Source organism: Hoplias malabaricus, chromosome 12 (assembly GCF_029633855.1).
Source record: "Hoplias malabaricus isolate fHopMal1 chromosome 12, fHopMal1.hap1, whole genome shotgun sequence".
Lineage (NCBI taxonomy): Eukaryota > Metazoa > Chordata > Actinopteri > Characiformes > Erythrinidae > Hoplias > Hoplias malabaricus.
In genome coordinates, this window is record NC_089811.1 from 15,366,158 (window position 1) to 15,632,825 (window position 266,668).

Consider the following 266,668-nt stretch of genomic DNA (forward strand, 5'->3'; position numbering starts at 1 on the left):
AAAGAAATTGGCACATATGTTTACTAATATAACTCTGGTTCTCTGAATCAGAAGAGAGGTATATCTCTGCCTGACCAACCATGGAAGCACCGATGGCACCACATCTGGCAGATGACTGACAGAGCAATGACAACAGTGCTCTTGGTATGTCTGCCCCTTGTATAACCATCAGTATCTCCATTGCCAGTGGTCATTTGTTTGGTTTAGGAAATAATAGAAAAGATATAGAAAACTCATGTATGGCATATTTTAAAAACTGGCCAATGAGGCAGATGCATTGCAGAATTAACTGTATCACTCTTACCAAAATTTTGCGACCCCCTGTTCTGAGACAAAGTACCACTGATGCAGAACTTTGTATCTGGCCCACACAAAATAACAGCTACCCAAGCCAAGGCTGAGACAAGTCAGAAAGGTAACCTTAACTATAAAGGTCACCAGGGTCAGCAATATGACTTCTAGCTGCTAAATTCACATTGGCTGTGAAATGTAAGAGAATACCTCTAAGCTTTTAGAGCAAGTGGAAACCTGACAATCGTGTGTGGCAAACCACAGCTTGCAACAAAACAAATATCTCAAACAGAGACCCCACTTAATAGAACCCACGAAGTGGCAGTACCTCTGCAGAAATGTGCCCTAAGGCCTCTCGGGGACTGCAAATCCAATACTGACTATGGGAGATTAAGGGCCTTCATTAGACAACGGGATAAGTGGATGGATGAAATGGATAACCCCACTGTGTGGGGCAGCTCATGACACAAAGAGCTGCTGTTTTGCTGAACATGCATTTATGTTCTATGTATATGCACAAATTTTGAATAGGGCACATGTTCACCCTCAAAGGAAAGCACAAAAACTATTAGCTCTAAGGCAGTTCAGGCAAATTCTGTGTTATAGGCTCAAATGCTGGGTTACGTTGTATAACACACAAGTCATAAGCATTGAACAGCAAGCAAGGAGGATGCACAGAGAACATGTGCAGTTTACTGACGTGCCTTGCCATAGCAAGCAACAGGGCTGTTTTAAAGGATCGGATCTGTCTTTCCATACATTCCAGTTGCTCAAAAGGCAGCTGCAGGAACAAATATAGGATGATGGAGGGGTCCCATGAGGGGACCATGGGTTTGGAGGGCTGGCACAATCTGCAATTGCCTCTCATTAACTGGCATATTAAAGTGTGTTTACTCACCATGGATTTTTGGTGCCTATGTGACATGCTGAAATTGCAGCCAAGTAAATCTTTATAGTGGAAAATGCTTTGCTTTGTAAAGAGATACAATGGATGTATAAATTGATCTCATAACTACCTTTGCCCCCTGCACTGGATAGTGTCGAACAACACACTGAAACACAGAAGCCCACTGCCTCTTTGAATCGGGGTGGTTAAAAGATCACTATGTGTTGCAAATTGAGGAGAAAAACCTGCTATAATCTGTAAGCTACATTATCATTTTCGTCATGGATCTAATGGAAAACTGTTACCACGTTAGACTCGAATACAGTTTTCTGCTGTTGTGACAGAATCTGTGTGATAATATACTTAAGTAATCAAGTTATTTCACTTGATCTCATGGCCATAGGTGAGAGTGGGTACATAGACTGACCGGCTTATTGAGAGCTTTGCTTTATGGCTCAGCTCTCTCTTCACCACAACGGTCTGGTACAGTGACCACATTGCGGCAGACACTGCACCTAACATACGGTCCATGATGAAATCCGCATTGTTCCTCCAAAATCCTAGGTTCCACTATCGGACGGATTCTCCTTTCCAGCACATTGGCATAGACTTTCCCTGGAAGGCTGGGAGGCTGAGAAATGTGATGCCACGATAATTGGCACACTTTTTTGGTCCCCTTTTTTCAATAATAGGAACCATAACCCATGTTTACCAATCCAAAGGCACCGTTCCCGAGGTCCATGCAATATTGAAGAGGCGTGTCATCCAAGACAGCCCCACAGTATTGAGTGCCTTCAGTAACTCTGGGTGAATCTCATCTCACTCCTGGGGCTTTGCCACTGTGAAGGTTTTTCACCACCTCAGTGACTTCAGCCCAGGAAATGTAATCCGACACCCCAGACACACACATTCTGGCCCTACCTCCTGCACAGGAGGCATGTTTCTCAGGTTTAGGAGATGCTCAAAGTGATCCTTGAAAAGCTCAACAATATGCTCAGTTGAGTTTAGAGTTTCACTATCCTTTTTACTAAGCACAACTTGACAGTGTCCCCCCCTTCCCCCCTGAGCTGTCAGGGTGTATTCCAGAACCTCGTTGAGGCTACCACGAAATCATTCTCCATGGCCTCTCCAAACTTCTCCCATGCTCTGAAATTTGCTTCAGCAACTGCCACAAGAAGCAGCCTTTTTTGCCTGCCGGTACCCATCCGCTGTATTGGAAGCTCCCCAAGCCAGCCAAGCCTGAAAAGCCTCCTTCTCCCACTTGACAGCTTCCCTCACCCCCAGTGTCCAACAATGTGTTCTTGGGCTGATGCCATAACAGGCACCAGATGTAACAAATTCCCCTGTACAAAAGCAAAACCTAATGTCCTCAAAATATGCTTTAACAAGCTTATAACAAGCTTTTAACAAGGCTTTCCACATAAGTTTATGTGGCACTGAGCCAAATGCATTTTGCTAAATCTAGGAAAATGACATATAGATGTCTACCCTCTTTCTTCGCTATCTGAATCTGATGCCAGATCATGCTGCTATGTTTCAAACATCCTACAAAGCCAGAAACCCCTGCCTATTGACGTATCAATTCATTTGTTTGCTTTCAAATAAGCAGCAAGTCTCTGTGTTATCACACTAAAGAAAATCTTACCCTCCACATTAAGAAGACTTATAGGCTGAAATTGTTCTATACCCACAACTATTTCTGCTTATGGATAAGGAGACCACCTGCTCTTACCCACTCTTTTGGAATGATCTCTTTCTTCCAAACTATGACCATCAGTCTCCACATAAACATCAAGACATCAGGTGCACCCTCTTGTACACACAATACGGCACACCATTAGGCCTTGGAGCAGAACCTGCCCTTGCATGATGCAGCACATCTTGAACCTCACTCCATTTTGGTGGGCTAACCACCAACCTCCGCTCTATTTCACCTAGTGGTGGAATATCTTGTGGCAACTCTAGCTGGTTTGCTTTATCCTTATCAGTGTACACATCATTGAAATGCTCCTCTAATTCCCTCTTTCCAACTTTTAACCTCCCAGATTTCTCCTTACCAAATAAGGTCTTCACAAAATTCAAAGGATTCCTAAAGAACACTGCCCTAGCATGTTCCGTCTTTTTCCTCCTTTTCCTCAGGTTCTCTGCTCTTCACAGCCAACCTATACTTAAGCTTTTCTGTAGTACCCTAATGCCCTCTCTTTCCTTTTCCCCTACTCGCCCTTCTATGCTGATCCCTTCAAACCAGTCAATATACCTTTCAAATCATCATTTATACAGTTCCACCCTACTTTATCTTATATAGGTTTACTGAAACCTCCATGATGTGATTAGAAATCAAATCTTAGCTGATTTATGAACATCTCTTCAGCTTCCTCTACCTTATCAGAAACCATGAAAAAGGGTATATTTCATACTGACTACTGAACAAGTTTAAAAAGCACTAATTATGATCAAGATTTTTTAAATCAACAACATGAATATGCCCGTAACTGAGATGATATAGTCCAAAATGATCACACTAATACTGAAATAGCCGCAATTTGTTTTTGTTTTTTTTCTTTTAAGAATATATGTAACCACATACACAAGTCGACTGAAGACTAATGACCAAACATGTGTAGTTTCTCTCATTGAGTCTATGCATTTAAATTGGCCGCCTAGAGCTTCCTGGAACTATTTGGAGCATGCATGTGTCACATGACCACCAAGCATTATGGACTTCCGTTGACAAAATGGAACAGGAATGTAGAATTTATATTATACAACTGTAAATATATGAACATATGGACAAGGAGTTAAAAGATGATTTAAAAGTTCATTCATTGTCTGAAACCACTTATCCAGTTCAGGGTTGCGGTGTGTTCAGAGCCTACCCAGAATCACTGGGAAACTTATTAGTCGGCAATCCACCTACCAAGGTGTGTTTTTGGATCGTGGAAGGAAACTGGAGCACCCAGAAGAAACACATGCAGTTCTCCTAATCTGAAACTGTGAGTGATAAGTGAGAGATGTTCTCATGCTGCAGCAAAGCTGAGGCTAAATACCAAATGTCTCTACACCTTCCATAGGGTACAGTGTTAGTCATAAAATAATGGTTTCTGCACTCACATAATGAATTTTACAATTGTATAATATTTTTTGTCAGCTATATGGTTTCCTTGTAGTATTAGTGTCTAATTAGTCTCCGGGTTCACTATTATTAATAATTGTAATATCTGTGATGTGCACTATGTAGGTAGTATGGTGCTATTATGGAGCATCATGTTTCTCAGTGACAGTTCATGCCAAATCTCTCAGGGGGGCAATTGTTGTGAGAACTACTAAGGTGACTTGTTCACCGGACAAATTAAGAGCTAGACATCTAGACTACTGGCACATTGCAGTGTACAACCTAATAATAACCTAACTTGACACTGTCACCTAATGTTGAAGTATTTTATTTCTGTGGTCACCTCATGTAGAAATATCACCCGTAACCACTAATTTCATAAAGCTTTCTCTTTATCTACATATTATATTGTATTTGTGGAGAGCATTATCTAGGAATTCATTATAAATGTCTTATTTAATAAAGTTACTTTGCCCCTACAGCTACACAACAAGTGGTTATAGACAAACAAATTGTCATTGAATCACCCACCCATATTTGGGTAACATTATCACTACTCATATAAAATTCGACCTATTTTTCCACTCTTCAGTCTTCAAATATTTTATTTTAGGTGCAGGAGTTCCAAATTAAAGAGTAGTGTGAAGTTTATGGAAGTAGTAATAACCAGATCGCTAGCTGCTCTCTCTACACAGTTCTGTCTGCTCTGGGTACAGGGCTGTGCCCAAAATTAATCAGTGCCCCATTCACTATATACTTCACTACATAATGAGCAATGTAGGGAATAGAGCAGGGGCCATTTGGAACATAACTCACCTTGTATATGATGAAAGTAAGTTGGGGCAAGCCCTCCTGGAACCCACTGAGAATGTACTGAAGGCCCTGCAGATCGAAAAAAGAGCCTTAATATGAGGGTTTATGGGAGGAGTCTGGGGCAATTTTCCATCACCTTGAAATTGCCCAAAAAAGAAGCAGGACTGTATGGAACTAAACCTAACGCTGATTGGACTGTGATACTTAGAGGCTAAGGATAAACCGTTATTACAGAGCCATGAGTTTTTAGGGCCCCATAGCCCTAATAAACAAACCGCCCCTGGTCTGTCTACTGACTTACACAGGTGAACATACCTCTGTTTACAAACATGATGCAGATAAATGGATCAGAGATCCATTTATTTCTTTAATTTTAAAACCTAAATATTTTAAATGAGGACTAAATGTGTTGACATAAACAATAAAACAATTAAAACATCAGAGTTTTTATTTGAGTTGTGTGTTTGAGTGATAAGTATGTACCCAATATGACATGTACACAGTGATGTCACCTGCAACTTGTGGATAGGGGTCGGCAGTCCCTCCACTGTGATTCGTCTGTCTGTCACTGATCATGTGTATTGCCAACGGTACTTCAATGTATGTTCATGCAGAGAATGTCTCCCAAACTGAGATAATAAAAAAAAAACTGATGAAAGAGAACCATGCTGGACAACAAGTCCTAAGCACCAAAGCCCAAAATTGTTGTCATCTGTTAAAATTATATATGGACTTAGACACCAAGCATGAAATAATTATTCATGCTTCATAAGCCATTTCTCTAGTGGTGATGTGTTGTATGACTGTAATTGATGTAGCTGTGCAGAATATTGTCAAGTTATTTCTAATATTAATTTATATGAAGAGAGGGAATTTTGGTAGCATTTTGATGTACAGTATATTTAGAACCAGGTATTGAATAGGAATGTACCTACATAATACACCCACCTATAATTCCATCCACTTTTTCTAATGAGGCTTGCTGTGTGAGGTTGAAAAGCACATGTGCCAAAGCCAATGCAGTGCTGCCTTGGAGACAGAAGGAACAAAATTGTTTTTTTTAGCCCCTGGTCAGGGATGAATGTGATTGGTTAACATGGAATGGGTGAAGATCTTCTAACATTGCATCATAAATCACTAAAGCTCCACCTAGTCCATTGTAGTTAACCTGCTTTGAGTGCCAGAAATGACAGGGCAACAAAAGAATGGACTATCTTTGAGCGGCAATTGCATTAAAAACAGGATGATTCTGTAGTTGAAATCACTGCATTGGTTCCCGTTTTAATTTTGGCAGTGAATTTTATAATTTGGTTTTAGTTTAGTCTTTTGACTAAAATGTGTATTAATTTTTAATCTCATTTTAATAATTGTATCATTGTTAGGTTTAGTCTAGTTTTAGTAGACAAAAACTAAAATAGTTTAGATATTGTTCATTAAATAAAAAGAAGTCATGTATTTCAGTCTGGTTTTCTTTTTCTTTTTCTTTTTTTTTACTGTTTTAGGATTGTTGTGGATTGACGACTCAAAAGTGTCCGTAGGTGTGAATGTGTGTGTGTGTGTTGCCCTGTGAAGGACTGGTGCCCCCTCCAGGGTGTGTCCCCACCTTGCGCCCAATGATTCCGAGTAGGCTCCAGACCCACCGCGACCCTGAACTGGATACGCAGTTACTGATAATAAATGAATTAATGAATAATGGGTAATTTATCAGTCTTTCAAAAATTTGTCTATTATTGTTATTTCATCAACAAATATTTTTGGCATAGTTTTCATTGATGGGCTCAGAAACACATTGGAAATCCATTCTCTGTAAGCACAGGTTGTCATTGCATCCCCAAATACAAGTTAATAATCCATGGAATGGAGAAGTGGCCCATGGTTCAACAAAATAAATTTTATATTCTTTTTGGAATTCATGGAGGTCACGCCCTCCAGGCTAAACAGTAGCGGGACCATTCAGCTTTTGTTATAAGCACAATGTGTCAGAAATCTTCCACAGGTAACAAAGTTAAATGTAGCAATTTTTGCTAAAAATTATGAAAAGTTATTAAAATTATTTCCAATGATTTTCAAAAAGTTATTTAAATTTTTTATTCATCAGACAGGACAAATTTTTACTTTGCCTCAGTCCATCTGAAATGAGCTCATGCCCAGATAAGTTGGCAGCTTTTCAGTATCCTGTTTATATATAGTTTCTTCTTTGCATTTATGAGTTTTAACTTAGTGGATGCAGCAAAAAACTATTTTCAGGCAGTATTTTTGAGAAATGTTTCTGAGCCCATTCAGTGATTTTCACAACAAAAACATGTTTTTAATTCAGTGCCATCCGAGGGGCTGAAAACCAATAATCTAATACTGATTTTGGGCCTTGCCCCTGCACATAAAAGGCAAGTTTTTTTCTACTATGAGTTATGTTTTTTATAAATTATATCCTTGAATTGTCTCATTTTTGACAATGTCTTGAACCCCTCCTCATTTTTACTTCTGAAAGATTCAGCCTAAGATGCTCTTTTTAAATCCAATCATGTAACTGACCTGTTGCCAATTGTAGATATTAGTGTTGTAATTTTTCCACAAAATGTGTTGTTGTTATTGTTTAATTTGCTGTTAATATCATGGTTGTTACACAATAGTTTGTTTTAAATTAGCCTTAATTATCTTCACCTGAACACTTGACCTGTGGGCATCTGTCCAATTAGAATGCATAAATTCCGTTTGTTTTCCTGGTCATTCAAAACTTTGTCTAAAATGTTGGTGGTTAGGAATCATTTTGCTGTTTTTGAAATGCAATCTGTGATAATCTGTTGTATTATTTGTTGTAAAGGGACGTATATTTATGTATGTGATATGTATAATTAGAGCTAACATTTGAACTAGTAAAATATATATTAAGGTGCATCAGTATAAATGCTTTATTGCTGGAAGGCCACCTCTGTGGAAAAAAGTGTCTATTTCCAACATTATTCTTGAACATGATGATAATACATGGAATATATTTATATTGAATAAATTATATTGACACAATATGTGGTGTTTTTTAAGGTACATAAAAATAATGATAGCAGGTATATTCAGGCATATTGATTGCATTCTATGCATTTAAAGTATTTTTTAATATATATTATCAAATATATAGCAGTATATTGACTTATGTCTTGTGGTGCAGATGCAGCCATTTGGTAATTTGGTGGTCAGAAAAAACTGTCCCTATGACAAAGTATGTGCCACGCTGCTGCAAAGGGGATTATATAGTATTATAAACTATATACTGAACTATAATTTTATAGTATCACAATCCTTGGTATGATCTGAATGATGTTACTTGTAGTAAAACTAAGCATTTGTGTCCCACTTCATAGATATGTAGTGTATTCTAGTGTACACAAGTAGTATATTCTAGTTGTCAAATGCTAATTAATTATATTAGAAATACTCAGAAAATTCAAATTGTTCTTTGCAGCAGCAAAACACATTTAGACAATTTTACAAACCATTTTTATGAATCAAAATTGTAATTTTAGTTTTCCAAAAGCCTTTGTATGCAAACTTTGTTGGCTCAGTTGTTGACATATATTTTGTGAGTCAGATTTAGAGGAAGAACATGATGATACAGATGAGTATGGGAGGTCAGAATAAAAATCTGAAGAAAGGTTTAACTAAATAACAGACCAATTAAAGGAAAAAAATATATCGTTAAATGCCTAAATATGATGCGTTCAGTAATTATATGATTCAAAATGTAAAAATTAACAATATTTAGGTTCATTGTTGAAGCTCCACATAATGTGTAATTAAAAAAAATCTGTTTCATTGTATTATTATATCATGTGTCAGGATTGAAAGGGTTAAATACAACCCACTAAACTATAACAACTAATTACAAATGTCAAATTTTTTCATTAGGAATATCAGCTCTATTGTGACTGTTAAATGTGGATCAAGCTGCTGGCATTTCATTATGTATGGATTGATATGAGTTCAGTACTTATATAATTAGTCATATTACAAACAATAATAGAACAATAATAAAAAACAAAAAAATGTAAATACTATCATATATTTGTGAAAATTTGTAGTAATTATTTTTAAAAACAAGTTCTAGATCTGAAATAATATTCTTCTCTGTGCATAAGCCATTGCTTAAAATGGGGCTGTACTCAGTTACAGTAATCAATTCTTCAGCTTGATAGCTCCATATAGGCTCCATGCTTCTTGCAGGCCTTTTCTCCCAGCCTGCATTTGTGCATGCAGAGCATATACAGGGGTTGCACAATGAAAGTGAAACAGCTGGTTTTAGACCACAATAATTTATTAGTATGGTGTAGGGCCTCCTTTTGTGGCCAATACAGCATCAATTCATCTTGGGAATGACATACACAAGTCCCGCACAGTGGTCCTCTGACTTTTAAACCATTATTCTTGCAGGATAGTGGCAAGGTCACTACGTGATGCTTGTGGAGGAAAACGTTTCCTGACTCGCTCCTCCAAAACACACCAAAGTGGCTCAATAATTTTTAGATCTGGTGACTGTGCAGGCCATGGGAGATGTTCAACTTCACTTTCATGTTCATCAAACCAACCTTTCACCAGTCTTGTTGTGTGTATTGATGCTTTGTCATCCTGATATACGGCACCGCCTTCAGGATACAATGTTTGAACCATTGGATGCACATGGTCTTACTGGTGCAATGTGCAATTAATGAAGATTGGCCACCAGGCTGGTCCAATTTAGCCATGAAACCTCCTACACTAAAATGACAGGTGTTTCAGTTTTATTGTCTAACCCCTGTGTGTGTATGTACATATATTTTTTCAAGCATTTGTGCTTTGGGTACTTTTTAATTTAACTCCACTACATTTCAAATCAAATATCTTAGTTTTTACTCCACTACATTTTGAAAATCTGCCATTCCTACATGCGAGAAACGGCCCTCCATGTGGTACATTGCCAGGAGATGGACAGAAACAGTCAGAGCGTTACAACAACCAAACCTCAAGTTCTCCCTAAAACCAATAACAAGAAATGCAGATTTTTATTATAACAGTTGAGCATATTTTAGACTATAAGTAATCACTTATTTCAGTTCTTAGAACCATTGGGAATTAACAAAATTATTTGTACTGTTTAGGTGGCACGGTGGTGCAACAGGTAGTCTCACAGCTCCAGGGATCTGAAGGTTGTGGGTTTGATTCCCGCTCCGGGTGACTGTCTGTGAAGAGTTGGTGTATTCTCTCCGTGTCCACTTGGGTTTCCTCCCACAGTCCAAAAACACACGTTGGTAGGTGGATTGGGGACTCAAAAGTGTCTGTGACTGTGTGTGTTGCCCTGTGAATGACTGGCTCCTGCCTTGCGCCCAATGATTCCAGGTAGGCTCTGGACCCACCGCGACCCTGAACTGGATAAGGGTTACAGATATTGAATGAATGAATGAATGTACTGTTTAGTGTCAGCAGTGACTACTATTTATCCCTATATTACCCTAGATGTCATTAATCACTCCAAGCTGAGGGTGAGAATCAGTTGCAGGTTTATTTAACAGTGCTTCAACTAGCAGTGTAAATCAATACAATTTTTGAAGTGAGGTCAAAAACAGAATAATTCCAAAACATGAAGATTAGTACATCTGGATGAACAATTTCAAAAGGCAAATCCAAAATACAAAACAGTATCAGGCAAAAAGTCAGAAAAACTAAAAACCTCTTTAAAAAACAGATGGCTCAGAATTGCAGAAATAGCTCAAACAATAGGCCTACTTTGGAACTATGAAGACAAAACAGAGAGCTTAAAGGAACTCCATATAATATTATTTACCTTGAAATTACAACTTCAAAATTATTGTGATGCTTCACTGAGCTGTAATACGGAGAACAGAACCTCTGTCAGTGGTAATCTTGGCCCAGCACTGCAGAAACTGCACGTCTGCACTTCAGGGTATCATAAATTGGGCTCAATACTCAGGAGACAGCAACCTCTTGTTGTGTTCATCAGTGTCAGACTATTTAATGACATTCTATTAAAAGACAGGTGAACCAAGAGTGACACTAGAGTCTTTTTACCTACAATGCATTGATTAAGCATGAGTCTTGTTACAAAAATGATAATAGGACATTAGAATATGGTGACCAGATCTGAGATGGTGAAAATGAGGACATGTCTCAGGGGGAGGGGGGGAGCTCTCGCTGCCGTTGTATGCTTAGCTGAATCTATGTGTGCTTTTAGATCCTTTATTTGCTACACATGGGAAAACATGGGAATTTCTTCTTTAATTCATCCGAGAAGTTACATTTACATTTGCCTTTACATGTACATGAGCTTTGCCTGACGTAAACAAGGACTACTGACGTGCAGACTGACCTATTAAATGTTTACAGAAAAGGTTATCGATCGGTAGCTCTACAGTCAGACCGTGCAATCAGAAGATTTTAGGCTACTTCACCATGCCCCCTTCTCACTGAAGTGAACCAAGTAGGGGACGGCGGGACTAATTTGTGAACAAAACGCTTCTCGGAATTCTATGTAAGCTCTAGAAAAACAAAATCCAGGACATTTGTAAAATTCCGCCCGGACATTTTTTTAAGTCTAAAACAGAGGACATGTCCGGGTAAAAGAGGACGTCTGGTCACCCTACATTAGAACCATAATAAATCATGATAATTTTACTTTAGATACTTAAGTACATTTGAAGGTAAATACTTTTGTACTTGTACTCAAGTGGAGGTCTTAATCGAGGACTTCTACTTTTACTGGAGTAATATTTTACATTAAGTATCTGTACTTTAACTCAAGTACATGGTTTGTGTACTTTGTTCACCACTAACTATAATTATATTAGTACACATAAGCATAACAGCAGACCTATGTAATGTATAGGGTCTTTTTTTTTGTCAATAATATGTAGGTAGATTGACCAGAGGAAGATAGGTCCCACCTTGTGAGACTTGGTTCCTCCCAAGGCTTCTTCGTCAGCACTGAGGGAGATTTTCCTTGCCACAGTCACCCCGGCTTGCTCACCTGGGGGTTTTTACATTTCATTCCTTACTGGAATTCTGTGAAGCTACTTTGTGCCAACATCAATTGTATAAAGCACAAATAAAGCACAATACAAATAAATTTGATTTGATTTGATCCCGGAGTTGTCCTTTCAGACATGCAGCACACAGTGGGAGATTTTCTGTGTCGGGAGATTCTCGCAGTGGGAAATGTACTGGATGCTTTAGCAGTATTCATGGTTCCAGTCTTGCATAAACGTTACCCTTAGTCTTTAGTGCAGGCCAGTGGGATAAATACCACCTTAAATCTGGGCTGAATATTTTGGCTTTTTGTGTTCACACATAGTTCCTTCAGGTAAACTCCAGAACATTTCTGACATGCATTTGTGAAAGGGGCTATTAAGGCAGGATACAGGAGACTTCTTTGGCATGTGATTATGGTATTGAAACACACTGAGAAAATGGCGCTGCTCTAAACAATGTTAAAGATGTCAGGGTAGACATGTCCACGCATCCTTTGAGCACCCTGCCAGGAAGGTTTTCTTGTCCAGCAGCTTTCCAAGAGTCAACTCTGCACAGACTTTTCCTTACATCAACTGCAGTAAAAAAATAGCAGCTTATCATTGGGAAGAGGGGGGTTCTTCACAGTCACATTGTTCTGAATCTCAAACCATGTGTAGACATTGTTCAGAGCATCTGGAAGGGAGGCATCACTCTCACAGACAGGTGGTGTATTCCTGTAGTTGATGATGGCTTGAATTCCCTGCCAAATGTACCATGTCATCATAATTGGATTTAACATTCTTAAATCCACTGTCATAATAATAAATATTGAATAGAAAAGGTCAGTTGTATTTATTACATATTCCTTTTAGTGGAGAAAAATAAATAAAGTACATACTAAATTTCTCCTGTTGGCCAAATGTATCAACATTGTATGCAGATAATATGCTCAGTATACATAATGTTTCATTCTTATTCTACATAAGAACTCTTTACTTTTTTTCTTTTTTTTAAATCTGCCACCACATCCCTGCTGTTTTGGTGCGTGATCCTGAGTGTGTACTTGCTGCTTTACTGCCTCTAACCACCCCAGATTCCCACTGGATTTCACAGCAAGACTCAAACAAACTGCACAACAAACAACTACTGATTCAAATCTGACTCCACCTCTTATCATAACCATCATTCCCCTAAATCCATCTGTCACATCTATTTCATTGTTGTTTAAGTTTTTGTTTATGTTTTTATGAGTTAATCCCAGAACTATTCAGATACTCCTGTATCTACCAATGACCAGTTATCATTCCTGATTCATGTTTCAAACCTAACTCAGTCCAGGTTTATCTTCTAAAACTAATGGAGGATTCAAACCATTCATTCATTCATTGTCTGTAACCCTTATCTAGTTCAGGGTCGCGGTGGGTCCAGAGCCTACATGGAATCATTGGGTGCAAGGCGGGTATACACCCTGGAGGGGGCGCCAGTCCTTCACAGGACAACACACACATTCACTCACACTCTCACACCTATGGACACTTTTTAGTCACCAATGCACCCACCAACGTGTGTTTTTGGAACCGGAGCACCCGGAGGAAACCCATTCAGACACAGGGAGAACACATCATACTGCTCAAAGACAGTCACCGGGAGGAAACCCACACAGACACAGAGAGAACACACCACACTCCTCACAGACAGTCACCCGGAGGAAACCCATGCAGACACAGGGAGAACACACCACACTCCTCACAGGCAATCACCCGGAGGAAACCCACGCAGACACAGGGAGAAAACACCACACTCCTCACAGACAGTCACCTGGAGGAAACCCACGCAAACACAGGGAGAACACACCACACTCCTCACAGACAGTCACCCGGAGGAAACCCACGCAGACACAGGGAGAACACACCACACTCCTCACAGTCACCCAGAGCAGGAAGGTCCCTGGAGCTGTGTGACTGCAACACTCCCTGCTGTGCCACCGTGCCACCCGGATTCAATTCATTCTCTCTCAAAAGGCCACCCAGGTGACTAGTCTCGTGTCATCTCAAGGCTTGACTATTGCAACTAGACCCTGAGCGGTCTTCCTTTTCATGCCTCTTTAGCTCATCCACAAAACAGCAGCACTGTTGATCTTCAGGTTCACTCATGTTACTTCACTTCTGTGTTCCCTTCACTAGTGTCCAGTAGCTTCTTGCATTAGAAATTGTTGAAACCTAATCCATGCCTCAAGTATTTCAATCAAGTACAGATCACATGAGAAAGAAACATTAAGACTCTTTTCTGTCCTGGCTCCCAGATAGTGGAAAAAATGTATACTGCCCATCCAAACAGCAGATTCCCTTACTCTTTTCAAACATAGATATCTACTGACATATTTGTGCAGTACATTAATGGCCACTAATTCTGGGCTTTTAAAAATATTATATTGTCTTGATATATCCTGAATTATACAACTGTGTTTTGGTGTCAGCTATTATCATTGTATGGTATTGCACTTATATTTATTTCTATCTCTCTCTTTTTAGATATCAGCATGAATTCCTGTACCTAGCTGTATCCTAATGCAGTGGTATTGAATAATAATACTTCTTGTAGCTATGGTGTTTCTAGGCCATGGTTCTTTTATCCCAGGTGTTGCTAAATTGTTTCTGTACTCTATATCCAAGGTGACTGTCTAACCAAAAATACCTAGCAGTGACGTCTTTCCTGTGGAGTAAATGAAGTCCTTCCATCCTCAGAGCATCCTGACCAGATGTCTAACTGCCTGTAATAGGAACTGCATTGAATTACAAGAGCTGCAGCAGTTTTTATGTATGACAGAAAAGTGCCAGACATAATTTGCAGCAAGAAGTGTAATCAGAACCAATTAAATAGTTCATATTAATTGTTACTTTTGTTTTTTCTAACAATTTTATTATTGCCTGTTGTACTCAATAGCTTGGTCTCCCCTAGTCACACAATGCTATAAAGGAATGCTTCCTCTGAGACATATTAAATTAGCCACTGCTTCTATCCAAACTTCTGCCAATTTGGAGGAAACCCATGCAGACACGGGGAGAACACACCACACTCCTCACAGAAAGTCATCTGGAGCAGGACTTGAACCCACAACCTCCATGTCCCCGGAGCTGTGTGACTGCGACACTACCTGCTGCGCCACCATACCACCGTGGGTTTTCGGGACAGGAGAAGCAAAACATGCCTCCGACAAATAGGATTGCTCTATATCCACACTCACTTAAAACTCTATTAAAAATCTATTTTTCGGACTGAGGGTGGAAAATTATCACTTACTCACCCATAAGCTTTTCTACAAAGGTACTACCCCCCCCCCAACAACAAAAGAAAATCTAGCTCTTTTTCCATACACATTCTACTACCAGTATTTATGACACAGGCCCTCTGCAGTGAATAATAAGTTAGGCCCCACACAATGCACTCATTAATATGACAATGACAATTAAAAATCTGATCTGGGGTTGTGGGTTTGAGCCCTGCTCAGGGTAACTGTCTGTAAGGAGTTTGGTGTTGTCTTCGTCTCCATGGGTTTCCTCAGGGTGCGCCGGTTTCCTCCCACGATTCAAAACCACATGTAGTAGTAGTAGTACTTCCACGGGTAGTGGAATTGGCTACTCAAAAGTGTCCATAGGTTTGAGTGTGTGTCTCTGCGAAGGACTGGTGTGTTCCTGCCATGCATCCAGTGATTCCAGGTAGGCTCCAGAACCATCTGAACTGGATAGGATTACAGACAATAAATGAATGAATGAATTAATTAATTAATTAAGTCTTGCTTCCAACCTCCACTGGAATGTGACTGTTGAATTATTCAAATGTATAATTATTATTATTATTATTAAAAATTGTAGTCGTAGTAGTAATAATAGTTAGGAGTCCATGAAGACTTCAATGTATGGTGGGCAGCTAGTTCAAGGCAAGTGGCCATAGCTGGAGCATGGGCAGTTAATCTGAAGGGAGTGTCAGGAGAGCTTGACAGTCAGTCAGCCATTAGTGTTCAGCCGGACAGGTTGGCAGTCGTTTACTTGGAACAAGGTAGGGATATGAAATTAATTTTATTCTTTTGGGGTGTGGCTAATGATCTGACTTTCACAGCTTAAATGAAAGGAGAGAACCAGAAGGACACACAGACACTGGGGGGGCCTGAAACACTGGCATCCCTCTGCTCCACCGTTGACAAACCTGAGTGATTGCGTGTTGCGGCAAGATGAAAGCACCAGTGTCTCAGTTTACTATAATTCCCTGTGTCCATGGACCCCTGGATCTGCTGCCATTATTTGAAGAGGAAAATTAATTACCAAAAGCTAAACTGAACAAGTCAGTTTTTAGCCTAGATTTGAAGATTGCTACTGAGTCTGAGTCTTGAACATTTTCTGGGAGATCATTCCTGGGATATAAAAGAAAAGGATCTTCCCCCAGCTGAAGCTTTCACTAAATTTGATAGATTTAGGGAGGACCCTGGCTGAAGCATTTTACATTAGTTGAAGTCTACAACGGTCCTGACAGGACTTGATACCCCAGAATTTCTCAAGATATTCCACAAATTTCATGTGTGAAAATGGCTATAGACTACCATCCCCTTGCATTCACACACATCATCATGAAGTGCTTCAAGTTCCTGTTGCCCCTTCACTTGTTTCCCTGCAGGTTGCATATTATCCAAACTACTGAATTGATGATGCCTTAGCCACAACCCTTCACCTGGCCTTCACACACCAGGACTATATTCAAGTGCTGTTTGATATATCCAGCACCGTCACATTGAACCACAGAGGGCCCCCAGAGCTGTGTGCACCGTCCACTGCTGTTCACTCTGCTGACTCATGACTGTGCAGCAGTTTCGCAGACACCATGGTGGGTCTAATCAGCAAGTACTCTCTAAAGTACATCAATGGCTCCACTGTTGATCTTGTTAAGAGCACCAAATTCTGTGGTGTACACATGGTAGAGAATCTTATCTGGTCCGCAACACAAGCTCCATAAAGCAGAAAGCCAGCAATGTCTCTTCTTACAGCAAAGGCTGAGGAAAGCAATCTCCCACCTCCTATTCTCACCATATTCTACAGAGGGATTAAACCGCGTTGGATCGCAAGTCCCTGCAATGGCAAGTGAGGACACCTGAGAAGATCACCAGTGTCGCTGTCCTCGCCATCACTGACAGTTACACCATATGCTGCATCCACAAAACAACTATCATTATGGATGATACACACTCTTCATTCTACTGCCATCTGGAAAAAGTAACAAAGCATTTGATTCTTCAATGCTTTCAAGTGCAGCAGCATCCATTAGTGTACACTTTTTGCATTAGTGTACATTTTTATCTCCTACAACAATACCAGTATAGTGTATTGCTTAATTTCACTTACATTACACTATGAATGAATGTATGTAGAACCTTGATCCAGGAAGAACATTGTTTTTCACACTTGACCTTTTTATTTCAGTGTTCTATGGTGGCCCTGAAGGGCAAACACACAAAAAAGAGATGCACACAAAAAAACAGACACATACAAAAAACTGATGCATACAAAAATGATGCACACACACAAAAAACTATGCACACAAAAATTAAAAATTGAAAAAAAACAACTCATTAATTGAATTAAAAAACAACAAAAATATCTGCCATGGCAACGTGGGAAATGGAAAATACTCCTGTAAGTATGACTAACTTTGAGTAAGTTAAGTAATTGTTTACTGTTCCCTTATGGTAACTACAGGGGTTGGACAATTATAGTGAAACATCTGGTTTTAGACCACAAAAATTTATTAGTATGGTGTAGGGCCTCCATTTGCAGCCAATACAGCGTCACTTTCATGTTCATCAAACCAATCTTTCACCAGTCTTGCTGTGTGTATTGGTGCATTGTCATCCTGATACACGGTCCTCCTGAATGGTTCGGTAGTCCTTGGCAGTGACACATCCATCTAGCACAAGTATTGGGCCAAGGGAATGCCATGATATGGCAGCCCAAACCATCACTAATCCACCCCCATGCTTCACTCTGGGCATGCAACAGTCTGGGTTGTACACTTCTTTGGGGCTTCTCCACACTGTACCCTCCCGGATGTGGGGAAAACAGTAAAGGTGGACTTATCAAAGAACAATACATGTTTCACATTGTCCACAGTCCAAGATTTGTGCTCCTTGCACCTTTGAAACTGACGTTTGGCATTAGCATGAGTCACCAAAGGTTTGGCTATAGCAGCCCGGCCGTGTATATTAAACCTGTGGAGCTCCCGACGTACAGTTCTGGTAGAAACAGGAGAGTTGAGGTGCACATTTAATTCTGCCGTGAATCGGGCAGCCGTGGTTTTATGTTTTTTTGGTAACAATCCGGGTTAGCACCCCGGATTGTTAGCCGAGATGTTGGCCAGCTTCCTCTTGCGTCCACAATTAATCCTGTTAGATGTGTTTCGTTCTTCTTGGTGGTATGCTGACATTACCCTGGATACCGTAGCTCTTGATACATCACGAAGACCTGCTGTCTTGGTCACAGATGCGCCAGCAAGACATGCACCAACAATTTGTCCTCTTTTGAACTCTGGTACGTCACCCATGATGTTGTGTGCATTGCAATATTTTGAGCAAAACTGTGCTCTTACCCTGCTAATTAAACCTTCACATTCTGCTCTTACTGGTGCAATGTGCAATTAATGATGATTGGCCACCAGGCTGGTACAATTTACCCATGAAACCTCCCACACTAAAATGATAGGTGTTTCAGTTTCATTGTCCAACCCCTGTATAAGCTTGTATAATTTTAAACTACTGATTCTTAACGTTGAGTTAGCCCAGAAGCTCAATGTTGTATTGCAACTCTTCGCCTACACCTTAAATTACCTGACGCTGGAATATAACTTACTGCTGAACATTATTCCTATATTTTGGCCATGATTTTTTATGTATGAGCAATCATTTTGTGTTGACTTTATGCAGGTGTATTGTTTAACAGTCAGATTCTGACTGGTGTTTGCTAAGAAGTATTTAAAATTTTCGCTTCCACCTTAAATAATGCAGCAGTAGTATTAACTGTTATTGCCACAACAATAAAGGCGGATTTGAAAGTAAGACTTTCGGACAGAAGTAATTTCAGCAGGGTAGGCTCACTGTGATTAGGTGTTTGTTGGTTTACTGCCATTATAAATATATCAAAGATAGTCGGAAAGGAAAGTTTTTGAAACTTTTTTGTTGTCTTGTCAAAGTAGCTAACACTGTTTAAAAATGTTAATGTTTATGGATGTTTTACTTTAATTTTAAAATCAGTCGAAATCTTACAATGCAGGAGGTTGTTTGGAGGTCCCAAATGCTATGGAATGTTAAAAGTATTAAAAACATTACAAATCACTTAAATGATTGAAAGAAATATTAAAGTTGTTTGAGTATTTTAACTGTTTATGATATGTATACACACATATTCAACAGCAAACACCTGACTACATTTGGTCATACATTTGCCTCTTAGCAAACCCTATGAAGTGTTCTATGAATTTATGGAATTCTCCAGGATTTATGATCCAATAACTCCATAGTCATTTCCCTTACTTGTGCATAAACTATTTATTTAATTTTTAATTATATATGCACACACACACACACACTATATATATATGTGTGTGGGGCGGCACAGTGGGGCAGCAGGTAGTGTCGCAGTCACACAGCTCTAGGAACCTGGAGGTTGTGGGTTTGATTCCTGCTCCAGGTGACCCTCTGTGAGGAGTTGGTGTGTTCTCCCAGTGTCCGCGTGGGTGCTCCGGTTTCCTCCCACAGTCCAAAAACACACGTTGGTAGGTGGATTGGTGACTCCAAAGTGTGTGTGTGTGTGTGACTGGTGCCCCCTCCAGGGTGTATTCCCGCCTTGCACCCAATGATTCCAGGTAGGTTCTGGACCCACCCTGACTTGGATAAGTGGTTATAGATAATGAATGTATATGTGTGTGTGTACTCTCTGAATTTGGTTCTCTCTCTGTCTGCTGCTGGTGCACACTTGGTAGGTGGATAGTCTTGAGTAATTACATTTTTAGTTCTTGTTTTTAGTTCTTGGTTCTCAAAAGTATGGAAACTCAAAAATTACTAAATGACTGATGGGCAGAAAAATGCGCACTGCGATCTGCTCCTCCTGTCTGCGATTGTGGGGCTTGTTTCACGAAAGTGATTTCAGATGTGCACAGTTGCTCAATATGCCATGTTTCTGATTAAATTACATTAATCAGAGAGGTGAAGGGAAAGAAAAGATGTGGTAGAAAAATGTGTACAATCAATAACTGCACCCTGGAGAGGATTGTGAAACAAAACCCATTCAAATATGTGGGAGAGATTCAGAATATTCAGAAAACAATTACTTTATTGTTGTTATGGATATCCCTTAAGATATTTTCTTTAATTTAAGCTTATGCATTATTGTCTGCAGTACAGAATATATGGTGATTTAATTAATATTGATACAAATAATTTATTAAGTAATATTAAACAAGAAACAAGTTGGTTATTAAAGAAGCAGTGAACAGTAATTACAAGTATCAATTGTGGGCCATACACACACATACAAAAAAGAGCATCATATTTGATTGGATTTCCAGTTGTCTGAACATTACTACAATAATGCTTGCATAGGTCAATTACAAGAGGCTTTATGATTACTTTATGATCCCTAAATGTTGATTTAAGGAATATGTAATGAATAAATTAGACTGGGTCCACCTGCTTTGACCACGCAATTAATTTGTGTATTCTAATTTTCTTTTATATTGTAGTGCTGAGCAAGAACATAGTACTCAGGAATATGCAGGAACATGTAAATTTGATCCAAAAAATGTCAAATATAACAACTGCCAGTGTCTTATCTCATTCTCTACTACATGTACTGCACCATTAACCCACTTCTAGTAACAGGATTTGTTCTGGCTTCATCTGTTTATAAGAAATGGGTCTGGAGCCTCCCTGCACAAGGCAGCACACACCCTGGCCACGGCACCAGTCCATCACAGGCATTTTGCATGTTGTTGTTTTTTTAAAAACATACTGAATTTTGTTTTGTCTTTTTCATTTTATACATTAATTAAACAGTTGAAAACAATAGGTGTTGTTTAGGTGTAGAATGTAGACTGGTTTATACAGAATTGAAACCATTCAAAATTAATGACCATGCATGCAAATACATCTCTGTTAATGTCATATATATTTGCATAAATATCAGTGGCTTAAATCTTAAATGATTTCCACAACGATTACTCATATGAGATGTTGGTAGTATTATTTTTTAAATACATATTTATTAAGGGGTAAAAACTGAGTACCATGGAATTCTTACCATTTTAATACAAACACCATACTGCAAGACATAGCTATTAAAGACACAGATTGATCCCCCAGGGAGAATTTTAAAGGTAGTGCACTTAAAACATGCTGTGTCAGCTCTAGGACGTTCAAACCTGGCATCACAAGACCATTCCAACCTCTTAAATGTTTCTAACAATGCTACTAAAAGGGAACGCATGATGTAAAACACAGCAATAAATTATGGCCATATGCTCCAGTTCAAAAGAGAGTAGAACTCCAGTTATTTACTCAAAAATCTATACTCTAACATCCATGCCAAATTCACCATTACAGAAAACCCTGAAGCAAGAAAGTTCATACAGGAAGAAACTCCTGTGTTTTGGAGTCATGCATGTTTCTGTGAAATTTAACATTGAGCAGCGGCAGCACATGCACATGTTTATAGCATTGACAATTATCAGGGCCATATAAGGTAGTGTTGCAGTCACACAGCTCCAGGGACCTGGAGGTTGTGGGTTTGAGTCCCGCTTCAGGTGACTGTCTGTGAGGAGTGTGGTGTGTTCTCTCTGTGTCCGCGTGGGTTTCCTCCGGGTGACTGTGAGGAGTTTGGTGTGTTCTCCTTGTGTCCGTGTGGGTTCCCTCCGGGTGACTGTGAGGAGTGTGGTGTGTTCTCCCTGTGTCTGCATGGATTTCCAACGGGTGACTGTCTGTGAGGAGTTTGGTGTGTTCTCCTTGTGTCCGCGTGTCCGGGTGCTCCAGTTTCCTCCAACATAAAAGTGTCCATAAGTGTGAGTATGTGAGTGAATGTGTGAGTGTATGTCTCCCTGTGAAGGACTGGCGCCTCCTCCAGATTGTGTTCCTGACTTGCACCCAGTGATTCCCCAGCCCAGGTAGGCTCCAGACCCACCATGACCCTGAACTGGATAAGTGGTTACAGACAATTAATGAATGAATGAATGAACCCCACAAGAGGTTGTTTTAGTCAGAATCTGGGTGCGATTATTGTGTTCAAACCTGCACAAATGAATCACACCAAAGGTGAAAATGAACCAGAGTTCGATTTAACTGGACTACAAAGTGCAGGTGTGAAAACACCCTTAAAGGAGCATATATTAAATGTTAATGTTAATGTGTTCACAAAGTTGTTTGTTCATATTTAATAATATGTTATTATCTGTAACCGCTTATCCAATTTAGGGTCGCGGGGGGTCCAGAGCCTACCTGGAATCATCGGGCGCAAGGCGGGAATACACCCTGGAGGGGACTTTAATAATATGTGAAAAGATAATTTGCAACTACAAATTATTTATCCACTTAAAATATAATTAAACATTCATGCAAACAGATTGATTATTGACTTGTGTTAATATACAAAAGAATATGTAGACAAAATGGATAAAAATGATGCACAGGAATAAAAATATACAATCCATGTATATTTTGGTTCAAACCAATAGGATGCATATATTTCCTCTTGTACTTTAATACTTCGTGTTGTGCTGAATTTGTTACACAAAAACATATCTGTCACTGATTCTCTCGGGTAATCCAGAAATCATCCAGACTATAATAGCTCTTATTTTTCTCTATCAAGAACAGTAGTGTTGGGTTGGTTAAGGAGAACCTGAGTCAGTTCCACTGCCCACAGGCAACAGCCCAGAGTTTATTATGTAGAGTGGGTGCAGGAACACTATAAATTACTCTGAAATTTATGAGGGTTGAAGCTGCATTTGAAAAAAGCTGAAAAGACATTTTGCACAGGATGCAGGAAATGAGCGGAGGCTGGAGGAGGAAGTGTTCAAATGAAGTGAACTGCTCCGTTGTTTTTCTCACTCATTTAATTACGAATTACGAGTCTAATTTTATCCATGATAACTCTTGTTTTTGAACTCTTATCATTTATGAATTTATTATTGTGTGTACACTACAGTGAAATATAAAATCAAGTGCTTAATGATTACACAATTATAAGTATCTTGCAAGACAGGTTTTTTTTAAAAGAGCATTTAGACATTTAGACACCAACAATAGCTTTGAGTGATTATTTTATTGTAGTTTATATATATAATAAATGTATTGGTTTGCAGTCCTTGGATGAAAATATTGTGCTCCATAGAGCGGATGCAAATGGGGCTGGCTATCTATATGCCTGTTTTTATTATTGTTTTGCTCCAGTGTCCACAAGAGAAGAATATTTATACCATCTTAGTTTTGGTCCCTGTTGGGGTTTCTTCCTCCTGTTCTGAGTGAGTTTTCTTGTTTAACTTGACTGGTTCACTTGAGGCTTGGATAGGGAATAGTGTTAATTTGTTTTGTGATAGTGCTAGTCAAATACTCCCCTACGTTTATTTTTGTCCTTCTGACTGTCCCTGTCTTGGTCCCGGTCTCTGTCCATGTCCCAATACCTGTGTCTGCCTTTGTCTCTGTCCCGATCCCTGTCACCGTGTTTGTGTCAGTTCCGATAAATGTCCTGGTCCCTGTTCCCTTGCCAAGTCCTGTTTTGTCTCGAGCCCAGTCCCCTGTGCAATCTCTTGTCCAATCTCATGTCTACCTTATCCCAAGTCCGGTCTAATGTTTCTGCTCCTCTCCAGTCCAGTGTATTTACCCCTGTGTTGTCACCTGTTTCTGCTCCTGTCCAGTCCCAGTACCTAGCCTCAGTCCCATCCTCTATCTAGTCTACATTCCTGTCCAGTGTTCCATCCATTGTCCAGCACCCTGCCTGTCCTTGTTTAACTCTGTTTCATTTAGTTTTGTTTTTATTCAATCTGTATGTATTACCTGTGTTTATTTTGATTCTGTCTTTGTTTAAATAAAACTCCTCACGTTTACGTCCGCCTCCTTCGTCTATCCTGCTCAGCCGTGACAAAATTGATGAATAAAATTAAATAAAATAATTACCGTATGGGCTTAGAGTTATCTCCCAGAAAATTATTGCAATTACATGTTTTGTTACACACATGTTTATTTCCTATGTGTGTATTGGCACAACAAGAAAAACAGAGGAAAAAATGCCAAAATTAATGTAATAACTGCAAAAACAGGCTGAACAAAATTATTGGCACCCTCAGCATGGTTGCACACCCTTTGGAAAAAATAACTGAAATCAATCGCTTCCTATAACCATCAACAAGCTTCTTACACCTCTCAACTGGAATTTTGGACCACTCTTCTTTTGAACCACTCTTCTGCTCGAGGTCTCTCATATTTGAAGTGTGCCTTCTCCCAACAGTAATTTTAAGATCTCTCAACAGGTGTTCAATGAAAATTTGATCCAGACTCATTGCTGGCCACTTCAGAACTTTCCAGCACTTTGTTTGCTGAAAGACCCATTGGACAATGTCAGTTGTAAAAAGTGCTATACAAATCAATTTGATTTGATTTATTTATAGGACACAAACCCAGCTTTCTGACACTGGGCCCTACATTACGACCCAAAAGCATTTGGTATTCTTCAGATTTCATGATGTCTTGCACACAGTCAAGGCACCCAGTGCCAAGGCCAGTAAAACAACATGTGTATATCAAAACGTGTAACAAAATAACAAAACATGTAATTGCAATCATTTTCTGGGAGAAATATTTTCAGGGGTGCCAACACTATTGGCCATGTGTTAAACGCATTTAAAACACTGTAATTTGTTAAATTGCTTGAATTTTTATTCCCGTCTTTTTGTGGAACTCCATGTTTTTTTTAGCAGGATGATGCCAGGCCTCATTCTGCACGAGTTACAACAGCGTAGTTTTGTAGACACAACGTGCATGTGTTAGACTGACCTGCCTTCGTCCAGATCTGAATCCTCTTAAAATATATGGCACATCATGAACTGGAGGGTTTGTTCCAACTACAGGGGATCACACTCTTCAGCCTCCTCGGTAAGGTCTGTGCAGGGGTACTTGAGAAGAGAATCAGGCTGATAATTGAACCTCAGATCCAGGAGGAACAATGCAGATTGGTCATGGAACACTGGACCAGTTCTTTACCTTTGTTAAGATCCTAGAGGGTGCATGGGAGTTTGTTCAATCCGTCCACATTTGATTTGTTGATCTGAAGAAGGCATTCGACCATGTCCCTGTGGTATTCTGTGGGCGGTGCTCCAGGAGTATGGGTTTGTGGGCTCTTTTCTATGAGCTATCCAGTCCATATATAAATAATATTAATGATAATAATGAGTTTCCTCTGCAGGGTGTCTGGGCTTCCCATTTGAGACCTCCGGACATGTGGAGTTCGGACATCAGGGTGGAGTCGCTGTTCCTTCACATTGAGAGGAGCCAGTTGAGGTGGTTTGGGCATCTGGTCTGGATGCCTCCCTGGTTAAGTGTTTCAGGCATGTCCTACAGGGAGGATACTCAGAACAGGCTCGAGAGATTATATGTCTCAACTGACCTGGGAATGCCTCTGTATCCCTCTGGAAAAGCTAGAAGAGATGTATAGGGAGAGGGAGGTCTGGGTTTCTTTACTCAAACTGCTGCCCCTGTGATCTGGTCCCAGATAAGCTGTAAATCAAACAAAACAAATAAAAGTCTCAGACGTTTTTGTTTCAAAGTATTAGGTGTACTATTACGTTTAAAAGCATATTTGTTTAATGTGCAATTGTAACTCTCCCGCTCTATTTTCATTTTATGGTAACTTATTAAGAATGACCCTAGTATTAAGCCTAGTATTAAGAATAAAATTAATAATTGTCATTTTATTAGAAATTCATAAGAAGTTTTAATTTATAAAAACAATTAAATGTAAGTATTAATATTGTAAGTTTACAATAGCTAATATTAAAATCAGCTGTGAGGGGAAAAAGAGAAATGAAAAATCACAATATTTAAATATTCTAGATCAAAATTAGCATCTAATTTTGGATAGAGTATTATCTAAGAATGTAACAATGGGTTACAAAGGCAATGGTTGAATGCAATAAAGAAAAATTAACTCTTGCAAAATTCACTACTCTTACTGTTAAAAACAATAATAATAAAAAAATGTCAGGTTTAGACACACATACTACTTCCATTCATTTGTTATGGGCGTGGATGCTCCTGTATGCTATGTCTCTAAGATATACATATTATTTAGATCCAATCCTGGGGACCTGCCTGTCAGACTTGAGTGCTATTTTGTTTGGGGAACTGTTTTTTTGTTCTCTCTCTCTCTGTATATATGTAGCAAGGAAGCAAGGTTAGCACAATGTCTTTGTTTTTGTCTTTATTTGCATAGGTTAGTCAGTGTCTATAAAGTAATTACAGTGGGGCTTTGTTTGTTTTTTTGGCCAGGGTCACTCCTGAAGTCAACAATGTTGTTAATAAGCAAAAACACATTTTCTGAAAACTATCCAAGTTGTTGGACTTTTTTCAATATTACTCTGTCAGTATACATTTTTCTTTGTTTCATTCAGCCGTAATACACTGAAGTGAGTTTGTCTTCTCTCAGCTTGCTCCCAGTGTTATACATTTTACACCAAGGAATGCCATCCTACTGGGAAGGGTGTCTTCTTTTGGTGGTCAGTGAGATTAGCTAGTTGCAGGTGGAGGATGAGGTGAGCAGAGAGCTGTCAAGCTGGAATGTTTTACACAATTAATTACATGGTGTTATACAATGAATATTTAATTTATTCATTTTTGAATAATCAATGCAGAACTCACTTCAAGTTCTATCATTAATTATAAGTATTAATGATGTACCCTTGGTGGTAGCACCACGGTGACAGTTTTTCTGTGTGTTCCAAGTGTACCATGCTGAGAAGTGTATGTCACTTTAACTTCCTCTGAGACATTTAACCAGCCATTTGTTCTTTTCCAACTGCCATCAATGCATCATTTTTGAAAGCTCAGCATACCTGTAAGAGAATAGTGTATACCCTGCTCTAAAGCATCATGTTTAGTTATGGGGAAAGAGTGAGGCCTATGGCTTATTTTTTTGGATTCCCATTTGTGGGCAGCTTCAGGGATCCAGTAACAGGGATCTAATAAAAAAAATTTGAGATACATTTGGAGGCATTTGGTCCCCTGCATGGGGGCGATCATGTGTAGAATGTTTATTACAATATCTATAATCCAAGAAGGCCATTAGGTTTCAATAAAATTACTTATTGCTTCTTTTATATATATATATATATATATATATATATATATATATATATATATATATATATATAAAATCCTCATAGCTGTACTATGGTTCTCACCCATGGCAAATTATTTAAGCCTGAAAAAAATGCTTAGGAAAAGCAGTAAACCACAGATCAATAGTAAAGGCTACAGTATTGATTGTGGTGAATCAATGCTAGCTTCAACTGTTATTGTGGTCTTAAAGGAATACTTCCGCATTTACAATGTAATTTAATCTTAATCAACTTAATCTGATATATCAGCTGTAGGACACAGTCAGTTAGTGTAGACAAAGATTTGACCAGTACTTTTGTACAGTTACCGATACTTTAAAGCACACTTTTAAGAGAAGCCAATGGAAGTTGTGAAATTTCCTGTTGGGCTGTTTGACAAGAAACATCATCTAACTCTCAATTCTCCTGTGTCAGGGTGGTGAATTGTAGGTATTTCCTCACATAATAACACGCACTGAACACAACATATAATGTTTAAGAGTGAAATGCATCTCCACACTGTTGGACCATAGGCTAAAAAATCTATACGTTTTACAAAGTAAAAATGATAAAATTATTATTTTTGTTTTTCAAGATAATTTACCCTTGAGATAATTACAACACTTTGCAAACAGTTCATAAATTTAGCTGCTCACCAGCACTCAAGTTTGAAAATTAGTTTCAAAATGATTCCATTAGAATCATATGCTTGTACCTCTAGGCCTGCATGCAAACATTTGAAAACATTGTAACACAAAATTTCTTATTGTATACTCCTAATTTTCTTTCCAGGACCTTTTTATTATTTAATTTTTATTTGTTTTTTACACAGTTCTGTAATAAAATGTGCAAATATGCAATTCTCCTTTTAGAGAAGAGAACTTTATGTAACTTAGGGAACACAATTAGAAAACAATACCTGAACCTTTAAAGTTACTTTAACGCTGTTTTTACAATTAGTTAAAATAATGTACATGTGCCATACCTATTTTTCTGAGAGTATTTTGGGAGATCTAAGTAGTGGATGGGAGTGATTATATATAAAAAACTAAAACAAACAAACACACAAAAAAGAAACACTGGAATATTCTAATAAGAAAAGCAGACATTTCATTCTTTTAAAAATGCGGTGGTTCAGCTATAGTTAACGGACTACCGGATAAATAACTTCATATAGCACCCTTTATTGCCACAGGCAATTTACAGTGACATAATATGTTATGTTGATCGTGAGTTACGCTGCAGCTGCTCAGATGTATGAGCTCAATTTATACACTCAGAAGTTAAGCTCTACTCCCCTCACCATGATTCATGGGAGAGTTCATCCTGGGGAAAAAAAAATCAAATAAATAACCGCCTTTGGTCAGCAACAGCCAATCCATCAGTGGGCCCACATCAGCCTCTGCAGCAGTCTAACTGTCTGGGCTGCCGTGGCCAGTATTACTCAGCTGCATCTCACCACACCATGACTCATTTTTAATAGACACTCCTGTAAAGCATTGATGGGGCACTGTGCAAAAGAACTCGGGCAGCATGTTTGTTACTAGGATGGACGAGCAGTCCTCTGCTATGTTTTTTTTTTTTAATCTCCCTCAGTAAATGAGTCCAGCAAAGGAAATGGTAAAAGCACATCAGAAATAATTTCAAAATCAAATTTATTGTACCGAGCTTCATACAACACTATGGTTTCACTAAACAGAATAAATTACACCATGTGAGTGTAACATGGTTAAAAATGTCTTTTTGTTTGTTTTGTTAAAATTCTACCAAATCCTGATTTTTGCTGTAATATATAAATGCATTTTGTGTATATTACTTACCTATAGAGGGGACTTACCTATTCTGAAATGTGAATTTAGGATGTACTGTCGCTTTACGAGACTTGCTGCTATGAGGCTAATTAACCATACACCCCCTCTATAAAGCTTAGCCCCCGAATCCTATACTTTAACTTGGGGGTTCTAGGGTTGCCTCATAGCAGCAAATTTCTTTGACAAGGTACAGATTAAACAAACCCACGAGGATGCCAAAAAAAACAAAAAACAAAACAAAACAAAAAAATCGAATATCTATCACCATGTATAAAAACAAAACTGATTTGTGAAAAACTATTAACTCATTATTTACAGCTTTCTGTATAGTAAAGTCAGGAAATAACATAAAAATCAATTCAGTCTGCCCTAAATATTGCAGTGTTTACTGCATGAACATTTTAACTGGCCTGTTTAGCAGGATTACTTTACCTTCATCAATAATCAGGTTTCCTCTGCTAGCATAATGCAATTTCACTACACCTTCTCCTGCATAAACCGTGTGGATAGGGTTGCCAACTTTCTGAAAGCAAAATAAGGAACGCAGGTGCCAGGGGAACCGTATGCACTTGTAAATCATTTCCAACTTTAGTCAATTAGATAAAACATTTTTGTTGTCACACATTTAAAAGCCAACTGCCATCAGGACAGTCAGTGCCTGTCAGTAGCCTTTTTGAACAATGGCAAAGCAGAATCTGTCCATGTATTTTGAAAATACTGCATTACCAGTTTAAAATAACCATGATTTTAAATTGTTTATTAATTACAGTAAGATCTGAAGTGAAAGAATCTTATTGGTCTGAGAGTCTCATTACATTATCATATTTAACTTATGTCCAGTCAAAATGTCATAGAATGTATTGTTTAGGACTCATATTTGTCTTAAACTCGGGTATAATAATAACGGGTTATTATTAATCTATATGAAATGATCTAATGTTATTTTAATGTATAAAGAATTACTTTGAAAAATTAATCTGTGATATGTTGAGGGAGAATGAAATGTAGTTTCTCCAGGACACAGTGCTAACATCTATCTGAAAGCAGAGCTGTAGTTTCCAGTGTTTCATCTCTGACCTGCTGCTCTCAGCACTGCTGCAAAACAGCCACCTGTAGGAGGGACGGAGACTCCATTGGCTGCAGCACTGAATGATGGACAGATAACTCTGGCTGCTGATTGGATAAATAAAGGTGATGGCCAATGAAAACGGTTTCTGTTTAGGAGCTGTGGAAAATCTGCCCCTGTCTCCGGCTGAGAGAGAGCTGCATGTTTCTTTTTCAAACCGTCGCCATAACAGTTTGAGCTCAAAAATAGGGAACAAAACACGTCCCAAAATGGAAAGTATTATTTAGTGTCCAAATACGGGATGATTCCGTATTTTACAAGATGGTTGGCAACACTAGAATACAATACAGAACGGTAGGCAAAAGCGTCAAATGGACATGCAGTAACCACAGCAGCTCCCCCAAGTCCTAGTAGGCACATTATTACATTTCATTACATTCTTAATTACATGGAGACAGAGAGGACCATTGTTGAATATGAGGGACGGGTTACAGCCCCCTAAAACATCTATGGTGAACACTACACGGTCAATTTTTCTGAGTTTTATCTGAGACGTTCTCTTGGCTCTGCTGGGTTCCCGGATGTGCATTTCAGGGGGTCTGGTGACCTGCGTGTCTATGAATGAGAGCAGCATGAATGTTCACGCCAGATTTACTGCAGAGCCTTAACAGTGTTGTGTATGTGTTTATACAGCACCAGCCAGAATAAAGAAAGCAACTAGCAGTCATTGTGGTCAGAGATCTTCCTTCATGCAGCACAGCACTCAAAAAACACAATGCAGAATACTTACTTGTTAAGAAATGTGCAGTTGGGCTGCATTAAGAACATTAAAATAGCAGACACACGCACACCGTTTACATGAGGAATCCCATGGTGACAGTGGCAGCAGTTATGAGCCGGTGAAAACAGTGTAGGGGCAGCTCCAAGGCACTTGGTGGTGGCTGGAGCATAGGCAGCTGGTCTGAAGTCTGGAGCAGGAGCTCGACAGTCATCCATCAGTGTCCAGACGGATAGGTCGGCGGTCGTTTACTCCGAAAAAGGTAGAGGGAGGGAGTTAGTTGTGATCTGTTTGGGTGAATGTAAAGCAGAGAATGTGAACATTTCCAGAGTGTGGCTAAGGACTCAGGCAGATCTGACTATTACAGCTTCAAATAAAAGGAGAGAACCAAACTGACACACAAACTGTTAAAAATCCAGCACTCTGTGGTCTGAGTGATTGTGGAGGCTCATAATAGGAAATAGTATCTTGAAGGTATTCAGGAGCAAGCCCATGTAGAGCTTTATATGTTAATAACAGAAATGGAATTTAACAGACAGCCAATGAAGTGATGATAGAACTGGACTGATATGTTAAAATTTTCTAGTTTTAGTGAGGACCCTGGCTGCAGCATTTTGAACTATTTGAAGTTTTCTTAAATTTCTGCTGGTGCATCCTGACAGTAGTGCATTACAGTAGTCAAGCCTTGAAGTAATAAAGGCATGTACTAATTTTTCTGCTTCTGCAGCGATAAGGCATTCCTAATTTTAGCGATGTTGTGAAGATGTAAAAAAATCTGTCCTAGTGATAACTGCCTATGTGCTGATCAAATGATAAATTTGGGTCAATTATGACGCCAAGATGTTTTGCTGCTGAACCAGGTTTAACTGGAAAGTCAGCAAGATTTAAAATTAAATCTGATCATTTATGTATTCATTTATACTGTTTAGAAGGAAGAAGTTACGCAGCATCCAGGCTTTCACGTCTTTTACACAGTCCTCTATCGTCTTTAATCTTTGTTTGTGGGCTGGCTGATATGTACAATTGCATGTTGTCTGCACACATATTACAGCACACTGAAATATTGGCATCCCCCCTCCACTGTAATCAAACTTGAGTGATTACTAATATCTCAGTTTAATAATGTCTGCGAACACCTGTATCCAAAACCTTTATATAAGAGGAAAGGTTAGTTACTAAACTCTATTCTAGGTTTTTAGCCTAGGCCTAAAAAAAAACTTTGGCTTTGCTTTTTCTTCATGAACTGAAGTGTCAAAAAATGTGTTTTAGCTTTTAATTTTCAACTGCAGTATGCAAAATTTAAAAATGTATAAATAAAAGCCAAAGTGACGGTTTTCAGCTCTATATGTGTTTTCACTGACAGAAAGATAATGAAAAGGAAAAGTGCCACTGCCAATTTTTTTTCTTAATTTTCCACATGCAAATATATGTTAAATAGCAGTGGGCAGGGCTACCCTCCTTGCTTCTCGGACTCGCAAAGCAGGCAGCAGGAGTCTGCTTCACCCAGCAAACTGGCGGTCTGCCCCAGCCAGCGAGTTAATTAGTTCTTAACTTCATCTCTCAGAATAAGGAAGAATAAGTAACTAGCACAAAAATGTATAAAACAGTACATATGAAACGGATTATTGTTTATTTGTATGTATTTCTGTGCATATGAGATGGAGAATGAAATAGAAGTCCTTGTATGAACACAGATTATGTTTCATACGTTAAATATAGACTCTCCACCACTTTCTCATCTCTTCTGAATCTTCTCATTTCCCCAACACTCACAAACAATTATACAGAAAAATTTTTCTCCTAATTTTTGGAGAGGGTAGACGAGATCCATCAATCCTTTCACCCTGCCTCTACCCCTTCCATCAGACACATCCTCCTCCTACCACTCTTGTATTGTCTCCACTTTACACAGATGACCTACAGCTTCTCATAACTAACAAGCTAACCATCTGTCCACCAGACACTTTTCAATCCATATTATTGTTCCAGACCTCCTTCCTTACATAAATTTCATCATAAACCTCCTCTCGTCATCAATCATTTAACATCCACCTTCAAGACTGCCAGAGTGGTCGCCATATTAAAGAAGCCAACACTCCATGCTGCAAGATCACTCAAACTGTCAATAGTCCTGTTTCTCCTTGACCTCTATTTAGCCTTGGATACAGTTGACAGCAAGATCCTCCTGTCTGCCCTCACCAATCTTGCATACACAAGTCCTACATGGTAAAGGTTTTCATTGTACCTGGAGGAACACTCTTACCAGGTAACATGGCAGGCGCCACATCTGCTCCATGTAGACTCTTCACCTTGCTTTTGTCAGTAAATAACGTATTTCTGTCACTAGTTTCAACCTTCTATAAATGATATAATGAAGAAAATAATACTTCATTCACATCACAGATAGATGGGAGCATATGTTCTAGAACCTGAACATAATTTTCTGCATTAATGGTGCCTTTCCCGACATGCAAGCTGCCCATGTCACAAGCACTCATACAACCCCATACCATCAGTAATGCAGGCTTCGAGCGTTGATAACAACTTGGGTTATCCTTGTCCTCTCAGGTCCGGATGACATAAAGAACTTCAAATCGTGACACATCTGACCACAGAACAGTCTTCCATTCTGCCACACTCCATTTTAAAAGACCCCTGGCTCAGTACAAACGTCTGAGCTTGTGGAGCTTGCTTAGAAATGGCTTCCTCTTTGCACTGTAGAGTTTCAGCTGGCAACGGCAGATGGCATGGTGGATTGTGTTCACTGACAATGCTTTCTGGAAGTATTCCTGAGCCCATTCTGTCATTTCCTTGACAGTGGCATTCCTGTTTGAGGTGCAGTGACGTTTAAGGGCCTGGAGATCACAAGCATCCAGTAGAGTTTTACGGCCTTGACCCTTACGCACAGCAATTGTTCCAGATTCTCTGAATCTTTTGATGGTGTTATGTACGGTTGATGATGATAACTTAAAAGTATTTGCTATTTTACACTGGGTAACACCATTCTGGTATTGCTGCACTATCTTTCTGTGCAGCAGTGGTAGAATTGGTGATCCTCTTACCATCTTGGCTTCAGAGAGACACTGATACTCTGAGAAGCTCTTTTTATACCCAATCATATTGTCAGTTGACCTAATTAGTGTTAATTGGTCTTCCAGCTGTTCGTTATAGGCTCATTTCCCTTTTTCCAGCCACATATTGCTACTTGTCTACTATTTGATGACACTGAAATTTTGAATCAACATATTTTTCCTTTAAAATGTTACATTTACTCAGATTAAACTTTTGATCTGTCATCTATGTTCTATTACGAATAAAATATTGACATTTGCCATCTCCACATCATTGCATTCAGTTTTAATTCACAATTTGTTTAGTGTCCCAACTTTTTTGGAATCCGGTTTGTAAATAAGATAGGTGAAGGATTTGTGAATGCCTTTGTTCAACTTTAATGTCCAAAGCAAACAAAAAATGTAACATAATTTCTTTTGTTAGATTTTGTTGCAATATCAACAATGGTTTTCATGGAACATCATGTTGCCAAAACAATTGTGATATTAGTGTTTTTTCCTGATATATTTTAATAAATAAAATTACTAAAGCATCCTTCATATTGATTGATCAATTGTGTATGATATGAAATGCCACCCTTCATCTGCCTGCATTGTAATGTGATTTATTTGCTGAAGATAAGTCAGTACATCTTGATGGAGGGACTGAGAAGTTACTTCCTCTTTAAACACACACAACACGATCAAACAGACCCAAATGATACAATGCAGCTTTCCATGCACAATCATTAATATGTTAAATAACAACGTATACTCTGCATTGTTTGCTTGTTTTGAGTTAGATGTCTTATCTTTTTCTAAATTCTGAAAATAAATTTATATTTTCTTAAAATATATTTGATCTTGAACAATACATTGATCAAATACATTTTTGTGACATTGAAAAATGGCCAGAAATTTTTTTAGTGCATAATACTATCACATAACGACATTACTGACACTATGACAAATCACACACCTGTAATAATATCCTTTATGTTTTACTGCTTGCTTTGTTCTGAACTTTGCTAAAATGTATATTGTGAGTTGTATGCTCTCATATATTTTTAAAGTGTATTCCACATATAAAATCAGTTCCAAAATTAAGTTGTTATATAGACAATGCCTATATAACATTTATTTATTTATTTTTACAGAAGGCATCTCAAGGTATTGATTTTTATTGATTAAATAAATGAAGGCCCAGTGACTCTGCCCCATCACACAGATCCAAGGTTCCATGAGCAATTGCCAATATTATGGACACTGGTGAATGAAAGGAGGTGTGACAGAGTGTATCCTTTTAGAAGAAAAATGAGTTGTTTAGAGCAAAGGTTAAATGAAAAGAAAAACAGCTATGTCTACAGAGGGTCCTTCAGTTGATTAAAGGCACCTTTTTGCTACGTAAGAAATTAAGGTGGGGATGGGAACAATCCAATTTTGTTGGTTGTGCATAAACAGTGTCAGTAAATGGGTAAACAAACCCCAGTGTCCCTGTATGGTATGCTAGGCTTTCTCTCTCTCTGCTCACAGCAAAGAAAAACACAAACCGAGATGAGAATATTGCTCTATTTCTGCTCCAAAGGTGGGTAATATTAACTTATTTTTGCTGTTTCTAATTTCGTAAGGTGGAAATGTCTAAATGCTATACTGCAAAGTGCTACAAACCTGAACAACCTTGAGCTACAAATGAGTTTCTGTGGTAATTCAAACAGAACTTACTTTCAAGTTACGCTTCAGCCATGTACAAAAAATCTTTTTTCCTCGAACATACCTTCTTATCATAATAAACCAGAGAGAACAGCATTTCCCCACAATCTTTCCCTTTAGGGAATCCCTCTAATGAAAATCTACTAGATAACATGTTTATGTGGTGATTTTTATTGGTTAGAAGATGAAATAAGACTTCATTGTCATTGCTGCCAATTTTTGCTTTGAAACTGCTGTGTTGGGCAGCACAGTGGCCCAACAACTAATGTCTCTGCAACGAATCTGGGTTCCTGGGTTTAAAATTCACCTTAACTCACTGTTGCTGAGAGGAGTTCTGAAGTATTCTTTTTTTGTGTTTGTGTGGGTCTCTAGTTTTCCTCCCACAATCCAAAAACACATTGGTAGGTTGCTTGGCTATGCAAAACTGTTCAGCAGTGAAGTGCCTAATTTAATTTAGTACTCAAATAATGTTTTAATCGGTGTTCTTAATGTTATTAAGTAAATATAAATAAATGTTTTTGAGAGTATAATTATCCAGCTAAGGGCAGCATGGTGGCGCAGCAGGTAGTATCGCAGTCACACAGCTCTAACCTGTTCTCCCCGTGTCCGTGTCATACCTAACGAGTCTCCCTACCTCTCTATTAACCCTCAGGACAGGTTGGACTTCAATTCCCAGGATCACACTCTGTCTCAAATTCCTGTCTCATGCCCATAGTCAGCCAATCAGGGAGGGGTTTCTCGTTCATCATCCCCTGAGTTCTAATCTGTGTCACCTGGATAACTCAGCATGAGGGTATATTAGGACAGACTGTTTTATGCTCATTGCGAAGTATTGCCTTCGGTTGCGTTGCTATAGTGAGCTGCTATTTTTGGACTTCGTTTACCGTGCTTCTTTCCTGTTTGTGTTTTCCGTTGTCTTCTGGCTTCTGTTACTGTGACTGTGTGTTTGTGTCATCAGTTATCTTGTATGTTAAGTTCTGCCTCGTGTATGTTCTTCCCTGTGTGAATAAATCCTGTCTTCATCTGCAAGCGTCTGCCCCATTCCGGTGTCGTTACAGTCCGCATGGGTTTCCTCCAGGTGCTCCGGTTTCCTCCCACAATCCAAAAACACATGTTGCAGGTGGATTGGCGACTCAAATGTGTCCCTAGGTGTGTGTGTGTGTCTATGTTGCCCTGTGAAGGACTGGCGCCCCCTCCAGGGTGTATTCCCGCCTTGCACCCAATGATTCCAGGTAGGCTCTGGATCCACCACGACCCTGAATTAGATAAGAGGTTACAGATAATGAATGAATGAATAAATTATCCAGCTATAAAAATGTCTCAAATTATCTTAATATTTAGTTTGATTGTGTTGTTAGCTTTGCCATCAGGAATTCATCTCAGTCACAGCACTGATTCATTTATCCACAGTAATTAATAGAAAAAAAAACACATAAATAAATGAATTTATTCAATTTTAGTTTAAATGTATAATTGATAATAAGTAAAGAGTCAACTTCCAAGTTATTGTCAGAAATCACAGGAGGCGGACTGACGGAGACGGATGCACACGCTAAAACACAATACTTTTAATTAAACAAAAGATAAAACAAAGCAAAGACAGGCAACTACGGAAACAACAAGATATAGGAAATGAAACGAGGAAATGACAGAGACAGACAGACCGGACTAAGCAACATGACAGCATGATAAAGGAAGCAAAACACTACAATAATAGACATGGAGAGCAAAACAATACTAGGACTTGGAACAAAGAAACAACAAAGACAGACATACCGGACTAAGGAACAAGACACGGAAACACTGGAAGAAACAACAATACTTGTTGATGAATGAAACGACATGACTTGGTATAGGAAACAAAACGAATGACCAATAAAAGGAAATGACACAAGGGTACTTAAATACAAACCGAATTACAAAAAAGTTGGGACACTAAACAAATTGTGAATAAAAACTGAATGTAATGATGTGGATGTGCCAATATTCAGTCATTCATTCATTATCTGTAACCGCTCATCCAGTTCAGGGTCGCGGTGGGTCCAGAGCCTACCTGGAATCATTGGGTGCAAGGTGGGAATACACCCTGGAGGGGGCGCCAGTCCTTCACAGGGCAACACAGACACATTCACTCACTTTTGAGTCACCAATCCACCTACCAACGTGTGTTTTTTGGACTGTGGGAGGAAACCGGAGCACCCGGAGGAAACCCACGCAGACACAGGGAGAACACACCAACTCTTCACAGACACCGGAGCGGGAATCGAACCCACAACCTCCAGGTCCCTGGAGCTTTGTGACTGCGACAATGAGCCGCCCGAGGTGCCAACATTTAATATTTTATTCAGAATAGAACACAAATCACAGATCAAAAGTTTAAACTGAGAGAATGTATCATTTTAAGGGAAAAATATGTTGTTTCAAAATTTCATGGTGTCAACAAATCCCAAAAAAGTTGGGACAAGGCCATTTTTTACCACTGTGTGGCATCCCCCCCTTCTTCTTACAACACTCAGACGTCTGGGGACGGAGGAGACCAGTTTCTCAAGTTTAGAAATAGGAATGCTCTCCCATTCATGTCTAATACAGGCCTCTAACTGTTCAATCACCTTGGGCCTTCTTTGTCGCACCTTCCTCTTTATGATGCACCAAATGTTCTCTATAGGTGAAAGATCTGGACTGCAGGCTGGCCATTACAGTACCCAGATCCTTCTCCTACATAGCCATGATGTTGTGATTGCTGCAGAATGTGGTCTGGCATTATTTTGTTGAAAAATGCAGGGTCTTCCCTGAAAGAGATGACGTCTAGATGGGAACATATATTGTTCTAAACCTGAACATAGTTCTCTGCATTAATGGTGCCTTTCTAAACATGCAAGCAGCCCATGCCACAAGCACTCATGCAACCCCATACCATCAGTGATGCAGGCTTCTGAACGGAGCGTTGATAACAACTTGGGTTATCCTTGGTCCAGATGACATGGCATCTCAGTGTTCCATAAAGAACTTCAAATTGTGACTCATCTGACCACAGAACAGTCTTCCATCTTGCCACACTCCATTTTAAAAGACCACTGGCCCAGTACAAACATCTGAGCTTGTGGAGCTTGCTTAGAAATGGCTTCCTCTTTGCAATGTAGAGTTTCAGCTGGCAACGGCGGATGGCACAGTGGATTGTGTTCACTGACAATGCTTTCTGGAAGTATTCCTGAGCCCATTCTGTTATTTCCTTAGTTAGTTCATCTTTCTGCACAACAATGGTGGAATTGGTGACCCTCTAACCATCTTGGCTTCAGAGAGACACTGACACTCTGAGAAGCTCTTTTTATACCCAATCATGTTGGCAATTTATCTAATTAGTGTTAATTGGTCTTCCAGCTGTTCGTTATATGTTCAATTTTCTTTTTCCAGCTACTTATTGCTACTTGTCTCAACTGTTTTGGGATTTGTTGACACTGTGAAATTTTGATTCAACATATTTTTCCTTTAAAATGTTACATTTACTCATTTACTCAAACATTTGATCTGTCAGCTATGTTCTATTATGAATAAAATATGACAGTTGTCATCTCCACATCATTGCATTCAGTTTTTATTCACAATTGGTTTAGTGTCCAAACTTTTTTGGAATCCGGTTGGTATTTTCAAGCTCAAAATATAAAATCTCTTGAATATAACATTTTGAAGGATTATAAATATTCCACAAAGCTGTCACTCAGTGTCAACACAATAATAAAATCATGTATGCAAAGGTGAGAGGTTATGCCTTCTCAAACAGACACTTAAACACAAGAGCAGAGTAGAGAATCTTGCAGTTGATGTAGCATTTCCCTGTTAATGAGCATTGGCTGATTGCATTGGCACAACCTGTGAATGGTACACTAGCACATTGAGCTGTTTCTCTGGCTGACAGAAATGCTGTGTTTATCTTTCCACCTGACAGGCAAGCAAAGAAAGCAGGGATCCAGCAGAGCAAAACTAACTGATACAGCTTTTTAGTAAGCAAACAAGTATTAAAAAATGTTTAAAGATGCAGGATGTGCTCTAGAGTTTTGACAAGAATCTGCCTTTCTGCTTCAGATCAAACACAAACTGACAGATGCTCCTGAAAATATTGAAAAGACCTAGCAGTCATTTGACTGATTATTAGTATATTTTTCCCAATAAAAACCCTAAAAATTCCAGCTGAACTTGGGAAAAAAGGTTTTCCAGGTTTTGTTATTGCTTGTAATTAATTCACTAGATAAAATAAAATAAAAAAATAAAAGGAAACAAAACTCACACTCAGTTGAAATCAATTCAAATACAACCTCACGTGTACAGTCACACAGTAGGAGTGTGATTGCTCCCCAGAGCCAATCATGAGAATGTTCTTGAACATCTGTGCGTGTCTGCAAGGCTATCAAGAAGTCTACATAATTATTTCAGTGGAGTCCATGTGGTTAGTTGTCCCAGTCAGTCTCCTTGCTGCGTCTCTGGAGCATGCTGTGAGGAAACACTGATTGGACATGAGAAAAAAAAACCTCTTTATATTGGCTTACAAATACAGTACACCACTGGAAAATATACTCAAGGGTACAAAGATTTTTACATTAGTTTCGGTCCAAATCTTATGCATTCTTTGTACGTGTTAGGTCTGGAACTGATAAGCCAAAATAAACATTTATATATATTTTAATCATAATCTTTACCCTTTTTAATGATACTGATGTTGGGGACAATCAATTTATTATGATGTGTTTGGTTTTCTTTTTGTGGTGAACCTTGTGTGATTTTTGTGGTGTTTAAATTGAGTTTTATTTTGTCAGTGTGCATATTTGTGGTGGGTTATGGATTTATTTATTTGTTAATTATTTATTTGTATATGTTGCTTGTCACCTGCTACTACCTCTAATTGCTGACAGGACCAATAAGGAATATCATTGCTGGGGGAAATTAATTGACGTATTTTGGGAGGAAGAGACTTTTGTTTTTAAGGAACTGAAGGAGACCGGAAGGGGAGCGAAAAAAAAAGGAAGAGAGCAGAAGAGGAGCAAGGGAAGGGAACTACTCTTAGCAGCTGGAGACACTCAGGCATAGTTCGCTAGACGTTAATGATAGGTTTTAGCCTCTCGCTTGGGAACTCCAATTTATTTTTAATTCATTTTAGTAGTTCTAGATTACTGCCGGCTGTTTTATTGTGTATTTTAAAGTACTGGAGTGGAAGTGACCAAAGGGCGCTTGTGAGACTGGGACTTTGCTACTTAAGGGACTACCTGCCGGGGCCCACCAGAGTTTCTCTCAGTTTGTTTCCTCCTTCGCTTTTCTTCCCCTGGACTGGTGTCGAATGGAAAGAGAGTTTTATTATTGTATTTTATTGATTGCAATTCACAAATGAGAAATTCTTTTTTTTTTGTATTTTTGGAATAAATAATTTAGATTGGTCTGTGAGTTGCTGGGCAAATTCTGTTTTCCCCTGACCGAACAAGCTTTTGGGTAAAGCTGAAAGGGGGCTATGTTGGGGAGAGTGCATTAGACACTTTGGGTTTTGTAGTTTGTTTATACATATTTGGTAAATTTAATTTAAATTATATTATTTCAACTTTATAGTTTTAAGTAAGCCCTTCAACTTTGTTACTCCTCCCTCCCCCACGAACACTTATATTTATATCTCTGAAATATATACCTATCAACCACCTCCTTGTTTCTACACTCACTGTCCATTCTTACAGTGCAACTGACAATACAGGACCACTTTGTGGTTTTGTAATAACAAAATGTAGTCCTTTTATTGTTCTGTATAGTTTTCCCATTTCAGTATATTCTTCAATGGTCAGGACTCCCACAGGAAAACTACTGAGCAGGTATGATTTGGGTTGTGGGTCATTCTCAGCACTGCAGTAAGGTGATGGTGGTGGTTTGTTAGTGTGTGTTGTGCTGGATCAGACAGCAGTGCTGCTGGAGTTTTTAAATACATTAGTAAGGTTAAATACCTTATATCCGAGGATAGTTATTCATGCAGGGGCCAATGATATTCATCTGTGGCAGTCTGAGGTAAATAAGGGTAATATTAGAGATGTGATTAAACTGACCCAGACAATGTCCGATGCCGTAATCTGCCCTGGTCCTATCCCAATGTGGCGCGGTTCTGAAGCCTACAGCAGACTTTTGGCTTTAAACTGCTGGATGTCCAAGTGATGTTCCGAAAATCAAGTGGGCTTTATAGATAATTGGTTATGTTTCGCGGGCAAGCCTGGTCTTATAGGTAGGGATGGTATCCACCCCACGCGGGACGGTGCTGCCTTACTTTCTTGCAGCATAGCACATAGTCTTTTAGTTAGTCAGCAGAGTAGTGTAAACAGCTGTTGACCATTCAGAGCCTGGATCAGGATGCAGACAGACAGGCTAATCTGACTGTCTGCAAAATATTTTAAGTGATCATAAAATTTTTTGTCTCACGGAAATGTGGGTTAGACCAAATGAATATTCAGCACTAAATGCAGCCACCCCTCTATAATGTGCATAGACCAAGGTTATCAGGCAAAGGAGGTGGAGTATGTGTAATTTACCAAAATACCTTAGACATCAGTCTTAAACAATGTGACACCTTCACTTCTTTTGAGGTTCTCTCCACCATTATTACAAATCCAGTCACAAAAAAGGACGCATTTTTAATATGTAACATTTACAGACCACCAGGGCCTTACTCAGGCCTGAATTCTTTAATTTCTTAAAGAATTCAGTAATTTCGCTGCAAACCTAGTTGTATGCAATCACAAAGTTATAATTGTATAAGATTTCAATATCCATTTTGAGAAGGCAGATGACCCACTAAAAAGGCTTTTACTTCAATCCTAGACTCTGTTGGTGTTACTCAAAATGTAACAGGGCCTACACACTACTGTAGTCACACTTTAGACTTAGTTTTTACACTTGGTCTTGACATAGACAAAATTAATATCTTACTGCAATCCTCAGCAATCTCTTACCATTACCTAATTTCATATGAGCTACATCTTAGCCATAATATATGTACGTCCCCTCGCTATTCTACAAAGTGTATAATAAAACCATCTACCGCCCTACAATTTATAGAAAACCTCCCAGAACTTTCAACCCCAGTTCCCACTCCATCAGACCCAATGGAGCTAGATGTACTAACTGATTACTTAGAAAATACCTGTCGATCTACTTTAGAAAATGTGGCACCACTTAAAAGAAAAAGTATGAGACAGAAGAAGCTTGCCCCATGGTACAATGATAAAACCCGTACCTTAAAACAAACATCATGGAAACTAGAGCAGAAATGGAGATCAACAAAGCTGGAAATGTTCCACTCTGCCTGGAAGGACAGCCTTATAGAGTATAGAAATGCCCTCACTAAAGCTCACTCAGCTTATCTGGCCTTGCTGATCTCCAATAATAAAAATAATCCTAGAGTACTGTTTAGTGTGTTTTCCAGTATTACAAAAAATCAGGCAGGTTCTGAACAACAAATTCTGGCAACTCTCACCAGTAAAGTCTTTATGGACTTTTTTAATAATAAAATTGATAACAGTATTAAATTCGACCTGGCTGCCACCCGATGTGGCTAATATAAACCATAATGTAATCGTAAAAGAAAGACTTGAAACCATTTACCCACTCCCGCAGTTAGAACTAGAGAAGATTATCATCTCCGCAAACTGTACAACTTTTTGCACACTTGATGCAATTCCCACAAAATTATTCAAAGAAGTACTACCAGCTATAATCAATCCTCTTTTAACTATAGAAAACTCATCCCTTATCCTGGGCTATGTACCCAAAGCTTTTAAGCTAGCAGTTATTAAAACGCTGATCAAGAAACCAAATCTTGATGCTAGTGTATTGCCTAATTACAGGCCTATATCTAATCTGCCATTTCTATCCAAGAACTTAGAAAAAGCTGTGTCCCAACAATTTAGTTCATATCTACATAAGAATCATATATATGAAAAATTCCATTCTGGATTCAAGCCACATCATAGCACTGAGACAGATCTAGTCAAGATAACAAACACACTTCTTGCGTCTGATCAAGGCCACATATCCCTGTTGGTGCTTGCTGACCTCAGCGCAGCTTTTGATATGATAGACCACAATATTCTTCTAGAAAGGTTAGAAACCATGGTTGGAATTACAGGGACAGCCCTATTATGGTTCAAATCTTATTTAAAAGAACGTCATCAATTTGTAAAAGTAAATGATTTATCTTCAAATTATTCTATAAGTAAGATTTGGAATGCCGCAATGCTCTATTGTAGAACCATTATTATTTACATTATACAAACCGGATTCCAAAAAAGTTGGGACACTAAACAAATTGTGAATAAAAACTGAATGCAATGATGTGGAGATGGCAAATGGTCAATATTTTATTCATAATAGAACATAGATGACAGATCAAAAGTTTAATCTGAGTAAATGTAACATTTTAAAGGAAAAATATGTTGTTTCAAAATTTCAGTGTCATCAAATCCCAAAAAAGTTGGGACAAGTAGCAATAAGTGGCTGGAAAAAGAAAATTGAACATATAATGAACAGCTGGAAGACCAATTAACACAAAGAGGAAGTGTGCAAAGAGGAAGCCATTTCTAAGCAAGCTCCACAAGCTCAGAGGTTTGCACTGGGCCAGGGGTCTTTTAAAATGGAGTGTGGCAGAATGGAAGATTGTGGTCAGATGACTCACGATTTGAAGTTCTTTATGGAACACTGGGATGCCATGTCATCCGGACCAGAGAGGACAAGGATAACCCAAGTTGTTATCAACGCTCCGTTCAGAAGCCTGCATCACTGATGGTATGGGGTTGCATAAGTGCTTGTGGCATGGGCAGCTTGCATGTTTGGAAAGGCACCATTAATGCAGAGAACTATGTTCAGGTTCTAGAACAACATGCTCCCATCTAGACGTCATCTCTTTCAGGGAAGACCCTGCATTTTTCAACAAGATAATGCCAGACCACATTCTGCAGCAATCACAACATCATGGCTATGTGGGAGAAGGATCCGGGTACTGAAATGGCCAGCCTGCAGTCCAGATCTTTCACCTATAGAGAACATTTGGTGCATCATAAAGAGGAAGGTGCGACAAAGAAGGCCCAAGACGATGGAACAGTTAGAGGCCTATATTAGACATGAATGGGAGAGCATTCCTATTTCTAAACTTGAGAAACTGGTCTCCTCTGTCCCCAGACGTCTGTTGAGTGTTGTAAGAAGGGGGGATGCCACACAGTGGTAAAATGGCCTTGTCCCAAGTTTTTGGGGATTTGTTGATGCCATGAAATTTTGAAACAAAATATTTTTCCCTTAAAATGATACATTCTCTCAGTTTAAACTTTTGATCTGTGATTTGTGTTCTATTCTGAATAAAATATTAGATGTTGGCAGCTCCACATCATTGCATTCAGTTTTTATTCACAATTTGTTTAGTGTCCCAACTTTTTTGGAATTCGTTTTGTACATGTTACTGCTAGGCACAATTATAAGAAACCATGACATTAACTTTCACTAATGACACACAATTGTATATTTCAGCCAAGCCCGATAACAAAGATTAAAGAAAATAGAGGACTGTGTAATCTGTGTGTCATCTGGCTTGGCTGAAATATACAATTGCGTGCCGTCTGCGTAACAGTGAAAGTCAATGTAATGGTTTCTTATAATTGTGCCTAGCAGTAACATTCATTCATTATCTGTAACCGCTTTTCCAATTCAGGGTAGCGGTGGGTCCAGGGCCTAGCTGGAATCATTGGGCGCAAGGCGGGAATACACCCTGGAGGGGGCGCCAGTCCTTCACAGGGCAACACAGACACACACACACACTCACACCTAGGGACACTTTTGAGTCGCCAATCCACCTACCAACATGTGTTTTTGGACTGTGGGAGGAAACCGGAGCACCCGGAGGAAAACCCACGCGGACACGGGGAGAACACACCAACTCCTCGTAGACAGTCACTCAGAGCGGGAAGGAAACCACAACCTCCAGGTCCCTGGAGCTGTGTGACTGCGACACTACCTGCTGCGCCACCGTGCCACCCCCTAGCAGTAACATGTATAATGTAAATAATAACGGTCCTAAAATAGAGCCTTTAGTGACTAAATGTGTCTAAGACCTCAGTACTACTGCTGTACCTAACAAACTCATGTTAAATGTCCTGCAGTTCTTAGAATGGTCAGAAACTGATCTGTGATATACTAGGCATGGCAAATTTTACAAGAGAAACAGATGAAGAATAATGTGTTATTGTACACATTTTCAACAAAGTACAAGGTGGATGTATCTAATAAATGAATGATGAGAATAACAAGATCATTCTTTCAGGCAAATATACCTCAATTTGTGTCAGCCTAATTGCTGTGTCTTTGTGAAGTAAATGTAAGGACTTGTTATTTCCCCTCGGAAAATCCTCAATGCTATTTTAAGGGCTGTTCCATTTTGTAATTAGTTCATGTACAGTTTGTGAAATTATCCCATGAAGGCAAAATATATTGAACCAGCATAAATGTGGTCCATAAACCACTGAGGTTGAATCCAATTTTAATGGATTAGAAACAAGACCAGTAAAGTACTTAACCTTTCTAAACTTTACCCATAACGTTGAAATTATTTAGAAGAATATTATTGTAATTTTAAGTTATTTAATGTTAATGTTAATTTTATTATTATTGTAATATTATTGGAAATATGTCATAGTTGTAGAGTTCTTCTTTACAACTGTTGTTGTCACAAAGCAGCTTTACAAATTCTGTGTTTATGCCAAAAGTGAGCAAGCTGAGGTAAGAGATGCACTGGTAAAACTTGAACATAAGAAACATGAAGAAGACACCTTTTGAGGGAAAGAGGACCAAAGAGGTAGGTGGGTCTAACAGAGTGGACAGTGAATGTAAAACTCAAGCAATACTGCTCAGTGTTCATCTCATACCAGCGCAACACACACTAGCACACCACCATCAAGTCAGTGTCACTGCAACACTGAGAATGATCAAGCACTCAAATCATACCTGCTCTATAGGGTCCTGACCACTGAAGAGCAGCATGAAATAGGGATAAGAAGATATGCAGAGGAACAGGTGGACAGGTAAATATAGCAGTTACTATATCTATTGGGTGATTTGTCTGGGAGGGTTTAGATCAACTAATGAAAATTACTAAAAAGCAGAATAAAAATAAGGACCCACACCATAAAGATTTTAATTTCACAGTACTTAAAGCAACCTAATATTTTCTAATTTCATTATACTATTAGAACATATGCTACTGGCAGACATACTACATGTTTCTCTGGAAACTTGGTCGGTGTAAATTCTCTGGTGTTACTCTAGCTGAGGATACAGCACAGCCTATTGAATTTGACTAATTTTGGCAGGCCATTTGTTATGCTCTAATGAAACACTGTCAGCTCTGCTGCAAAACTGAACAGTTCTACCCTGATGCCTGTTAAGAAGGGGAAAGAAAAAATGTAGTCTAAATATGCAGACAGACATGTGGGGTAATGGAGACAGTTGCATGTTGATGGATTGGCACATTTGTCTTCAGACCAGCTGCCTTCCAGATGGATCAGCTACCTTTGGCCTACACCGGAGGCAAATCCTGAGTAGTCATGCATGACGGCAAAGCTGTGTTTTCTTATTTGTTTTTGTTTTTTTAAAGGCTGCTTTAAAGGCCCTATCAAAGTCTTCTCCAGATAATGGTTAAAAAAGCCACATTTTATAATGAGCAGGCATAATAATTAGCATAACCGAGAAAAATTCACTTAAATGAATCAGTGGAAATGATTTTCTAAATTATCCCAGGCAATGATTCTGAGGTACATAAGTACATTTTGCATTAAAGAGAAAATCATTTGAAATTCAGTTATAACATAGCTAGTTTCTGAAATCCATGGCAATCAGCTTGAGCATGTGAAAGGTCTGCCCACATTAATATAGTGTTAAGGGGCAGCTATGGAGTTATATTTGGTGCAAAACTCTTGAGCACCTGTGACATTGAGATTTGTAGTTGTAGAAAATAATCACATGTGTATCAATAAATTTAAAGTCACAGAGAAAATCACTTCAGGAGTTACAAACCTGTAGAATTTTTTTCCTCTCCCACAAATACAAATTAATCGTTACACCTTTACAAATTCTGCATTGCAGGTGTACAAATCCAATTTTACAAACACAAGTACAATAATATCATACGGTCAGTTTTGCTATAGTTGCAGTGGTGAAAATGGTGCAAAACACATTCACACACATTAAAACATGCACATAAGATGCACATTCACATACCAATATGTGAAGATGTGCAATGCGAGTTTACACACCCGTATTTTTGCACAAACACAATCAATGATTACACCTGCTCAAATCTGCGACTACCAGTCAAAAACTCTGTCTTTTTCACTCACACATGACAACTTCCGTGGGCTCACACTTTTGCACCAAAAATTTCAGTCAGTGCGGTGCAAAACTAATTTGTGCATCTGTTGAGCCAGGGGTGTGCACTGTCCAGAGATCAGCAAACCCTCCTGACCAGTCAGAAGACTTGTTAGGCATGTGTTGAATACTATTGGCTGAGGTCTCTTGGATCTGTGACTGAGCGCCTCCTACGAAAAGCCTTCTCCAGAAAACAAACATGGAGTACCGAGAGTGTGTAGCAAATTACTCTTTATCAGAATTCTGATTAAGAAAGTGGCATAGAGATAAAACCGAGACTATCTGTTACAATGTAGGATGATTATGGGGAAGAAAAGGTGTTCTCTTTTAGGTGTTTGCGCAGCTTTATTGTTATTTTTTTAATCTTAATAAGAACTCTTAATAATAACTCAAAATGGGAAAATGGGTTCTAAAGTTCTGAGAACCAAAGAACAGAATCCATAACCAATAAATGACATTTTGTAATTGAGAAAACTGTCATTAATATTGAGAGTTATAACAACAGGTTTGTAAACATTTGTAAAAAATTTTGTATATAATCGTCTATCCGTTTCCGCCGTTTCTCAGTTGCGCTTCTCTCAGCCTCGCTTTTGCCTCCAGAAATGTCTCGCTTTTGACTTTTGACGGGGGGCGGGATATAGACAATCATTATGGAATCAGATTTGTCCCAAAAAGAATCGCACAAAAAATTGATCTCAAAAGTAAAACTTAAAAAAAATAAATAAATAAAAAATAATTTGCAAACAAGATATCCAGCTCTGACCTTTGTGCTCCATGGCGTTAGTGCGTGAGCTTTGAGTTTTCTGCGCGTGTTCTCTGAGTTTTGCGAGCAGTTTTGGCACAAAGCTCTCGCCCCCCCAATGGCTAATGGGTTTTGTTGTAGAAAACAATTTTATTACTTTGTGTTTGTTGACAAATATCCTTAAATGATGATTACTTAAATTAGCATTTATAACTACATACTCATTGTGTGAAATCCTGTACCCTATATGCATGTATATGAATGACTAACCAGTATTTACATTATTAATTACTTACACATGTAGTTAAACATTTTTGCTTGATTCTGCACTACTAACTCATATGATAATTACTCCTAAAAACATATTATAAGCTAACTTCACTATATGGCATGATAACTTGATATTTACACACAGTTTTAATTCTTAACGTCTAACCTTGAACAGATGTGCACTCCAGAATTGTAACACACTGACATCATAGTGTTGGGCATGGAGGCGCTGATCTGTAGCTTCTTCTTGTGGCCTTGAAGTGTATTTCTAACTCCCTAAATTTTAGTCTCTAGGGAAAAAAAGTGCTGAGAAGAGAGGCCCATTGCAAGCCTGACCAGATAATGAATGTCTTCAGGGTCACAACAGGCACCTGAATATTGCACGTGAAGAGCTGAGTACTAACACGTGAAATCATGCATATTAATATACGCTAATCAGCCAGAAACGCCTCACCCCCGCTGTGTGACTGCGACACTACCTGCTGTGCCGTCTATGCTCTGTAATATTATGATAAATAGGGTTAATAAGGAGACAGTGCCGTGCTGAAGGGAGGAAATTGTTATTTAAGTTTTTGAAGAGACTGGACTGGAACGATAGCTTTAAAATGAATGAACTCTGAATGAGAAAACGAAAGGTGGCAGAAGCGAACCACTGTAAAAACACGAAAGACAATGAAGATTCACGCTCTTTTCTGTGACCGCGGCACGCGAGCAGCTCTCACCGGCCTCAGGGAACAGCTTCATCCCGTAAGTATTTCAGTTTAACTTTATATTTTTGGATACATAAGTATTTTGGTATTGCCCAAATCTAGTTAACATCGTTAATGTTATGCACATTATTCTATCAACTGCTATATGTTACATACGTAATATTGAACCCAGTAAACAATTAGCCGTTGATTTAACGTTGAAATAACGTAATGACTGCCGTCTAATCAACGTTCTCTTAAGGTTGAATATGAAAGTTGAAAAGACGTCCAAACACAGACATTGAAAAGACGACTATTAGACGTATTTTGGACGTCCATTGACGTTATTAATTGGTCCCGAAATAAATTACTTGTATAAAACGCGTTTTGGACGTCCACTGACGTTCTCGATTGGTCACCACTTAACTAACTTATTAAGATGGATTTTGGACGTCCATTGACGTTTAAAATATGTCCTTGACGGACAGAGTACTTTTAGCCCTATTTTGAACGTCCAGGGACGTTCCTTGTTTACTGGGAAACCTGAGTGCAAGGAGACGGCGGACCACTGCTGGCCCACTGAGGACAAAGTTGGAGGTCCACTAGTGTTTTGCACAGCGTTTTCTGGGCACTGCTGATTAAACAGAAATTTAGACAAAATGCCACATTTTAGCACTTTTCCATTCACAGTCCAATTTACATTTTCTTTCCTTCTTTTGGGTTCTTTTGTTAAGGAGCCCCTAAAGGGACTGGGGGAAAAAAAAGACTATTGGTTTTGCGTTCCTTCACAAAGATAATGTGTTCCCACACAAATAGTTTTGCGTTCCCTCGCAAATACAGTGGAACCTCTACTAACGAACGCCTATACTAACGAACCACGACTCTAGAAACGAACCCGAGCCTCTGCCTGGAAATGGCCACTGACCCCAATAGGTGAGTCTCCCAGCACGCCCAGACTTGAGTGAGATTTTAAGATTAACAAATTGTAGTTTTAGCAATTTAGCATTAGTGTAAATAGCAGACATCGAAATTCGTGCTAAATTAAGCCGTATATACGCTTCGTCTCCCCACATTCACTCGCCTATTCTCCGTTATTCCACCCACCCCCACCTCCCGTCATACAGCCAGTGCCTGTGTTACTCCTACAGCCAGTCGTCACGTCTTCAAGGTAGTGTTGTGTAACCACTTAAAACTTTTTTATTACTGTTACCACTGTATTTCTTTTTTACTTTTAGTAATACTACATGTATTTTTTTACTAATTTGAGAGTTTTGTAAACATATATCAGTGCAAAAAGGGTGACTTTTGGGGTGGGCTGGAACGCATTAATTGATTTTCCATTATTTTAAATCGGGAAAATTGACTCGAGAAACAAAATTTTCCACTTACGAACCAGGTCACGGAACGGATCAAGTTCGTAGGTAGAGGTTCCACTGTACTTTGTGGGTTGTGTAGTACTATGCTTGCTGTTGATTATGTGCTTGCTGTGCATGTCAGGTGAACTATGGAGAAGCTCGCTGAATTTTACTTTGATCTTGGACTGAAATATAAAGACCTAGCATCTCCTCTCAGCAGAAAACATAAATATGTTATTGGGGAGCGCCAACTGAAACGTTTGTTGCTGTGTTGTTAATTGCTATGAAAGGAGAATGAGAGAATTTAAAGTGCAAGCGCATGGACAAAGGTTAGGTGAACAGTACAGAAATACAGACAATGAACACAGTTTCCAAACAGTGGGAGAGAATGGAGAGTGAACACCTGAATAAATGTGTAGCTATTGGTAGTGTATTGGAGTAATGTGTGTAAAAGTCAGTTATCCTGACTTTTTTTAGTCTGTATCCTGTTTTTACTGCAGCTTTAAAAAAAAAAATCCCAGATAAAATGAAATGCATGGTTTAGCGACCGGCTCTAGCTCCACAGCCATGTCTGGAGTCAGCACGCTGAGCCACGTCTCTGTAAAAATCAGTCCACAGCGTGCCATGAGATCTGTGTGTGTTGCACCACTGCCTTACACCCTCCATCTTGTTATTGAATGACCGGATTTTTGCGAGAGACTTTGCTTGGTAAAGTTTTTTTGTTAAGATTCTTAGCTTGACTACTACCCCAGTCAATAACAATAAAAAAAAACCAGCCATCTACACTTTTACTTTCTTTCACAAAGCTAATACGTCTCATACACCTGTTATTATGGAGATACGTGGAGCTTCGGCATTCTGACTGCACATTCAGGATGGTACCAAATGTATATAAACTTGTTGTTCACAACTTCCTCTGATGTTAGGCAGTTCCTTATGGATGTATGAATGATTCGCACTGGCAAATAAACTGTGTGTTAGTAGAGATAAATAAATTCATATATAACATCTGTTTCAAGTGGCTGGATTTCCCTTGAAACTGCTGTGTCCTGATGTGTTGACTGAGCCCCAAAGACAATGTGTATCATAAAACATTTGCAAAGGAGCGCAATGTATTTGCGAGGGAACGCAATTATGTTTGCAAAGGAGCGCAATGTATTTGTGAGGGAACGCAATTATGTTTGCGATGGAACGCAAAGTATTTGCGAGGGAATGCCAAATCCCCCCATAACTTTAGGGACTCCATATTTTGTTATCCTTTATAAAAAAGATTAGTAAATAATTTTAATCCAGCACAGTGTCAACATTTTTAGCATTTAATCATTTTATATCAGGCTTATACTCATTATTATATCTCTCATAGTTGTTGGTAATATTTGTGTTTATTTTTTTCCAGAATAAAAGTCTCTGAATGTAAAATCTGTTTGAGGAAATTATAAATGAGTTATATATCCTGTACAGGACAGTAATCTGAGTGGTCCGATGATGGACCAGCAGTGGTCTACAGTCAGTGGAGGGCCAGCCTTTGTATGACGGTGGACTGGTTATATGCTCGCTGTCAGGGGCGTTTTCTTTTTAGGCCTAAATTACATATTTTTAAAAAAAGTCTGAATTTAAAAGGCAGTTCTTAGGGTGTAAAACCAATTATGTTTCTTTGAAAAACAGTATTTGAATGTTTGGAATTAGGAAATCATGACACTGCCAATTTCAAATGGCAGTTACAAATGTATTTTCTATTTATTGATTTTACGTAATGTTTGTATACATTGCAATTGTTATGTATGTATGTTTACATTGTTTCAAGGTTGAATGAGATCAAAAGTTACTGTTCTCATTGCATTGAATGTATGTACACTGTCAGAAATGTCACTGGTGGTACCCGAAAGGGCACGTATTTATGCATTTAATTAGAGAACATAATTGTATTATAATTGTAGATTTTAAAATCATGTTGATTTCATAGATAGAAAAGCTTCTATGACGAACTGTGCATTACTAAAAGACATAAATGTTAAAAAATGTTGATATGGCTTGGGTTTGCCAGTCGGCCATTTTCCAATCAGTATAAAAAGGGCCTCTGTTTTTGCTATTCCCTTGAACATTGAAGGTTATGAAGGAGGGTATGAAACAATCTTCCACCCCCTTCCTTCTTCACCTTGATTTCTGGACAGTGCTATAAAAGTGAATTATGCTCTGCAAGCAAGGCCAGTGGTAGCTCAGCCCACCCAAACGTGGGTCTTGTCCACCTAATTAGGATTTTACGATGTTTTTTTTTAGCCATTGTCAAAACAGCACAGAATATACGAGTACCATTTCTATATTTCATCAGGAGTTTATTAACATGACCTCAAATTAATTTGATAAAAAAAAAATAATAATAATGATGTGTCAGACCCCTACCTGAGATCCCGTCCCCAGCAGCAGAGAACTCCACCAATCTGAGAACTACTGTTTCAACCCAAATCTATCCCTCGAAATGGAGCCAGTGACGTCGCAACAAGAATCGTACATTTTATGTGATGTCACTACCAAGGTACAGGAAGCAGCCAATCAGGAAGAAGAGATGCTCCAATCCTCAATCCATAAGCAACAATCAGGTATTCAAGGCGGGTCTTCTAAATTCAGGTTAAAAATCCAGTGGCGTGAAATGACTCTAGAGCTCACTTTAACTTGCACTCTTAGAGCAGAACTCAGAACAGAAAGAGAATGTAGGAAGAACTTCTCTCTCTAGCATCCAGCGGGCAATGCTTCTCAGCTAGGGTAGTCAGTTAAGGGAGAGCCCTGGCTCTCTCTAGAGCTCTCCAGCTCTCTGCAGGCATCAGACTCTCTTATGGCTCTCTCATAAACAATCTTGGACCCCTCAAGCAGGGTCAAGATAGAACAAACCCAGAACTTCCAACCAGAAGTTTTATTTTAATTTTACTTATAGTAGAAAAACTATAGTTAGAAGAACTGTAGCTTATTCCAGCAAAAGCTCAATGCCACGCCCAGAGCATGAAGGAGACCTCAGACCTCTGACCCTCAAAGTAATGACAAGAGCTTCAGGATCAGTGACGGAGAAGAAGACCACATGTTCCCTCAAAATGACCTTCTGAGAAAAGGCCCAGGAGAGACCAGCATGGACGTGTCTCTCACAAGGAGGCAGATCAATGATGACGGAGAATTCCCACAGAGACCTTCAGAACGTCACCAGCTCCGACTGAGTGGTCGCCGTGTCTCTGGCCCAGAGGGAGGAGAGGAACGCTGCTGCAATGCTTCAAGGCCTGTATCTGCAGTGCTCCAGGAAGCTCGCGCATCAGTGACATTACTCCCAGCTATCTCCAGTCCATCTCCTGGGATACGTAAGGTTACATGGTTTCATTTCTTTCATAGCTCAGGAGTGGTGCTGAATCGTTGCTGGGATAAACTATAGCCATTCTAGAATTTAGTGTAATTATCATAGAGAAACTCCCTCATATATTAATCTCCCTGTTCCCTTATGTATCGCTGTAATCCATTTCATTAAATATTATATATATATATATGTATTATTATTATTAATAGACAAGTTGTGTGATAAAACCAGTCCTTGGTTATTTGTGTGTGCACTTTTCTTGTACGGAATTATTCCTTCTAGTTCAGATTCAATTTCAGAGCCAAGAACCTACAGAGGGTCAATGAGCATAATTCATTTATAATAATTAATTCTAGCTAATTCTGTATATAATATGTAAAGTCATCTAACATGATGACCTACTTGTCCAAGCTAAACTTGGACAGGTAAAGACACTACATATTTAATGGCTCCCAAACATGGAGCATAACAAAATGAATTAAATGAATTATTAATCAAATAATAATTAATTATCATTGACTTTGCTATGTAGTATTTATGCCGCTGCAACATGGGGCATAATTTTTTTACTACATTCCAATAATTCAATCCTGCCTGGTACCACGCACAACCATGGGTGGAGTACTCTGTTCTGCGAGATGCATGTTTCTGTTACCCCTGTTGGAAATATGCCACACCAATAAGACAGACGTTGTTTTACCTTGCCTGGTTCAGAAAAACGTATTTTCCCATCTCAGGCATTAGCTATCTATTACTATTAATCATTATTTCAAGATCTGGGCAATGCTATTCTTCAACCCCATTATGTACACAATGGAAGCTCTCTGAATAAGATCATAAATTGCATCTCTAAAAAAAAAAATCTATATTTTCATATAAATCAGATGTCCCCAACATGAATTCAATAATTGCAAATGCAAAAATGATCTAAAATCTCACTTTTTTTGCTATACTAAATCCTGAAATGTCCCTTTTGTGAAAGGGCTTGTCATTTTTCATAAAAAATGTAGTTTACCTGAAGAATCTTCACCAAAATCAATAAGCTTATGATAGCTCTCAACATTTTAGACCAATGTAAACAAACAAACAAATGACTTTAATGGATTTAAAAAAAATTTTGACTAGGGTAACCGGGTTGAAGATGATAAATGAGTTGAAGGGACAAATAAGGCTTAACATAGAGGAGGAGAGGCTGGTGCAGATGAATGAGAAGAGGCTGGAGGAAGTAGAGAAGGAGAAGCCGGATGGAGATGGAGGAGAGTCTGGAAATTCACATGTGAGGTTAAATGATGATGGATATGTTAGTCATGAGATTCATACTCATTGTGGCAAATGTTAGTGTGATGATGATCTGAATAACAATGCTTCACCAATGCGGCTTAGAAATCAAAGCTTTATATTAAGAGTGGTGTTCTAAGAGGCCTCATCATGTACTACTAGTTTGTTTGATCAGCTCTACATGACATGAAATTGTGACTGCAAATGCAAAAAAACATCAACATTAATGTCCCCACCAATATCAAAATCAAACCTATTCTCTTGACAAGCAGGACAGCAGATATAAATTGCAGTTAAACTGAGTTTTATTAACCCAAATTAAAAACAATGGCAACGACAGCAACATAGAATCTATCAAAACATTGTAAACGAAATAGATCAAAGTAATAATAATGTGGAGTCTGTGCGTCTAGCTGTGTGTGTACATTAGTGCGTATGCATTTCCTATGTTTTCAGGCATAAGAACCAAGCCTCATCTGCTCAGATATACTTTTGCATGTGCCTCTTGCTTCATGGACTTCAGCCTGTAGGTTGGTTCCACACCTCTTTCACCTGGACATGGCGCTTTGTCACAGGCTGTAGGGGTGGAATGACTTCAAGGACATCATCAAACAGGCACCAGAGGATATCATCCGGATGCGACCAAAAGAATCGGTTTGATCCGATATATTGCATACGTTTAACCTGGACATGTGTTTCCTGTATGTTCAGAACGAGGCCTGGATACCAATGATTCATATATGAGAATACAAATTTTCCCAATCAGCTCTGGACTTTCCCACTGGATTTCCTTTTCTAGATTCCCTCCACTGGCTGTTTGTGGCACTGCAGTTGTCATCTTCTGGCCAAAATTGAAACACGGTGTTGAAGCACTTGCAGGTAACTGCTTCCGTGTTATGTACATGCAGCTTATATCATGAGATATCAGTTCTCCTGGAGCCAGAGTAATTAATTAATTCATTCATTATCTGTAACCGCTTATCCAATTCAGGGTCGCGGTGGGTCCAGAGCCTACCTGGAATCATTGGGCGCAAGGCGGGGATACACCCTGGAGGGGGCGCCAGTCCTTCACAGGGCAACACAAACACACACACATTCACTCACACACTCACACCTACGGACACGTTTGAGTTACCAATCCAGCCAGAGTAATGACATGGTGAATTATCATGGTGCCAGGAACAGCTGGTATCAGCTTTGGCATTTTCTCTGTTACTTCCTCAACATTTTGACTTTTCATAAAGAAGAGTTTTACTGTTTTGTTTGTCTCAGTCAAGGCCTTGTACTGCATCTGCTGTATCTGGGATGCCATGGCCCTTTGCCACCATCATATCGACTGCTCATTTTATGGCTCCGTGACTAGCCTCAAATCCTCTTCTGTCCAGTTCTGTGGTGAAAAGGGAGAAGTTGCCTCGTTTGTATTGAGTACAGGGGTGGTCACTTAAAAAGTGTAGCGCAGACACTTGTGGATGTTGGGCATGAAGGTAATCCAGCACATGTAGGTGACTCAATATTGCTGGAGGGCCTTTGTGTCTACTGGGGGGAGATGGTGCTAAAGCTCACAGGCTCTGGGTGTTTGCCAACATACAACACATGAAGGGTGCCCTGCTGATGTGAAGCCCCAAAGTAGAAAGCCTGTATTTACAGCTGTAATTTTCTGAAAAGTCAACATGTATCAAAGCCTCCTACCTTGACATGTTCTTTTTCAGTGCATAGCAGAAGGAATACTGCTACTTAATGTTAAAGTGAGGTTGTTTAAATCACTTTATGTAGCTGTCTTGTTTCCTCCACAGATTTCACCTTGACAGTTGCCTTTTCTCCCTTTGTATTTTTTATTTTTATTTATTTATTTATTTTTTTAAACCAATCTCTTCTGTTACCCACTGGGTAAAAGATACATTTGAAGTACTATTATATGCACTTGAGATGGGGGCAAATTTTGTCCTTGCAGTAGACACACGCCGTACATGCAGCTTTTGTTGGACGAGTTGCAGCACACCGTCTTTTCCAACTGTTCCAGATTGGCAGTCTCAATAAGTTTCAGCTGACTGCGCTTTACACCCCCAAAGCTCAGATTTTCATGCAATTTACACATGCATGTGTCTCGTTCAGAGATTGTTGGACTAACAACCCAAAAAGGGTGAAGATAACAAAAAGGAAATATGATATATTTTGTTCTGGGATTTCTGCTAAAAAAATCTTAACCGTAAATATCAAATATCAAAACCGTAAATATTTTGCAGTATATCCACCAGGAAGCTTTTCTGCATTTAGACCTTGTTCCTTGTGAGTGTTTGTTTGGTTGCTGTGATGATCCTACTGACATAATTTCTTAGATAGAATGCCTTTTTCTTTTTTTTTTTTTTTTCATCAGTGAACCTACTGGTCATCTTTCTTTGAAAATTAAGACTCATCATGTTTGAAATGCTTGTTTGAAAATCCAGACAACTAACTGGCAAATCTTTGCAACCTGTATTTTTTACAGTCCTCCCTGTTGTAACTTTGGCAATCAGCTGTCTTTCACTATACTAGGTGACTTGTTTGTATTTATGACTGAAATCTTGAAATAGTGATTGGTGGTAAAGCAGTGTCAGTGTCTGATTTGTGGGTTAACGGGGCAATTTGCGGTTAGTTGATTTACCGTGCTGAATCAGAATGTTTCCTTAAATGTTTATTTATTTTGTATTTTTCCTTCATTTTTCTTTCAGCTTTTTCCTTAAGTTATATTTACCTCTTGAGATATTGCCTACAAAACAAAACAATGAAGTTGATTTGAGTATGGAAAATTGGAATTTTTCTTTTAGAATTTAGAATACTTGTTTTTACTTCTGTGCTTTTTACACACAATAATTTGTCCTCCACATTTACCCCAATCCATGCAGTGAAATACACATTTACACACACTAGTGATCACTAGGGGGCACGCATGCCTGGAGCAGTGGGCAGCCCTAGCCAAAGTGCCATGGGAGCAGTTAGGGGTTAGGTTCCTTGCTCAAAGGTACTTCAGTCATGACCTGTCGGCTTTAGTAAATAAACCGGCAGCATTCCCATCACAAGCCCAGTTCTCCAACCACCAGGTCATGGCTGCCCCTAGTATTAGGCCTTTGCCCCCTTCTCTTCTCTCTCTTTCTAAGATCAAATTATTTAAGAATCATTTTCTAACACTTTTAACTGCCTATTGCCCTAAGCTTGAAGATCCTGACTGCTCAGACTGCACTGGGTGATCTCCCTGATCTGGATTATGTGGAGGAGTGCTTAAGTTCTTGAGCACTACTCTTCTCTCCTTGCTCCTTTTTTTATGCTGCTCTCCACATTTTTGGTTTCTGCCACTGTTCTCTTTTACTTAGGTCTTCAATTGCTTTCTTTTTCCCTTCCTCTATATTCTTTCCCCATCTCACAAGTTCACCCTGCAGGTATTGCTCACTTCTTTCTGAATCCCCTTTAAGGAGTGCCGATATTCCTCTGCCTTTCTGCTGCTGTTGTTGGTACCATCTTACTCACAGCTTAAACATGGAACAATGATTACATTCAACATGCATGTGGTAAAAGAATGTTGATGGAAATAATATAATAATTCATTAAAATAATTGGATAATTTAACAACCGATGCCTTAAAATCAAACCCGTCACAACCATACAACCCTGTTACAATCATATATGGTGTACATAGGCCTACATAGTCTACACAGTGAATACCATAGAGAAGAGCACATGGCATGCTTGAGATTCAGAATTAGCATATATTCTTGAAATAAAAAATCTTTTTTTCATGTGATGGAGTCATTGAATTTGATGATCACAAGATAGAGAGATGGCCAAAAATAAGTAAAAGAAGGAAGCCACTTGCCTATCTTTGATGTCCTGTTGTCCAAAAGACTTGAATGATGTCACTTCCTGATGTACATGCTCCTATGGATTATAACATTGTTTTTTATGGGAGGAGAATCATTTGTGTAACGGGGGTTGAGGGGTTACTCAGGTACAGAACTAAATAATGTGATTTTAATGAATAATTATCAATTCATTTTGAAAAAATAAATCACCAACAAATAAGTACAGATAGATGTTTAGGTTGATAGTAAAATGTATGGACTTTTTTTATAGTTGTAGTTGGTATTTTGGCTAAGTATACTTTCATTGAAGGCCATGAGGGACATGACAGGTGGTGTCAAAAAAAAAAAAAAAAAAATTATATATATATATATATATATATATATATATATATATATATATATATATTTTTTTTTTTTTTTTTTTTTTTTTGCCCACCTATTATTTCGACTAGCCCATCCTAACATGTCTAAAATCGGCCCTGAACTGTAGGTGGAAAATATCAAATCTTACCTGGTGTTCCTTTAAAATCAAAGAGAACAAAAAAGATTATAAATCAAACACATTTCTAACAGCTAAAATACAAAAATACAAAATTGATGCCAGCAACACACCCCAAAAATGTGTGACAAGAGCAAAATAAGAGTGAAATATCTATAGAAATTTAATGTCACATTGTTTTGACGCTTTACAGTATCTACAAGCAGGAGGATATACAAATTATTTTTTTAAAAAGAGAGTCCTTTGCAAGTAACAGTGGGTAATTTCTCATCATTTTATGCCAAACTTCATGATATATTTATCAAATAGTTTAAATATTTTTAAAAAGTTAAGAATTTAATAAGAACCGTTGTCATTTAACAGTCTGCCACTACATTAAGAAATGCAGCCCGGACCTCTGTTACACAAGGAGAAAGCCAAACATCAATCCTGTGTAGAATGGTTTTAACAAAATGGCTTTGTTAATACAGAAATTGAGCATTACAACAGGTGAAAAAATTGAAATTAATAATATGAGGAGAGCAAGCCAAAATTGATAAAGGTGAATCAAACAATGGTGACACAAGCAGCTGAAGTTTTGTTGTATCAAGAATGTGCACAGTAGTGCTGCAGGTAGTGCCACTTCCACACAGCTCCGGGGTACTGTGGGGTACACACATTGGTAGGTGAATTGGTGACTCAAAAGTGTCCATGGGGTGAATGAATGTGTGGGTGAGTGTCGCCCTTTGAAGGATTAGCACCCACTCCAGAGTGTGTTCTCGCCTTGCGACCAGTGATTCTGAGTAGGCTCCGGACTCACTGTGAGGGGGGTGCCAGTCCATTGCAAGGCGACACCCACCCCAACACACACACACACCTATGGGCACATTTTTGAATCGCCAATCCACCTACCAACATGTGTTTTTGGACCATGGGAGGAAAGTGGAGCACACACATGTGGATACGGGGAGAACACAGCAAACTCCTCAGCGTGACCCAGGGTAAGGCTTGAACACAAAACTCTAGGACGCCTGAGCCATCTTGCCACCATGCTGCCCTGTTCCCAACTGATTTAACAGTGTAATTAAAAGAAAAGGTGATGTAAACAAACCACTTTCCAAGTTTTTTTGGTTGGTTTCAGACATCAATTTTAAATGAGTTTTACAATATACAAACAAAATAGTGAAAACATTGGAAACTCTTTCTATGTGCTTTTTTCAGTTCAATAAATCTTCAGGGGAATTAAAAAAGCACAGATGTTGTTCTTATTGCATTTTATTAAATGGCCCAAATTTTTTGAAAATGGGTTTTGTATTTATTAGCAATGCTAATAGATTTTGATTTATGGGATTTGTATATATTAGCAATGCTAACAGTTACTAAAATATTAAAACTTTTTTTTCTTTTTTCATTATCTTAAGTCTGGATTTGATGTTTTTCAGTAGTGCCTATATAAGCCTTTATCTACTGTTGAAATTTACATTATTTCACATTTCTTGTTGAATTTTTAAATCTCCCTTACAATGAGCTGCTTGATTTCATGTGTGTGAGCAATACCTAGGAACGTGTCTGGACTGGGAATTAAAATTAAATGAATAAAAATTAAAATGTGCTACCTCGAGTTTAATTTTAATTCAAATGTGAGTTGTATATGGATACGGTGTGGGACCATAATTGTCCAACTCAGCTGAGGATACCGGGGCCCCTTATGGGCACTATATAAACGGGCCTCACCATGGTAGCTCATTTTTCACCATTCTCATTTTGGCTCAAGTTTGCACTTGAGCAGTGTCCAAGTTGAAGAAAATTTGAGTTTTGTCAACTTAGTTTAATTAACTCAGAGTATAAAATCCTGGCATTCTCCAGCTATGTTAAAATTAACCAGCAAATGTTATTGCACAGCTGCTGAACCACCTATGAGCAATTCCTCACTGAAACTCAGACACCTCAAATCACTGCGTGTGTGTAAAACATGTATCTTTTATTATATTCATGTGTATGCCAATGTGTGTGTGTGTGAAATTTTGATGATAAGGGTATGTTTTTATATGACCATTAATCTCTTTACATTTTCTTCCATTAGGTAATGACTGGTCTTGCCTTGTTCTGTAGAACAACCATTGTCAAATGTTGGTCAGAAGCAGGGCAAGGCTGTAAAAAAAATGTAAAAGATTTTGAGCTGAACGAAGAGAAAATATACCTGTTCACAGTTCCAAATGCTACTGTCTCTGGCTTTAAATCTGAAAGTTGAAACAGCAAGGTAAGTATCTAAGTGAAGTGTGTGAACAGTGTTTAATAACTCCAAGCAGCACTACTCTGTCTGATCAACTTGTACCAAATGCAACAAATACCAACACACCGCCAAGGTGTCAATGTCATAGCAGTGCTGAGAATGACACACCACCCAATCACCCCTGCTTTGTGGGGGTCCTGATCATTAAACAACATGGTGGAAGGGGGCAAAAGATTTGTAACCTTTTATTTTTAATATGGAAAACAGGTTGAAAAGCAGATGTTAATTATTTGCAAAATTAAGTTATTGTATTTGGTTGTGCCAATCATCATATTGTAAAGGAAGTAGCAGGAGTTTGCAGGTGTATGGAAGCACAGAGTCATACAGGTCTACCAGCAGTGGCAAAAATCCCAGTCTACAGAATTCTTGACAGAATTGATGGCAAGGGGCCACTGGTGTGTTTCACATCTTGTGAATAATGCTTCCAGGCAAAAAGAAAAATGCTTCTAGAAATCAACATGGGTCGCTTACAACCAATTTCTGAAAAACACTCCACATGGAACTGCATACCATGAACATATGGGTCAGAGTGGCATGGAAGAGGCCTTTACTCTAAAAGTTGCCTGGTCACAGCAGGCAAAGAGACAAAAAGTCAAAGTGTTAACGAATGGAAACGTGTTATCAAAAGGTGTTATACTGTGCACTTTTCCAGAAATGGAGGATGTCACTTTCTTTGGCATGGTTTTGTTATTTAAAACGGCATAATACCCAAAAAAGCAAAGACAGACAACAATATGTTGTATGGCATTCATGTTATTAACATAAGAAATAAAGAGAAATACAGAAATTTTTAATTTTTCCTTTTTTTTAAGTACAATAGGCCTTGTCAAACCTCTGAAAACATGGCTGATATAATTTCCATTTACATTGTGTTCACATTGACAGGGTAAATTTACATAGATTAAAAATGTGTTTACAATTTATGCTGAATTCTTGGCTTTTGTGTCATTGCAGTTGTGTTTTTACTTATTTTAATCAAATAATATATTTAATTTTTTCAATATATTTAATTAACTTTCATATTACAAATTGTTATTTTGCACAATACTTTTTAGGGACATATTTGCCACCCAAAATGTGACCCATTAGACAAATATTTTCTTTGTATTTCTAAAAATTGAAATGTTTAATTAATTTCATGCTACATAGGTTACAAAAGAAATAATGGAGTTGTAAGAGATACAAAAACAAAAAATTATTGAAAAATTAAACTGAACTTCTAGAGAATTATTACATCAAATATACAGCCCATAATAATCCATTCAACCTGAACTGATATCTCAAATAATTTTTCAAATAAAACAGTATTCTGCAGAAATCTTACATACAGTGTGTGTGTTTTATTATTATCTGATACCAGACCAACTGTGAAGATAGGATGTCCAACCTGATCCTCTGGAGCCTGCAGCCTCCTCCTCACCTGAGCCAAACAAAACAGTTTTACATTAAAAATTACAGAACAAAGAAATGCCTTGCTTTTGAACTTCTCCAGGTGGGTCATTTCACCAGTACATTGGAGCAGGGGTGTCAAACCATATCCACAAAATCCAGTGTGGATGCAGGTTTTCCTTTCAACCAAGCAGAAACCCCACACTACTGAAAGTCAATATATATTGATTAGATTCATTGATTAAAAACAGGTGGAATGAGATGTTGCTTCTGCTTGGTTGGAAAGAAAACCTGCACTCACACCAGCCCTCAATGGATTTGGTTTGACACCCCTGCGTTAGAGCTTCTATTACAAAAGTAGCTTGTTATGGCCTCTTAGGTTTCCAATCTACACATCCCTAATCCTCAATTTTCACCTTGGATTCCTTCTTCCCTTATGAAAATTGTGTGGTTTTATACAAACCCTATTGCCAGAAATGTTGGGACATTTTGAAAAATGCAATTAAAAACAAGATTATGTGAATTGTAAGTCCTCTTGAAGATTTATCTACCTGCCAAAAGCACGAATAAAAGATTCCCAAAATTTCAATGAACAAATTTAGAGTGTGACTCCTGCAACACACTCAAAAAAAAAAATAAAATAAAATAAAAAAAATAAAAAATAGCATTGGGACAGAGAGGCCCGTTTACCACTGTATTCCATCAGCTTTTCAAGTCATACATGCTATGGTTACTGATTCTCCCCTCATACCATGACAGATTTAAACTTTTGCACCCACTGGGGATAATGGTCTGGATGGTGCCTTTTTATATGAAAAACAGTACACATTTCTACTGTCTTCTGAACCATTTGAGATGAGCATGAGCCAAAGAAAACTCATTTTGCCTTTCCACAGCATTGATGTGTGGCTTTCTACTTGTGTAACAATAAAAGTTCAGAACACTTCTTAAATGTAGCAGTGGGCGGTCAATAGTGCTCCAAATCCCACTGGCGTTATTTTTTTATAAAGGTTTCTTATACCATGCCTTCTGATGGCTTAATGGCATTTCAGCATTGTTGCCCAAAACAGCATTCTCTGAATTACCTCAATCTTTTAACAGTATCATGTTCAGTAGATTATGAATACTGTTCAAATCTTGCAAAAAATGTTTTTGAATTGTTTGACATTTCTCTAACAGAGTAATGAACCACAGCCCATCTTTGCTTGCAGCGTGAGCTGTTGGTGGAAGTTCATATTAAAACCAGTCATGATACACTTGTCTCTTACCAATTTACTTGCATATTTCTGAATGTTTTAAGATTCAAATATTTCACACTTGAATATTTCATAAAAATGGGCTGCACAGTGGTGCAGCAGGTGGTACCGCACTCACACAGCTCCAGAGACCTGGAGGCTGTGGGTTCAAGTTCTGCTCTGGGCGACTGTCTGTGAGGAGTTTGGTTCGCTCTCCCTGTGTCTGCATGGGTTTCCCTTGGGTGATCCTGTTTCCTCCCATGGTCCAAAAAACGTACCAGATGATAGAGCAAACCAGCCCCATATCATGGTAGGCAAGTTTTTGAACTTTGAAAGCTTTCTTTTTTGAACACAGCTGGTGTGACCCCAATTTTGTCTCATCTGCCTAAAGAACATTCTCGCAGAATTAGAGATGACCCAATTAAGTCTTTTTGCCCTTGTCCCGATCTGAGTAATTTAATATTGAGTGTCTTCCAATACTGAGTCTTGATCCAATTCTTACACTTTCCTAGAGGGGGGGGGGGAGGGCAAAAAAAAAAAAAAAAAAAACCACAGGCACAGTGCACACTTTAAGCACATTAATGTTAATAAAATCATTCATTCATTATCTGTAACCGCTTATCCAAATCAGGGTCGCGGGGGGTCCAGAGCCTACCTGGAATCATTGGGCGCAAGGTGGGAGTACACCCTGGAGGGGGCGCCAGTCCTTTACAGGGCAACACAGACACACACACACACACATTCACTCACACTTTTGAGTCGCCAATCCACATACCAACGTGTGTTTTTGGACTGTGGGAGGAAACCGGAGCACTCGGAGGAAACCCATGCGGACACGGGGAGAACACACTAACTCCTTACAGACAGTCACCCGGAGCGGGAATCGAACCCACAACCTCCAGGTCCCTGGAGCTGTGCGACTGCGACACTACCTACTACGCCACCGTGCCGCCCACTTTAAGCACATTAATGTTAATAAAATCAATACAACGTATATGTTTGACATCTAAATATCTCTGCATTGCATTAAGGAAGAAATGCCTTCGTCCAAGCTGATGCTTAATATTTTTCATTTTTACAAAACTAACCAAGTAAACATAATTGGCTGCATAAATTCCAGTAAGTGCAGCATTGCAGTAGTAAAACTAGAACACCCTTAATGCATAATATAATCACAATACCAAGATTGTACCAAGTACAAGATTTTTTAGCTGCATCCTGCGAACTGCACAATGTTTTAGGAGGCACACGGTTATTGTAAACAAAGCCTTGAACTTATGTTTGAGCTCTGTAAATAAGTTTAAAATATAACTTAAACGGCCTTGAAACTTTGATAGTGGATCAGGACATCCCTATCCAGTAGCACTGTGACATCCTCAAATAACTATCTCCCTCGCTTTCTCTGGTCTATGTTCAGTGTGCATCAAAATGAGACCAAACAGCAGAGTGATTGTTTAAATGAACTTTATGGGTACCAACAAATGTCCATGTCTGTACTTATGAGCATTTACAAAAATGTTTTTTCTTGTCAGGAGAATTAAATAAAGGAATTAATGAATTAATGTACCTTGTGCAATTGCTGCTAGCTTGCTCTTCTCCTCTGGACTGAGTTGCAGCATGGTGTTTATGACTGGCAGTAGAGCCTGCTTCTCACTCCCTGAGCGGAGGAAGATGAACTGCAACAGCACATTTTTTAAATATTCCAGGTTAGCCAGTGATTTCTCCCGCTCTTGATTTCGCTCTAGACGACGCAGCTCACTCTTCAAAAGCTACCAAAAAAAAAAGCATTCAGTTAAAGTTCTGGTCATGAAATTCAGTAAGAGAATAAGTGTTGAAACTTGTGCACTTCAGTGTTTTTACATTCTTTTATCTTGTACCACTTCCTATTTAAATAAAGTAACATTTCATTGAATTGTACCTATAAGCCAACTTGCACATGCTAATTTAAATCCATAACATTAATACAACATAATACAAAATGGCACTCCGGAAAATGTAAAAAATAAATAAATAAAACTCCAATTGTTTAGGGAATGAGGTGACCAGCAGATGCAGTTCTGAAAGTGACTTCGCTGCTTCGCTATTGAACTCTGTGGACGCTGTTTAAATCATTGTCAAGTTGTGAGAATGATTGAGAGGAAAGCCGCGTCTTTACCAGTGATAAGAAGCTGATTCTGAACAAAAGTTGAGCGCGTTGTAGTGCATATTTATTCAATGACATGTACACACAACAGTATATAATTGATCACTTATTTTTTGACATTTTTGGGGAAGCTGAGCTTCCCTTGCAGTCTTAGTCTTTTCAGCCTCTGCATCACATATATGATGTTATTTATGGGTGTGTGGGTACTCACATTATTCTGTTCCAGGAGGATAGCATTTGTGGCTTCACTCTCATGCAACAAGCTGTTCATGTGCTCCATGCTGCGACTGACTGTACCGAGTTTCTTAGTCAGCTCCTCCTTAGTAGGTTCAACCTGCCACACAAAGGGCTCTTCTCACACACAAACACATGTAGTGTGTGTTACTTAAAATCATCATCATCATCATCATTTCCATTTATTTGTAGGGTCAATGTGGCAACATGGTGAACAAAGAATCCCCAGAAGCTCTGTCCTGCACAGCTTCCACCAGCTCCTCCAGGGTAGCAGTTCCAAGTTCCCTTTTCACCACAGATGTATGTGGTGAAATGGAGTGACTCCATTACTGGGGATGCTGCACCTAACCCTCAGTCAATCTCACAATTCCTCTTCCCATTCCTTTTGAACAAGACCCTGTATTATATCTGGAAGTAGTCTTTGCTACAAGGCCGAACGGAAGAGCCAGAGACTGAGTTTGTCAATTACGAATCACTCCAATCTCCAGAATTATTCTCACCTTAAGTGCATAATTTTTATCATACTTAACACACACACACATACACACAAAAATAATTTACATAGAACTATCTAAATAAATGATCTCAATTGTTTTACGTCTTAACTTTTACACTAACATTACCGCAGTCAAAAAAATAAGTCCTTCAGCTGCTAAGCTGTTTCTAGATATATTGCACATAGATAGACCATTAAGACAGGTCCTTCACCTTTGGGGACTCCCTAATGACTATATTCACCACAACTTATAGCTTTTAGCCCTGCCCCCCAATTAGCCTGGGCCAAAACATTCTCACCACACCTCTTCGAATTAATCAAGGACCCTTTGGAATCTATAAAAAGGGAAATTGGATGGACCATGTTTCATTTAGAAACCCCACCTGAGAGACAAGACTTAACAACTACAGGGGTTGGACAATGAAACTGAAACAGCTGTCATTTTAGTGTGGGAGGATTCACGGCAAAATTGGACCAGCCTGGTGGCCAATCTTCATTAATTGCACATTGCACCAGTAAGAGCAGAGTGTGAAGGTTCAATTAGCAGGGTAAGAGTACAGTTTTGCTCAAAATATTGCAATGCACACAACATTATGGGTGACATACCAGAGTTCAAAAAAGGACAAATTGTTGGTGCATGTCTTGCTGGCGCATTTGTGACCAAGAAAGCAAGTCTTTGTGATGTAAGAGGAGCCACGGTATCCAGGGTAATGCATACCACCAAGAAGGACGAAACACATCCAACAGGATTAACTGTGGACACAAGAGGAAGCTGTCTGAAAGGGATGTTCGGGTGCTAATCCGGATTGTATCCAAAAAACATAAAACCACGGCTGCCCAAATCACAGCAGAATTAAACGTGCACCTCAACTCTCCTGTTTCCACCAGAACTGTTCGTCGGGAGCTCCACAGGTTCAATATACACGGCCGGGCTGCTATAGCCTAATCTTTGGTCACTCATGCCAATGCCAAACGTCGGTTTTAATGGTGCAAGGAGCACAAATCTTGGGCTGTGGACAATGTGAAACATGTATTGTTCTCTGATAAGTCCACCTTTACTGTTTTCCCCACATCCGGGAGAGTTACGGTGTGGAGAAGCCCCAAAGAAGTGTACTACCCAGACTGTTGCATGCCCAGAGTAAAGCATGGGGGTGGATCAGTGATGGTTTGGGCTGCCATATCATGGCATTCCCTTGGCCAAACACTTGTGCTAGATGGGCTGCCTAGGACTTCCGAACTATTCTGGAGGACCATGTGCATCAAATGGTTCAAACATTATATCCTGAAGGTGGTGCCATGCATCAGGATGACAATGCACCAAAACACACAGCAAGACTGGTGAAAGATTGGTTTGATGAACATGAAAGTGAAGTTGAACATTTCCCATGGCCTGCACAGTCACCAGATCTAAATATTATCGAACTACTTTGGGGTGTTTTGGAGGAGTGAGTCAGTTTTCCTCCACCAGCATCACGTAGTGACCTGGCCACTATCCTGCAAGAAGAATGGCTTAAAATCCCTCTGACCACTGTGCAGGACTTGTATATGTCATTCCCAAGACGAATTGACGCTGTATTGGCCACAAAAAAGGCCCTGCACCATACTAATACATTTTTGTGGTCTAAAACCAGGTGTTTCAGTTTCATTGCCCAACCCTTGTAAGTATATTAACTATTTTCACATTTAAGATGCTAATAGAAAATTACAGACTTAGTGATGAGGCAGGCCTTAACCACACACCCTGAGATCTATGAATGCCTTACTAGGCCTCCATACAAAGGAAGCCCAAAGACAGTGAATTTATATTTACAGCGTTTAGTAGACGATACTATCCAGAGCGACTAACAAAACTGCCTAGTGCCTTGCCAGCCTCTCCATTAATAACAGAAATAGTAGTGGAGTCCAGGCACAGAAAAAGCTCGCACCATGGTATAATGATAAGACCCGTACTTTAAAACAAACATTACGAAAACTAGAGCGGAAATGGCGATCAACCAAGCTTGAAGTGTTCCATTCTGCCTGGAAGGACAGCCTTATAGAGTATAGAAATGCCCTCACTAAAGCTCGCTCAGCATATCTGGCCTCGCTGATCTCCCATAATAAAAATAATCCGAGAGCACTGTTTAGTGTGTTTTCTAGAATTACAAAAAATCAAGCAGGTTCTGAACAACTAATTCCAGCAACTCTCACCAGTAAAGATTTTATGGACTTTTTTAATAATAAAATTGAGAATATAAGACAACAAACTCTAGCCACAGGATCAAATCCATCCTGGCTGCCACCTGATGTGAATGAAATAAAACATAATATAACTGTAAAAGAAAGACTTGAAACCTTTTACCCACTCCCACAATTAGAACTAGAGAAGATTATCACCTCCGCAAACTGTACAACTTGCACACTTGATGCAATTCCCACAAAGTTGCTCAAAGAAGTACTACCAGCTATTATTGATCCTCTTTTAACTATAGTAAACTCATCGCTTAGTCTGGGCCATGTACCCAAAGCTTTTAAACTAGCAGTTATTAAACCTATGATCAAGAAACCAAATCTTGATGCTAGTACACTGTCTAATTACAGGCCTATTTCTAATTTGCCATTTCTGTCTAAGATCTTAGAAAAAGCTGTGGCCCAACAACTTAGTTCATATCTACATAAGAATCATATATATGAAAAATTCCAATCTGGATTCAGGCAACATCATAGTACAGAGACAGCTCTAGTCAAGATAACAAATGATCTTCTTCTTGCCTCTGATCAAGGCCACGTATCCCTGTTGGTGCTTCTTGACCTAAGCGCAGCCTTCGATACAATAGACCACAATATTCTCATAGAAAGGTTAGAAAACATCGTTGGAATCACAGGGACAGCCCTATTATGGTTCAAATCTTACTTAACGGAACGTTATCAATTCGTAAAAGTAAACAATCTAAATTCAAATTATTCTAAAGTAAGATTTGGAATTCCACAAGGCTCTATTTTAGGACCATTATTATTTACATTATACATGTTACCGCTAGGCACAGTTATAAGAAACCATGACATTAACTTTCACTGTTACGCAGACGACACACAATTGTATATTTCAGCCAAGCCCGATGACAAACACCGATTAAAGAAAATAGAGGACTGTGTAAAAGACGTGAAAGGCTGGATGTTGCGTAACTTCCTCCTTCTAAACAGCAACAAAACAGAGGTCCTGCTTTTGGGTCCAAAAGTGACAAGAAATAAATTATCAGACTTAATTTTAAATCTAGCTAACTTTCCAGTTAAACCTGGTTCAGCAGCAAAAAATCTTGGTGTCATAATTGACCCGGATTTATCATTTGATCAACACATAGGTAGTATCACTAGGACAGCTTTTTTACATCTTCGCAATATTGCTAAGATTAGAAATGCCTTATCCCTCCAGGACGCAGAAACATTAGTACATGCCTTTATTACTTCAAGGCTTGACTACTGTAACGCACTACTGTCAGGATGCACCAGCAGCAATTTAAGAAAACTTCAACTAGTTCAAAATGCTGCAGCTAGGGTCCTCACTAAAACTAGAAAATTTGAACATATCAGTCCAGTTTTATCATCACTTCATTGGCTGCCTGTTAAATTCCGCATTGACTACAAAATTTTGTTATTAACATATAAAGCTCTACATGGGCTTGCTCCTGAATATTTTCAAGATACAATTTCCTATTATGAGCCTCCACGTTTACTCAGATCACAGAATACTGGATTTTTAAATGTTCCCAGAATTCAGAAGGCCTCAGCTGGGGGAAGAGCCTTTTCTTATAAAGCCCCCCAACTCTGGAATGATCTTCCAGAAAATGTTCGGGACTCAGACACAGTCACAATCTTCAAATGTAGGCTAAAAACTCATTTGTTTAGTTTATCATTTGGTAGCTAATGCTCCCCCATAGATAAAGGCGGCAGATCCGGGGGGTCCATGGACACAGGGAATTATAGTAAACTGAGACGCTGGTGCTGTCGTCCCGCCGCTTCTCGCGATCACTCAGGTTTGTTGACGGTGGAGCGGAGGGATGCCAGTGTTTCAGGATGCTCCCGTGTCTGTGTGTCCTCCTGGTTCTCTCCTTTTAGTTAATGCTGTCATAGTCAGATCTGCCGGAGTCATTAGCCACACTCTGGAAATTTTCATATTTTCTACTTTACAAACACAAAACAGTTCAAAACTAATTCCATCCCTTTACATCTTTCCGAGTAAACGACTGCCCACCTGTCTGTCTGGACACTGATGGATGACTGTCGAGATCCTCCTCCACGCTTCAGACCAGCTGCCCACGCTCCAGCAACCACCAAGTGCCTTGAAGCTGTCCCTACACTGAAGTTCTCATGGACTACTAACTATCATCACCAGTAGATTGACCAGAGGAGGATGGGTCACCCCTTGTGAGCCTTGGTTCCTCCCAAGGTTGCTTCCTCAGCTGGGGGAGTTTTTCCTTGCCACTGTCGCCCCTGGCTTGCTCACTTGAGGGTTTTACATTTGTTTTTACATTTCATGTCAAATCTTTGTCTTACTAGAATTCTGTGAAGCTGCTTTGTGACAACATCAGTTGTGAAAAGCGCTATATAAATAAATTTGATTTGATTTGATTTGATCTGATGGAATCCAATGCCCACTGAATAAGCCTGACTTACTTTGGACAATGCGAACACAACACAACTTAGAGACTACAAAGATCAAATGGCTTGCTTTAACGATCTTGGCATTTCATACTGCTGGAGCACCTGCAACATAATACCTTAGGAAACATTGTCATATATCTTCTCCAGATCCACAAAATGCATGTAGGGAAGCAAACAAATAAATAAATAAATAAAAAAAAAAAAAATAAAAAAAGGGAACCACCACCATGCTTTGCCAGTCCAAAGGCACTGTTCTCAATGTCCATGTAATATTATAGAGGCGTGTCGGCCAAGCCAGCCCCACTAATATAAAAAGCTTTCTATTATGGGCAAAACACATCAACTCCAGGGATCTTGCCACAACTGAGCTTTCTAACTACATCAGTGACTTCGACCAAAGGAATGACACCCTTCCTGGATCAGGAACTTGTCATGGCAGAAGGGTGTGTGTGGTCTAATGACTCTCGGGGCAATGTCGATGCGAGCTGTGATACCCCATGGCAAATAGGTCTGGAGTGAAGATCCAGACAAACACACTTCAAGAACCATCCTTATGAAGGTCACAAAAAGAATAATGTGGACTGTGACCCATTCCTGAAGCCAAGTCTGGGGGTAGTGTTTGATGACGAGCGCTTGGTGGCTGGGCAGTCAGCATAGCCAGGCCTAGCTCAGCCTAAAAAGGACCCACCACCCCCAAATCCAGATTAAGGGTGGCAAAAGGCGAGGGCAGGGGTGGTACTGACCATACTAACAGAAATTAGTAAATGTAATGAGTTTTACAAATGAGCTGAGGGGGAAAAAATGCAGCACTATATGGCGTCAGGGTTTTCTCCTTCCATATACTTAGTTAGTTTGTGATTAACCCATAGAGCCATGTTCATGGCAAGAAAGTTAACAATACAGTTTTATTTTAGACATGTTGAGGCTCCCCTTCCATATAAGACATAACTAATTTAACAACAATTCTTTCACCCATGTAACTGTACATAATTTTAACCATTACTTGTATTTTTCATATCAATAAAAAAAATATTAAGAAAACCACTGCCTACAATATCATGGGTTATTAAAAGGTAGTTATCACTTCAGTTATGTGGCCTGTAAGTGCTAATGCACACATAAAACAAGAAAGGTGAACAGAGAAACATTTGCACACAAAAAGAGAAATGTGCACATAAAAAATGCACACACACAAAAATTATATGCATACTTAGAAATAAACATAAAAATTTGGAAAAGTTGTTTTGACTTCCAAAGACTTAATTTTTGTACTTCAGTGTGGCTGGGAGTCACTTTGGCATTTGATTTGAAAAGCTTGATGTACACTTTTAATACCCAGTGTTTATGCAAATTAATCCTGACACAAACTTGGTTAAAATTTAGGAATCAATTCTGTTGACAAGCAGCAGTCGAGTGATATCTTAAGATACCTAAATCTGCATATATATATATATATATATATATATATATATATATATATATATATATATTTTTTTTTTTAGTACAAATAAACAATAAATAAATAAGGCAGATTGTAACAATACCTTGTTTGGGGTCAGGGAATGTGAGGAGCTGCTCTAGAGAGGGTGGTGGGATACCTGCTGTGGAAACAGACTCTGTTTCTGTTGTCTCCATTCCCTCCCCCTCCTCTCGAGCCATGCTCTGCAAGTCAAATAGAGGAAGCTCAGTAAACTTCCTGTCCATCTGAGGCTTCCTACTCTGCTGCACAGGAGCTAATCCTGGAACAAAGAATAAAGATGATCTGTAAGTACTCCTCCAGGAAATCTGTGGCATGAACACATTAAAACACCTATTGTTTACATTAATGATTTACTCCTTTTAACCAAGTGTATCAAAAATATTTCATTTGTTAGTAGATCATCATCATCTTTTCCGCTTTTCCATTTCAGGGTCGTGGTTTGTTAGTAGATGACAAGACATTTTATTATGAATTCACAAGACCCTGTATCCAGTTCAGGGTCAAAGTGGTTTCTGAGCATACCTGAAATCACAGGGCACAAAGGGAACACACTAACCCTTTGCCAGGAGACAGATAGACAGACGGACACACACACACAAATAACCATTCCACCTACCAACATGTGTTTTGGACAATGGGAGGAAACTGGAGCTCCTGGAGCAAAACACAGGAGGACATGGGGAGAACACACCAAACTCCTCACACAGTCAGCCAGAGTGGGGTTCGAACCCACAACCCCTGGTCCCTGGAGCTGTGCGACAGTGACACTACCTGTTGCTGCCCCCAAGGGATTCAGAGCAGTACATTTACCAGGATATCACACTCCCTCCACATCTTGCGCCCACTGTGTATCGTGCTTAATCATTCCTTAAGAAAAACAGAACATGTGCCCAGCTCCCCACAAGCTTTTCTGTTTAGTAAATGTTGATTCAGTCATCTGGCCTTAATGTACTGGCATCAGTCACAGTAGCTTATGGTACATGTCCATTCCTACTTATTTCACTTAATTTTGCTGCAATCAGATATCTCTGTTTGCATTGTCTGTGACATTTATAGCTCTGACATACCCTAACTACTCTGGCGCAACTGGGTGGATGCAGTGCAGTGGCCACATTAATGTGCATGAAGTTGAACTCTGCTGAAATTTTTCACCACATTTCATCTCTCTCCTCATCTCTCTTTCACTTTTTCATTTCTCTCTTCCCCTCAACACAACTGAAATAAATACGATGCAGCACAGCAAAGTGGCAAATGGACATGCACAGTTAAGCCTTTATGTCTTTGCATTTTCCTTACTTTTTATTGTCTAATGTATATTAGACTTTTATTTAGTTATGCTTACTTGAATAGGGCCTTTCTAGATACCCAAGGATGCTTTACAATCACTGCACAGACCACTATGCCACTCAACATTCAATCACACACGAACTGGTGAGAATGCGCACAGCATACTTTTAACCAGGAACCACTGCCCTAGGCGGTTCAGCCAGGATAGAGTGATGATTCATACACACATACAATTTCACATACACGTTCATTCACACACCAGTGTCACCCAACATCCATGTTTTTGGACTGTGGTAGGACACCTCGGAGGTAAGACCTCGGAGGAAACCTACGCCAACTTGGGTGGAACATAGAAAATCCATCCAAATGGGACTACAACCCAAGATCTGGGAGGCAAACGTGCTAACCAACAAGCCAAAGGTGCATGGTTGTTATGAGTTTATTTTTGTATGGAAATAAGGTTTTGGCTTGTTTGTGTGAATCCACATTAAATAAATTATTCTGCTGTACCTTCCTTTGGATGCCCTTGATTAAATAACATTATACTGAAAAGTAATTACATACTTTGCTCAGTGTGAAGTATATGAACTTGAATAAAAAACTTAAATAAAATATATTAAAAAAAAAAAAAAAAAAAAAAAAAAAAAAACACACACAACATGTTTTGACATGGGTTATCTCAGAACTGTTATAGAGTAAAGCTACTAAAATATAAAAGTTGTCAATGATTGAGACTTACCAGTGTTGGCAGGCTCTTTCTGAAGCTGAAAAATTTGGGCCTCTAATCCACTGATCTGCTGCTGCAGTGTCTCTACTGTGCTGCGGTTTTCAACTTGTAGGTGGTGCACCTGCTCCCTAAAGCTGCTTCGCAAGGCTTCCGCTTGTGCTGTTAGTTGAGATACTGATTGGCTGTGCTCAGATCTAAGTGCTGCATTCTCAGAATGTAGCGACAATACCCTGAAATATGAGCAAGCAAAATAAAATGTTGAAAAGGAATTGTTAACAAAAAGATGAACACCCAATTACATTAAATATCTTATGCTAATGGTATGCCCACTATTACCCCAAATATAAAGGTAAACACATATAGGACAATGCAAATAAAAATAGGAAGCAGTGATTGTCACATCTGATTTTGGCGTGTATTTAATTAAAACCTAATTAAGCCACTCCCTTGTTTATAGACACACGGCGGGTTTACAACTGTAGTCTGGATATTTCTGATTGACTATTCTGAATCCAGCAGTAACATAGGTGTTTTAAAAAAAACCTCCATCAGAACAGCTGTTTCTAATTTACTTACTAGTATTAGTGCAAAAGGGGAGGGGGGGGGGAACAAAACAAAACAACAACAAAAAAAAAAACAACAAAAAAACACAATGACCGTGTCTCTACACTGCTTAGAATGATGACACAGAATAAAATATCTGCTTAGAATGAAACACGTTGGTAAGTAGATTGGCGACTCAAAAATGTCCGTAGGTGTGACTGTGTGAGAAGGACTGGCGCCCCCTCCAGGGTGTATTCCCGCCTTGCGTCCAATGATTCCAGGTATGCTCTGGACTCACTGCGACCCTGAACTGGATAAGCGCTTACAGATAATGAATGAATTGTGACTTCTTTTGTCTTTCCCATGTTAAAGAAAGATTAAAGAATTCTGAGCACTGTCTCACCTCATGCATAAAGCCCAGTGAAAATAAGAAGAGAGTAATTTTATTTTTAGGTATTTCTAGCCAATAACTCTGGGACAGAGTTTTTGTTAAATATAATTATATCCTGATGAGGATTACTTTTCTTTTCAGAATAAAGTGTTTCCTCATTTTTTCAGTGTAACATTAAACTAATTTAAACAAATATGTGTTTTGTATAACCCTGTTAACTCATAAAAGGGACAATAAATATAGAAACAGATCATTTTAATTGTATGGCTAGGAGATGTGTGTGCAATCTCTAAAATCTATGCAGGTCACACATTTGTTGCATGTAATGACAGAAGCAGGATGGCACGGTGGCACAGTAGGTAGTGTCGGAGTCACACAGCTCCTGGGACCTGGAGGTTGTGGGTTCAAGCCCTGCTACAGGTGACTGTCTGTGAGGACGTGAGTTTTGTGTGTTCTCCTCGTGTACATGTTGGTAGGTGGATTGGCGACTCAAAAAATTGTCCGTAGATGTGAATGTGTGTGTGTGTTTGTGTGTGTGTGTGTGTGTGTGTGTGTGTGTGTGTGTGTGTGTGTGTGTGTGTTGCCCTGTGAAGGACTGGAGCCCCCTCCAGGGTGTATTCCTGCCTTGCGCCCAATGATTCCAGGTAGGCTCTGGACCCACTGTGACCCTGAACTGGATAAGTGTTACAGATAATGAATGAATTGAAAAAAAAAAGAATGACAGAAGCATCCAGGAAAGGTCTTGCTACTTATGAATCAAGATTGATTGGAGGCTCCTCACTTTGCCAAATTGCATAGGTGAATATTTTTTAACAATGTCTCAATGAATGATAGCAAAAGTTTTATGTATTTAATCCTTTACCGTTTATAATATTGTAAAATAATTCAATGAATGTGAAGAAACAGTGTTAAACATAAGGCTGAAAAACTCATTGAACGCCTGTTACATTTGGCCTATTTCTGTATGAAAAAAAAATAAAAAACAGAATAATCATGTGATGAATATTGCCACCTGGGCTTGGAAATAATCTAACTCTTTTTAATATCCATATTATAATCAATACATTTGCTTTGCCCAAATCTAAACATTTAATACAAGTTAAGCAGAAGTAACAAATCACTAATCAATGCTCTTATACGCCAAACATCACAGGCATTCAACACACAAACATTCTTACAAAATGTACCTTTCTCTCAGTTCAGCTTCTTTAGTGATGGTCTGCTGTAGCATCTTATTGTGTTGCTCCAGAAGCAGGTCATGTTCAGTGTGAATCTGCTGCAGCTCTCCATTGCTACTCTGCAAGTTCAGTTGAGTCTCCTGTAGTTTAGAGCGTAACTGCTCCAGAGTTTTATGCATATGCTCACTAATTATTAAACAGAACAAAAAAACAAGTCTCAACCTAAAAGTCTGAAAGCCAGATCTTACAACTCCTCAGAGTCCACAACATCACAAATGCAACAATGATCTAACATGATGAAAGTAACAACAAAATAAAGTGCATTCTCACATCTCTTGTTTGGAAATTTCTCCACTGCTCTGAGTGGAGCTCCGGTTCTTCTGCTGCCTGAGTACATTGTGAACTCGCACTTTATAACCTTCAAACTCAGACAATGTTGACTCAAGTTCTGCCTGCAAGACAATATTTACATGTATTTATATAACACTTCATTCCTGGTTGGCTAGGGACACACTGTGATTCTGATCATAATGAAGCATTTAAAAAAAGATTAATGAATGTAAGCTATAATAAACTCCATCACTATGTTAAATCACCAAAATCACACACACTAATCCACATCTCTCCTAAACTACATAAGTCTCAAATTTATAAATAAAGACACTTGATACTTCATGATACATTTGTGACTATAAAAAGAGAATCAGAAGTTAGCCACTGTAGTTACAATAATTAAAATAACATTTTATTAATAGAAAATAATGACAATAAACAAAATTATTATATTATAATTATTATTATTTCTATTATTTATTGGTTAGATTATAATTTTAAAAATGTGAATATATTAATAGCTTTGGTCCTCCAAGTCTGTAGCTTGCAGAAAATTCCTGTGACCTACAAGCCCAAGTTCACAAAACTAATTGATTTTGGGCAGAACAGTCAAATATGACTGAAATATAGGTGTCCATTTACAACAAAATGCACTATTCACAGGGTTGTACCAGAAATAGTTATAGCTGAGAAGATAAGTGTATTCTCAAACAGAGGAACATAATATGCTGAGATTATATGAACATACCTTTTTAAATCTAAGCTCTTCTTGTAAAGTGGTCAGATGGTGCTGGTATGAGTTGATAGCCTTTTGATGTTGGTCATTCACTGACTTGAGCTGTTCCTGAAGTCTGTATTGATCTGCGGTCAGGTCGCTGCACTGAATCTAGATGAAAACACATGCACATATGCTATAATACACTGTCTCCAATTTTTTAACTTCTTAAATGCCATACAAAAGTAAGTTTGGGCTCAAGTCCCATTTTCCCATGTTCTCCCTGTGTCTTTGTGAGTTTTCTACCAGGCTTCCGGTTTCCTACCACTGTCCAAAAACATGGAGGTTAGGCGAATTGGCTACACTAAACTGTCCTGTGTGAGTGAAGTGGTGTGTACGTAAACAAATGTCTGTGTGTGTATGAACTGATATGGACTATAACTCTGTGCTGGGTGAACTGATGTAGTGCCGGATGTAGTCCTCCATGTGGATGGTCATTCCTAATTGAGAGTATTCTGGGTACGTTTGGCTGCCACTTCTTGCCAATATGCGTGTTGATCAAGTATTGAGTGGAATGTGCAGTGCTGATTTTAAACCATCTTGGGTGTCTAGAAAAGGGGCTATATACATGTAACTATTATTCATTCATTCATTCATTCATTGTCTGTAACTGCTACCCGGAATATATGAGCTGGAGCTGTGTGACTGTGACACTACCTGCTGCAAAATATTAATAAATAAAATAATAAGTCTGGTGTGAAATTATTTTCTATTAATTTATCAATTCTATTAATGTTTATTAGTAGAAAACTATTTTAACCGAGAGCAGATATTTAGAACACATGCAAACACAAATGAGGGTTATAGGGGAAAATATTTTTTCTATTTAAAAATGCAGAGGTGTCAGATCTAAAATGCATATGCGCAATATTCAATTTTGGTTGAAAGTAAGAGTGTGTTTAAATTTTAAATGCAGTTTAAAAGATGCTCTCGTTAGACAGCAACTGTGTCACAGTTTGTTCCCACACACTGCACGCAACATGTGTTTACTTACCTCAGCGTTTCAGTGCAGTGAAGTCAAATCTTTCCATTTTTATTTGCGATTATTTTAATCATTTTTGCTCTGGGAGAAGAGCAAAATAGACGGGAGTTGTTCTTATGTTGCATCATGGGATTGCCTTCGCGGCAATGTGTAAATGTGAAGTTTATAGACAATGTGATTGGAAGAACACAGAGTGGACTTTTTTGCCTCAAGGGAAAACTATACAGATAAAATATAATAGGTAGAGGCGTTGGAAGAGCACAATGTCATATTACACTCTATTATGTGCTAGGTCTTTTAAAACCAGGCTTGAATTGGAAAGGGTGTTATGTGTAGGCTTGCGTTAACAGTGGAAGAAGATGTAGGGGCTAATTTAAAACAAGTCTCTGAACTTGTAGACAGAATATTTACCAACATTATTTCCATGTCATTACTCATTTTTGCTGTTTTAATTTGAGTAGAATTAGACCTTTGCCGTATGTTTTTCTGGGAAACAGTTTTATTAACCCCATGATCTGTATCCATAGATACAGAGCCTTAGTAAATCTTATGTTAATTTCAAATACATTGAGTGTTTATAGTTCAGTTCCATCAAGGTACATTCAGTTAAATACCTGCACTCATTCAAGTGTATTTATTTCCAGTAATACAAGCATCCTGGAACACAAAACATAGCTAAGCTCATATTCCTACCTTACAATTTTCAAGTTGATTCTGCATGGCCTCTAACTCTCCTTTCAAAGATGACTGTATGATCATCTGAGACACTTCCTGCCAAGCAAACAAATGGTCAAGACTTTTAAAGTGCAATGGCAAACTTCTTTACTGTCTATAATATTTTAAAACCTCACTATGTAAATAAATGCTAATGGCACCCATAAGACTGTTTAAATTACATGAATCAAATGTATTATTTTTTAGTAACTTCAGGGGGAGGATTCTTTGCTCATGATTGCTATAAGTTTGTGGTGAATGTGTAATAAATACAGAATTTTTCACCATGGTGAAACTGAATAGCACAAATCACTGAAGGCTTATCAGAGAGAAAGTAGCCTACAACTTCACCTACAAGAAACTCACCTCCTTCTTGGCATCTGCCAAATCTTTCTTGGTCTTCACCAATAGTTGTTTCATCTTTGAGGCCTTTTCCTCTGCAGTATCCACAAGTGATTTCAAAGACTCTATTTATTTAAAAAAAAAAATAAAATAAAATAAATGTTGGCTTTGCCCCCCCAATCAAATCTTTCTAATTATATGTACAAAAAAGCATCAAAACAAGATCCTAGCTTAACAGTATTTTCAATAGCATTTTAATATATTAAGTCTACAAAATAGTTCCTATTTTAAATTAGTAGACAAAACCTCACCTATTTCCTTGACCAGTTTCTCCTCTTTGTCTTTATGTGCCTGTATGAGGTATTCTTGCTCCTCAATCAGTTTGTTCTTGTCAGAGATCTGGCAGTTGAGCTCTTTGACAAGCCGCTCATAGTCAGCCATCTCCATATCCAACAGAGTGCTCTGCTGTGCATCCTACATAGAATAAACAGAAAAGGTCAAATGCTAAAACATTATCAAAATATAAAATATTGTTTTTGATTATAAAAGGTTTTCTGAAGCTGGTAAAACACCTGCATGGATTTTGGAGTGCTAACAGACTATCCATCCATCCTTTATCTGTAACCGCTTATCCAATTTAGGGTCGCGGGGGGTCCAGAGCCTACCTGGAATCATTGGGCGCAAGGCGGGAATACACCCTGGAGGGGCGTATTCCCGCAACACAGGGCAACACAGACACACACACATTCACTCACACCTACGGACACTTTCGAGTCGCCAATCCACCTGTAACGTGTGTTTTTGGACTGTGGGAGGAAACCGGAGCACCCGGAGGAAACCCACGCAGACACGGGGAGAACACACCAACTCCTCACAGACAGTCACCCGGAGTGGGAATCGAACCCACAACCTCCAGGCCCCTGGAGCTGTGTCTAACAGACTATAATCAGTTATTTGCAAACATATTCAACAAGGAAAATGTTAAGCCTCTTTGAATACTACTAAATAATTCTTTAGCTCCACGCAAATATTAATAATATTTAAAAAATAATTCTGAGATCCTTTATGGTGCACTTAATTATTTTCTAGTAGGTCATACTGATTAACTGCAAAAAGTTATATTTCTACTGCTTGTTTTCTACACTAAAGTTAATCTCTTAGCTACGTCCTACTTCACACTACATCACATTTAAACACAATGTCTTAGAGGAAGAGCAATTTCTAGCACAAACACTATGTTCACTTGGCTGGTTTGGTAGATTAAAATGAAATCTGTGGCATCTGATTTATTTGTGTAATTTGTTACAGCATATGTGAACACTGCAACTCCCATGTGGAAAAATATTTTATTTTTCACCTAATGCCTTGTCACTGTGCTATCTAGGTGCATTCATGTTCTAGCAGAAGAAAGTATCAATCAAAAAATATTGCTGTCATTGCTTCCAAAAATGCATGATAAAAGCTGTGGATCTTGCTTATTATTCTTCATGACTTTTATATAAAAGCATAATACAATTAACAGATTATCTATAAAGTGTGAAACTTGAAATAAAAAACAGGGATAAAACATGAAGTTTATATCCTGCACATGCCTTCCTAAGCTGTTCCAACTCTTGCTCTGTCAGCTGGAGCTGTTTTTCTCGTTTGTGCAGTAGAGCATTCAAATCTTCTGCCTCCTTAACAGCAGACTGGTAGTCCTGGAAACACAATCATACTCAATGCACACATTATAATAAACCTCAGAAATACAGAAAGCACAAAATTATATTACAGCTCTCTCTACAAAGATATTCTAGCATAAAATATAAAATGAGATTTTAGTTCTAAAGTCCAATAGTAATAATAATAATAATAATTTTTCTAACACCTTGTATCACACTTCTAAATTACAAAGTGAATCGACCATTCATTTCTCCATACAATATCCTTATACGTCTAAAACAGTACAAAATGTCATCAACAGCTTTAATTATTTCTGTGTCATAGTTAAATAAAAAAATGCTCAGTACCTGGCAGCAATACATTGAAAGTACAAAACATTTTAAGAAATATTTCAAACATGTTAGTTCAGAGGTTCTTATTGAAGGACATGTCATTATTTTAATAATTTATTGCTTGCTTTAAGCACACATCATAATCAAATTTAATGTGATGCAATTTAAGAATAACACTGTTTATACTGTATCTGAAAAATGTTGAATGGACATAATTATTTCTATGTAGTTAATGCTTCCCTTGCAAGCAAGTGGAAAAAACATGCTTAATGGGGCATCGCAGCAAGAAATATTTTGGAAATCTGAGATGCCTACCAACCCACAAACTGTGAACAAAGACAACACAGTCAGTGTTTTGTGGGCTATCCGTATCAGAAAAGGTGGGATAAATAGGGGCTTACTGATTTTGCTGCACTTTTAAGTGTGTATGTGCATGTTAGACTCATCAAAAACAAGAGTGGAGAAATAAATGAACCAGCTAAAACACAGTTTTTGTGCCTCGCTTAATAGTGTGCTGTGTATGGCTCAGTCATTTAAAAGAACAGACACTGAAACCATTTGTTCTGAAAGGGTGGGTGAGAATGGTGCTGTGTTTAAATGGATCCATCCATCCATCCATCCATCCATTATCTGTAACCGCTTATCCAATTTAGGGTCGCGGGGGGTCCAGAGCCTACCTGGAATCATCGGGCGCAAGGCGGGAATACACCCTGGAGGGGACGCCAGTCCTTCACAGGGCGTTTAAATGGATACAGTTATTAATTATTGTTAATGGCTTAGCTGTACTTTGATCAAATCATGTAACAAACATTCAGACATGGCCCAAAGAAACTGTTATTAAGGGTGAAATAAATTGTATAACATGCCATTTGTGACCATATTTGTCTTTATACAATTAACAAATTAAACTCAAAGTGAGCAGAGAGGAATAGAGTGTAGAATATAGTGGACAAATGCCAAATTATTACTGCATTTTAACATTGTTCAGAATTATGGAAATCTTTAACCAATGAGCTTCAATAGCTTGTTTAAAAATCAAAGGACAGCTCTTTAAAAAGAAAACAAAGCCTTTCAAAGTTTCATTATCTTATTTGCATCACTGATCACAATTTGGCCTTTCTTCACATGTACTTTATTAAACAAACAGGGGAATTCAATTTGGAAATTCAATTAATACTGCAGTAAATATTTATATTGATTCTTTCTTTCATTCATTTATTGTCTGTAACTGCTTATCCAGTTCAAGGACACAGTGTATACAGAATCACTGAAAGCAAGGCAGGCAATATAGAACATGGAAGCACGTAAATATGCCTAAGACTACAGAATTTAATAAGTAACAGAAGGGTATATACAAACACCATAAAAACAAGTATTTCTTTAAATAAACAGAGTCCCTTGTCAGTTTTACCTTTGTTTTTTGTTCCTTTAACTGTCTTTCTGTCTCCAGGTCTCTCTCCAGCCCAGATTTTAGCTTGTGCAACTCAAGTGTCTGTGCCTCGAGCTGTAGAACATTACTTTGGAGAGTTTCCATTCGGGCCATCATATCCTCTCTTTCACACAGCAGCTGCTTATTCTGACAGGGGAACAGAATGCAAGAGTTTCTTATATCCTACCATTGGTGACAGTTTAACCAAAAATACTGTTTTTGTTTTTGTCATGATATTTTAAAAACTTTGGTATATATATTTTTAAACTTTGATATATATATAATCACTCTAAGTAAGTCTAATTGTATGAGCTGAATTAGAAAGACTACAACATTAATTGTATTCTATTAATTTAACATTAATATTTTATTCACAATAGTATATAGAACACATCACATCTGATATGTGTTTTATGTTCTATTGTGTATAAATTGTGGATCTATGATATTTGCAAATCATTGCATTTTTTTTTATTTACATTTATTGACATTTTACACAACGTACCAACGTTTTGTAATTGGGGTTGTATACAAACAATGTCCAAGTTATTTAATTACCTGTTCAGCAGCTGCCTGCATTTTTTTGGTCAAGTCTGCATTCAATTTCTCGGCTGCATCCAACTTCACCTTCTCAATGTCCAATAGCTCTATCTGCTTGTCGTAATCAATCATAAGATTCTGTGAATTAAACCCAGAGATAGCATATAGTAAAACATAGGCAAAAGTAAAAGAGATAAAACAAAAACCTCCAACCAAATGGAGTTGACAATGGAAAAAGTGTCATTGTGGTGAACTTCACAAATTTCTATTGATGGTAACAGAAATTGTGTTCTATCTCAAAGATAAAAAGATGTGAACGTCCCTGAGGATGACAACATGTTAAGAAAAGAAGCAGAATGTCACTAAGGAGAAGGACATTGAGATTTAAGCCAGGTATATGCTGACAAGAGAAGTTCCAATAGGCTTTGGGAGCCAAGAAAATTAGGTTCAGAGTTCAACAAGGTACATGTCAAGTCAGCATGAGGGGAAATACAAAATATTACATTTTTTGGCACGATTCACATATTGTACAGAGCACTCAGATGAATGCCAAGCAAAAAGCCTGAGAGGTCTTGATGACATCTGGTGAAAATACCAGCACAAATAATAAATAACAGTAATAATAATACTAATAATAATAATTCTCAATAGGCTTTTTGTTTCATAATGTAAAACTGCAAATGTAGCAATGCTTGCAATATTAATGAACATTTTCTAGTTACAATTTATTAATTTAAATTTAAAGCTAGAATACATTTGATAAATATTTAATTCAAAAAAAATATTCCAAAAGCATTACAAATATATGAATAACCTTACCTTCTGCATATAAAAGAAATCCATAGTGCAAGTTAAACAAAATATATATGTAATTTGAAGAGCTAATCATTTATGATAACAGCATTGATTGGTTCCCTTAATTCAATTGTTATAAGAAATTTACACCTTTGTGGGTTTCAGGGCAGACAACCGGACATGCTATATATCTGTAATGAAATAATTAATGGTAGCTTATACCATGCTTTGTACCTTGTAATCCTCTGCGCCATGAATGATAACTTTCACAGAGTCTGACAGCTTGTCTCGTTCAGCTTTCAACACTTCCAGCTCCTTCTTAAGTTCAGAAGCCTTTTATGATGTTGCATATAAAAACATACTGTCAAAATGCAATTCCCAGAAACTAAAAGACATATTTAACAATAAAATAAATTTTTTTTTACTAATAGCACAACAAATATCTAAACCTCTTTTTTGCTGATCTCCAGTTCCTTCCTTGCTTTCACAGCTAAAGCTTTGATTTTATTAATACGTTCATCTTTCTCCTTAATTACTTTTTCCAAAATTCCTAAAAGAAAACATCATAAAAGAAGTTAGTCATGACAATGACTGGCATGTAATTAAGTCTAGAAACAAGCATAAATTTTGCGTGTTTCCTCTGGGTGCCCCGGTTTCCTCCCACGGTCCAAAAAACACACATTGGCAGGTGGACTGGCTACTCAAAAGTGTCCGCAGGTGTGAGTGTGAAAGTGAATGTGTTAGTATGTGTCGCCCTGCTAAAAACTGGTGTCCCCTCCTGGGTGTGTTCCTGCCTTCTGTAGGCTCTGAACCCAGTGTGACCCTGAACTGGATATGAGGCTACAGACATAGTATTTTTGAAAGTATGATCAGTATGATCATAGATCTTCTTTAAACATGTTGTAAAGTCAATGGATCAAACAAAGGAACAAAAGGAAGAAAAAAAAGAAAAAAAAAATGTATTTAAGAAATCAAATTCTGTTAAAGCAGTATGGTATTCTCCAACTAAACAGTTGATGTTCAGTGATTTAACTGAATATATCATGTATAACAAACTATTTCCATCAGCATGTACTAGTTTAGTCATGACTAAAACATGGATATTAGTACATAGCTATACTGAAGTAACTAGCTCCTTTTGGTCTATATGCATTAAATGCAACAACGAGTAACTGAGATGTGACACAGTGTTGATTTTCAGGACATGTACACTAAATTGGCATGTTTGATCTTACTTAGAAAAATAAAATAGCAATAACTCAGATATTACAATCTATGAAATCTACAATTTTGAAAGTGAAAATATGTGTAATACATACATGTGCTGGTCATAAAATTAGAATATCATAAAAAAGTGGATTTATTTCAGTAATTCCATTCAAAAAGTGAATCTTGTATATTATACTCATTCATTACACACAGACTGATATATTTCAAGTGTTTATTTCTTTTAATTTGATGATTATAACTGACAACTAATGAAAACCCCAAATTCAGTATCTCAGAAAATTAGAATATTACTTAAGACCAATACAAAAAAGGATTTTTAGAAACACTGGCCAACTGAAAAGTATGAACATGAAAATTATGAGCATGTACAGCCTTCAATACTTAGTTGGGGCTCCTTTTGCCTGAATTACTGCAGCAATGTGGCACGGCATGAAGTTGATCAGTCTGTGACACTGCTCTGGTGTTATATGAGAGCCCAGGTTGCTCTGATAATGGCCTTCAGCTCTTCTGCATTGTTGGGTCTGACGTATTGCATCTTCCTCTTCACAATACCCCATAGATTTTATATGGGGTTAAGGTCAGGTGAGTTTGCTGGCCAATTAAGAACGGGGATACCATGGTCCTTAAACCAGGTACTGGTAGCTTTGTGTGCAGGTGCCAAGTCCTGTTGGAAAATTAAATCTGCATCTCCATAAAGTTGGTCAGCAGGAGGAAGCATGAAGTGCTCTAAAACTTCCTGGTAGACAGCTGCATTGACCTTTGACCTCAGTAAACACAGTGGACCAACACCAGCAGATGGCATGGCACCCCAAACCATCACTGACTGTGGAAACTTTACACTGGACCTCAAGCAATGTGGATTCTGTGCTTCTCCTCTCTTCATCCAGACTCTGGGACCTTGATTTCCCAGAAATTTACTTTCATCAGAGAACATAATTTTGGACCACTCAGCAGCAATCAAGTCCTTTTTAGAAGCTAGACGCTTCTGACACTGTCTCATGTTCAAGTGTGACTTGAAACAAGGAATGTGACGCTGAAAACCATGTCTTGAGTCCAGTCTTTGTGAATCTCCCCCACATTTTTGAATGGGTTTTATTTCACAATCATCTCCAGGGTGTGGTTATCCCTATTGCTTGTACACTTTTTTACTACCACATCTTTTCCTTCCCTTCTCCTCTCTATTAATGAGCTTGGACATAGAGCTCTGTGAAAAGCCTCTTTACAATGAACTTGTGTCCTGCTCTGCTTGTGTAAGGTGTCAATGGTCTTCTTTTGGACAACTGTCAAGTCAGCAGTCTTCCCAATGATTGTGGAGCCTACAGAACTAAACTGAGAGACCATTTAAAGGCCTTTGCAGGTGTTTTGAGTTAATGGCACGAGGTGTCTTCAAGTTTGAACCTTTTCACAATATTCTAATTTTCTGAGATGGGGTTTGGGGTTTTCATTAATTGTCAGTTATAATCATTAAATTAAAAGAAATAAACACTTGAAATATATCAGTCTGTTTGTAATGAATGAGTATAATATACAAGTTTCACTTTTGAATGGAATTACTGAAATAAATCAACTTTCATCATGTTCTAATTTTATGACCAGCACATACATACATGCATACATACACTTTTTTTAATCACCCTACAAGTATCACAAAAATCATAGATATGTTTGTTACAAAGAGGTAAAGAAAAAAAATATTCTGAAATTACATATTGAATTTTGTCTAATTTTTAAATATTTTCAAATGTGACCCCAGGTTAATAACATTAATGTTATTATATCCAAATATTAAAAATGTCCCAATCACCTTTTATGAGTCAATTCAAGCTTTCTTAAAAGCAGCACAATGGACAAGTAAGGTGGATTATAGTAAAGAGTGATGACCATACCTATTTTCTTAATATTTTCGCTGACGCAGGAACATTCTGATTTCTAAAAGCAGAGGAACAACATTTTAAGTGAATCTGGTGTAACTAGGTGAATAAATAAAGACTAAATAGAATTTTTTGGATGTGTGCAAGAAAATTGATAACATGGAACCAGTTAACAGAGAACATCAGAAGAGCCCCAACTATAGACACCTTTAAATCAAGACTAAAAACATTCCTAGTAGAGCAGTCTTACTGCTCAGTTTAAAATACTATTTCCTTGTCTTTTCTTTTATAGAATAATTTTAACTGATTAATTTGAATCATATTAATCAGGTATTTTCTTTCATTGTACTATTTTTCAGAGCATTTTATATTTTTAATTCTTGTTCTTAATAAATTGTTTTTTTATTTTCATTATGATTCTGTAAAGCACTTTGAATTGCCTTTGTGTACATAAAAGTGGTCTATAAATTGTCCATGCCTTAAATAAAAAAATCATTTTACAAACAAACAAATAAATGCATCACAATGAATTTATTTCTGGCTTGTGTTCCTCCAGTCATACCTGTATATTAAATGCATCACAGCACTAAACCATATAATAATTATCTCATCAATTGTTGAAATTAGTGATTTCATGAATAGACACAGACACACCCCAACCTTCACGCTAACACAAAAATTACATACCTGTGAACAGGAAATTTCTTCCTTTAAATCCTCTGGTACTGACTCGTTTTCAATGAGGTTCTGCTGGAAACTTTTCATGTTAGTTTCCTGAGCACATTCTTCATCTGGAGGTTCATTGTCTCTGACAACTAAAACACCTATATGCCCTTCCTGGATTTGTATTTCAGTTTCTACATCTTGCAAGTCTTTGGAACTTTCATTAGGAACTGCTATCTCTAGGTGCTGTTCTGGAATTAGCTCAACTGGCACCTGAGTGATTTTTTGTAAATGCCTTTTGTCTTCCTGAATTCTGGAAAGCAGACGGTCAAGCATTACAGATATACTGGCTACTTCTTCTTTGTCATCTTCTAAGGTCATGGAATAGTTCTGATGCATTACTTCAGAGATGTGCAACTGTGCACCAAGAAGCTTTCTTTCACTGCTTTCCAGGTCTTTCCTGAGAGCATCTCTCTGTTCTAACACAGAATGAAGGTCTTTTTGTAGTTCAGCTTTTTCTTCATCTGCCGTAATTTTGAGTTTGTTGAGTGTTGCTTGAGACTGCTCATATGTAGTTTGAAGAGCAGCCAAGTCCTGTACTAATGTATTGCAATGCTTGCACAGTTGTTCTTTTTCTGAAGATAAAGACAACATCTGGCCCTTCAACTTAACAATACAATTCATAAGAGCTCTTCCCTCTAACAAGGGACTCTCCAATGCCACTGACAATTCCTCCAACTTCTGAAGGCCGAATTGGGCGTTGTCCTTGCAAACAAATTTACATTCATCTAGTATTGTTTCTGTTTCAAGTGTTGTCTTGTTCTCTGTGTCCAAGGGCATGACTATGTTTTCTGCAATCTCTTGAACCAGTCTGTTCTGCACCTGAGGTTGGATCAAGTTATCTTCATTCACAACCATTTGAAAAATCAGCTCAGAACTGTTTGGAGTTTGGTCTGAAATCTTCGGCTTCGTAATCAGTCTGTCATTATTAGTCTGGTCTTCTTGCAGTTTCTGAAGTAACATTGTTGTTTCCTCTTTCATAGCACTGTATTGCTTCAAAAAGTAGCTTGCCTTGTCTGCAATCACCAACTCAAGATTTTTTAGTGTTTCCTTAATGTGTTCATATTCAGAGATAATGGCATTTTTCTCATCTGTAAGTATCTTAAATTTGTTTCTTGAGTCTTTTATCTCTTGAATAATCATCTCTTTATAATGTTCTGCACTAAAACTAAGATGAGCCTCTAGCTCCCTCATTTCTGTTTGGTACAATTCTTTTAATGCTTGAAGTTCTGGCTCATGTTGGCAAAGACTTACAGTTCCTTGCTGATTCATGCTATGAGCGTCCTTTTCCAGACAACTGTCACTATCTTCTTTGGTCATTTGCATTTCATTAATCTTGAACTCCATTTCTTCCTTTTCCATGGAGAATTCCTCTTTCAGATGTTGCAGTTCATTCTCAAGCTCTGACTTCACATTACTAAGGAAAGCAAGTTCTTCTTGAAGCATGGTGTTTTGGGACTGTATATCCTGAAGTGTCAATCTCAGCCTGTCCATTTCATTATTTTGATCTTCTAATGCCGAGTTATCCAGCATCTCAACCATTCTTGAGTCCTTTGTGTCTCCATTCTTATTGAGATCCTCTTCTTCCTCTTGGACGTCCTGGAGGTAGCTTTCTTTTAGTGCTAGTTGCTCTGCTAGCTCATCATTGAGCAGCAAAAGCTTCTCTCTCTCCATTTCAAAATGCACTGTGTTAACTTCAAGCTGTTCTTCCAGGTCTCTGACCACAGTCTCATGTTTTTTGTTCAAACTTGCCATTTCCTCATGTAGCCTTTCAAGATCTTCATGAGATTTTTCAAGTGCCATTTTGTGTCTTTCTTTTAGAGTCTCAGTCTCAGCAGCCCATTCTTTTTTGACCATTTCCAAATCCTGCTGCAAGTTAGCTATTGTTTTGTCATATTCCTGTCGAACCACTTCAATATTGTAATTGAACTCTTCCATCAGTCTTTGTCTCTGAATTCCTTCTTTTTCCTTTCGCTCATTTTCCTGTTTCTTATAGAACTCTAGTTCTTCCCTGTACTTTGCTTCAGAGTTGTCAAATTTTGTCTCCATGACCTTCATTTTTTCTGCGTGCTCTTTATTCACATTGTCCAGCTTCTTCTGAAGGTCAGCCAGGTCTTCCATTGCCTAATGTTGGAAAATATGTTAAATATGACATAATATGACTATTATGTTAAACACTTAAAATAATAGTTCTAACATCACATAATTTTTAATTGAGGAAAAGAAAATAATAATAATAATAAAAATAAAAAAACAAACACAAGAATGCTTAGATTAGAAAACACTAACATATTTAGCGGATAAATATTTTTGATAGTACTATTGTAAGGGTCATATATTTTGCATTGTACAATCTGCAACAGAATATATGAATGACATCAAAATAACATTCTTATAGTATTCATTCAGTTAAAGCTATATGACAATAAATAATGTTTTGTTTATTCAATTTAGTTAATCTACTGAATAATGTTCTTCCTTAAAGTAAAGCTGAAATGAAAATGTGTTATGTCCTAATCCATATTAATTACAAATCATTGTGCAATATAATTTAAATAGAAAATTCTTACTTCTTGTAAAGTTACTTGAAACATGTAGTCAGTTTAGATGAAAGGCCAAAATGATTTACAAACCCTGATGTATCTTAGTATAACTGGTATAATCTTATAACCCGTTACAATGATTACTTTATTTGCACTATTCATTCATTCATTCATTATCTGTAACCACTTATCCAGTTCAGGTTGGGTCCGGAGCCACAGGGCAATGCACACTCAGAGATTCACTCACACCTATGGACACCTATTGAGTAGCCAATCCACCTACCAACGTGTGTTTTTGCACCTTTATTTGCACAAATGAAATTAAATTCATATCTGAAGGTCCACTTAAATGTAGTCAATTTTTAAGTGCTTACATGTGCCTGCTTCTTGTTCTTTTCATTTTCTTTCCGTAATAACATGAGGGTCTGTTGGATTTCAGCCTTCTCAAACAAAGCAGCATTTACTCTCTCAGTCAGCTCCTGTTGCCAAATAACATACAGTTTAGAACATCAGTTTCTGAATAGATTAGTTCAGAAAGCTGGTTTATTAATCATTAGATACTATCAAAACAAATTTAATTTTAGATATTAAAAATTTAAAATAACATTGAAGACATTTTACCTCATTAACTTGACTGATTTTTAAAAATATATGCTAATTCTCAATCTAATATGGTCATGTAAAACTTGGAAGATTGTGAAATAATGAAACATTTGATAAGTAAGTAGGTGAACAGGTAACAGGATGCTGTCCTAAACTGAGTAAAAGGGGTAGATTCATAAAACACTCAGTTGTTTATGAGCAAGCATGCTCAAATGGCCCCTCTGGATGGAAGGGTCCTCCCAATATTGTTGAGCTGCACCCCACCAGCACCAAAGCATTAAAAACCAATTGCTATCTGTAATTAAAATAATCACAAAAGCTTGGGAATATCTCAGAAAAGTGCTAGGCAGTAAACATTGTTTGTTGCTGCACATGTCAAGACACTACTTCACAAAACAGAAGCCATGCTACCCAAGGCAAATATTATACAGTGACAACACAGAGGATTTTCACCCAACTTATACTGTATTTTAATATATTTTAATTTTATTTTATTAAAATTAATAAATTACAAAACAATTCTGTTCAAAATCTAAATATTCTAGCTTTGTATTTTAAATAAATTATTTGAATCAAACACAAAACCTTTCCAGGTGAAGTAGAGGAACAGAATTTTAGAATCATTCAATGTCGATGAACAAATTATGGAGTCACCTTGTAATTTGCAATTAAAACATTGTAAAGGTTATAAAAGTAAGATATCAAAGCCAATGATAGAAAACTCAAAGCAACGTGCCTTGAAAATAGAAAATGCACAACAAATCTGGCTAACAAATACAAGAAAAAAGAAATAAGAGTTAGGCCTACACACAGAAACAGGAAATGAAAAATCATTAACATCAAATTTAATAAATAAACAAATAAATAAAATTTAAATATCTACATTACACTGGGCTACTGAATAAAATTAACTTTCCATGATAAATAAGGCCTGATTGGCCAATAAAGCCAATCTGCATTGGCCAAGGAAATGTTGGATTAGCCAAACCTTTGCCAGTGTTAGTATTTCAACTATATCTAGAAGTGACTTTGACTCCTCTACGTTAAAGCTCGTGTGATATAGACTGCCGCAAATTGGAAATGCGTGCAACGTGTCTGATTATTACCAAAACTAAGTTCAAAAGACAGTGGCTGTCACGCTATAGGAAAGTTTTAGTGTCAATGACATAAGTAACATGCCATCTATAAAGGCGCTTACTACTGGAAATGAGATTATGAAGTGCATTATACAACACTGGAGACCCCAAGCTGCTGTCATAATAATTACATTATCATTACATTGCATTAAGGAAGTGTTCATTACTTGGTTTTTTATATCTGAATTAAAGTTGTAAAAGAATGTAAAATATAGACTAATGTGTGACCCTGAATTAGTGTAATACAGTTATCCAGTATACATTAAGTATACATTGAGGGTTAAATGTACACTTATGTGTTTTGAAGTTATTCAGCTCATCATGGCACTGCTAAGGAAAATGCATGTTAATTTTTCTACTAATATGTCACAAGTATACACTTAATTCTTACCTGTATTAACTGGTCTTGGGAACTTTCACTAGGATGGCCCTTTAACACTTCAACTTCTTTTTCCAAATCTTCCAAAACACAAACACCCACACACACACACAAAAGATGTAAATGTAGTGATTATTTGGACAAGCTTAGCATGCATGTAAATAAATGCATAGGCAATAAAGTATCAATTCCTTTCAATTTCCTACCTGCATATTTTGACTTTAACTTCTGCAATATTGACATCTGCCTCTTTGCAAATTTAATGAGGTCTTCTTTGGACAAGGTGTCCAGCTTTGGAAAGATTACATAAATAATAAACTTTATGATTCATTTGAATTTCACAGGAAAGTTTACATATGTAAATCAAAACAAAATGTCACCTTAGATTTTCCATTCCCTGGACCAGGGGGTGCACTCTCCATATCATTTTCCTGCTTTAAACAACACAAAGCAAGATAAAATGGGGACAGAAAAAAAAAAGTTAGATAGTGTGGGAAGAGGTTTTTCTTGCCAAGTAACGTTCGATTACATTAAAAACTTCCTACAATCTTTCAAACAGCATTTAAATGTCACTTCCCTGCCGGAATTTTAGATTTAAATGATCATATACTAGCTAGACATCTTATAACATATTAATTTAAACTCCCTTGTGGTAGAGGTGGATTTGCCCACGGACAAACCTCTAACAAATGCACAACTTGGCATGAACGTAGCTACAAACATCACCAGGGCTTGAACTGTTTCGGGTTGGGTCACATTATCTGCTAATATGACGACTTAACGCACAGTTCTTTTACAATTAGCATTTCGTTGTCAACAAACTTGGAATTCGTTTACCTTTTCTTCATTGTTTAGCTAGATCCCCGTCATGATACACACTTATTTCCTTATTGACATACAAAAAATACTCACCTCCATATCGATGCCTATACTGGATTTATCTTCTTTTTAAAAACCTATAAGTAATGATAAGGAGGTTATCGGGTAGTTTTAGCAACCATCTATTTGGTGCAAAATTTATACGGTGAACTAGAGCACTAGAACCTTTTATTTCCGCATTCGTCAAAAATGCGTCATACTGCGGATTGCCGTATGAAAGGTCTTTAAAATCTTACGTGTACACGAGTATGGAAGGCCAGAAGGGGCAAAACGTCTAGAGAGTTTTTCACGTCATGAAGTTTTTTTTTAAAACATAAAACATTTTTCATTGACAGGAAAGTCTGCACACATTATCAAAAGCATATAGAAAATATACAAATAATGTTGTACATAATAGAACGATAATATTGCTAGGGAAAATACATTTCACCTAATGAAGCCAGAAACATTCATTTAATTGTTTTTTCTCAATTTATTACAGCTGGAGATAAAAGTGTTTTATTACAGACGCAAACACTTACAGATATTAATAAACCATAATTTTAAACATATACAGCCTTTTTGAATGTTCTCCTGTTGTGTTTACTGTTATAACAAACAACATTTATAACTTTGTGGCTTTGTATGCTTGGTTATTTCTGGTTATTTTTTTATAGTGATAATAATCAGTGCACCATTTCATTTTATTTTTTCTCAAAAACCCAATTATGTCCATACATATTGGAGTAGTTTATTGTAATTAAACAAACGAAAATACTCTCTCTGCTCCTCGTCTTTCTCTTTTCTCTGGCATGCTCTCCTCACAGTAATTATAACACACAATACACATAACTGTAATCTTTAAAATAAACAGCAATAATTTAAGTTAGGTTGACCATATCTGAGTTTTCAAAAAAGAGGACACATGGGGCAGGTTGGCAGCATAAATACTTCCATAACCCTGCAAATATGCTGCTGAAATTTAATACATACAGAGCAGTGGCGGATGCTGGTCTTTCAAGGAGGGGAATCTCAATTTCGGCCTACATCATAAAATGTGTTAGTTTATTTATACATAAATTCTACCTTCCGTTCCTTTTTAAGAAAATGATCTTTGACCCTGTCGTACCAACAAGGCGTCTTTTCCAGGGACTTGACCTCTCAATGGCCAGCAGAGCTAGGCTGCTTAAACGGCCTTGGCCCATGTGAAGTGTGTCCGCCTGTGCTCCCACGGATCTTTACACCAAAGGATCGCTGATTCGCTCATTTTGCTGTCAATCAAAAAGAGATTCAGCCTCAGACAGATCATCCAATCATCATGCAGAAGCTGAGCGTCCGGGCCAGCCGAGGCCAGCCCACTGCGCCATAGACCCCCAGAGACACTGAGCATCCGATGGGCGGGACAAAGACCAGCATTTATCCAATGACTTGTCTTGTTTCGCTGCCTTTCGATGCTTCGCTATTGAACTCTGTGAACGCTCAGCGTCCTCACTGTTTAAAACACTGTGAAACTGCGGGAATGACTGAGAGGAAAGCCGCGTCTTTACCAGTGATAAGAAGCTGATTCTGGACAAAAGTTGAGCGCGTTGTAGTGCATATTTATTCAATGACATGTACACACAACAGTATATATTTGATCACTTATTTTTTGACATTTAGGGGAAGCTGAGCTTCCCTTGCAGTCTTAGAGCAATCGCCACTGATAAAGAGATACTCGTTAACAAGATAAAAAAAAAACAAATGCCTTTATGGACAGATTCCTTTCCATTTAACATTTGGCCCTAAGCAAAAATAATAAAATAATATTTTTGTAATTTCTTGACAGTTTATTATCATTGAAACCTGTTATTTTCTGTTAATACCAAACTGAAGTCATGTATTAAAGTGACTTGTTTACACCAGAAAACTAATGATCATGACAGAAACTGATGAGTATACTTTTTAACTGTGTTTTTTAAACATCACTAAAAGCAAGCACCACATTTTATCAACCATAAGTATAGACTTTATAAATCATCAGAGCATCGCTAGGATCCTCACATATTTCATATTTTATATGGTCTAGCTGATAAAATGTGCTGTTCCAGCTTTTTTTTTTTCCAGAGTTGGCCTGTTTTGTTCTAAAGTTAATATTAAACAGAAAAACTGCGCAGTTGTAACTTGATTAACTTGTCAGATAGTCAGTAACGGTCAGGTGCCAGTGTATTTGTGTTCTTACCCAACAAACACGGTTACGTTAATTACACTATCACATTACACTATCAAGAGGAGACTGCAAATTATTAGTGTGACTGTGTGTTTAATTTAGACTAGTAAAACATAAAAACAAAATATTATATATATATATATATTTACTGTAAATTTAGTCCATATCTGAACACTTGTTATCACCAACATCCAACAGCTTGAAAAGAAAATTAACAAATAATAATATTTCTGAATTTACAGACAATACAAATCAGATTCCTTTGGCTGTACTTCTGTTAACCAAACCAGACAATCTACTTACCTTTTAAATTGCTGAATTTTCTAATTCCAAACTGGTGGATTTTGCAGAATTTAGTCCACATCTGAACATATTTCAATCAGTTAAAAAACTTTTAGAGTTAACACTGATATCCACAAATGGATTTAAAAAAAAAAGAACAAAACAGATGCCTAGCTATTGCTGAATTTACCACCAATTCCATGCTTTAGAGTGGTGCAAGCAACGAAAGCAGACAATCTACCTGCATTGTTTTTGAAAGTGCTGAATTTAAGCTACATTTGTGAAGCTATCAACCCAGCAAAATGCCGGTTCTCTAAAGTAGAGACTGAATTCTTGAAGAGGGAAGTCACAGTCATAAATCTGAGTAAAATGGCCAAAACCTTAACAGGAACACTTTGAAACAGGTGACATACCATCTAGGGCTTGAAGAGTTTGCGCTATAGAGATTGAATTCTGTTGGTGCATCAGTTTCATAGTCCAACAAAATGCTTTGCCTCAATTGTTTTGTTTTTGTCTGTCTGGATATTTCAATTTCATCTTTCAAACTGTTTAAATTGCTCTCTAGTCTTAATACAGAGGGGGGAACACATTTCTCTACCCCCCAGTTAAACACCCCTCCCCCCCCCCCACACACACACAACTTTATTCTGAGTAAATTGCTTACATCTCTCTCTAGCCTTTGCTTACGTCCAGTAAGCAACTGAAACTGGGCTTTCTTTACACATATTCATCAAAATACTGGGGATCGCATTCTCTCCCTGGACAAATCTCATGGCACGTTGTATTCTTCTACAATGCAAATGAATTTTATTGGGGTATAATTATAAAAACTGAAACATTACGTAATTTACACAAAACTTTAGATTTTCAGTTATGAATAAATTCCTTAATTAAGTAGTACATTTTTTAGGTCATCTGGCGTACCACTAGTGGCTTGAGAACCACTGGTTTAGGTGACCTACATATATGAGAAAGTACCATTGATTTGGAGAAGTAAACTGGGATTTTAGAGATATAAAATGCTGCATGTGCTACAACACATTGACTGCAAAGGAACAGAGTTAACTTTGCTTTATTGGCCTGTTTGTCATCCAGATGTCTCCTGTAGTGCAGCATGAAGAGAAGAATAAGACAACACTGACCACAGACTGCTGACTGTTTGTTACTGTAACGCTGTGGTTCTCAAAGTTTTCTGTCATTCCCCACCTCAGACAAAGGGAAATTTCCACGCCCCACCTGTAACATATCGCCCCAAAAAAAATTGTAATAAAATACACAGGCAAGTTTACAATTTATTTAAGTAACAATAACTTCTATCTCTATATCAGTAGCTTAACATTACAACACCAAATATAACATTAACATCAATGTTAAAATATTCAGAAAACTGGCCTACTAATTAAATTGTGCTTCAGTTTCTCACTTTCCAATCTGTGCAAATATGAGCAAAGGCATGTGCAAGGGCATAGGAATGAGTTTGATATTTGAGGGTGGGGGGGGGGCATATTTGCTGAGTCAAAACCCACCCCATACCCGAAATATTACATAAGCTGATTCCTATGTAGATAAGGCAGTAAAAGGTTGCATTTATAATGACTTGGAACAGCACACTATGGAACTTTACATACTATATTACAGAAAGCACTGCTAAGGGTGGAATATACATATTTTTTTCATACTGTTCAGTGAAGCAGTATGGGGCACAGCCAGCGTTAAGTAAAACCAACGCTAACTTGCTGCATGTCACAACCTGAACACAGCTAATATTAATGTTAACTAACTCTCAGATCCTCCTCTGTTACCTTAACAGTTATATACAAGCTGCTTTCATAACTGTAACTAGCTGTCATTGTTATCTGTTGTGCTCTCATAACTGACCTCAACCCCAAAGCTGGTAAAAAACTAACATTGTAAACTTCTGACAGTGAATCGCAGGCCAGTTAAGCTGATAGTTAGAGCAGCTTTATAAACATAGCACAAAAAGTAAGGAAATTTGTGTTTGGTAGATTATTTCTTTGTTGTAATAACGTTTCATGGCAATACATTTTATACCATTGAAAAGCCTGTTAATTTCCCTTTTAAACGGTGTCACATTTGTTAGGAACATGCATTTGTGGGATGAGCAGTAGAGCTGAGAATGTGGGTTGCCCCCATGAAAAATTTGCCGAAATCCTCTCTGCCAATGCCAAACAGCTTATTTTGTTTGAAGGTTTGTGGCGACATCTCCCTCACTGGAAAAACGAGGCTTGTCATCATTGGACGCAATCTCAATGCAGAGAGATATCGAGATGAAATTCTGCAACCAGTGGCAATGCCATATCTCCACAGTCTGGGACCGAACTCTATCCTCCAAGATGACAATCCTCTGAAAAAAAGGGTTAAATTATTTTCAGTAAAAATAAATAGGGTCCCCTAACATTTTTAAAATTTTATTTTTCCTTATTTAATTTGATTAGGTAATTTTTGCTTCTCCCAGCAGAGGGCACAGAGTGGCAATGAAACTACAGCCTCTGGCTAGGTTGATAGGTTCAGAATTATGGAGAGAGATTAGTCTCAAAATGCTTTACAAATGCGTAAATAACAAATTAAACACAAGTGACAAATATGTTTCACTATTCACAAATGAATGCATCCCAATCTGTGTCTCACAGACTGCAGTTTGTACAAATACAGTTAAATACATGTTTTTGGTTTTCATAGATATATAATTTCATGCAAAAATAAATACATATACATTGCATTATTGTATTACAAATAATACAAATATTTAATATTTGTATAACAGAATATTCTGGAACCTATTTATGCATGTTCTCCAGCTCCTAAATGTCATACAACAGTCAAAAACAAAACTTCAAGTCATGAATAATTACTGTTTTTCTTTTAAAGGTCTGTCTTTTGTTTGTTTATGGTTTTATGATAAAGTGTATAATGTAACTGAAAACTTAGGAATCAGAATGTAACAAAGGTAAACACTGAAATGAATTAAACGATTGCCAAATAACAAATGAATAATAGAGTGTATAATAATAGAGAATAATAGAATAATAGAGTAAATTATTTAGGCCAGCCCTACTACAAACATTAAATAATAATTTATTCTTTTACAAATATAATTTTATTTTGATTTTATGATTTTTAGAAAAAATTTCACACAATAAATTCCATATTATTAAATATATATATATATATAAAACACTACAATTTCTGGTGTACACAATTTATTTAAATATATATTGAAATGGCTACAGGTTTGCGTATAAAACAAATTTCTCCTCATTGACACTCTGCCATTGCTTATTTTTCATTACATTTTAACACAGACACACTTGATTACTTAGAGACAATCAGTCATTTTCTCCAACAATTCTTTATATTCAAAAACAGTTTTTGCAATATCACATAGTGGACAAGATGTGTCAGGTTTTATACTAGCTTTTTATTAGCTTATGGGAAACATTTCTATGGAGCAAGTATGGCAAATTACTAGAAGTAAAATATATACAATCATTTTCCTAAATATTGTGTAAAAATTTGTTAGTGGTTAAATTACTTATTGCTCTTTTATATTAAGAGAGGTTTAATGAAGGTTTTATCAGCTGAAGGGCTGCACAGTGGTGCAACCAGTAGTGTTGCAGTCACACGCCTCCAGGGTCCTGGTTCCTTAGGTTTGAACCCCGTAACTGTCCCATGGAATTCCCATGTCTGCAAGATTTCTTCTGCGTGCTCTAGTTACCCTCACAGTCCAAAAACACACGTTAGTAGATGGATTGGCCAAGCAAAAATTGTCCATAATGGTGTATGTGAGTTTTGATTATTAAAGAATATGGTTCATACAGGATGCTTTTTCTTTTTGTAAAAATGTATAAAGTATATAACACATTTCTCTGTTGAGTGATTCACTGACAACACTCATAACTCTAAATAATACTTAGCCTCCTCAATGGCCAAGCCACTTGCCTGGACCCTGCAAACAGGAAAAAAAAACTGTTCAATCATGTTTTAAAAATACAAGTTCCAATTCTTACAGTACTTAGTCATAAAAGTTCTAGAGTGTGTAATCATAAAATAAGGTAACTATGCTGTAGCAATGACATTCCTGATAGCAGTGCTATATTCTCTTATTGTCTACTAGAACTGCAGCCTGAGATCCCACCCTCTGTCCAACCCACAGTCCAAACCCACCAGGTTACCAGGTCCACAAACATAGTGTCTCACAGCTATGAGATAAACAAGTGAACAGAAACAATGTTAGATTCTATCTGACCCAAAAAGCCTCAGTGCCCTTCTAAAAATCAGCATGACCAGAGACGGTGTAAAACAAGAGGAAATATTGGCCATGTGTTTGAAATATAGTGGCAGCTTAGAAGCAGCAACTACCAAGACAGATCCAGAGTTTGTGACCATTTTCTCCTGAACAGGTAACAGAAATAGTGGTGATTGAAATGGGTAAGGGCTGTGTTTTGTGCATTTTATATGAAGGTGCATAACAAAATGATTGAAAGCTGTAAATGCCATAGTTTACTTGTCTTTAACAAATTGAGGAAGATTAATTTGTTTCTCAAAGGTGTGTTTATACCTATTTAATGTGGAACAGAGAATTCAGGTTCAGTAATACACCACAAATAAGTTATTCAATAGTAGATGGATGTTTATATAACATGATGTATACATGGTTGTGTGGTTTAAATGAATAAAATGAGAAATAAGAAGTTTTTCAACTCTTTAACGTCACATAGCTGTCTGTTTAAGGTGGAAAAGTGTAGTCAAGAATTTGGAGAATATTGCCAATAAGACTCTTAAACTGAACCATTTAAGGTGGAACTATATGTTTGAATACAAAAATTGTGAATAAGAAGCAAGGATCTGCCTCCTAAAATTATATTTGTAGTTGAAGGGAAAATAACACGAGCCTTATCTCTTTTAAGCATTTAATGGGGTTTAGACAGTAAAAGCTTATAAATGCAGGGAAAACAGAGGCGGCTCATTACATATTTGTTACTTAAGTAGGTATATATTTAGTGACATAATGCACAAATGGTTTGTGTGTTTTAAACTAATAAAGTGGAACAGTTGCTTCTGGAAGTTTAAAAAGTGAGCACTATTTTCAGATCTTATAAGATCCAATAAGACTCTTAAACTGAGCCATTTAAGGTGGAACTATATGTTTGAATACAAAAATTGTGAATAAGAAGCAAGGATGTGCCTCCTAAAATTATATTTGTGGTTGAAGGGAAAATAACACGAGCCTTATCTCTTTTAAGCATTTAATGGGGATTTAGACAGTAAAAGCTTGTAAATGCAGGGAAAACAGAGGCGGCTCATTACATATTTGTTACTTAAGTAGGTATATATTTAGTGACATAATGCACAAATGTTTTGTGTGTTTTAAACTAATAAAGTGGAACAGTTGCTTCTGGAAGTTTAAAAAGTGAGCACTATTTTCAGATCTTATGGTGCAATAGAAAAAGTGGAACAAAATATTTGAATATGAAACTATGAATCAACATAGACCTGCTTCTTAAAACGATATCTATGGTGAAAGGTAATCAATAAGTAACTTCATCTAGTCCAAATATTTAAGATGGATTTGGGCAGTAAAGGCATGTAAATGTTGGGGAAATAGCAGCTGCTTGTTCACCACTTGTTTTGGTCTTTGTCTAACATAAGTAGTGTTTTACTGAACGAAACACTTTTCTGTGTAAATAGGTTGATTATGACACCACATTCTCTTTAGCTATCACTCTGTTTTTTTTTTTTAACAAATTTTTAGATTTATAATCAATGTTAAATGTGGCAAAATAACAATTTGTCTTACTACTTGGAAGTTCATGAGACATTCTTCTGTCTGAGGTAAGTTGTTTCTGTGAAACAAAAGGAAAATATATTTTTTTAAAAATCATTGGACAAAATATAAAATATATAACAGAACTGGTTAATCTGATAATTGTTATGCATCACTGCATTGCTTATTATTATTTTATATTTGCTGACTGAACAAAGGTAGTTGCAGGAAGTAGATACAACCCTCAGTCCTCTATGCTTGTTTTCTGGAGAAGGATTTTCATAAGAGGCACTCAGTCAAAGATCCAGGAGACCTCAGCCAATAGCATTTGGCGCATGCCTAATGAGTCCTGTGATTGGTCAGAATGGTTTCACTGATCTCTGAACAGTGCCTGCCCCTGGCTCTACATATGCACATATTAGTTTTGCACCACACTGACTGAGATATTTGGTGCAAAAGTGAGAGCATGCAAAGTTGTCATATGTGCATGAAAAAGACAGCATTTGAGACTTGTAGCTGCAGATTCGAGCAGGTATAGTCATTGACTTGCGTTTGTGCAGTATAAAAAATCTCCTTAAAATGTTTTATATGAGTGTGTATGATATTTTTGTACTTGTATGTGTATAATTGGATTTGTGCACCTGCAATGAAGAATTTGTAAAGGTGTAACTGTTCATTTGTACGGGGTGGGCCATTTATATGGATACACTGAATAAAATGGGAATGGTTGGTGATATTAAATCCCTGTTTTTGGCACATTAGTATATGGGAGAGGGGAAAATTTTCAAGATGTGTGGTGACCATGGTGGCCATTTTGAAGTCGGTCATTTTGGATCCAACATTTGTTTTTTCAATGGGAAGAGTGTCACGTGACACATCAAACTTATTGGAAATTTCACAAGAAAAACAATGGTGTGCTTTGTTTTTTCATGAGTTATTTAAAAGTTTCTGACCACTTATTAAGTGTGTTCAAAGTGCTGCCCATTGTGTTGGATTGTCAATGCAACACTCTTCTCCCACTCTTCCCACAGTAATAGCAACACCGCAGGAGAAATGCTAGCACAGGCTTCCAGTATCCGTAGTTTCAGGTTCAAATTTGTAAGAAATAACCCGATGTATTCGATGGATGAATAATTGCATTCATGTGATACTCATTTTAATTTGATACACTTGAAGAAAGATTGCATCAGTGTTTATGTCTGTATGTACAACAGACATAGAGAAGCAAGCATGGAGAAAAAAGAAAGGAAATTTGCGTTTGGTAGATTATTACTTTGTTGTAACAAAGCTTCTTGGTGATAAATTTTATGCCGTTGGAAAGCCTATTAATTTCCCTTTTAAATGGAACCAAATTTGTAAGAAACATGCATTTGTGGGATGAGCAGCAGAACTGAGTTGCACCCATGAAAAATTTAGCAAATCCTCTCTGCCAATGACTCGTTTGGTGTTTGGTTGCCTGGATTATTGAAGTTTGAAGAAACAAGACATATTCTCAATTTAACAATTTCATTTCATTCAATTTTTCATTTAACAAACAGGAGCCTCAGTAGTGTGTGGAAGAACCATACACAGCCACAACAGGTGGTCACAAGGTGATCATTCTGAGGGTGCATCTGGAGATTCTCCTTTGATTCTGAAGCTCTTGTACCACCGCTTTCAGGGTCAGAGACCAGTGGTCTCGTTTATGCTCTGGGCATAGCATAGAGCTTTGCTGGATTTAAACTATAGCTTTCTAATATTACTATTAGAAATAAAGGTGACTTCCTTGGGTGAATCTAAATTTCTCCTTCATCCCAACCCTCCTCTTTCCTTCTCCCTCTAAATTTTCTTTCTCTGTTCTGGGTTGTTCTGCCTGGGCTGAAATGTTGAAGAGCTGGAGAACGAATGAGGGCGAGCCTAAGATAGAGATTTCCGTGCCACTGGTTTTAAGCCAGGTTTCAGGAGTCCCGCCTTGTATATAATTCCAGTTTTGATTGTTCAACTGGAATTAAATTTCCACTGTCGTATCCCATATGCAACTTAAAACTTTTAAACCAATGTTTATCCTTAAGTTGATCCTTATGTGAGTTTTTGTGTCTCACTTCATTCCATTGAGGGGAGCTAGTTAATAATTTATAGAGTCTCCGTGTCTGTGGCTCAAGCCAGATCCTTTTCTTTATTCTTTTAGAGACTGGGTCATAAACAGGGCCTGGAGCGGCCTGTAATGCTGGTTTTATGACCCTCTGACACAGACCTTGGAGGATAGATTTCAGTGTGTGGAGATATGGGATTGCCACTGGTTGCAGAATTCGATATCTCTTTTCATTGACATTGCCTCCAATGATGAGCAGCCTCATTTTTCCAGTGAGGTAGATGCCGCCACAAACCATCACACAAAATAAGACGTGTGGCATTGGCAGAAAGGATTTGGCAAATTTTTCATAGACGCAACTGTTGTCTTTTAAAATTTGTTCTTTTGTTCCTGCATTCTTCTCTGGAAGTTGTTGTTTTTCTACTAGAAAGTTGTTTCTTGAAAAAAGTAGAGGACACTCCAAAAGTAGAGATGAAATGTGCACAGGACTCTTCCTAAACAAGTCTGAAACTCTCTTGGTACAAAACCTTTTTAAGAATAACACTGTGATCCTGACACCCTTAGTCACACCTAATTAACCCTCTGGGGTTGAAGAATACACTGACGCAACAAATACGATCATTCTCTATGTTTCTATTAATATCTTAGCAATAACACAGGGCAGAAATACAGTTCAAACACTCTCTAAATGTGCAGAAATTGCTCTTTTGATGCATGTTGTCGTGAGACTGTATGCGATACTGTACATCCCCAGTTACAAGCCTATGAATAAGCTTGAGAAAGACCTCCTCTGCCTCTGACCATGTCTAACTGGTGGATTCACTTGTTTTTAAGACTCTGATAAAACTATTTTAATCACCAAAATAATTTATCCACATTTGTAAAGGGATGTTTGCACAAGAAATACAAACCGGATTCCAAAAAGTTGGGACACAAAACAAATTGTGAATAAAAACTGAATGCAATGATGTGGAGGTGCCAACATCTAATGTTATATTCAGAATAGAACACAAATCACAGATCAAAAGTTTAAACTGAGAGAATGTATCATTTTAAGGGAAAAATATGTTGTTTCAAAATTTCATGGCGTCAACAAATCCCAAAAAAGTTGGGACAAGGCCATTTCTTACCACTGTGTGGCATCCCCACTTCCTCTTACAACACTCAACAGACGTCTGGGGACAAAGGAGACCAGTTTGTCAAGTTTAGAAATAGGAACGCTCTCCCATTCATGTCTAATACAGGCCTCTAACTGTTCAATCACCTTGGGCCTTCTTTGTCGCATCTTCCTCGTTATGATACGCCAAATGTTCTCTATAGGTGAAAGATCTGGACTGCAGGCTGGCCATTTCAGTACCCGGATCCTTCTCCTATGTAGCCATGATGTTGTGATTGCTGCAGAATGTGGTCTGGCATTATCTTGTTGAAAAATGCAGGGTCTTCCCTGAAAGAGATGACATCTAGATGGGAGCATATGTTGTTCTAGAACCTGAACATAGTTCTCTGCATTAATGGTGCCTTTCCAGACATGCAAGCTGCCCATGCCACAAGCACTCGTGCAACCCCATACCATCAGTGATGCAGGCTTCTGAACGGAGCGTTGATAACAACTTGGGTTATCCTTGTCCTCTCTGGTCTGGATGACATGGTGTCCCAGTGTTCCATAAAGAACTTCAAATCGTGACTCATCTGACCACAGAACAGTCTTCCATTTTGCCACACTCACATTTTAAAATACCCCTGGCCCAGTGCAAACGTCTGAGCTTGTGGAGCTTGCTTAGAAATGGCTTCCTCTTTGCACTGTAGAGTTTCGGATGGCACGGTGGATTGTGTTCACTGACAATGCTTTCTGGAAGTATTCCTGAGCCCATTCTCTTATTTCCTTGACAGTGGCATTCCTGTTTGAGGTGCAGTGACGTTTAAGGGCCCGAAGATCACGAGCTTCCAGTAGAGTTCTACGGCCTTGACCCTTACGCACAGCAATTGTTCCAGATTCTCTGAATCTTTTGATGATGTTATGCACGGTTGTTGATGATAACTTAAAAGTCTTTGCTATTTTATGCTGGGTAACACTATTCTGGTATTGCTGCACTATCTTTCTGCGCAACAATGGTGGAATTGGTGATCCTCTTACCATCTTGGCTTCAGAGAGACACTGACACTCTGAGAAACTCTTTATACACAATCATGTTGTCAATTGACCTAATTAGTGGTAATTGGTCTTCCAGCTGTTCGTTATATGCTCAATTTCATTTTTCCAGCCACTTATTGCTACTTGTCCCAACTTTTTTTGGATTTGTTGACACTGAAATTTGGAATCAACATATTTTTCCTTTAAAATGTTACATTTAATGACATTAAATTTTGATCTGTCATCTATGTTCTATTATGAATAACATATTGACAGTTGCCATCTCCACATCATTGCATTCAGTTTTTATTCACAATTTATTTAGTGTCCCAACTTGTTTGGAATCCGGTTGGTATTTTCAAGCTCAAAATATAAAATCTCTTGAATATAACATTTTGAAGGATTATAAATATTCCACAAAGTTGTCACTCAGTGTCAACACAAAAATAAAACCATGTATGCATAGGTGAGAGGTTCTGCCTTCTCAAACAGACACTTAAACACAAGAGCAGAATAGAGAATCTTGCAGTTGATGTAGCATTTCCCTGTTAATGAGCATTGGCTGATTGCATTGGCACAACCTGTGAATGGTACACTAGCACATTGAGCTGCTTCTCTGGCTGACAGAATTTTTTTCTTTCCACCTGACAGGCAGGCAAAAAAATCAGGGATCCAGCAGAGCAAAGTTAACTGACACAGCTTTTTAGTAAGCAAACAAGTATAATTTTTTTTTTAAAGATGCAGGATGTGCTCTAGAGTTTTGACAAGCATCTGCCTTTCTGCTTCAGATCAAACACAAACTGACAGATGCTACTGAAAATATTGAAACGAGTTAGCAATCATTTGACTGATTATTAGTTCCCAAAAAAAAACACTAAAAATTCCAGCTGAACTTGGGAAAAAAAGGTTTTCCAGGTTTTGTTATTGCTTGTAATTAATTCACTAGATAGAAAAGGAAACAAAACTTCCACTCAGTTGAAATCAATTCAGTATACAACCTCAAGTGTACAGTCACACAGTAGGAGTGTGATTGCTCCCCAGAGCCAATCATAAGAATGTTCTTGAACATCTGTGTGTGTCTGCAAGGCTATCAAGAAGTCTACATAATTATTTCAGTGGAGTCCATGTGGTTAGTTGTCCCAGTCAGTCTCCTTGCTGCGTCTCTGGGGCATGCTGTGAGGAAACACTGATTGGACATGAGAAAAAAAAAAAACTCTTTATATTGGCCTTCAAATACAGTACACCACTGGAAAATATACTCAAGGGTACAAAGATTTTTACATTAGTTTTGGTCCAAATCTTATGCATTCTTTGTACGTGTTAGGTCTGAAACTGATAAGCCAAAATAAACATTTATATATATTTTAATAATAATCTTTACCCTTTTTAATTATACTTATATCTCTGAAATATATACCTATCAACCACCTCCTTGTTTCTACACTCACTGTCCATTCTTACAGTTCTACTGACCATACAGGACTACTTTGTGGTTTTGTAATAACAAAATGTAGTCCTTTTATTGTTCTGCATACTTTTCCCATTTCAGTCTGTTCTTCAATTTTCAGGACTCCCACAGGACCACTACTGAGCAGGTATGATTGTGGGTCATTCTCAGCACTGTAGTAAGGTGGTGGTTTCTTAGTGTGTGTTGTGCTGGATCAGACACCAGTGCTGCTGGAGTTTTTAAATACCTTAGTAAGGTTAAATACCTTATATCCGAGGATAGTCATTCATGTAGGGGCCAATGATATTCGTCTGCGGCAGTCTGAGGTAAATAAGGGTAATATTAGAGAGGTGATTAAACTGGCCCAGACAATGTCTGATGCCGTAATCTGCTCTGGTCCCATCCCAATGTGGCGTGGTTCTGAAGCCTACAGCAGACTTCTGGCATTAAACTGCTGGATGTCCAAGTGGTGTTCCGAAAATCAAGTGGGTTTATAGATAATTGGTTATGTTTCGCGGGTAAGCCTGGTCTTATAGGTAGGGATGGTATCCACCCCACGCGGAAGGGTGCTGCCTTACTTTCTTGCAGCATAGCACATAGTCTTTTAGTTCGTCAGCAGAGTATGTAAACAGCTTCTGACCATTCAGAGCCTCGATCAGGCCGCAGACAGACAGGCTAAACTGATCATCTGCGAAATGATATAGTTTTATGGACTTTTTTAATAATAAATTTAGAATATTAGACAACAAACTCAACCCACAGTATTAAATTCGACCTGGTTGCCACCCGATGTGGCTAATATAAACCATAATCTAATTGTAAAAGAAAGACTTGAAACCATTTACCCACTCCCGCAGTTAGAACTAGAAAAGATTATCATCTCTGCAAATTGTACAACTTGCATCTTGGCTTCAGAGAGACACTGACACTCTGCGAAGCTCTTTTTATACCGAATCATGTTGTCAATTGACCTTATTAGTGTTAATTGGTCTTCCAGCTGTTCGTTATATGCTCAATTTCCTTTTTCCAGCCACTTATTGCTACTTGTCCCAACTTTTTGGGAATTTGTTGACACTATGAAATTTTAAATCAACATATTTTTCCATATTTTTTTAAAATGTTACATTTACTCAGATTAAACTTTTGATTTGTCATTTATGTTCTATTACGAATAACATATTGGCAGTTTCCATCTCCACATCATTGCATTCAGTTTTTATTCACAATTTGTTTAGTGTCCCAACTCTTTTGGAATCCGGTTTGTATAAAGATTTTCTAAAATCGTATTTAAGTTTTTCAGGGTTAGAGACAGATTATCTCTTTATGAAGTATTTTAAAGGCAAATTTCAGAAAATTAAGAAAATGTCCTTAGACCCCAAACCCAGTAAACAAGGAACGTCCCTCGACGTTCAAAAAAGGTCTAAAAGTAGTCGGTCTGTCAAGGACATATTTTAAACGTCAATGGACGTCCGAAATGCGTTGAAAACAAGTCCGTCATATCGGGACCAATTGATAACATCAATGGACGTCCGAAATGCGTTGAAAACAGGTTAGTTATTTCGGGACCAATTGATAACGCCAATGGACGTCCGAAATGCATTGAAAACAAGTCAGTTATTTCGGGACCAATTGACAACGTCAATGGACGTCCGAAATGCGTTGAAAACAGGTTAGTTATTTCGGGACCAATTGATAACGTCAATGGACGTCCAAAATGCATTGAAAACAAGTCAGTTATATTGGGACGAACTGATAACATCAGTGGACGTCCAAAATGCGTTTTAAACAAGTCAGTTAATTCAGGACCAATTAACGTCAGTGGACGTCCAAAATGTGTCTGTTATTTTGGGACAAGTTAATATTGTCAGTGGACGTCCGGAATGCGTTTTAAATCAGTTAAAAGAGAGAGAGAGAGAGAGAGAGAGAGAGAGAGAATGTGTGTGTGTTTGAGAGAGAGAGCCCTTCCCCTTCAGATAACGGTTACTCTGAGTTTGAATACAGCGTCAAAATAAGTTTCAGTGGATGATTTTTCAACGGTTTGTGGAAGCAGGCATTACTAAAACAGCGAAGGAGGCTTGTATATTCAGAGGTAAGTGATATTTAATCTTAATAAAACTTTAGTTTCACTCATTCTTGTAAAGTATAAGTATTTAAAGAGCTCTAGCAAAGCAGCAGCTATGCTAGGTTAGCATCTCAGTGAAGACAAGTGAAGGAGTAGAGGAGGATAATAGTTAACCCATTCCGTACAAAAAATTCAAAGTAATATTATATTATTAACAGTAATGTTTTTGACATTTATTTCAGCAGGTCTGGGTTGCAGTTACATGTACGTGCAAGCCACCTTGCTAACAAATGCGAATGTTAACCAAATATCAAAAGAAGTGCTGGGCTGGAAAATCATACAATACCATTTGCGCAGGCCACATTTGTGCTTTTCCAAATATGTGAAAATCATCAGATGAATGGTACTTTTATCTGACGTCGTGTGTAAAATATCGATGTATTGTACTCTGTTATTACTTTTACTTAGAAAATCAATAGATATAATTTTATCAGATGCACCAAAACATTTACATATGATACAATATTTTGTTAGACTGACAATTTTTTTTCCCACTCAGGTATCCAACTAACTTGGAGTATGTTCATGTTCCCAAAGGTTTAACTTTGAAATATAAATGTTGTGGGGAATACTATTGCAAGTATGTATTTTATTATATTGTAGAATTAGTAATAATATTTTAAAACGTACAAGCTTTGATCTGATTATTAATGAAAGCATACATGTTTTGAGTCAATACTGTCTATCCTCCAGCACACCTTGCATATGTCACTCAAGCAAAAGCTAGAAAATGTGCCACTTTTCAATGTTGCAGAGATCTGAAGGTTTCGGTAATTTTATCAGGCAAGGAAGTCAACAGATGCATCAACAGCATTGTCACCAAATGCCCAGTGCTGGTAGCAAGTAAACCAACATCATATAAGTATTATTGTATCTTTTATAATTCTTAAAATATTATATATAATATGTATAATATTATTATAATATTTATAATATAACACTATAATACTAGATTTGTATTAGTTTTTTACTGTAAGACCATTATTAATATTCTATTATATTAATATTTGTCTAATATCTTTTCCTTATTCTATCTTATTTGCGCTACACTATTGTCTTTATTGATATTATTTATTGGATTATTATAATAAAGCTTTCATCTATTGTGTTCTGCTTTGTTTTTACAGTTGTCTGATGAGGCTGATGGAATCCATACTCTAACAGTGAACAAAATTCACCAGTTCAGCAATGGATTTACAGCTGTACTCCCTAAAATACACATCGCCACACTGACGTTGAGATGAGAGAGGACTTCAAAGCTTACAGGTTTGATTTAAACATTTGACCTAAATAATAATTTAACAATTATTGCATTAATGTGGCTCCTGTGCTTTCATTCATTCATGCGTTCATTCATTGTCTGCTTGTCCAGTTCAAGGTTGTGGTGGGTACCAAATATTTATATACTACCTGGAGTCACTCTGCGCAAGGTGGGAACACACCCTAGACAGGGCACTAGTCCTTCACAGGGCACCACACACCCACAATTTCACTCAAGCTCTCACACAATGGACACTTTTGAGTAGCCAATCCACCTGCCAATATGTGTTTGGATCATGGGAGGAAACCAGGAGCACACAGAGGAAACCCATGCAGACACAGTAAGAAAACACCAAACTCCAGAGGGGGGCACCAATGTAAATTAATAGTTATGGGATCATTATTAAAGCATTTTTCTTCATGATGTATAGGCATTGACTTGAAGAATAAACTTGTTTTTCTTGACTTACAACTCTGACCCCCTCATTAAGTATGATAAAGTAAACTGTTGCCACACCAACTGAAATAGTCACAGTCAATGGAAAGTCAGTATTATGTCTTAGTGTGTCATGCCAAGTCTATTTCTGTTTTTCTGAAGGGTGAACCTACAACATTATATCTGATAATTCACCTGAAAGATCAGGACTGGGAAACTCGTGTTTCCAGAGGAAGCCAGAGTATGGTGAAAGCTGAGTTGAGGTTTGCAGTCATAGTGCAGTAGATGAGGCCTTCTTCACAAACACCTGTATGTATCACGACTTCAAAATTGAATACCCTGCACACCTGAAAACATCATGACATTTCTCCAGAGATGCATTTTAAACATGGAGTTGCAGAGTGTAACTCGAGTGATCAACCTCCTGTACCTTTCATGCCTCCACTGAACCAATGCACAAAATTTCTGCATAGAAAGTTTACCTTTGCCAAACTCAAACAAGACATTGGCCTGTGCGTGGACATGTACAGTATAACCTGTGATATATGACTGCCAGTACACTATTTTCAAGTTTCATTCTTACAGAAGATGTGTACTGAAAACACAAGCAATAATTTTCCTTCCACTGTCATATTTTTATTAATTAAATGTATTGGGTTAAACAGATAAAAAAGAAAGGTAAAATCTAATGTATATATTAAAATGTCAGTTTTGCGTATTTCCTCTTCAGGTGGATTTTTATTAATTTAAAAATTGCTATATTTTTGATTTTGCCTTTTTACATAAGTAATTGTTTTGTACACTGTTGATTATGGAAGGTCGCCAATCCACCTACCAACGTGTGTTTTTGGACTGTGGGAGGAAACCGGAGCACCCAGAGGAAACCCACGTGGACACGGGGAGAACACACCAACTCCTCACAGACAGTCACCTGGAGCGGGAATCGAGCCCACAACCTCCAGGTCCCTGGAGCTGTGTGACTGCGACACTAACTGCTGCGCCACCGTGCCACCCATTTTGAATATTTGTGTTAATTATTCTGGTACACTTTAGTCACCACAGGGTACAAAATGGTTTGTCACTAGGGTGGTATATATAAAGCTAATGTTAATGATACATTTTAGCCCCTTATGGTTCCAAGTACATTAACTAGTACAAAAACATGACTACATAAAAGAACACTGAAAGGCACTGTATTGTACCTAAAAGAGGTACAGCCCCAGTGACAAGCTTTTGTACACTCTATACTTTGTACTTTGTTCAAATCTGTACTTCATTTTCTGAGTATGCAAATTTTTGTTTCATTTACATGTGTAATTGAATACAGACTATTATTTTTTATATATTTTCATTTTATATATATATATATATATATATATATATATATATATATATATATATATATATATATATATATATATATGTGTGTGTGTGTGTGTGTGTGTGTGTATGTATATAATTACAAAAATTTGCCAATATGTTTATAAATATTTTGCTTTTACCTATGGGTGTAATGTTTTTTCCAAACGGGATTGTGAACTGACAGGTACAATTAAATACTAATAGAAGTGTTACATAATGGAAACTATTAAAAGAAATAATGGATAAACTATTAGGAACCATTAAGTGCTAATGGGTTACATGATGAAAACTATTAGATATAGACACCATTAAAATCCATTCTGAACCATTAAATTCTTAATGGAACTTACTGTACTTTGAAAGTACATTTGTAATGTGACTCTGTTACTCGACTTTTCAAAGTTTATGTTTGGATGTCTTTTCAACTTTAATTCAGTGTTTATTGAATGACATTTAGGTACGTGATTTCAATGTTAAAATAACGGCTTTAAAAGGACGTCTATAATGTGACTTTGTTAGTCGTCTTTTCAACTTTCATTTTCAACCTTAGAAAAACGAATATTGAACGACATTTAGGTACGTGATTTCAGCGTTGAAATAACGGCTTTAAAAGGACGTCTTTAATGTGACTTTTTTAGTCGTCTTTCAACGTCTGTGTTTGGACGTCTTTTCAACTTTCATTTTCAAGCTTAGAAAAATGTTGATTGAACGACATTTAGGTACGTGATTTCAACGTTGAAATAACGGCTTTAAAAGGATGCCTTTAATGTGACTTTTTTAGTCGTCTTTTCAACATCTGTGTTTGGACGTCTTTTCAACTTTCATTTTCAACCTTAAAACGTTGATTATACGACAGTCAAGTACGTTATTTCAACGTTGAATCAACGGCTAAATGTTTACTGGGAAGGGTTAATTACCAAAGCAATCAGGTTAACCGACCCCAAAACAGATGCTAAAATGGTATCTAAACATTAGCATACTGAGAGATGGCTAATTTTGAAGGCACTTAACCTTATGAATATCAGCATGAAGATGCTAGCATGTTGTGTTGGGGACATCCGGTCTGTCTGCAGCTTGGCCTAAATGGTTGTCACACCTATTGAGTCTCCCCACCCCTCTATGAATCCTCAAGACAGAGTGGACTTCACTTCCCATGATTCTACACTGTCCCAAGTTTCTGTCACATACCCACGGTCAGCCAGTCAGGAGCGGCATCCCGTTCATCATCCCCTGAGTTTTGATCTGTTTCACCTGTTGCTCTCAGCATGTATATGTAGGACAGGATGTTATTTGCTCTTTGCGAAGTATAGCCTTCGGTTGTGTTAGGGCATACTGAGCTCCAATCTCTGTGTTTCTATAGTGTTTGTACTTGTACTGTGTTTTCCAGTGGCTTCTGGACTATGCTATTTAGACTATTTTTTCCTGTCCTCAGTTCTCCTGTGTTCTGTGCTCTGCCTTGTCAAGAATCATCCCCTTGTCAAGTCCTGTTTTCATCTGTAAGCATCTGCCATGTTCATTTCATTACAGGTTGGAACAAAAGGCAACCTATGGTAATTACATTAACTTTTGAGAGGTTTGTTGAATAACCAAGGCACCAAGGTAGTTGCATCCTGAATTTTCTTAGAGTTCGTGTGACGAAGAGAGTGTAAGAAAAATTATTAACAACACAACCCACATATTCAGTTCTACTCCTCATCCCACAAATGCACATTCCTTACAAATGTGGCACCATTTAAAAGGGAAATTAACAGGCTTTTCAATGGTATAATATTTATTGCGAAGAGGCATTTTTACAACAAAGAAATATATATATTACTGTTAAGTTTACTTAAAGTTAATGTATGGAATTTGCATATTGTTTCTGATTTTTCTTTAAATTACATTCCTGCTGCCAGGGTTTATTTATTTATTTATTTATTTATTTATAATTTTTTTTTAAAATAATCATTAACTATGTAATGCACCCAGGGTTAGGTGTAAAAATAACAGCCAGGATGGGCAAATGCCAAACATACCTTCAAATGATTATAAGGATTTTCACACTCTGTAGAGTTTGTAAAATGATTTTTTTAGTAGATGTGTGGTGAGGTAGTGTGAAGAACAATGTTAGTTTCCAGATATTCTCCTTAATTGTATGGATTTGTTAAATTTTAAAAACTCCATTAGCTGATATACTGTAGTGGCTGATATACTGTACAATGGACTAAATCATGATTTGCACTCACTTTTTTCCAGTGATCTGTAGTCTTTCTTATCACATTAAATGCAGCAATCCTGTTTTGAATGTCCGTAACCTGAAATATATGGCATTGGAAAATTGTACTTGGAACTATATATTTAGAGAATCTAACAGAAAATAAGTTATTAGATGGTAGGGGTCTCACATCACTTTGAGTGCTCTGGACTCTGGCGACTGTCAGTGCTACTTTACTCTCTAGTTGAGACAGCTCACCTGCAGTAGCATTGACCTCATAGGAATTCAGGATCCTCTGTGTGCTGAAGGGTTCGTCTTTGTAAAAATTTGACTTTTTTAAATAAAAAAAGAACAATGAAAAAATGAAATTGAGATAATATAAAAATATCCTGCTCAGGCACACTGCACCATTCTAAAATCATGCCTGATGCTAATGTGAAGAAAATAGAAAATCTGTATTGGGTAATGTGCATTATACAGATTAAAATGCTTTTTAAAGTCTAAGACCATTAAAATATACATCTAATTTTCTAAAAATATATGCTAAATGCTAATTTGAACAAAAATTTGTGAATAATTGTATTATGTAGAGACTCTTACCCCAAGACATCGAAAATAGTATAAGCTTAATCAGCTATAACCTTAATTAATATCACACCTGAAAGTTTACTAATAAATTAAGAGAGAAATATGTCTTGGCATAATAGCAATCCTAACCCATAACCTGAATCTCCATGCAACTGGAGAGTACAAATATATTGTTTAAATATAATACAAATTAACTTCCTATCGTGTTTAAGTTAAACCCAGCATATGAAGGTAATAGTAAACCACATATTTTAGAATAAGTACTGTCAAATATCATTGTCTTTTGGTGTTTTTTTTAGCTCTGTACTGTGGTTCCCACAACGATCATTCCCAGAACCCTGCTATTGAGAGATACTTTTCTTATGGATGCTTGCATGGATCAGCAGTGATGGCTAATGTGTGCATGGTATTTGTTTGGAGATCGTGGTATCATGAAAAGAGAGAGAGTCTTCTTAAAAAATCTCATGTGAAATTTGCAACTTGGCATTTTTTTAATTGTGCCCCTAAGAAAACAATGGATGAGACACTGTTTTGCTTACACTTTAAACAGAACTGTTTTGAATTTTAGAAACAATAGGCTATTTGTGGGGCCCATATGGTGCATTTAATGACTTATTCTTCAGAAATATTTTCTTGTTAATGTGGATATGTGAATTTCATAGTAAATTCTTCAAACTAACATTCAGTACAGTTATTCATTTACATATTTTTTTCAATAATTATTAAGGCTGGAAGTAATTATAGACTTCATGAAGGAAATGTAACTATACCAGAATTTATTATTGTATTTGTGCCCTTTACATAGAATAAGTAACATTAAGGAATAAAGTTATTTAAAACCCCTGACTGATTCCCAGTTTAACATATTGCTATTTGGTGACATGACAATGGTCTTACCTTCTGCAGCTGACAAGAAAAGCTGTTTTTGTCTAGTGTTGCAGATTTTCTTCTCATGATTATTCTTAAAGCCTTTATATCTTCAGTCAACTTATTTGACTCATCTTCATCAGAAGAAAGCCCTTTTTCACTGATATTTTCAGTCAGCTCCTCCAGTCTTCTTTTAAGCTCCCATTCCTCTAGATCCACTGGAGACAGCAATTCCTCTGCAGGTTTGACCTAGGAAAACAGGAAAAATTTCTCCAAGGAAGGAGGAAGAAACTAGATGCAGGCTGATCCAATGTGGAGTGAGGAAAAAGTCATAACACCCTTATCCTCTGCTGCCCTTCCTAGTTTTATAACCTCATCATATTAAACACACCTTTTGTGACCTTATGTGTCACTACCAACTGTAATTGTGTGCTAAGATCATGTTAAATGAAGGTTTAATTTCTAAAGATGTTTTATTAGTCTAATTGCGGTTTTCCACTGCATGGACCCTACTTGGCTTGACTTAGCTTTGCTCTTTTTCCCCATTAGGTAAATATAGTAACAGATCCCTCAAACTGGGTACTTTTTTTAGTCCCTGCTTGTGACTGGTATGAAGTGAGTCAAGTAGGTACTAATTGTGATATGTAAACCTTGCAGACTGCTGATTGACCAGAGGAACTTGTTTACACTGTGAAACACCTCCAGCACAAACTAGCCAGTCATGAAATCTCCAAGCTACAAAAGCAATCAAATTTGTTTTTGTCTCACAACAGTAACTCTGTAAATCAAGTGAATTTTGGGAGGATGTTGTGGGAGAAATCAACCATGATTGAAGCCAATGTTGGGCCTTTCCACCTACAAACCAAGGACAAAATATCTAATGTAAGCTTTTCCATGTATACATTCAAATGTAGACATGCTTAAGTTATTTTGAGACTCCAAACCCCATACGCAACAAGTTGGGATTCTCTGCAAAATGTAAATAAAAAAATGTAATGATATGCAAATCATTTAATAACTGTATTTCATGGAGAGTACTAAAAGGATAACATTCATTCATTCATTATCTGTAACCACTTATCCAGTTCAGGGTCGCGGTGGGTCCAGAGCCTACCTGGAATCATTGGGCACAAGGTGGGAATACACCCTGGAGGGGGCGCCAGTCCTTCACAGGGCAACACAGACACATTCACACCTACGGACACTTTTGAGTCGCCAATCCACCTGCATCGTGTGTTTTTGGACTGTGGGAGGAAACCTTAGCACCCGGAGGAAACCCACGCGGACACGGGGAGAACACACCAACTCCTCACAGACAGTCACCCGGAGTGGGAATCGAACCCACAACCTCCAGGCCCCTGGAGCTGTGTGACTGCGACACTACCTGCTGCACCACCGTGCCACACAAGGATAACAATTTTTGTTTATTGATTTTTAAAAAATATTTACTATCAATCATGGGATTGAAGCTTACAGATATTCCCTATTTAGGTGTGTATATAAGTAATTATTTTGTCTCAATTTGTTTATTATTATAATCGCATTTTTAACATCTTAATTTAGTCATTATTGTAATTTCCCTAGATTAATTCAGCTATGTTCCATGTTAATTTAGCCTGTGTATTGCTTGTATACATGCTCTATAATTCTTTCATCTGATTGATTGTTTAACATTGCATATTATTGTCCATTTTATGCTTTAAAGCTCTCCTGACAATACAGGAGCACTTTGTAGTACTGTGATTACAAACTGAACTCCAACCGGTTTTTCTGCATAGTTTCTTATTTCACCTTGTACGTCAGATTTACCCCACCGTTGACATTTTGCACCTATAGGCCACTGAAGTTCACATAAATTAGACACTCACAGATGTGTAACGTTGGGACAATAATGAATAACACAGTACAATATTTTCATCTATTATTTAATTTGCCTTTATTTATCCATTTTTAAGGAGTGTGAAAATCTGATAATATTTTCAGTCATACAGAAAGTTCTAAAGGTTTCACTAACTTCCAACCCCAAAAATCCAGTCATTTAGCCTGATATTAGTATTTAGAGTAATGTCTGTTTTTGCTTCAGTGGTAAGTGGAGCAAAAATAAGATCAATAAATAACGAATACCAAAAATTAAATAGATTTTAATGCTTTGTAATGCTTTGGTGTCATTTACCTGATGCGAAGGGTGACTTTTCTCTTCATCTGTCATTTTCCCTTCTAGACGGCCAAGCAAGGTCTCAATGACTGACATGCGCTTGTTCAGTTCTGTTATCTACAGCAGGTAAGAAGAGAAAACAAAAATGTTAAGATTGACATTTATTGACATGTGGTACACTGATTTATTAATTAGGCAAGGTAACAAGTCATTCTTCAGCAGCCTGTCTCATAAACAAATCATTTAATAACGCAAATATAGTTCATTAGATAATATCCATCATTAGAAAATGCATTGATGAATACGTGCAGGACTGTTAGATTCAAACATAACTTTCTAAAGAAGGTGATAGTCCCTACTTTTCAGCTACATGTTTACCTATTAACATAAAGATGGTCCTATGTATGGGATAACTAATCTGTTTTTGTTTGTGTTAGGGGCTGGTGTGTAAGAAATATTCATTATCAATTATTAGATTAACATGCATATTTAACAGCCTGTTCCTTTTTACATTTTTTAGAGTAAATTTTTTTCAATGAATGCTGTACCAAATCATGTTTCCAAACTAAAATTGAGAAAACAGTTTGACACTTATTATACAGCACCTTGAGAACAGCTGTTTGAAATAACACCTTATTTCAGCTTTTACCACATGGGTCTTACACTTGCAGGCTTCAGGGGGAAAAAGTGCTCAGAATTGGCTTGTTGTACCAGGTTTGACCACAAGGGATCAGTCTAATCCAATAGACAGCTGAAATACCACCCCTCCCCTACTCAGCTGTCGGTTTTCTCTGAACCTCTATGAGGCAGTCCAGATGACATTCCACATGGCCTTCTCACTTAGTTTCTCACACTTCCTTGGGTTTGTTCTATCTTTTTTTGCCCACCAGTACCCATTTGTTTTAGATAGGGCAGGTCAATCAGTCTTTTCCATGTTTCCCAGTTTATGTCAACATGAACACTGTATTTCCTAGCAAAACAAGTCAGTGCATGGAATTCTCTCCAAATTTCTACATACAATGTTCAAAATGTTTTTCTTTCTGTCAGCTGAAATCCCATTCTGTGTCTAATGGCCACAGGACTAAAGCTTTATTTCTGACCTTGTGGGAGGTGGATCCACATGATCAACCCTTGTGGCCTTTTCAGGCTAATCCCTATATATTTCAACTCTATATGAGGCACGTCAAGACCCTGCTGCCCCTTATACTCTATTGTTTGTGTGTCATCCAAAATACACAACAAATGATGGCATCTGGTTCTCACACACCTGGACAATAAATTCAACACAATCATTCCTCAGCACCTGATCGAAAAGCTGAATTTACTTGGCATTTACTCCTTTGCAACTGGATCTTGGACTTCCTGACTGGGAGACCTCCGTCAGTCCTGATCAGGAGTAACATCTCCAGCACCACTATGCTGAGCACTGGAGCTCCCAGGGTTGTGTGTTCAGTCCAAGGCCAACTAATGACTGGGCATCCATACATGGCTCAATTCACATCGACAAGTTTGCTGATGACAAGACTATGGTGAGCCTCATCAGCAAGAATAACAAGTATAGAACAAGATATAGAATCAAAAATCTGAAATCTCTGGATGTGGACAAAATTTAACACATAACTGTTGACCTTAGAAGGAGGCATAAAAAGTCTGCAGTAAAAATCCCAAAGCTCCACTGTGGATCCTGTCAAGGATAACAAATTCCTCTTTTACCTGGCAGAGAATCTCACTTGGTCACTCAATACCAGCTCCAAAACCAAGAAAGGCCTGCAGCCTTTCTGTAAAGGCTGAGGAAATTATATTTCCCACCTCTCATTCTCATCATATTTTACAGAGGAACCCTTGATAGCATCTCAAACAGCTGCATCACTGCCTAGTTTGGGAATTGCACCACTGTGACTCGCTAGTCCTTACAACAGATATTGAGGACAGCTGAGAATGTCTGTCTCTCTTCCCCCTCCATCACTGCTGACAAAACACACAGCATCTGCAAAGCAACCAGCGTTGTAGAAGATCACACACATAGACTTCACTCTCCTACCATGTGGAAAAGGGTAGCGACACATTTAGGCTCTCAAACCCAGACTGCAACAGATTCTTTCAATCAACAGAGACTGGACCACACACCAATCCTGATGAACATTACACTTTTGTAATTTATCCAGTTTACGTTTACTTGCTGCCAACTGGAAGACAGTTTGTTTGCTGTTGTGCACTTTATATAGTCTTGGTCCTGGAGAAATGTTTATTTCAAAGTGTACTCTACATGCTGTAAATGGTTGAAATGATGACAAAATCACATAAGCCCCTTTCCTACACTCTTCCGTAAGTTACATAGTGCAGTTGTATCAGTGGTTAGCCTGGAGTAGCAAGGACAGAGACTCTGTTCTGCCTTTTAGAGGTCAATGGAACTTCACAATTAAAAATAAAAATAAAAACCTGAACACTTACAGCAGAAATGAACTTGTAAATGCCCTCTATTTAAAAAATAATTAAAGCATCTCATGTTTATTCAGCTTTATTTTTCCATGCCTATGCTGAACAACTGCCAAAACTGGACCAGTAAACAGTGTAACCAAAAATGGAAATGGTTGATATGGTTCTTTGTTGCAAGGGCTGAATAATTGTATAATTTCTATGCATCAAATGACAGATGAGGATGAAAATTGCACTTGAAACTGAAAAGAAATTCTTTATTTCAGAACAATTTATAAGATGTACTTGAACACACACACCAATATTTCTCTGTCACTGAACTATGGAAAATTCCAGCCCCTAAGCCTTCTTTCTCTGTGAAGGGAGGGGTGCATGTGTGTGTGCTGAGTTCCAACACTGCACAACCTTCTCATGTCTCTAACATGAGACTGGCATCAGCAGGATATGCGCACACAATACATGTCCATGTGCAGCCCACTGGCCATGTTATTATATGCTTATTATATACAGGGCTGGATCTACATGTGAGATGTGGTGGACATTGACCAATAGGAATGAAACTCTGAAATAAATCTCAGTTAATGTTTTGTTTAAAACAGAATGCCCTGGAACCCATGGAGTAAAATGAAGGTGCATTGGGATTCTGGCTCGGATATCAACATTTAACATTATTATTTTCAATATAAAAGAGCACATAGTAATTTTCCTCTGATTTTAATTGAGTGTGAAATTCATTTTTTACTAATTTTCTGCTCTTCCATTTCTATTAGTTCCACAATAGAAAGTGAGTTTACCCTGGGGCTCTCTCCAATCTCCATGTTAACAACCCAGTGCATCTATTAACTTGAAAGCAGCAAAAAATACATAGTGATAAATATTTATGTTAAAGTGTCAGTATTGCTATCAGTTTCATATAATATTACATTGAATGAAATTTCCTTTTAACAAAAGAGTTAACAAATGTATCACTACGTCCGAACCGATGTTATGCATATTAGACTTGGTTTTAAAGGTGTGGTCTGAAGAAGCATTATTTCCAGGGTGTTTTCCTAAGTTGAACTGCTCTGAGATGTTTTGTGTAAAAATATAACTAAAATGATCAATATACCTGTGGTGCAACCTCATCTGATGAGCATTTTCTAGACACAGGCCCAGGGTACATGAAGTTTTGTGAACTTTCCACATCATCTTCTTCAGAATCCTCTATGCTGTACGGTAGCTCACAATATTCAAGATAGTTAGCACTGCCAGATAAAGAATGGCTGATCTTTGAGAGGGAGTGTGTCTGTACCATCATATTGTCAGAATTTTTGAAGTCATCTAACAAGAGTGGGGAAAAAATGATTACATTTATTTGACAATATTCATGGGTGTAATTATTGAAATTAACTGTACTGTTTGCTGAAACTGCTGCATCTGCTATGATGTATTATTAACAGCCCTACTATTATACCAGAAATTATGTTTGCAAATAATATATAAAGGCACTCATGAGTAATGAGTGTCATAAAAATTAACTTCTTAAAATCTTCAGTAGGTGTGTAGAAAAGGCAAGTCCTAATAGTAGCTTAATTTATACATCAGTTTACTATTTGTTGACTATGACAGAGAAATAAACCTCCTCATTAAGTGTACTCAGTGCAATATCTCACCAGAATCAGAAGGTATAACCAAACGTCTGTTGCTGATATGGAAGATCCCCTTCTTTCCCTCTCCAATTCCATATTTTCCATGGTCTGGTATATGCCTAAAATCTGTAGTCCAGTCCACCTCTGGATCAGGCCTCTCATTCTGTGGCATCATTGCAAAGTTTAATGAAACTATTCTCACGTCAAATCAAATGAAATCAAATCCATGTTTATTTGTCACATACATAGTTATATACTGTACAACTTGCAGTGAAATGCTTTGACGACTGTCCACACACGTTAACAAAATACAAGCTAAAGGAATACAATGTAGGAGCACCCCTATGGAGAGAGATTAGTCTCAAAATATTTTACAAATGCGTAAATGTTAAACCAATTAAAGTCACAAATGTTTCACTATTCACAAATGAATACATCCCAATCTTTGTCTCACTGTCTGCAATTTGTACAAATACAGTTAAATTCATAAATACATGTTTTTGGTTTTCATAGAGGGTTGATTCATTGATTCCAGGTAGGCTCTGGACCCACCGCGACCCTGAATTGGATAAGCGGTTACAGATAATGAATGAATGAAGGATAAATATATTTGTTTAAAATTACATTGCATATTTTGAATCTGCATTTGTGGGTCAAGTCACTCACATGTTTATATCACGTGTATTTGTTTATTTCCTCTCGCTGTTTTTTGGATTTTGAGACTTTCCTTTCGCATTTCACCCGATCCAAATACAAATGTGGCCTGATCTACAAATGTGGCCAGCAGGCAAACAAGCTACCACTAGGCAACACTGCTGTTTCCCAGTTTTTCAGGACTGACCGTTTAACCCCGTTAAAGTTAGAGCACCTTCAAAAGCGTTCCACAGTAATCACCCACTCCTGGGCGGCTTTATGCACAAATGCTTCTCCTTTAATTTGGTCCCACACATCCTAAAATAACAGTACCACCTAGCGGTGGCTTGTTTTCCTCACTTTTGTGGATAAGGCTGCATTTGTATTTCATTCATTCCTTACCTGTAACTGCTTATCCAGTTCAGGGTCGCGGTGGGTCCGGAGGCAGGAATACACCCTGGAGGGGGCGCCAGTCCTTCACAGGGCAACACACACACTCACTCACACACTATTTTGAGTAGCCAATCCACCTACCAATGTATGTGTTTGGACCGTGGGAGGAAAATGGAGCACCAGGAGGAAACCCACATGGACACGGGGAGAACACTGCATTTGTATTTGTATCAGATGAACTGTGAAAGGAAAGTCTCAAAATCCAAAAACCCACAAGAGGAAATGAACAAAGGCACCTCACGGAAAACGAAGTGACTTGATACACAAATGTAGATTCAACAATTTACAAATACATTTTAAATTCGAAACTTCAACTTTACAAATATATGCAATGTAAATTTAAACAGATGTATTTATTTTCATATAAAATTACGATATATCTATGAAAAACCAAAAACATGTATTTATGAATGTAACTGTATTTGTAAAAATGTGAATGGTGAAACATATTTGTGACTTGTGTTTAATTTGTGGATTAACATTTATGCATTTGTAATAGAGCTGGGTGATATGAACCAAAAATAATATCAATATTTTTTAGCTGAGTGGCGATATATGATATATCTCGATATATTTCTTCTCATGAAATAATAACAAAAAGGCATCTCTGGGTCAAAGCTACATGTCCCAAATATCACACAGGAACTTTCATTAACATTCAGCTGTAGATGTCCATGAGACATTGCTCAAAAATTAACTATTGGCATATATTATATAATAATGCTCCTTAAATAAAATAATGTTATTTTCCTGCATAACTAAAGACTCATAGCTGTGCTATTAAACTGTAAACAGAAAACATACAGAGTAAAAATAGCAAAGAGTTTATTTGTTCTTTAAAAAGTCACTTTCCTGTGAAGCAGACTTCACCAAAGTGCTTCCTCCTGTGTGCACTCCTGTGCATCTAGTACTTTGTGCAAATAACAAAACATGTAAACAGACTGATTGAAATTTAAAAAGAAAAAAAAAACATTTCATCCTTCAGTCATCAGTAGGGCTGGGCGATATGGACCTAAAATCATATCTCTATATATTTTAGTTGAATGGTGATATACAATAAATATTGTGAAAATTAATGTGAAAAAATGTTTTATGAACATTTTATAAACAGAACATTCAGTTTTGTGTGTTAGCTCAACCTCATCTCTCAATATTTAAATGAAAATCAAATGTCCATGTATGTTTAAGACAAAGATTTTCATTAACTTTTCCCCATAATTGTACAGGGTGGGCCATTTATATGTATACACCTTAATAAAATGGGAATGGTTGATGATATTAAGATTAGATTAGATTAGATTCAATTTATTTGTCACATACAAAGTTATACAAGTACAACATTGCAGCAAAATTACATTCTGTCTGTCCACTCACCAAACAGGGGTTAGGTGTGTGCAACTGATGCAACGGCAGCAGGTGCCTGCGCCATCTTACAGTTAGAAAAAAAAACAAAAAAGAGGAAGCACAGTGTGTGTTCTTGAAAAAGCAACACCTATAGCACAAAAGCAATACACACAGACAGTTTCAGTAATGTGGACAAACGCAGTAGGAGGCGTGTTCAAGGGCGGATGGGGGGGCAAGGTTCAGTCTGTGAGAAAGTCCAAGGATGTAGTAACTTCCTGTTTGTGGCACAATAGTTATATGGGAGGGGGGAAACTTGTCAAGATGGGTGGTGACCATGGCAGCCAATTTGAAGTCGGCCAACATTTGATTTTTCAATGGGAAGAGGGTCATGTGACACAAACTTATTGGGAATTTCACAAGAAAAACAATGGTGTGCTTGGTTTTAATGTAACTTTATTCTTCCTTGAGTTATTTACAAGTTTCTGACCACTTATAAAATGTGTTCAAAGTGCTGCCCATTGTGTTGGATTGTCAATATAACCCTCTTCTCCCACTCTTTGCACACTGATAGCAACACCGCAGGAGAAATGCTAGAACAGGCTTTCAGTATCTGTCGTTTCAGGTGCTGCAACATCTTGATGGTATGGTGTGGTATATGGGGTACAAAGATAGTGGGGCCATTCTTCATCGATGGAAACCCCAAGGCCACTGGATATGCGAAATTGCTACATGATAATGTGTTTTCCTCTTTATGCACTGAAGCTGGCACGTTCCCTGAGTTTTTCCAGCAAGATGGTGCACCACCACATTATGGATGTCTGGTCCGAGCATTCCTAGATGAACAGTTTCCTGGAAAGTGGATTGGTCGTTGTGGGCCAGTTGAATGGCCCCCAAGGTCTCCCGATCTGACCCCCTTAGACTTTTATCTTTGGGGTCAGCTGAAGGCAATTGTCTATGCTGTGAAGATACGAGATGTGCAGCACCTGAAACGACAGATACTGGAAGCCTGTTCTAGCATTTCTCCTGCGGTGTTGCTATTGAGGTATATTTATCAGACGGTCTCATAAGACAGTATTAAGAAATGTTCAGTGTGTTTTTATGTTCAGCCATATTCTCTATGTATGTGCGCTACAGAGAGGGATGTTTAGGATGAGCTGTCAGTGAGGTAGGACACTATCAATTTTACACCCTCCCTTTAGAAAACATGCAAATGTAAACTATCCTCTATGTTTGCCTTATTTGGAAAGGAGAGAACTATATAGACGAAAGGATCCGAGCCAGGGGGAGAGAGACAAATAGACATGAAGGGGAGATGATCGGAGCGCTCAATTGAACACCCTCTCACGGGATCCTTAAGAACCCGTAAGACACTGTTTTGGTAAATAAAGATGTATTTACACTTTTAACCGTGTCTGCGAAGATTCTTTTCCATCACCTGTCTTCACGACACAGCAAAAGTTAACAACAAAGATGGCGACGAGGATGGGATTTGAGCTGTGACCTGCCTGCTTCGGACGGCCCCTGCATTCGAACTCCCGCTTAAAAGCCGGCAAATAGAAGGTGAGATTTTCACAAATTTGAGCGCTGGTTGGGTGTTTGGGCTGTCTGATGCAAAAAAGGTTGCACCGAAATAGACTCAATAGTGTATGTAGTGTTGTGTTGATAATGGTGTTGGATAAAGTTCTCCGTTCTAAATTTTTAACTATAGTCATAGTAATAGAGAAATGAAGGAAATAAAAGGGAGTAATGAAGAAACAGTAAAAAGGAATAGAAGAAAAAGGTTAAAAAGGAAATGTTGAAGTATAAGTAGAATAGCTTAATTAGTAACGATAAGGTGAGCTGATGATGACATGCACGTTTGGGTAAACAGGGCCCTATTTTTGCTTGAAACTGTAAAACATGAATCACAGTCATTGCGTGAAAGTAAGCTTTGTGTATTTTGGAATTGGATTGTATTGAAATAGTGAGGAGCCCTGGGCCCAGTGGCATTTGGTTAAAATTTATTTAAGGTTTTAAGGTTTTAAGGATAACGAAAAGGAATAAAAGAGACAATAAGAGAGTTAAATAAAGAAAGGAAGCCGCTGGTTCGGATAAGCCCTCGTGGAGGCGGGATTAGCCCGGCCGCAAATCCTGAAAAATTCACTAGGTGATTTTTTGGGTCAGTTTGATGAGAAACTGGAGGTGTGATGCAGAGATTTAATTAGGGGTGCCCACTCGAAACACTGTTGACGAACACTGTATTGATGCTGCCTCTTTTTGAATTATTACACCTCATAAGGTAGCATAAATTAAAAATAAGGAAATAAGGAAAGGGCGGCAATAAAAGCATGCTGTTAATGTGTGAATGAGAAATTGTGTTGAAAATGATGAGTGTGTGTAAGCGCTGTTTGGAGGATGTGTATGTGTGTGTGCCTAGTGAGTTAAGAAAAAAGGAGTGTCTTGCTGTGCATGTGTGTGTGTCAGCTGAGAGTGTGTGTGCCTCACCCCCTCCCTTTTCCCTTTTCAACTTTGTCCCTTTGTCTGTAACTATGTGTGTGTGTGTCAGCTGAAAGAATTTTTTTGGGAGAAAAAGGAGAAAGTGGGGGAATGATCAACCCCCATATTGAGTGTGTGTGTGGAGAGAACTCTCCCTTGCACTGTAAAAGAGCCATGAATTCTGTGGGTGTGTTTAGAGAAAGGGGGGAAAGGACACCTCTGCCCAGAGAGTGTCAGAGAGAGAGAGAGTTTAAAATAAAAGGGGAAATGTGATAAAGAATGAGAGATTTAGAAATTAATAGGGAAAGAAATTTGTAATGGTAAAAATTATGAGCTTCATTCAAGGACAGTTATTTAAATGAATATGAACCTCAATAAAATGAGGGGTTTGTTTATTTATGACAATGAGCCTGAACGGAAGACGTTTTTAAAGTAAAAATATATAAAGTAAAAATAAATGAGCTTTCTTGGAGACTATACATTAAGAAAATATAGACAATGAGCTCCAGAAAGACGTTTTTAGATGCTGAGAATAGGAGAAAGGAGAAAGCTGGTGTAAAGCTGAGTAATTAATAGGGTACATTGGGGAAACTGTAAGGTTTAATCATGGGAATTAAAGGGAAAATTGTTATTGGGGAAAGGAGAAAATTTTTGAAATCTCCATATGATGGTTTTTATTGGGAGAAAAAGGGGATCATGGGTCTAGTTCCTCTCATTTTATTGAATTTTTGAAATCTTATGCTTTGCAAGGGGAGTGTGTAAGGCCTAAAATTCACTTTTGAAAAAGAGAGAAATGGCAGGACTTTGATTTGTGACGCACTGATAAAAGCCACGTTGATTTGATTTAAATAGAAACTAATTGTTTTAGGCCAGTGGAACTAAGGAATGGCCTTATATGGAGAGAGCTGCTACAAGATGGAAATAAAGTGTGTTGGAATGGTGTTATTTCAGTTGCTCAGAAAAAGGGGTTGAATTTTATAGTCTATGGTGTTGAGATCTCTGTGAAGTACTGTTACTTTATATAAGAAAAATAATAATTTTTAGCTGCCAACTGATAAATGAAAAATACTGCCGATGTGTGAATATTGGATAACTCTGAGTGTTTGGCATTGGTGCTTTCTGGGGTTTAAACATACCACTGCGATGTTTATATGTGAAGAGTACAACATAGTACATTAATCTTATCTTAATATATACATCTTAGGAACCAGGATGCAGGGTTGGAAATTTACTATCATGTGGTCATAGAATAGTATGTGAAATGTTTATGCTAAACTGGTTAAGCCGAACCAGATGTTAAAGGAAGCTGCATTAAGGATGAACTTATTGCCATCAATCACTTTAGACCCTTTTTAGGGGGGTTGAGACAAAGGTCATTTAGGCTTCAAGCCAATGAAGAGATTTGTTGGAGGTGTTTACAATATTGAATGAAGGGTAAAAATGTTATGAATGAACTAAATGTTGGTAAATAAAATACAAATAATCATATTGAATGTTTAATTACTAAGAAGTAATGTATTAAATTTCTATTTGTCTTTTTATCCTGTGGGGTGTGTAGTGGAGTATGGGCCAAATATGAATACCGAAGATAGATTTGGACAGATCGAAATGAAGAAATGAAAAGTTTTGAATTAAAATTTTTCCATTCTGAAGAAGACTTTTCGTCTGCAACATAGCAGCCCCACACACACACACACACCCAATCTAAAACATCAAAGGACTTGAGAAGGACACTTTAAAGTAACACATGGCCCCAACAACCCCCTTCTCTCTTTTAACTAACAGGAACTGTCGAGATAACCAAATTTTATAATGCTTTTAAGAGACAGGAACCTCAAACACAAGGAAGGGTTATAATCCCGCTTGGGACAAAGTGGCACCTCAATGTCTCAATCCTTATCTCGAACCACTAAACAGACAGCCCAGATGGTCAAACTGATTGAACTCGGGTTGACCTCTCGTTAACCAATGCATGGACCAACAGCGACACCAAATGGACACTGGCGAAACTACGAACTCTGAATTATTTGTGTATTAAACAAATGTATTGATGTCACTTTCTGTACCCTCAGATGAATGCCTACCTCCTAATGAAATGTGTATATTGTGGACTGTTTCTATCATGAAGAGAAATCCTACCTCTGAATAGGATTAAACGAACTAATATACTTCTCCAGCGTATCGTCATGAATGGGACATAAAGATGAAACCTTATGTAACTGTTTGATATTAATAACCCAGTATACTCATTATTGTATGTTACTAATACGAATAGGAAATTTCGATACGGGAAATGTCTATCTTATTACTTATTGTTTAAAAGATCTTTGATCCAGCCTTCCCACTTTTCTGTCTCATGGAGTCAGTCACGTGAGCCTGAACTCGCGTCCAATCAAAAAGAGGACGCCTTCCATTAGGGCGTGACCGCGCTGACTTTGAAAAACAGCAGCTCGACTGCTCACATTCAGTTCGAAGTTCTGAAGAGTTGCGAGGACTCTACAGAAGTAACGGACCACGAAAGAAAGCTGGAAAGAGAGGACGCCGACGAGAAACTTTGAACAACAAACACTCTCTTCTCCACGACGACGACGAATCAAAGGAAAAACTCAGAGACTTCATTTAAAGCTTACGAGAGACGTCTCGAAATTAGCTAAGAGTATGAAGTTTTACTAATACGTCGAGTAATTTGAATATCTTTCTTTTCTCTTAATCATGTTTATGTCTTATAACCCAATCTAAGTTTAATCTCACGACTGATCGAAGCAGGTGAACTTATTCGTGGCCAGAGTAAGGAAACACTGCCGAGACACCATAAAGTCTTAGAATAAGTGAGTTTATTGAAGCGGTTTCAGTTCTGGAACTGCAGCAACCAGCGGAACTTTCGTCCAAACGTCCATATAGTTGTACGCTCCCACTCACGACACTGAGCCAGAGGATTCTGCCGCCGGCGTCATCACGCTCCGAGTACGCCAAGGCGACTCAACCGACGAAGAAAAGCCTCCATGCGGACTCAGCCTGGAAACTTCAGAGACCGCGAAATCAAGCAAGACGCCATAACTCCCAGGACCTCAGAGAGCCTTTGTACGCAACGAGTGGTGAGAATCGACAAAAAGTAAGCTAAACTTTTTCCATAGCATTTCCAGAGCTGAGAACCGAATTAAGTCTCTTGATAAACTTTGTATTAATTAAACCTTAGTTAGCAACTTTAGTCACAAGCCAGAAGTGCCTAGCTCACCTTTAAGCTCGAATCAGTTCCCCTTACCGGACACCGTGAGATTACAGGGTTGTGCTATGTTAATTAAATATCTTTCTCTTTGTTAATAAAACTCTCATTATTTGAAATCACAGTGTTTGCAGTTTGTTCGTTATTTTCCTGAAAATCCTGACGGACTCATTTTAGCATGATTATTATTCATTCTCAAACTAATTATTAATGTTTTAATTGCTTAAGCCAATTATAAATCTTAATTAATTTCACTCAGTCAAATATCAGAGGTTGGAGGAGTTTGAATAAGGTCAAGGCTATAAAACAATTATAAAAATTATATGTATATGTATTTGTGGTGTACCTTACTACACTACATATACAGTAACACAAATTATATTTTTTTTTTGGCGCCCACGCGAGGCCAGGAAAAAGGCTTTTAATGAACAAACTGTAAAAACACTGAAACAATATCAGCTTGGGTTTATGAAATACTTTCCGCTGTTTGTGTTGCTGAATAACGATTGAGATTCAAAGCTTGATGTGGGTAATTTCGTGTTGTGTTTGTTACTGCTGAAAAACTGTTCTGTGATATATACCGGTTAGAAAATAAGCTTGGTTGTTTTTGAAAGAGCGCGGCTCTGCGCCATTTTGCATGCATTAAATTGAGGCCTGGGCACGTCTGAACTGCGCGAAATTCCGCTGTAAGACTTTGCCGTCGGATTCGACCTCCCGCCGCGAAACTCCGGCGAAGTGAGACCACCGAACCGAATACCCCCGTTCGTTTTAAACTGGGTCGCTACCAGCGTTAATAACGAGATCGCGCGCTAGGCGATTGGGAGGTTATTAAACAGCCGAAAATACGGCTTGTATGAAGAGCGGTCTGCTCTTGTCAGCTGTTCCTGTTAAACTGAACGCGTATTCAGAAAAGGAACGAACCCCTTTGAAGGGGCGGAGCTGAAACTAAGGAGGGAAATTCAAAACGCCCCCAAAACAGAGGAAGACAAATTCCCTCTTGTGGTTTAAGTGCGTAATTGCAGGGAAAAATACTTCATAACTAGCGTCTATTGAAGCGTGTCCTCCCGTGCTCCTCCTTGTGGTCAAGTGGTGCTACCCTTGACGTTTGATTCCCGTACACCCTCTAGTGGTTGGGAGGTTGTCCGCCGAGACAACATAAGTGTTTAGCAGCCCTCTGGTGTTTAAAAGTTGTCATTACAGATGAAATTCTTTTAAAATACCTTAGTGTAAAATCTCTGTTCCCCTTTTAAAATTTTAATTTTTATTATTTTTTTTGATAGAGTATCTGAGCATTTAAAATCTTTATCCCATCTTAGATTTTAATCTGATAACGCCCTCTAGTGTTGAAACTTCCCGCTACAGTGGAAATTCCCACTTGTGTTACTGTGTCTGCTGGTGCCGTGTTGATTGGGATTCCCACCAGCGCCGACTGGTGTCCATTGCTGCTATTGCATTGTAACTTGCTTGTCGCCCTCTGGTGTCCTAGTCTGGTATTACAATTTAAGTTCAACTTAAATACTGAAGCTCGCTGTTGCCATTCAGACTTACCTTCAGTACCCTCTGGTGGAGAAAACTTGCTATCGCATTTGAAATTGTCAACCAGTTCACACTGATAAGACCTGGTATCACAGCTCTAGTGGCTGTCTCTAAACTCTGCACATCTGAATAATTACAAGTAAAGGCTTGGAAGCATAATAAGTTGATACAACTACAGCAGACAGTGTGCAGTAATTAGAGATTGACACTTTAACTTGATACCAGATCACAAACGCAGGTAAAAGAGAGAGTCTTTTAATCTTGCTATTCTTAATAATTCTTTAATTCAGAAAATTCTTTTACTTTCATAATTCCTTAATTGGAAATTATATGTAGTAATAAATTTCACTTAATTTAAAATTCTTTAATCCAAATTTTTTCGACAATTCTTTAATTCAAAATTTTTAATAATTTTAGTTATTGAAAATTTTTTTTTTTTTCAATTTTTTTTGTTTTCTCTCTCTTCTTGTATTCACTCGCGCATAGCAACTTTCACTCCACCCTCTCCTACTAACAGACTTCCCTTAGAGATTCACAAGTGAACTCTAACACCATACATACTAGCAGTTACTCTTAGAGCACTCGGTACAAGTGAATTTAGTTCAGATTTAGTTAGAAAAGGGATTAACGGAATTAATCCTAACTAAATAGAAGTAAGTTACACCTTGCAGTTAAAATACAGCTAACATGGCAGAAGGGACTTTTTCTTCGGAAGTATATGTAGAAGGTTTGTGGGATGAGGCATTCTCTGTTCTGACCAGCATCACCAGTGATGTGATGCCTGGACTCGCAGAAACTGTGCAGAAAACCTCACAGGCCCATCGTGACCACATGGTGGCTAAGTGGGTAGAGAACCACTTAACCGACATCCTCAAGGGCAAGCCCCTAACTGAGGCATTAGGTCAAATAGCCCTCCTCGCTGTAGTACAGCTCAGAGCCAGCGAACGTGAGCTTGACGTGTCACGGCGACAGCAGGCAAAGGTAGAGGCAGAGTTAAGTCGACTTCAAAGCGAAATAGCTGAAGGGAACACACTGCCCCAGGTCACTCCTGACGTGCCACCTAGTGCCGCTACAGGAAGACAGGACCAGCAGGAAGATAGTGAGGATCAGGAACCAGACTCAGGGACCGTAACCTTTAGAGCTGCTGCAGCACCTCCTCTGGTATCAACGGGTATTTCACCTTCCCCTGTGTCTCCTGTCAGTCGTCCCTTACACCGCCCTGCTAGACCCAGAGCACTGCAACCCAGTGTCTGGTCCCCTCAACCTTTACCCTCTCATGGTCCCTCATATAAGGACCTAGATAAAATCGCGCGTAATATAACCCGCTTTGATCCCAAACCTGACGGTTCTAATGATATCTTTTCCTACCTAAAAGATATTGACTTGTACCTCCAAAAGTTCCCCGGGATCACCATAGATGACAGACTATATGTGATTAAACTGACCTCCAACCGAGACGTCAGCAACTTCATTGAACATCAGCCAGACTATGTAAAAGCGCGATACGATGTGCTGTGCCAAGCATTGGAGGAAGAATTCTCCAATCACCTGTCACAGACCGGACTGGCCGCTGCTTTGAATATAAAACAGCAACGCCAGGAATCCCCTCAGCAATATTATAACCGACTCAGACAGGCGTACTTCGGACCTAGAAATGACTCCGGAATGGAGGAAGAGTTAAATTTCAAGTCACTATTTATCCAAAACCTCCATCCCCACACCAGTCATCAGTTGGGAGTCTCAGCTTGCCCTCGCACCCTGTCTAGCAGGCAGCTGCGTGATTTAGCACTCAGAGGTTTCCTAAAATCCCAACAAATCCCCAACAGGCGGTCCGAAACACCCCAAGTCTTCAATGTCGACTCCAACTCCCCACATTTAGAGTTAGAAGGTGCCACCCAGGCCGATCCACAAAGATCCGCCCTGGACCCTTCCTCCACTCCGTGGACCAGTGAGGGCCCGAAACCTCATCCGCCCTCACACCAATACAAGCGCTACCCTCCTCGCAGGCCAGACAGAAATCACGACAAAGATTTCTGGAACCCTCGGGACAGGGCTGGGTATGGTCGTGACTATTACCCTGTAGAAAACCGCGGTGCGGGCCGTGGAAAACCATCACATCCCCATAAGGGATATGAGCGAACAGCTCCGAACCAGTTTTCTGATTCCTATAGAGAAAAGAAAGAGAAATACTGGTATCAAAATAAAGAAAATCAAGCTAAAGACAAGCTTAAAGGCAAGGAACTCAGCTCTAAAGAGTTAGAGGACATCTGCCGAATGCTTGCAATGATTTGCAAAGAGAAAAAGAAAAAACCTGACGTTCTTTCTATCACCTCTTCGCGGTCTAACCCAAAGCCATCCTCTAACACCCCAGAAATGTTAGAGAGTTATGTAGGAGAAGTGACAAGCAAAGCTCCGTCTTGCAGCGCACCGTGCGATCTCCTCGTGACCCAAACAAACACTGAAAACCCGATGATACAGGGGGGTGACTTGCAACCACCCTCCAGTGCTGTTTTAGTTGTTCAGTTAGACGGTAAAGAAGGTTTAACGCCAAATGACCCTTCAGTCATTGAAGGCGACACACCCGTCCGACAATTCATGGGACACTTGACTGAGAAAGGGGTTGCACGCAAATTCTACTTGTCCACCATTGTGGAAAGAAGGCTAGTACATGAGGCCCTGTTGGACACTGCATCAGATGTCACGCTCATGTCTTCCGCCTTATTCCACCAGGTTCGAGCCATTGCGCGGCGTGAAAATCGCGAGATACAGCTCCAAAACTGTTCTCTTAAAATTCAGCCGTATTCACATGCAAGCCTCACTATCCAATCTATGGCACTAATACACTTAGCCATTGGACCAATGACTTTAGTGCATCCAGTCCATGTGTCTCCTCTCGAAACAATTCCCTTCCTCATCGGCAAAGATCTCCTTAATCGCTTCGAACCACTGATTGACTTCAAAAGGTCAAAGATCTGGGCACAAGTGCATGAGCCTTTACCCATCTGCACCCCGCACCACCGGGAAGCTCAGTGTTGCCGTCTCGAAATCCGGCCTGAATCAATAGGAGATCCACCAAGTCAGATCCCTCACTTCGAGGAAGAGGAAACTGAGCCCATGGCAGCCACGCCAGAGACAGCAGTCTCTCCCTGGCCCCCTAGTGCCATGTTAGAACAACGGAACACGTTCCTGTGCACTTTCACACAGCCGTCCACAACAAACGCTCCCGGCCTTCCCATCGTGAATGGTCTCACAATGCAGGACTATCATGTAGACAATGCAGTTCTGGCTCTATGGACCGACCAGTCCGCCATAAGCCAAACCCTCTTTAACACTCTGCGCCTCACTCAACCAAATATTCCTTTGGTGAGCAGTCCTTGTCGTTTTCCTCTTAACCTGACATCAAAAGCAATGTCACCCACTGATGGAATTTGCGCTTTAACCGTCCAGTGGAACAAAAGGGTAATCACCCATTATTTCTTAGTCGTCCCTAACTTGCCGCACGACGTTTACATTGGAAGTGACTTCTTGGTGCGCCTCGACGTCCACGTAGACACCCTCAATGGCGTGCTGTGGTCTTTGACTGATGTTTCAACGGAAACCTGGTCCTCTGATCTCAGCAACCTAGGCTCAGGACAAACTATTCCCGAGGTATGTCAGGTCACTAACCAAGGTTCACTTGTGGTACCTGCGAACGCAGCAAATGTACCCATCCGCTTAGTCATGCGACCTGGCCAACACTTAAGCCACGCGCATGCACTTTTCCAACCGTCACCTCAGTTCTTCGAACTAGGCCTCACCCTCGAAGCCACACCTTTGGTGGAGACGCGAGCAAGATCCACCTATCTATTCGTACGGAACGAAACCACTCAACCCTTAACGATCCCTCACTCATCCCCTCTGGGTTGGTTAGTCAGTACGAAATTCCATGACTTTGAGTTGCGAATTCCGATCATAGGACCAATGCCTGAATCCCTGCTTCTTGACCATCCAGAATCAAAGGTGTTCTACACTCATCCGACACGAGCTGTTGCTCTCTTCTCAGCTCTGGACATGAGTAACGACGCCATTTGCAGGATAGATCTCGCTGACGACAATCAAATGACGATCACGGTTCTTTCCATAGATTCATCCCCGGAATCCTCCCGGGAACCATCTCTTCTTCCCGAAGCGGGAGAAAACACTTCAAATCCACGTACTTCAAAAGAACTATCTGACTCCGAATTTCGTATCCAAGTCGAACAAGTTCTAAAGGAGGCCGGCGCCCTCCAAAGCAAAGAAGAACGTGAGAAACTCTGTGAAGTGCTCCTTAAATATCAAAAATCTTTTTCCAAAGATTCAACGGACTGTGGTCTCACTGACATTCATTCAGTACGTATTCCCACTCGTCCAGGAGCACCACCCACGTTTGTCCGCCAATACAAAATTCCATTGGCATCCTATGAACCGGTACAAGAAATCATTGATGACTTGCTGGAAAAGGGCATAATTCGACCCTGTAACAGCACGTACTCGGCACCATTATGGCCCGTCATAAAACCAAATGGTAAATGGCGCTTAACCATCGACTATCGGAAACTAAATCAACAGGTTCCCCTGTCTCGATGGCCGATGACACAATTGGAGCAAGAACTTCCCTCGGTCCGAAACGCTAAATACTTTTCCACCATCGATGTAGCCTCTGGCTTCTGGACCATCCCGGTGCAAGCAGAAGACCAACACAAGCTCGCTTTCACTTTCGCAAACCGACAGTACTCACCCGCGGAGTTTAACATCTTCTTAAACAAAGCATGCCCTGATGCCCGCGAGCGAGGCACCCTCATATATGTGGACGACATACTCATGCGTAACCACTCCCTACAGGCACACCTTGACGAGATTGATCATGTTCTTGACCAGCTTACAACAGCAGGTGCGAAAATATCACTCTCCAAATGTCAGTGGTGCAGAACAAAAGTGAATTACGTCGGTCTGCTCGTAAGCACTGATGGTGTTGAACCACAAGTGAGTCGAGTGCAAGGGGTAACAAACCTCGCAGCACCCACCAATCTTAAGGAACTCCGCAGTTTCTTAGGAGTATGCAACTACTCACGACAATTCATAGAGAACTATGCGGACCTAGCTCGTCCACTTTATGACCTCCTGAAAAAGGACACTCCGTTCACCTGGGGCGAAGCCCAGGAACACGCCATGCAGGCACTAAAATCGAAACTGTGCACGGCTCCATGCCTTGCCTATCCTGACAGTAGCAAAGAATTCTACCTAGAAGTAGGGTTCTCGGACCACTGTCTCAGCTCCGGTCTGTACCAATTACACGACAGAGACAAACGTGTCATAGCCTACGCTAGTAAAACTATGCTGGCTGCCGAAAACAAATACAGTGACTGCGAAAAAGCACTACTAGCAACAGTGTGGGCAGTCAAACATTTCTCCAACTACCTAGGTGGTCAGAAGGTGATTGTTGAAACTCATCATCAACCAGTCACTTTCCTAAACAGCCAACGAATTCGAGAGGGTGTAGTAACTAACGCTCGAGTAGCATCCTGGCTAATGGCTCTCCAAAGCTTTGACTTAGAGGTGCGTTACGCGCAAAACTACAAGAGCCCCCTAGGCACAGGCCTTGCTTCCTGCAGGCGATGCGAAGGAAACATTCCTTCCCAAGTGCCACAAACTCCAGAAACCCTCTTACCCACCGTGGCTAACCACCACTATTTCGATCCTAACACATGCAAAGACCTTGTCACTGCGTATGTAGATGGTTGTTCGTTCCGCCGAGAACACACCCTGATGGCAGGGGTGGGTATTATCGGAATAAACGGATGGCCTCACGAACCCCTAAGTTTCAAATTGGGTGCTCAGTCCTCCCAATATGCTGAAATAGCAGGAATTCTCATCACAATCCAGTCTGCAGTCCAGAAAAGCGTAAAAACGTTGGTGATCTGCACAGACTCCAACTACGCGCGCCTAAGTTTCACATGCCACTTGAGACTGTGGAAAACCAACAACTACACCACGTCAAACAAAAAGCCAGTTAAACACAAAGAGCTTTTCGCGGCATGCGAACACTTGGTAGACACACATGACCTGCAGATCTACTGGAAGAAAGTGAAGGGTCACTCCCGAGTCCCGGGAGATGACAAAGAATTCAATGATCAAGCAGATAGCTTAGCCAAACAAGGGGCCCGCGAAGGCACATCGTGGACATTCGATCCCTCCCTTTTTCAAACCCACCCGACATCGAAGTCCTAGCTGTCACACGGTCTCGAACAGTAACGAAGGCGTCGCCTGACAATGCCAAAACTACCATTGTCTCTTTTCGGCTTTTTCGGACGCTGACTTAGTTGCTCTCCAAGCTCGAGACCCATCCATTTCTAAAGTGCTTAGCCACATCTCTGACCCATCTACTAATCCCATCGCAGCACAAGATCTTGACACCATACCAGGCCTTAAAGACCTATACGGCGCCAGAGCGTCCCTCCAAGTCGTCAAAGGCTTGCTAGTTCATGCCACTGACTCGCACACTTCACCTACGTTCGTGGTTCCTCAGTGCCACAGGGGGGTGATGCTGATGCACGCCCATGACTCCCCATCTGCGGGACACAAAGGGGTCAAAGCAACACACCATGCGCTCAGGCAGGTGGCATATTGGCCCCACATGGTAAAAGATGTGGCTGACTACATTAAAGGCTGTCTGGTATGTTGCCAATTTCAACCCTCGAATCCTCTTCATAGAGCCCCTCTGCAAAAGAAAGGAGTATCCTTCCCTTGGTCAAACCTCCAGATAGACTGGGTTGGACCACTCACTCGAACAGTAAGAGGTAACAAGTACTTCCTCACAGTCACGTGTGCATTCACTAAATGGGTAGAATGCCTCCCCGCACCGAATGACACAGCGCTAACCACTGCATACTTACTGATGAACCATGTCTTCTCACGGTTTGGCCTACCCAGCCGTGTCGACTCTGACAGAGGGACACATTTCACAGCTGAGGTCATGCAGCAGCTCTGGCAACTCTTAGGAGTAAAAGCCAGCCTTCACATTAGCTACCATCCTCAAAGCTCAGGTCAGGTAGAGCGAGCCAACCGAACTGTTGTTAGCATACTGAAAAAGTACGTAGCAGCAAACCAACGAGACTGGGATGTCAAACTCCCCCTCGTACTGATGGCCATACGGGCAACCCCACACGACGCGGTCGGGGTCTCACCCTTTGAGTTGATGACAGAGAGACAAATGACTCTGCCTCTACATCTGTTATATCAGCCAGGTGAAGCTAGCATAGCCGTAGCCTACACCACTCATCAGTATATGGAGGACCTGCAGAAACACCTCAAAGCTACTTTCGCCTTTGCCCAGCAGAAACTGGAAAGAAGTGCAGAAGGTCGCAAAGCGTACTACGATCACAAAGCATCCCACGATGAACTCCAAATAGGGGACAAAGTATGGTACTACATCTTTGTCCAACCTGTTGGAAGGTCGCGAAAAACAGGGGGGAAATTGGCCCGCAAATTCCTACCCCGATGGTCCGGTCCCTATAAGATAACAGACAAACTGTCCCCCGTTGTTTACAGGATCAAAATAAACAAAGCTCGGGGCAGTACCGAATTCAAATGGGTCCACCGCAACCAAATCCGACCACACACAACCCCCATGGGACTTGTAGGGGATACTAACGCTGGTGTTAGATCATAAACGACAGAACCAAAGGCAGGAAGGGTGTTAGTTAACAAACAACTATAACCTTCTACTCACACCTTAGTTCTCCTATCCCTTTTCCCTTTTTCTCTCACTCTCTAGCAGGCAACGAGCTTCTAACCAGACTGAGGACACTCAGGGTGCAAGACCCTAGTCCCTCATCGTCAATTATTATAAAGTGTTTACCCTAGGAAAATTTTATCAAAAGGGGGGTATCGTGAAAATTTTATAATTTGTCTAAACGACTCGCCGTAAATACCCTAAATCTAACCATGAGCATCTCTTCCGGTAGGATGGCCCCGCTGCTCATTCTACTGATCGTCGGCTCCCTAGGAACCGCCGTGCTCCCTGAAGTGATCGAACCAGGTCCTGACTCAGGAATAATACTGAAAGACCAGCCGGGACTGCTAATCACTAATTGCCGCCTCCATACCCAGAGAGTATTTGTACGGTTGAATCCCGCCGAAGCGTGTAGCAAAAACCTACCGATAACCACTCTGCAGACTGGCCGGAATGGAGTTAGATGGACTGAGGAAGCTATCAGCCATGCTGAAGCAGACGTAACTCACATGCTCCGCCAGCTACAAAAGTTTACCGTGACGCAATCAGAACTAAATGGTTTTAATAAACGACCTAAACGCTTCATAGGCGGATTGCTAATGGCAGCCGCAACTGTGGGATCACTACTGAGTCTCGGAACGTCCGCCGTCAATGTAGCCACTGTTAAACGTCAAGTAGGGGAATTACAAACGGAAATTCCGAACATTAAAACCCAATTAGACAAACAGCAGCAGCACCTGCAAACCATTGGGCAAACCCTACGTGGCACCGTCGTAGTGCTCAACGCTCACAGTGTCGCCTTGAACAAAACGCTCCAGACGGTTAACTCCATGCTTTCAGTAGTACAACTTGACCTTGCCCACATCCAGCTTGTGAATATGTTATTGTCTGATATGCTACAAGAAATCAGCTCCTCTGTAGATAGCCTAGCCATGGGGAGAATTCCTCCCTACCTGGTGCCTCTATCCTTAGTGCAAGAGATTTTATCTACAGCAACTCGAGAAGTAGTTACTGACCTCCAGGCCCACCTAGCCTATACCTTAGGTAGCGCCATCCCAATTTATGTTAATCCTCAAGACCGAGAATTAGCATTCATTATTAACCTTCCCATAATGGCGCCTGAAAACATATACCGTTTGAAAGATGTTGTCAATGTTGGTTTCTGGCAAGATTCTGCCTACGTTCGTGTGAAAACAACATCTCTTGTAGCATACCAAGACGATAACCCTGACCTATATCTGGTACCCAATTTGCTTATGTGCACACTCACTAAAGACATTCACTACTTGTGCCCTAGCAAACCTTTCATTCGTGACAGCGCAAATGGGATCTGTGGCCTCAAGCCTATGATGAGTAATACTCAATGCCCGGTAGTCGTTACGCCCCGACGTTTGGTAACCAGTACTCAAGCTGAGATTGTTGGAAATCGTTGGTTGGTTAACACCCCCTTTAGAGAGGCCCTACTAACCTATGATCAACATGACACCTCAGAAAGGGTACTCCTTCCTAGCCAAACCTTCTGGGTAGACGTCCCCGTAAACGCAATCTTACATGTAGGAGACCTGGCCCTGTATCACCTCAACCCTGACCAATATGAGAGCGACATAGAAATCTCAGAGTTCTTCTCCAAACACACCATCGAGCTAGATACTAAAACACTAACTCGCCTAGAATATGAGGGAACCCAAGTCATTGACCTAACCCCCATAGATAACACCCTTAGAGAACTGTCGTCTCAACCCCTATGGCCAGTTCAGCCTGTCACCTATGCATGGTCCACCCCGGACACCTTACTAGTTACCCTGGTAGGATTAGGATATCTTCTGACCTTTGGTATAGCCTGGTTCTATTTCAAACGCACTCAAGCCCTCCAGAGCAGGTTAGAAACTTGGTCTAATAAAATGGTCAAATTCGTCAGACATAAAAGAGCCCAGAGAGGTGAACCCCCAAGTTTTAGATATGAAGCCGAAGGCCATGTTGAAGAATCAGCCCTCGAGGTTGCGTTTGAACAAGACCTACCCCTAAATAATTAGAATCCCTTCAGCATGCAAACATACACATTCCATATACACCCATACATTAATAGGAATACATCAGCTCTGGAAATGTGTTTGAATATGCTTGCTGATCTCACCTTCCTCCACAGCAAAAGTTCTTTTCAGATCCATGATCCCTGCCGAACCATAAAACTGAAAAGAAAGGGGGGAATGTAGTGGAGTATGGGCCAAATATGAATACCGAAGATAGATTTGGACAGATCGAAATGAAGAAATGAAAAGTTTTGAATTAAAATTTTTCCATTCTGAAGAAGACTTTTCGTCTGCAACATAGCAGCCCCACACACACACACACACCCAATCTAAAACATCAAAGGACTTGAGAAGGACACTTTAAAGTAACACATGGCCCCAACAACCCCCTTCTCTCTTTTAACTAACAGGAACTGTCGAGATAACCAAATTTTATAATGCTTTTAAGAGACAGGAACCTCAAACACAAGGAAGGGTTATAATCCCGCTTGGGACAAAGTGGCACCTCAATGTCTCAATCCTTATCTCGAACCACTAAACAGACAGCCAAGATGGTCAAACTGATTGAACTCGGGTTGACCTCTCGTTAACCAACGCATGGACCAACAGCGACACCAAATGGACACTGGCCGGAAACCATGACGGAAAATAGTCGAACTCTGAATTATTTGTGTATTAAACAAATGTATTGATGTCACTTTCTGTACCCTCAGATGAATGCCTACCTCCTAATGAAATGTGTATATTGTGGACTGTTTCTATCATGAAGAGAAATCCTACCTCTGAATAGGATTAAACGAACTAATATACTTCTCCAGCGTATCGTCATGAATGGGACATAAAGATGAAACCTTATGTAACTGTTTGATATTAATAACCCAGTATACTCATTATTGTATGTTACTAATACGAATAGGAAATTTCGATACGGGAAATGTCTATCTTATTACTTATTGTTTAAAAGATCTTTGATCCAGCCTTCCCACTTTTCTGTCTCATGGAGTCAGTCACGTGAGCCTGAACTCGCGTCCAATCAAAAGACCGCGCTGACTTTGAAAAACAGCAGCTCGACTGCTCACATTCAGTTCGAAGTTCTGAAGAGTTGCGAGGACTCTACAGAAGTAACGGACCACGAAAGAAAGCTGGAAAGAGAGGACGCCGACGAGAAACTTTGAACAACAAACACTCTCTTCTCCACGACGACGACGAAACAAAGGAAAAACTCAGAGACTTCATTTAAAGCTTACGAGAGACGTCTCGAAATTAGCTAAGAGTATGAAGTTTTACTAATACGTCGAGTAATTTGAATATCTTTCTTTTCTCTTAATCGTGTTTATGTCTTATAACCCAATCTAAGTTTAATCTCACGACTGATCGAAGCAGGTGAACTTATTCGTGGCCAGAGTAAGGAAACACTGCCGAGACACCATAAAGTCTTAGAATAAGTGAGTTTATTGAAGCGGTTTCAGTTCTGGAACTGCAGCAACCAGCGGAACTTTCGTCCAAACGTCCATATAGTTGGACGCTCCCACTCACGACACTGAGCCAGAGGATTCTGCCGCCGGCGTCATCACGCTCCGAGTACGCCAAGGCGACTCAACCGACGAAGAAAAGCCTCCATGCGGACTCAGCCTGGAAACTTCGGAGACCGCGAAATCAAGCAAGACGCCATAACTCCCAGGACCTCAGAGAGCCTTTGTACGCAACGAGTGGTGAGAATCGACGAAAAGTAAGCTAAACTTATGCATTTCCAGAGCTGAGAACCGAATTAAGTCTCTTGATAAACTTTGTATTAATTAAACCTTAGTTAGCAACTTTAGTCACAAGCCAGAAGCGCCTAGCTCACCTTTAAGCTCGAATCAGTTCCCCTTACCGGACACCGTGAGATTACAGGGTTGTGCTATGTTAATTAAATATCTTTCTCTTTGTTAATAAAACTCTCATTATTTGAAATCACAGTGTTTGCAGTTTGTTCGTTATTTTCCTGAAAATCCTGACGGACTCATTTTAGCATGATTATTATTCATTCTCAAACTAATTATTAATGTTTTAATTGCTTAAGCCAATTATAAATCTTAATTAATTTCACTCAGTCAAATATCAGAGGTTGGAGGAGTTTGAATAAGGTCAAGGCTTTAAAACAATTATAAAAATTATATGTATATGTATTTGTGGTGTACCTTACTACACTACAGGTGTGTGTGTGTGTGTGTGTGAGTTCTCTCATCTGTGAGGAGACGGTGAGAAGAGGAAGGAGGAAAAGAGGGGGTCTGCCCATAGCAGAGCAGACTGCACAAAGGCCAGTCATTTTATCCACAAACTTCTTTCACAAACACCTGCATTGATACATTTAGATTAAATCATTAATAGGTCTCATTATTAAAAAGTAATAATTGGAAATTCATTGATTTGTTTATCTATTTGCATTTAGTCCATTATTGGTGCTATAGTACATAACATAGACTTCTTCAAAGAAAGCTTGGCAACAGGTTGTTCATTTTAAGGTATTTTGATAAGGTAATTTGATTATAAAGAATTAACAACGAGGTTTATGAAGAAAAAATATTATTTGAAAAGGGATTTTTGATTTAAGCTTTACTATGAGTAATGGGGTTGCAAATATTTAGTGGTAATCATATTTAGAAGTGCTTGTTGAGTCTTATATAAGTTTGTATATTCTTTAATTACAAGATAGTTATTGAATGTTTAATAACTTTAGGTTTATGGTGCACTTAGTAGTTATATCACTTAGTAAAGGGGATTTAGTGGTGTGAATTGTATTGCATATTAAGGTTTGATTTCTCTGAAGTTGGCAAATTCAATTGGGGTTTAATTTTTATTGATTGTGGTAATATAGCGGCCTATAAACAGAGGAAAAAAAGGGAGAGAAATAATTAATAAGTGTAAGTTGGGAAAATATTTAGTCATTATTATGCCAAAAATGGGCACTAATGTTTCAAAAGGGGTTACTCCTGTTGATATAGTTAAGAAAAATAATCCTTTAATAAAAGGCATTGCAAGAATATCAGAAAAATTTTATAAGCGATGGCCTGACATAGACCAACCATGGCCGGTAGAGGGGGCACTTAACCCAGATGTAATTAAAACAATAGAGGTACTTGTATCAACATATAAAGCAGGACAGAAGAAAGGGCGTCAAGGAGAAAAGCGAAAGGAAAAAAGAGAAATAGAGCTTGGCATTCTCCAGTTATTTGAACAAGAGAGTCAGAAACTGATGAAGGCGGCAAAAGACAAGAGGGAGAAAAGTGTAGAAGCAATTAACCAACTTACGAAGAAAACCGAAAGACAGATGGCCGAAGTTAATGTGTCTTTTTCACATGTGGACTCAGTTAAGACACCACCACCTTATGAGAAGGAAGTGAAAAGTGAAAAAGCCTATCCTCAGCTTCCAGTGATTAGTCAAGGAGGAAATTATCACATTGAAGACGAAGATGAATGCATCATTGAAACAGGACAAGCAGAGACAACGATAAAACTGTATCCGAGTTCCAAAAGCAAGAAGAAAACTCGACGTCTGCAGACTAGAGGTGAACTGAGAATGAGAAGGAGGACCATTGGAGATGAGGATTTGAGTGACCAGGAGGAGGCCATGGGTGGATATGACCAAGCCATCAGACGAATGCTAGCTAAAGCAGAAACAAAGAGGAGATGAATAGTACTCAACAATAGAGGTGAAAATAATCGACCATTGACAATGATGGCAGATAGTGGAGCTGCTTTCACCTGTATTCGGCCTGAAGATGCTATACACCTCCCCAGGTCTGGTCAGATGATTCGGACAATCGGGTTTGAGGGAGTAAAACAGCTGATTCCTCTCACAGAACCAATTGAGCTCTGCTATAAACATCTGAAGACTACAATACCCATACTGGTATCAGAACATACACCTATTGCACTTTTGGGAAAAGATGCTTTGTGCAAACTGAACTGTACAATAAAATGCACACCAGACGGCTGCCTAGTGGAAGTGCCAAGTGAAATGATTGATCAACTGATGATGAAAACAGAGACTGAAGCTTCTTCAGTGTTTTGGATTGGAAATCTTAGTGAAGAATTCTTGGAACCAGCCAAGATGTGGGAGAAGTTTATTGTAGCAAACATGCCTGATGCAAAGACTCCAGAGTATCCATTTCATTGTACACTGAAATACTTTAAGGATGCTGAACAATCAGATGGAGAACAATGGCTGAGTCATCAACCAAAGCAAGTTGAATTACGTTCATGTTGCATAATTTTGGGACCACAAGGAGCTGCTATGAAGATAGACAAAAATGATTACTTGCATAAAGAGTTTGAGATGGGAAAAAGTGTACCACATGTGACTTTGCTGGTGTCTGAAGATTGTGAGCAGAAACAAATAGGTGAAATGATGGCAGAAGCAGAAGACGTTGTCTTTAAACCGCTTAAAGAGAATTAAAGAGAATGTTACATGGGAAGATCAAGGGGAATACACTTGTACTTATTTGGAACCAGAGCTTAAGTTTGTGCCATTTCAAAATGTGTGGAGAGAAGGGTACATAACTCGTACAGTGATAGTGATGATAAAGGACCAGAGTCCTATTGAAGTTTTTACATCTATTAAAAGAGTTCAGGACCAAACCACTATAGCAATGACTTTAAAGGTTACTAAAGAACAAATTAAGCCAAATACTTTAGCTCCAGAAATAAGTAAAGGAAATAATGTAACTAATCGGAATACTACTTTAGATATGCCATTAAAGGAGATGAATAGTACTACACTGCCAATGATGACTTCTGCTTCGGGTACATCTGAATCTAGCACAACTGTTGAAAATGAAAAAATAACAAGATCACATAATGTTGTAAAAGTAACCCAGACTCCAGAAGTAATGTCCTTTCCATTGCAGAAGGAAATAAACATAACAAAGGGTCCAGAGTTAAATATAGAGCATGAAGTGAATATCAGTCGAGTGACTTTTGAAGCTAGAAACCCAATGGAAGACATGGATTCAAAGGGTTTAGTAACCACTCAGAAAATCACTTTAGAAGGGCAGAGAGAGTTTTTTGATTTTGACTGCACATCTGAAGAAATGACTGACCATTACCATGCGTTACAGAAAAGAGAAGCAAAATGGAAAGCATATGGATTTAATTCTTAAGTGTTACAAATCACAGACCCATGGGCATCTAGAAATTTATGGTTTCAGCAAATAACCCATTCCGTAAGAATGAGTACGAGGTTGACTGGTCCATGTGTGGTGAAAGTTCCATCACCAAGCACATGGCCATCAATTTTAGAGACAGTACCAGAACCACTGCATGCTATGTCTCAATCTTATGCTTTATCGTGGTTAATATATCAGCAAAACTCTGAAGAAGATATAATAATGGCTTTATCAGTGCATTTGTTTAGACCTAGATTAAATTGTACTTGGTTGATGAAGTTACCATATGTGAATTTCCTTAATCAGCATGAAAATATACTAACAGCACGGCCTGATGCAATGGAAGTAAAATCTGTGGAGACTAAAGACTGTTTTTGTTCCAATGATACTCACAATGGACTGGGGATGTTTATGGGAATATCTGATTGTGCTCGATATAAGATGAATTTTAAAGAGCCTAAACCTAAGGACGTTTTGTTTAAAGTGAATTTTCATACACCAGATAGCAAACAGAGTAGAACATTAATGGTGCAGTATGACATTTTGCCTGTAAATGTGACTATAGGAAATTTTAAGGATATTTGGTGGGTTTGTGGAGATAAAGCATACATATTTCTACCATATGGGTGGACAGGCTGTTGTTATATGGCAACATTAAAGGGAAATGGCTCAGTTTCATAATTTGGAAGCCTACAATTGGAGAATCAGTATAGGAGAAAAATGGGGTATAGGATTATTCCCATGGTATGGTGTGACATTTTTAGCAGATCATATAGATAATATTACATACACTTTACAAGGGTTTGCTAATGAAACAATAAGAGGGTTTCAGTATTTGTCAAATACTCAAAAAAGTCACAGATTAACATTGTTGAAACATGACATGGCTCTGGATTACATTTTAGCTAAGCAAGGGGGTTTATGTGTAGCTTTGAATCTGACAGGGGATGCCTGTTATACTTTGATTCCGGATAATACGGATAATATGACTAGTGTTATAGAAGCATTGAAGCATATAAGGGAGGTGTTTGGTCCATCAAAAGGAGCTGGATGGTCTGTGAATGCTTGGTTATTGGAGAAATTAGGACCACTAGGAGCAATGTTGGCTCAAGTTTTTGGAGCAGCTCTTTTAGCAGTGTGTATAATGTTTTGTTTTTGTACACTGTTGTTAACTTGTGCGAAAGCTATGATTTTGAAATGGGTTGGAGTTGTAATGCCTGGAAATCAAGTACAGATGCCATTATTAAGTAGAACCGACTCAGATAAACATGAGGAGGAAATGTTGGAAAACAACCTGGTAGAAAGATATCCATTTTGAATATCCACTATTATATATTTTTCCATTCACTTATATTATATTTTATTTTGTTAGGTTTATTATTTAGTAATCAAGTATAAAGATAGTAGGATGAAGTATACACTGTAGCTTATAAAATGTATTAATCCATTAATGTTACTATTATTAAAGTTTTATTTGATGTTTATTTGCATCTGTCATTTTTGCAAAAGATACTTGCTGTTGTTTCTTTCTTCCAGAAAGAAAAAGGGGGGAAGATCACTGTAAGGGAGGATGTTTGTTCGAGATTCCTGAATTCCTGAAACCCGTAAGACACTGTTTTGGTAAATAAAGATGTATTTACACTTTTAACCGTGTCTGCGGAGATTCTATTCCATCACCTGTCTTCACAACACAGCAAAAGTTAACAACACTATCAGTTTGTGAAGAGTGGGAGAAGAGGGTTGCATTGACAATCCAACACAATGGGCAGCACTTTGAACACATTTTATAAGTGGTCAGAAACTTGTAAATAACTCATGAAAGAATAAAGTTACATTAAAACCAAGCACACCGTTGTTTTTCCTGTGAACTTCCCAATAAGTTTGATGTGTCACATTGAAAAAACAAAAGTTGGATCCAAAATTGCCGACTTCAAAATAGCTGCCATGGTCACCACCCACCTTGAAAAGTTTTCCCCCTCCCATACACTAATGTGCCACAAACAGGAAGTTAATATCCCCATTTTATTAAGGTGTATCCATATAAATGGCCCATCCTGTACATTGAAACAGTTGTAAAGCAAAGCAAAAAAAATTGTCAGAAAAACATTTTAATTTATCAAAATAAAGACAGAAGTACATGTCAAATGACTTTATTAATTTACAGACCTACAGTGTCTATAATAAAGTGCTTTTAAGAACAGGGTAAAGGCTTTGGCTATGTGCTATGTGTTAATTTTAATCTCCCAATCTTCAATAAAGCTGATAGTCATGCTCAAATATGGCTCACATATGTGACTTTATATCTGTCGCCCAGGGGAAATGTCTTACTCTCGCAAGCTGGTTGGAAAGGGTCTGTTGGACTTAAAAGTACATGTTAGGCAGCGCTTCTCGTGTAAAGAAATTGCGACTGGATAATTGGTATTATGGGTAAGGAGTTTTAATCAGTCTTTTGGAGCCCTTTTTCTCTACTCTTGAGACAGGGAGCATACCCTTTGCTATGTAGCTAGTAAACTACCACTTTAGTAATACCATGCCACTTCATACTTTTCTTTTCATAAGGCACAGCGTTAGCTAATGAAGCTTGCAATGAACTGGTTTAGGGGAGCTGTACTCGGACGTGAATATTTCAGAACAATAGCAGTAGCACCTCTAAGTTTAACAGCTTCGTACACAAGTTTGTGCTGCTGTTGTAAGTGTTGAAATAGGCTGGGAGTACTCCCACATTTTGATACTACCTCCTTCCGGCATTCCCTGCAGATAGCTGTTTCTACTACTCATCTGACCGGTAAATTCCAAACCATTTACATCCCAGACAGTGGGCATATATCGGTCCACTGGCATACCACTGACTGTAGACCACTGCAGGTCCACCATCGGACCACTCAGATTACTATCCTGTAAAGGATATAACTCATCTATAATCTCCTCAAACAGATTTTACATTCACAGAGACTTTTATTCTGGAAAACAAACTAATACAAATATTACCAACAACTATGAGAGGTATAATAATGAGTATAAGCCTAATATAAAATGAATAAATGCTGAAAATGTTGACACTGTGCTGGATTAAAATTATTTACTAATCTTATTTATAAAGAATAACAAAAGAACTTAATTAAAGAAATAAATGTACACTGGACTGTGAATGGAAAAGTGCTAAAATGTGGCATTTTGTCTAAAATTCTGTTTAATAAGCATCGCCAAGAAAACGCTGTGAAAAACACTAGTGGACCTCCAACTTTGCCCTCAGTGGGCAGTAGTCCACTGTCTCCTTGCTAGCAGTGATATAACTGAACCACTGTCCTTTTTCACACTCTGTGTTACTCATCTCCATGTGTGTGTGTGTGTGTGTGTGTGTGAGAGAGAGAGAGAGAGAGAGAGAGAGAGAGAGAGAGAGAGAGAGAGAGAGAGAGAGAGAGCGGGTGGGGACGGGGCTGTGAGCAGAGCACAGAATGGCCCTGTACAAGATTTAGACTTTTAAGAACTTAAAATATTGATATAAGAGATATAGCCTCACTCCATATCTCCCGCTCTGTTGTATCTCAATATATTTTAATATATTGATAAATCGCCCAGCTCTAATTTGTAAAGTATTTTGAGACTAATCTCTCTCCATAACCCCCTACATGCTGCTGAGTGTAATCTTCGTTTGAAGTACTGTCATGAAATTGAGTCTCTCTCACACACACACACACACACACACACACACACACACACATCTCTCTGTCCCTCATTGCTCACTCACCCAAACATGACCAGCTCTTGCACACACACACTCCCTGTTTCTCTCTCACAGACAAATAGATGCTCCAGCTGATGCTGAGCTGGGGAATGTGTGTAATCAAATAAAATAATGTTGACTACATGACAAAACAAAACCAACAAAAAAAATATTTGAGTGAATGATTTACAATTCGTTCACATGTTTTAATTAATTCGAGTGAATGAATTGCAATTCGGCTTTAGTTAATTCGAACAAATTAGTAATTCCAGTTAACGGGATCGCGTAAGAGGGAACATATAACTCCCATTCTGGCCTCTCTCCACTGGTTGCCTGTGCATTTTAGAGTACACTTTAAAATTATTTTATTCTTTTAAAATCTTTAAATGGACTAGCCCCACCTTACCTCACTGAGCTGCTACGTCCCCATGTCTCTGCTCGGTGCCTCAGGTCAGCTGATCAGCTGCTCCTGGAGGTGCCGAGGTCGAAACATACGATCAGAGGAGATAGAGCCTTTTCAATTGCTGCACCGAAACTGTGGAATAACCTACCACTATATATTAGACAGGCTTCCTTGCTTTAAATTTTTAAGACTTATCTTAAAATCCATTTCTATTCCCTGGCTTTCAACCCAGCATGACACTTTTGCTTTGTTTTATTAGTTTTGTTTTATTTGAGTTATTTATTTTCCTTATTGGTTATATTTTGTCTTTATTTTGTTTTATAAACATCTTTGCACAGCACTTTGTTTCAGCTGTTGTTTTTTTAAAGTGCTCTATAAATAAAGTTGAGTTGAGAGTGTGCACAAATAATTAATTATTTCGGTACTTCCATTCAAAAGTGAAACTTGTACTTGTTATTATACACATACCCCATACACACAGACTGAAATATAAGTGTTTATTTATTTTAACTTGATGATTATAACTGACAACTAATGTAACCACAAATTCAGTATCTCTGAAAATTAGAATATTACTTAAGACCAATACAAAAAACAGGATTTTTAGAAAATCTGACCAACTGAAAAGTATGAACATGTACAGCACTCAATACTTAGTTGGGGCTCCTTTTGCCTGAATTACTGGAGCAATGCTGCGTGGCATAAAGTCGATCAGTCTGTGGCACTGCTCAGGTGTTATATGAGAGCCCAGGTTGCTCTGATAATAGCCTTCAGCTCTTCTGCATTGTTGGGTCTGGAGTATTGCATTTTCCTTTTCACAATAACCCTTAGATTTTCTATGGGGTTAAGGTCAGGTGAGTTTGCTGGCCAATTAAGAACAGGGATAGCATGGTCCTTAAACCAGGTACTGGTAGCTTTGACACTGTGTACAGGTGCCAAGTCCTGTTGGAAGATGAAATCTGCATCTCCATAAAGTTGGTCAGCAGCAGGAAGCATGAGGTGCTCTAAAACTTCCTGGTAGACGCCTGCGTTGACCTTGGACCTCAGAAAACACAGTGGACCAACACCAGCAGATGACATGGTACCCTGAACCATCACTGACTATGGAAACTTTATACTGGACCTCAAGCAATGTGCATTCTGTGCCTCTCCTCTCTTCCTTCAGACTCTGGGTCCTTGATTTCCAAAGGAAATGCTAAATTTACTTTCACGAAAGACATAACTGTGGACCACTCAGCAGCAGTCCAGTCCTTTTTGGAAGTGAGATGCTTCTAACACTGTCTCTTGATCAAGAGTGGCTTGACACAAGGAATGCGATGCTGAAACCCATGTCTTACATACATCTGTGTGGTGGGGGTTCTTGAAGCACTGACTCCAGCTGCAGTCCAGTCTTTGTGAATCTCCCCCACATTTTTTAATGGGTTTTGTTTCACAGTCCTTTCCAGGGTGCGGTTATCGCTTGTACACTTTTTTCTACAACATCTTTTCCTTCCCTTCACCTCTCTATTAATGAGCTTGGACATAGAACTCTGTGAACAGCCTCTTTAGCAATGACCTTTTGTGTCTTGCTCTGTTTGTGTAAGGTGTCACTTTCTGTAAATCCTATAAACTTCAGTTAACTTCTCAAATATCATTTGTTTACTATATGATATATTTAACTGAAATTGCTCCAAGCTTGATCCAAGCAACCAATGATTTATAAAGGAAAATCCTGAAAATTATCAGGGGTGCCCAAACTTTTTTATACCACTGTATATAGAGTGACATAAATTTTAAGATATAGATTGAACACATTTAATGACAGATTAATTCTAATATTTTGATTATTATTTATATTCATTTGTTAATTGTTAAATAAAATGAAAATAAATATAGGAAAATAAAAATAAATAAATAAATGAAGCATAACTTTAGCACAAGCTGTAATTTATGGGTCCATGTGGCCAAATGTTATATTTAGCAAATAAAAAAATTGCATCAATACATACAGAATTGTGTTCTCATAATTTATTAAATCTATTACAGCAATAACTCTAAAATAGTAGCTGTTATGAAACATTTTCAAAACTGAACATACCACAGAGTAGTGTTTACTTAGCAAGGCATAGGTAGCATGTGATGCAAGAAAAGTGATAGCTGTGGGGAACTGCAAAATGGGAAAGGTTCTAATAAACATATGGTTCTCATTTGTTTAAGTGAAATTTATGACTCTGGGACGTGGGGGAGTTAGGGGAACTGTATGGTAAACATGGGAAAGAATGTGCACTGTGGTATTTACTGAACACAAATTGGATAAATTGAAGCCTTGGAATAAACTTTAGAAAACTGCTGCTGTAGAGGTTCTTTACATATTTTCACTTGGGAAATCAATAAAATGTTTCTTTTGACAAGAATACAATATATATTAATGAGGAAATTTAAGTACACAATATTACATTTTAAATCATATAAAGTGATGTTCCCTGTGTTTCAAGAATTCTGCAATCATGCCATTAAATAAAGATGATTGCCCTAATATCTGTATTCATGAAGGATTTAAAAGCTGCATGTTAGCCCACCCAAAGGTTATTTCAAACCCTCTACTGTATCCCGCACAATTTTGCTTGTAGCACCATAGAACTAGAGCTCCTGCATGTTAAAATGAAAATCAAAAACTTTTAGTACCAGAATCCAGCTACCGGTGGATAAGAAAATGCAAGAGTAGCTTTATGAAACATTTATAAACCTGATTCCAAAAAAAGTTGGGACACTAAACAAATTGTGAATAAAAACTGAATGCAATGATGTGGAGATGGCAAATGTCAATATTTTATTCGTAATAGAACATAGATGACAAATCAAAAGTTTAATCTGAGTAAATGTAACACTTTAAAGGAAAAATATGTTGATTAAAAATTTCACAGTGTCAACAAATCCCCAAAAAGTTGGGACAAGTAGCAATAAGGGGCTGGAAAAAGGAAATTTAGCATATAACGAACAGCTGGAGGACCAATTAACACTAATTAGGTCAATTGACAACATGATTGGGTATAAAAAGAGCTTCTCAGAGTGTCAGTGTCTCTCTGAAACCAAGATGGTAAGAGGATCAATTCCACCATTGTTGCGCAGAAAGATACCAGAATAGTGTTACCCAGCGTAAAATAAAAGACTTTTAAGTTATCATCATCAACTGTGCATAACATCATCAAAAGATTCAGAGAATCTGGAACAATTGCTGTGCGTAAGGGTCAAGGCCGTAAAACTCTACTGGATGCTCGTGATCGCCGGGCCCTTAAACATCACTGCAACTCAAACAAATGCCACTGTCAAGGAAATAACAGAATGGGCTCAGGAATACTTCCAGAAAGCATTGTCAGTGAACACAATCCACCGTGCCATCCGCCGTTGCCAGCTGAAACTCTACAGTGCAAAGAGGAAACCATTTCTAAGCAAGCTCCACAAGCTCAGACGTTTGCACTGGGCCAAGGGTCTTTTAAAATGGAGTGTGGCAAAATGGAAGACTGTTCTGTGGTCAGATGAGTCACGATTTGAAGTTCTTTATGGAACACTGGGACGCCATGTCATCCGGACCAGAGAGGACAAGGATAACCCAAGTTGTTATCAACGCTCCGTTCAGAAGCCTGCATCACTGATGGTATGGGGTTGCATGAGTGCTTGTGGCATGGGCAGCTTGCATGTCTGGAAAGGCACCATTAATGCAAAGAACTATGTTCAGGTTCTAGAACAACATATGCTCCCATCTAAACATCATCTCTTTCAGGGAAGACCCTCCATTTTTCAACAAGATAATGCCAGACCACATTCTGCAGCAATCACAACATCATGACTACGTAGGAGAAGGATCTGGGTACTGAAATGGCCAGCCTGCAGTCCAGATCTTTCACCAGAGAACATTTGATGCATCATAAAGAGGAAGGTGCGACAAAGAAGGCCCAAGACGATTGAACAGTTAGAGGCCTGTATTAGACATGAATGGGAGAGCATGGGAGAGAATGGGAGAGAAACTGGTCTCCTCTGTCCAAAGACGTCTGTTGAGTGTTGTAAGAAGAAGGGGGGATGCCATACAGTGGTAAAAAATGGCCTTGTCCCAACTTTTTTGGGATTTGTTGACGCCATGAAATTTGGAAACAACATATATTTCCCTTAAAATGATACATTCTCTTAGTTTAAAAGTTTGATCTGTGATTTGTGTTCTATTCTGAATATAATATTAGATGTTGGCACTTCCACATCATTGCATTCAGTTTTTATTCACAATTTGTTTAGTGTCTCAACTTTTTTTTTAATCTGGTTTGTAGCTTTTTCAGGTAAACAGAAGAATCAAAGCTGTGTACGATCGTTGACTTTCAACATAGTGGACTTGAGCAGATCCACACCTTTAATGGACTTCTTATGATATGAGGGAAGAAGTTGCAATGTTTACTGTACATGTGCCATAGTCAAGGAAGGTGCAAACTCTTATAGCAGGACACAGAGGACGGTGGGTTTTAAAGCAGGGTTGTTTTGCATGCTGAAATTGATCTTACATACAGATGTAAAGTGTAAAATTAATAATTTGATAGCACTGGGTTTATTGCAGAATTTTAAGCAGCCCACTAGTTCAGCAGATCACATTACTCTCCACCCAGGAAACACCTTGAGATGAAAGTAAATCTTTGTGTAAGACAGGAATCCTGTTATATCTGGTGTTACAGATATGAGGCTAACACAGCATTCCACAATGAGTAGATCGTATTAACATTAACACATGATGGTGGCAGTAAAATAATCATTACCAAATAACCAAATTCCACAGGAAATTATGCAGTTCTCAGTCTAAGTTCTAAAGATCAAGCAAAATTGGTCTGTGCATTAAAACAATAATGTGGCTGAATAAAAAATCTTCTCTGCAAAGAAGAGTATGTCAAAATGGCTAGCTCAGATTTTTAGGAAACCTTTGATTAGAGTTGATGCTGCTAAATATGGCAAAACCAATTTTTAAGTTAAGGTGTGGAATTATTTTACACATCAGTATTTTTTACCCTGCTGCTGGCACAGGAACAGAGGAAAGGCGTTGCCTTTGAAGGACATTCAGGTAAGCATTAAGCCATGCTATGTTCATGGAGGCAGGGGCAACAGGCTGCACGCAGGAGGTCTGATGGGCGCACTCATGAGGGACTTCCTCAATCAAAGTTCAAAGTTCCACAGGAAGTGCGCCCGTTATCCTCACCTCCTTTGTACTGAGGTTTGAGGCTAACAGCACCAGCCCCACCCCCCCCACACACACACACACACCCTCCCCCACCAGCTCAGATTTTTAGGAAACCTTTGATTAGAGTTGATGCTGCTAAATATGGCAAAACCAATTTTTAAGTTAAGGTGTGGAATTATTTTACACATCAGTATTTTTTACCCTACATAAAAAAATATTTTAAATTGTTCATTCATTCATTTGTCTGAAATCCAGTTATCCAGTTCTTATCCAGTTCTGGGTCGTGGTGTACCCAGAATAATTGGGCACAAGGCAGGAACACACCCTGGAGGGGACGCTAGTCCTTTGCAGGGTGACACACACTCACACCTATGGAGTTGGCAATGCACCTACCAACGTGTGTTTTTGGACTGTGGGAGGAAACTGGAGCACCCGGAGGAAACACATGCACAAACAGGAAGAACACACCAAACTCCTCACAGACAGTCACCCGGAGCAGGATTGAACCCACAACCTCCAGGTCCCTGGAGCTGTGTATTTAGTTTCGTTTATTTAAATTACATTTTGTATGATGATCTAAAATCATTTTTAAGTTATTGGAATGTAGCTAATACATAATTTTGTTTTTTGTTGTTTTTATATTAACTGCTTGTGTGCAAAAACACCACTCAAAATGTTTTGGAAGGCAGTTATGCCTTCAAGGTTTAAAGAAGGTAATTGGTTACCAGCCATCAGGTTTGGATGAACATGATTGGTTAACATGCATTGGGTGGAGATTTTCAAATACCCTACTTGTCAGGACCGGGCGGACTGACATAGGTGGACACAAATGCATAACACCATGGACTTTAATTTAAACAAAAGACAAACAGAGAGACAGACAATTAGACAGAATACTTGGACAAAGAAAGACCTATACAGAGAGACTTGGACAGAGTGACCATATAGGAAAAGCTAAACAGAGACCTGGAGAGGAAGAGCTAAACAGAAACCTAGGCAGGGAGACAGGTACAGACTTGAGACAAGAGAGATACAAAGAGACAAACCAAACAAGCACACGATGCACAAGGAAGGAGAACACCAACAGACCAGAGAGAGAAAGACAAACCGAGCACACAAAGCACAGGAAAGGAAACACAGACCAGACAGGCATACCAAGGGAAAGGGAAAGAGGAACAGACGAGACAAACAGACTAGAAAGACAGCGGTATAGCAGGTTACGGGTAAGAGGAATATCCAACAAAGAAGTGCAGACACAAAGGAACTAAAATACACACAAGAGCACCTGAAACAGATGATAACAACAACAACAACAACAAGCCATGTGCTACTTGAGTACATAGTGGTGACAACAAACATGACAGGGCCAGGGCGTGACAGATGCCCCCTCCTAAATGCGCAACTCCCAGGGTGTGTAAACCTAAACCCCCCAGGAGCTGGAGCAGGAGAGGAGCCTGGAAAACAAGACAAGACTGACAGATCAACAAACCAACAGGTGACAGAACTCAGGACAAGAGAGGAACAAATACAGGAAATGGAGCTGGGGACATGACAGGACCAGAAACTGGACTTGGGGCAGGACAGGAGACTAACAAAGAGGAGCAATGGAAAACGAAACAGGAGACCAGACAGGGGACTGAACAAGAGACTGGACAGGCCACTGATAAAAGGGAACAAGAGTTGGGACTTGGGACAAGACAGGACTAGAGACGGGTGACAAAACCTGAGCATGGACAGAAGACTGAACTGGAGTGGAAACAGGAGGCGAGACACTGGACTGGAACAGGGACTGGAGAGGACTAGACAGGATGAGAGTGGAAACAAGAGACTTGACAGGAGACTGGGCTTGAACACTGGTCGGGAACTGAGACAACAGATGTAGGAAACGGAGACAAGACTGGCGACAGAATAGGACCTGAAACGGAAGACTGGACAGCAGCATGTGACTGGACTGGAACAGAGACTGGACATAACTAGAAACAGGGGACTGGACTTGAGACAGGACAGGAGCAGAGACAGGTAACAAGGCACTGGTCTGAAACGGGGACTGGACTTGAGACAGGATAGGACTTGGCAGGAGAACAGGGACCAGAAAGTTCACAGGGACTGACACAAACATGGTGACAGGTACCAGGACAGAGACACAAGCAGACACAGGTACTGGGACATGGACAGAGACAGGGACAGACAGAGGAACAAAAACAACCTTTGGGGTGTGCTCAGGAATGGCAAAAGTCTGTGGTGAGGCCTGAGGTCTGAATCAACCCTGAAGTCCCTGGGGCCGATCTAGGGACACAAACAGAGGTGGCCGGGGCCACAGGAACAGAAATGGTGGGGTTCGCCGCCATCACAGGAACAGGAGCAGCCTTGATCACCACCTTCACTGGAGCCGGAGGAGCCTGGTTCGCCACCTTCACTGGATCTGGAGCAGTCAGGGTTGCCTCCTTCGCTGGATCCGGAGGAGCATTGGTCACCACCTTCGCAGGAACAGGAGCGGCTGCAGAAGCCACCATCACAGGGACAGGAGTGGCCTGGGTCGCCGCCTTCACTGGAACAGAGACGGCGGGGGATGCTGCTGGCACAGAAACAGAGGAAAGGCGTCGCCTTTCCTCTGTTCCTGGTAAAGCATTAAGCATTAAGCATTAAACCATGCTATGTTCATGGAGGCAGGGGCAACAGGCTGCACGCAGGTCTGATGAGCACACTCATGAGGGACTTCCTCAATCAAAGTTCAAAGTTCCACAAGAAGTGCGCCCGTTATCCTCACCTCCTTTGTACTGAGGTTTGAGGCTAACAGCACCAGCCCCCCCCCCCACCACAAAAAAAAAATTCCCGGAATTAAGGGGATCGTTCTCCAGTGAGGGGGAGACTCGAGCATGCTGTAGTCGGCTCCGTTATTTACAGGGTGTGGAGGACATCATATCCCACAGAATCTCTAGGGCCTGTACAGAATGGAGTCCGGCAAATAGCACACCCAGTAAATGGATTACTCAACATCCTCTGAAGAACTGTCTGTGTTAGCTGCGTCCTTTATTGGGTTGGACATTCTGTGAGGGTCGGGTGGACTGACGGAGGCGGACACAAATGCATAACACCATGGACTTTTATTTAAGCAAAAGATAAACTTAGATATCTAGACAGAATACTTGGACAGAGTGACCATACAGGGAGAGCTAAACAGAGACCTGGGCAGGGAGAGCTAAATAGAGACCTAGACAGGGAGACAGATACAGACTTGAGACAAGAGAGATACAAACCACGGCACACGATACACAGGAAAGGAAATAGGCAAACCAGACAGGCATACCAAGGGAGAGAGGAACAGACGAGACAAACAGACTAGAAAGAACTGTATAGCAGGTTACAGGAAAGAGGATTGTCCAACACAGAAGTGCAGAAACAAAGAGGGGGCAGGATTACAATGGGGACACAGATGGAGACAATGATGAGAGGGTGGAGCGAAGGCAGGACTAGGTCTGAGACAACAACAACAAAGAGTCATGTGCTGCAGGAGTGGTGAGGACAACAGACACAGGACAGGGCCAGGGTGTGACACCACCAGAAACCCAGCAAATCTTCACTTAGACCCCCACAGTTTGTCTACTATGAAGGCCAGAAACATCTTTGGAAGAAATTGGTGCAATAAAGTTTTCTTTTTTATTGTTATCATAGACTTTCTGTTTCATAATTTGTTGGATTTGTTGCAAAACTCTTAATATTTTGTTTTACCTCAATGAAGCATAACGCTGCAACTGAGGGAGCTCCAGAATTTTATAAAATAAAGCTCTACTGCCTCTGAGGCAGATTCTAAAAAAGTATGTTTCTGTATACTTGGTTTATTATTGCAGCCTCTGAAGAAGCCACAGAATGGTGTAATGATGTAAGTCCAAGACATAGCGAATTAATACATGCTCAGCTGTCTGTGAAACAGGTGTACAGAAAAATAGGTATAGCACAGAATTTTGGCCTCTGACAGAGCAAACCCCGAACATAAAATGAAATCCTGGACTGAGCATATATTCATAATTTCAATTCCAATAAGTTGTTGTAGACAGATAAAATATTAACTTTGTAAACTTCAAACATTTGCGGACCTGCTTAAATATATGATACTATTTTTTAATAGCAGCAATCTATCAGTATCTGCACCCTGTTCCATTTATTCCTATTCCATTTATCTGTACACCTGCTTCACAGGCAGCAGACCATATTATTCCACTAAGTCTTAGCCTCTGCCTCAGAGGCAGCAGAGCATTATAACATTCAAAAGCTCCCTCAGAAGCAGCAAGTTACATTATCCTACATTCAAGTAAAACTAAATACTGAAATTTTTGTAACTCTTCTAACGATTATGAAACAGAACTAGATCTAACAAAAAAAAATGAAAGAAAGAAAATTATAGTTCACAAATTCCTTCCAAAGACATTTCTGGCAGGCAAACCATGGGGTCTTTTGAAAATCTCTGTATAATATCTGCTTACCAATCAAGTTCATCCTGTTGGTAACAAATCACAGAATCAAACTGAGTAGTTTAAAAATTTATATTGTATAACAAATTAGGGGTGGCACGGTGGCACAGCAGGTTGTGTCGCAGACACACAGCTCCAGGGACCTGGAGGTTGTGGGTTCAAGTCCCACTCCGGGTAACTTTCTGTGAGGAGGTTGGTGTGTTCTCCCTGTGTCTGCATGGGTTTCCTACAGACGGTCCAAAAACACATGTTGGTAGGTGGATTGGCGACTCAAAGTGTGAATGTGTGTTCGTGTTGCCTTGCACTCAATGATTCCCTGTAGGCTCTGGACCCACCGGGACCCTAAACTGGTTAAGCAGTTACAGGGAATTAATGACTGAATAACAAATTAGAGGAACTCAGGAGGGGTTAATTAATCTGCATTCCTCTTTAAACAGGATTCTCTTTTAAAAAGACAAAATAACATTTATTCAACAGATTGAACACCTGTATAAATTAATATTTTTCTCTACATCCACTCCAGAAATGTTGATAACTATTGATAGCTTTTCACAAATTCATAGTTACAATGTCCTAATAAGATAAAAGTGATTTATATATGTATGGGTAAATTTATTTATGTAGGTACCTTGAGAGAATGACATTGGAAGTAGATGGAGTATTCAGTCCCAATATTAAAATCTTGGGGGTCAACTGGAAGCAGGCGTTTGCTTTTCCTGGACTTGAGGCATATGTAAAAAAAAAAAAAATAAAGATTTTGTGTTAGGTAGTTCTAAAATCAGGTTTGCAGTTTATATTTAACCAACTAAGGAAGTACAGATTAACATGAAATACCTTCCTGTGGTACTGACAATAAAGATGTAAGAGGTGTTGATGGAAATAAGGGGGATGTTGACAAATAGGGGTGGGGGAGGACATGTTTCATTCCATATAATTTGTTGAGTGTACATGCCACGGCGCGGAGAGAAAAAATAATAATATTTTGAGAAAAGTCAGAATTCTGACAACAAAGCCAGAATAATTAATATTAAAAGCAGAATAATTCTGAGAAGTCATTCAGAATATTTTGCTGCACTTATGATTGAAAGGAAATATGGATGTTTGAGAACCAGATAAAACCTGAAAACCAGAATGCAGATATACACTGTGCCTAGCTGCAACATGATGAAGTGATTATTTATATATTTTTTAATTCTGGTATTATACAGGACTGGTAGAAGTACATTGCTCCTTTAAGCCTTTCCTCCATTTTGGATTTTCCTCTGTCATTTGTATGTGCTCACCCAACCTCAATTCTACGGTCTATATTTCCCTCCATTTGTAAAATTTATTCAGGATTACAAGGTGTACACACATTCTACAAGGATAAGTGATGCATGCGTATGTATCTTTCATCTGTCCTTGAATTGTCTAGTGTATAGGCACCCTAAAGCTGTATTTATCTCAGTCAGTGGCTGCACTGAAGGGTTTAGTTGTCATGTGGATGAACTCGTATAATAAATAACTCTGTTCACTTCACTGACTGACTCTTTTACAACACATTATGGCGCACAGACTGTGAGATAATCTGTCTAAATAATATATTAGATAATAGTCCATATAATAATAAGTTGCACTTAAATAATGCCTTTCACATACTCAAGGACGCTTTACAAATGATGGGGAAAAATATCAGAGACAGTGTTCTGAGAAAAGATAGGATTTGAGCAAGGTTTTAAAGATGGACTGAGAGGAGGATAAGCAGATGGAAGAGGATACGGGCAAAGTTAAGGGTAAAGGTAAGGTAAAATAATGTTTCTCTAAGTATTCTCAGAAGTATTCTGACTTTTTCTCAGAATATTTATGATCTTATCTCAGAATATTATTATTGCTACTATTATTATTATTTTATTTTACTTTTTCAAAGGGGCCTTAAAACTCCATCGTAACATCAGAAGGGCAACATAACAACCAAACAATTGCATTGAGTGTGGGGATTTCTTGGGGTAGTGGGACAAAAAAAAAAGACCTGAAGTCTGCACCAAAATGAGTCCTCGTTTACATTTAATTTCATTTAATTTAAAGAGATAAATATGGATCCCTCACCCACTTACCAGTGTCACATTTGTAAACAGAGCTCTGTTCACCTATGCCAGTCAATAGAGGAGCTCAGGCTGCATCCAAAAATGCCATACTCCCTACATATTGCACATCACATATAATAAAACTAATAATACTGCACCCAGACCCAGTAGTTAAATGCTAATTTGAGAGGGAAGCCTGAACTTTATAGATAACTACATATTATTTCTGACATACAATGAATATGTAAGTGCAGAAACCATTATTTTATTGCCAACACTGTGCCCTACAATGCATGTAGAAAGATATTTCAGGCATGGAAATATCTCTCACTGATTACTCACACTTTCAGGTAAGAACTACTTTATTAAACCTCAATCAAATTACACAAAAGTATGCAGAAAGTCACAATAAAACATTTTCCTCCAACCATGTTATACTCTCAGAGAGCAAGGGCAGAGGGATCAGTTTATTTAATTGATTAGTGCTGCACTTTGAAACCTGACAATCAGTTCCCAATATGGCACCCACTCAAAAAATAAATAAATAAAAAAAATAATGTGACTGCATCCCATGGATATTCTTCTGTGATTAGGCATAACCCTAATTGGTTTTTCAGCCTGTGACCCCACCGTCGAATCACAAAGTTTTACAAAATCATGGGTGCCAGGTATGAGACACAATTGCAGACACGGTGTGTGCTATGGCCAAGGAAGCATGCAAGTGAACAGAGATAAGAGTAAGAATCAGCTTAGAGCCCAGCAAGCCCCATTGGTTGGAGATTTGGCCTTTTTCCCTTTAAAATAAAAATCTGGTTGCCAAAAACATTTTTTTCATATCTCCACCTGATAGTGTATGTTTTTGCTTGTCTGGTGCTGGTTTAGCTGGTCACCAACATGATGCCAGGGCTGGTTGACCAGCATAACAGTCTCCAGAGTATAAACACAGCATATGCTGATTTTGCTATTGACAAGCCACACTGGTCTGTGCTGATATTGATTAAAATATCCAACTGGTAACATTATTATTCATTTCTATATATGATATATATGATCATATTTTGCTAGTCCCATAAAGGCTGAAATGGGGAGGTGGACTCATGGTTTTGGGGAGGAGTTCAGGGTGGCTTCAGAATGCGTATAAAGGAAAACACCATAAGAGACAATAGGGGAATAGCATTAGGTTGAGTAAATTGAACATCCTTTGTTGATTATAATTATGGTAGCAGTATTAGAGTGGAGGAGGAATGGTGCATCTGGTAATTCAAGTCCTCAAAGTGCTGCAGTGACAAAGGGGTAGCGATGGCGCAAAGCAGTAATGTATTCAGAGTTGATCTCAAGATGGCTAAGAGCACCACAAGAACAATGTGACAGAGAGAAGGCAGCCCATCAGTAGGGAGTGAACTTTGAAAGAGACATAAACAGAATGGTGCTGAGGAGCTTGGGCATGGTGTCAGAGTAGAAAGATGATCAATGATGGCAGCGTGTGAGAGGGTGAATTAAATTTAAGGAAGACATCCAGGAAAGAGGTGGCAATGGGTGTCTGGAGTGCCAGGCAGGGGGCTGGTCTACGGCATCACCTGAGGGAAGAGCATGAGCTGAAAATTACGGGCTGGGAGCAGTGTAGCTGCAAAGGGGGGAGGTCAGGTTGAAGGCCCACACAAGCCAGAAGAGGGAGTGCAAGCTGTACCATAGGAGGCAGGGTGTGGTGTGGTTACTTGGAGAGGGATAAGGACGAAAGTGTAGAGGAGATGAACAGATTATTAATTTTTAATAAAAGATATACTTTTTGGGGACTTAATATGCCTAAAGTTATCTTAATATGCAGAAAGACCTTTCTTTGCTCTGTCTCTCTTCTCATCACGCAAGCAGATGGGAATGTGAGATAATACCCAGAGCAGGGTCGTAAACTACTCTCCAGGGACATTTTTTATGACCCAAGGCCACACAGGGCCAAGAAAAGAATCTTTCAGAATGCAAAGAGACACACAGACTCAACCTTGATTAACACTGTTCTCTCAGACATCTTGAAAGACTGTTAAAACCAAAAAGAATCACATATTCCTTAATTCATTAGTTTACCTGGTGAACAAGTTGCCTATGGGTAAAACTTTGTGAAATTAATTCCATTTGGACAATCAAAATGGATGGAATTAATTTACATGTGTTTTAAATCACCTTTTTATATGAACTTATGTAGGAACCAAGGTAGCCACATACTCTGTGTGATATTTGGTTAATAATTATGTAAAACATGGTTTGTCTGAATGATATTACTTGTATTAACTTGTGTCTTGTCAAGGGTCATACATTTTATGTGATGTCACTACCTAGGTACAAGAAACAGCCAATCAGGAGCAAGAGATGCTCCAATCCTCAACCCCTGAGGACCAATCAGGTATTCAAGGCGGGTTTTCTAAATTCTGGTTAAAAACCAATTGGCGTGAAATGACACACACACTTTTTGAGAGTTTTTTTGGCAGAGAAAAAAGTTTTCTGAAGAACATCTCTCTCCTGCTTCCAGCGGGCAATGCTTCTCAGCTAGGGTAATCAGTTAAGGGAGAGCCCTGGCTCTCTCTAGAGCTCATGTGTCAGCCTGTCTTATGGCTCTCTTAAACAGTCTTGAGCCCCTCAAGTGTGGTCCAGATAGAACAAAAGTTCTATTTTAATTTTATCTCTAGTAGAAAACTATAGTTTAAAGGACTGTAGTTTATTCCAGCAAAACTCAATGCCACACACAGAGCATTGAAGGAGACCTCAGACCTCTGACCTTCAAAGTGATGATAAAAGCTTCAGGATCAGCAATGGAGAAGGCCACACGCACCCTCAGAATGACTTTCTGAGCAAAGGCGCAGGAGAGACCTGCATGGATGTGTCTCTCACCAGGAGGCAGATTAGCCCACAGAGAACTTCAGAAAGCCACCAGCTCTGACGGATTTGTCGCTGTGTCCCTGGCCAAGAGGAACACCAGCGGCTGCAGTGCTAAAAGGCCCGTGGCTGCAGTGATTCAGGAAGCCGCGCCGGAAAGCACAGCACATCAGCGACATACTCCCAGCTATCTCCAGGGATATGTAAGGTCACATGGTTTCATTTCTTCATAGCTCAGGAGTAGTGCTGAATGCTTGCTGTGATAAACAATAGTCTTTCTAGAATTTAGGGTAATTATCATAGAGAAATTCCCTCCAGAGCCTACCTGGAATCATTGGGCACAAGGCGGGAATACACCCTGGAAGGGGTGCCAGTCCTACACAGGGCAACACTCACACATACACTCACACTTTTTGAGTCGCCAATTCACCTACTTTTTGGACTGTGGAGGAAACCGGAGCACCCGGAGGAAACCCACATGGACATGGGGAGAACACACTAACTCCTCACAGACAGTCACCTGGAGCGGGAATTGAACCCACAACCTCCAGGTCCCTGGAGCTCAGTGACTGTGACACTACCTGCTGCGCCACCGTTCTGCCCACCCTGTTCCCTCGTGTATCGCTGTAATCCATTGCATTATATGAATGTATAATCAATATTCAATATTTGATATTATAATTAATAAACAAGTTGTGTGATAAAACCATCCATCCATCCATCCATTATCTGTAACCGCTTATCCAATTTAGGGTCGCGGGGGGTCCAGAGCCTACCTGGAATCATCGGGTGCAAGGCGGGAATACACCCTGGAGGGGACGCCAGTCCTTCACAGGGCGACACAGACACACACACATTCACTCACACCTACGGACACTTTTGAGTCGCCAATCCACCTGCAACGTGTGTTTTTGGACTGTAGGAGGAAACCGGAGCACCCGGAGGAAACCCACGCAGACACGGGGAGAACACACCAACTCCTCACAGACAGTCACCCGGAGCTGGAATCGAACCCACAACCTCCAGGCCCCTGGAGCTGAGTGACTGCGACACTATTATACGAATGTATAATCAATATTCAATATTTGATATTATAATCAATAAACAAGTTGTGTAATAAAACCAATCCTTGCTTATTTGTTGCGTGTGCACTTTTCTTGTACAGAATTATTCCTTTTAGTTCAGATTCAATTTCGGAGCCAAGAACCAACAGCAGGTAAATGAGCATAATTCATTAATAATAATTTATTCTAGCTAATCCTGCTGTATAATATGTAAATTCATCTAACAGGATGACCTACTTGTCTAAGCTAAAATTGGACAAATAAAGACACTACATATTATTTAATGGCTCCCAAACATGGAGCTCAACAAAATGAATCAAATAATTAATTATTAATCAAATAAAAATTAATTATCATTGACTCCGCTATGTAGTGCTTTTGCCACCACAACGTGGGGCATAATTATTCCACTACAAAGGTATCCAGTTGCATTAGCTGGAAAGTTGAAAGCTGGCAGCAGTGTGGCTTCCAAAAAGAGAGGATGGGACAACGATCCACAGCAGTACCTGAGGACTGTGTGAGGGCTGCAAAAGTAGAGGCTGGAAGCAGCATAGCCTCAAAGGAGATAAGGTCTGTGGTAGGTGAAATAGGTGCTGCAAAGCTATGGCTGGGAGCAGCATAGTTGTGAAAAGGAGAGACAGGAACAAAGATCCACAGCAGGAGAGCATTCAAGCCCTACACTAGATGCAGGGCATCTGCAAAGAATAGGATATTAGAATGAAGGTAGCACCTGAAAAGAGGATGAGCAGAAATGTCAGAGACTGGGAGTAGAGCAGCAAAAAAAGTTGGGATGGTATGAAGTTTTACACCACCACCTGAAGAGAGAGAGAGTACAAGCTGGAAAGCTGGAGGGTGGAAGCAGCTCAGCAGCAGAGGGGAAAGAGAAACCTGAAAAGAGAAAGTATGAGCCGTAAAGTTAGAGGCTGGGTGTGGCACAGCTGTAAAGTGGAGGGGTTGGGACAAAGGTCAACAGGTGCACACACACTGTTTAGTAAGAGGCTGGGAGTGTCACAGCCACAAATGGAGGGGTTGGAATTATGAGGCAAGTGATGTGATTATGGGGGGAGGGGTGGGATGATGAAAAGAATGCAAATTGACAACAAGGAACCAGTGCAATGAGGAGACTGCTTCAATTGCACAGAGCTCTGGGCAGGAGGCAGGCCTGCAGCAACAACTGTGGAAGGGGTGCAAGCTAGAAAGCTTGAGGCAGAGAGCGGTGGCCACTGCAGAGGGAGTGGGTGGGATGAGGGGAGAAGATGGGATAATAAAGGGAGGGCTACGATGATGAAGGGACGTGGTGGAATGATGAAAGGAGTGGGTGGGATGATGAGCAGAGAAAAAAGGAGAGAGGATAAAGAAGGCAGAGGAAAGGAGTGAAAAGGTGGAGCTGAGAGGGGCTGCGTCTAAATGAATTCAATACTTTCTAACAAGGCAGTATTCAGAGGGAAGAAGGTGCTGAGTTGTGTCAGAATTAATGCTAAAACATGTTGCCAGTTTTCTTTTCCAACATTTTCAATAATGCAATCCTTTTGGCAGCACTCTAGGTGAACAGAAAACATGACATCAAGACACATGCAACAAGGAACACAAAGAAAAAGATGATCACATAATCAGGGGAACAGAAGGGTGCAAAAAACCACATGACCATGGAAATCACATGAGCAGGAAAATCACATGTCAAGGGGAACATAACCATTAACCAAAATAAGACAGAGTACACTGTACACCATGTAAGGTAGTAAACATTTGAATAAGACTGAGAATAAGAAGGAAACATCTGCCTCATACAATGATGTTAGGTAGAGGGGAAAAATCACTAAGGAAGAACAAAAATACATATGTAGTGAAATATTTAAGGTAGCTTTAGTAAGTCAAATATGAAATTGGTAAATACAGGTAAAACAGTGGCACCTCATTAATTTTGCCTTTCATTAACATAGAAATATCCATCCATCCATCCATCCATCCATCCATCCATTTTCTCCCGTTTATCCAGGTCCAGGTCTCGGGTGAAACAGTCAGATTAAAGAAACTCAGACCTCCCTCTCTCTAGCCTCCTATTCCATCTCTTCTGGGGATACCAAATCCTGATCAGGGCCTGAAAAACCTCACCAGGTATTCGTCCAGGAGTCATCCTGACAAGATGGCTGAACCACATACTGGCTCCTCTCAACTGTACTCCCTATCTCTTTGGATAAGTTGTTACAGATAATGAATTAATGAATTAATTAATTACTGTCCACCACTGCATGGGTTCTGCTGTCTGTTGGCAAAAAGTAGTGGAGTGTCATCAGAAAAAGGGTAAATCTGTGAACCACTATGTGTCACGTTTAGCTGAAGTTTACCTGTTGCATGGTAGGCATGAGGAGTGTACCTCTGTGTATGAGGTAATGAACTCCCGTTTGTACAGTAGGCTGATGGTTTGTCTTCAGAGATGAGAAAATAAATTCCTTTTTTGAAGTTGAATTAGCAAATTACTGTAGGGGAGTTGTCTGAGAGTGCATATGACAATGATTGAAGTGTGAAGCCACACATTACTGCTGTTTTGCAAAATGTTGCTCAGCAGTTAGGGAAGGGAGCAAGTAAGAAGGATACCACAGGTTACCATTGTTGGAAAAAGAGACATTGGGCAAGAAGGTGTAAAACAGATTATCTGACCAGAGCAAGGCAAAATCAGCTGGGCGTCAAGATAGCTTGGGGGAGGAAATTTTATCATCTGAAGTAGCAAGACAGATAATTAAGCTTATCCAGCAAGCTACTCAGATATCTAGTAGTCATACTAGGTGTTAAACCGAATATTGCAGCTGTGAGATCTTTACTGAGACCAGTTACACATGAGCAAGACAACAAATTGTGTGATTTACTGAAGGAACCTACCAAGGATACAGACGGGGTTCAGGTCACAGACAGCTAAAAAATGCATTTCAGGAGCTAAAAACTTGATCAAACATTTACATTCAATATACATAAATGTGAAGGGTTCATGATAGTTTGATGCAAGGACATGGTGGTTGGCTACGTGCCATATATTACTATTTGGCTAAGCTATATGTGAATTCTTTTGGTTTCTGTCCATGTTTAGGTTCTGTTCAAGCTACATATCTAGCAGTGTCTGCTTGTGCCACTCTCTGAGTCGCTCACAGTGCGTTGCCCAAATGCTGTGGGTTCCTTGTTATCATCTGCTTGTGCAACTACAATTACTGCCCAGAAATGTGGTAACTGGGTGGCTACTCTCACAGCTCCTAATATGTGCCTCCCAAGGGCACAGATCACCAAACCTTTAGCTTTGATGATGACAGCATTGTCTGATGGTTCAGATATGGGTATTTCTGAGGTTCCTTTGATAAAACCCTGATACGATTTTGTTTTGTGATGGTTCTACTCATGGTTGTGATGGTTTTGAATTGATGCAGATGAGCAGGATTAGCTATCTGTTCATCTGATATAGTAATAGCTCAGGGCCATCTCCCAAACTGTTTCTCAGCCCAAGCTGCTAAAGTCGTGGTCATGGCCTCTGGCTTTATGGCAACAGTATATACAGATTCCTTGTATGCTTTTGGTATTTTGCACAATTTTGTGCATTTCTGATATTGTCATGTTTTCTTAATGAATGCGAGAACTCCAATAAAGCATGCATCACTGGTTCATATGCTCATAGCTCTTCAGATGCTATGGAAGATTTTGGGCAACCGCATGGCTGATGCAGTAGTTAAAGCAGCAGTCAAGTTTCTGAGGTTGCAACAACTGATCGCAATTGAACATTTATGATTTGTACTATACAGGTACAAATCATAGACCAAATATATACTGTACATCAAAATACACTTTTGGTAGAATTGCAATATCCCATCATGCAAACTACATAATGCAAAATACACACAACTTTCTGTTATTGTAGTTAAACATAAAATTAAAACACAATATAAATGTACCATACCTTATAAAAAACACAATCATTTGTTTTCCAAAAAGGGTAATTATGCATTGAGTATATGCTCTCTAAACATTTTGTACTTATTTTAGCTTAAAAACATATCATTTGATAGCAGGCAGTCAAATATTTGAATACAGCATATCAGCAAATAAATTACTGGTATTAAATTGAGATTGCACATTACCATTCTGTAGTATTCACATCCTAAGCCTTCTGATTGATCATCCTCTTGACTACACATTGGACCATCTATATAGAGAAAATAATATAAAACAATATGTGTAGTGCATTTAATTTTATTTTCTTGAGAAACTGTACAAGGGCAATCAGTGATTTTCACCAGACTCATGTTATGAAACAGTCATAGTACTGTCAGTGGCCTAGATATATCAGAGGTACTGTAATTTATCTTTTTAAATTTTTTGAATTTTTTTACTTAAAATTTTTTTTAATTCATTCCTTATCTGTAAACGCTTATCCTTCAGGGTCGCGGTGGGTCCAGAGCCTATCTGGAACTAGGCAGGAATTGGGCACAAGGCAGGAATACACCCTGGAGGGGGCACCAGTCCTTCATAGGGCAACACAGACACATACATTCACTCACACCTACGGACACTTTTGAGTCGCCAATCCACCTACCAACATGTGTTTTTGGACTGTGGGAGGAAACCGGAGCACCCGGAGGAAACCCACGCGGACACGGGGAGAACATACCAACTCCTCACAGACAGTCACCCGGAGCGGGAATCGTACCCACAACCTCCAGGCCCCTGGAGCTGTGTGACTGCAACACTACCTGCTGTGCCACCGTGCCGTCCTATAATAATCCTTTAAATAGTAACCTCTTAATTTAGTGATTAGAAATGTTGGTCTCTGAATTGTGAAATATGTACACAGCAATTCCACTGAAGATGCAAAATCATTACATTGCACAAGTAAAAGATGAGAATAAATTTAATCAAGTTCACTTTCACATTTACAATTCAACTGGATAAATAGTTTACATTTATTTACATTTATGCATTTGGTAGACGCTTTTATCCAAAGCGACTTACAAAAGAGGATCTAACATTCAAACTACAGCACAAATTATACAAAATACCTTACATTAAGTTCAATATGCCAGGAAGTAATAAGTGCATTAAAGAAAGACATTCAGTGCAAAAGATACTCTCGGAAGAGTTGGGTTTTCAAGGATTTCTTGAATGCAGAGAGGGTTTCTGTTGCTCTGATAGTGCTTGGAAGTTTGTTCCACCAGCATGGTACCAGAGATGAGAATAGCCTCGAGTTGCAGACAATGAATGAATGAAGAAGATTTGCCTGACCACAAGACACTTAGTCCACTTGGCCTTAGTCCATCTTAAAAGACCTTGGGCCCAGAGAAGTCAGTGGCATTTGTGGATCCGATTTATTTGTGGTTTTTTCTTTGCATTAATTAATTAATTAATTCAATATCTGTAACCATTCATCCAGTTGAGGGTGGCGGTGGGTCCAGAGCCTACCCAGAATCATTGGCCGCAAGGCAAGAATACACCCTGGGGGAGCCAGTGATTGCGGGTAGTCCTTTTCTTTGCATTAATGAGCTTTGCATTTATTGCATAATTTGCGTTTTGGATGTAATAATGAACTGTGTTCACAAAAATGTCCATGGATTTATTTCCACTACAGAAACATTTCTGTTTTTAATATCACAGAAGATCACAGTCAGCCGATACTGAGACCATTTTTGGGTCTTGTCCTTTGCATAAAGAGATTACTGAAAATCTGGTTGCCACTACCAGAAGGCTGAAACTGAGGCTCATGTGCAAAATCACTACTCAGTATGGTTCTGAAGGCAGCACTGCCATTGAGGCAGAATTAATGTAATTGGTTACTAGCCAAAAGGTGAGGATGAACATGATTGGTTAGCACACAATTGCCAGAGATTGCCTGCTCTGATTGCCAGAAATGTATATATACGCCTTTCACTTTCTGATGGAACATCATCTCCTCTGTCTATAACCCACAGACTGTTACTGCCTTTCTGACGAGTTTACTGCAAGTTGTCTGTTTACCTTTACGGCAAGGTGCCTTCCTGCTTCCTTCAGACACTTTGCTGCTTACCTCTGCTATCTTCTTTTTCTTCCCTTTTATTTTTTCGAAACCTACTTGTTTTTCTCTGATAGAGTATCTGAGCTTTTTAATATACACAATTCAGCAGTACTACGAAGCCAAAACTGGATATCTTCTGCTTTTGATACTTTTTAAAGTAGTGCGATTGCTCTAGGAACCAGGACTGTTCCAACAACCAGGACATATTCATCAGGCTACAGTAGAAGAAAGGTGTGAAATGCCTCATCATTTTGTTCAACACATGTGCTGTCAGAATTGTTACGGACTTCTACAGAGAATGTCAGCTTTGGAAAGAGATTTTCGGAACCTGCTATCAGAGTTTAAGGACTGGCATGTCAGAGCTGTGCAAGGAGTAACAGTGAGTGGGAGTACGGGCAGCAGACAGTGGGCTGAGGACCTAACAGAGCAGTGGACAGTGGAGCGACACAGATCCAGACCAGAGGATCGAGTGAATGGCAACACTGCTGTGAGTACAGCTAGAGACGGGCAATGGGTGCAGATTGAAGCTAGATCCAAGCACCGAGCTTTGTATAGCTCTGTAGTCTTGTCTTCTACTCCTGGTACCACAGCTGGTCCAGGAAATTCAGCTGCTAAACCTAACACTGCTGTTGAGAGAGCACAGCACAGAACCAGACCAGAATATTGGTCTTATTCACTTTAGCTGAAAAACAGATTTGAACCACTGCATGCCCTTCGTGAGAATCACAAACGCAGTGAACACAGCACAGAAAGTGCCAGAAGTGTCAGCCGGTCCCAAAACCCTAACAAACCTACTGCAGACACCCCGATCTTTGGAGATGACACTGTTAATGGGGTAACAAACCCAAAACTCATAGTGAGATGCGAGCCAAACATCACCGTCCCTGAACTTACTGCAAAGCTTCAAGCTGTACTGGCTGAGTACACGAATGTGAAGAGGATTATTGTACAGGTTGGAAAGAATGACACTGTCAAGCAGGAGTCTGAAGTTTTAAGAAGTTTTTAATTACCTCCTTAACACACTCAGTAAGTTCAACATACAATTTTTCATCAGTGGACCTCTACCTGCAGGAGGCACCAATATGTTCTCAAGGTTACTGGGATTAAACACCTGGCTACAAAACAGCTGCAGATCAAATGGACTGAATTTCATTGACAACTTTAACTTGTTTTTTGGGAAGAGATAACTTTTTAGGAGAGATGGACTGCACACGAACAAGAGGGGTGTTAAACTCCTGACAGACAATCTCATTTTCTCAGTGTGCAATCTATCTACTTCTCTTGGTGCGGGCGCATCAGCATCAATACCCAGGAACTCTCCTGTACAAGCTGATGACACCATGTCACAGCCAGAACATCCTCTCTCCACTGAGGATGACCTGAGGGAGCAGCAGACACTGGACATGAGTGGCAATGACCAACTCTATCAGCTGCCAAAGACACCAAAACCCCAAGAGGAATCCTCCATGTCCTCTATCACCCCCCCACCCACACACACACACACACACACACATCACCCCACCTGAACCTCCCAGCAGCCATGGGGAAGCTGGTTTCGGCTGGGACAAGGCTGTCACTTTCCCTGTCAGCCAGCCCTCAGGTGCAAAGAAGAACCACCCCAGCTTCTACTCCACCCTCATCTACTGCCACTTCCCCACTGCAATCCCCCAGACTGTCCCCTAAGAAAAATCACGCTCCATCACCACCTAGAGCACCTCAGCGGAAGAGACAAGCTTCTCGACCCCCAGAAAGGCAGCTTTGCTCATGGCTCCATCGCCAGCAGGAGCTTCGTCAGCTGATAAGGGCGAGGAAAAGTGATGTTTTTCAGGTCCTGGCTGCTGCAATGATGTCAGCAGTACATGTTTTCAAAACAAGCTTGGACCTTTGGTGCCTGTAATCTCTCCCATTCCAGTACTTATCAGAGAGAGAAAGAACAGAGAGTTCAGGTCAGATTCTGTGAATGTAGCCAATCTACGGCATATAAAATGTGAGACAGAGATTCTGTGGCAAAGTGCACTAAGATTTACTAAGTTAGCTCTTCTAAATATCAGATCTCTCACAAACAAATCACACTTAATTAATGATTTTATTACAGCACATGGGCCTGATTTTTTACTTTTAACTGAGACTTGGCTAAATGAATGTAGTGCTCCAACTGTTTTATTGGAGTCGGCTCCTCCAGATTTTCATTTTTTAAATGCATCTTGTGCCAGTAGAAAAGGTGGAGGTCTACCTGCTCTGTTCCATGGTTCTTTTCAGTGCAAGCAGTTATCATTTGGTGACTTCACAACATTTGAGAATCTCTGTGTAGTTCTGAAAGGGACAACACAGATATTACCAGTAACTGTCTACAGGCCGCCGAAGAACAGTGCTAATTTTATTGATGAATTTACAGAGATGCTGTCTTTTATTTCTACTGACGTTGACCATTTTGTTATTGCTGGTGACTTTAACATACATATCGACAACCCCAAGGTTGTTTTGCCAAGGAACTGCATGCCATATTTGACTCTTTTGGCGTTTCACAGCATGTTACAGGGAGTACACATTGTCATGGTCACACGCTGGATATTGTTATCTCAAAGAGTCTCAACATATCAGTGACTGTGAAGGAAGTCGCGTTGTCAGATCACTACTGTGTGTTCTTTGATATGTGGGCCTCACCAGTCATCAGAGACAGAAGAGTTTGTGTCACTTTTTATGAGTAAAATGTGCACTACACCATGTGAATGATCCAACTCTGTTGATGATCTGCTGAATAGTTTTAATACAAAAATTGTCAGTGCTATGGATGAGATTGCGCCAGTTAAAGTGAAGGCTTTGTCTTGCAAACAGAAAGCACCATGGAGAAATGCTTCTGTCGGTCAAATCCAAAAGAGCAAGTGTCGCAAGGCAGAACGCAGATGGCGTAAAACAAGTCTTCATATTCACAAAGAAATCTACAAAGATATGCTACGTGAATACAACGTGACAATATGCAAAACACGACAATCCTATTTCTCTAGCATCATCAACAATAACACTAACAACAGCAAAATCCTCTTCACCGTGGTCGACAGACTTACTAACTCACCCACACCAATGGCCCCTGAATTAGTATCAACTGAGAGATGTAATGAGTTTGCATTTTTTTTAACACTAAAATGCAGAATATCAGACAAGCAATTAGTACATCTATATCCAATAATGAGTCTGTACCCTCTCCATCACCTCATTAAAACTCCTTAGTTAAAATGTCAGATTTCAGTACTGTTGATAATAAAATTTTAATTGACACAGTTAATCATCTCAAATCATCCACTTGTAGTCTTGACACACTACCAACCAATTTTTTAAAGAGTGTGTTTCACACAATAGCACCAGACATACTCCACATTGTAAACACCTCACTCATGTCGGGGGGGTTTTCCGAGTTCACTAAAAACTGCAGTTGCAAAGCCTCTTCTAAAAAAGAAAAGTTTAGAATCATCTCTGATAAGTAACTACAGGCCAATTTCTAATTTACCGTTCATTGGCAAAATCATTGAGAAAATAGTTTTCAGGCAAATCACTAGTTTCTTGTCCATTAACAGTAGCCTAGACAAATTCCAGTCCGGGTTCCGATCTAATCACAGCACTGAGACTGCTCTAATCAAGGTAATTAATGACATCCGCTTAAATACAGAGGCTGGAAAGGTATCTCTTCTATTACTTCTTGACCTTAGTGCTACATTTGATACCATTGACCATAAGATTCTTATAAATAGACTCACAAACTGGGCTGGACTCTCAGGAACAGTCCTGAAGTGGTTTGTTTCTTATCTGGAAGGCAGGAACTACTTTGTAGAAATAGAAAATAATATTTCAGAGAACATGCCAGTAACCTGTGGTGTCCCCCAGGGCTCTATTCTTGGTCCACTTTTATTTAATTTATATATGCTTCCTCTTGGCCAGATTCTACAGGACTATGGGCTGTCCTATCACAGCTATGCAGATGATACTCAGATTTACATGGCCCTGTCCCCAAACGACTCTGGCCCAGTTGACTCATTAAGCAAGTGCCTTGAACACATCACAAACTGGATGGGACACAAGTTTTTGCGGCTGAATAAAGATAAAACTGAGATTATACTATTTGGGAATAGCACTGAGGGACAAAGATTGGCTACGTATCTGGACTCGAGGGTCCTCAAATCTAAAGAACTGGCTCGTAACCTTGGTGTATTAATGGACTCAGATCTCAGTTTTAGTAGTCATATTAAAGCGGTTACTAGATCAGTATTTTACCATCTTAAGGACATCAGTAAGATTAGAGATTTTCTGACTAAACCAGACTTGAAGAAACTTATCCATGCCTTTTGTGATAACTTGATCCTTCAATAAAGATGATTCGGAGAAATCACTTTTATTATTTTATTCTTGAACTCCACCAAGCATTCAAACTATACATCCAGCTCTCACATGTACACAGTCTAATCTCTCCTACTGTTCTTCTCCTGAATCCTTTCTCAACACGTATCTCCACAGTACATCCTACTGGAATAAAGTGGAATTGCACTCGCTAGGAGACTTGGAGAATTAGGATACCACATCCCTCCCCTCTTAAGAGAACACTACACAGTTGAGCTTCAAAGTTAACTAATACTCGAACCAGTCATAATTATAACCCATAACATTCTATGTTACTTAACTGGACAATCTAACCAAACTAAGAAAATCTAGGAAGGTGGGTGGACTACCATCCTTCCAGTGAGTCTCAAAGAACATTCTTGCTCTTACTTGAGAGAACTCACTAATATTTCGCAAAGTCTCTCAGATGAATAGGAGTCTACCTTGTGCGCTCAGAGCGGCGCAGCAACAGTGGTTGGTCTGCTCTCTTCTCTGGCTGATCAAATGAAGGGTGAACCTGCCCTGTCTCGGCAGATTTATTCTCTTCCTCTCCCACTGAAACTGAAACAGCAGAACCACTTGGTAAGACTTCTGGTGTTGTTGGAATCTGAAGACTCACAGGTTCCAGTGTCATGTTCGGTGTATGTGTCTCAGTCCTTGGAGCGTGTTGCTTTTGAATCTGATCCACATGACGTCTCACGATGCATCCGTCTCCAAGCTGCACTTTATAGGAGACAGGCCCTGTGTTCATCTTGATGATGGCAGGAACCCATTTTGGGCCATATCCGTAGTTCCGAAAGTACACATCGTCCCCTGGAGAGAAACTTCTCCACCTGCTGTTTGAGTCATGTTGTTCTTTCTGCTTGAGTTGTTTCTTTCGAATCTTTGACTTCACATCAGGTAGCAGGAGATCCAGTGTGGAACGCAGTCTTCTTGACATCACCATTTCTGCCGGAGACAAGCCTGTAGTAGTTTGAGGTGTGATTCTATAATTGAACAGGAATCTTGCTACTTTTGTTTCCAAATTATCTCCTTTCATTTTCTTCATTACTTGTTTGAATGTTTGTACGGCTCTTTCGGCTAAGCCATTTGATGCCGGATGAAAGGGCGCAGATGTTATGTGTTGTATGCCATTTTGTTTCAGGAATGATTCAAATTCTTGGCTTGTAAAGCATGTACCATTATCAGATACTATTGTCTGTGATGGGCCATGTGTGCTAAAGCACTGTCTGAGTTTCTCTATGGGGATATGACTTGTTGCTCTGCTTGTAGGATACACATCAAGCCATTTTGAATGTGCATCCACCACTATAAGAAACACCTTGCCTAAGTATGGGCCAGCATAGTCAACATATAGTCTACTCCAGGGTGTCTCTGGCCACTCCCAAGGATGAAGAGGCGCTGCAGCTGGATCCTTTCTGGTTTCCTGATATGTATGGCATGACTGTACTTCTTTCTCTATGTCAGCATCCATTCCTGGCCACCACATATATGAACGTGCCAACCCCTTCCTTCTGGAGATGCCTGGGTGCGTGCAGTGCAGTTGCTTTAATATGGTGGTCCTCCCCTTTGGCACAACCACTCTAGCTCCCCAGAGCACACATCCATCTTTGACACTAAGTTCTAGCCTCCTCTGGCTGTAGGCCACCTTTTCCGGCCAACCCTTTAAACACCACCACAATACTTGAGATAGTGTTTCATCTTTTGCTGTCCACCGCTTCACTTCAGCTGTTGTGATTGGAGGATCTCCCATCACATCCAACATAAGGACTTGTCCTGTACCATCCTCCTCTTCTGTTTGTGGTAATGGCAGCCTGCTTAACGCATCAGCATTTATGTGGTCTTTGCCTGGTTTGTAAACCAACCTGTATTCATACGCTCTCAGGAGTGTTGCCCACCTCTGCACCCTCGGTGACCCCATCTGTGGTACCGGCTTCATTTCGTGGAAAAATGATATTAACGGTTTGTGATCAGTTGTAATAGTGAAAGTTCATCCATAGATGTACTTCTGAAATCGCTTGATTCCAAATATGATGGCTAAACCCTCCTTGTTCAGCTGCGAGTACCGCTTTCAGCTGGTGTCAACGTGCATGACATGAATCCTATGGCCTTTCTACCCCCTCCTCCATGACTGGGGACAGCACAGCTCCCACTCCATATGGTGAGGTGTCACATGCCAGCACAAGTTCTTTATCTGCCGAATAGTGACACAGGACATTTGTTGATTTCAACAACTGTTTGACAAGCAAAACGTGTCTTCTTGATCTTTTTTCCAGGTCCACTGGGCATGTTTCCTCAGTAATCTGTGTAGTGGAGCCAAGTGTGTGGCAAGATTAGGTAGGAACTTGTTATAGTAGTTCCAAAGCCCAAGATATGCTTTTAGCTCAGTCACTGTGGTTGGACGTGGAGCTTCCTCAATGGCTCTTACCTTGTTTTGCCCTGGGTGCAGACCGTCAGCATCAATCTTGTGCCCTAAGTATTCAACCTTATCCTGTAAGAATGAACACTAATGCCTGAGCAGTCGCAGACCGGCTTCTCATGGAACTGAGCAGGGCCTGTAGAACTTGGGAAGGGCTTTAGCAGACACGCGGATTGTGGCCTTCATTTCCTTTAACCTGCCTAGTTCTTGTTTGAAAACTTCCTCATGCTTTGAGAGTACTTCCTGTAATCCCTGTGCCCCTGTTTTCACATGTTTTATTTCATCCCATTTCAGCTTTAAAGCCTCGAGCCATCCTCTACCTAACAAGCTAGGGCCCGTCCCTTTCACCACCACTAGAGGCAATGTCTTTATTTGCTGTGCATAGTTCACTTCTACGTTAGCTACTCCCACTATGTTGATTTCCTCTCCCATGTATGATTTCAGAGACAGTTTAGTTTCATTTATTTTGGGATTTTTTTTATCCATTTCTCATTGAGTAACCTTTTATTCATAATGCTTACACTGCAACCAGTGTCTATTTCAAAGGTCACTTTCTCGCTGTTCACATCCATTGTCACTTCAAGTGGTTTTACAATACTCTGTATTGAAGCTTCTGTTCTCATGCATGCCAGTGTGAATGCTTCCTCCTCATGATCAGAACTATCTTCATCCTCCTGTCTCTGTAAATTGTGAGACCTATGTGACCATGGGCCCCCACGCCTCTGCTCTGCTTTGTGTGCTTTCTGTTCCCTGTGATATGTATCTACTTTATTTTTATTTTGCATGCCTTGGCAATGTGTCCTACCTTCCCATAGGAATGACACCTGGCTTCTTTAAATTTACACTTGGCTGCACTGTGATACTTCCTGTGGCAACGGTAACACACTCTCTCTTCCTTTTTTTCATCTCCCCTCTTCAGGTGACCCTCCATTTTCACTTTGTTGCAAGCTACAGGCGTCCTTTGTAGGTCTTGGGCATTTTTGTTTGCAGTTTCTGCAGCTACTGCTAACTGAAATGCCTTCTCAAAGGTCAGGTCCTGTTCGGACAGCAGACGTCTTTGAATCCTATCATCCGCATACCAGATAATCTCTTAACATTTTTTTTCAATGTAGTGCCAAAGTTACAGTCATGAGCTAGTTGCCTGAGCTCTGCTACATATGGACTCACAGATTCAGTAGGCTGTCGGGACCGCGAGTCAAACTTAAACCTCTGCACTATCTCGCTTGGCTTAGGATTGAAGTGTTTTTTTATTATCTTATTTAACTGGTCGTATGTCTTTGTACTTGGCTTATCTGGACTCACCAGGTTTCCCATGAGCTTGTATGTGGCTGGACCTACCACACTTATTAGGATAGCCCTCTGTTTATTACCATCCTCAATCTCTTTTGCTTCAAAAGTCCCAAGTCTGCTCTTTTGCATCAAATGCAGACAGGGTGCCAATCATCCATGTAGTCATGACTGGGCCTCCTAACAAGCAGCAGTTCTTCCAGTATCCTCGTCGCCAATATATGATAACTTGACCCTTCAATAAAGATGATTTGGAGAAATCACTTTTATTATTTTATTCTTGAACTCCACCAAGTGGAGCATTCAAACTATACAACCAGCTCTCACATGTGCACAGTCTAATCTCTCCTACTGTTCTTCTCCTGAATCATTTCTCAACACGTATCTCCACAGTACATCCTACTGGAATAAAGTGGTATTGCACTCGCTAGGAGACTTGGAGAATTAGGATACCACACCTTTATTTCTAGCAGGATTGATTACTGTAATGGTCTCTTAGCTGGACTTCCAAAAAAGACCATTAAACAGCTTCAGCTGATTCAAAATGCAGCTGCCAGAGTTCTCACTAGGAGAAAAAGAAGAGATCATATCACCCCCATCCTCAAATCCTTACACTGGATACCAGTCTGTTACAGAATAGACTTTAAGGTGTTATTACTGGTCTATAAATGTCTAAATGGGGTAGGACCAGCGTATTTATCAGATCTGCTACAGAGATATGAGCCGAGCAGAGCCCTCAGATCGTTAGGAACTAGTCAGTTAGTCCTGCCTCAGGTCAATGAGGCAGCGTCTAAACATGGAGAGGCAGCGTTTAGCTACTATGCCACTTTTAAATGGAACCAGCTGTCTGAGAATATTAGAGGAGCAAAAGTGAAAAAGAGAAAAGAGTTTAGACACTTTTAAATCAAGACTGAAAACATTCCTGTTTGAGCAGGCTTACAGCTCAATTTAAAATATTCTGCACTTTTCTGTAACGACATTTTATTTCTTTTATTTCTGTTCATTTATTGTCATTTTAAATTGTTTTAATCATTTTAATCATTTTACTCTTTTTATGTAATTGTCTTATTGGAAATTTATGATTTTATTCTGGCTTTTAATTTAATTGTTTCTTTTTCTGTAAAGCACTTTGAATTGCTTCTGTATGAAAGGTGCTCTATAAATAAACTTGCCTTGCCTTGCCTTGCCTTTAGGGAAAAACAGGGGAGATCTCCAAACTAAACCAGAACACTGGACACCAATATTTTAATGAGACTGAATTACAAACAGCACTGTTTAATCAATCAGACTTTTATAGAATTTTAAACATTTCTATATAAACGCCATGTTCCTTAAAAAAGTATTTATTATTCTGGTAAATTAAAATTTATTTTGTAAAGGGATTAAGTGCCATTCAGCAGTGGGTGGAACAGATTTGATTTTATCATCATAAACTGACCTGAACTGCATGACGTTTATACAAACTGGATTCCAAAAAAGTTGGGACAGTAAACAAATTGTGAATAAAACTGAATGCAATGATGTGGAGATGGCAAATGTCAATATTTTATTCGTAATAGAACATAGATGACAGATCAAAAGTTTAATCTGAGTAAATGTAACATTTTATATGTTAAAATATAAAATATGTTGATTCCAAATTTCACAGTGTTAACAAATCCCAAAAAAGTTGGGACAAGTAGCAATAAGTGGCTGGAAAAAGGAAATTGAGCATATAACAAACAGCTGGACCAAAGACCAATTAACCCTAATTAGGTCAATTGACAACATGATTGGGTATAAAAAAAGCTTCTCAGAGTGTCAGTGTCTGAGCCAAGATTGTAAGAGGATCACCGATTCCACCATTGTTGCGCAGAAAGATAGTGCAGCAATACCAGAATAGTGTTACCCAGCGTAAAATAGAAAAGACTTTTAAGTTATCATCCACCATGCATAACATCATCAAAAGATTCAGAGAATCTGGAACAATTGCTGTGCGTAAGGGTCAAGGCCGTAAAACTCTACTGGATGCTCTTGATCTCCGGGCCCTTAAACGTCACTGCACCTCAAACAGTAATGCCATTGTCAAGGAAATAATAGAATGGGCTCAGGAATACTTCCAGAAAGCATTGTCAGTGAACACAATCCACCGTGCCATCCGCCATTGCTACCTGAAACTCTACAGTGCAAAGAGAAAGCCATTTCTAAGCAAGCTCCACAAGCTCAGATGTTTGCACTGGGCCAGGGGTCTTTTAAAATGGAATGTGGCAAAATGGAAGACTGTTCTGTGGTCAGATGAGTCACGATTTGAAGTTCTTTATGGAACACTGGGACGCCATGTCATCCGGACCAGAGAGGACAAGGATAACCCAAGTTGTTATCAACGCTCCGTTCAGAAGCCTACAACACTGATGGTATGGGGTTGCATGAGCGCTCGTGGCATGGGCAGGTGGCATGGGCAGGTTGCATGTCTGGAAAGGCACCATTAATGCAGAGAACTATGTTCAGGTTCTAGAACAACATATGCTCCCATCTAGACGTCATCTCTTTCAGGGAAGGCCCTGCATTTTTCGACAAGATAATGCCAGGCTACGTAGGAGAAGAATCCGGGTACTGAAATGGCCAGCCTGCAGTCCACATCTTTCAACTATAGAGAACATTTGGCGCATCATAAAGAGAAAGGTGCGACAAAGAAGGCCCAAGACGATTGAACAGTTAGAGGCCTGTATTAGACATGAATGGGAATGTCTATGGGAATGAGAGCATTCCTATTTCTAAACTTGAGAAACTGGTCTCCTCTGTCCCCAGATGTCTGTTGAGTGTTGTAAGAAGAAGGGGGGGGGAGGGTATAAAATGGCCTTGTCCCAACTTTTTTGGGATTTGTTGATGCCATGAAATTTTGAAACAACATATTTTCCCCTAAAATGATACATTCTCTCAGTTTAAACTTTTGATCTGTGATTTGTGTTCTATTCTGAATAAAATATTAGATGTTGGCACCTCCAGATCATTGCATTCAGTTTTTATTCACAATTTGTTTAGTGTTGCAACTTTTTTGGAATCCGGTTTTTTGGAATGTATTATATCACTAGTTATATTATACAACAAGTTAAACAGAGCATTTCCCCAAACTTCAGCATGTTTTTAAGAAAAGACTGTGTATAAAACACTTGTTTACACACGAAAACTGTCAGACCATGAATGCATTTTATTAAAACGCTGATATGTTCAACGTTATTAAACACAAAAACCTTGATATATTTATTAACCAGAATAATACGGCACAGGTCATCTGATTATAAAACAGTGTATAATGGAGGTCTAGTTGCCTCGTCTAAAATTGATGAGACAAAAAAAAAAAAAAAATTGCCCTGTTTTGGTGTAAATTTAAACACAGACACTGTGTACATTGGTCAGAGGTTCAGTCAGTATTTATCCAGTTTAACACTGCAAATGATCTCTCCACTGATTGCCTAGATCTGTATTTTTGCAATCTGAATTTTCGATATGAATTCATGGGTCCGCATTTTTAAAATATGATTTTTTTTACTCTGAATTTTTGTAATCTGAATATTTTTAATGACATCTAAATATTTCACCACCTCAAATTTTCAAGTTTATCAATGCCATACAAAAATAATTCAAAATAAAATATCCAGACAAATATAATTTAAATATAATATATTTTATAAATATATATAATTCTTAAATAGTACAATGAGTGCTATGATTTTAATCAGAGGCTTCACCAAATACTGAAATCTGGGGTACCAATATTTTTGGAAGTATCTTTTTAGTTAAATTTTGTTTTATTAAAAGAAAATTTTATTTTGTCCAAAATATTATTCTGAAAAGAAAAGAAGAGTGGACACAGTGTTTTAAAAAAAAACTCCAGCAGCACTGTTTTGATCCACTCATACTTCAATGTCATTGCAGTCCTGAGAATAATCCACCACCTAAACATTAAACATATATTTACTAGTCATTGGACAACATACAACAAAATGTGTCTTCCGAATTTAATCCATCCATGGTAGTGAACACACACACTAGTGCACTATGGGGGACCAGTCCCTCAATTGTATCTTATGAATTGATATGTAATAACATGTATGACTTGTCCATGTTCATGTCTTATTAAATGTGTCTGGCTTATTTACTTTAAAAATCCTGCATATTTTCACTATACTGCTGTGTCTACACTACATTAATCAAATGGTCAGTGAGTCCACTTACTTTAAACTCCAGGAATGTAGTTTCTAAGTGTGAGGGACATTAATACAAAGATAAGCCATGCCAACAAATATAATCCATAAATATTTACCATATGAAAATGTAAAATTCATTCATTTATTCATTGTCTGTAACCACTTATCCAGTTCAGGTTTGCTGTGGGTACCAGAGCCTACCCAGAATCACTGGGTGCAAGGCAGGAACACATCCTGGAGGGGGTGCCAGTCCTTCACAGGGTGATACACACTCACACATTCACTCACACATACACACCCAGGGACACTTTTTAGTCGCCAATCCACCTACCAATGTATGAGGAAACCGGAGCACCCAGAGATAATTCACACATTATTTATAAAATATATGAAAACAAACACCATTGTGTCCACTCTGTATAATCACTTGTACAGCCATATAAATAAGATCTTTAATATTTTTGGGTTGTAAGCGGTGTACTAGGAGAGTGTTCACTTCTATGAACACAACTGTGTTCTCCTGCTGACCTCCTCTTTTAAGCCAGTTGGAGCTTAAAAATTGGATAAAGTTGATACGCTTGGTTAGAGGCATGTGACTGTGGGAATCACATGGATGACTAAACACAGCCAAATGGCTCACGTTCAGGATTTTCAACACAGTTTTTGAAGTGAGAAAGCTTTGCAGCTTTGTCATGGATGAGATAATGTGCTCTAAACAAAATTAGGTTAAAAATAAACTATATAAACATATGAAATGTAAATTTGTTGTTTATTTCTCTTGCAACACAAAGCTTATTTGATCATTTCTGTTAGATTTTCAGAAAAAAATGATATGTTGTTAACCAGACAAGCATTTTATCACATGGCTATTTCCAAGCTTATATTTTATAAAGATTGAGATCTACATCCATTATAGTTGACACTTACCTCTAAGATTAGTCTGTGAACAATTCCACTCTGCGTTTAGTCTCTTAAAAATGGACATCATCACTTTTGCACTGCCAAAATGCTTGAAGCGAGCATGCAGATTTTCATGGAACCACTCCAGTGTACCAATTTGCAAGACTCTGCAATGAAGTTCAATGAAAACAACATAGTTTACTTAATGAAAGACTTAATCATTTAAAATGATAAAAATTACAAGCTGACATCTGGTAAAGTACGGAAAAAAACTGATTTATTCGTTACTGTTCTATGCTCCACTAGGACTAGAATAAGATAGACTCTGTCTCTAACTTTAAACTTACCTGGACATTTGGCATGGATCACACACCCAGCCCTGCTCTTTTTTGTGGAAGCAGCTGCAGGACTTGCACACAAATTGTTTACACTCCATGCACTGATGTTTGGCACTGAGCAGGAACTTGAAAGGCTGCAGGCAAGATATACAAAATGAGTCGCTGAAGTTGGGCTGATAGCCCAGCAGCTCTCTTTTCGTATCTTCTTTCACTATTTTTGACTTCAGGTACCTGCAACAAATGAATAAGAAGTAAAATATATTAGAAATTCAGGAAATTGATTTGGAAATTTCATTTTAAAGTCTTCTTGAGATTTAGCAAATTACGATGTACAGGATTGTGTTACTCTGGCATGAAAAAAACAGTGGCAATTGCAATAATAATCATACACAGGATAGATGGAAAATATCCCATGCCAGTCCATTAGAGCATCACATAGGGCCCATCCCACTCTCTTCCTACCTGCAGCCATAACATTCCTGTAATCTTTGGCCATTTAAATCCTAACCCAAACCAATAGTGCTGCTGTGGCCGTTTATGATTAATTCAGCAACCAGCTACACCTAAAACCAAAGTGTACTCACTGGGCCCAGCCCTTGTATACCCAACTGCACCGTTAGCAATCCACAGGGGTTATGACATAGGTACATCCCCTCATCAATGTTTGTCTGAATTAGTTTTTGCCCTGAGATGACAAACTGCACATGCAGGGATGTAGCAGACTTGGCTAAAAACCCACTAACACCTATTTCCACTGGTCTTACATGTGCCTGCATACGCACGTTCTTTCACCTCAGCATAATTAAGCTTCTTCCTTTCTGAAGTTTCATGCACTGCATACTCAAATGTATTGTAAGCACTGTGAAATAAACTGCCCATTTACTTTCATAGTAGAAGATCATGTAGTACAATGCCACAGTGTAGATAAATCAATGCATTCTGGGACTTGTATTTGTTTACCTACATCTGCTAGTCACACTCATGTTAATATATTATCTCTCCACAAACAAGCAAAACGTGGCTTGGTTGGCCACAGCTCTTTTTGTCCCTCAAGCCAAAGTAGGTCTGTTTGGTCATGGCACACCATGGCCAGCATGAAAAAGAGCAATAAAAGACGTTTCACCGTTATACAGAGCAAAAAAAAAGCCCCTACTGAACTTCATATATCAAATTTCAAAAACAGTGGACACTGGGTGGTGATTCTTCTAGAAATCTTAAATATTTGGAACAAATACTGAATTATAATGATATTTTAACTCATCTGTTTTTAGCTCATCTCAGCTCTGGAATGTGCTGAGGAAATTCAGAGGGATAAACATCACCATGTGATGTTGGTCCACATGCTAATTGCAACAGATCCTGTCATCTCCTGCAAAATGGGTGGAATTTAGATACACAGACTAGCTTTGTGCATTGAAGAGATTTCTGTAAACAATTAATTGTTTATTTTTTTATTTATATATAGTTACACTTATACTCCACATTTCTAGACTCCCAAGTACACATTCAGTCAATGCTATGAAGGATAAAAAAAGTTTGGTTGTCCTGTCTACATAATACTATCTGCTGAAATTATTGCTACTCACTGTAAAGTTTATCAAAATAACCATGATATATGCATTGTTTTTTAATGAGATGGATGCCAGTATATAATAAAAGCAAGCAGGCCCTTTTTGTAATATCATATTAAAATTTGTGAATTACTGGCTATTTCAGATTAGTAAAAATGAAAATTAAACAAATCATTAAATTTATATAAAAATAAATATAATACAAAACATGGAATAAATAAAACATCTATTTTTTAACATTAACTCATAGTCAAATAAATTAAAGATGTTCTAAGAAGGAAATAGGTGGCACAGCAGGTAGTGTTGCAGTCACACAGCTCCAGGGACCTGGAGGTTGTGGGTTTGATTCCCGCTCCGGGTGACTGTCTGTGAGGAGTTGGTGTGTTCTCCCTGTGTCCGCGTGGGTTTGCTCCGGTTTCCTCCCATAGTCCAAAAACACACGGTAGGTGGATTGGCAACTCAAAAAGTGTCCGTGAGTGTGTGTGAAGGACGCGACCTTGAACTGGATAAGCGGTTACAGATAATGAATGAATGAATGAATAAGAAGGTTTTGTCCTCAGGTTTTGCTTTTATTATTTAATATACTTCTAGTCCTTATATTTGGTTCGCAGTCAGTTCACAGTATAATGTTTTTGTCATAAAAATGTATTTATGCATAAGCAAATATATTTAAAAATCAACATTTTTAAACAATATTTAAAAATAAGTTAACAATAATATTTACGCCATAATACTGGGTTTCAACTCAACAAAGTTTAATAATAATATTTGTCACAGCAAAGTGGAATGTGAATGTAACAATGTGAAATTTTAAAGGGATGTAATAACAGCTTGTCACTAAAGCACACATTTTACATTTTATACATATGCATTTCTTTTGCAGACACATCATATATAATATCTGACATTGATTTAATTAGTACTGCTTATAGCGGTTTCAGTGAGTTATTTGTGTCACATGTGGTGAAGTAACCGTGTAATTAAATGGTCAGCTAATTGAATTAAGTGAAAATTAAATTTAGTAATGAAGTGTACATGTCAGTGTAAGTAAAAACATCACCCTCCAGATAATCAGGATTATGTGGGTGCCATCTATTAGCATCATTATTCTGATTATATTACTGTCACTTGCAGGTTTTGGCAAATTAGCACAATAACAAAATCCGTCCTGATGTTACCTCCACATTGGAACTCAGTATGTTTTTACAGTAAACATGAACCTATATTTTAATTTCTATTTACTCTAGCATTCAGCAGCCCTGTTCTGTGATCTGGTGTTATCTACTGCTTCACAGTTAAGCTGTTTCAAAACCTAGATAGTTTCACATCACAGTAACTTCACAATATTTGACAACAAAAGCTTTAGCAGGGAAAATATTTAATTTAATTTATTGAAAAATTGAAATAGAATACAACCACAGCAACAGTTTTGTGTAGTTATATTGAGTGTGTATATATGGGGGTTTATGCAACACACTAAATGAAAGGATATCCACAGTATATAAATGAATTGAACAGGGAATTGTGAAGACTTTAAAATATGTGCATGTGCTTTCCGTGCTTTTTTTTAGTTCTGTGTGAATTTTTGCCTGTCTTATTTTGAACTGGGTGTAATTTCTAGTTGGAAATTCACAAGGGTACAGTTAATACACATTCCAAATGTCATGATAGAATAAGAACAAATGCTGTACACTAGCTTTAATAGACATATCAGTCATCACAACTCATAATTAATATAAACATAGGAAAATTTCAGTTGATGATCACTGCACAAGATTTTCAAAAATGTCATTCATGAAATTTGCTCAAAAGGAAATTACAACATAGGGGTGGTTTGTTTCAAGTAATTATAATTTGGATTGACATATATTATTATATGTCTTACTAATAATTAATATATTATTCACAGAATATTCAGAATTACAAATACACAATTTGTCCCAATGGTTGTTGACACTTGACATAATAAACAAATTAATGTTCACTCATTGCAGAATAGCCATTCCTTTTTTTGTTTTAGCAATTACACAGAAATCTATGTGTGTGTGAAAAGGGGACATAAATCTTGCCAGCATTATGTTGTAGAGCAGTCTTTTGTCCTCTGAACTATCAAATGCTACTGGGATAAGTGGGAGGGCATTAACGATCATTAAACATTCCTGAACAAAACACAACGCGGGTGTGGCAGAATACAATCATATAATTTCCTCAGAAATAGAGGCTGTAGTAAAACCATAAAGGGAGACCCCATTAAAACATTTTTAAGAACACTCTTTGTGTTATTTGATCTATAGAGCAGAAAATTAATGCTTACGAAAGTCTGTCCTTTTCTGTTTTCCGGAGGTTGAAGTCTCTCTGGATGACCTGCCACACATGTTTCACCTCTTCATCTGTGAGTCTGGAGAGGTCTAGTTTTGTACCATTACAAATTGTGGACATCATCAAAATTTTCAGCCAACAGCAAGGAGGTCTGTGAAGGATAATTTTTGGTATAACCAGCCTTAGAGTGTAGTACAAATGCCACCCACAGTTCCTCTCTCTTTGCTTGGCCCAGATTTGCACAATGAGAAAGAATAAACATCTCTGCTGACCCTCATGTTAAGCTATAATATTTACTGCTTATCATGTATGCATATTGTATATAAATGTATCAGTCTAAATTAAATACACTTGTTATTTCTAACTTCTTCCTCCATTTATCAGTTCAACTTAACATATAGATGCATTTTAAAGTTATATATGAAGAATGTAGCCTGTTTATTACTGTGCATATTATCATACCATCTTTTGACATACAGTATGATGAGGATTTGGAGAATAACTACAAAAATATGCATCAGAATGTTCTTTATATTTCAAGGTAAACCAACATGATAGCTGTCTCTAATACGGTGATCAGTAAGTGGGAACAGTTATAAAAACTCCAGAAATAGCTCTGGAAATACCTATGTACTGTTCCAGCGTCTGGCTCCTCGCTGGGCCCACCCACTGGCAATCATTCATTGATTCATTATGCCTCATATATACAAACAAGTTCTGTGTTAGTGATGTCTATGTTATATAACTTAGCTCTGAGCTGTGGTCTATTCTTTCTTTTCAAAATCATCTTGTATTATATCCATGGGTACATTAATGCACTTACAGTGTATAAAACATTTGAGATAGGACTTGGATACTGAAAAAAACCCCCATAAAATTCATAAGAAAGTTTGGTGCAGCTCAAGATGTAAAATTAACATAAATATGAAGAGTAATAGAAAATCTGCCATGTCCTTGAGAACAATTGACATTAATTTTAAATAGTCAGTGGATGTACATCCAACCAGTTTTGCTCTCACTGGACATTAGTAAAGAAATTTGGAAATTGCTATCTCAATGTCCAATTCATGGCAATAATGGCAAAATTGTAAAGTCTTGAAGTTCTCTTCCTTTTTTGTGACCACAAAAATTTTTACACTACATAAAAATAAATAAAAAAATAAATAAATAAATACCATAGGAATTAACACAAACACAAATTTCAAGTCCAATAAGCAGGTAAGCTCCCTTAAAATTTCCTAGTAGTCTTATTACATCTTTCATTTTTACTTCATTTACTTTCTAAACTAATGCCTGCTCATTTAACATTAAATGAAATTACTCAGAAATTATACTTGTATATTCTTTATACTGAAATATAGTTCCTACATTATTGTCTCATAACAATTATTTATTGTTTAAACCAACTTCTAAAAATATTATATGTGGTTAATCTGTCTAAAGTCAAGGCAAGGCAATACAAGGCAAGCAAGTTACACTTCATCCATATCTGTTAGTTTAAGATTAGACAAGAAAATTACAATGTAAGACATCAAAAGACACACAACCTTGTTATTACTATTTTTTTTTAAGTATCATATTTCTACTGCAAGCACCAAAACATGATATTTACCTTAAAGCTTGTGTGAGCTGCCTGTGTGGCAATCCTATGGGAGCCCAGCTACACAGTTGCAGCCAGTGAGTCACAAAGCACTGATTATCACATGTCCAACAGTGAAGGGAGGGGCACTATTAGTCTTTAACTTTCAAACCTGTTTTTCCCTCTTAAAAAATCTGACAAATCTCATTGAATTTATAAGGTTTCCAGGCTATGGACTGTATGAATTGTGAATGCTGTATACCAGTGCTGGGAGGTATGATTCCCATATTAAATAAATCGGTATGTTTTGTATAAGATAAGACTGACAAGTGTTTAATACGTTGTTATATATGTTCCCTATAAATCAGACTTATTTCATTTATGATTATGGCCACATTCCTACAAACAAAACTATACATGACATATAAGGGACTCCTATAAAAAAAACTATAAAACTTTTCTGTCAGCTTTATATTTTAACTATATGTGAGAACATATTATTGTAATATGAAACATGTTTGTAGCTTGTTTTTCCTTAATACATTTTACAGTGATTTTAAATAATTATATATATAGATCATATATGTTTTATAAAGAATTCACCTATTATAGTTTAAAAATTATTACAGTGGATTTAAATGTTATAAATGTATTTTAAACATAAAAAATGAATGTCTGACATCGTATTCTTGCAGGTTTTTATGTAACTGTCACGCCCTCGTCTCGTCTCGTGTTTTCCTGTTCTCAGCACATGGCTTTGTTTTGTTGTTGTTCCTAGCTCCGCCCTGGTTCCACCCTAGCCCCACCTTAGTCCTGCCTCTGTCTCGTTATTGTCTTCAGCTGTTTCTTGTTTGTTAGTGTATTTAAGCCCTCTGGTCTCACTTCCTGGTGTCGTTCATTGTTCCTTGTTTCACGTTAATTGTGCTTCGTGTTCCTAGTTCATTGTACCTTGTTCCTTGTTTCGTTCGCGTTGTTCGTCTCTCTTGCTCGTCTCTCGTGTTCGTTTCTCTGGCTCGTCTCACGCCCATTTCATGCTTGCTTCCTGTTCTAGTTCGTTTGTGTTTGTTTTTTTCAATAAAGTCTGTGTTCTTAGCGTTTGCGTCTGCCCTCCGTCAGTCTCATCCCCGCGCCCCTTACAGAATGAACGACCCACTCAAGGACGCAGCGAGAGCAAGGACATTGTTTGAGAGGGCTGTGGAGTGGAATAGCCGGCTCCAGCTCATGCCTGGCGCGGTTCCTTACCCCCTACCGGGGGAGTCGACTCGTGAATCGAGTAACCGCGCCAGTGCGAGTCGAAGGAGTTGGCGAAGAAAGCGTGCTGGAGTCTCCCCCTCGCCGGTGGATTACCCCCTCAGATACAGGGAGATTTTTTGGGGGGCGTTAAGGGTAGGGGCTGTTAGCCTCCAACCTGAGAGCTACGGAGGTGAGGCTAACAGGGGCGCACCTCTAGGGGATCTCAAGAGTGCACCCGTCAAACCCCCTAAACCCTCTAAAGCTTCAGCACAAGCCCGGCGAGCAGCACAAGCCCCTGCCTCCGTGGACGTCGTCGCTGGAGGGCCCCCTGCCTCCGTGGACGGCGTCGCTGCAGGGCCCCCTGCCTCCGTGGACGGCGTCGCTGCAGGGCCCCCTGCCTCCGTGGACGGCGTCGCTGCAGGGCCCCCTGCCTCCATGGACGGCGTCGCTGCAGGGCCCCCTGCCTCCGTGGACGGCGTCGCTGCAGGGCCCCCTGCCTCCGTGGACGGCGTCGCTGCAGGGCCCCCTGCCTCCGTGGACGGCGTCGCTGCAGGGCCCCCTGCCTCCGTGGACGGCGTCGCTGCAGGGGCTCCTGTTTCCAGAGACTTCGTCGCAAGGGCCCCAGCTCCAAAGCACCTCTCTGCACTCCCTCCTGACCTCTAGGTGATGCTTGAAATCTTGGCAAGTCTGGAGGCCTCCGCGAAAGCGGCCCAGCCAGCCGCTCCTCTGCTCGCGAAAGCGGCCCAGCCAGCCGCTCCTCTGCTCGCAAAAGCGGCCCAGCCAGCCGCTCCTCTGCTCGCGAAAGCGGCCCAGCCAGCCGCTCCTCTGCTCGAGAAGGCGGCTTCAACGGCCGTTTCTGCCCCCGAGACTGTTGCTACGGCCGTGTCTGCCCCGGTGACTGTAGATACGGTCGCTTCCGGTCGTACCCGTAAAACGGCCCCAATGACTTCGGGGCCGATCCCCAGAACTGTGCCCAGGCTGGTTCCTCGGACTGCCCCGCAGACATTTGCCAGTCCTTGGCACCCCCATGTTGTTTTGATTCCGCTGTCTGTCCCTGTGCTAATTCCTGTCTCTGTCCTTGTTCCTGTACCCGTGTCTGCTTTCAGTTCGATTCCTGTCCCTGTTACCGTGTTCGTGTCTGTTACTGTGAGTGTCTTGGTCCCTGTTCCCCTGCTTAGTCCGGTCCAGTCCCCTGTTAGTCCTGTCCAGGCCCCTTTTCAAGCCCATGTCCAGTCCCCTGTTCGCGCCCAGTATCCATCCTCAGTCTTAGCACCTGTCCAGTCTATGTTTCAGTCCCCTGTCTCTGCTCCTGTGTTGCCTCAGTCCCCGTTTCAACCCTCTGTCCCGTCTCCTGCCAATTCCCAGCACTCATCCCCGCGCCCCTTACAGTAACATTTTACATTACAACATGTATGATATGGTACTGTTACTATACACACACACACACACACACACACACACACACACATTACATAATACATGATATATATGCACTAGTAATAGTTAATAGTAAAAGAAAATGTTCCAGTTACTGGCAGCAGCAGAAACCCACCCACCCAAAAAAAAATCTCAAGTCAAGGTAAAATAATCTATTTCAAAGGTTTCCATAAGGTGCAAACATGATAAATTTACAGAAATGTTAATTAAATATATTGTAGCAAAAAAACTTGTTACATGTTTTCTCTGAATTTTTATGATTAATGCAGCCAGGAGTGCTGACTTCAAGCGATTAAACGCGTTCACTAAAGTGGTGGGACTAAAAGTTCTGCAGAGAAACACTTATTTTACAGATGTGTCCATCATTTATTACAATTGAACACCCATAATTAAGTGATGGTGATAAAAGCTGTGGTGGACATTCAAGCAAAAACATAAAACTGACAATTGCCTTTTGCTCAAAGTATTTAATTAACTTAAGAGCTTAAAATCAATAACCCAAGAGAAACTGTTGACACTCAGACCATACTCTGGCATACATCAAATTGCAGGGGAATTTATTTTTTCCACATACTTTAGGCATATAATGAAATGTATGTACATAAACAAACACATTCAAATAACATGGAAAAACACAATATATTTAAAAATACATCCCATTTAAGGTTTTGCAGGAAAACATTTTTTTAAAGATTTTTTAAAAATGTTTAAATTATTATAATTGATGTAATAACATAATTTTGGGAGTAGGACCACGCCCAAACTCCTCCTCTCAGCCCTATATATACCCCGCAAATTCACATCATTTCCGCCTCAGACAAACTCGCTTCATGAAGTTCAGGAGACGGATCTCAATTCGACTGCTTCACTACGTCAGCTCGCTCCTCCGCGCTGGATCATTCCTGCTGATCCCCATATTCGGAGGCATATTTGGCCATTATCAAACCCACCGAGCCTCCTGTTTTAAAAACTTGCTATGGGAAGTTACGTACGGCCGTTGTCGTGCCTCTAACCGCTTCGACTGGTTCTATACTCTGCGGTCTATACCCACTCCAGATCGGTGCTCTGCTCTTCTGCTTCTCCTCTCACTGCAACCAGCCTCCCCGCATCTTCCTTAGAAGCTGGTGCACGGCTTTGAGCCTCCCCTTACCTTCATCTCCGGCTACACTGCTACGGGACTGCCTCGCGTTTGGGGAACACGAATCTACCGTCGGTATGGCTGCTGCTCCACAGCTACGAGCCCTACAGCATCCATTTCCTCCTCTCTGGCAGAACAGCCTCGGCATTCCAGTAACATGCTCTGAAACAATGGTTCCCTTTGCTCACTCAGCTAAAGAGAGAAACCCGTCTGCCTGTGTACGGAGCCCCTGCGTAGCAATGTGATGATGTCAAAACCTCCTCTCTCCCCCAACTCAACGCCTCCTGCTGGAGCATTATTTGTCTTCCTGTTACCCTAAGCTGGAGACATTAGCTTCAATGTCTTATAGTCTTTGCTGTCTCACAGGTCGGTGCCTTAGAGGGCTGTTTTGATAATAATATAATTACCTGAGCTGCATTGGATAATGGCTTGGAATTTGCAATATTCATACACATCACCAGGGCACTTAATTCCGAGTCGGCTCCTCCTTCCCTCTGAATACTGCCTTGATTGACAGCATTGCACCCATCTCTCTACGCATCATCCCACCCATCCCTTCATCATCCCACCCCTCCCTTTATCACCCCAACCCCTCCCATTCTCTTCAGAGCGGTCAGATTAGCATGCTATTATCATATGAATATGAATGTGTAGGACATCAAGGGTCACCGTCTGAGTCTCAGAGAGAGACGTGCGTCTTGTTACTTATCTTTCTATAACAACCAGGTGAAATATTGCACATTGTATTGTATAAAATATCACAATATTCCATTAAATATTGCACATTATATAATAATCCAAATAAATTTACATTCTATATTCTTAATGTATTGTAAAGTGGTTCACTGGAAGCAGGGCTGGTTGTAAAGTCTGATTTTAAAAATCAGCAGCATGAACGAAGGACCTGCGAGAACGTTCTTTCACACACAGGGTGAAGCAGCCAATCACAGTTGTAGTATTTGAATTGGGAGTGAGAGTCGTTAGCAGGAGTCAGTGTGAGATGGCTGTGAGCTGATTGAGTTCATTCACCCACTTCTGGTCCCCTACTTCCTTATCATAAGATAAGATGATAGGTAACACTTTATTTTGATGGTCCCCCTGTAGATATCAACATACTTTCAGTAAGCTGTTAACAGTGCATCTGTTGACTAGAAATAAGACAGTATCTGTTATCATTAATAAATACATTAGCAGCCTGTCAGTTTAATTTATTTAACTAATCATTTTGTCTCTTTATTATAGATTACAGAGACATATTTTTAGTCATTCAGTTGACACTTGGTAAAATGGAAAATACAAAGTTTAGTCATCTACTTATAATTAGACCATCGTCACGCTGTCAGTGTCACATCTGTAGCTGTGCTACAAGCTATCAACAAACTGCCAATAGAATACCTGTAGATATTTCAGTAGAATATTTCTTAGTTTTTCTCGATTGTTTACACACATTTTCTGAAAGCATGCCTCATACTCTCAGAACTCTAAACACAAATATAAACACACACACAGTAAGCAAAACCCCTTAATTCTCCTGCAAAATTAAACTTTACATTCAGAACAATGTTTTTTCTTCTCAAAATGGTATTTTGTTTTCAGATGACACACACAAATCATCATATGAATAAACATGACACAGGTAAACACTGATGTGCTGTAAAACACTTCTTTTGCATTCAGCGTAATGACCTAGGCCTTTTGTTTCTTCAGTTTTACACTTTCTACAGGCAGTACATACATACATGTGTTGTAAAATATTATAGAATATTTTATATTGTTTTTACACCCAGAACACACAAATACATGGTAACAAATATATTTTATTTTTCAACAAAACAATGTACACAGTGTACATCCCAACCAACACAAAGTTGCACATACAGTGGTTTACATATAAAAAAACAACAGAAGAATTTACTGTATACAGTTAGAGTAAAAAAACAAAAAACTATGCTGCATCCTATCTTCTGTTTCAGTCTATCCACATCACAAGCAATGTTTGGCCAAACTGCATGGGAAATATCGCCTAGCTTGGCAAATCCAACCATGAAAAGCATCAACTGTTATATTTCTACATGCGTCTTCCATAACTTGGAGAAGGAATATACACGAATTCACAAATACACTGTAAACAGAAGAACTTCCCATCCACTTTGTGTTAGTAATGTTTCAGTTCTACAATACAAACAGTAAAATACTGTAAATACTGTGTAGAAATACAAAGTAGGAATTCATTTCCCAAATACTTGAAAGATACTTTATTTTTACAGTCCTACAGAACAATCCACAGGCAATAATGTACTACAGTACCCATTGAGTGCTGTATTGATATGCAGTACTGCAGTTTTCTAGTGAGAGTAGATTTCTTACCTATTCTCATTTCGGAAAGTCTGGATGATGGATGCTACAGTGTACCTGCTCAAATTTAGCTGTGTTCTTTGCCCAGTCTCCATCATTGTTAGATCAACGTGGTTCAGATCTCATCAGAGATTATGTTCCTTGGCCTTCCTCACCTTGTCCTCCCCATCCTCCTCCTCTTACTCTCATTCCTCTGGCTCTGCCTCTGTTTCCAGTGTTGGCATTCATTGCTCCAAAACAGAAGAGCTCACCTGTTGCCCTTTCATGCTAAAGCTCTGATTGCTAGTTGTAAAATTGTGTGACGGGTGATTTTCCCATGTGATGTGTCAATGGGCATAGTAGGGCAATTAGCTTTATAATTTTTAATAACAGTGTGTTCCTTGTGAAAACGAGATTTTCTTCATGAAAATTGTGCCAAATGCAGAAAAATGTGTGTAGTGTTTTGAAAAAAGTGTGTTTTAGAACTGCAGTTTGAGTGTAAAGCACGAATTGTGCTTGAAGTTTAGCAGAATTGGTTCAGGGGGTTGGTGCATGAGTTACATGTTGTGGTCATTGTGTCATAAGTACCAGTATTTGTGTGTAAACAATTGGAAAACTGTAATGTTTCAGTATAATGCAAGTGACCATGACCCTGAACTGGATAAGTGGTCACAGATAATAAATGAATGAATGAATGAATGAATGCATGTATGCATGTAAGCAATTCAGAGGAATTAAAAAGCACAACTTATATTTTCAGATTTATAACTCATGAATGCTTGAAGGCATCGGTGTGCTCTGCATATCGTTATAAACCAAACATCCTACAATTTCTAAAAATAGTGCTCTCATCGCAGTGTTGTAAAGTCTCTGGGAGTAATTAAATGTGAAAAAACACCTAACAAACAAGGCGCTCCTTCAAAAGTCTATTAGAATAACATTAACTGTTTCTATTATAAGCAACTGATTAAATTGCCAGTATACCAAAACAATTTTTATTTCTTGGGATATTGTCCATACTGGCCCTGAACTAAATGCCTGAAAGTCTGGGCCTGCTGTGACTGTCAGAGTTTTATCAGTCATACATCCTAGAGCTTAGAATATCAAGAAAAATAAGTCTTTCTGATACTACTTATTTATTTTGTCACAGTAACATAAATTACCATAAAAAATTGCTTGTTTTCAACTAACAGACACCCCAGACTAACAATTTCTGCAAATATATCTGATGTGAGAATATGTTTTGAAGGCTGTACATTACGAAATATGTAAAAAAAAAAAAAACAAGCATTTGGTTAAACTTTGGTCAAAAAATTGCCAGTTTCAAGAAATATCAAATATCAGTTAGCCTTTAAACCTCAAGTGATTACATATTTATATTAAATGCAACTGAAAAAGGCACTGAAAAAAATTGAATAGCAAAATCCTATATAGGTAGGTAGGATTACCTAGGGGAAATGATGCTTTCTAGTTACACACACATCATTATATTTGTCAGAATACGGACTCTATGAAGTCAAACAAGCAGCTGAGGATATGCAGTGCATAAATGCAGAACACTGCCTGGATTTCTACCGATTGCTTCTGTACAGTCTAAATGGATAAAAAGTAATCTCTCTTAAGCACAGTGTTGCCAATCAATGTTGAAATTGTCATGTATTTTTGGTACTAGTTGAACATAGGAGTAGAATTTTTATTTTCTATTTATATTAACGGAAAGAACTGAAATGTATTAGCCAATATCATTTGGAAATTGTGGTGTAATATGTAATTCACAATCTGATCTCCACTGAATAAACTCATTCTTCACTCCCTCTTGAAGCCACGGAGAAGGGTGATGGATTTTACCAGTGATGTGTCCAGCCAAGAGTGTGGGCCATTTATATGGATACACCTTAATAAAATGGGAACGGTTGGTGATATTAACTTCCTTTTTGTGGCACATTAGTTTATGGGAGGGGGGAAACTTTTCAAGATGTGTGGTGACCATGGTGGCCATTTTGAAGTCGGTCATTTTGGATCCAATATTGTTTTTTCAATGGGAAGAGGGTCATGTGACACATGAAACTTATTGCGAATTTCACAAGAAAAACAATGGTGTTAAAACAAAGTTTTAACGTAACTTTATTGTTTCATGAGTTATTTACAAGTTTCTGACCACTTATAAAATGTGTTCAAACTGCTGCCCATTGTGTTGGATTGTCAATGCAACACTCTTCTCCCTCTCTTCACACACTGATAGAAACACCGTAGGAGAAATGCTAGCACAGGCTTCCAGTATCCGTAGTTTCAATTGTATTAAGGTTGTGGACAAAACTGTCCTGCGTGTTTGTTGATGCAAATAATTGGAACAGAAGAGGTTAACACAGAGTTTGAGTGAACAATCAAAACAGTTTATTATACAGAATTCTGGGAAGAACAGTTCAGCATGCTTCTTCTCCCTTAGCTGGCCTGTTCTCCACCTAAGTGACCTCTGACTCCCTGTATTATAATAATGGTAGTCCTTCCCCCTAGGTATATGCTTTATCCTGATTGGCTCCCAGATAAGTCAGTCGTTGCTAGGGTGTTGCTAAGGCTTTCCAAGTGACCTCTCTGCTAGAAGACCCTGTTGTTTACTGCTGAGTTCAAGCAGTTAATCACACACCCCCTTCACACACACCTTTTCCTGTTGTCCTGTTGCGCAGATCATAAAGTTAATACAGTTTCTTAAAAATAATAAAAGTATCAAGCTAGCTGAAAAATATAATGATTACTGAATCATTTTCCCACAAGGTGTATTCATATAAATGGACCAACCTGAGTAGTGGAGGTGGTGAAAAAACATTGGAGTCTGTTCAGCGTAAGACCTGAACTATGTTGAGGCAAATGACCTTGCAGGATTCCTGAAGCAAGTAGAAATCAAAAGTTATGGTCAGCATTAAATGTAAGTATAGTAAAAGCTATGAGCAGCTGATATACTTTCATATAAAATATACACTTCTAAGCAGTGTGTTTTCATTTCCAAGTGTTTCAGAGATACACGGATCAATGGCTTTTACTGCCGCTACATAGTCTCATCTAGCTGTATAGCATGACTGCCCTCATAACCAGCCATCTTATTAAAAACTCCTCCTGCTATCTAAACTCTGTAATTCTCTCAGCTCCACTGACCACACAGGAGCACTTTGTAGTTGTATAATTACAGACTGTAGTCTATCTGTTCCTTTACGTACATCGTTAGCCTATTTTCATGCTGTTCTTCAATGGTCAGCAGCCCCACAGAGCAGGTATTATTTGGGTCATGGGTCACTGTCTTGGTAGTGGTGTGTTAGTTGCTCTACCTTGAACAAATCAGAGACAGAAGCAGAAGCAGAGACAGAAGTTGCTGCAAAGTTTGTATTGGCCATCCTCTTGTAATTCAGCAGTGGTCACACGATGCTGCCCACAAACAAACATACCACCACTACATCAGTGTCACTGCAACACTGAGAATGACCCACCACTCACACAATGTCTTCAATATGGTGGCCTTGGGGGACTAATGAAGTCAGTGCTGATTAACAAATATACTACAGTCTGTAATTATAGAACAACAGTGTGCTCAATATATGGTAGATGGAGCTGATTAAATGGACAAACTGTAAACTCAAGGAGGTGGTTTTAAGGAATTGATCAGTGTATTGCCAAAGTCAGTAAAGACGTGTTTAGGTGTGACTGCTTCAAGATTAGGATTGACTCAAAACAGAAGATTACGTGAAAATTATGTGAATATTGCCTGACATTAATGCATTATTGTGCTATTTACTTTCAGCCTCAGGGATAAGATTGGAGGATGATTCCTCTTCAATAGCTACTTGCCTTGAAGCTACACGCACATTAGTCCTTACGCCCTCTCAAATTCGTTGGCTGTTCAGGAAAGTGACTAGCTGATGGTGAGTTTCAACAATCACGTTCTGACCACCTAGGTAGTTGGAGATATGTTACACTGTTCACACTGTTGCAGTGACTTTTTGCAGTCATTATATTTATGTTCAGGTGTTAGCATATTTTGCTAGCTTAGGCTATGACATGTTTATCTTGGAGTGTATCGGCTTCTTTTAAGACCTGTTTGACTTGAGTCATAAATTCAGAGTCAGATAATTTGTTTGGGTTGTGGGGACACATGGTATCCTCTCCCATTTCTGGGAGAAGGGATGGTTCCTGGGAGGATCCCAGGGATGAGTCCAGGAAAAGTTCCATAACTGTCATTTGATTCTATTCTACAAATAGAAGTCTATTCTACAAATGGCATCTTTGCCCGTGTTTAGAGCTGAGAAGAGAGCGATGATTTGTGTTGGTTGAGTATAGAACACATTTGGTTCTGGGTGCTTGAGGAGCAGGGACTTAGGAATGGGTCCTATAATAGGGATTCGTAACTCAAAGTCATGGAATTTAGTACTGACATACAGGAGATGAGTGAGGGATTGTTACGGGTTGAGTGATTTCATTTCATATGAAGAGATAGGTGGATCTTGCACATGTTTCCACCAAGGGTGTGGCTTCTAAGGTGATGCCAAGTTCAAAGAACGGAGGTGATGTTTGGAAAAGCACATGAGCGAGACTTAAGTATTGGCCAGGCTGCATGGCCAAGAGGATGGGTACATTTGTGGTTTTTGAAGGTACCACTATGAGACCTCAGTTGGCCACCTGGCATACCTCAGGAATTCTTTGTCCTTACCATAGGTTGCTGGGATCTGAGGACAAAGTCTCTGCTGAAATTTCAGTTCGACCAAAGCCCATTATTGAGGGTGTCCATATGGACATTTGTATGCACCAATAAATCACTTCTAATGTAAGTGTCATGTGGTAAGCTAGGGATGACCAAGAAGTAATGGATAATAAGTACCCTTTTGTTCCACTGGATGGTTAGAGCACAAATTCCATCAGTGGGGGACATTATCTTTGGAGCTGGGTCGAGAGGAAGTGGCAAGGACTGCTCACCAAAGGAATGTTTGTTTTAGAGAGACGCAGTGTCTCAAAAAGTTTTCAGCTTATTGCGGACTTGTCGGTCCCCAGAGCCAGAGTCACATTGTTAATGTCACAATCTTGAATTATGAGGTCATTCACAATGGGAAGGCTGGGTGTATCTGTTGTGGCAAGCGTAGCAAAAGGGCACAGAAACGTGCTCCACTGTTCCAACATGGCACTAGGGCGCCAAGAAATGATTACGGTCTCTGGAGTGGCCACCATGGGCTCAATTTCCTCCTCCTCAGTGTGATATGTTGTACTGGGTGGACATTCTGTTGATTAAAGTTGAGTTTTGAGTTTTCAATACTGAGCTTCCCAATGGTATGGTGTGCAGACTTTTTTCAGTTAAACGTCCCATGAACTTTTGGACAGGTGTATCGCTCATTAGATAAGGGTCATCTGGCATTAAACCCTCACTGGCATCTAACTAAACAACCAAAACAGCACTGGAGGGTGTTTGTGAGTCACCCCACCTGCACCATTTGGTTCTTAGTGTTTGTCTGGGTCATGGAGAGATCACACTGCACACTGGAAGACAGAGCTTCGCTTGACATCTCTTCTACATCATTTTCTACTGCACTACAGCACTAGGTAGCACATTAGGTATGATGGGAAGTTTAAAGTGTGAAAGCAAATTTTAAACACTAAGGTACACTGAAAGGGGATTTCATTTATAAGGACAAATTTTAAACACCAGAGTACACTGACAGAGGTTTTAGGTTGTCTCAGAGGACTGTGAAGAATTGTGAAGGCAAATACCACTTCAAACCACTAGGCTATGGGAAATCATCAAGTGTAACACCACAATTGACCACAAGGAGAAATAAGGGCAAAGTACACTTCAACTGCTAGGAGTATTAAGTTGGGTTTCTCTGTAATTGCACACTTTAACCACAAGAGTTTCCTCTGGTTTGGGGGTGCTTTGAATTCCCCCCCTTAAAGGGGTTGGCTGCTTCCTGAGGTCTGAGGTCAGTCTAAGAAAGGTACTCAGTGTGTAAACATCGACCCATTTTAAAGCACTTTGCACAGTTTCAACAAACACAAGCCAACGTTTTGCGGCTTCCACACTACAGCTCATGGATTTTCCATGTAGCTTTCCTTTTCTGACCGAACTGGAGATGGGTGGTTCGTCACCCAGATAGAAACCCATATATCGGTCCACTGGCATAAAAAGTCTGGCTCACTACTGACTGTAGACCACTGGAGGTCCACAATCGGACCACTCCAATTACTGTCCTGTGTACAGGATATAACTAATTTTTAATCTCCTCAAACAGATTTTAATTTCACAGAGACTTTTATTCTGGGAAACAAACGAATACAAATATTACCAACAACTATGATATATATATATAATAATGATTATAAGTGTAGTGGAATATGGATCGAATAAAGAAATGAAAGGTTCTGAATGAAAAGACTCTCCCTCTTGATAAGGATTTCTTTTTTGGAACAGAACCTCACATTCCACAGAATTGTGTGTGTGCGTACAGACTCTGCTCCCCTCCCCACACACACACACGCACACACCTAAGGTCTACATCAAAAGACGCCTGGCTACAACCCCCACCTCTAAAGATAACACCCCGTTTATGATGCTTTTAGACAAAAAGAACATCAAACAAAGTGGGGAATAACTATGATTAACAATCCAGTTTTATGACGAGCGGCGCCTAAGTGGCTCGTGATTATCTCCTGCAGAAATCAACAGATGGCTAAAGGGGGTGACCTCGGTTTGAACTCCTGTTAACCCATCCGCACAGGACGAACAGCATGGACCAACAGCGACCCCAAGTGGACATTTGCGAAATCACGTCTCGCCTGAGGCCGTCTAAATACATAAAGGAAATAATCAAATTCTAATAAATATGTGTATGCGATATTTATGAATGTCACTCTCTGTTGTCCTCAGATGAACGTCCACCAACTAATGAAGTGATGTGTATTACTGTTTCAATCATGAAAGAAAGTTTCGGTCTCTGATTAAGAAAACGAATTAGTATCTTCTAGCATAATATTGTAGTGGGATGTAATCGTAAAATACCCAAGATATATATACGTAGATGTTTGATATTAATAATCAAGGACACTCATTATGCTATACCACAAACATGTATAAATAATTTTTGTGTATGTGTGAATCTTTTCTCTCTCTCTCTGAAACATGAAACAAGTCACGTGAGCCCCAGACCCAGGATCCAATCAAAGGAAGGATACCTCCCAGTTGGGCGTGACCGCGCCACCTCTGAAAAGAGTGTGCCCGGCTCACGCAGGTCTCTTATGCTCTCAACCCTCTTGCACTCTCAACCCTTTGCACTCTAGCTTCATCCCTTCGCCCTCTCGCTTCCTCTTCTCGTCCTTCCAGCTCTTCTCAGAGCTCTCCGGCCGCTCTCCAGCGACATCCTCACGTTGCGCTCAATCTCTTCAAGCGTGACGCTCTTCTTCTCCCTTACGCTGACGAAACGAAGACTCTAAAAGGACCTCACTCAGCTCCAAGGGACACCTTGTGCCAGCTAGCAGTGTGACACAGAAACTACAAGTAACATCAAGTAACTCTAAGTAATCTTTTTCTTTTTATTGTGTTTATGTTTGATCGGCCAATCTAAGTTTAATCTCACAATTGATCAAAGCAGGTGAAACTTATTCGTGGCCAGAATAAGATATCACCCCTTGAGATTAGTTGATAGCGGATATATTAGCGTCATAAGCTGACTTCTGAGGGCATCGTTTCTGGAGACTCGAGTGACGAGCTAACAACTCTGAGACGCCCCCCCCTTTCTCAGGGGACAACCCAGCCAGGCCTGCAGTTCTCCGTGAGGAAATCCCCCAGACTGACGTCTCCCGTCTAAGGCCAAGAGTGTCTGACTCAAACTGGAAGGAATTCCCTTTCCAGCGAGCCTACCTTCAACGACACGGGGAGAATAAGAAGCAAAGACCCGGAGAACGGAGATTGAAACTGTGGGATCCGACGGCTCGGAAAAAGGCAAAAGAGTAAGCAAGCAAACTTCACTCACTTTTCAGAAGCTGATGCCTAATTAAGTCTCTTGATAAATTTATACATTAATTAAAACCTCATTTAGTAAAACATTAGTCAAGTCATATCGCCTAGCCTATCTTTAGATTCGAACTAGTTTGACCTGCGTTGATCCAGTGAGAATTCCTAAGAGTATGCTATGTTAAGTAAATATTCTTTTTCCTTTTAATAAATTATTTCCATTATTTGAAATAACAGTGTGTGGAGTCTGTTCATTAAAAGTCTGAAAATCCTGAAGAACTCACGTAGCGATGACAGTATTCATTCTCTAACTACTTGTTAATATTTTAATTATTTAAGTCAATCATAAAATTGATAATTATTATCATTAGTCAAACATCATTAATCATAAGAGTTTGAATAAGGTCAAACGCTACAAACACAATATATAAATATATATAATATATATATTTATATATCTCACGGTGTATACACAACATACACTACATAAGCCAGCTATAAAATAATTATGCTAAAAATGTTGACAATGTGCTGGATTAAAATTATTTACTAATCTTGTTTACAAAGGATAATAAAATAACCTAATGAAGGAAAAATTGTAAATTGGACTGTGAATGGAAAAGTGCTAAAATGTGGCATTTTGTCTAAAATTCTGTTTAATCACCAACGGTCCGCCAAGAAAATCATTCATTCATTCATTATCTGTAACCGTTTATCCAATTCAGGGTTGCGGTGGGTCCAGAGCCTACCTGGAATACCTACCTGGGCACAAGATGGGAATACACCCTGGAGGGGGCGCCAGTCCTTCACAGGGTAACACACACACACACACCTACAGACACTTTTGAGGCGCCAGTCCACCTGCAATGTGTGTTTTTGGACTGTGGGAGGAAACCGGAGCACCCGGAGGAAACCCACGTGGACACAGGGAGAACACACCAACTCCTCACAGACAGTCACCTGGAGCGGGAATTGAACCCACAACCTCCAGGTCTTGGAGACTTGGAGTGGAGCCGCTGCTCCTCCACGTCGAGAGGAGCCAGCTGAGGTGGTTCGGGCATCTGGTCCAGATGCCTTCTGGACACCTTCCTGGTGAGGTGTTCCGGGCATGTCAAACGGGGAGGAGGTCCCAGGGCAGACCAAGATCACGCTGGAGAGACTACATGTCTCAACTGGCCTGGGAACGCCTTGGTATACCCCCAGAGGAGCTGGAAGCAGTGGCAGGGGAGAGGGAGGTCTGGGTTTCTTTACTCTGACTGCTTCCCCCGCGACCCGGACCCGGATAAGCGGTGGAAAATGGATGGATGGATGGATGGATAAATAACTTACACTCTCAGAAAAAAAAGGTACATTATTGGTCACTAAAGGTACATTCATTCGTTATCTGTAACCACCTATCCAATTCAGGGTCACGGTGTGTCCAGAGCCTACCTGGGATCATTGGGCACAAGGCAGGAATACACCCTGGAGGGGGCAGCAGTCCTTCACAGGGTAACACACACACACACACACACATATATATATATATAAATATATATATTCACTCACACTTTTGAGTCACCAATCCACCTACCAACGTGTGTTTTTGGACTGTGGGAGGAAACCAGAGCACCCAGAGGAAACCCACACGGACAGGGGGAGAACACACCAACTCCTCACAGACAGTCACCCAGAGCAGGAATCGAACCCACAACCTCCAGGCCCCTGGAGCTGTGTGACTGCGACACTACCTGCTGCGCCACCGTGTTGTCCCGCTAAAGGTACAATGTTTAAAAGTCCATTTTTGTTCCTTAAAGGTATATTGCATTCGCTTCTCCAGAAGGAGAGATATATATTTGTAATCTTCATTATAGAAATGTATCATATAAAAAACATTAAAAGTCCTGAAGATGAAACAGAGTGTTTGAAATTATAATACAATTATGTTCCCTAATTAAATATACAAATATGTGCCCTTTAGGGTACCACCACAGAGACAGCAAAAGGTACCACCACAGTGACAATATTTCTCTACATACATTGAATGCAATGAGATCAGTAACTGCTTTTCATATAACATTGAAACAATTTAAACATACAACAATTGCAATGTATACAAACAATACATAAAATCAATAAATAGAAAGTACATTTGTAACTGGCATTTAAAATGGCCAGTGTCATAATTTCCTAAATCCAAATAACATTCAAAAAACATAATTGGTTTTACTCCCTAATAACTGCCACAAATGCCACCAACCTGCCAAATGCCACCATGCCTGGGGAATTTTCACCCATAGACCTAACGCTAGACTCTGATGGTGAAAGCGCAAGGGGTAGCCCCGTACACCCCTCCACGTCTGGTCTGAACGCCTATCCACAGGATCCAACCTACACCCAAAGCTCAGCTTCGGAATCCGACATGAGGGAAGCTAACTTCAGTCTAGAGGACACCCCCATTTCTGGGTCAGAGGCAGATGACGTGCTTACCCCAACCACTCCCAGGGGGAGCAGACTGGTTGTTACACACCGATTCAAGGACATCTTTGGCAGCAAGTCAATTTCGGAGTTCGCTGTCTTCCAGCTCAGAGCCGAACCATCACTCAAGGACATAGAAAATTCGAAGCAACTGGAATCTCAAATAGCGAAGTTTGTACTTCACTGCGCCCAAGCCAGTGCAACTTTTTGGATCTGCCTTTCGTTCACCATAGTAAAGTCAGCACATGGTCTGAACATCTCATCCGGGTTGGTTACACCTACACAAGTGTTAAGATGTTTCTGTTTGACGTCAAAGCGTACATAGCGCACGTCGCCGCATTCACCCCAGATACTGCCGGACTCAGTTTGGGGGAATTCGAGCGACTGAAACTTAGTTTTACCAAGGTCCACCAGGACATCGCGCATAAGATCACCAGCCACAGGCAGAGAGTCAAACATTTTAAGCTGGGACAGTTACCACCACCCAAGGATTTTGCAACCTTTTTAAGAGAAGCAGACAGGCGGATACCCGAACTGATCCAGAAAGCCCGAGACTGGAATCCAGACAACAGGTCCACCGTCAGACTAATCCAAGGTTTTTTGTTAGGGAAACTGGTCATTCTCAGCGGTCACCGATCCATCGCTTTCTTCAACCTTATGGTTTGGGAAGCTGAGAAACTTGACGGGGATCGTGTCGTATATGTTAGGAACCACAAAACCAATGGAAGCTTTGGTGACGCACCAATTGCACTCGCTCCAAAAGAACTGGCCTGGCTTAAATCTTTGAGCCAGCTCTACGACACCAGGACCCCGTACATATTCGAGACCCAGGGCAGGCAACTCAGGAATCCGAACCAGCTACTCAGGGCAGCTTGGTGTAAAGCACGATAACATGGCCATGAAAGTTTCAATGTCATTCTGACTGCAGTTTTGAATCAGGTAAGATAACAGTGCTTTATAACTAAAATTCTGTGTCTCATGCCCGGCCTTTCACTACGGTTTTTCTGACACCTCGTATATTTCTCAATCCACAGATCTCCGGATTGGGACAAGAGCAGAGAGCCAACATAACTGCCGCCATGTGTCATGACCTCAGCACTGCTCAGAAGTTTTATTGAGCTCTGCTCTCTGGGCCAGAGCTCATGAAAGCCCGCGAGCACTGGCTATCCACTCTGGAAACGTCAGAAACCGGACAGACTCCATCCAGTGCCACGTGAATTCCCACCATGTTTCTGAATCCCGGTTGGATTATGAAATAAATAAAAAAAAAAATTATGAGAGGATGTTCCTCCATGGGGCTTTCAGGGGGCCCAGCACTAGCCCAGATGGCCCACTGGGAGCATGGTACAATTTCAGCACTCATTTCATGCCCGGTTCAAGGAACTTGCTTTTAAGCAGAATGGAGGGTGGACCGAGGCTGTTCATTAGCCCCGGCCCGGGTCCGTTCCTGTGCAGCTCTAGTCACCAGTGGGGTGGGGAGAGATGGGCACCCTGGCACACCCACAGCTAACCCAGACCAACCGTATTTGCCAGGGCACGGAGGTATTGCTCGGTCTAGGCAGGATTCCAACTTAGAGGCGTTTAGTCGTAATCCCTTGGATGGTAGCTTTGCACCATTGGCTCCTCAGCCAAGTGCGAGAACCAAGTATCTGAACCTGAAGTTCCTCTCGTACTTGGGCAGGATTACTATTGGAGCAACACATCATCAGTAGGGTAAAACTAACCTGTCTCACAATGGTCTAAACCCAGCTTATGTTCCCTGTTAGTGGGTGAACAATCCAACGTTTTGCGAATTCTGCTTCGCCAAAATAGGAAGAGCTGACATCGTAGGATCAAACAACGGCATCGCTATGAACACTTGGCCACCACAAGCCAGTTACCCCTGTGGTAACTTTTCTGACACCTCCCGCTTAAAACCCAAAAACTGATGGAAGGATTGTTAGGCCCCACTTTTGCAATCTGTATTCATACTGAAAATCAAGATCAAGCGAGCTTTTGCCCTTATGCTCTATGGGAGGTTCCTGTCCGTCCCTGAGCTCAGCTTAGGACAGCTGAGTTGTCTTTGACAGGTGTACCGCCCCAGTCAAACTCCCCACCTGTCACTGTCCCTGGAGGAACTCACCCTGGGGACGTCTGCACAAGCTTACCTCCGACCCACAACCCGCACCGACCCACCGGGGGCTGAATGAGGAGGGGAAAACTCAGCGCGGAGCACCCCCAGGACTTAAGATCCGTTAACAAGGAACCCTCAGCAAGGAAAAGTTTCCCAACGACACCATCACTGTGTTAGTAAGGAAACGTGTAAGAGTAGTGGTATTTCACGGACGGGCCACGGTTGTGGACCCCCGGGGGCCTCACACTTATTCTACACCCCTTAAGTCTCTTCAGGGGTGTAGACCCTGAAGCCTAGTGTGAGCCATAGCTTGGTGTGAGCCATGTCTCCCCTGTTGGGCATTGCTCTTACAGTTGAACCTCAGCAGCGACAGCTTCGTGCTGTCCAGGAGACGAAGACCCTTCACAGGAAGAAGTTCCCCATCATCTGAGTCACTGTTTTTGACCCTGTTCTAAGAGGCTTATATTTGCTACTACCACCGTCATCCACTCTTTGGGTCAAAGAGTTGGAATTGGGGCTCCTTAACTGTCTCTCTTAGTAAGCCAGCTAGGCACTCTATAAAAGTCTCTTAAAGCCCTCACCAAATGTAAGAGTGCGGCGTTGCAAAGTTGAGAGGCCAGATGGAGTATGCTGCGAGACGTCAACCTGATATCAGTGAGCAGGTTATCGTTGTCGGGGTGCGAGAGTCCTCGAGCCCCAATTAGGAACTCAAAGAATCTTACATCATCCGTATCCAACGACTGTGTGATGACTGTTCCATACTTACCGTATGTGACTTTATTATTGGCAGTGACCAATAAGGTATCCGAGTTACTTTTGTAACATATTGTCACATCTATCATCAAAGCTGTGGGGCTATGGCAGAGTACCAATGGAGAGTGACCCACCCCGCACGCTCAACAGCTGAGGCAAGCAGGGCGCAGACCCCGTTGTGGCGTCTGATCCGGGACTTTTGGACCACTGGGCATTGACACAGAATATGCTCATATATTCAAGAGCGTGCACATACCTTCTGCAGGACACCAATCCAATCCAATCCATCTCTGCCCCTAGACTACAACTCCAGTGTTGGATACACATTCGATTGCAACTGTAATGCGGCAATGAACTGGCACTGAAAGAGCCCACCGGATTCCGTAGCCAGCCATTGCTCGCATTCATGGCTTTAAAGCCAAGTATCCCAACACCTTGGACTGGCAGTTCAGCCCAGCGCTAAAACTCTTAATTTCTCCAATTGCAGTGAGTCTGCACCCTACTAGGCAGCACTGGCAGGGGTCGTCCTGTAAACTGCGGACTTGCCCGGCCCTCCACATACCCAGTTGGGGGAGGCTTTCTTTGCTGCCCCTGCCCTCAGCCATATTTTTCAGAATCTTTTAAACATTTCGGAGAGTTCACAGAATAGTTTGCTCACAAACTCGTCAGTAGAGTTGACAAGGTGGTACAAAAATTTTGCTTGTATAGATAGGACCATCCGTTCGTGTTTTTGGAGGGCAAGACCGCCATCCTTCGGCCTCGCAAAAAACAATCCATGAGAGGTACACCGTGGAAGGTGAAGCCACCTTTTTACAGCTTCCTTGGTTATTCCATCAAGGGCCCTCAATGTCAGCATGCCCAGCTCTCCATGATCTGCCTGATCGATCAGCCATGGAACAGTATAGTTACGCAGCAATACAAGCTTTTGGATGGGTTTTAGTGGAACCCTACTGATCCTATTAACCTAATTTGTGAATTTTGCCATCAGGTTATGCTTCACTACACCATTGAGGGGATTCACCCTTATGCCCAGGTATCGTTTGTAGGAACAAATGGGACGTCTCTCAAAAATTGATGAAAAATGGAAAACCTTTATTACAGCAAGCAGTTGCAACATACAAAGATGTACCATGGGTTCAGTGGAGCTGGACTGAACATTGAATAATAGAAAAACACAGCTTATATAGTTTTACAATACCGCCTTCCATCTCAGCTCCTCCCAAGGAACACAATACACATGGAACCCTGTCATCTGTGAAGATCTTAATGTGTTTTGAGTTCTATCACCTTCATGTCTAGACTATGTCCCTTTGGCTGTGATGGCCCCTGATTGTCCACCAAATGTTAGTCACCTCCTTCGGTCACAATGAGGTGTCATGGCCATTCCTGTTTATTCATATGTGGAATACAACAAAGAGCTTTCCCATCTCGAGAAGGAAGCTGGTTTGAACCATTTGCCATAATGCTGTTGAGTGTAGCATGGTAAATCAGTCAATTTCCTGGGTCCACACTGTAATTTCTTACAGTCCCCTCTTTTGATGATTTTGGCCCTTAAGCATCACTTCAACTACACATACATTCTCAGAGTCGTACCTAGTGGCTGACACCTTCCTGCCTTAGGTTGCCCCTCACTGGCCCTGAGAAGTATTACCCGTCATTGGAGAAGTGTCTCAAAACACACCAGTACCCATTCTCTCAACTAGCAGCAAGATCATAGCTGTCCTTATAAAGGAAGGGGAAAAAAATAAAAATTATAAAGTAAAATAATACTAATGACCATTATTGAGGCTTCTTGGAGTCTCACTCAACAACCATCACATCCAGTGCCAAAACGAAGTGTTTGAGGAAGTAGGAATGTGAACACTAACCACACACACATCACAACATTATACATTAGACACCAATTTGAGTTAATTTCATTTAAGAAATTAGGAGAGATGAATGCTTTAAGAGTTGCATCTTCCGTCGTCATCTGTATTTCAATTGGTATCAGGTTGCCGAGTAGAGTAAGGTCTTATCAGCTGGCATCTCTTTATCCACCATAGCTTCAGAAAATCCTCCAACACTCACTCAACATTTCCTGAAATGCATAAACAAAGCAACAGCACTAACCTGTTTTGATGGTATCTGTTATTAAAAAAACTGTGGACTTTTCACATTCCAGAACAAAGCTCTCCTCCGCAGTGGCTCCAGCTCCCGTGAGTGCGACATGACGAAGCTCCACGTAAACAATTCCGCGACATGTGCTCTGTATTTGGGCGTTTTCATGCAAATTATCAGCCAATGATCCTCCACTAGCAGCTGCCGAATTACCATAGTGTTAACATATGAATGGCAGAACGCGTCTATGGGCGGAACAAAAAAGCTTGTGCCTCAAAAATGTGCCGGTTGTTGTTTACGCTTCTCTCACAAGAATATAAATATATATATCGTTTCATCCTATATATAGTTGGAAAGTAGACCCTTCAAGGTTTCCGAGGTATGTTGTATTTTTTTTTTAGGATAAAATCTCGCAGAGTTATATACGTGTTTATGTGGAATTTCAATTTTATCCCGCCGGCGGCATAGCCGACCTCAAAGGGTTAAATAGTGCTACTACTGTCCCTACCTAACCATGAAAGTTCTAGATTCTAAGAGAAGTGAGGAAGCGCTAACCACTTTGTGGGGGAATAGGGAGTCTTCACTTTGAGTTTAATGCCCACATTCTAAATATTGTGGTTCTGCTCAAAGCCCTTCTTTAGAGTCACTCATGTTTTCCCTAATATTAGTTGTAGCACTAAATAATGATGTGAAGCATAAGTGTTTATATTTTTGTATGAAAGCTGCCTGCACACCTTGTCCCTCCCCTCATTATCACACAGCTGTAACTGCTGAGTGTCAGACCTGTCAGTGGGGGGTTTGTGCCAAATGGCAGCACAAACACCAATATTCAGATTGTGGTGTGAATTCACAACAATGTCAAATGGGCCAAACTGTTTCATCTTGCATCGGCAAAGATGGTAAATACAAAACCACTAATGAATGGTTATTACGGATTTCCCAAATGCATCATTTTTATTTTATGTGTTTGATATCTTCAATAGCCAATCATTGCACTGACCTCCAACAACATTTAAAATGGGCTTACAATACTGTCTCATGGCATAAGTGCTACAGGTATCACAGAGTCCTGTGATTTCTATGCAGAACTGTGCACAGATTTACAGTCTGCTCTTCCTAGAGCAGCCTGTAATTCAAGCTGTCTATGCTCAGTTTCTCTATTGCTGCTTGCAATTCACCTAGAGCAGCCTGTAATTCGCTGTTCTCTGTGCTCAATATCTTCATTGCTTTTTGCAATTCCCTGGGCTTTTTTATGCACCTTGGAGTGTGGGAACATTTTTAGAGATCCATGCCTCAAAGTCGATTTGCATTCTCTAGCAATATGTCCCTCTTTATCACATAAATAGGACACCTTGGTCACATTAGTATTGTAGAGTGGTAGTCTCTCCCGAGTCATTCTAGCTACCTGCCATACATTAATCCAGAAAACATTTTTTCGAGCTGTATTCTGATTAGAAGCTTTATGATTAATAGCTGCTATGGGGGTGGATTTCCTGGTATCAACATTGCTATTGTAAAATTGAAGCATTTTAGTAATGATTTCATCATATGTAGACGTATGTGTTACATGCATTGCTAGGGCAGCATGGGTAAAAAATCTCTGATCCTGTGTCTCTCTGAGAAAGCAACAGGGTGCTCTGCTTTTTGCATGGTCACCCCTGTGATCTTTTCCCAGTTGATGACTCTTGCACCCAAGACCTCCAACAATGCCTGTTTCCTTTCTGCTTTGTTAGCATATTTATTCTTAACTTTATTTGAAAGAGCTCGGCTTAGAGTAGAAGGAAGACACTTAATCAAGACAACACAAGCATCTGCATCTGTTAACCAATGAATGTCAGCGTGCTGTTCCAATTTGTCTAGGAAATTTAAAGAATTGTGTTTTATTGGATCAAATTTTCCCACATTTTTAATTAATGATTCCAGTTCATTTGGATTCAGAGCATTGACAGTAGTGGTTGTGACAGCACTACTTTCTTCCTCTCCAGGGCAAACAGTGGTGGAAGAATGCAATGGTGCCTTAGGAAACTTTATAGTACGATTAGAGTAGTGATCATGGCTGTCTTGTGGAAGAGAAGCTTCCTTCCAACTTGGGTTTGTTTCATACATGCTCTGAAAATGTGTTTGATTTGATCCAAAGGTATTTTGGAATCTATTGTTCCCTCATTATCTAGTTTTTCAGCTAATGGGGCCGACATATTTTTTAACATAAACTGACATGCTGATCTAGTCTACTGTAGATCGCTTGATAACCTTTCCACGGATGATACAAGTCTGTTATTGTACATCTTATAATTTGAGATTTCTTGTTTTATTCTGACTATTTCCTCCTTCAGAATTGTCTCCCCTGCTTGATAAATTTTCAGAGACATTATGTTTTCACTAATTTGAGCGTGAAGCACTGTGTTTTCTATCTCAAGTGTATCTCTCTGTGTCTTGGCTTCCTTTAACCTTTTCCTGGTTAGTTTATATGAGGCAAAGATGGCATGAAGGGCATTAGCAATATTATTCTTATTATTCCTAAGCGCTTTAGGATCATTTTCGAATCGGGACATAGCCCACTCATAGGGTTTGTCCACAATATTCTCAATCCCATTAAACAGTTCCTTTGAACCATGTTTAGAAATGTATGCAACAGAGGTGATTGTTCTAAGACTGCAGGGGAAGCTCAGCTTCCCCTAAAATGTCAAAAAAATAAATTATCAAATATATACTGTTGTGTGTACATGTCATTGAATAAATATGCACTACACCGGGCTCAACATTTGTTCAGAATCAGCTTCTTATCACTGGTAAAGATGCGGCTTTCCTCTCAATCATTCCCACAGCTTTACAGTGTTTTAAACAGTGTCCACAGAGTTCAATAGCGAAGCAGCGAAGTGCAGCGAAACGAGACAAGCCAGTGGATAAATGATGGGCTTTGTCCCGCCCATTGGATGCTCAGCGTCTCTGGGGTTCTTTGGGGTAGTGGGCTGGCCTCGGTGGGCCCGGACGCTCAGCTTCTGCATGATGATTGGATGATCTGTCTGAGGCTGAATCCCTTTTTGATTGACAGCGAAATGAGCAAATCAGTGATCCTTTGGTGTAGAGATCCATGGGAGCATTACATTTTCATTCTGTTCTGAGTTGAACCGGAGACTTTCTTGATCCTCTTAGCGGCATTTTCTTTGTTAAAAACGACTAGTGACAAATCGAGCTTCTATTTCTGGTAGAGTTTTTTGTAGCTGCTTGTTATTGGAGACTGACTTCTATCACAGTTTCTGACAAGCCGGTGCTGCTGAGGCCTTCCACCGTCACAAAGCACTCACAGGCGGACATACTTCACATGGGCCAAAGCCATTTAAGCAGCCTAGCTCTGCTGGCCATTGAGAGGACACTAGTCAAGTCCCTGGAAAAGACGCCTTGTTGGTACGACAGGGTCACAGATCATTTTCTGGAAAAGGAACGGAGGGTAGATTTTACGTATAAATAAACCGACACATTTTAAAATGTAGGTCGAAATTGAGCTTCCCCTCCTTGAAAGACCAGCATCCACCACTGGTATGCAATGACTAGTTCTTCCATTCTAAGACTTTTATTCAGTGTAATAGAAAGAAAAATCTTCTGCTTAAGTATCGTAAGACAAACTATCTCAGTACTTCCACCAATCAGGCTGCTTCAGGGTCAAACAATTATAGGTATTCACCACACAGAAACCTACCCCCATTTCAGTTACTTTTGAAACGTATAACACAATAAGTTTCAGTTAATTTAGAAACTTTACAGCACAACAAGTTTCAGTTACTTTTAGAAACTTCAGAACACAACAAGTTTCAGTTACTTTAGAAACGTTTAATACCTAATACTGATACTATTCTGTTTACCACACTACGTCGGGAGAATTCACTTACTTTAGAATCTTTACAGATTTATCAGAAATTTGGTATACGACTCATCCTGCTATGGCTGAATAAAAGATTAACCCAGAATTATCCCTGTCCTTAAATTTTCTAGATTTTTTTAAACAAGGTGACCTAAAACCAGTAGTGTAAACACAGAATTGATTTTACTTACCAACTTGTCTTCCCCACTTTTTGTTTTGGAAATTCCCTCGAGTGGATGGCTTGCCAGTTGTAGGAAAAAATGGGACGTCTCTCAAAAATTGATGAAAAATGGAAAACCTTTATTACAGCAAGCAGTTGCAAGATACAAAAATGTACCATGGGTCAATGCTGTTGAGTGTAGCATGGTAAATCAGTCAATTTCCTGGGTCCACACTGTAATTTCTTACACGTTCCATGTTGCCGGGTCCAAGCATATTGATAGAGAGTCCATCAATTACCCAGTCCCGGCAGTCGTTGATGGTATATGTATCCCTTAGGACGGGAGTATGTAGGAAGCCATAACACTTATGGGGCTGAACCCTAAGCCCAGTCAATTCACAGAAAGCTTCGAGAATCCACAGATTGTGCTGCATGCCAATCCAGGAATCACTAATAAGCGTAAGATCGTTAGCAAAAGCCAGAGCTACTAGCGACTGACTTGAGAGGCGGAACCCTTTACCAAGCTGGCACAGAGAATGGATGAGGGGATCAAATGCCAAGTTGGAAAGCAGGGGATACATAGGGTCACCTTGTTTAACCCCTACTTTGATGGCGATGTCAGGGGTTGTTGTAGGGGTTGTTGTAGGGGTTATGTCAGGGGGTGCAACATGCTTTGGCAAAGTCAACAAATACCACAGCCACAGGATTTGCTCTGCTCCAAGACAGCTCTAAGCACTTCAATATTTTCAGTGCATCCTGGGGCACGGATAAACCCCTGTTGCCGATCATGGATTGGGCATGTCTCGGTAAGCCTACTGGTAAGAATAAGTGAGTAGAGCTTCAATAGGCCAGAACCTATTGTAATCGGACACCACATGTTTATGCCTCTGAGCTGAGCCTCCTCCCTGCTCTTGGGTAGTAGTACTGTACAACAATGCTTCACGCATTGGGGAATGACCCCTGTGGACCACCACATAGTCAGGATTTGTTTAAGTTTCTGGCCACTGGGTTCCCAGACGAGAAGAGCCTGTTTCCCGATCCTGTCTGATCCAGTGACCGTATACGTTCTAGTGGCTTTAAGAGTATCTGTTATTTCTCTAGCTGTGATTTTCTTGGAGAAAAGGTCATTCACCACAGTGCCAGCACCCATGAAGCTACCCAAGCCATGATATTCTCCTTGCTGTTTCCACTTCTTACTAAACACACTGTGAATTTCAGAAAGTAGTACAGAGCAGCAGGAGAATAATGTATCATCCAGGATCAAACCAGTCAAAGCTTTATGATTCCTGGCATACATACGCTGATAGAGCGAGTATGCACTGGATGTGGTTCAGGAGCCACGCCTCTTCGGTGTGGGGCACATGATCTTCTGGGGATATCGCCAATGGGTATTTTCGCTGTCCAATCTCAAAGATTACAGATTGTGCCACTGTTTCAACCAGTAGCAGGATTTGGTCTGCACCTCTTAGCTGTGATCATGTGCATCACCAATACCCTTCAAATAGTCTCTAACTCTGGTCCTGAGCCTCTCCTCCAGACCATACTGGGGCATCTCAGGTGGGGGAGTAGGTGGGCAATGGATCCAGCTCAGTCACATTCCCAGCAGACGTAACAAGCTTTTGATTCCTTAACCAGCGTAATTTGGACTGAACCAACTCTCCACTTCTACCCGGCAGAAGTATCATGGCTTATCTGACAGCAGCCCTATCATCAGATGATTATTGGGCAAGCCGTACAAGGAGCTCAACTTCTTGCTTAGTCCACCTTGTGGAGCCTTTTTGCTTTGCAGCAAGTAGGATACACTTCCTGTTACACACTTCTGGATGTCTGTGCCTCTCGTGTGTACTTAACGCTCCTCGAGACCTAAAGCCCCTGCCACACTCTGCACAGCAGATCCTAGAGTGGGCAGCAGTGCTAGAGGGAACCCTCAAACGTCTGCACTTGCGTACATGGCAGGAGTTGTGATTTTCGGAGGCTTTACCACACTCAGCCCATATGTACGTGACTTTCCAGCCACCATGAGTAGACTTGAAATGGCTATTTGCCACGAGTACAAAAATGATATCCTTTTTGCACAGAGTGCAAAAAAACACTGGGGTAGGAAGCGTTATCCTTAGGCTGCGATCCAGCTCCCCAGCTGGATCCTGCTGCTCTCTAAGGGAGGTGGCTCTCTAATCAATAGGCGGGGCATTGCTGCCACCCTGAGCATCATAATCTCAGCTCTTCATGCATTTAACGCCACGGGAGGGTCCATAGCCATCCCTCCGCAGAGGAGGTACAGTCACCCTCACCGAACCTCTCCATGTTTTGGGTCGTGATGGCATATGGGGACATATGGATGTGCATGGGACGCAGGAGCATCTCATGACATCATGCTATTGCACAGAGCATGTCAGGCCCATGTGCCCCTGGGCCAGGTCTTTCTGAGAAGACATGCCCGTGCATTAACTGATACAAATTGATGCAGAAAAGAGGTTGTAGGTTCACAGCACACCATGGCCTACAACTTTCTCCTCCGAGTAATCGTCAATTCTCTTGCTTCCCCATGACCTGTTTTGCCTCTCTTAGCCGTCTTGATTCCTCAAGTTCATTGCCCAGGTGATAACACGTGGAGGTAGAGACTCACAATGTAATATTCACACCCAAACTAGGTCCGCACCTAGTTAACCATTCTGGGAAATGTCAGTAAATTTCTTCACTTTGACATTCAGAGCACTGCACTGAATAAAGAAAATAGTTGATCCAACTTAATTGAATTGCTTCAATTCGTAACAAGTAAATCAATTAAATTTATCCAACTTAATTTTTTAAGGTTTTTTAACTTGAAAATTGTAAGTCAGTCTTACTCAATTCATTTATTCATTCATTCATTATCTGTAACTGCTTATCCAATTCAGGGTCACGGTGGGTCCAGAGCCTACCTGGAATCATTGGGTGCAAGGTGGGAATACACCCTGGAGGGGGCGCCAGTCCTACACAGGGCAACACACACACATTCACTCACACCTATGGTTTTTGGACTGTGGGAGGAAACCGGAGCACCCGGAGGAAATCCACGTGGACACGGGGAGAACACACCAACTCCTCACAGACAGTCACCCAGAGCGGGAATGGAACCCACAACCTCCAGGCCCCTGGAGCTGTGTGACTGCGACACTACCTGCTGCGCCACCGTGCCAACCAAACAATATGTTAAAACATGAAAATTGTAACTAATCCCTCAACACAGAATTTGGAAAATAAAAGCCTTGAAAATGCAAGCATCAAGTATAACATGTACAGCTTGTGAACAGAAGAGAGTGGTTTACGGCATTTGAAATATCTTTGATAAATTTTTCAAGTTCGAAGTTGCATTACAAATTGAATAACTCAGTGATTTTGTTATGTTTTTAAAAAGATAATGGTTGTATATAGCTTTATATGTGTTCTGTAATATAGCAGGCTTTAGCTTAAAAAACGAATATATATTTTTCAAAGCAGAATACTGATCCAGCCAATGGTCATCTTAGGGTGGAATTCAACACAAAATGCATATTTGTGTTCCTTGTCAGATATTTTGGAGCTGGTATCAAAATAGCATGACTCTAAAACATATATTCTTATTAACTTGTTTGACATTTTAATGAACAGGGAATGAAGTTAAGAGAATGCCCTCTGCTGAACAGCAAAGCACACAATGTCTGGATTTAAGCAGGACACAGCCATGTTAAATTTACAATTCTGACACCAAATTTGCCCCGTGTTCAAACAGATGTTCACATTTAGAAAAGCCAGCCCATAAATAATTTAAGAAGGTAAAAACAATTTGCCTGAATGGGATAAAATGCAGCTTTAAACCTTTAAAATAAATAAGTAAAACTTACACAGTATTCCTTAATAAGGTCTTTTGCATCCTCTCCAAGAAAGGTTATGAGCCCTTTCAGAACACATTCCCTTCGAATCCCAATGTCTTCAACCTGGAGAAAAGTTATTTCATATCTCTGAAGACAATCATGATGCAACAGTAATATATTTGGGCCGTTCACAATTATGCAAATTCACCTCTGCCGCATTTTATCCTTCAAGTCTCAATTTGCGAAACTAGACTGTATTGTTAAGGCTTTTTATTAGCACATTCTACCAGACCTAGTGAATATCATTTGCCATTAAAGAGATATCTTACAGCATAGAATTGATCCAAGTCTAACATTTAAAAAGCTTAAAATTAAAAAAACAAAAGCTCAAAAAATTTGGTTAAATTGCACCAGTTTCTGGCAAGTTTGATATTTGTATTTTATTGAATTCATGAATAAACCACAATACAGACTTACTATAACTACTAAATGCAGCAGAATTACACAAGTTTTAAAAAGCAGCGAGGATAATTCAGTAACAGTGGAAGCCACACATTGTTAAAGCTTTGTGTAGGCTGTATGCTGTAGTGTCACACTATAAATAAAATAACATAAAAAAAATAAGAGGCTGTACATTAAAGGAAAACTTAAAACATAAGGAAAATATACAGTGATAGGATGTGCAATTGCGTAATATAATTTTGGGGAAAATGAACAAATATACAGAATAAAATAATTTGAAAAAATATCCTGACCGAAGTTGTGACAACCAACAACTTCACAAGTTGAACCCGAGCTCATGTTGCATCTAATATAGCCGCCAGTTACAGCAAGAGGTAACTGAATTTTGTCATTAACTCTGACACTGACTTTGGGAAGCTGGAAGTATGAAACCATTAGGTGGAAGTAGCAGTCTGTCATAGCAGCCTACGTACACGCTTACAGAAATCTGTGGATTATGTGTTTTATATCATGTCGCCAGTAAGCAGCATGAGAAAAGTGGAAAAAATGGCTTCACTGGCTGCAGCTCACAGTGATTAGCACAGTGGAGTTGCAGCATATTAAATTAGTTTTGCATGGGACAACCACACCTCCGTAATTTCAAGTTAAGCTTACTCATAAATAAATGACTTGTCCACAGTGGTCAATGCTATAAAGTGAAGTCTGGCCGCCACTGCAACACATTAGCTGCTGCCACATTTGGATGCAGTCTAGTGCCTTCACACCGGAATGCGCAGTCCTCTGAATAAGCACGTGAGGCCAATATTAAATTTTCACCTGAACCTGACCAGAACTTCTGAAGTTCGAATCAAATATAATGTTTGTCACTACATACATAACTTTCAGCTTTGAGCTCTTTGAGTTGTTTAGGGTAAAACTAAATGTACACACAAAATAAACTTTCAGTCTAACCATGTTAAAACATTTTTAGATTTGAAACCCGCCGAACAGCGTGTCTAATTACAACTAGCAAATGTATTAAGAGCAAATAGTTGATGATACTTCGACATTAAACACAGTGTGTTTCAAATTTAAGGTTTATTAAATGTTTGTTTATGGTGGGTAGCATACTTACTGTTTTATCCGAGTCACGTCGACCGTCGATGTTCAGAAGAAAAGGCGGGCGCACCTGTTGTATCAGAGACCTGCCTCGTGCAAAGCTTACGTAATGACGTCAAGTAAGTTACGTAAAACTGTATTAAACTTAATTGTTTCACGTAGTCTCAAAGTAAAAAGTTATTTTGAGATAAAATGTGTGACTTTTAAGTTAATTGAACTCATGAAAGTAAGTTGTAGTAACTTAAGCAAAATAATTAAGTGAGGTTAATGTAAATAATTCTATAATAGGAACTACTGCCCAAAAACACTTTTTAGAGTGTGGGCAGAAATCACATTGTGTCATCACCTGTGACCAAGAGCCCTCACAATGCTTTGTTTTAATTAAACAGTTGGATTCCCCTGGTCTGCACCAGTTTTAAGTCGGCTGTTGGGTGCCGGCCGAGAAAACCATGCCGGCAGTTTTTGCCCCCAACGTGGAACTCACAAGCCTGAGAGATCCACGAAGCCTTACCTGGCACGCACGCTCCAAGGACGCCTCTCCAAACTCCTGAGCCCAACCGACGACACGGCCGCATAACCCACGGTTCCCTTTCCTTCCTCCGCATCCACAAGTTAACAGAAGACACGAGCGCAAGTGTGGTCAGGGGGCGTCTGAGCCCGGACAGTGGGAGAAAGGGCGAAGGAAGATCCCCCAATGGTTAAGTCCCAGTTCAGAATGTGGTTTCCGACCCCGCATGCTCTACCGGCAACAGAGAAACGGTAAGCGGACAACCCACACCCGGGGACCCACTATTGGTTTCCCAGCCCTTAGAGCCAATCCTTATCCCGAATGTACGTATCTGACTTGCCGACTTCCCTTACCTACATTGTTCCAACATGCCAGAGGCTGTTCACCTTGGAGACCTGGTGCAGATATGGATACACCCTGGGGGTAAAATTCACTATACCTCCCCTGGATTTTCAGGCAAGGAGAGAGAATCCTCCCTGAGGTCCCCACTGGCATCTCCAGGTTTGTTTGCGTTACAGCTATTGGAGCACCTCTTGGCACCTGATCTCTACCAATCCCAGGTTCGGGGATATTGGCCCAATACCCTCTCGCTTAGTATGGGGCAAAGGATGCCATTGCCCCAGGCTTTCTGAATGGCACTGGCCTATCCCTTAGGGCCGACTAACCCATGCCCAAGTGCTGTTGGCGTGGAACCCTTCTTCACTTCAGCCTTCAAAGCTCTCATCTGAATATTTGCTACTAATGCCAAGATCTGCACCCACAGCGCCTCCACCCAGGCCCATGCCAGAGGCTTCAGCACCACAGCAGCAGCCCTCCTACATGTCAGCATAAGGTCCATGTTTCATATGTTTGGGTACAAATTGGTTTTATGTACAGGGGTTGGACAATGAAACTGAAACACCTGACCACAATAATTTATTAGTATGGTGTAGGGCCTCCTTTTGCGGGCAATTCGTTTTGGGAATGACATATACAAGTCCTGCACAGTGGTCAGATGGATTTTAAGCCATTCTTCTTGCAGGATAGTGGCCAGGTCACTACATGATGCTGGTGGAGGAAAACGTCTCCTGACTTGCTCCTCCAAAACACCCCAAAGTGGCTCAATAATATTTAGATCTGGTGACTGTGCAGACCATGGGAAATGTTCAACTTCACTTTTATGTTCATCAAACCAATCTTTCACCAGTCTTGCTGTGTGTATTTGTGCATTGTCATCCTGATATATGGCACCGCCTTCAGGATACAATGTTTGAACCATTGGATGCACATCGTCTTACTGGTATAATGTGCAGTTGATGAAGATTGGCTACCAGGCTGGTCCAATTTAGCCATGAAATCTCCCACACTATAATGACAGGTGTTTCAGTTTCATTGTCTAACCCCTGTACAGTCTTTTTATATGGGTTTTTGGGATCATACCACCAGCGACAGCCGGGTATGGGCCCAAAGCTTCAGCCCCATCCATTTTCAGAGCCAGTTGATTCAGTAGATGAGTTGTTACACACTGCTTAGCAGACTCCGACTTCCATGGCTTCCGCCCCGCTGTCTATATCAACCGACACATTTCATGTGGTCTGATGAACGTCAGCATCGGGCACCTTAACCCGCATGTTCAGTTCACCTGCAGCACCAGTTCTGCTTACCAAAGTGGCACCGATCATTCAAAAGGCCTCTTACCCATGTAAAGTTTGAGAGTTGGGCAAGATCAATTCGGCCCCGTGGCCTCCAATCATTTCTTTACTGGATAAAACTGGGTTTATGCTCGGAAATTCAACTTCGTTGCACCTCCGGATTTTATCCGCCCTTTGACTCGCCCTTTGACCCTTAGACTGTTTCAAGATAGGTTGGGCAGGGTCTGTACTTAAACCACTGACCTTTGGCGTTCGTGGATGTAGGCCTATTCCCCTCTCACCAACGCAAGCCTAGCCGGACTGAGGAGGATCCAGGGAAAGGATATTACTCTAAGGCCCCGGTGAAGCGACGGGTGCTATAGAGGCACGTCGGTCCAGAGGGGAAGAGCGGGTCTGGTACTGTGCTCCCAAGTCCCACTCGGGGGGTTCTGGAAGATCCCACTTGGACCGGCAGGCACTGGCCGTCTCCTTTGGGTGTTACGCCTTGGGGGTATCAGCCTCTTTGACTTGTTAGACTTTATACGGTACATGTTTCAAAGCAGGGGTATATTCTCTGCCATGCACTCCCATCCCACTCTGAGTTATGGAAGATTCCAACCAAGGCCAGCTTTACGCCCTGGGGGGTATCAGCCTCTTTGACTTGCGCACGGCTTTAGGCTTTGTATGGGTCTCTGTATTTGCTTGCATGCGCTCCAGCCACACTTTTCCCCCAGAGGGGAAGAGCGGGCCCGGTGGTGCACTCCCAAGTCCCACTTGGGGGTTCTGGAAGATCCCAACCTCTTTCGGGTGTTATGCCTCGGTGGTATCAGCCCCTTTGACACATGCACGGGTGTTTGATGCATGGACTTTATACGGTCCATGTTTCAAAGCAGGGGATGTATGCTGGCATGCGCTCTGAGCTCCACTCTAACCCTGGAGAGAAGAGTGGGCCCGGTTGTTCGCTCCCATCCAGCTGCTGTTCATGATCTTGATTGGATTGTATTTCACCCCCAACATTGCCCCTTGGTTTGATCAAGGTTTCATTTTGTCCATTATTTGGCACAACAGCAACAGGTTGTCCTCCTTTACTGTAAAGCTATTCTCATTCCTTTCCATTCATTAGCCCATCAGACAATCCAACCCAGATCAGGATCAACACTCTTCATACACAAACAGATCATAGTTGTCTAAATCTGTGAACAGACTCAAGTAATTACTTAAAACAAACTTGTTTACATACAACAAAATGTTATAAATATCAAAAATAGTATTTAAAGTGTATTTTTATTACCGTTTGTTTTGTCCTAATTTCTACAACTTGAGTGCTAGGCTTGAGCACCACCAGATCTGAAACTATCACTTTTTCCTTGTGACTCCATGATGACTCTTGGGGAGCTTCAATTCTGTCATGAAAACCCCTCGACTGCTTGTTAAACATGGCTTAAATGTTGTCAATGCCTGGTCATTGTTGCCGGTCACTGTGTCCTGTGGTTCAGCAGCCATAGAGGTGTGGAGAACAACTTCAAATCCTGGCGGTGTTAAGAGATTTGTTGCTTCGACTAATCATGTAAGTCCTACTACAGAGAACATATTAATTACAAACTAATGTGCCACACAATCAAAATGTAACATAGCCATCAGTTACAACTCAAATAACTTACCAAGAGGATTTATCACAGCACCCCGCTGGCCTTGGTTGGAATCTTCCATTTTTGGTGTTTTGGTGATCTGGCAACCCATTTGGCTGTTTCTGTACCCGTTTGGAAGCTGTTTTGATCGCTCGGGTTTTCCTGTTTACTAGTTTCCACTGTTATTTCTATATTTATATCTGTTTTTATAACCTACTAACCATCCATAGATCTATCTTTTAGATTGTCTCCGCAGGAATATTCATTACAGAGGCACTAAAACTGCCACCGGACCCTGGAGTAACGTTCTTGGTGTAAGTTACTAAAATCAACTAAAAGCGGTAAGTACCTGCAATTCCATGGCTACTACTGGCTGTTTTGCCTGCTCAGAGTGTGGCATGTTTAGTTTAACCCCCTTTTCCACCTCTAGCGATAAAGATAGTGGTTGTGTTTGTACTAAGTGTCAGCTAGTTAGCTCTCTGGTGGATAAAGTGGACCAGTTAGAAGTGCGCATCCGGAGCTTATTATTGTTAAGGGATAAACAGCGAGATTCAGTGTTAGCAACTCCGGGTGCCTTAGGGAGAGTTAGCACCCCCATGACTCCGGCGTTAGAGCCCTCACAGCGGGGTGAATGGGTGACGTCTCGGCGTCATAGCCGGAAAGCTAAGGCTGATGCTAATGCTGAGGCCAAAGCTAGCCCACCGGGACACCACGCACAGGTTTGCCCCGCTCAGCGAAGCAGCCGCTGAGGAGCCTGTTAAGAGTGCTCTGGTTATAGGAGACTCTATTGTTCGACACGTGAAATTAGCTACTCCTTTAGGGGCGCTGGCAGTAACAGTTAGCTGTTTATCGGGAGCCAGAGCGCCGGATATTAGTGGCAACCTTAGACTGTTAGGTAATAGGAGATATTTGAGGATAGTCATTCATGTAGGGGCCAATGATATTCATCTGCGGCAGTCTGAGGTAACTAAGGGTAATATTAGATGATTAAATAGAGATGATTAAACTGGCCCAGATGATGTCCGATGCCGTAATCTGCTATGGTCCCATACCAATGCGGCATGGCGCTGAAGCCTACAGCAGACTTTCGGCGTTAAACTGCTGGATGTCCAAATGGTGTTCCGAAAATCAAGTGGGCTTTATAGACAATTGGTTACAATTTTTTATACAATTGGTCATAAATTCAACGTTTTCTCTCTCACGGAAACATGGGTTAGACCAAATGATTATTCAGCACTAAATGAAGACACCCCCCTAGGCTATCATTATGTACATAGCCCAAGATTATCAGGCAAAGGAGGTGGATTATGTGTAATTTACCAAAATACCCTAGAAATTAGTCTTAAACAATGTAACACCTTCACTTCTTTTGAGGTTCTCTCCACCATTATTACAAATCCGGTCACAAAAAAGGACGCACTTTTATTATGCAACATTTACAGACCACCAGGGCCTTACTTAGAATTTCTGAAAGAATTCAGCGATTTTGCTGCAAATCGATTTGCAATCATAAAGTTATAATTGTAGGAGATTTCAATATCCATTTTGAGAAGGAAAGTGACCCACTAAAAAGGCATTTACCTCAATCTTAGACTCTATTGGTATTACTCAAAATGTAACAGGGCCTACACACTACTGCAGTCACATTTTAGACTTAGTTCTGACACTAGGTCTTAACATTGACAAAATTAATATCTTACCACAATCCTCAGCAATCTCCGACCATTACCTAATTTCATATGAGCTACGTCTTAGCCATAATATATGTAAGACCCCTCGCTATTATACAAAGCGTATAATAAAACAATCTACCGTCCTACAATTTATAGAAAACCTCCCAGAAGTATCAACACCAGTTCCCACTCGATCAGACCCAATGGACCTAGATGTACTAACTGACTACTTAGAAAATGCCTGTCAATCTACTTTAGAAAAGGTAGCACCACTTAAACATAAAAGTATAAGACAGAAAAAGCTCACACCATGGTATAATAATAAAATATGTACGTTAAAACAAACATCACGGAAAGTAGAGCAGAAATGGCGATGAACCAAGCTGGAAGTGTTCCATTCTGCCTGGAAGGATAGCCTTATAGAGTATAGAAATGCCCTCACTAAAGCTCGCTCAGCATATCTGGCCTTGCTGATCTCCAATAATAAAAATAATCCGAGAGTACTGTTTAGTGTGTTTTCCAGAACTACAAAAAATCAAGCAGGTTCCTAACAACTAATTCCAGCAACTCTCACCAGTAAAGATTGTATGGACTTTTTTAATAATAAAATTGAGAATATTAGACAACAAACTCAAGCCACAGAATTAAATCTGACCTGGCTGCCACTCAATGTGAATTATATAAAACATAATGTAATTGTAAAAGAAAGACTTGAAACCTTTTACCCACTCCCACAGTTAGAACTAGAGATGATTATCACCTCAGCAAACTGTACAACTTGCACACTTGATGCAATTCCCACAAAATTACTCAAAGAAGTACTACCAGCTATTATCAGTCCTCTTTTAACTATAGTAAACTCATCCCTTAGCCTGGGCCATGTACCCAAAGCTTTTAAACTAGCAGTTATTAAACCTATGATCAAGGAACCAAATCTTGATACTAGTATACTGTCTAATTACAGGCCTATTTCAAATCTGCCATTTCTGTCCAAGATCTTAGAAAAAGCCGTGGCCCAACAACTTAGTTCATACCTACATAAGAATCATATATATGAAAAATTCCAATCTGGATTCAGGCCACATCATAGTACAGAGACAGCTCTAGTCAAGATAAAAAATCTTCTTCTTGCCTCTGTTCAAGGCCACATATCTCTGTTGGTGCTTCTTGCCTCTGTTCAAGGCCACATATCTCTGTTGGTGCTTCTTGACCTCAGCACAGCCTTCGATACAATAGACCACAATATTCTCCTATAAAGGTTAGAAAACATGGTTGGAATTACAGGTACAGCCCTATTATGGTTCAAATCTTACTTAAGGGAACATTATCAATTCGTAAAAGTAAACAATCTAAATTCAAATTATTCTAAAGTAAGATTTGGAATTCCACAAGGCTCTATTTTAGGACCATTATTATTTAAATTATACATGTTACCGCTTGGCACAGTTATAAGAAACCATGACATTAACTTTCACTGTTACGCAGATGACACGCAATTGTATATTTCAGCCCAATGACAAACACAGATTAAAGAAAATAGAGGACTGTGTAAAAGACATGAAAGGCTGGATGTCCTCCTTCTAAACAGCAACAAAACAGAGGTCCTGCTTTTGGGTCCAAAGGTGGCAAGGAATAAATTATCAGATTTAATTTTAAATCTTGCTGACTTTTCAGTTAAGCCTGGTTCAGCAGCAAAAAATCTTGGTGTCATAATTGACCTGGATTTATCATTTGATCAGCACATAGGCAGTATCACTAGGACAGCTTTTTTACATCTTCGCAATATTGCTAAGATTACAAATGCCTTATCCTTGCAGGACACAGAAATATTAGTACATGCCTTTATTACTTCAAGGCTTGACTACTGTAACGCACTACTCTCAGGATGCACCAGCAGCAATTTAAGAAAACTTCAACTAGTTCAAAATGCTGCAGCCAGGGTTCTCACTAAAACTAGAAAATTTCATATATACATTTCATATATAATAACATATCAGCCCAGTTCTATCATCACTTCATAGGCTGCCTGTATTTTCTAATTTGCCATTTCTGTCTAAGATCTTAGAAAGAGCTGTGGCCCAACAACTTAGTTCATATCTACATAAGAATCATATATATGAAAAATTCCAATCTGGATTCAGGCAACATCATAGTACAGAGACAGCTCTAGTCAAGATAACAAATGATCTTCTTCTTGCCTCTGATCAAGGCCACGTATCCCTGTTGGTGCTTCTTGACCTAAGCGCAGCCTTCGATACAATAGACCACAATATTCTCATAGAAAGATTAGAAAACATGGTTGGAATCACAGGGACAGCCCTATTATGGTTCAAATCTTACTTAACGGAACGTTATTAATTCGTAAAAGTAAACAATCTAAATTCAAATTATTCTAAAGTAAGATTTGGAATTCCACAAGGCTCTATTTTAGGACCATTATTATTTACATTATACATGTTACCGCTAGGCACAGTTATAAGAAACCATGACATTAACTTTCACTGTTACGCAGACGACACACAATTGTATATTTCAGCCAAGCCCGATGACAAACACAGATTAAAGAAAATAGAGGACTGTGTAAAAGACGTGAAAGGCTGGATGTTGCGTAACTTCCTCCTTCTAAACAGCAACAAAACAGAGGTCCTGCTTTTGGGTCCAAAAGTGACAAGAAATAAATTATCAGATTTAATTTTAAATCTAGCTAACTTTCCAGTTAAACCTGGTTCAGCAGCAAAAAATCTTGGTGTCATAATTGACCCGGATTTATCATTTGATCAACACATAGGTAGTATCACTAGGACAGCTTTTTTACATCTTCGCAATATTGCTAAGATTAGAAATGCCTTATCCCTCCAGGACGCAGGAACATTAGTACATGCCTTTATTACTTCAAGGCTTGACTACTGTAACGCACTACGGTCAGGATGCACCAGCAGCAATTTAAGAAAACTTCAACTAGTTCAAAATGCTGCAGCTAGGGTCCTCACTAAAACTAGAAAATTTGAACATATCAGCCCAGTTTTATCATCACTTCATTGGCTGCCTGTTAAATTCCGCATTGACTACAAAATTTTGTTATTAACATATAAAGCTCTACATGGGCTTGCTCCTGAATATCTTCAAGATACAATTTCCTATTATGAGCCTCCACGTTCACTCAGATCACAGAATACTGGATTTTTAAATGTTCCCAGAATTCAGAAGGCCTCAGCTGGGGGAAGAGCTTTTTCTTATAAAGCCCCCCAACTCTGGAATGATCTCCCAGAAAATGTTCGGGACTCAGACACAGTCGCAATCTTCAAATGTAGGCTAAAAACTCATTTGTTTAGTTTATCATTTGGTAGCTAATGCTCCCCCATAGATAAAGGCGGCAGATCCGGGGGGTCCATGGACACAGGGAATTATAGTATACTGAGACGCTGGTGCTGTCGTCCCGCCGCTTCTCGCGATCGCTCAGGTTTGTTGACGGTGGAGCGGAGGGATGCCAGTGTTTCAGGATGCTCCCGTGTCTGTGTGTCCTCCTGGTTCTCTCCTTTTAGTTAATGCTGTCATAGTCAGATCTGCCGGAGTCATTAGCCACACTCTGGAAATTTTCATATTTTCTACTTTACAAACACAAAACAGTTCAAAACTAATTCCATCCCTTTACATCTTTCCGAGTAAACGACTGCCCACCTGTCTGTCTGGACACTGATGGATGACTGTCGAGATCCTCCTCCACGCTTCAGACCAGCTGCCCATGCTCCAGCAACCACCAAGTGCCTTGAAGCTGTCCCTACACTGAAGTTCTCATGGACTACTAACTATCATCACCAGTAGATTGACCAGAGGAGGATGGGTCACCCCTTGTGAGCCTTGGTTCCTCCCAAGGTTTCTTCCTCAGCTGGGGGAGTTTTTCCTTGCCACTGTCGCCCCTGGTTTGCTCACTTGAGGGTTTTACATTTGCCTTTACATTTCATGTCAAATCTTGTCTTACTGGAATTCTGTGAAGCTGCTTTGTGACAACATCAGTTGTGAAAAGCGCTATATAAATAAATTTGATTTGATTTGATTTGATCTGTAAAATTCCGCATTGACTACAAAATTCTGTTATTAACATATAGAGCTCTACATGGGCTTGCTCCTGAATACCTTCAAGATACAATTTCCTATTATGAGCCTCCACGTTTACTCAGATCACAGAATATTGTTTTTTTAATTGTTCCCAGAATTCAGAAGGCCTCAGCTGGGGGAAGAGCCTTTTCTTATAAAGCCCCCCAACTCTGGAATGATCTTCCAGAAAATGTTCGGGACTCAGACACAACCGCAATCTTCAAATCTAGGCTAAAAACTCATTTGATTACTTTATCTTTTGGTAGTTAATGCTCCCCCATAGATAAAGGCGGCAGATCCGGGGGGTCCATGGACACAGGGAATTATAGTAAACTGAGACGCTGGTGCTGTCGTCCCGCCGCTTCATGCGATCACTCAGGTTTGTTGACGGTGGAGCGGAGGGATGCCAGTGTTTCAGGATGCTCCCATGTCTGTGTGTCTTTCTGGTTCCTCTCCTTTTAGTTAAAGCTGTCATAGTCAGATCTGCCGGAGTCATTAGCCACACTCTGGAAATGTTCACATTTTCTGCTTTACAAACACCAAACAGTTCAAAATCAATTCCATCCCTTTACATTTTTCCGAGTAAACGACTGGCCATCTGTCTGTCTGGACATTGATGGATGACTGTCGAGATCCTCCTCCACGCTTCAGACCAGCTGTCCACGCTCCTGCAACCACCAAGTGCCTTGAAGCTGCCCCTACACTGAAATTCTCATGGACTACTAACTATTATTACCAGTAGATTGACCAGAGGAGGATAGGTCACCCCTTGTGAGCCTTGGTTCCTCCCAAGGTTTATTCCTCAGCTGAGGGAGTTTTTCCTTGCCACTGTCACCCCTGGCTTGCTCACTTGGGGGTTTTTACCTTTTTTTTTCATTTCATGTCAAATCATTGTCTTACTGGAATTCTGTGAAACTGCTTTGTGACAACATCAGTTGTAAAAAGTGCTATACAAATAAATTTGATTTGATGATACACTCGGCTTTGTGATTCTCTCAAGCGTGTCTGGAGAGGGAGAGCCTGGGAACAGTGGCTCTGCTTCCTCATCAGTCTTGTCCTCCTTCGCCCTTATCTCTCGCGCTGCCTGGATGGGAGGCGCCCTTGGTGGGGTCTGCAGCTGTTGTTGAGCGGTTGGTTGTGTCACGGCGGGTGGAGGGAGTGCAGGTGAATGCGGAGGAAGAGGAGGTACTGAGGCCTGCGCTGGGCGATGTGGATACACGTCCAGGTCCCAGTTGATCTTCAGATATAGGCCATACTCAGGAGGGAGTGGAGGGGCCAGAACAGGCATGGGCATACATGGAAGAACAGCACAAACATTTGGACAATCGTTAGATATTGGTGAATCAGCACAAACATTTGGTTTAACATCCTCATTAATTTCTCTCTTCCTTGCATTTCTGTTCTTTTTCTGAATTCTTTTATCTGCTTCTCCCTTCCACATTTGTAGCGCCTGCCGGTCCACCACAAACGGCTCTGGAAGTTTTTTACAACACCCATACCCACTAAGCTGAATATTCTGTCTGAGTATTTCAGTCTCTTGTTCTTTATGTGTTAATTAATCTGTCTACCATTCCAAATGTTTTGGACTGAAGCTTCCTCCCTCAGGAAACCCCAGTTTAACCCATTCTCCTATCTGCCTCACACTGCTTGGGCAATACTCCTTCAGCATGTATCTATATTGTGATGCAGCCTTATTAATTTTATCTTTTTCCTCAGCCTGGTTCTGTGCTGTTTTGCTGTGACAACACCCCATAATTGTATTTTAAAATAAATCCCAAGTTCATTGAATTATTTAATCAAAATTGAAAAAAAAAAAAAAAAGTATATATATGAATTCTTTTTTATTATACCAACCCCAGGTTGATAAAACTCATTTTTCTGTTTCTCTCATAGGAACTGCTCTTGTTTCTCCCATAGAAACAAACCTGACGTCACCTGTATGTTCCTGTCTAGCGGACTCTTTCTAAAGGCACCTTAATCAATAGAATGTCCTGCCCTAGGAGCTCGTCAGCTCTGGAAACATAAAATCATCAACACCTTACCGCGGTTCAATCTGTGTTCCCTCCTGGTGTCCCGTGCCAAGTTCAATATCAGCTGTGCCGGTGGACCCGAAACAGAGCCACCTCCTCTCTCTGGAGGCTTCTGGTGGATGGCCGGATTTGCTCTTTCAATCTGCCTTTTTTCCCCACTCGAAATACACCAGACACATGAGATATCCCAGACAACGAGCCCCCAAATTGTTATGGCAAAACTAAAATTAATCTCACTCTTTTTAGTATCACCAAGAAGGAAGATCGATGCTCAAAGAATTCTTTGGGGAGAAGAGAGGAATAAGACACTCAGTCAAAGATTCTCTCTTGTCTCTCGAGTTTATTAAACAAATCCAAGCCATATATAGGACCCCAGTCACGTACACCATTATTACATCATGTCTCGTTACATCAACCCAAACATTCCCTTATTGTTGCCTCATTATCTCCAACTTTATAACTGCAATGAAAAATGGTAAGAGATGTCCCTCAGTTGTTGACTGCCTTCCTTCTAATCTGCTCAGCGCCTTCCTCCCACAGGTTACCGTAACCACACAATGCAATAAGTCCCTTCAAGCACTAAGGCCTATATAATTTAGTAAGAATTAATCAAGATTAATCAAAACCATTACTCCATGAATATTTTGTATCATTAGTTATTATTAACCATTACTCATTAGTGTTAATCTGCATTTTTCCATCACAGAACCTATCCAATCTTTCGCTACATGAGACCATCTCTCATCACCATCTAATCATATATGAAATTGCGTTAAACTTTGATATCTGTCCACAGCCATGCTATATTAGAAAGTGCACTATAACATCCTTAACAGTTAGTGATTTTATCAATAACCCTCCAGACCTTACCACCATTTCTTTTCCAACTTACCCTAATGACCTTGAGCTCATTACAAACAACCTACAAACTTTAATGTGTACAAACCTAGATAGTGTTGCACCAGTCAAGACCAAAAAATTAAGAGAAAAGGCTTGCTCCGTGGTACAATGACAGCACGCGTGCCTGGCTGCTCGTAACCATGAACGTAAATGGAGATACACAAAACTAGAATGTTTCCGAATTGTATGGCAGCACAGCCTCACCGACTACAAACATGCATTATCTAAAGCCAAATCACAGTACATCTCTTCTCTTACAGAAAACAACAAAGACAACCCTAGATTCTTTTTAGCACTGTATCAAATCTAATTGGCAACAAAAAGGAAATCAACCCCATTGTCCCCTCTGATTTCTGTAGTAATGACTTTATGAGTTTTTTTAATGATAAAATTAATTGCATTCGCATTAAAATCCAAAATCTGTCCAAAGTCACATCGGTTTTTGTTGATGAACCCCCTGCCAGCTCTGAGGTGCACTTAGAGTACTTCAATTCTGTCGATGAAAATTACTTGTTTAGTTTAATTAGCTCATCTAAATCAACTTCATTTATTCTTCACAATTATTTAAACAAATTTTACCTAAAGTCATTAGACCATTGCTCACAATAATCTCTCAACATTGGATATGTACCAAAACCTCTGAAACTAGCGGTAATCAAACCAATTATTAAAAAACCCAATCTTGACCCTCTTGTGCTCGCAAACTACAGGCCAATATCAAACATCCCTTTTATTGCTTAGATTTTAGAAAAAGTCGTGTGACAGCATTTGTGCTCTTACCTACAAAACAATGACATTCATTACATTTTTCAGTCTGGATTTAGACCAAATCACAGCACAGAAACATCTCTAACAAAAGTAACTAATGACTTACTCTTTTCACATGATAAGGGCTATATCTCTATTCTGGTGCTGATTGACCTTAGTGCAGTGTTTGATATCATAGATCATGTGATGCTTCTTGATAGGCTGGAAAATCTGGTAGGAATAAAAGGATCTGCCCTCTCTTGGTCCAGATCCTATTTATCTGACTGTTATCAATTTGTTTATCTGAATAATAAATTCTCTAATCATACTTTAGTTAAATATGGTGTTCCACATGGATCAGTGCTTGGCCCTGTATTGTTCACACTCTACATGCTGCCACTGGGTAGACTTAAGCATGGTATTCATGGTATTCAATTCCACTGTTATGCTGATGACACACAACTGTATATATCAGCCAGACCTAATGATGTTGCTTGTCTACGTAAAATAACAGAATGTCTAACTGAAATTAAAGACTGGATGATGCAAAATTTTCTCATGTTAAATTCTGATAAAACTGAGGTCTTGTTACTAGGTACAGATAATCAGAAACATTCACTCAGAAATGCTGCTATTAATCTTGATAATTCACCAGTAAGACACAATACCATCATTAAAAACTTAGGGGTAGCCTTTGATTCGACTCTCACATTTGATACCCACATATCCAATACAGTCAAAACCACCTTCTTCCACCTACACCATATTGCCAAAATTCGGCTCCTGGCAGGCAGCTCGTGCAAAGCGTTACACAAGCTTCAGTTAGTTCAAAATGCAGCAGCCAGGGTGCTCACTAGAGCTAGAAAATTCGACCATATCACCCCAGTTCTCTCGTCCCTACACTGGCTACCTGTAAAATTTCGCAATATTCCTCTTAGCTTATAAATCTCTAAATGGTTTAGGCCCGCAGTATTTTACTGAACTTCTCATACTATATTGCCCGTCACGTACACTTCGTTCACAGGATGCCCATCTACTCTTTGTTCCTCGCATTAAGAAAAACACTGCAGGAGAAGAGCCTTTTCTCACAAAGCTCCTCAACTCTCGAATAGCCTTCCGGTTACTGTTCGGGGCTCAGACACACTCTCAATCTTTAAATCTAGATTAAAAACCTACCTTTTCAAACAAGCTTTTGGTTAATCACTCACTTTCAGGTTACTCCTTCTCTATTGGTGTTCAAGCTGGTTTTCATATTATCACTGCTCTGTATTAACCCTGTCATACTACCATAGCTACAGCTTTTTTAGTTAGCTTTCTGGTAACCGCCAAACCCGTGGAAGCTTTTTTCACAGGACAATTTTGCCCATGACCCTACTAACCTCTATATTTTTATTTGTTCCCTTTGTCTGGTTTTCTTTCTCCTGTCTCTCTCATGCTTTGAGATGTCCTGCTGCTCTCCAGGTGTTGCCCTGATCCAGCCCCTGTGTATCCTGTACAAGATCCTGGCCTCATCTACACTATCATGCTTAGCCACGCTGTTTAATCTCAAATTAACTCTGCACCTACTTTTAACTCTCACAGAATCACTGATCACCTTCTCCTTCCTCAGCCTCATACATCACTAATATACTACATTCACATTACTATAACCCCTTCATCTGTCATCATTTCACTTTTACTTCTGATCTGTTCTCTGTTGTGTCTCCAGTGTCGACCCGAGGAGGATGGATTCCCCGTAAGAGTCTTGGTTCCTTCCAAGGTTTCTTCCTCGTGTGCTGAGGGAGTTTTTCCTTGCAACTGTTGCCCCTGGCTTGCTCACAGGAGGCTTGGACCCGGATCTCTGTAAAGCTGCTTTGTGATGACTTTTTGTTGTGAAAAGTGCTATATAAATAAAATTTTATTGATTGATTTAAGATCATCACGTCGGCCGAAATCATATTGATCAACTACTAGTAGAACTGTAAATTATTACCAGCTAAATGTCAGGATCATGGGGGGTGGACTGACTGAGGTGGACGCACACGCTAAAACACAGATAAACTTTAATTTACAAAAGATAACAAAACAAGGAGAAGTTAACAGAAGAACAAGAAACGGGGAGCCAAGCAGGCTAAACGGGACACAGGGAGCTAAACAGGGCAAACGGGACAGACAGACTAAAGAACGAAACGACAGAGGAAATGAAACGACGATGTGGAAAACAATAACGGACGAACTTGAAGAGACAGACTTCTTGAAGGTGTGCCCTGATGGTGCTTTTCCAATGGCATAGAGGGAATTGAGAATGGAAAGGTGATCTAGAGGGATGACAGATGAGGCCAAATAAGAAGCCCAAAAAGATAGGAAGAAGGCAGTTTGTCACACGGGAGAAAACTCTGAAAGAGACAAAATCCAAAGGTGCTGAGGAGTTCAAGCAAGGGGGCAAGGTAGAAAGTTGACTCAAATATAGCAAAAATGCCTAGATGGTGATGAAAAACAGGTGGCAGAGAAGAGGCAGCATGTAAGAAGGTGAATTGAATTTGAGGTGGTGATAAATGCCTGAGTGCTGGTCCAAGGCAACCACTGAGAAGAGAGCATAAGCTGGAACTTAGGGGCTCGGAGCAGCATGCTTGCGAAGAGGAGAGGTCAAGCCCACAGCTGCTGGAGGAATCACTGCGAACAGTACCATAAGAGGCAGAGTGAGGTGCAGGCTAGAAAGTCTGAGGCATGCAGCTGCGGCTGCAATGGGGGAAGAGGTGGGATGATGAAGGAAGGGGTGGGATGATGAAGTTAGGAGTGGGATGATAAAGGCAGGGGTGAGATGATGCGTAGAGTAGACCATAGAGTAGACCACATCGAGTGCTCAGAGTGCTGGACAGGAGATAGGCCCGCCACAGCACCTACAGGGGGTGCGGGCTAGAAGGTCCGAGGTATGCAGCTGCGGCTGCAAAGGGGGAAGAGGTGGGATGATGAAGGGAGGGGTGTAGTGATAAAGGGAGGGGTGGGGATGATGAAGGGAGGAGTGGGATGATGCATAGAGACAGATGCAGAGAAAGAGAAAGGGAGGGGTTGGGATGATAAAGGGAGGGGTGGGATGATGCGTAGAGACAGATGTAGAGAGGAGGAGCAAGGGAGGGGTTGGGATGATAAAGGGAGGGGTGGGATGGTGCGTAGAGAGGATAAGAGAGAACAAAATGAGCAGGGAGGGCTGTGTCTAAATGGGTGCAATGCTGTCAATCAAGGCATCTTGGCAAGCAGTGTAGGTGAACTAGTGCCCTGGTGATGTGCATGAATATTGCAGATTCCAAGCCATTATCCAATGCAGCTCAGGTAATTATATTATTATCAAAACAGCCCTCTAAGGCACCGACCTGTGAGACAGCAAAGACTATAAGACATTGAGGCTAATGTCTCCAGCTTAGGCACAGCCAGGAAGGGTAACAGAAAGACGAATAATGCTCCAGCAGGGGGCGCTGAATCAGGGGAGAGAGGAGGTTGTGACGTCATCGCATTGCTATGCAGGGGCTCCGTACACCGGCAGACGGGTTTCTCTCTTTAGCTGAGTGAGGGAACGCCATTGTTTTAGAGCACATTACTGGAATGCCGAGGCTGTTTTGCCGGAGAGGAGGAAATGGGAGTCTCAAGGTGCTGTGGAGCTCGTAGCTGTGGAGCAGCAGCCATACTGACAGTAGATTCGTGTTCCCCAAACACGAGGCAGCCCCATAGCAGCATAGCTGGAGATGAAGGTAAGGGGAGGCTCAAAGTGGTGCACCAGCATCTAAGGATGATGCGGGGGGTCACTCAGGAGGGCGGTTGCAGTGGGAGGTGAAGCAGGAGAGCAGAGCACTGATCTGGAGTGGGTATAGACTGAAGAGCATAGAACAGTCGAATCGGTTGCAGGCGCGACAACGGCTGTACATAACTTCAGTTACCGGGCAATCCCATAGCAAGTTTTTTAAAACAGGAGGCTCACTGGGTTTGATAATGGCCAAACACGGCTCCGAATATAGGGATTGTTACGGAAATTTTTAATTAATCTATGTGAAACCAGAAAGGAAAATCGAAAGGTCTATTCTCAAAGAATTCTTTGGGGAGGCCAGAGGAATAAGACACACAGTCAAAGATTCTCTCTAATCTCACGAGTTTATTGAACAAATCAAGTCATACATATAGAGCACCAGTCACGTACACCAGCAACGTTTTAACCCAAACATTCCCTTATTGGTGGAAAAATGGTGAAAATGTCCTTCAGACATTTAGACAACACATAACAGCTCAGACCTGTAATTTTTCACAGGTCACCGTAACCACAACTTCAAGCACTAAGGCCTACTATATGACTAAGAATTAACTAAGATTAATCAAAACCCCATATCATTAGTTATTATAAAACATTACTCATTAGTGTTAATCTGCATTTTTCCTTTACATTCCTCCCTTTTTATGATTTAAAATCTTTAATCATAATATTGCAAAAGGAAAATGCAAAAGATAACATCAACCATAGACTAGCTAAGCTTTCAGTCTAGGCATCATAACTCATGCACTTAAAAAAATGATTACATGTTGAATGATTATATTGTCGGACATGTCAGACAGCTCTGTGAAGAGTGGAGATCTGGCAACCCGTTTGGCTGTTTCTGTACCCGTTTGGAAGCTGTTTTGATCGCTCGGGTTTTCCTGTTTACTCGTTTCCATTGTTATTTCTATATTTATATCTGTTTTTATAACCTACTAACCATCCATAGATCTATCTTTTAGATTGTCTCCGCAGGAATATTCATTACAGAGGCACTAAAACTGCCACCGGACCCTGGAGTAACGTTCTTGGTGTAAGTTACTAAAATTCACTAAAAGCGGTAAGTACCTGCAATTCCATGGCTACTACTGGCTGTTTTGTCTGCTCAGAGTGTGGCATGTTTAGTTTAACGCCCTTTTCCACCTCTAGCGATAAATATAGTGGTTGTATTTGTAGTAAGTGTCAGCTACTTAGCTCTCTGGTGGATAAAGTGGACCAGCTAGAAGTGCGCATCCGGAGCTTATTATTGTTGAGGGATAAACAGCGAGATTCAGTGTTAGCAACTCCGGGTGCCTTAGGGAGAGTTAGCACCCCCACGACTCCGGCGTTAGAGCCCTCACAGCGGGGTGAATGGGTGACGTCTCGGCGTCATAGCCGGAAAGCTAAGGCTGATGCTAACGCTGAGGCCAAAGCTAGCCCACCGGGACACCACGCTCCTCCGATTCGCGTGTCAAACAGGTTTGCCCTGCTCAGCGAAGCACCCGCTGAGGAGCCTGTTAAGAGTGCTCTGGTTATAGGAGACTCTATTGTTCGGCACGTGAAATTAGCTACTCCTTTAGGGGCGCCGGCAGTAACAGTTAGCTGTTTATCGGGAGCCAGAGCGCCGGATATTAGTGGCAACCTTAGACTGTTAGCTAATAGGAGATATTCGAGGGTAGTCATTCATGTAGGGGCCAATGATATTCGTCTGCGGCAGTCTGAGGTAACTAAGGGTAATATTACAGAGGTGATTAAACTGGCCCAGACGATGTCCGATGCCGTAATCTGCTCTGGCCCCATACCAATGCGGCGTGGCGACGAAGCTTACAGCAGACTTTGGGCGTTAAACTGCTGGATGTCCAAGTGGTGTTCCGAAAATCAAGTGGGCTTTATAGACAATTGGTTACGTTTTGAGGGCAAGCCTGGTCTTATAGGTAGGGATGGTATCCACCCCACGCGGGAGGGTGCTGCCTTACTTTCTTGCAGTATAGCACATAGTCTTTTAGTTAGTCAGCAGAGTAGCGTAGATAGCTGCTGACAATCCAGAGCCGGGACCAGGCCGCAGACAGACAGGCTAAACCGACCGTCTGCGAACTGTCTTGAGGCGTCACCCAGGTTCAACTGTATTGAGACTGTGTCTTTCCCCCGAACTAAATGTAAAAGTAGAAAAACAAAATCAGCCTGTTTCAGCAACCTAATCAATATTAAATCATACACAACACCTAGCAGCAACACCTCAGAACTAAAATTTGGGTTACTCAACATAAGATCACTAAACTCAAAAGCACTCATTGTAAATGATATTATAAGTGATCATAAATTCAATGTTTTCTGTCTCACGGAAACATGGGTTAAACCAAATGAATATTTAGCACTAAATGAAGCCACCCCCCTAGGCTATAATTATGCACATAGCCCAAGAATATCAGGCAAAGGAGGTGGAGTATGTGTAATTTACCAAAATACCCTAGAAATTAGTCTTAAACAATGTGACACCTTCTCTTCTTTTGAGGTTCTCTCCACTATTATTACAAATCCGGTCACAAAAAAGGACGCATTTTTATTATGCAATATTTACAGACCACCAGGGCCTTACTTAGAATTTCTGAAAGAATTCAGCGATTTTGCTACAAACCTAGCGGTGTGCAATCATAAAGTTATAATTGTAGGAGATTTCAATATCCATTTTGAGAAGGAAAGTGACCCACTAAAAAAGGCATTTACCTCAATCTTAGACTCTATTGGTATTACTCAAAATGTAACAGGGCCTACACACTACTGCAGCCACACTTTAGACTTAGTTCTGACACTAGGTCTTAACATTGACAAAATTAATATCTTACCGCAATCCTCAGCAATCTCCGATCATTACTTAATTTTATATGAGCTAAAAAGCTCGCACCATGGTATAACGATAAGACCCGTACTTTAAAACAAACATTACGAAAACTAGAGCGGAAATGGCGATCAACCAAGCTTGAAGTGTTCCATTCTGCCTGGAAGGACAGCCTTATAGAGTATAGAAATGCCCTCACTAAAGCTCGCTCAGCATATCTGGCCTCGCTGACCTCCAATAATAAAAATAATCCGAGAGCACTGTTTAGTGTGTTTTCTAGAATTACAAAAAATCAAGCAGGTTCTGAGCAACTAATTCCAGCAACTCTCACCAGTAAAGATTTTATGGACTTTTTTAATAATAAAATTGAGAATATTAGACAACAAACTCTAGCCACAGGATCAAATCCATCCTGGCTGCCACCTGATGTGAATGAAATAAAACATAATATAACTGTAAAAGAAAGACTTGAAACCTTTTACCCACTCCCACAATTAGAACTAGAGAAGATTATCACCTCCGCAAACTTTACAACTTGCACACTTGATGCAATTCCCACAAAGTTGCTCAAAGAAGTACTACCAGCTATTATTGATCCTCTTTTAACTATAGTAAACTCATCGCTTAGTCTGGGCCATGTACCCAAAGCTTTTAAACTAGCAGTTATTAAACCTAGAAACCAAATCTTGATGCTAGTACACTGTCTAATTACAGGCCTATTTCTAATTTGCCATTTCTGTCTAAGATCTTAGAAAGAGCTGTGGCCCAACAACTTAGTTCATATCTACATAAGAATCGTATATATGAAAAATTCCAATCTGGATTCAGGCAACATCATAGTACAGAGACAGCTCTAGTCAAGATAACAAATGATCTTCTTCTTGCCTCTGATCAAGGCCAAGAAGGGATACGTCCCTGTTGGTGCTTCTTGACCTAAGCGCAGCCTTCGATACAATAGACCACAATATTCTCATAGAAAGGTTAGAAAACATGGTTGGAATCACAGGGACAGCCCTATTATGGTTCAAATCTTACTTAACGGAACGTTATCAATTCGTAAAAGTAAACAATCTAAATTCAAATTATTCTAAAGTAAGATTTGGAATTCCACAAGGCTCTATTTTAGGACCATTATTATTTACATTATACATGTTACCGCTAGGCACAGTTATAAGAAACCATGACATTAACTTTCACTGTTACGCAGACGACACACAATTGTATATTTCAGCCAAGCCCGATGACAAACACAGATTAAAGAAAATAGAGGACTGTGTAAAAGACGTGAAAGGCTGGATGTTGCGTAACTTCCTCCTTCTAAACAGCAACAAAACAGAGGTCCTGCTTTTGGGTCCAAAAGTGACAAGAAATAAATTATCAGATTTAATTTTAAATCTAGCTAACTTTCCAGTTAAACCTGGTTCAGCAGCAAAAAATCTCGGTGTCATAATTGACCTGGATTTATCATTTGATCAACACATAGGTAGTATCACTAGGACAGCTTTTTTACATCTTCGCAATATTGCTAAGATTAGAAATGCCTTATCCCTCCAGGACGCAGAAACATTAGTACATGCCTTTATTACTTCAAGGCTTGACTACTGTAACGCACTACTGTCAGGATGCACCAGCAGCAATTTAAGAAAACTTCAACTAGTTCAAAATGCTGCAGCTAGGGTCCTCACTAAAACTAGAAAATTTGAACATATCAGCCCAGTTTTATCATCACTTCATTGGCTGCCTGTTAAATTCCGCATTGACTACAAAATTTTGTTATTAACATATAAAGCTCTACATGGGCTTGCTCCTGAATATCTTCAAGATACAATTTCCTATTATGAGCCTCCACGTTCACTCAGATCACAGAATACTGGATTTTTAAATGTTCCCAGAATTCAGAAGACCTCAGCTGGGGGAAGAGCCTTTTCTTATAAAGCCCCCCAACTCTGGAATGATCTTCCAGAAAATGTTCGGGACTCAGACACAGTCGCAATCTTCAAATGTAGGCTAAAAACTCATTTGTTTAGTTTATCATTTGGTAGCTAATGCTCCCCCATAGATAAAGGCGGCAGATCCGGGGGGTCCATGGACACAGGGAATTATAGTATACTGAGACGCTGGTGCTGTCGTCCCGCCGCTTCTCGCGATCACTCAGGTTTGTTGACGGTGGAGCGGAGGGATGCCAGTGTTTCAGGATGCTCCCGTGTCTGTGTGTCCTCCTGGTTCTCTCCTTTTAGTTAATGCTGTCATAGTCAGATCCACCGGAGTCATTAGCCACACTCTGGAAATTTTCATATTTTCTACTTTACAAACACAAAACAGTTCAAAACTAATTCCATCCCTTTACATCTTTCCGAGTAAACGACTGCCCACCTGTCTGTCTGGACACTGATGGATGACTGTCGAGATCCTCCTCCACGCTTCAGACCAGCTGCCCACGCTCCAGCAACCACCAAGTGCCTTGAAGCTGTCCCTACACTGAAGTTCTCATGGACTACTAACTATCATCACCAGTAGATTGACCAGAGGAGGATGGGTCACCCCTTGTGAGCCTTGGTTCCTCCCAAGGTTTCTTCCTCAGCTGGGGGAGTTTTTCCTTGCCACTGTCGCCCCTGGCTTGCTCACTTGAGGGTTTTACATTTGTCTTTACATTTCATGTCAAATCTTGTCTTACTGGAATTCTGTGAAGCTGCTTTGTGACAACATCAGTTGTGAAAAGCGCTATATAAATAAATTTGATTTGATTTGATTTGAATTGATTTATATCAAATGATTATGTAAACTTATAAAATCATAAAATCAACCTGAAATCAGCATCAATAAATGAAAAGTGAATAAATGAAAAATGAAAGAAAATGAAATAAAAATGTACTCCTCATCAAATGAGGCATGGAGTGGCTGGGGCATTTCAAGAGGCATCTCATCCAGCGGATTTTTCTCAGCTGCAGGGTCAAACTCCGTGTACACATTTGCACTCACCATACTGAATTGTATACCAACAGCTCGTTCAATAATTTTGATGATCAGGCTTCTGGCACAGGGAATAATACAACATCCGAGTAGTGCAAATACTGATAGAGAAATGATTACCGCGACAGCCAGCTTCAGCCCCAATGCTCCCCATTTGCCAAAATAGGAATCAAACCAAGCCATCCAGTCATTATTTATACCTGAAAATTCATACAATTCCTCAGTAAAAGTTGTTAACTCCTTCATTGCCTCAGTGAATGACCCGTTTGCTGCTGTGTGATTAGGAATGTAAGTGCAGCAGCGATCACCAAACATGTGACATACACCTCCCTTTTCGGCCAAAACCATATCTAGGGCAATTCGGTTCTGATATGTCATTTGTGAAGTGTAATGCAACTGTTCCCCCAGAATTTTCAGTGTGTCACGAGTCATATTAGCCAGACGCTGTTGATTATACCGTATGAAATTTATCCAATCCACATTTTTGTTCATCGTTACCCATATGAAAATAGACTCAAACCCTGCTGCTATAGGGTTCCGCACTTTAAATTCATCGGGGACCCCACGTGGAATGTCTACTGCATCTAAGTAGATCAAACGTTCCCCCAAGAAATCTCTCTTGGCCCTGTGAATCACCTTTTTAGTCGGAAGGTTAGAGAATTTGGATCCAGGAAAAATAAGTGTTGGCTCTGCCAACATAACCAGAGCACATGTACCTGTCCAGTTTAAAGGAAGGGTCGATCTAAGACGACCTCCGTTACCACACTGCCAAAATATGTCAGCCCTTGGTCTCCGTTGAGTCACCAGGAGCGTGTAGCGTAGGGGATAGAGAGTATACATGTTCTGAAATGTAGTTGTGTGATCAGACCCCAGTTGAAACACACTTTGATTTTGATCAACCACCCACATGATAGAACAATGCCCTGGAAAATGTCCCACTTCTATCGCGCAGGGGCGCAAGCGGTTCGCTACAACACACATTACATCTTTTGACAAGTTTCTAGTGTAACACTCATAGGGAGCGTTCAAATTGTCAACATAATCATCTGGGTTTTCAATCATTCCTGTAGGGGACAACATTAAGAAGGACTTAAGCCATGTGGGACATTCACGATGTATAACTGAGTAGTTGAAAGTTTTGGAGCCAGCTGCAAGAGCACAAACCCTTTATTGACTGATCTAGGATGTGTTCATCCTTACACATTTTACCTTTATTCCCCTGCAGTAAGCATTCTGGATCTGGATGCATTTTTCTCATGTATTTGGCACAAGTGTAAGCATTGTAAGGAAACGGCATGATAATTGGAACGTCCCACGCCCCCATACAGACATAACATGATGAATTTGTTGCTGTTGTGACAGCGTATTTAGCTTTTTGATACCAAAGATTTGTACCTGAACGTATGGTGCCACTGGGGTAGCCTGAACCTGGAAATAACCCAGCCAATGCCGGTGCCAACAACATTACCCACATGATTAACAGTTGGTAATCTTTCATTCTTGCTTCACGGTGTCGCTGACGTCCCTCTGTAAGGTTGGTGCCTTTTTGCAATGCGACACGTGGATCCAGGGTGCGCGTCCCTCGACCTTCACCGCAGTTTCAGTAGTGAGCAGGACTTGGAAAGGCCCCAACCACCGTTGATTCCTCCATTGCTTACGCCTGTGATCCTTTATCACCACCCAATCTCCTGATTCTAGAGAGTGTAGCTTCCCCTCCAATGGTTTAGGCAAAGCTGCTGCTGCCTGTGAGTGAACAGAACGCAAAATTGTTAGTAATTTCTTACAATAGGACAACATGTGGTCTTCCAAGAGTCCCATGTCGTCCACGTGGCCTGGTGGATCCAAACCCCATCTCGGTGGCCTGCCAAACAAAATTTCAAAAGGTGTTAAACCAGTTTTATTTCTGGTTCGCATGCGCATATACATCAGTATATTACCACATACCAGTGGTAATGCCTGCACCCAATTGAGCCCTGTTTCTACACAACATTTCTGAAGCTTGCTTTTGATTGTTGCATTCTCTCTCGACTGCTCCTGCACTCTGTGGATGATATGCACAGTGTAGTTTCACATCAATGCCCAATTTCTCTTCTAGCTGAGTGAGTGCTGTGCTAATAAACGCTGGCCCATTGTCACTCCCAATGCGTCAAGGAATACCCCAACGAGGAATAATGTGCTGAATCAAAACTTTGGCCACTGCCTGAGCGTCTTGTTTGCTGGTAGGGAAACATTCAACCCATTTAGAAAACATATCCACTACCACTAGACAATTCCTTTTCCCCTCACACGGGTTGAGTTCAATGAAATCCATCTGTAAATGTTCAAATGGCTCATTGGGTGGAGGATGTGCCCCTGGTGTTATTTTAATGCCTTGAGCTGCATTGTGCTGGGCGCATATAAGACATTTTTCACAAAATCTTTGTGCAAAAATAGTGAACCCTTTTGTGTACCAGATTCGCTGTACTGCAGATACCATAGCCCCTTTGGATTCATGATCTCTCCCATGAGACAATTTTTCAAAATAGGGAAAATAAGCAGAGGGTAGGCAAGGCCTACCATCTAAAGCTTGCCACATTCCGTCCTTGAAAACACAGCCTACTTTGCGCCAAGCAGAACGCTCTGTATCTGAGGCCTGCGAGGTCAGTTCTGTGTGTGAGAGTGTGAGAGGGTGGTGCTCCGGAACAAATCCGGTGCTCCGGATTCCTGGAAAAGAGAAAACATTAGGTCATTATCAGCTGCTGTCTTCGCTGCTTCATCTGCAAAAGCGTTTCCCCGTGCCACTTCTGAAGTGTCTTTTGTGTGAGCCTGGCATTTAATCACAGCAACAGCTTTTGGCAACAGGAGTGCTTTTAATAATGCTGCCACCAATGTGTGATGTGCAATGTGTTTCCCTGTGGATGTGAGAAAATTCCTGTAGGACCATATCATTCCAAAATCAAACACACAGGAATATGCATATTTGGAGTCAGTCCAAATATTTACAGTCTTACCCTCAGCCAGTTTGCATGCTTCTGTGAGAGCCACCAATTCTGCTGCTTGCGCTGATAGAGAACTCGAAAGCCTGCCAGAGCACAAACACTCATGCAAGGTCACAACTGCAAATCCCACTCTGTTTTTTTCCGCAGTCATCGCGAGATGCGGATCCGTCCACATACAAATTGAGATCAGCGTTATGAATTGGAACATCAGTCAAATCAGGCCTGGGAGAACACACCTGTGAAATGGCTGGTAAACAGTCATGAGGTTCTCCATCATCTGATGTAGGGAGTAAAGTTGCTGGATTTAAAATGGCACAACGCTGAATAGTGATATTGGGTGAATCGAGCAGCATAACATGATACCGCAACCATCTCGCTGCTGACAAATGAGATGTTTTCTGCTCCAACAAAATCATTGAAACTGCATGTGGAACCAACAATGTCAGAGGGTTGTAACACACAAGATCTCGGGAAGCTAAAACTGCTCTCTCTGCTGCTGCTACTGCACGCAGACACTTAGGCAACCCTTGTGCTACAGAATCAAGTTTACTAGAGAAATATGGCACTGGGCGCTTACGACCCCCATGCTCTTGCAGCAACACAGTCATGAATCCATTTTTCTCATCCACTGTCTGAAAGAAAGATTTGTCAGGATCTGGTAAACCCAAAGTAGGTGTTTGTGTTAAAGCAGTTTTCAAATCTGTGAAAGCAAAATCAGCTTCAGGAGTCCATTCAAATTTGTCATGAGTGGATAATCCTTTCCCATGAATTAGAGCAGATAATGGTGCCTCTCGCTCTACATAATTTAGAATCCACTGTCTACAGTAAGACGTCATACCCAGAAAACTCATCAGCTGTCTTTTAGTCACAGGTTTCGGAATTTGGCAAACCGCCTGCACACGTGAAAAGGACAGTGATTTCCCCCTGCAGATATGTCATGTCCTAAATAAGACACCTGTTGTTGGACAAATTGGAGTCTTTTCTGACTGACTTTGTGTCCCCTCTCTGCTAAGAAACACAACAAAGCTATTGTGTCTTCTTTGCATGTCTCTGCATTAGGTGAACAAACCAACAAATCATCAACATATTGAACTTATTGAGGGGGAAGTGCACTTCCCCCTGGGAAAACAAAATCTTCCAAATCAGCCTAAAGGGCCGCATTAAAAATGGTTGGAGACTCTGCGTACCCCTGGGGCAGGCGTGTCCACGTCCACATTTTACCCTTGAATGAAAAAGCAAACCAGTACTGGCTTTCCGGATGAACCGGAATGCTAAAAAATGCATTTGTTAGATCAATCACAGAAAAATGAGTACTATTTGCAGGTACCTGTGATAGGATTGTGTGTGGATTTGGAACCTCTGGCGCACGCGGTTGAATGGCGGAGTTCACAGCTTGTAAATCCTGTACAAACCTCCATTCATCAGGCTCCCCCGGACCGCGGATTTTTTTCACCGAAAATATTCGGGAGTTCAGACCGGAGATTCAGGACACGGAACGATCACCCCAGCCTCAACAAGCGAGTCAAATACCGGGGTGATACCCTCTACAACGTCGCGTTTTAGAGGATACTGGCATTTTTTGGTCGGTAATCGCTTTTTGGAGTGACCACAACTGGTTGGGCAGATTTTATTAATCCGACGTCATATTAGTTTTTTGCCCATAGACACTCAGGAATCATTGTCAACTGCCCAGTAGGAACTGAAACCCCTACACAGCTCTGGCCAGTGTGCGTCTGCGGATCGACGAGCTGAACAGTGCGAAAAACAGAGACCATAGCTGTGTATGGGATTCAGAAAACCCCTGTTCCCCTGCTTCTCTGTACCCCACAATCAGCATTCTCCCAATTTCCCAAAAGGGTACATCTATACAACCATGGACCCAAATCCTCCCACTCATCCTCACAGGGCTTTGTCAGTGAAACATGGGCTATAGTGCGCTCAATTCAGCGCTCAATTACTGAATCAAACAAATGCCTCTGTGAGGGTGAGAGAAGGACCTGTGCCGCAGAACGTCCATTTTCCCAGTAAATGTAATTCAAAGTCAGTTTCTCATTTAAAACCCACATGTCCCATTTTGATTCAAACTCACTGTCAGGGTCTTCATGCACATAAGCTGTACAGTGAAGGTCCTCTGCTAACATCACATCGATGTTCGTGAGGCGGTCAGTGGATATTGGAAATTTAGCTTGTACAGTGGATAGTAAATCATCAGCTAATATTAAATTAGCCAGTTTCCACTCATAATTATACAAAGGCTGGCCACATGCCTGCTTTACCATTGCATAATCCACTGAGTCCTCCGCACAAACCTCGATGCCGTTAGAGGATGCTTTTAAAGAAATTTTCAATTTACACATTAAATCCCTTCCCAAGAGATTAATTGGACACACTTCTGAAAACAAAAATGCATGTGAGAAATTTTCCCCTGTTTGTAAAGAACACTTTAAAGGTTCTGTGACAAATTCTGTGGTTTTGGTGCCTGATACACCTATTGATGTTATGGCTTTCCGTGTAAGCTGAGGCTTTTCAGGGAAGTGTGAAGCTCTAAGAGTGGCTTTTATCCGCTTCTCCCGTCCACATTTGTAGCGCCTTACGGTCCGCTACAAACGGCTCTGGAAGTTTTTTACAACACCCACACCCACTAAGCTGAATAATCTGTCTGAGTGTTTCAGTCTCCTGCTCTTTATGTATTAATTCATCTGTCAACCGTTCTAACTGGTTTGGACTGAAACTACCTCCCTCAGGGAAACCCAGTTCAACCCATTCTCCCATCTGCCTCACACTGCTCGGGCCATACTCCTTGTTACGACCCAGTCTAGGGTTGAGCCGTAACAGAATGAGGAATGGGTAGAAATTAATATATGTGAAGGAATAACTGTAACAGAGATGTAAATGGTGAATCAAAAGGACACAAACGGAAACACAGAATGGATAATGAATAGAATATATATTGTGGTTGGGATATTTACAATGAAACCAAACACCAGTGAACTTCAGGATGGCCTTTAGCCGACAAAAACAACAAACAAACACCCCTCCTAACTGACCCACAAACAGCTCTAACTTACCTAAGTGTAAACAAAAGGAAACAAAAGACAACACCTTACCTTCCTCCCTGTCTATACACAAAAACACACACAAAACCCACTCCCAAAACAAACGGCAGCCAACCCTACTCTGGTAAAATATATATACAGTGTTACAATAATTTACAAAAGATAGCTCTAGCATCAGTATTCAAAAGGGCAAAAACAAACTCGTAGTCGAAATAGGAATGGATCAAAGTCAAAACCAGGCAAACAGAATTCAAGATACACAATACAAATCACAGCACAAAACAAAGCTTCCTAACAGTGTACACAGAGACGTATTTATGATTCCCGCCGAGATGACGTAGACGGAAATGGTGACAGACAACACATGGACTGGATGGTGGACTGGATGGTGGACCGGACTCAGGACGACGAACAAATACACGAACTGGAACATGGAATGAAATCTAGACGGGTGAACAAACATGGACTGGAACAGATTGCAGAACCTATAAATTTACAGAGATAGTGAGAGAGAGAGAGAGAAAACACACACATACACAGCGCAGCGTAACATCCTTCAGCATGTACATGTATTGTGATGCAGCCTTATCAACTTTATCTTTCTCCTCAGCCTGGTTCTGTGCTGTTTTGTTGTAACAACACCCCATAATTGTATTTTAAAATAAACCTCAAGTTAATTAAATGAATTGATCAAAATTGAAGGGGAAACCCAACACACATACACATATAAAAATTTTTATATATAAATATAGTGTTAATCTGCATTTTTCCCTTACAGGGATCAGCAGGAATGACCCAACGCGGAGGAGTGAGCTGACATAGTGAAGCAGTCGAACCGAGATCTGTCTCCTGAACTAAATGAAGCGAGTTTGTCTGACACGGAAATGACGTGAATTTGCAGGGTATATATAGGGCTGAGAGGAGGCGTTTGGCGTGGTCCTACTCCCAAAATTATGTTATTACATAACTTCGATTATTTACAGTATACAGTTTTTGAGACTTCGAACAGTCTGTCCACTCAGCTGACATCATTTGGAGTACTGCTTGGCCTTGTTCAGTGATAATGAGTGATGGACTTGTAAAAACATGATCATGTCCATCAAATTGCTTAAAATGAGACTTTTGGTGTATTTGACAACTGTCTACAGTTAGTACTGGAGACAACACTTCTTCCAGCTGAATGATTTTATGCTCTAACAAGGTCTGCAGTTAAGCTGGTGATTGTTTTCAGTTCCTGCCAGCACAAGCATCTGCCCCTCAGTGAAGAAATATTTCATCTTTCATGATTTTTTTTCCACTTTTTTTTCTCTTCAATATGTTTCTCTCTTTTCACTGATTTTTTCAGTCTTTCACTTTCTCCACTCACTGTTTTTCCTCACTATCATGTCTTTGTCTTCAGTTGTATTTTTCTTTTTTCAACATTTTATTCTCTCTTCTATTTTCAGTCTTTAATTTTGTCTTTTAGACAAGATGTGGGAAGTGGTGTTTGGTCAAATGACTTATATAGCCCAGCACATAAGCACAAACACATTTCTTTAATTTATTTATTGAAGCCAACCAACCCACATGATTCTAGTCATGAATATATGTATGATGAAATATAACTTTCATAGTAGTCATGGTTACAGAACATAGTAGTCATAGTTACCAGGATCAGTGTTAAAAATATGACCTTCAGTAATCAATGGAGGACATTGTTGAATCATACTGGTACATCAGAGTCATCAAGTGAGGGTTAATTTTGGCTACTCTTGGCATTGGCAATGGAATACATGAAACATGACAAACAGCTGGAGAGATCCTTTGCTAAGAACTGCTTCATTTTTCACTTAAGTTTCTCTTGAGAAAAACAAAGAGAAGGAGAATCATATATTTAAGTACTTATAAACAGTCATAAAGTGAGAAAAAAGTTGGCCAATCCTAAAATGACAAAACATTAGGCATTTTATGGTTTAAAGATTAAAAAAAACTGAAAAGAATATTGCATAAATTCTTGATTGCGCCAACTGAAAAGTTGCTAAAGAGGAACAACAAAGCAAATTAGCATTTCAACAAGGAAATGATCACATACCAGCAAAAACATCACCAAGAATTGTTAGGGGACAAGCTATTCAGACTCATATTTCATTCTGGTCAGAGTCCAAATTTAAAAACTAAATAGAATATTTGGTCTCACATTAAAAATACACTACTTTGGAAATGTTTTTACAGATCAGCCTTTAAGAAGCCATCAACACTAACTGAAAAATACTGACTAATCTTTCTATAAAAATCTGTGTAAAAGGATTTCACATTTACAGAAATTAAAATAAATATTTCCTTTATAAGTTATTTTATTTGGTGCATATTTGCTCATTTCTTTCTAATTAAATGCTGTAGATTTTTTTAGTGTCGATTATTTTTTTCCAGTTGAGGAACAAAGTCTAAAATGCAGAAAGGGAGGTTTACAGAGAGGAGTAGACATAAATCTGTTTTGCACATGTTACACACAGCTGTTAACCATGTTTGAGTGAAACATTGGATCCTTCTCAGAGATAGATTTGATTAAAGGTACTGGGACCATTGACATTTAACTAGCAGAGGCTATGGCTTTGATTGGCACTTTTCTTGCATATTAGATTTTACATATTTTGTAAATGTGTCCTCAGTGCAAGTATGATTTTTTTTAAATATATGACACCATTCCTATGGAGCTATATTAGGGACAAAAGTTTTGCTCATTTGAAAAAAAAATCTAAAACTGAAAGTTCAAATCTTGAGATTGATACACCAATATCATATATATAAAAATACAACAATGTATTCACAATTAAAATATGTATAGGGTGATTTTTCTTCAGTTTAATATAAATTTAATTTAATTATTTTACTTTTTTGAATGTATAATTTATTTAGTTATTTAATTATTTAATTTATTTAATTAATTTTCAATTTCCTATATATTTTGATATTTGAAATCTTATATTTTTCAATTGCAGATTCATTTTTTTTTTTAGTTTCATATCTTTTTTTCGGTCACAGATCTTATTTTCACTATCCGATCCCTTTTTTTTAATTCCAAATCCTTTTTTTTTCTTCAGTTTCTGATCTTTTTTTCAGACTTTCAGTTTCAGACTTCTGACCATTTTCTCGCGTAGGAGTTGGAACATCAGCGGAGAGGGGCGTGGTATAAACAGCATAGCAATGAAGACTGACAGCATAGCAATGAAGATGGAGGAGCTTCCTCAATGTTGACAATGAGAACTATCACTGAACACTCATGTTATATGCAACATTTTGTGTAAAGAATGTTTCTAAAACTTTTACTTTAGTGACAAAGTCCTTTATAGTGCGCTCTTTATAAATTGTAAACTCTGTCAGAGTGCGTAGTTCTACAGCCACTCTTTAGTTACCCAGCACTTTGATGGCGTGTTCACTCCTTCAGGACAAAGCTGCAGCAAGCCGGAAATGAATCTGATTAAGCTCCTTATTCCCTGGTTCATAGTCTGATGTTCTGTTCCACCTTAAATCAAGTTTTAATTTGAACTGGTTTTGCTGCTGTGTGTTTTCCTTTATATCCTGTACATTTAGTGTTTTATTTACATGTCCCTAATAGCAAGTAGACAGCGGATCACTGTTAGCCCACTGAGGGCAAAGTTGGAGGTCTACTACTGTTTTTCACTGCGTCTTCTGGGCGGACCACTGGTGATTAAACAGAATTTTATACAAAATGCCACATTTTTGCACTTTTTCATTCACAGTCCCATTTACATTTTTTCCCTATGTTAACCTAATCATTTTATATCAGGCATACTCATTAATAGATCTCTCATATTTGTTGGTAATATTTGTATTAGTTTAGTTTTCCAGAATAAAATTCTCTATGGATTTAAAATCTCTTTGAGGAGATTATAAATGAGTTATATCCTGTACAGGACAGTAATCTGAGTGGTCCGAGGGTGGACCAGCAGTGGTCTACAGTCAGTGGTGTGCCAGCCTTTTTATGCTAGTGGACCGATATATGCTCGCTGTCTAGGTGCCCTTTTTTCAGTGTTAAAACTCAGAAAGTGGCTGCAGCAACATTTAAGGTGGAACGGGAAATGTTATCTGCATGCTGCAACCAACAGCTTGTCCTGGTAGAGAGGGCGCAATCGCCAGCAAAGTGCATCACAGTAAAAGAGTGATAAACTCTGTCAGATTGTGTAGTGCCACTGCCACACCTTAGTTTCCCAGCACTTGCTGGCGATGGCGTCCCCTCCATCAGGACAAAGCTGCCGGCACACCAACAGAACCAGTTTCAATTAAAGCACGATTTAAGATGGAAGGCAACATCAAATTATGAACCAGGGGAATAAGGAGCTTATTCAGATTCATTACCGGCTCGCTGAAGCTTTGTCCTGATGGAGCGGACACACCAGCAGAGTGCTGGGAAACTAAAGTGTGGCTATGGAACTATGCAACAGAGTGACAGAGTTTATAATTCGTTTACTGCAATAGGTGCCTAATTTTGTCTAAAAGTGTGCACTAGAGTCACTAAACTAATATTGCATATAACGTGAATGTTCAGTGACAGGGCGGCACGGTGGCGCAGCAGGTAGTGTCGCAGTCACACAGCTCCAGGGACCTGGAGGTTGTGGGTTCAATTCCCGCTGTGAGGAGTTGGTGTGTTCTCCCCGTGTCCGCGTGGGTTTCCTCCGGGTGCTCCGGCTTCCTCCCACGGTCCAAAAACACACCTTGGTAGGTGGATTGGTGACTCCAAAGTGTCTGTAGGTGTGTGTGTGAATGTATGTGTTGCCCTGTGAAGGACTGGCGCCCCCTCCAGGGTGTATTCCCCGCCTTGCGCCCAATGATTCCAGGTAGGCTCTGGACCCACCATGACCCTGAATTGGATAAGCGGTTACAGATAATGAATGAATGTTCAGTGATAGTTCCTATTGTCAAAACAGAAGAAGCTCCTCCGACATCATTGCTATGCTGTCAGTCATTATACCACGCCCCTCTCCACTGATGTCCCACCTCCCAAAAATCATCAAGAACTCATAGCTATGAAAAGTCTTTGAAAAAATTTTGAGCAATACCTCATTACTAGGCAACTGGATAAGACAGAAAGAATTAATTGGTGTCCACAACAATAAAGATTTCATGTAGAGCCATACAGGCCATTAGGCCTTTTAACACACATTCGACACAATGCCCGTTCCTCCAGCTTCTCCAAATCCTCAAGCATCTGGACAGTGACAATGAGTAATTTCATGTACAGAAGTGTGTGGTAAAATCTGTGGAGTCAAAGCTTCTATGGAACATTTTGCACATTTTCACAGATGGTGTAAACAAGGCATGTACAGCCCAAATATATACATTACTGTACAAATGTTTTAGGCCCCGGAGATTATGAAATGTAAAAAAGCTATTTATCTGAGCAGTAAGTATTTATTTGCTAAGAACAAACAATCAAACAAAAAATAACGTCCAACATTTGAATAAAACCAAATACCATTATTCCAGTAAGTATGATATTCGGTGTGTGAATGCATTGGTTTAACTTTTTCCAAACCTCTCCTTGTGGCAGTCCATAATATTTGAGTTAATCATCTATATTTAGGAGTCCTGTGCTTGTCAAATGCCATATGGAAGCATAATCTAGTGAATCAGGAATGACCGGCCTGAGGAGACAGACGTAAAAACTAGATGAGACCTTATATTGACAAAGCACTATCAAATGTTAGAAGACCTCACAAACTCACAAACTTGCAAACATCCCATACCTTCCACAGTATTTAAAATATTGTCCACTACAGTAGCCTCTCAAATATCAGGGTGCCAGGGGATCATGGGGCTGGTAACCTAACACAGACTTTAAATTAGGGCATATTCTGCCTAAAAATGTATATCTGTGAATATGTATACAGAGCCCACAGCCCGTGACTATTATGGCAGTAATGCAGGAGAATCCACTCAGGATCCAATATAATGTTTCATTTGTTACACCTAGCCCTTTAGTCACAATTTTTTCTTCTTAAACCCTTAATAAACTCTGGGATGCTAAAGGTACAAAACCTTGAATTAGGCATCAGAGAGGAAAGGAATCAATCTACATGCTTTAGCAAACCTGTCTGTGATAACCAAAATGGTTGTGTATCATTTTTTTAATGAATTTTAAAAGATCTGAGACCATTGTCTATGCAAAAGGAGGAGTGGTTCTAATTTTCCTGTTGCAAGGGATTTGCTTCCAAATAAAGCCACCAGTATGATTCAGGGAAAGGGTGAGCAGTGTGAGCAGTCCTAGGATGACTCATGGCTAGTGCTATGTGGGTCTCAGCAGAAAACCTCTATGGAAATGTGTCACATAATTATCAGAGCAGTTCACATGTGCAGGTCCTTCTGTAGCCTAGGCAAAGTCATTGACTATGCCCCATAGTGGATGCATGAGGGTTTCACAGTAAAGAGATCCTCACATTGAACCTATACTTTTTTACTGTCTGTCAAGAGTTTGTCCTACCCACATCTGCTTAAGTTGCATCTGGGTCCTCCATTTTTATCCCACAATTCAAAATGCTACACACTACAACAAACTAATTAGAATGAAACATGGTGAAGCTATGCTTCTATTTAAATTCTAATTTTGTCAGCTTAACATCTCACATTTATAAGGCTCTAGTTAACACGTGTATATATTGTGCCCTGGAGTTCTTACTATTGTCCAAGCTCAGAACCCCTAAAAAAGGTTATTCTGGAAAGACCTCAAAATGACCTTACTGAAAAATTCTCCAGATTCTAATTTGCTGTGTAAACACCAGATTTATTGGTAGAATGTGTGTTAGTGAATTAGTGAAGATACCAACCCCCCCCCCCCCCCCCCCCCCCCCCCAAAAAAAAAATGTACTCACACATACAGATTCCACCCCTCCCCTCTCCCAAAGACAGAAGCCCACACACACACGTACACACATACAGATGTTTCCACAAATAACTCCTGCGTGTACACCGCAACCAACCACCCTCACACACATATTTCAATTTTTATTTTAATATGTTTTATATTTCTTGTATAATAATGTTTTAAAAGTTTTATTTATAATTAATCAAATAAATCCCCACTTCAAAGCATGTACACACACACACACACATCCTCATGATTATAGAAGGTGGGCCATTTATATGGATACACCTTAATAAAATGGGAATGGTTGGTGATATTAACTTCCTGTTTGTGCCACATTAGTATATGGGAGGGGGAAAACTCTTCAAGATGGGTGGTGACCATGGCGGACATTTTAAAGTCCAACTTTTATTTTTTTCAATGGGAAGAGGGTCATGTGACACATCAAACTTACTTGGAATTTCACAAGAAATTTAGCTTAGTTTTAATGAAACTTTATTCTTTCATGAGTTATTTGCAAGTTTCGCTTTGTTTACAGTCATTGACATGTCGCAGAGGTTAACACGTGAGGAGCGGATAGAAATTGTGTTGATGTCTGGTAAACGCAGTAACCGGGTCATTGCAGCAGATTTCAATGCAAGACACCCTACGAGACCACCCATCTCCCATGCTACAGTTAGCAAACTGCTTGCCAAGTTTCGTGAAACTGGTTCAGTGTTGGATTTGCCAAAATGTGGATGCATGAAAACTGTCACTAATGAATCAGTGGCTGTCCAAGCTTGATTCAGCAAGAGCCCACAGCATAGCGCTCGCCGCATGTCACTGGAGAGTGGCATCAGTCGAACATCCCTTTGGATATTAGCTTCTCACAAATGGCACCGTTACAAACTCCAGCTGTTGCAGCATCTCAACGAGGATGACCCAGATCTGTGCACTGAATTTGCAGAATGGGCAAAACAGAAATTGGAACCGGACCCTTAGTTTACACAGAAGATTTTGTTTACTTATAAGGCAAACTTTTACGTGAGTGGTGAAGTTAATTAACAAAACCACTGCTATTGGTCTGACACCAACCCACATTGGATAGATCCCTCCAAGACTGTTGGAAAAAAAAAATTGACGGTATGGTGTGGTATATAGGGTACAAAGATAGTGGGGCCATTCTTCATCAATGGAAACCTCAAGGCCACTGGATATGCGAAATTGGTACATGATGATGTGTTTCAATCTTTATGAACTGAAGCTGGCACGTTGCCTGAGTTTTTTCCAGCAGGATGGTGCACCACCACATTATGGATGTCAGGTCCGAGAATTCCTAGATGAACAGTTTCCTGGAAAGTGGATTGGTCGTGAGCCAGTTGAATTGCCCCCAAGGTCTCCCGATCTGACCCCTTAGACTTTTATCTTTGAGGTCATCTGAAGGCAATTTTCTATGCTGTAAAGATACAAGATGTGCAGCCCCTGAAAGTACGGATACTGGAAGCCTGCGCTAGCATTTCTCCTGTAAGGTAACGTAAAAATGTCTAGTTCTGACTTGATGCATTCGAAAGAGATGGAGGAAGCACCCTTGTTGTCTCTTTGTTTGTTCTTTTTCACTCTGACCTTACTCTCTGTGATCTTACGTTTTATATTTATAATTACAATCCACCTCACAGAAGGTCTCCTAAAGTTCTTGTGCACTATTGCTGCAATTCCTGAACCATCCGGCTTTTGCTTTTGATTCTTGATAATGATATTATTTACTATGTCACTTAAAATATATTGTGCCACTGTTTTAAATGAGGTCTTATGATAGATATTCCCCTTTTAATAACAGGTACTGCCATCCTGAAAAGTGCTTAGAAGATTCTGCCAAAACCCGACCCATACATGGTCAGGTTCTCTTGAAAACCCGGAAGTCCATTACCAGCTTGATGTTTATAGTAATCCACATAGACCTGAGGGTCGGTGTAGCTTATTTTTCTTTTCCAAATAAGAAAATAATTTTTTGCTTGTCTAAAGTGGAGTTTAGCCACAAAGAAAGGGTATATGCTTATTCCGGTCTGTTTTGACTTTGATGATTATATCACTTATCAGACTCTTACTAACAGGTGCGTAGTGTGGCTTATTTAAGTTAATGTGACAATTTCGTTGTTCTCCAATTATATGTACGCATCTCAAAAAAGTCACAAAACCGTCCCTTACCTTTTGATAATCAATAATATCTGTTTACAAGACATGGTGTAAAAATCTGTACATATGAGTTTCAGGTTCATTGCGTGTAAGATTTTTGTTTGGATCCAGTCCTAGTTTAAGTGATAGATTTCCGTGTGACCCCAGCGAATAATTTTTGATGGTTACCATACATATTTTATTGATATTAACATTATATTATATAATATTATATTTTTTGCGACTCTAATAAAGAGTAATAAAAGGTAAAAAATTCTTTTTTTATTCCATGTTCAAAACTGACGAAAAATATGTTTTCCCTCGCTAACAGCGAGTACCAAGAATGATGATATTGCTCTCCCACTATTTTCCATGGTGATATGTTTATGATTTTCAGTTTGTTCCTATCTGTTCATTTTTAAATTTGACGATGTCAATTACATCCTTTTGCTGGAATCCAAGAGTCAAAATTTTCAGACCACCCAACCCATTTCACTAAGCACATCTTTTTCCTATATTGCATTATTTCATCAAAATTTTTATCTATTTTAAAGGTTTTATCTTGTCTGACTAGAATTTTTTGTAGCTCCTGTTCATAAAATACCTCCTCAATTTTTTCACCATCCATGTCTTGCAGCTACTGGAGGCTCCGGATCTGCTCGAAAACTGTGAAATTTTCATCCATACAATTTTGCTCGTAACCTTTTTCAAACTGTCTTTTTACATGTGAAATTCTAACTGTCACCAACCTTAAACTTAAAGCATAATTTCTTGGCTCTTGAAGGAATCAATCCATTCATTCATGTTTTTCACAAAAACTCTGTTTCTTTTCACAGAAACTAACCAGTTTTTAATTTCATTATTGTTTACCCTTTTTCTCAACAATAGCTCTTTGCAAACTCTCAATTCCTCCAGGGTCTGAGGGTGTATAATAGATATGTTTCATAAACTGCTCTGTCATATTATTGCATGTAACAATGAGTCAAATAAGTGTGAACTCAACAATTTATTGATTCATATTCAGAAACTTTGTGACCTGAATTAAAATGTGTATGGATTAAAACAAATAAAATACTACTACTACTACTACTTCTAATAATAATAATAATAATAACAATAATAAATAAATAAATAGGGCGGGGTCGTAGGTTTAGCTGGTCTGTACGTATGTGTATGCACGATTTTGAAGGGGAGAAGATATAAATAAATTAATGTTTTTAAATAACATTATTGTATCACAAAAATACAATTAAACATATGTAGGGTGGGTCGGTTAATTATTATCTAATGAAACGTGTGTGTGTGTTTCAGTGGAGGAGATATAAATAAATTTAATGTTTTTAAATGAAAATAATTTTATCACAAAAATATAATTAAACATATGAAGGGTCAGGTAATTATTATCTAATGAAACATATGTGTTTGTGTATGTGCTTGAGGGGAGGAGATATAAATATATTTGTCTACATGGGGGACTATGTGTACATGTTTGAAGAGTAGATTTGTTTGATTAATTATGAATAAAAAAGTTTTTAAAACAAATTATATATGAAATTTACAAAAATCACAAACTTAAAAAATAAACACCCTTCCTGGATCTGGGCCTTGTCGTGGCGGAAGGGCTTGTGTTGTCTCATGACCTCCAGAGCTATGTCATTGGGAGCTGTTAGCTCCCAATAGGGTCTCCCATGGTGAACAGGTCTGGAGTGAAGATCCGGACAAACATGATCCAAAAGCATCCCTATGAGTACACCCATTAAAACTCAGTGTATCCTGCCAGGGAGAGGGTTACCGGGACCTACCCCTGGAGCCAGGCCTGGGGGTAGTGTCCAATAGCGAGCGCCTGGTGGCCGGGCAGCCCATGTACCCCGGCCGGGCTTAGCCAGAAATGGCAACATGGGAGGATCATGTGCGCTCACCACCTGCAAGATCCAGAGTAGGGGTGCAATGCCCATCGGACACAAAGCGGGGGCAAAGGGGCCCCTGGCGTAGTGGACCTTGCCAGCAGAAACTGTTTCTTGGTATGTGGAACATAACTTCACTAGGGAGGAAAGAGCCAGAGCTGGTGCGTGAGGTTGAGAGATACCAGCTAGATAAAGTTGGACTCACCTCTACACACAGTGTGGGCTCTGGAGCCAAACTCCTCAATAGGGGTTAGTCTCTCTCCTACTCAGGAGTTGCACAGGGTGAGAGGCACCGGGCGAGTGTGGGGATACTCACAAGTTCCTGGCTGGTGGCTGTACAGCTGGAGTTTGTCCCAGCAAATGAGAGGGTCGCCTCAAAAACTACAGCTTGCAGAGAGGAAAACTTTGACTGTTGAGTGTGCGTATGCACCGAACAGCAGCTCAGAGTATTTGGCATTCTTGGAGGCAGTGAGTGGAGTTCTAAAGGGGATTTCATGCACTGACTCTATAGTTTTGCTGAGGGACTTCAATGCTCACATTGGCAATAACTGGGGACCCTGGAGAGGATTGGGAGGAACGGCCTGGCTGATCTAAACCTGAGTGGTGTGATATTGTTTGGACTTCTGTGCTAGTCATGGTTTATCCATAATTAACACCATGTCCGAATATAAGATTGCTCATAAGTGTACTTGGTACCAGAGCAACTTTGGCCAAAGGTCAATGTTCAACTTTGTGGTCGTGTCTTCTGAACTGTGTTCATTTGAACACTCGGGTAAAGAGAGGGGCTGAGCTGTCAACCGATCACCATGTGGTAGTGAGTTGGATCCGATGGCGGGGAAAGCTGCCGGACAGACCTGGTAAACGTATAGTGAGGGTGTGCTGGGAAAAGCTGGCAGAGGACTCTGTCCGAATGGATTTCAACTCTCACCTCTGAGAGAACTTCTCACATGTTCCGGAGGAGGTAGGGGGAATGGAGTCTGAATGGACACTGTTCCGGACCTCCATCGTGGAAGCGGAAGCATGTAGCTGTGGTCAAAAGCTTGTCAGTGCCTGTTATGGCAGCAACCCAAGAACCCATTGGTGGACACCGGGGGTGAGGGAAGCTGTCAAGTGGAAGAAGCAGTGTAACAATTACCCTAAACAATACTGATAGAATGTTTGCTATGAAAAATATGAGGGGATACCACATGGGACTGCATAAATGCTACAGTGTTAAATGAAGACAAAGGTAGCTGAAAGGAGACCTTTTATCTACTATAGTGTTTACTAATTATCATACTCATAATATTAACAACAATAATAATAAGCAAAAATAATGTATATATTCATATAGCATAAATATACAACAAAAAAAACATATACAAAACCAACCAATCAATTAAACAAACCAAAAAAAAAAAAAACACAAACCAGATACCACCCTGCCATCCCCAAAAACCTCTGCACCTCTTTGACAGATTGAGGTTGGGGAAAATCCTTCACTGCCTCCACCTTGCTGGGTTCTATACTTATGCCCTCCTTAGAGACCACATGACCAAGAAAAGTGAGGGAGGTTTGCAGGAGGTTGCACTTCTTCAGGTTTAATGTCAGTCCCGCTTGATGGAGACGCTCCAACACTTCTCGGAGATGGTGAAAATGTTGCTGGGCCAAAGAGGAATAGACTACAATATTGTCTATGTAGACAAAACACTTTTACCCCTTCAGGTCTTTTAAAATGATCTCCATCAGGCATTGAAATGTTGCTGCAGCATTTTTGAGGCCAAAGGGAAGAACCAAGAATTCATACAACCCTTCACATGTGACAAACGCAGATTTCTGGATACTGTCCCTCTCCAGGCTGACCTGCCAGTACCCAGTACTCTTAAGGTCAAGGGTGCTGAAAATGGTTGCTCCATGAAGGGACTCCAAATCTCCAGTACCTGAGGCATCGGATAGCCATCAAGGTGGGTTTTGATGTTCAGTCGCCAGTAGTCCACACAGAATCTCGTGCCTCCATCCTTCTTAGGCACAAGGACCACCGGAGCAGCCCACGGGGAAGTGGATGGTCAGATTATGCCTTTTCTTATCATATCTTCTATTTCCCCTT

At 39.7% G+C, this 266,668-nt stretch overlaps 2 protein-coding genes across 4 annotated transcripts; both read right to left on the reverse strand.

The window, feature by feature from the left end:
- Window positions 1–61,823: 61,823 nt before the first annotated feature.
- Window positions 61,824–95,782, reverse strand: LOC136710590 (GRIP and coiled-coil domain-containing protein 2). 3 transcript variants are annotated; one of them, XM_066686244.1, is made up of 23 exons: window positions 95,644–95,782; window positions 95,112–95,162; window positions 94,938–95,022; window positions 94,744–94,811; window positions 92,988–93,092; window positions 90,035–92,194; window positions 89,363–89,405; window positions 86,696–86,796; window positions 86,481–86,579; window positions 85,470–85,589; window positions 84,894–85,058; window positions 83,081–83,185; window positions 81,800–81,962; window positions 81,513–81,613; window positions 81,126–81,203; window positions 79,424–79,561; window positions 78,673–78,794; window positions 78,352–78,528; window positions 76,243–76,460; window positions 74,281–74,475; window positions 67,577–67,716; window positions 66,790–66,991; window positions 61,824–64,018 (listed from the first exon to the last, which is right to left on the reverse strand). In XM_066686244.1, exons 1-23 carry the CDS (start codon window positions 95,647–95,649, stop codon window positions 63,945–63,947), a joined length of 4,716 nt encoding a protein of 1,571 aa, XP_066542341.1. In that variant the 5' UTR covers window positions 95,650–95,782; the 3' UTR covers window positions 61,824–63,944. The 3 variants fall into 3 exon arrangements, with proteins under 3 accessions (XP_066542341.1, XP_066542340.1, XP_066542342.1); XM_066686243.1 differs by having other exon boundaries at window positions 95,112–95,165; window positions 95,644–95,761; XM_066686245.1 differs by lacking the exon at window positions 92,988–93,092 and having other exon boundaries at window positions 95,112–95,165; window positions 95,644–95,761.
- Window positions 95,783–100,271: 4,489 nt separating this feature from the next.
- On the reverse strand, window positions 100,272–194,950 carry mlphb (melanophilin b). Its single transcript, XM_066686954.1, has 17 exons — window positions 194,871–194,950; window positions 192,339–192,494; window positions 188,463–188,684; window positions 188,143–188,282; window positions 181,440–181,516; window positions 180,925–180,985; window positions 179,766–180,285; window positions 176,263–176,333; window positions 173,048–173,112; window positions 163,566–163,658; window positions 124,584–124,722; window positions 124,040–124,251; window positions 120,514–120,612; window positions 118,371–118,589; window positions 117,076–117,216; window positions 116,917–116,985; window positions 100,272–100,442 (listed from the first exon to the last, which is right to left on the reverse strand). Exons 1-17 carry the CDS (start codon window positions 194,948–194,950, stop codon window positions 100,272–100,274), a joined length of 2,535 nt encoding a protein of 844 aa, XP_066543051.1.
- Between the last annotated feature and the right edge of the window lie 71,718 nt (window positions 194,951–266,668).

Excerpts from the sequence above, each read along its gene's own strand:
- mlphb (XM_066686954.1), bottom strand. The coding sequence starts at position 194,950 with ATGGGCGTGAGACGAGCCAGAGAAACGAACACGAGAGACGAGCAAGAG. Across the intron at positions 192,495-194,870 it reads CGAACGAAACAAGGAACAAG|ACCTCCTTGCTGTTGGCTGA; the intron begins GTACAATGAACT and ends TATCCTTCACAG. Across the intron at positions 124,723-163,565 it reads TCCAATGTCATTCTCTCAAG|AATGAGAGGCCTGATCCAGA; the intron begins GTACCTACATAA and ends ATGATGCCACAG.
- LOC136710590 (XM_066686243.1), bottom strand. Across the intron at positions 95,023-95,111 it reads CAGGGAATGGAAAATCTAAG|CTGGACACCTTGTCCAAAGA; the intron begins GTGACATTTTGT and ends ATCTTTCCAAAG. Across the intron at positions 64,019-66,789 it reads GCTAGCAGCAATTGCACAAG|GTGAGGAGGAGGCTGCAGGC; the intron begins GTACATTAATTC and ends TGTTTGGCTCAG.